Here is a 288,358-nt window from a genome sequence, read left to right as displayed (position 1 = left end):
CTTGCAGCATAAAGTTCTTTGGACTCAAACTCACATTGTTACACCTTTTTTAAAAAAAAGTAACAAATTTACTGTTTATATAAGGTTGCCTGATCTTGGAAGCTAAGCCGGGTCAGCTCTAGTTAGTAATTGGATGGAGATAACCAATGAACACCAGGTGCTGTAGGTTATATTTCAGAGGAAGGAACTGGTAAAACCATCTCTGAGCACTGCTTGCCTTAGAAAAAATCCTATGAAATTTTTGGGGCTGCCATAAGTCGACAGGTGACTTGAAAGCATATACACACACATAATCCCCCCTTTTATGAGAACCCTCAAAACAGCAGGGACATCATAGGGATGTGTGGACTGCACTAGGTGACAATTCAGGGGATAAAACCTGATCGGGTCCTCTGCCTGCTGCAGGGTGTGTGGGTGTATGTGCTGTCACCGCCCGGCACCCATTCCAAGTCTGGGGGGCTCTTGGCTGGCCAGGAAAGAGATGCTGGCAGATGTGGTAGTAGTGGTACCATAGACTCCTCCTCTTCCTGCTGCCCTTGCCTCCTTTTCCCTAGCTGGGTAGCTGCTGGATGGCAGCAGCCGATCATTGCTGCTGCTGTTGCTTGCCTGATCTTCTCCACTATCATGACACTCTCAACTGAGGAAGCCAAGGAGCAGAGAAAAAGGGGCAGACACACACTCATTCCAACTTCTTTGCTGCCGTAGCTCTCAACCAAGGCCAAGGCAGTGGAGAAGAAAGGCAGGCACACACTCATTCCAGCTTCTCCACTGCCATAACTCTCTTGGCCAAGGGAGCCAAAGCAGTGAAGGAGGAGTGAGAGAACCAAGGCAGTGGAGAAGAAGGGATAGATACAGACCAATTTTGGCTTCTCCGCTGTTGTGGCTTTCTTGTTCAAGAGAGCCAAGGTATTGTAGAAACCTGAAGAAGAAGCCCCACCCTCCCTTCCATCCCCTCCATGACCTTGCTTGCCTTTGGCATCCCTTTCTGGATCTAGGCAGCTGGCATCAGTGGGAGGGACAGTAGGACATTGTTGCTGCCTCGCAGCCCTTTCAGGTCTAGGTGGGCAACGGGCAGCCAGCTGTGGGGCAGCAACAGGGAAGGCAGAAAGGGAAGAAGGCTAGGGCAGTCCACTGCTGCCACCACTGCCTTGGTTCCCTAATGATGCCACAGCAAAGCAGTTTAAAATTTACAGTACTGGGGAACTGCAAATTACTTTTTTGGCCAGCCAAAATGCACAAAACACATAATGCAAAATTTTGAAGCTCCACTGGCTTCTTCATCAGGCAAATGATGTTAAAAACCACAGAGATGGAGGAAAAGGTGACAGTGGCGTGTTACAGACCGCCCAAAAGGGCGGTCTGCCACCGCCATTGTTTGCTGCGCGAAGGAGCCGTAGCTGATAAACCGCGCGGCTCATCCACGCAGCAAAAAGCCCGCAAAATGCGGGTTCTTCTTGTGGCGCAGTTATGATGCTAGGTGTCCGTCATGTCAAAATGGTTTCACCCATCTGTATAGGGCGCTGCCATTTTGATGCCAGCACCACGTGCGAGGGGCGTCTAAAAGTGCCGCCCCTCACATGTGACAACGATGCCTCTATGGGCCCGTCTGTAACGTGCCAGTGTTAGTCATAGGCTTACATTTTGTGTAAATGTTGTCTCTGCTGTAGTCCAGTTGGTTTGGATGAATCTTCATGTAGGCAGCAGCCATGCCTCTCTTGCCCACGTAGGGACTTTAGACAAAGGACAGTTAACACTTAAACCTCATTAGCAACAGTAAAGTAGCCCCTCTTGGGATCCAGGATGTCTTTGTCTCTTGTGAAGCTACTGACCTCTAACTTGGGCAGAGAACACTGGATTTCTCAAAAAGTCTCTGTACTGCTATATCTGGCAATTATATATATTTTTAAACTTTGTTGGAGATAGAAACCTCAAAGAGTTAAGTCCCAGTCCTTATTTGCAAATGTACTATAAATTTAAAGTTACTATGACTATTATATAGATCTTGTTTACCATCATGAAAACACTTCTTAAGCTGATAAATGAAGGAAGATATTGTCTAGTTTTCTTACATCAGCATCATTTAAATTTGGTTTCCTTAATGTTTTGCTGCAAATAGTCACAGTTTGTGCTCTTAACTGATTAATAGACTGGATTTGTTTTCCCTTAGCAATGTCAAGTAATTTGGTGCTTACACATGTGAAGAAAAAGCAAAAATTCAAGGAAAAATATCTTCCTTCATTGTTTTGCTTCAGATTTGTTTTGGCATTCAGTTTGAAAACTCACTTCTGGTGAAGCTCTCTTCAAAGGCTGGGCATTACATAGCATACAGTGTAATTAAGACAGCCAGAGATAACATACCTCACACTAGGTGAACAACTGCTGGAACTAATGTCATTGCTTGTTTAGTCTATTAGTCGCTTTGAATTTTAACCTGTCCTCCTTTAACCAATCTGGAGGCAACTATTTCTACACAGAATTGTCTGTTGAGGAATCTCAACACCTTGGCTTTGGGAATCTTCAGTGGTGCCGATGTATACTGAGTTTGTGTAGCTGCTTGATAGATAGTTGCTTTTGTTGCTGTGTGCCTTGAAGGCATTTCTGATTTGTGATGACCATAAGATGAACCTATAATTGGATTTTCTTGAGTAATCAAGGAGTCAGACCCTACTCTCCCAGAGTCCTAGTCTAATGGTGCTCTTGGCTTACTGTGACATTCATCCACTGCATTTATTTGCTACCTTTCTCTCAGAACCAAGACATAGCCCCCAACATTTTAGAGATAAAAACTGGGACGCATGTGGCCAAGCAACATCAGATTGTGGTAAAAAAAGTAGAAGTTATTAATAAGGAAGAACATATTAGCTTGCAGAGGCTGCAGCAATTTGCTTTTGCCTGAACCTCCTGGGAAGGGCAAGATTCCACCCGCACTCTTTCCTATTAAATTAACCAGTTTTGCAGCTACTGAACTCAGTTTGCAGCAACTGAAGTATGCTTGGGACAACGGGGGAAAGTGGGAGGAGGGGAGAGAGACTGAGAAATGTTAAAAGCATCCAAAAAAGTAGAATGAGAAAGGGTTAATTGGGATTTACTCTGCCGACACTCAAACTGCCTTCCAATTTAAAACAATCAGGAAAATGTCATGAGGTATCACTAAATGTCATTAAACATAATCAAAATGTAAATTAAATATAAACAATATTAAAAATTATTTAAAACATGGATAAAAAACTGAAAAGGCAAAAAGTACTGCATCTTGGTAAAAGTCTCTTTTTAAAAAAGTTACTTCCTGAAAGCCTGTCAGAATAGAAAAATCTTTGTTTTCATTATGTGCCTTCAGGTTGGTTTTAAGTCATGGCAACCCTAAGGCAAACATATCACAGGGTTTTCTTTTTGGCAAGATTTGTTTAGAGGAGGCTTCCTTTTGTCTTCCTCTGAGGCTGAGAGAATAGCTCACCCAGTGGGTTTCCATGGCTGAGCAGGGATTCAAGATCTAGTCTCCAAATTGTAGTCCACTGCTGAAACCACTACACCATGCTGGCTCTCAGTCTTTATCTGCTGACACAAGGATGAGGCCATTCTGGTAACCCTAGGAAGAATTTCTACACTCTAGCAGCAACCACTGTGAAGGTCCTTTCTCACATTCCCACCAAACGTGCCTTTAAGTGTGGCAAGAACACAAAAGTGCTATTGAGATAGCAAGTCATGGAGCTGTGCTGATTTAACTGAGTAATTTGCGTCACACTGTGCTTGCTGGAGTGAAACTTCTGACACAGATTTAGCTTGGCTGATGTGATGTCACGGAATTCCAGTAGCTCAGGGAAAAATTAAAAAGTAAAGATTGGTGAGAGAAGCTCAAGTTGCTGGCTTAGACATTTTTAATTGTTATAATTTTTGGGGGGGTTTTAGCTGTGTTTTGTTTTACCATATAGTCTCATTACCATATAGTCTCATATGGAAGGTGTTCAGGCCAAAATTATGGATTTTGATATGACCCATGGATAGGGTCATGTAACAAAGGATGTAAAGGACAAAGTAAAGCAAAAAGATGCCAAAGAGCTTACACAATTCCAGCAGGCATAACTGTGCTCACACTAAAGACTGGGTGGATGAGAGAATATAATGGGGTTGGTGTTTCTAGGACAGATTACACTCTTGGCAGGAGATGGTTTCTTTTTTAAAATAAAGAACAGTATTTACATTGACACATGGATAAGTTGGCTCGGGTTATTTGGGTCAATTTTTGATTAAATTTTAGAGTTATACATGAGTATATACAGTATATATTGCAGAGCTCAATATTCCTCACCAATGGCTATGTTGGCTAAGGCTGATAGGATTTACAATCAAACAACATCTGGAGGGCCTCATGACTCCCACTCATGCTTCAGCTGGAGAAAATGCATAAATACGTTACTGTGAATGATGTAGTTTAATTTTCTTGATAACGAGAGCTTTTAAACAAATTGCTAGCAGGATGGTTTTTGCATCCTTTCTTCTTTTCTCCTTTGTGTTCTGCACATTCTCTGCAAGAATTTGTTTAATTTTGCTTTGTTTTAAAGCATTGACAGTGAAGTTTCCAACAGAGATGGAATAAATAGCCATGTCAGGAACTTAAAACAACTCTTCTAAATCCTCTCCCCACCCCATATTTTTCTTTGGCAATTAATGGATGAGCAGAGATTCTAAGATATTTTCCCCCTGTTGCTGGAAACCTTTTAGCGTAGAATGTCCATTAAGAGCAGCCACATGACTTGAATGTGTAAAAAAAATCTAAAATTAATAGTCTGGGACATATTATGGTAGGAATGTGAAATTACCTACTCTTCCACCATTCATCATCATTATTTTTTTTTTAAATGGATCTGTTTATCATACTGCCATGGGAGAGTCAGACTCTGTAGAGTAGAAGCATTAATGTTAAATAGATAGGAGGTCCCAGCCCTTTAATGACTTAAAAGCAGCCTGTCTTTGGCAAGCAAGCATGCTAGAGTGTTTTAGCATGATGTGAGAGGGCTAAGGAGGTTTACTGTGAATCATCTTGCATAGTAGAGGGCCAGTGTGGTATAGTGGTTTAAGTGTGACTAGAACTCTGGGAGCCAGGGTTCAAATCCCTGCTTAAACATGGAAACCCATTGTATGACCATGAGGAAGTCAGAATCTCTCAGCCTAGAGAAATGGTTCCCAAACTTCAGTTATCCAGCTGTTTTGAAACTCATCTCCCAGAATTCCTGACTGCTAGCCAAGCTGGCTAGGGCTTCTGGGAATTGAAGTCCTAGGAACCAAAGTTTGGAAATCACTGGTATAGAGAAAGACAATGACTCCCTCTGAATAAATCTTACAAGAAAAGCCCATGATAGGGTTCACCTTAGGGTTGCTGTAAGTGGGAAGCAATTTGAAGGTACACAACAGATCCTATATAATGCTTAGGAATTAACTGAGACCTGGAAAGCCTCTTGTATAAAAATGTCATGTCACCCATGAATAAAATGAAAATATCATTTGCTCTTGGCCCAAGTCCCTCCTGGAAAATAGAGGCAACAATAGTAGCCTAGCTTACCTTGTCTATGTAATGTATTTAACATTTTTTTCAGTACAAAAATATTCTGAATTCACCTAACACAATATTCAAGAGAAAAGTAACAGGTGCTAAAAACAGAACAAATACATTTAATTCTTCCAAAATTCAACAGGCACATGACCAGGACCACCCCACCACCCAGTTTTAAAATAAATTTCTGAAATTCCTGGGAAGGAAAAGAGTTTGAAAGGACAACAGAATTGGCTCAAGGAAGACCTCTTGGTGGAGGGTGTTTCAGAGATGAGTTGCCACCACAATGAAGCCTCTAGTTATGGTTGCCCCCTGTGGACTGAGATAATATGATTTATAGCAGTGATGGTGAACTTTTTATAGACCGAGTGCCCAAACTCAAAGGTGTTCCCGCACCCGGTGTTACTTGGTGCTGGGGGGCAGGACTTCCGGGGGGGGGTGGGACTTCAGGGAGGGCAGGACTCTTGTCTTCTGGGGGCGGGACCTCTGTTTTCCTAAGGTGGGACTTCCCCAGACAGATGAAGACCAGGGAGGCTGGAGGGAAGAAGAGGAACAGGCAAGGGGCTGTACCTTCTCTTCCTCCGCCCTCCCGTCTCTCCTTGTGCCCTCAGAAACTACTTTGCATGCTAGAGATGGCCATAGATTTGCCACCACAGATCTATAGTGTAGTTTTTATAGTCCTAAGATGCTTAAAGCTCTATAGGGCTTAGTTTGAATTGTACTTAGAAATGGACCAAGAATCAGTGGAGCTGTAGTCTGTTCCATTTTCTCAGTCAAGTCAGTAGTGTAGATCCTGCATTTTTGAAGCAAATGGTTAAAAACAGCATTTCAAAAATTTAAATGTACAATGCATTATAGAATCTTCTCCAAGTATGTGCCCTCCAGATAGGGATGGCACATTGATATGTAAACATTGGGGTCAAGTAAGATGGGGGCAAAAGGAGTTGCCAAAGGCTGCTTCTGCCTTAATCACTGTGCGACTGTGACAACCACACATGCCTGGCCCCACCATGGTCCTCAACCGGTTTTTCCCACTCCTTTTTGGCCCAGCTCTTCCAGGTTGGGATGATTGATGCAGCTTCTGGCTGCATTCAGGACATGTGTCGAGTAAATGCCATGCCCCCAACACAAGCCGACAGCTTTTTTTGGCCTGTCTGTTTGAGGCCTTACCTAAATTGCACTTTTGGACCAATGTGGATTGATATTCAGTTATCCCTTAAAATTCACATTTCTTCAAATTTTAACTCAAAATTGTATTCCAAATTCATACATATGGGAAAGTGCACATAAAATGTGTACATGTGTGTAAATAATATTAAAATACATTGTATTAGGAAAACTGCTTGTAGTATAGTGTATGATGGGTGAAACTGTGTACAGAAACACATGTATTGGGAGAAATGCACTTTCATTTCATGCATGCTTTTAAGAATGTTCAGGTTGATTGAGGATTATGGGCAGTGGTCATGTTGCCTACGGGTTATGGGACGTCTGATCTAACAAATTTGACGGCATCAGATTGAGAAAAGGCTGTGTTATATTATAAGCATTGCCAGACTTCTGGCATCTGTCTTTGTCCAGTTGATATTGCAGCTGGTACAAAATCTATGTGTAATAATCAAAGACATAACAGAATATGACTGTACTTCAAAGTTGTTTAACGGCAGACAGGAAACCTGATTATTTAGGGAAATTGCAATCCTGTCTACTTAAGGTTGCACACCACCATCTCCTGGAGCAGACAAACTAGAACTCTTGAAGTGCACTATGTTTCCATCTCAATAATAAAAACACTCTTTATAATTTCCAAAACAGACCTGTGTAAAGCTAACCATTGTCTCAAAACCATAGCTCAATTTCTTAGTGGTTTCCCTGGATGAGGGTGTTATGCCAAATTTTGGATTCAGGGAAAGAGTTTGGCTTACCCTTTGCACTGTTCTCCTGAGTGCAAGAAAATGGCTACAAGGTTGTGAGTTCAGTCCCATCCAGGGGCTCAGGATCGACTCAGCCTGACATCCTTCCAAGGTCACTAAAATGAGTACCCAAATTGTTGGGGGCAGTTAATTTACACATTGTAAACTGCTTAGAGACTGAGTGCCCAAACTGCAACCCAAAACTTACTTATTTATCACAAAGTGCCATGTCCCTCTGACTTTCTAGTAACAAACTCTGGCAAACCCTGTGCTGAGGTGATGGTGTGTGTGCCCACAGAGAGGGCTCTGAGTGCCACTTCTGGCACTCGTACCATAGGCTCGCCACCACTGGCTTAAGGAGTGCTTAAGTGCACTGATAAATGGTATAGAAATGTACTTGCTATTGCTGTTGCTATACAATTGCTTGAGGAACTGAAGCAAGTGCAGATCTGTTTAAGACATCCTCATACCATGAAAACACCCACCCACCCCAATAAATATCATCAGCACTGTGTTATTGTAGTTGTGTGGCTTTAAGATGTTTGCAACTTATGCCAACCCTAAGGACATATCATGGAATTTTCTTGGCAAACTTTATTTTCAGAGTGGGTTTGCCATTGCCTTTCTGTGAAGCTGAGAGGGTGTAATATGCCCAAGGTGACACATTAGGTTTCCATGTCCAAGCGAGGATTCAAACCCTGATCTCCTAGAATGCTAGTCCAATATTCAAACTACCACGCCACGCTAGTTTTCACCAGCACTGTACATATGTTATATCTGGAAAACGGAGATGGCACCAGAAGTGTCCATCTTGTGGAAGTGTTAGAGAGCTTTCATTGATGTACCACCAGTGTGCTCTGCATAGAGAAATTTCCAGGTTCAATCTTTGATGTTTCTACTTAAAATGTCTGTGATCAGGTGAAGGGCAAGTCCAGCTTCTGGAAAACTGCTGGCTGTTACAGGAGAGAATGTCAGGTGAAGTAGAATAATAGAATCTTAGAGATGAAAGAAGCTGTAAGGGCCATTGGTTTTATCTATTTTATGATGTGTTTGTAACTCGTTTTAAATTTTGTGTACACGCTTTGATCTTTTGGAAAAGCGGTATAAAAATAAAATTATTATTATTATTATTATTATTATTATTATTATTTATTAACACCCCTGCTATGCAGGAATGCAGCATTAAAGGGCTTCTGAAAGATACACTACTAACCTTGGTTTATAGGCACCCCATGAAGCAATCTGTTCTATTGTCACAACAGCGAATAATAATAATAATAGTAATAATAATAATATTTATTTGTATCCTGCCTCTCCCTGCATTGGAGCGAGGCGGGAAAAAAGCCCTTTCTAATTTTCAGTTGGAATCTCGTCTTGCAATTTGAATCCAAAGCAGCCAAAAACAATTTACTTCATCTCCTACATGGTAGCCCTTTAAATGTTTAAAGACAGTTTGTCATGTCACCTCTCAGTCTTCTACTCTGCAAGCTAAATGTACCTAAGTCATCCTCAAACGACTTGCTTTTCTAGACTTTTGATCATCTTGATTGCCCTTTTCTGGACACATTCCAGAACATTGCAGTTTGTCAATATCTTCCTTCAACTGTGGAGTCCATTAGCAGACACAGTATTCTAGGTGAGCTTTCTAGGCTGTTTCAATGGGAGCATATAATGCCCAGATCAAGGAAATGCTGTGTGTGTGTGTGTGGGGGGGGGGTTAATATTCTGCCTTCTTCCCAGCACAGAATTCAAGGCAGCTTACAGCACAGTACAATAAGCAATCAAGTCAAAGCTAGTGGCTCTGCTACTTTTTGCATTGTGATTTTAAATGATTGTAAGCTGCATTGAATCCCATACTAGGAGGAAGGCAGGACAATCAATCAATCAATTCCTTTGCTCTGGCCACTGTGTTCCTATTGAAGCAGTCTAGAATTACAAAGGCTTTTTTTTTGGCTGCTAAATCACACTTTTGACTCATATCCAACTTATAGGCTACTAAGACCCAAAGGTCCTTTTCACACGTATTGCTTTCCTGCCAGGTGTCACCCATCATATATTTGTGCTTTTCATTTTTCTTGCCAAGATGTAGTACCTTACAAATTTAATATTGGCTTGTTATAGACAAGTTCCAATGTTGACTCTTAATAACTAGAACCAAACCTTTTCCTCGAAGTCCCCATAGTTTCAAATTCAGATAGCATTTTCTTTAACAAATTAGCATAAGGGAACAGAAATTATATGAATTTTATTCCCATCCCAAACTACTTGGGTTGCACAATAATGAGGGAAAGTTGAGGGAAGTGATGTTTCTCTGTACTTGCTGAAGGAGAATAATTTTCCAATATAACAAAGCTCTATTACATGCCAGGTAAATTATTGAAATGATGCTGCAGGAAACCCTAAACCCCAAGGTCATACTGGAGATGGTTGAAGCAATTCAGTGTAAAGGATAGGCTGCAGCCAGTAAAAGGGAACCATTCTGAAAGCATCAAAGAGTGGATATAGTTGAAAGCATTCACATGATACCCTGCCCACCCTCTTTCTCATCACTTGCTAAATAAGAAGCTATTATATTTCATGCGCCTAATAGCCATCTGTCATAACAAGAACATTTTCCCCAAGGCTAACAAGAAGAGTGCAGCCTTTTACTGCCCCTAGCACCAAAGTATCTCTCAGCTGAGGCCTCATTAACATTCTTACCACAAAATTTAGATTGGCTAATCTGTTCCAAGCAGTTTCACAGTTCCTTTCATACAAACCCAGGTTTGGGCATGGAAGAGTGTCCTACTTTGTCCAAATTTTAATTCCTCAGCTAGCATCACCTGTTTTACAGTCTTATCCATTTAAAAATAACAATGTTCTTAAAATATTGGTTATGAAAAGGCATGAAACAATATGTGGCCCTGTAGACAATAATCTGGAAATGGAGTTTTAAAACTCTCTATGAAAAAAGCAGAGATAAAATGATTTATTGGGTGTTTTTTTACTACAGCTCCCACAATCCCTGTTCAAGCATGGCTGCTGCTGGTGCTGGCTGGAGGATTCTGGGATGTGTAGTCCTGTCCCCCCCCAAGATGAGACCAACATTTCCAGCCTCTGAAAGGGAAAAGCAGGGTTCTGAGATCCTAGTCAATTTCCTGAATCAGAGAATGTAGACTCTGTTAAGAGTCAGAAGTTCAGGCTGTTTATGTAAGCGTGTGAGTGAGCGGCCCAGGGTGCTAAAACATCAGATGAGAAATGAATGTGGATGAGGTTGTTTCCAGTAGAACACTGTGACAGCACTGCTGAAACCTGCTTTAATGTATTAGGCCAAATACTGGTCAAATCACAAGAGTGCGCTCCAGGCACATTTTCATTTTCTGTAAAAAAAAAAAAATGATAAGAAAAGGAAAACTCTGTTTCCTTTTGTATGTCCCATTTGAGCATGTTATCAAAACAGAATGAGAGAATCCCAGAGGCTGGCTAAAATTAGATGGCAAATGTCATGACCTTTTAAAATAAGTTATGTGCATTATTTTTTTTAAAAAAAATGCAAATTCTATTCATTCTTTATGCTCCTATAAACTGGTTGGTGAAGATGAGCTGTGTTCTTAGCTTCAGTATTTCTTTCTGATCAGCATTCTCTGTTGGCTGCCTCCTCCCAATCTCCCTCCTCCCCAACATTTAAATGACAAACTAGACATGACGTTATTCATTTCTGTAGCCCTGATGAGCATGATTTTTTTTAAAAACTAAATAAAAAGAGCTGACACAGGCAGAAAGGGGTGGAAGAAAGGAGCCATATTGGGGCCATGGTGGATGGGCATGGGATTTATGAGAAGAAAGCTACTTATAATGGGAAGATTATATTTGCCCATATAATCTGATATCTGCTGGGATATTAACTGTGCTAAGTATGGGCTCTCTAACAAATTTCTGATATGTGTTGCTGATAATTTTTTATTTCAAAAGGTAGAGAAAGGAACAAGGGGATTATTAATCCTGGATTTGATCCCAACTAATAGGGAGGAGTTGGCCAATGGAATCAAAGTAGAGTCCGGAGGATCTGTTCTGGACCGCCCCCCCCCCCCCACGTAAGGCAAAAAGTGTGTATGCTCGAGCCCCATTCCCCCATCGGCTTCCATGTAAGTTGGAAGCTGCCTATAACAAGCCTGCATATGGCACGGGCACACTGCAATTGATACTTTAGGAGGTGACTGTGTAATGGTTAAATTCGTAATAGTGAGACACGGCAGGGAAAAATATAATCAAACATGGACTTTGGATTTCAGGAAAGCTGATTTTAACAAGTTCAGAGAAATACTGGGTAGAATCCCATGGGTGGACATGCTAAAGGAAAAAGACACCTAGCAAGGCTGGAGTTCCAGAAGGAGGAGGTGTAAAACGTGTAATCACAAGCAATCCCATGGAAGAAGAAAAATGGGAAACATCTGAAAAAGCCAGTGTCTCTGCACAGCAAGCTGAAGGAGGAAGTGAAAATAAAAAGAAGTATGTATACAATTCAAGAAGGATGTTGATAAGCTGGAGCGAGTCCAGGGTAAGATGACCAAAATGATGAAAGGACTGGAAACCATGCCCTATGTAGAGCAACTTAGGGAGCTGAGTATGTTTAGCCTGGGGAAGAGAAGGTTAAGGGTGGCATGATAGCCCTGTTTAAATATTTAAATATGTCATATTGAGGAAGAAGCAAGCCTTTTTTCTGCTGCTCCAGAGACTAAGACGTGAAGCAATGGATTCAAGCTACAGGAAAAGAGATTCCACCTAAATGTTAGAAATATGTTTCTGATTATAAGAGATGTTTGACAGTCAAATACACTGTCTTAGAGTATGGCGGAGTCTCCTCCTTCTTTAGAGCTTTTTAAACAGAGGCTGGATGGCCAAATGTTAGGAATGCTTTGATTGTGTTTTCCTGCATGGCAGGGAGTTGACTAGATGGCTCTTGTTGTCTCTTCCACCTCTATGATTCTACAATTCTATATACAGTGGGACCTTGGTATCCATGGAGGATCTGTTTTGCAGATACCAAAATCTGTGGACGCTCAAGTCCCATTGTCCCCAGTGGCGGTGCATGCACATGGCCACACCACCATTAGGAACAGCCCCCGCTGCCCCCAGTGATAAGTGTGTAAACATGCCCATGCCTCCATTAGGGAAAATGGGAATTCAGGTAAGCCTCTGTTGTCCCCAGTGGTGATGTCTGCAGGCAGCTGCGCCATCATTAGGGACCAAGAGACTTCAGGAGAAATTCCATTGTCCCTAATGGCAGCATGGCTGCATGCACATATCATCATTGGGGATGATGCAGGCTTGCTATCTGTGGATGCTTGAGTCTGCGAATGGCAAGTCCACTGATACCAAGGTCCCACTGTAGTACGGCTGAGCATTTGGCTTTTGTGGCATAAATGTAGAATTTTACATTTATTTCTATTGAATTTCATTTTATTAATTACTACCCAATTTTCTAATTTATCTAGGCCCTTTTGACTGCTTCCAGCCCTATGATTCTATGATTCTTTGACAAAGGCAACAAATCGGTCAACTCCAGTACTATCAATAAAGAACTCAGTTTTCATCATCTAGCTCAGTGTCTTAACTCACTCCATAATTATTCATCCATGGTACTGGCACCTTTGTTTATTATTTGCCTTCCTTTATAAACCTTTTTCTTGTTTTTTAAAATCCTTTGGAGCCTACCAGCTGACTTTCAGCTCCTTCACAGGGCACAGTGTGCCATCATGAGCAACATTTCACAGTAAAATACATATATTAGGATTTAACTCACATAATTTGTTTTATTTGCTCTACTTGAATAAGTCTTATTTCAGGTTGAAAATTGCTGGCAGGGATGTTGGGAGGGGGCTGTACAGACCCACTGAAATCATGAAAAGTTTCAAGAGACTTCTTGGCCAACACAAGATTTGGACTAGCTGTCATGACTTCCTCCTAGACCTGGAGCCTTGCTGCTACTTAGCAAGATTTGGAAGTAGCATTGCTGGTCTCCCAACAGCTCAGTCTGTGATGCTTTAGGTGGGAAGGAGTTGCAATGCCCAGGCATTATGTGTGACACCAGGTGAAGGTGATGCTGTCACAGACTATAATTAGCCATAAAAGTCAGTATTTAGGAAAGATGGGCATCTCAAAGAAAAGGTTTTGATGAGTAAATTTACTGCTACTTTTAAATCTTACTGTGTTCATTGGGTCTTACTCTCAGACAAGTGTACCTAGTGTTGCACTCTGGAACACATGTTATAGCCCTGCAGGTTTGGGATTGTGCCACTTTTTATTCATCTACTGCCTTCTCAAATTTGAAACATAATACAAAGAATGGATAATTAGTAGCAAAATTTACAGTGGAATTGAACAGACTGAATATTAGTCACAGGTGATGGTTGTTGTTTTCTTTGACTGCAACACAGTTGTTAACAATCTGGGCCAGAAAAGTTCCCTGTAGATAACTGGGTTACTAGGATATAGGGAGACAATTGTACTTTAATTATAGGCCATTATGTTAATCAAAAGAGAGGTTTCCTACTCGGTTACATTTATGTTTGGTTACATTTACGTTTAGCTTAGTCCTTATCATCCTCTCTGCCCAATGTTCACTTTCTCACAAGAATAAATGGCTGTCGTTCATTGATTTTAAATTGTTGGGCTTTGGGAATAGGAATAATGTTGTACAGTACATATTTCCTTAACCTTTCAATGTCCGCTTTTGGCTTGTGGTTTAAGTCTTAGTAAAAGCAGACAAGTGACTTTTTGTATCTTGGACACTTCCTCTAATATATTAAGGAAAATAGATTAATCAAATCTTGGGATCTTTTTGGAATTAACATGTGTAACCACATTTGAGATTATAGTTATGGATTCTGTCATACAAAGCCTGTGGCATTATATTCGTTCGTTATTAACTTCCATCAAGTTAGCTTTGACTTATAATGATTCTATATATGAGAGATTTCCAAGATGCCCTATCATCAAGAGCCCTGCTGAGGTCTTGCATGCTCAGGGTCGTAGCTTCCTTGACCTAGTCTATGTACCTCCAGTGCAGTCTTTCTTTTTTCCTACTGCCTTCCACTTTACCAAACATTATCGTATTTTGTAATGAATAATGTCTTCTCCTGTGTCTAAAGTGTGATAGTGTCAGCCTACTCATTTTGGCTTCTAGTAAGAGATTTTGCTCTACTTCTAGTAAGAGTCCAGGCTTGATTTGCTCTACGACCCATATCTTTTTGGCAGCCTATGGTATCAATACCAAAACAACATAAATGTTACAAACAACAGCTTTGAAATATTGCATATTTCATCAGTTGTCATGCCATAAACATACAGTTGTCATGCTTGTATGCATACTTGCTTTTTGTTTTCCTATTTCAATGTGTTGCTTTTTCACAAATTTCCTGCGTACGAAGGCAAACTTTACATTAGTATAAAGTGTTCTTTCACGCATTTCATTCAGCTTGATAGTTGGTAGTATTCATGTGTGAACTGTAGTAAAGTTGTTATGAAGATCTAAAATGCCAAAAAAAAAGGAAAGGAAGAAAGAAAGAAAGAAAGAAAGAAAAGAAAGTAGTGAAAAACATTTTATTTTCTGGGCTTGGTTTGTGAATCTACAGCTATAAGCTATAAGGAACATATTTTTAATTAAAAAACAAGGCTAGGATTCGGCTATTTTCATGGATGAGATAACTTGGTCAGTTCATTCCCAGCAAGCATCTGAACTGCAGAAGGATTAAATAGATATAGTTTTAAATATTACAGTTTTTCCCAGTTTTGATTGTGCCCTTAATTCAGTTGTTTTCTCAAATATACTACCTTTAGGCAGTCCTTTCCACACTGACATTTCTAAACATGGGTTTTTAACTTCAAGATCTGCCCCAGGAATTTTGCATCCTGCAATAGGTTTCAGATAGTGTTCTAGTATATATATGGAATACATGCATGCACTCATGCTCAAACACACAAATTATTCAAAAAAAAATTTTTTGTAGTCACTCCCAACTCTATGATTCTTCTACCATTTTAGCTTTATACACGTGCAATTTTGCAGACTTAGCTTAAGACACATTGAATCAATAAACTATCATATAGGAATATATGCTAGTACTCATTTTATTTAACACCATGATTAACTTACTCTCTCCTCTTTCCATTTTAGATGACATATATTTGGAGCAGCAGAACATTTCATCTCTTTTTCCAAGTCAAAGCATCATGAACAACATGACGCATGAAGCCTTAACAAAAAGCACAATAGAGTCCAAGGCAAATGATGTGTTTCCTGAGGGGTTTTTATCATCTGTTGCTTCATCTTCTGAGGTGACCTTTACAAACCAAGAAGGAACAAGTACCATCTCAGCTGAACAAAACATACAAGCATTGGATATTTCAGTAACAAGCAATGAGGCAGTCTTAAGTGATGATAGATTTATTAGCGCATTTCCAAATGCGCAACAGACTCCTTCATTAAAATCTTTTACAGAGGACTATCATTCAGGTTCCTATCCAGTGAAACCAACAAAAGTACCGTTACAAACGCTATTGTTAGCGTCTTCATTATCTGTTCAATCCTCACTGCTTGACTACATGGAAACACTGCAAACAACTTTGCAAAGGGCTGCTTCTGCCCCCCATGATTCTTTGCCATATTTGAAGCCTTTTGACTTGACTAGTGTGACTCTGACTCCAAGCAGATACTTGCTCACATCCCTGACTTACTTACATTCTATGGCAGTGGTGGATAAAACAGTTGGAAAAGAGAGGGAGAGTTCCCCCTTTTATGCACTGTCCTCAACATCTTTGCTTTCTGATACTACTGAGGAAAGTTCACCCCTATTTATGGCACAGCTAAATGAGGATACCCAGATTATACCAGATGTTTTAACAAAAAACCTTGATGCATACACTGAGATCCATTATAATATCAATAGTAGTGTGACAGGAACTCTCAGTTTAAGGAATTTGTCTGTTCTGAGCATTTTAAAGGATACTCCTATTTCATTAGTTAACACAGAGGCTGTTATGTTTTCAACACATGTTCCTTTTGTTTTTCTCTCTGCTCCCTCAGATAGAGTACTGACTGTTTCTAATAATATTTTCAGTGAGGAATTGTTTTCTCATAAAGCCTCCAGAAGTGCAGCATCAGTTTTACATGGCAGTTCAGAAGTAAGAACTCAAGTTGAGCTCCTCAGTGGCTCTACAAGCCCAGTGCCTTTCACTAGACCATATGCTTCATGTTCATACTGTGACTTCACTTCAGTTCCTTCAGAGCCATTTTTTTCAGTGCAGCCATCAGAAACTGATGTTGGCTCAGGTGATTATGTTGAGACTCTGTCATTCATGACCTCTGAAATAAAAGGTGTTACTCCAGTTACATCAGTAGTTAGTGACCCATATGATGTACAGGAGTCTCCTCTAGAAGTCTTTGATACTACCTTTCCTTCAAGACCAGTTGTTTCATTCTCCTCAAGGTTTACAGAAGTCTCCAAGTCAGATGCTATGGGAAATAGCCTTAAAAACGTAATATTTACGTCCATTTCCCCTCCTTATGCCCAGTTTTCTGGTGTAATATCACTGGAGAGCACTTATGTCAGTTTCCCCAAGTCTGTGACTAAGACAGTTACATTAATGTCTAATATTGTAGAAGTACCATTCGCTGTTGCCACAGTTTCTCCTGAATCTGCCTTCATTGAAAGTGTGAGCACACCATCCATGACAATCATGACTTCAAGTCTGTTGGAAACACCTGAATTTATGCCATCAGAGGCTACACATTTCCCCGGCAAAACAGTTGAGGGTTTCCCCACAGAAGAATCTGCTGTATATAGATCAGCCATTCCATCCAGCCTTTCATTAACACTTTCTCCCTCTGAGCCAGATGTCTTGTCACATTTGTCATCTGTAACAGCCACATCTTTCATGATAATGCCAAGTGATTTATCAACATTTTTACCTCGCGTTTCACCTACATTCCTTCCATCATCTGTGTTTCTTGACAGTTCTCCTACTTGGGGTTCTGCTGAGCTCCCAGCTGTTGATGTTACAGACATAGAGACATCCCAGCCTTTTTCATGGCAATCTTTGTTGTTTAATGCAAGCTCATTTTCCATTCCAGTCATACACAGTTCTGCAACAGTGCCATCAAGTTTCTATATGAACTCCTCTATGTTCCTGGAACCATCATCAATCTTAGTGATGGAATCTGAATTTCACTTTACCTCAGCTTTCTCAGAAGCTACCTCTCAGTTTGAATCATCGTCCTTTGCCATTGATGCAAGTGCCCCCATGCAGGTGCTGCCCACCTCTGTTTTGGAGCCTGTTTTCACCAGCAATATCTTGGGTGATGAACCACATGTGACCTCATGGTTCTCCTTACTGCAGACAACCACTGTCTTGGCATCCCCTTTCTATACAGCTACTGCTGCTGTCGAGGAAACTGGTGCTACTACTAATCTCAGTTTGGTTTCCTCTTTCACTGAGTCAGCTGCTGACACACATTTTTTTACAGCCACCCCTTATATCCCCCCATTGGCTACTGATGTGAGCAGTCTGAGTGTCTCCTCAACTGAATCAATGGGTATACTGTCGTCATCTGTACCTATAGTGATGTCTTCATCTGTGATGCCTTCATCAGTTGAATCTGCCATTCCAGCACAAACTAGTACAACTGAATTTACCAGCATGACAACCTCTACTGTTAGCACTTCTGCTAGCAAAACCGGCCATTCTGAAATTACCAGCATTATACCAGGTTTTTCTGCATCCTCTTCAACCTCTGCTTTGGGTACTATTCCACAAGTTACAATGGCAACCATTCCAGCTACCACAACTAGACAGTCCTACATTTGTGATATCACAGTTCCTGATAAATACTTGGTGACAGCTGGTAAGACTCTTCTTCGTAAATAAGGGTGTTTTGTTTTTGTTAAAAGCTATTTATTAAAATCATACTTTGATAAAATAAAGGAAAATGTGGTTGTGGCCTCAGTTCTGAATGGCAGTACAGGTTTTTCCCCAAACTACAATGATTTTTAAAGTATATTTGAAATATGTTTATATCCTGACCTTCAGCTGAGAAACCCTGATGTCCTTGGTTTCAAATTGGAAGTGACACAGATGAATTAGTGTGAGAGAAGGGAATAGATAAGTAGCATTGGCCATTGCATTTTATGCTAGGGTCAAATTGCTTGACTGGTCAATCCCCCATGTATCAGTGCTATTGGTTGATTCTGAAGTTTTTGACTCACGTATGGGGCCTTGACCAATGTCTTTTAGCCCTATTTTATTTTTAAGATTTTAAATATTGATTTGTGATTCATATATTTGTTAGATGTCTAGTGATGAGTGATAAGGAACCGATTCCTGTTTCAGTTGAGTTAAAAGATCAAATTTCTTTTTTGGTAGTAAGGGGGGGGGGAGATATGATATAGAGACCAAAATGAGATAATAAAATCTGCTAAATTGTGTTTGATCATTATTGTGATTAATTTTTTATTGTTTAATATTTTTTCATGTTGTTAGCTCCTTGTTGAATACTATTTTTTAGTAGGAAGATAGGATAAAAATGGAATAAGTACTGTAATAAATGAAGCTAAAGGCATTTCTGGAGGTAGGGCCATACAACTATTGTAGTGAATGCAATTAAGAATCATTGTTTGCAAAAGTCTGGGTAGAGATTCCTTTAGAAGGATGGTGACACCTATTTCTTGTTTTATCTCACATTGCTAAAAAATGCTTGTGTGGAGGTCAAGTGAACTGACTAATGCTGAGTCCTAACAAAATTAATGGATTACTACAGAGTATTATATTAGTGGATTGCTACAAGGTATTATAAGTACTAGGTGTAAGAAATTTCATCACTGATCAAGATCAGTATTTCCCAGCTTCTCAGTTCACACCTTAAGAGTGATAATGGGAATTAGTGTCATACATGTAATTTGTGGTGACTGCAGTGATTTTTCTTGCTTTCTTTCTTAAAAAAACCCAAGACAAAACACTTCATGGTAAATGAGGTTTTGCAAGTGTCCACAGTCTAAAAGTTTCCTGCCTGAAAAGCTGTAAGCAAGGGGATTCATCTTAAAATCCAGTATAGACAAAGTCAGAACCCCCACAGGCTTGTTTTCTAACCAATAGTAGCCAGATTCACTTCCAGTTTTGTAAAAATCCTTTGGGAGGTACTGGGGCAAAACAAGGTAGGTGGAGCAATGTATCTATCTAAAGGATAATCTCGTGCTGATGGTAGGGGTGACAACTTGACTTTTTCAGCCTTTTGGAAAGGGCGGGGAGTGCAGGAGGGACCTTGGGGCTCAGGAAGGGGCATATGTTTTCCACCTCTGCTTTAAAGCCTGCCCAGAAGCTCCAGCTAGTGTAGAATGTAGTCTTCCATCTGAGCATGTTAATACTAAGCAACATGTTAGGCAGACTTCTAAAAGACAAATGAAGTACTGTATGTTAAATTTTGCCCAAAGATGCTTGATGAAACTTCCTCCTCTGCCTATCCCTAGGAATGCATGAAATCTGCCATTATCTCAGAGGAGAACCGTATCACACTTGCAAAGTGCTGTGTGAAATCAGTCTGAGTGCCTCAACAGGCCCATCTCTCTCTAGCAGTCGGAGACACCCATGGGTCTGCTTTAGTCTAGACCATATTCATCTCCTTTGCACACAGACATAATTTCTGTTTATAGTTCTGTAATTATGGTCGGATACAGACTGCCAAAAAGAGGCACCTCCTCAGCGCCTCTCTTTCCTGCTCAGGAGCGCCGCAGCATACAAATTGCGCGGCACTGCTGCGCAGGAAAAAAGGAGCTAAAAAGTGGCTCCTTTTTGCGGCACTGCAAAGCACCAAAGACAGCACAGTTACGTCGCAGCTGCACAGCCCCGTTTGGAGGTTGTGCAGCTGTGACATAACCATTATGCGCGCCATCTGTAAGGCGCTGCATAACGGCGGCACGTGCATGACGTGCTAGGGTTGCGGGGCATGTGCACGCGCCGCCCCAAGGCAACCCTAGCACATTGTGGATGCGCCGCAAAGGACCCATCTGGACAGGGCCTATATTCCGTAAAAAAATTTAAGTTCTGTCATCAATCCAGTGAGAAGTACCCACCAATTCTTCCAGCACTCAAACCACTATACCATGCTGGCTGAGGCTAAGGAAGAATTATCATTAGATGTCCAAACACAACACTAGCTGTTGGTTTATTATGGTCTAATTGAAGTGGGAGAACCTAAGCCTATTCCACACTTAAATTTTTATGCTTAGGAACAAAATGCACATATTTCTTGTCAGATCTAAAATATGTATTTGCATGTGTTATATACTGTCATAGCTATGAAATACTAAAAAAAACCCTAAAACATAGAAAAGACCTTTATTCTGACTATATTAAAATGATACTCCACTTTTTAAAAATCTACATTTCCTTTAGACTTGAAAGAGGCATATATATTTTGCACTCATGTATCTGTGCCAGCTGTATAGGAAGAATTGGGTCTTAGTTGTATACATTTCCCTGTCAGTCTGAAAGCAATGTTTTCCTGTTGCCAGATATTTCTTCTAAGGTGTCTCTCAATTTTTGCTTATTTAAATCATTATATGCATGATTTAGACTAAATTTATCAATTGATTTGCATTTCTAGCACTGGCCCAGAAATCTGTATTAGAAAATGTCAGCAAATCCATCAAAGAAATCTTGAAAACTGAGTTTAGGAGAAAAGTAGAATTGGAGGTAAGTGCTTATTAATACACAATGTGATATATATGGACCAGGTACATCATTATACATCATTGCACAGACCAGAGAGATATTGACAGGGGTACTGGACAGTGAGATTTTATTTATTTTATTTTATTTTTATCCCGCCTGTCTCCCAAAATGGGACTCAAGGCGGCAAATATATATAAACATAACATAAAATTGTACAATTAAAATCATAAAAATATAAAAATTACGAATAGAAACTTTTTAAAACACACAGAGTTAAAATTTAAAAAGTTTTGCATTGAGATAGGGATACCATAGATATATTATCTATTTAACTGAACTGAATCCTAATTGTTTGTGCTGCTGGCATATCTTGCTATTGTTCAAGTGTTAACATGGTGGTTTATGAGGTATTGGCGTAATGGTTGGCTTACCCTGTCCTTTTTTGCTGGTTCAGGAAGTCCCAGAACAGGGCTTTAAATCTATTTGCTTCTCTTATAGCAACAACATTATTACCATTGAGGAGGAAAGATAATTTGTACAGTTCTCCTCTACGTGTTTATGATAAATTTAGTGTAAATCATGTAAATCAGCAGTGACCCAGCGTTCCTTTTCAGCAGCTGCTCCTAGACTCTGGAACAATCTGCTGGACAAGATCCGTCAGATTACCACCTTGGAAACCTTTAAGAAGGCTATTAAGACGGATCTCTTCTGGCAGGCCTTTCCAAACTAGTTCCACCTCTATCTACCTGCCCCCCCCTCCCACACACACACACTTTTTCTCCTTTTTTCTCTATCCCCATTTCCATCTTATTTGGACCCCGCTGTATAAAAATTCCTACAAAATGTCTTTCTGGTTTAATATCCTTTTAAGTACTACTATGTTTTTATATTGGGTGGGGAGGGATAGGGATTTCTAGAATTTTTAACTGTATCTCTTTTTTATTGTTGTAATCCACTTGGATTCCAAGTGATTAAGCAAAATATAATAATAATAAATGCTCCAACTCAGAACAGCCATTTCAGAGGAATGTTGCTTTCATGTCAAAAATTCTACTGCTGTGAATCACACTGATTTACGTTGGCAGAGATATCTAGCATTTTCTGTCGCATAAAAATGAGGAAACAATTGATTCCAACTACAGCATAATTCAAATGCAGTACTGTTTATACTGTTGCTTTACTGCCATGAGCAAACAGCTGTGGCCCTCTTTTTATTTTGGGAGCTATGGCACCTGTAATCTCTTACCATTTACTCTACTAAATGGGGCTCATGGTAGTTGTAAGCAAAAAATATGTCTGGAGGGTTATGGTTGCTTACCCTTGTTTTATGCATTCATCATCATATTCATCATCATCATCATCATCATCATCATCATCATCGTATACCTCTCCTTACTCCCAGTATAGGGGCTCAAGGTGGCAAACAGCAAATTTAAACAATACAATTTAAAAATGATACAAAAATATTAAAATGTATAAATATACAATTTAAAATACAATTTTAAAAGCCAAAACAGATGTGCATTAAAATGTAAAATGTGTTTTAAAACTCCATACAAACCTTAAAATCTGAATGACACACTATTTAAAGCCCAACCCTTATCAATTTGAAAAAGCCTAATGGCACAAGAATGTTTTTATCTGCCACCGAAAGGTGAGCAGGAACGGGGCCATATATAACTATATAAATTTTTCCCTCCTCCTTTACATTGGAAATCTCTTTGCTGATTAAATGTGAGCTATGGGCAATTATAGGTCTCCTTTTCTTATCCACCATGTATGAAAATTTCGAAGCTTTGGTTCATTTTCTGTCAGTTTAATGGCAAAAAAGACATATTCCAATTCAAGTTCGTCTTGTGACTGAATGGTGTTACTGCATGCTTTCTATCTTGAAAGTAGAGTGACTTTCATTTATAACTACAACATTTTTTTATCTGGAGAGTTCTCACCATTGTCAAGAAAGGGATCCATGCCTCACAATGGCATACAGCCAAGGTTGCTATGTTTTGAAATTAACTGCTGTGCAGTTTAATAACTCTACACTAATGAGTTGTTGTCACATATCTTGGAGATGCATTCCCTGGTGTGAAATATCCTTCTGAAAACAAACTTGGCTTACTGTTGAACCCTATGCATTAGCTAGTTTATGTACTGCACAACTTGAATGCGCATAACATGAGCTGTATGTTGTATTGTGTATTGGGCAACCCTCAGCCATTTAACCTTTATTTATTTATTTATTTAAAAACAAACAAACAAACAATTTTTCTAAAACTAGAGGTGAAATTCTTACCACTTTGTGATGACTCTAACTAACTCAATAACTAGGCTCCACAGATGAACCAAAAAGGATTTATTGAGAAGCTCACTACAGTAGACAAGGGTTTGCCAGAATTGGCAGCAAAGACCTAATCACAGACAACCTAGCCCCACTTTCCTGCCCATTCCTCCTCCTTCTCATTCCTTTCCCAGGAGAGCAACCTTGAGGCTCTGATAATATCCCTGCCTCCTCCTTCCCTGCCTCCCACTCCCAGCAATTAACCTAAAACCTTTTCAACAACAATAACAATAAATTCCCTAGTTATAACCTCACAATACCATACATTCTATAACCCAGACTCTCATAAAAAATAACCCATGACAGGGGACCTCAAGGGGACCCTGGCACACATCTTGTTTTGTTTTTGGCACCTGTAAACAGGTGTTCAGCCCTGGGGGCAGAAAATTGATCACTAGACCTGCCACAGTTAATCACCTTGTCCTAAGGCAATACCTTCCTTACAGTTGTCATTTGAGCCAGAGATGCATGCAACATATCAAAAAATTGCTATATTAAGTATTCACTGGGTAAAATTCATAAAGTGTGTTTTTATTATGGAAGTTGAATATAGTTCTGGTGACTGAGTCATGCTCTGCAAGGGGGGGCGGTATGTAAAATAAAATGGATGTTTGAAGAGACAGTTAGCTTTTTAATATCTACCCTTCCTCTTTTCATCCCCATTTCTTGAAACATGCACAATTTAGGAATAGGCAGGTCAGTATGTGAGATTGCGCCATATTTAGGCCAGCATTCCCATTATGGAGATTCATGAGCAAGGAAGTCAAAACAAAGCCTAACTTGAAGTGATTTGGAAGTATATTATAAAGTAACAGCTAGTTCATTTATGTTTTGTTCTTGACTATATCTTCCTATGCATTACTAGTCCTGCTAAACATCATAATAGGAAATTGTGATTTTCATGTAGATAGACAGTGGTTGGTTGCAATTATATGATGTAGATTAGATATTAAATTTTGTTCATATGGACTAGCAAAGTGGGAATATTGCAAAAGTTGTATAAACTGGGAGTCAGTGTGGCGTGCTTTGAGTATTATGTGAATGTATACAACACACACATTATAAACTAGAATAAAAGGAATACATAAACTGCTGTTCAAAAGAATATTATAGGAGATTGAATTAAAAATTGATAGGAACCAATCTTAACTGTTAGTTAAAATAGGCCCTGTACAGAAGGGCCAAAAAAGAGGCATGCTGGTTAAATGATGCATGTGTCGTAAGAGTCCGGAAGCCATGCCAAAGTCGCGCTCCAGTCCTAAGGACGCATACATCATTCAAACAGCATACCTCCAAAGTGACCTGAAGCAGCTTCATTTTGGCCTCTCTGTACGGGCCCATAGATGTCTCTCTCTCCCCATTTCCACTTCAAAAGTTTATAAAAATTTAATACTTTGTGTGGACTCGATGGCAGTGCTACTCAAAGGGATGGTCCATGAGCTATTAGCTGCTGATCTGCAAGTTTTCAGGAAAGAAAGAAACAGATGTACTCAGTGTGTGAGCACAAATATGGTCCCACTGGGGGAAAAAAAAAGCTCTGCCAATCCTCTGCTTATGAAGTCCTACCGTATGTTGCTGGTACTTGTTGCTTTTGTTGTTGTGGGCCTTCAAGTTGTTGTCGACCTATAGTGACTCTAAGGCAAACCTATCACGGCATTTTCTTAGGAAGATTTGTTTGGAAAAGGTTTGCCATTGCCTTCCTCTGAGACTGAGAGAGTATAACTTGCATGTGGTCACCTAGTGGAGTTCATGGCTGAGTGAGAAATTAAAACCTGGTCTCCAGAGTCATACTCTAACACTCAAACCACTATGCCATGCTGGCTCTTATGTTATTGGTACAATATTGTTCTGTGATCTTAACTATTACATGTGTGAAACTTAAGGATTGTTTGCAGAATAGCTGTTCAACTAAAACACTGTATTTCTATAAATACATAGTGTAATACAGTAGATACTGTTTACTCTGTGGTCTTTAAACTCCTCTTTTCTGTTTCTTTTTAACAGGTTTATGGTCTTTCTCCCAAATTCTCTTTTCTGGTGACCTCAGGCCCTTTTGTTTACACAGCAATTGCTGTCATCAATGTTCTTGTGAATAGCAGCCTACTTCATGGTGAAATACCTCTCATTTCATCATTGCAACTTTCTTTACCTGTTCCAGATCACAAGTTCCAGGTGCAGACTGGTAAGCTAAACTGTATCATCCTTGCATTTTCCCCATGAAATGAAACAGAGTAACTTGATATTGCTAATTGAGGTTGTGCTGTGGGATATGTCTAAATCCATTTGGTACCCACAATTACAACAGATCCATCAAGTCAACTGCTGGTGAGTCAATGCATCTGTAAATCCCACTTATTCAATAGGTTTACCATATATACTCGTGTACAAGTCGACCTCATGTATAAGTGGAGGTCAACTTTTGGGACCAGAAATGGTGATTTTTATATGACTTGTGGATAAGTCGAGGGTCAGACTTAAGGGGCAGCCCAGCTGGGGAGAGGCTCTGGGACAATCAGTGTCTCTCTAGCCGGGCTTCCTCCTCATGAGGCCTCCTCATGAGGAGGGAAATCAGCTGGAGAGAAGCCTGTGAGGGGCGAACGTGCACCCTTCCCAGGCTTCTCTCTAGCTGGGCTTCCTTCTCATGATGCCTCCTCATGAGGAGGGAGGCCAGCCGAAGAGAAGCCTGCGAGGGGCTAACACACACCTTTCCCAGGCTTCTCTCTAGCCAGGCTTCCTCCTCATGAGGCCTCCTCATGAGGAGGGAGGCCGGCTGGAGAGAAGGCTGCAGGGTGAACGCGTGCCCTTCCTAGCGTCGCCCCAGCTGCGCTTTCTCTAGAGGACCCCACTGCCCCATGTATACGTCTGCCCCAGGATTTTGGGGACCATTTGGGGGCAAAAATTTCTCGACTTATAGTCAAGTATATATGGTAGTTGGGAGTACCAGTAGAAGTCAGGGCTGTATCTTTATCACGTTAAAAAATTATACTGATATGGTGTGTGGATGTATGTGCGGTAAATTGATGTAACTAAAGATATGATTTTGACGCACGGATAATATTGCTGTGAATGCTGGTAGCCAATAGAAATGAATAATGTAAGGTTAAACAATAACTCAAATAATGTTGTTATTAATGGCAAATGAGTGACAATTTTTGTCTGGTAATTTGTTATTGTTCTTAATGTATAGAAGTCAGAATAATATTTGTCATCTGTCATCAAATATTTAATGTTCAGGGAACACCCTATAGTACTAAGACTAAGGAGTTAATCGTACTGGCCCTGAAACGGGCCCAGTGCATTCTAAACATGTGCGCGCGGGGGCATGCACAGAACGGGATGGGGCCAAGAACCCCGTTTTACTGCACAGTGGAACGCCGCCTTTGATTTTTGATTATCGAAATCACAAATACATTGTTTACTTTGTTACAAGTCCTTTGACTCAGATGCTAGAGTCTTCAACACCAATAGACATATCACCACAACTCTTGAAAAACAAACATACATACTACTCTGCAGAGCAACAGATAAGATTTCAAACAGTTTCTGGCTTAAAGGAATTGCATTGCTACCCTACACAATTCGTGATCTGCTAAATGAAGGATGGTCAAACTGTGGCACTCCAAATGTTGTTGAACAACAGTTCCCGTCATTCCTCATTATAGACTGAATTGTGGTCCGATGATAGCTGGACATAGGTGCACCACTTTTTAAGCCAAATGAAACCCATAAGATATATATTGGAGCACTCCTCAGTGATGATGTGATGGTGTAGCCCTAGCTAGAGGGTTGTGAGGCACTTTGTTGTCCACTTAACTTGGCTACTGAGCACAGGCATTATAATGTGTCATCTCATGAAGCAGAAGCAAGATTACCAACAGTAGACTCGCACAACTGAATCTTAACTGTATCCAAGTTGTATCCAAGAGCAGTCCTTAAATCAGGGGTGTAGAAACCATGCCCTACAGGCCACATGTAGCCCGTGCTGCACCAATTTGCACCTCTATGCCCCCAATTTTTAAAAAATCATATGATTTTTTGCGGGGGCCCAGTTCCTCACCCCAGTGATGCAGTGGTTTGGCTTACATAACCCCCACAAGATGACACCCCCCATATACCTGTGAAAGCCAAAGACTTTCCCCTATGAGTTGAAAACAAAACCAGAAGTGACATGATATCACTACCAGTCATATCAGGGGACCAATGGAGCCCCTGAGAGGTTTCACATTTCCTTGTAAAAATGGCCTCCACCCCATCTGTTACCCGTCCTTGGATTAGACTGAATTGCAGATAGAAGGGCAGAGTGATAATCAAAGACATGCAGGTTCACTAGGATGCAAACATGTTGCGGTGTCAAAGAGAAATGAAATTGTGTATTGTTTCACTTGCCAGGAATGTTTGAATACATAATGGTGGGATATAAATTTGATAAATGCCAGCAAGATAACATTTGTTTGTTTTTTGTGGGTTTTTCAGGCTATGTGGTCATGTTCTGGAAGGGTTTATTCCTGATTATTGTTGTTTGTTTTTTTAAAAAAATACTTTCTATTTTTTACTGGAATTCATTTTATGAAGTCCCTGCACTGGCTGCCTATTAGTTTCCGGGCAAAGTACAAGGTGTTGGTGATCACCTTTAAAGCCCTACATGGCTTGGGCCCAGAGTACTTGAGGGAACGCCTTCTTCCCTATTGTCTGCCCCACTAAGGTCCTCTGGAAGAAATCTACTACAGCCAAAAAAATCTAGGTTAACATCAGTTTCCCAGAGGGCCTTCTCTACTACTGCTCCTAAACTATGGAACGACCTGCCGGAGGAGATCCATCACATTTCCACTTTGACAACTTTTAAGAAAGCACTCAAGACGGATCTCTTCCGGCAGGCGTTTCCAACTTAGTTACCCTCCCCAGATATAGATATATTGTTCCCTCATTGGTCTATTCTTCCCCGCCTATGTTTCTGCCTTTTTAAATGCTTTTAATGTTTTTAATATTTTTTATACTATTATTGTTTAATTCTGTTTTAGTACTGGGTATGGGGGGGCGGTAGGTCTAGGGTTTGATTTTTAACTTCATTGTAATTGATGTATTTTATTGTTGTAACCCGCCCGGATTCTTCGTGATTGGGTGGGCTATAAATAAATCTTTATTATATTATATATTATTATGATAGTTTAATTGCTTTTTAACTTTCTATGCTGTGAATGTTTAATTACAATGGACCCTTGTTATACACTGGGGTTTGGTTCCAAGATCCCCCGTGAATAACAAAATCCGTGGATGCTCAAGTCCCATTAAATATAATGACATAGCAAAATGGTGTCCCTTATTAAAAAAATGGAAAATCAAGGTTTGATATTTGAAATTTATACTTTTTTTGAACATTTTCAAACCATGGATGCTTGAATCCATGTATAAAGAATCCGTGTATAATAGTTTTAATTGTTGTAACATGCCTTGAATCCCAAAATTGGGGAAAGTGTGGGATATAAGTTCATCTGCCTTGGTCCAGGCCTCGGAGGTGGAGAACTGCTGGACCTGATCCTATTCCCCACAACCACTCCCTTCTCCTTTTGTGTCGTGTCTTCTTAGATTGTAAGCCTGAGGGCAGGGAACCGTCTAACTAAAAGATTGTATGTACAGCGCTGTGTAAATTTACAGCGCTTTATAAATAAAGGTTAATAATAATATAAATAAATATAACAACAATAAATAGTTAGAAGCAAAGGAGGATGAAAACCCCACAGTGTCCCATCATCAAAGTATGGCACTGTAGTTGTTATGAAAATATTTATTACTGACCGTGGTCAGCATGGTCCACTGAGCTTGTATTTGTGAGTAGGGGGGCTGAAGTACCCTGTAATTTTAGAGCTAAAATGGCAAGTAGATATTCTTGTGCTTGGGAGACACCAGGCTCTTGCACTGTACTTTGTTCAAACCTTTACCAAACTCTTAAATCTAATAACACAGACATTTGCCTTTATGCTTCTAGTGCTTCAGTTTGTGCCTCAAAGTGTTGATGTCCGGTTCTGTAACTTCAGCCTGCGCATTGAAAAAGGACTGACAGTTGCATTTATGGAAGTGAGGAAACATCACTTGGACAATTCCAACTTCACTATACAGGTGAGATGAATGTCTTCTGAAATCTTTCCAGCAGTGACCCTAGGTACATTACCAACTGCAAAGGGAGGAACATCCTTTGGATGGGTTGCTCCTCCCCACTTGCTGCAATAGGGGGAGCAATCCCAAAAAAGCCAGTCTTATTCCTAGCCACTGATCCAGTAGGATGCATTTACTTTACTCATCCCTCCAGAACCTTTAATGTTCCTTCCTTTTCTATTCTTTCTCCACATTTCTCCTCTGTTCTCAGAAAGGTCTTTCACTTTATACTTGCCTTTCTGCCACTTCTCCCACCCCCCATGTCCCCCCTGGGGCTAAACAGGGAGCATACGCAATCTTCATTGGACTGAAGATGTTCTTCCTTCTTTGAATTATCTTTGCCCCAGCAGTTGAGGGCAGAAATTAAATGGGGGCAGTGCAACTACAGAGGAAACATGGAACTGGTGAGGGAAAATCCTTCCATTTTGCTGCCTCTTTGCATTGCCAACTCCCATCCTGAAATGGAACAGGGGAAAGGCAACAGAACAAGCACAGGACAGAGTGAGTACAGGGGCCCCAAATCAGCTGCCCATCATAGCTGGGAAGGAGCTTTTCCTTGAGTATACAGCATGGCTCCAAGCACTTTTCTGAGGAAGCTATCACTATTGCCTCCATGGTTTTGTCGCCTGTGCAGCAACAGATTTTTTCCCCCAGGGTGACTGGGACCTGTACCATATTCATGCCTCACTGACTACAATTATTTCTTTCTTTCCTGGAAATTTTCCAGGGACTGGCAGCTGAAGGCTCATGGACTGTCATCAATCTGTGGACCACTATTTTGTGTAGAACTGATCTACATCATTATTATTGTCACCATCCTGAACATCATCAGCATTTATAAAAAATTCTAGTTGTTCTGAAGTATTAGAGAATGTGTCCATGAAATTTTCAGATGATACCGAACTGAAAAGGGTTGCTAATACATCAAAAGACAATGTCAGGATTCAGGATGATCTTAACAGATTGAAGAACTGGGCCAGAGCTCACAAAATGAATGTCAACAGGGATATATTTCAGATACTACATTTAGACAAAATCATCATCATCATCATCATCATCATCATCTATTTAAATATAGAATGGGTGACACCAAGCTTGACAGCAGTATTTGTAAAAAAAATTAGGGATTTCAGTAGACCACAAGCTAAACATAAGTCTACAATGTGATGTGGTGATGGTAGGGAAACCAATGCAATTCTGGGCTTCATCAACAGAACCATAGTGTTGAGCATGGGAAGTAATAGTACCACTCTGTTCTCCTTTGGTGAGACCTAACATTAAGAACTGATTCTGGTTCTGTGGAATTAACAATAGTTTATAAATGAAGACTATCAGCAAGCTGGGACATGTCCAAAAGAGGGTGACCATACTGAGAACAGAAGATTAAAACCAAGGACATGAGGCTGGTCTAAGGCTTTCTGTTTCTATGTATTACTGTTTAGCCACTGTGTTATATCACTTCCTGTTCACTGGCTTTTATCTGGAAAAGTGAAAGGAATTGGGACAGAGAAGGGGAAGAAAACAAACTCAGGCATTAATTTTACAGCTGCATTAAAGCTCAGTGGAAACAGTTATAGGGGTTCTGCCATAAACAGCTATTGTAACTGTTGAGCTATGTATCCTTTGTAAATTTTATATTTTGAGAATAATCAGTGAAAAAATGGTAAACACTTTTTCTTTATTCTGTTGGGGTCTTTTCAGATACTGAACATAACTCTGGGCGGATTTAGAGCTGTCTTTCGTCAAGGTCCTGTGCATATTATTTTTGCCATTCGAGACAAACATGGATTTTTAAATGGGTCTGAAGTCAGTGAACTACTGAGAAACCTGTCTGTGGTAGAGTTCAGTTTCTACTTGGGGTTTCCTGTGCAACAGATTGCAGAACGTGAGTATTCACAAAACACAGTGATTTCTGCTTCCTCAAATGCCTGTGTTTGAATTATATTTAAATCTGAAATATTTTTGTTATCCTAACATTAAAAATTCTTTCAGTGTATATGGCCACTTTAGTTTACAGTGAGCCTGCACCATACGTGGCTCGCTATAGGCAGCTTTCAGCTTACTCGGAAGCCACTGGGAGAATGGGCAAATGATGCGTGCATCCGTGGTGCACGCCCCATTATATTTAATGGGGCTCGAGAATTGCTGCTTTTTGCCTTACGCGGGGGGTCCGGAACGGATCCCCTATGTAAGGCAAGGGCAGACTGTAATTCAATATGAAATAGAATTCAACCTTATGTTTGTTGTTGAACCCAGGAGGACTGAACCCTGTGGCTATTGTTAAGCTTTTTAAATAGTGCAGGACATCTAAACACAAATTTCTCAGAATGTGGTTTAGTTGGCCCCTTAAAAAACCAAGAGACATATTCCTGTGTTCTGAGCTTGGAAAAGTCACTTTTTGCACTATAAAATCCCCATGCTTGCTGAGGGTTCTGGGAGATAAACTGCTTAGTACATTGGTAAGCAGTATAGAAAGGTACTTGCTTGCTATTTGCATGCTGGTGTGAACCATTTAACACATGTGGAAAAAGAAATTGCATGTTGTAAGAAGAGAGAGAAATAATGATGAAATTATTTGACTGTAGAAGGGAAAGTGGAGGAAGGAGGGGTCTGGAAGCATGCTTGAGACTTAACAGATGTCTTTCATGGACTCCTGTCCATTTCATCAGATGCAATTACCATGTAAAGGAGACTTAGGAGCTATTGTTCGGCTTAAATAACCCGGTTTACCTCATCTGAATTCAAACCTAAATTAGGAGGCAGCCAGGTCCTACTACAAGGATTTTGCTGCCTAAGCCACTGAGAGAGTACAGCCCCACTACAGCCCAGGTCCCAGGTGAGCAACGGGAGTCTGATTTCGAAGCCAGGAGCTGTCTGACTTGGAAAAATGGCCACTGGAGCTTGCCTGGGACCCTGGCTACAGCTGGGCTGTACTCGTCCGGTGGCTTCAGCGGCAAAATCCTTGGAGTAGAACCTGGCTGCCTCCCGATTTAGGCTTGAATTCGGATGAGGTAAACCGAGTTATTTAAGCGGAGCGATACACTCCTTAGAATGAAATAAATCAGCTAGTCTTACAGGTGCTGCTAGATGCCTCCTTTCCCCTTGCTTTTCCTTCTTATGCTGAAACAGACTATCTCTTTGTGGGCTGTGGAAATTTTAAAATTTGAGCCAGAAGTTGTTTTCGTTTTCTCTAAGGGATAGAAACAGTTTTTGTTTTTTATATTAATATGGATAGCCTTAAGATCCCAGTAGGTAGGAGATTTGACCATTCTGCATATAAAATATCCAGCTTTCTAATTTTGTAATTTAGCTTTCTCTCCACTTTCCTCTCTCTCATAATATGCAATCATATAATAGCTCTGTGGAAATTTAATTAATATAGTTTAATGGTCAGAATGTAGCACTGGCAGTGATTATTATCTTGGTCAATTGACTTTCCCCGGGCCTTTGGCCAATTGGTTTTACTGTTTCAGTCTGAGTTATAAAATAGTCACTTGATTATGGGCTGTTACATTCTAGGTAGTTTAATACATATTTCCTAACCCATCCTGCTGTTTTACCCCCAGCTGTTTATTACCCCCAGCTGAACACATCTCATCTGATGAAATCTTCCTGGGTGAGAACAGGTACGTACAGAATAGCTTTCATGAAAACCTATTAGATGGATAATATAAAAAACCCATCATTAAAATATATTTGATTTTTCAAAATGGAGTCTGCAATTCTAAATGATGATGGGCAAACTATCTCACTTTGGTTTCTTGTGGGTTCGCCTTCGACTTCACATATCTTACTCTGGATTGATTCAGAAAAGAACCCAATTCTCCCCCTAACCCTCAAACTGGAAAGAATTTGGATCATTTTTTGAGCCAATCCAAGTCTCCAAAAATGAGAATCTATCAGCCCTCACACCAGCTGGACCAGTAGCATGAACAGTGTGAGTAACACTCCAAGAGAAAAACTGCCTAAACTACAAATCCCATTATTCCAAGAGGATGCACCCATGATATTTAAAAATGGAATAATAGCACTATAATTGTATAGTGTGAATAGGTGATATCATAGGATAGGATAAAAGATCTTGATATCATTAAACATATGTTTTGAGCTTCAGTTAATTTTTCAGAGTATGAAATTCAGATTTTTTAAAAAATACAGTCTAACAAATAAGGGAAGTGAGGAGGTTTCTGGAGCTTCTACAGCAGCTTTTTCAATGCAGATTGCAGCAGTAGACTTTATAGAAAAAAAGTTGTAATTTTTTTTCAGGGAATGCTTTTATTACAAGATTTGTCCTTTTATTGTATGGCCCAGAGACAAAGGGTGGGTCCTAAGATTTGGGAACACTATGTATGGAAGAAACTAAATAAAAAGGCACAATAATGCTTGGTTAATGAAGTAGATGTGTTCCTGGTCATTTCTCCTTTAACAGAAAATCTTGTACAAGAGGCAGAAATAACATGAAAAGAATAGGGATAGGTCCCTACACCACAAAAAAGAAGAGCAGTTCAATATGTTTCAGTAAACGTTGCATTCAAAACTATCAGTATTCACATGTGAAGTGAAACAACCAGATCAGGTAAGCCTTGAACAAGTAAACAAAAACATTTCAAAACTGCAAGAGACCAGTATGTGAAATCTTTTTCCAAAATGTATCCAGCAATGATTTCCCCCCCCCCTTTCATTAGCCCCCATTTCTACTTAGGATTTACATTTTGGTTGCCAAACTTATAGATTTATGCTTCATTACCATGTTTGGGGGGTAACTGGTAAGGCCAGCTTAATTGCTTCCCCCTTTTCTCTAGTTTTGGCATTTGGTATGCTCCATGAGGGATTCTGGAGACAGCTGTTGTTTGCCTTGATGGTTGTAGGCTGGCACACACAGCTACAGTAGGTTCAGCTAGACCAGAATCTCATTACTACCCAGCTCAAGCCTTTATTGCATTTAATGTAGACACACTGCTGCAACCTCATTCTAAAAGTCTCTCCAGCTCTCCTTCACTATCTTCTCAATGCAATGCTACTAAAAACATCCAGCTAGACAAAGGACAAGGAAGAAAAAAGGGGACTGGGAGGATTTCATATATACTGTTGGCTCTACTGCTGCAATCTGCATTGGAAAAGCTGATGTAGACTCTCCAGAAGGCTCTATAAAAATAACTTCTTCATCAGAGGCTATGTACACTCTATAATAGCCTGTATTTTTTTTAGTGGCAACACTATGTAGCGCCATCCTATGTAAATATGTATGTGTTATCATTTTTGTAACCCCCTTTTCTCTTTTTTAGTTAAAAGCATCTTTTCTGCAAAATGCTAGTGAAAGAGAACTACACAACAGTGAAAAAAATTGACCTTAGATATTTTATTTTTATATGCATTTAAATTATACATAAACTGGAATAATCACCCCTCTCCCAAAGATAGATTTTCTGTTAGAGTTCCTGACTGAGAGTGATTGAGCTCCCAAGGTGATGTTCTTAGATGCAGAATGTCTGGATGTGGTACATCCTGATCCTGTGCATGCTTTCTTGAAAAGAAGCCCCACTGTGTTCAGCCGTTATGTCTCAGTTTTGCAGCAATCATTTTGATGCATTTCCAACATAGAAACAATCACATGGGAGATGAGATATTGTAACAGGAAGCATGCTAGCATGAAGATTGCAAATATTCTTAGATAGGTATTTAAATGTAAAAAATTTACAAAATAAAATGTTTTAGAAAGCTATGGCATATGTTGTTTTATAACTGACTTGTATAATTCTCTGAATTATGAGGAGTAAGGTTAGGTATCACAAATGACTGAGTGAGAAGATCTTGCAGTTCAGGGGGGGGAAACTGGCATTTGGGAGAAAGTAGCCTAGGAATTGAAATTATGTTTTATTTATTCATTAAAATAGTTCTAGTGCACCCCTTATAAAATTATTTAAAAATCTCAGGGAGGCTTAGAAGTATAATATTTTGTTCCAGTTTTCTACCTTAGTAGTCTGCCTATTCCATTTTGCTGTTTCTGTTTCTCACTTTTTATAATATATGTAATTGCCTTTGCTGATGCACTAAAAGTCCTATAGTTACATTAAAGTCCTATACTATTAAAGTATATCTTTGTGTGTGTATATGTGTATGTCTGTCTGTCCATATATATCATCAAGAGAGGCTAGGCTATTTCTAAAAGAAATTCTCAAGACACAGCCTAGATGCTAAGGACTAGCTCTTTATTGTAGATTAAGACTCTGTGCAGATGGGCCAGGAAAGCACCAGCACATGCTCCTTACTTCCCCCCTGTTTCCCTGCTAGTGAGTGCACACCTGTTGTTGCCCTTGACTTGAAAACAGGGCACCTGAGAAACTGGGAAGCACTGTGGCAAACTCTGCGATTAAACTGACCCACATTTGAGGCTGTTTATCCTGGGATCGGGCCAGATCCGCATTCATTCTGCCAGTATCCAGCCCATTTCTTGCTCCAGAGTTTTTGCCTTCATCATCCAAACAAGAAACATGAGACTGGTTGGAACATGGGCCTTTTTGGCCTGTACAGACAGTCCTTAAGAAAAAGAGAAAAATCAAATGCAAATAAGGAAGAAATAATGTAAGCAACCTGATTATAGACTTCAACACATGTAATATATCACAATCATTAGTTATTGGTGGTGTATCTGCCCTCTGTTCTCAGTCTTCACATTTCTGCTCTGAGTGGTACTCCATTCACTGGATTGTGCAGATTGTCCATGATTTAAAGCTGCCTGTTCAAGTATTGTGTGTGTGTGTGCGCGCGCGCGCGCTTGCTTATATTCCTATGTGTTTATTTCAATGTAGTTATCTTGGGTGTCATCAACTGGAAAATTCAAGAGGAGGTTTTCCAGGCTGAAATGGAGAGGAAGCTGGCCCAATTGTTAAATGAGGCCCTGAGCAGAGGGCGGATATGGAAAAGGGCAACATTTGCTGGGAACAACGTTGTTCAGGTATATTCAAGTTGAAATCTAACTTGGGAGAGACTGAACATAAATCATATAAAATGTGCTGATCTGTGAACACCTCCCTCTGCTGTGCTGACCCAAATATTTTGAATTACATTTTATTGGTATTGCCGTCTTTAGAAACAGAGGCTTGTTTATAAAATTAACTGGCTTGCATAAGCAGAATTTGAATTACTAGGACTGAGTAGGGGTTTTAATTACTGTTCTTTTGTTATTACCTCAAGCAGAAGAATCCTCCCCTTTTTTTAATGTCTGCTTTCTTCTCTTGTTTTCTCAACTCCTCATTCTTCAAAGATAGTAAGAAAATGCTGGATATCTCCCCACCCAAACATATGATAAGCTGAAGTCAAATGTATTAGAAAATAGCAACTGATGAATGTTTCCATGGACTCAAACACAGAGTATGTAATTTAACAGAATATTTCAGCACATTTATTCTCCTGACACACAAAAATACACACATTTTGTTATGCTCTTCATTGTCATTCAACTGCAAGTTATTTCCTGTTACTCATAAGAGGAAACATTGGCCTTGAAGAAATAGCAATTGGTGACCTTTTCTACAAAGATGTAGCGGAGGCATAGAAATATTATATTTGGGACTAGAAAACTATTTCCTATGTCTCAAAATCCATGTTAATATGAGGTCTGTAAGGGGAGGGGGGATGAATATGTTATTTTTCTTTCCTCCAGACTTGGTCAGGGTACCTTAGTACCTTTGTCCCTGATCCCCACTTGGCTGAAGGGGAATGGCCTCTGCTTGTATTGATATCCCTCTAGACCAACTTAACAGACAACAGAAACATCTAAGACAAAATGTAGGCCTGTGACTCTTACTTTACTTCTCCTGTATGTTTTTTACATATTGAAAGTTTGCATGGTTTATTTTCTGCATTTTAGTTAGCCGATAAAGGTTGCACTCTTTTATGGATTTTGTATTTTGTTGTATTTTCCTGCATGGCCAACACAGCTACCTACAAATAGATTTACCAAATATTCTCACTGGAGTCCTTCTCAAAATGGCAATAGAAGGTGACACTTCTGATTGGCATTTTGGGAATGACTTGGATGACAGTAGAGGTATTTGAGAGCACTGTTAGCAATGTATGGCCTATGGGGGGTGTTGAAGCGGGGGGGAAATTGGCCTCCTTTTAGTTTCTCACCTATGGGCAACTGATTCCATCATTCCCAGGCAGAGTAGTCAGTGGTGTTGAAAGCTGGAAGTTGCTTTCCAGCACCATTTTGAGGGCCATACTTTGCCCAACCAAGACATAGTCAGCTGAGGCTGGTTTAAATCTTTCCTTGACTCTGGAGGACATGGGAGCATGGTTTCAGTAACTCTAAACCCTGCTTTTAGCATTTCATGTATGTTAGACTATTATGTGGTAAGTTACATTTGTTTTGCTTTACTAGATACTATTTTATTAGCTCTCAGAGTGGCTTATTTTGCCCATTTGGTGAGATATAAATGCAAAGAGTGAATAAATAAACTGGATATTTATGGCACACACACATAAGTGAGGCAGTGAAGTATTCCCTGTGCTGGATGAGATGCATACTGCTTATAATGCAGCATAGGAGTCCTTCATATTTAAGTCCTGCTTCAGTTACATTTTAGCAGTGGAGATACAGTAAATCCATCTGAATCACTCAAAGAGATTTTTAGTAGTGGTATTCATGGGTTTTAAATGTGCAGTGATGATAATCAAAAATGATGGAGCTGTCACAAACTATGTATAATAAAATCCTAGTTATCCTCACTTTATGTCCACATACCATTTTCTTTATCCTCAATCACATTTTAGTGTTTGAGCTTCAGTTGGTATAAAGAGAGTTTGGCATGGGAAGGATATCAGATTATAAATCAGAGCCAAAAATACATTTTCCAAAAAACATAATTTCTTGTTGATAATAAGAACATAGAATTGAGTTGTCTTTTCTTGTTAGAACATCTAAGTCAAGGTTTGCATAGTTAACACTGATAGCACAGGCTCCAATAACTTTTAAAGCCAAAGATTTGTCAGTGATCCCATTATAAATTTGACATTTTGAGACGTGATGTAATGAAGCTAATGGATAATAAATTAATTAAATGTATCCTTAACCTTATATAACATTTATTCTCCTTGAGATTTTTCATTTTGATAATATAACAGATGGTAAAGAGAATTTAACTTTATCAAAACATCTCAAACATAAGAAGATTATTTTCATATGAAATGAATGCAATACTGCTTCAGTCCTACATGATTCTGCAGTATTTTTTGGGGGGGGGGCGGGGGGTGCAGTATCCTATATTTCCCCCTACTCTCTGCATCGGCTTAGGATATCATTTGCCTGCATTTGATGAGTCTGGCTCTTGGCTATGAACATTTATGACAAAATGAATTTATTTTACTCTTTACAGTGCCTTGGGAATCTTCAGTGTTTTTACAGAAATGTATTTTACCAATCAATATTTTTAGATCACATTTTCTGACTAGAACATTCCGCTGCCTGGTTTTAACCAAATGTCACAAGGGAAATAGCCAATCTTTCATTAGACTGAATTTTGCAAAAGTAGAGGAATGAAAAGTATCATCTAAAATTTTAAGTGGCCATTCATCAGGAAAATATCTTGAAGGTAACTTAGCACACATTCTGTGAACCAAACGATTGCATTAAAAACTGAATCATAAGAGCCTTTGATAATAAATGTTGTCTTGGAGTGCCTTCCGAATTTGTGACAATGGCCAAGGGCCCACTGAGATGACACTGAAGTCATGCTAAATCCAAAGCCCTCTCAACCTAGCAGCTGCAAATTACTTAAGAATACCTTCACCTTAGTCTAACTGCTGGCATCATGACTCTGTCCCTGGGGTTGAGGAGATTTGAGTGTGGCTTAACTCAGCTCCACTTTCATCCCATTCTCTTGCTCCATTTTGGCTCTTTTGCAGGGCAGAATTTGGGCAGCAGAACAGTTCTGTTGGTAGATCTCTGAGATCAGCCAGGAGAAGAGCACTTCTGCTATCAGAAGAAGCTTGTGCCTCATCTTAGCGAGTGTATCTGTGATTTAGGACAGCACTGCACTATTAACCAGGCATGGATTAAAATAATTTAAAAAAATAAATTATTTTTATCCCACCTCACTATCAGGATTGAGGTGTCTTACAACCATAGAAAAGCATACATTACAAACATAATCCCATTATCCCCTCCATCCTTTAAACACATAATAATCCCTACACAACAATAATAAATAGCATATAACATTAATTGAAACAATAAAATAATCATTAAAGTAAGACAGGAAGATGGGCTTCTAGGGGTATTCAATATGATGGCCCATTTCAGCGGGTGACCAAGTTAGTTACTCAGGGAAGGCCTGTCGGAAGAGATCCGTCGTGACAGCCTTATTAAAGCTATCAAGACTGGTGATATGCTGGATCCCCTCTGAAAGGCCATTCCATAATCTGGGAATGGCCGATGAAAAGGTCTTCTCGTCTTCGTAGGCTGCAGTAAATTTTCCCAGAGGACCTAAGTGCGGAAGAAGGCGATCCTGCAGATAGGTTGGACCCAAGCCATGAAGGGCTTTCATTAAAATGAAATATAAAATAGTTGTTTTCAAGACTGATTGTGCTGAAAGTTAAATGACAGTGGGCAGATTTCAGAAATAGACAGACAGGGATCCAGGTGGCTAGAACTAGATGATTTGGTCTGAAAGGATGGCTCAGAACACTCATATTGTTTACAGTTCAAAATGGGGGAGAGTGAACTCTGCAAGTTCAGATGGCTTCAAGAATTGTGTATCCTTTCCCCAGCCTTCTGCTAGTTGGGAAAGTAGAGGGAGAAAGCAATGACAATAGAGATTATCACACCAGGGCCAATACCACAACAAACATGTTATTTGAAGATAATGGAAGCATAGCACTATAGCAATGTATATTTTCACACAGTTGCACAATTGTGCGACAATGACAAGATAAAAATGATTGAGGAGCACAGTTGCATTCTGCACACATCCATTCTTGTATTATTATTGCAGCATTATTGAACATTCCATTTTAAATGGAACATGCATAAGAAATGGAAAATCAGGGAAATCACCAAAGAGGAATTCAGACAAATAGTGGGCACGTGTAGGGATAAAGTCACAAAAGCTAAATGAACTCAGGCTTCCTAGAGAAATTAAGAACAACAAAAAGGGCTTTTTTGGGTATGTCCACAGGAAAAGGAAGAAGAAGGAAACGGTAGGGTCACTGCATGGAGAAGACAGCAAAATGCTAACAGAAGACAGAGAAAAAGCAGAATTACTACACTCCTTCTTTGCCTCAGTGTTCTCAGAAAAGACAAAGGGTGCTCAACCTCAGCAAAATGGAGCAAAGGACAGAACAGGGGAAATTCAGCACAGAATAAGTAAAGAGATAGTACAGGAATACCTGTTTAATGTAAACAAATATAAGGCTTCAAGACCAGATGAACTACATCCAAGGGTATTAAAAGAACTGGCAAATGTAATATTGGAGCCATTGGCAATAATCTTTGAGAACTTCTGGAGGACAGGAGAAGTCCCAGCAGACTGGAGAATGGCAAACAATTATCGTCCAGTTAGTCTGACATCTATACCAGGAAAGATTCTAGAGAAGATCATTAAACAGAGAGTCTGTGAACATCTAGAAAGCAATGCCCTAATCCCAAAAAGTCAACACGGGTTTCAGAGAAACAAGTCATGCCAGACAAATCTAATCTCTCTCTCTCTCTCTCTCTCTCTCTCTCTCTCTCTCTCTCTTTTGTTAAAATTACCAACTTGGTAAATGAAGGGAATGCTGTGGATATAGTATACAGTGCGCCCGTGTTATACACGGCTTTGAGTATATGGTGAAGCCACGCAGGAGCGCATGAGGCACAAGGGGTGGCACGTGCCATTTGGATGAATGGGGCGTGTGCTGCCATGCCACTGCATGCACAAGCCCCATTCACTTGAATGGGGCTTGAGCATGCGTGGTATTTGGCTTACGCAGGGGGGGTCCGGAACGGATCCCCCGCGTAAGCCAAGGGCACACTCTATCTTGATTTCAGTAAGGGTTTTGACAGGGTTCCCCATGACATTCTTGCAAACAAGCTAGTGAAATGTGGGCTAGACAAGGCAACTATTACATGGATTTGTAATTGGTTGACCGGCTGAACCCAAATGGTGCTCAACAATGTTTCATTTTCATCCTGGAGAGAAGTGACCAATGGGGTCCCACAGGGCTCTGTCCTGGGCCTAGTGCTATTCAACATCTTTATCAATGACTTAGGTGACAGAACTGGGTGTATACTTATCAAATTTGCAGATGACACCAAATTAGAAGGAGTAGTTAATACCCCAGAGGACAGGATCAAAATTCAAAATGACCTGAACAGACTAGAAAGCTGGGCCAAAGCTAACAAAATGAATTTGAACACGGAGAAATGTAAGGTACTGCACTTAGGACAGAAAAATAAAATGCACAGATAGGATGAGTGACACCTGGCCGAAAGAAACTACATGTGAAAGGGATCTGGGAATCCATGTAGACCACAAATGGAACATGAGTCAGCAGTGCGATGCAGCAGCTAACAAGACCAATGTGACTTTAGGCTGCATCAATAGAAGTATAGTGTCTAGATCAAGGGAAGTAATAATGCCACTCTATTTTGCTCTGGTCAGGCCCCACCTGGAATATTGTGTTCAGTTCTGGGCACCACAATTTAAAAAGGATGTGGAGAAGCTGGAGCATATCCAGAGGAGGGCAACTAAAATGTTGAAGGGTCTGGAAACCATGCCCTATGAGGAATGACTTAGAGAGCTGGGTATTTTTAGCCTGGAGAAGAAAGGGTTAACAGATGAAATGATAGCCCTGTTTAATATTTGAAGGGATGTCATATTGAGGAGGGAGCTAACTTGTTTTCTGCTGCAGAGACTAGGATCCCAAGCAATGGATGCAAGCTACAGGAAAAGAGATTCCACCTGAACATTAGGAGGAACTTCCTGACAGTAAGGGCTGCTCAACAGTGGAACAAACTCCTCAGAGTGTAGTGGAGTCTCATTCCTTAGAGGTTTTTAAACAGAGGCTGGATGACCATCTGTCGGGGATGCTTTGATTGAGATTTCCTGCATGGCAGGGGGTTGGACTGAATGGCCCTTGCGGTCTCTTCCAGCTCTATGATTCTATGATTTCACGCATGCACCAGCGTGACTGTGCATGTTGGAAAAGCATGAACAATTTAAAATTGATATATTTCAGAACATTATTTTTATACAATTCAAAGAAAATCATGCCCTGCACTTCAAAATAACATAGAAATCCACTCCAAAACTGATCCTAGCAATGAAAATGAATTGTGTGTATCTAAATGCACTCTGGGAAAAGGTCCCAGATTGCTCAGCGATAGCGCAAATGAAGCACTATCGGCAAGCTATTCACAGGGATTCCCCATGAATAAGAAGTTACAGGAGCATTCCAGGTTGTTAACAGGAGAAGTACAGGATGAGTGTGATGTCGTGTGGAAATATCACACAATCACACAGTCATGACGGGAGCATTCTGTTTTTCTCCCATTTCTTATCCCCATGTGATAATCTCCAATGAGATAGAGAAAGGGATAGACACCATTGCTGTCAAGATTACTCCCACCCCTGGTTTAAAACAGTGGTTTGAAGTTGATTTGTTTCAGATCAACTGGACATATAACATTAATTATAGTTTATTAGTTTGGATGAAAAGCAAAAGTAGAAATGAGAGTTCCCAAAAAACATAGTGGGAGCAGGAGACTGGAAAGGGAGTGTGAGAGCCCAGGTCACGCTTTAGCTCATTCACATTGTTCTAAATTATGGTTCAGCATGATGTGCAAATACAACCAAAGCTTGCTTTCTGAAAAACAACAAAACAAAAGGAAGTGGCAGAGGAAGGTAATTGATTCTGTTACTTGCTTTCATACTGGTATAATTATAATAATATGGTAATACTGGTTTGAGAAAGGTGGGATTCTACAATGTATACAAGGTTTTTAATTGAAAACTTCTAAATGTTGATTTGTCTTTTCAGATTGTGAATATGTCACGTTTAGAGGAACCTGACAACCCGGTTATGCTGGTTTATTTTGTGGAGGATCAAGATGGTGAAAGACTTGGTGCTGTGAAGACAGCTGATCTGATTAACAGAGTGGATATCCAAAGGGCTGCCATCATTCTAGGATATCGTATTCAAGGTCCAGTGGCTCAGCGTGAGTTCTCCTAAGAAATATACACATAACTAATGGGGATAAATTAGCTAGATAAAAGCAACTTTTTTCTAAGTGACCCCTTAACCACATTCAACTGTTGCAGGAGCAATTTGTCTGTTTGTTCACTCTGAGGTTATGGAGGATCTGAACAAGCTTCTCCTTCCTTAGAGCATGTGGAATTGTGGCAGTACCTACCATAATGAAAAGTTTATAGGCTTCCCTATAAAAGAGAGTCCTTTAAGAGATTCTGTTGTTAATAGTCCTGCTCAGGCCTTGCAGACTCAAGGCTTTGGCTACATTGATTGAGTCAATCCATGTTTAATGTGATCTTCCTCTTTGCCTACCACCTTTCTGAGCATTGTCATCTTTTCCACTGAGTCATGTTGTGTTGTGTCCAAAGTACACTAGCTTCAGTTTAGTCACTTTGGCTTCTAGTAAGAGTTAAGAATAATAGAGTCTTAGAGATGGAAGAGACCCCAAGAGCCATTCGGTCCAACCCCCTGCCATGCACAATCAAAGCATTCCCAACAGATGGCCATCCAGCCTCTGTTTAAAGACTTCCAAAGAGGGAGACTCCACCACACTCCAAGGGAGTGTGTTCCACTGTCAAACAGCTCTTACTGTCAGGAAGTGTTGAGGTGGAATCTCTTTTCCTGTAGTTTGAAGCCATTGGTCTGGGTCCTATTCATTGGATTTGTTTTATGTGTCTGGCATGGTATAGAGGTTTGCGTGTTGGACTAGACTGGAGACCAGGGTTCAAATCCTTGCTCAGCCATGGAAATCCACTGGTGACTTTGGGCAAGTTACACACTCTCAGCCTCAGGGGATGGTGATGGCAATACATTTGAAGAAATTTGCCAAGAAAACCCCATGATAGTGTCACCTTATGGTCTTGGTAAGTTGGAAATGACTTGAAGACACACAACAATATTGTCCTTTTGACAAACCATTGTATCTGTAGAACTCTCCTCCAACACCATATTTTAAATGAGTTGATTTTTTCCCCTGTCAGCTTTCTTCACTGTCCAACTTGCACATTCATACATAGAAACTGAAGGGGAAAAAAACCTCAGCCCTCTTGCGCCACAAATGCTTTATTCCCAGATGCGATCATCCATGGCTTAAAATTTTTTTAAAAATACAAATTCCAAAAAGCAAACCATGATTTTACCATTTTATATAAGGGACACCATTTTACTACATCATTATATTTCATGAGACTTGTGCATCCACGGATTTTGGTATCCATGGGAGGGGCGTGTGTCTGGGAACCAAACCCCAGCAATACCAAGTGCCCACTGTACTATGGCATGGGATGATCCTGACTCTGGTATTCTTTGAAGATCTTATCTAACCTTTCAGAGCTGCCCATCGAAGTCTCAATATTTTTTTTATTTCCTGGTGACAGTCTTCATTTTGAGTGATGACTGAGCGAAAGGTATAGAAAATCTTTAACAGTTTTGATATCATCGTCATCAACTCTGAAGTTCTAAAAGAGATAGCAGTGTGTATGAAAAGGAAAATGGGGGGGGGGAGATGGGGGGAGAATATAGCATTTAGAATTCAACTTTGAGACTAAATGGTTTATTTAGCATGATCTAAAAGGTAAAATAAATCAATTAATCTCAAAGGTGCTGCACGATTCCCCCCCTCCTTTTTTATTTTTATGTTTAAACTTACATAAATCTTCTGTGAATTCTGCTTTTTGTTTTCTTAATATTCATTTGCCCTTTCTTTCTTAACTTTCCTCAAGGAGATTGTTCCAAGTGCTTGCTAGTTACTTCAGTAATTTGATTCTCGGTCGGGGTTGATATTTCTTCCTTCTGTGATCACCCCCTCCCCCAAGTTTAATCCTGCCTTCCTTATTATGTTTTCTGTATATAAATTAAACAAATAAAATGATAAAATGCACCTTTGACATCCTTGCCAGTTGAAAACCATTCTGTACCTCCATATTCTGTCCTGACACTGGACACTGAACAGGACCGTCAAATATTGTGGCACTACCATTTTATTTAGAGCAATTTATAGTTTTATGTGCAGTCAAAGGCTTTGCTGTGGTCTATAAAGCACAGGCTGATTTAGTTCTGAAAATCTTTTTTGAACTCCTCATCAGTGTTATCCTTTCTGATGACCTAATCATATAATAGGCTCTATATTGATCATTTAGCATCTCTATTCTTACTTTAAATCTATCTGTTAAATTTACCTTTCATTTCCTGAATTTTGTGAAAGAAGTCTATAGTCCTACAATTTTGTTATGTTAATTTATTTCTTTGCACTGATTATCTTAATAGTTTCTTTGTCCATGCATATAGATAAATGAACAGTTACATTCAGGATTCTGACCTTGTTTCTGTTACTGTTTGCTTTTGCTTCTCATCTGTCTTTAATTGTTTGAAGAATTACATCAATCATCTGATGTGGGTTTTTCTTCCTTTTTGCCTACAGAAACTTGCTGCATTCTTGCCTGATAATTTCCTGTTTCTTTGTCTACAGATCCTCTGGTTTATGGTCAGGTTTAGTAGTGCAAATTTGTTCTTTACATGGTTTTTTCAATTCTACAAGGATATTCCTGTGTTCTGACATTATGATTGACTTAATGCTCTTCAGTTTTAATTTTTTATATTAGCAGTTCATGATCTTTGCCAAAGTCTAGCTCACTGTTTATACAGAGATAATGAAGCTTCTCCATCTTTTTCTTCCAGTTATGTAGTCAGTTTGATTTCTGTATTAGCCATCTGATGATGTCTGTGTATAAAGTCTTCTGATTTCTTGCCTGAAGAATGTTTTTTCAGCAAACTTTTGACTTCATAAAATTCAATAATTTGTTCTGCTTTGTTTATGTGTGTGTGTGTTGCTTTCAAATTGCTTGTTGACTTATGGCGACCCCAATAATTTCATAGTGTTTTCTTAGTCAAGGAATGCTCTAAAGTTGTTTTGCCAATTCCTTTCTCTGATATATAGCTTACAACACCTGGTATTCATTGGTGGTCTCCCAACCAGGCTGTAATCAGGGCTGACCCTGCTTAGCTTCCAAAATCAGACAGGATTTGTTTCTTTACCCTAGCCCAAATTTTTCAATATTTGGTTCTTTCCTTCTTTTGAATTCCAATCACTTATGATGATCAACATGTCCTGGTGTTTCTGATCAATTTATTTGTGGATGCCCACACAGAATCTTTCAATTTCATCTTTAGCATTCTCAAAAGCAGCATAAACTAGGTTATATTGATGGGCTTTCCCTGCATTTTTATCAATACCATTCAGTTAGACTTTGAAGTATATACTCAACTGGTTTTGCTACATCACCCCTTACTATTAATACCATCCTGTTTCTTTTTAGATTGTCATTTCCAAAGTAAAACACTATATAATTATGTGACTGAAAAGGTCCTGTTGTAGTTCACTTACACCAAACATTGTAATGTTTCTTGTGTTCTAATTTTTGACTAATTCTTGATTGATGCTTCTCACACTCCATTTTCCTATTATATGTGTTGTGCAGCTTCAGATTTTCCTTTCACATTTGAACATATCAGCAGCTGAAAATCCTTTTGGTTTGGGTCCAGTTAGACACAGCACTATTAATACCTAGTCTTTGCTTTTTCCCAGTAGTTGTTCAGTTGCCCTCTAACCTGCCGTTCTTGTCTTTCAACTCCACTGTAGATGATTTCATAATAGGATTTGTAAGGTATAAGACATTCAGAAGAGATTTATTTTTAACTTCTTCTGTGCAGTACCTACCTGAGCTAGCTACCAAATCCTCTGACAACATCACATCCTACCCTTAATATTGACCTGTAACTTCTCTTCTGGTGGTTCTGTACGCCTTCACCATTAGAACTATCTGTTCTCTTTTGTTGGGAGGGGATGGATTAATCATAATTTCTGTTTCCAGTTTGGGCATTCCACCTTAGGGAACTCATCTTTGAGTCTAAAATTTTGATACAATCTGGTCTGAGATTACTGTCATCTTCACTGACACACTCAAACCCTGTCATCATGTTAAGATATGCACCTGAGACGGGGTGAGGTAACTTACTATTTCTTAAATGGGTGTCTTTATTCACCTGTTACGCACTGCATTTGAGCCTGTTGTGGGGTGGATGACATTAACCTAATTTATAGAATAGACTATGTTATTTAATGCAGTCAAATCTAGGGAGTAAAAGACTTGAGGGGGGTCAATGGAAATCATATTTAAATATCACTTTAAATTAAGAAATTATTAAAGACACTGTAACTTCCCACAAAAGTATTTGGAGTAACAAGACATTAGAAACATGCTTCTTACTTTCTATCCCTTGATTTAAATGACATTTTCTTTGGCAGTTCATTATGAATAGGATTGTACTTTCTGTCCTTTTTGTACACTTATATAATGTATCAGCTATCTGTCAGAATTAATTAGTGATTTCAGTAAATATCACAACATGGAAGGAGGAGAAACATGAGGAAAACATATACAACAATATGGAGTGGAGCTGCCCTTAAATTAAAAATAACTTCAAACAGCAGGGATTTGCAGACTATATTAGAAGATTCACATTTACTAAGCCCTGCAGTGTTTAGTATCATGTGGGGTTTGGTTATACAATCACTTAACAGAAAATAAATTCTCGCTTTTAAAATTTTACTTTTGTGTCCTGCTTTTTTTTTATCAAGAAGCCTTTTTTTAAAAAAAGAAGCAGTATGCTTTCTTTGTAGTCAGTGGCTTCAGGGCAAAAGTTATTTTTATTTCATTAATGAGTACAATTTCATCCTATCTTCCCACCCAAGGATTTCATAGTAAAATACACAATTTTCCCTCCTTTCACACTTTATCTTCCCAACAACTCTGTAAGATAGGTTAGGCTGGAAAAAAATGGTCCATGGTCATGATTGAGTTTTGTGGCCTTGGAACCAAACCTCCCAGGTCCCAATTCATACCCACTTACCACTAAGCCACAAATGCTTTAACCTTAAAAGCAAATAAAAGGACAACATAACTGATTGTGGGCTTCCCAGTGTCTTGTCTGATTTGCCTGAGGCAGTGCAACAAATGACGTTCCCTCAGTACCCCCTGTTCAGTCACATAGAACCTAGGGCCATGTTATTTTGGAGGGAGAAAGTCCCACAAGCACCGTTACGCTTAGGTGTGAAACAAACCGGTATAAAAATCTGGCTTCCCAGTGTCTTGGGGACATGGTGTATAGACGATGCATTTCCCCAAGATGCCTGGATGCCAACATCAAGCCACCAAACTGTCCCGACATGGGCCGGCTTCCAGGTGCTCTGGCAGTGCAGTGTTTAGATGCCATACACCACTGGAAGCAGGCTTCCAACTGCAGCGGGGAGGAAAAGCTGGCATTTTGCCAGTGCAAAAAGGAGCAGGTGTTGCTCTTTTTTTTCAGCTAGCAAAATGGCGAATTGGGGTTGCGGCGTGCAGTTGCTGCAGCCCCAATCCACCTTCAGAATGGTTGTCTTAAAGCTGTCCCTTTGGGGTGATCTGTTTCACCCCTTAGTTTCAGTAAATATAGTGAGATATATATTTCACTAATTTTAATAATGTTAAGTGCAATCTACACACATTTCCTGGTATACCAGTGGCTTGCCTCAGCAAACCTCAACAAAACATATATTCAGTTAAAGCCTGGTTCCTGGCCTCTGCAGTCTCCTTTAATGCAGCTACAACTGATTAAAGTAGTCTGTGGCTGCATCTGCACTGCAGAAGTAATCCATGTTGACACCACTTTAACTACCATGGCAAAATGTATTGAATTCTGGAAACAGTAGTTTTGTGAGACATTTAGTTTTCTCTGTCAGAGAGCTCCGGTGCCCCAAACAAACTATGATTCCCAGAATTCCATAGCATTGAGCCATGGCAGTTAAAACTGTGTCAACCTGGATTAATTCTGCAGTGCAGATGCAGCCATAATGCCTTTCAGAGAACCACAAGACCAAGATGCCCATTTTCTAGTGACAGTAGTTGCAACTACTGTGTGCGTGTATGTGTATGCCTTCAAGTCACCTGGCAATTTATGACAACACCATGAATTTCATAGTGCTCCTTAGGACTACTCAGGGGTGGTTTTGCCAGTCCCTTCTTCTTAGCACCTACGATTCATTCATGGGTCTCACATCAGGAATGGCTCTGCTTAGCTTCCAAGATCAGACAGGATCTGGTGTCCTTAGAGCTGTGTATGGCACCTGTGCCCTCTCTGGCACACAAAGCCAGCTGTGAGGCAAATAGGGGTTGGGGGCCTCATGTGCATGCTTAGTCTGGCTCCTTGTTGCGGATTGGTTTACCTAGGGAGAACTGGACCACAGCAAGGAGGAGTGGGGAGGCACATGCAACCAGCCTGACTCCTTGCCACAGCCCAGTTCTCCCATAAGAAACCGAGCCGCAACAAGGAGGGGCCATGCACAGGTTTTCCAGCCAGAAGTTCCACCCCTGCTGGCTGGAAGTACAGCCTTTTACTATGGAATTCTGGAAACTGTAGTGTTGTAAGGTGCAATGAGACCATCCATGGGGTTTTCTTGGCAAGATTTTTCAGCGGACGTTTGCCTTTGCCATCCTCTGAGGCTGAAATAGTGTGATTTGCTCAAGGTCACCTGAGTGAGTCTACATAGCTGGGCTGGGACTCGAAATCAGAGTAAAGAGTCCAGTCCTAAAACCACTACACCACTTGGGCTGTGGGCCATTGGAAATGGGGTTAATGCACCTGCCTTTTCAGTTCAAATGTAGTCAAGGCTTGGAGTGAGGGTGAGTGAGTATGCTGTGTCTTACGTAAACACAGAAAAACCACCAGTGGTTTCCAATTTTTTAGTTGTTGTGTGCCTTCAAGTCATTTCCAACTTATGGCGACCTTAAGGCAAACCTATTGTGGGATTTTCCTGGCAGGTTTCTTCAGAGGAGGGTATGACTTGCCCAAGGTCTCCCAGCAGGTTTCATGGGCAATTGGGTTTCTTCAGAGGAGGTTTGCCATTACCTTCCTCTGAGCCTGAAAGAGTGTGACTTGACTAAGGTCTCCCATGGCCAAGCTGGGATTCGAACTCTCCAGAGTTGCATACTCAAACTGCTGACTCTCTTTGTTCTTGTTATTGTGTTATGCCTTCTGTGCTTTATTATGGTTGTTGTTACTGTTGTTGTGTACCTCCAAGTCATTTCCAACTTATGGGCCCAGAGCACCCTCCCTCCCTTCTGAGCGCCGGTTCCTGGCAACTCTAAGGTGAAACGATCATGGGGCAAGCTTCGTCAGAGGGTGATTTCCACTGCCACCCTCTGAGGCCGAGAAAGCATGACTTGTGTATGTGTGGTGCCTTCAAGTCATTACTGACTTATGGTGACCCTAAGGTGAAACTATCATGGAGTTTTCTTGGCAAATTGCATCAGAGGGGAGTTTGCTATTGCTAGCCTGAGGCTGGGAGAGTGTGCCTTGGTTTTTTTCCCTGGAAGTCCCACCCCAGAAGGCAAAAGTCCCACCCCCAGACATCCAGCCCCAGGAAGGTGGAAGTCCTACCCAAGAAAGTCCTATCCCCAGTACCATCACTGCCTTAGGGTATTTAGGTCCAGTAGCTACTATGACGAGCAGTTAAAGCCTGTAGTGTTGGTATGTTGTGGCTCCCAAGCTGGTTATAGCTTGGCTGGAGAAAATGTGCATGGTCAGAACACTGTGGTTCAGGACTGGAGAACCTTTAGCTCTCCCAAAAATTTTTTATCATGGGACCTACTGAATGGATAGAAACTGAAAGCCCTAATCTCTGGAGAGCCACAATGTACCCCACTGCAATGTAGCAGGATTGTGAATCTTTTCTATCCATGTGCAAAAGAAATGGGGAAACTTGTGAATGTAGATCTTCATCACTCCTTTTGGTTTGTTGAATCACACTCCCTTTCTGAAAGGAAATTCTTATTCTGCATCTTGTGTGTAACTCTTTAAGAAACCACTACAGCAGCACAAAGTCTCTCAAATGTGGAACTAGTGAAAGAATGTAATCCTGGCAGATAATGCCAACGCATATTATAAGGATTGGGGGAATTTACGTAACTGGCTTTATTTTTCTTTATAGACAGCAAAAGATTTTGGTATTAATGGAGCAAGATTATGGTTAATAAATACATGTTTATTTTATAAAACTGTTAAGGATTTGTTTTGCATGGGTTTTAGCTCCCCCAAATCCTACATTTGTAAGACTCGCTATGTTAAAGAAGCCAAGTAAGCCTTTAAGCTTGTTAGGTATGTCTGTTTATTAATATATTATGATATTTATTGTATTCAGATTTCTTGAAGTTACCAGTGTTATGATGTGTTAAAATGTATATGCCAAAATTGATTTAAACAAAATAAATTTGCAGTTTGTATTATTTGATACTGAAATATTAAAGAAATTCTTCAATGAGGTGAGATAATTACATAAGCAGGCACATTTTGGTGCAGTTTGCAACATAGGGAGGATACAAATGGGCAGAAAGGGATGGCGAGATGCTGCCCCTTTATGCCCCAGATGGAGGCTACAGCAGACAAATGCTGTAGCCTTCGTGAGGCCTAAAAAGAACCTGTTCACAGGGGGTTCTTTTTGTGCTGCGCACTGCATGTCATTGGCACAGCTCACACACAACTATGACAACAGCATGGTGCTGTTTGGACGCTGCAGCACACAGATGTCATCGTTGTGCTCCCCTTATGGACAGGGGTAAGCAATTTTGGTGCCCGGGTAGCATGGGAAGGATTGTGAGATTGGAGATGTTCAGCCCTCAACCCGCCCACAGACCAGTGCTTTTCACCTGTCTGTACTGGGTCATAGTTACTCTAGATTAGTCCCACTAAACTCTTTTAGCAGTAGCTGCTTGCTGAGTAAGAAAACTGCTATGCTTCTTAACATCTCTACAACTGTTCATGCCACAACCCCTCCTGCCAGTTGGCTATTCTGTCACATTTATTGAACATGATGCTCTTTCGTGTAAAGGTTTCTAACTTCTTCTTTGCATTTTTCATGAAGCATTTTTCAGCATGCCTCATTCATTAACCATTTTCTTTGATTAAATGGTGCAGTTGTCATATCATTTTACAGAAGTTCATGTAAAGAAGGGGAAAGAGCTACTTTCCTGGTTCAAAGGCACGATGGGCCACTCTATAAACCGATAACCATAATCTTATTCCCATATGCTTTTTGTCATTCTTTGAATGTGCAGCGTGGCTGAGCATAACTCTATAAAGTTTGGCCACCAAAAATGGAAATGATAACAAAACTGGAGGCTGGTGAAAGAAAAACGAATTCCTATACTCCAGAAGGTCTCTAGAATACTTTTCTTTATTTATGCAAAGCTTACCTGACCTGGTGGTTCCATTTCACATGTGCTTATTGTTAGTTTTGAATTAAAAGTTTGCTGAAATATGTTGAACTTCTTTCTTTAAAAATGTAGGAAACTACTCTTATTCTTTCCATATTATTTCTGCCTCTGGCACCACAATTTCTGTTAAGGTAATGCCTAGAAACATATCTGCTTTGTTAAATGAGGTATATGCATACAATTGCAGCCATTGCAGGTAAAATGTTAATTCTTTCCCAATTCCTTTTGTAGCTGTAGATAGAGTCAAAGAATCTCCCCCAGAGTCACAAAACAATCTTTGGATTATTGTTGGTGTTGCTGTCCCTGTAGCTGTAGTGCTGCTTATCATCATCATTTTGTACTGGAAGCTCTGCCGTACTGACAAACTGGAATTTCAACCAGACACAATGAACAACATTCAACAACGACAGAAGGTAATGGGAATGGGAACATTTTATACTGCCTAATGCAAGCCCACCAAAATATATTGTGAAATGCCTTGTGTAACAAAGGTCTTTTCAAGAGATATCATCTGTTATTACATAAGTGGTTCATGAGAAGTTTAGCTCACAGGTGGTCGAAGTGCAACCCTGAGGTTGCATGTGGGCCCCAAGGCTGTTTTTTGTGGCTCTTGACTCCTCCCTTTTAAATTCTCCCTTTCTGGTCAAAATATAAGGGTGAGTGGGCTCTCCTTAAAACATTTTTATAGGTTGCTTCACACTCCCTCACTGTTTACCATCAAAATATACCAGTTTCTGAAAACCAGAACTGGGCCTCCAGCTATTTTGGGGGCATTTTGGGCAGTCTTTGCAGCTCTCAGAAGTTCCAAGGGGAAGAAATTATCTCCAGACCCACTGAAGTTATCCTGCTGTAGCTGACTTCTGTATACAGTACTTCTTTACTATAAACTATAGTAAATACTGCATTGATGACAATTTCTATGCAAGAAATCCTGTGTTCTAGGGCTTCCAGGGATTGTTTGGTGTGATTATTTGCATCGGTATAATTCCATTTAAATAGAGATGGATGACTGTTTTATAGGATCTGTTAGGGAAAATTTCTGATCAATAATTTGCAGTTAGGTAGATGAAAACTAGTTTCCACAACAAGTTTGTCCATAGGGGAATTCTGAATACAAGATTTAGTTTACATGAATTATACACCTTTTGCACTATTTGTCTTATATGTTTTTCTGCTAATAGTTTCTGTCGATTATCATTAGGTTTTATCAGTTCTAAATTGGGCAGTGCATATATAGCTCTGACAACGATGTCAAGGTTTATACAAAGATTCTGGTTATGCAGCTTGACAAAAACAAACAAAAACTGAAAGATTATTTGCAGATAACTTTTTAAATTTTATTTCAAAGGCATTGATTTCCAGTTAGCTATGCTTATCAGTGTGTGGGTACAAATATGATGATTGACTACATAAAGCTATGCAGAGAATTAGTTTCTGGGCAGTGGAATGAAACAACATAACATGAAATTATTATTGTTTTGGCTGTGGCCCCAGAAGGCTTTATATGACAGCTGCATTACATATAATATTGTCAGGGCCTTGTAGTGCAATGGCAAAACTTCAACACATATTGTCAACACACACATCACCTGCACCTTATGAACATAATTTTGACATGCAGCACAAATGTTGGGAGAAATTAGACCCATTCAGTTAACATTCTGGGCAACCCTCCCATATATATGTGGTTTGTCTGTCAAGGAGAGAAAGAGAGATTCAAGGTCTGACCACATCTTTTTTTAGTTATCAGGAGCTGCTTTCTGTGGTAGTCATAATATCACAGGGCTGTTGTCTGAAGAGACTGGAGCACTGTACTAGTATTCTACTCTATTGTCATACTTTAACTGGCCTTAATTAATCATGGGAAAGATGAGAGAGGGAGAAAGTGTTTAGGGTTGTGAAGCTGCCAGAACGACTTAATGGCAGATCCTGCTTCTCTTTGTTGAGACTGAATAGTGGAATCAAGGTCAGCAACAGCTATAACCTTAGCTGAACTTATGAACTATTGACTCTTCTGTTCTCTTCTTTACTTGTACTATCTCAGAAGTTAAAGGCAGAATTCCTCCTGGGAAAGATGGGAGTAAATTTTCAAGATTTTAAAAATGTTTTCTCCCCTTCCTTCCTTCCTTCCTTCCTTCCTTCCTTCCTTCCTTCCGTTTTAACATATGGTTAGCAAACACCATCTAAAACTGTTTGGATTAGGATATTTACTTTGAAAGAAACAATTCTTTTAAATATGTACTATATATGACAGAGTAAGAGAGAGCTGTTAAAGGCTTTTTATGCTTCAGAAATGGACCAGAAAGCATTTAATTGGCATTGTCCATTTTTTCAGTTTACTATAGAACACTTTTTATTCTTTTTCGCTGTAGAATGTTGTATATTCTTGTCCCCTTTCCTTCAGTGTGCCTATAAAAGTTCACCTTTTGAATGATAGGGTAAACGTATTTAGCCTTTTTTTAAAAGCATGGACTTGGTGATCTGTAGAATATACTGTCTTACAAATTAAGCGAAGTATCTTTGAAAGAATCATAGTAGGTTTTCAAATTTTCTTTTTAAAAAGGTTGTTAATAACATATTTCATATCCCTTTGTTTTTGTTGTATGTCTTCAAGTCATTTCTAACTTATGGGGACCCTATCACGGGGTTTTTTAGGGCTGAGAGCGTATGACTTTGCCAAGGTCACCCATAGTATTCCATGCCCAAGTGGGGATCTCCAGAATAATAGTCCAGTTCTCACACCACTACGCTATGCTTGCTCTCTCCTATGCCTTATATTAAGAAGAAGTCTGGCTTTTACTTTGCGAACGAAGATTCAGGAAGGACTCATCCCGCACTTTCTACAAGCGTGTAGATGACTAAAAAGACCAATCCGAGATAAACAAGTCCAGTTGCAGAAGACACAGCAGAAAGTCTCCTTGGGTGATGTTTCCGGGTTGTGATTCTTTCTACATTGTCGTTTCTCTTCGAGACTCGTTCGGCGTGAGCTTCCAAAAAAGGCTGCAGCATCGTAGATAGTGCGTCTCCATGCCTCCCGATGCGAGGCCAGGGCAGACCATTGTTGGTGATCAATTTGGTCAAGCCTGAGATGTTGTTTCAGGGAGTCCTTGCATCTCTTCTTTGGAGCGCCCCTCTTGCGCTGATCCGTGGCAAGTTCACCGTAGAATACTATTTTTGAGAGGCGATGGTCCTTCATCCTAGTGCAGCTGCATCCTCAATAGCATGGCCTCAATGCTGGTGATCCCTGCTTGCTCAAGGACAGCAACATTTGTCACATAGTCAGTCCAGTGTATGTTTAGAATTGTGCGTAAACAGCGCTGATGAAAGCGTTCGAGGAGTCATAGGTGTTGGTGATAGGTGACTCATGTTTCAGATCCATAAAGGAGAATAGACAGTAAAATGGCTCTATACACTGATTTTTGTGCATCACCTCAAGTGTTTGTTACTCCAGACTCTTTTGTGAAGCCTTCTGAATGCACTTTGCCTTTACTAGTCTGTGATCGATCTCTATCAATCTTGGCATCTGAGGAGATGATGCTTCCCAGGTAGGTGAACTGCTGGACAGACTTAAGAACAGATGTGCCTACAGTGATGTGGGGATGATAGTGTTCTTCCTGAGGTGCCGGCTGGTAGAGAACTTCCATTTTCTTCAGGCTGACTTCCAGCCCAAAGAGTTCTGCAGCTGTAGCAAAACAAGATGTTAGACGCTGCAGAGCTGCTTCCATCTTCTTCTTCGAGATCTGCCGTAGCCCTTTGGAGCATCATGCTGAAGAAGATTGTAAATAGAGTTGGAGCGAGAACACAACCTTGTTTCACACCATTAGTTATTAGAAAGGGCTCCGAGAGAGCATCGCCATATCTGACTTGACCTTGCTGGCTTTCATGTAGCAGGATGATCATTTTGAGGAATTTGGGGGGGCATCCTAGTCATTCCAGGATCTGCCACAGACCTTTTCTACTCACAGTGTCGAAGGCTTTGGTGAGGTCGACAAATGTTACATAGAGTCCTTTGTTCTGCTCTCTACATTTCTCTTGCAGTTGTCTAAGGGCTAGCTTCCCTTGCTTTTGACCTGAGATGCTGGAGAGCATTGTCCAGAAGCATTGTCACTTGACCTCTAGTTACAAGGCAAGAGGATGAAGTGATAGATTTGGTTCCCCTAAATGCAAAATACTTTCTTTGTCTTTTACTTAGTAGTCATTTAGTAAGAATTAAAAGGAAGATGTTGCAGCCCACAAGGTATTGCCCTTATTTCCAGATTTGCTAGTTTTGTTCACCAGGCAGGTAAAAATTACTGTGTGCTACTGGCCTCCAGGCATCTGTTGAGGATGTTTTGATTTAGATTTCCTGCATGATAGGGGGTAGGATTGGGTGGCCCTTGCGGTCTCTTCCAACTCTATGATTCTATGAACTGCATGAAGTTACTACTGCAACCAGAATGGCCTATTGGGAAAATTGGATGAGTCCAGTAGGTGGCAATGTCTTTTGCAACAGTCAATGCAGTTTCTGAAGATAGGCCTTGTGGGAAACAATTAACAGGATGTTTCATTGCTTTTGTGGTATGTGGGAAGAAGCAGATTATATTTTGTTCTGGAAAGCGGTATCAGATATGATAGCATCTTCTGTCCTCATATAGGTGTGCATATTTGTCCATCTGTTGGTCTTTTTTCACCATAATTCCAATTAATGTAATTTATACACCAGAAACTTGGCATGCATACTGTGGGGTCCCTAGAATTGTGCACATTTAAGATTTGGCTTTTTGAAATGGATTAATTAATACTATTAATTAAAATCTGTCTGTAGCCTGCCATACCATCTTTAGTCATGATGTGGCAGGTTTCTCAGCTGCATCATAGAATCATAGAGTTGAAGTGCTGTCCAGTCCAACCCCCTTTCATGCGGGAATATACAATCAAAGCACTCCTGACAGATGGCCATCCAGCCTCTGTTTAAAACTTCCAAGAAGGAGACCACTCTCTGAGACAGCATGTTCCACTGTTGAACAGCTCTTACCATTAAGAAGTTCTTCCTAAAGTTTAGAAGGAATCTTTTTTCCTGTAGGTTGAATCCATTGTTCTGGGTCCTAGTATCTGGAGCAGCAAAAAACAGGCTTGCTCCATTCTCAATATGACTTCACTTTAAATATTTAAACATGGTAGTCATATCACCCCTTAACCTTCTCTTCCCCAGCTACATATACCCATCATCTTAAGCTGCTCCTCACAAAACATTGTGTCCAGACCTTTCACCATTTTCACCATTTAGTCACCCTCCTCTGAACATGCTCCAGCTTATGCTCCAGCTTGTCAACATCTTTCTTGTATGTGGTGACCAGAACTGGACGCTGTATTCTAAGTGAAGAATAACTAAAGCAGAATAGAATGGCACTGTTATTTCCCTCAATCTAAATGAATGGAGGGAAAGGTAGAGCCAAGCCTGGCATATTCATTTCTCTACACATCTTCTAGGCAACTTTATGTGGATACAGTGGGTAAACAACATTTTGGACAAAACAGAAGAGAGACATAAGAGGAAGTAATGCTTGCCTGTTAGTGGGATGGGGAGTATAGTGAAAAGAGTGGAAAGAGAGGGAAAACAACAGGAAAAAGAAAGAAAGACTGAGAGAGTGAAGAGAAAGAACATAGTGGTAAGGAATGAGAAAGAATACCTGAACGTGTAAGGTGAAAAAGAGAGCAATAGAGAGAGGGGGGGCTACCTCCATGAGAAAGAGCATTCTGGTGGTTGATGGGACAGAGTACCACCTGAGTTGTTGGTGTTGGTGGTTGTGTGTCCAAATAATTTCCATCTTATGGCATCCCCAAGGCAAATCTATTTTGAGGTTTTCTTGGCAAGATTTAGAGAGGATTTGCTATTCTCTCAGTCTTCCTCTAAGGCTGAGAGAGTGTGACTTGCCCTAGGTCACCCAGTAGGTTTATATGGCTAAGCAAGGATTCAAACCCTGATCTCCAGAGTTTTAGTCCAGTGCTCAGACCACTGCACCACACTGGCGCTCACCTAAATTACTAGGTGTAGGGAAAGAAAGAGCTCCTAGATTGAGTTTAGAGAAGACCAAGTTTTGGGAAGGAAGGCATTGGAAAATTGGGTAATTTTGCTAGTAAAAACTACCTGTGAGTTTCTAACTTAGCATTACACCACGAATTAGTCTTGGCTCTTAACTTTTCCAATGATTTCATCATAGATCAGTCTCTCTGGATGAGAGCAGCCTTTTTAGCAGAAGAGTTATATAAAAGGCACATAAAATATGAATTGTCTACTCTCTTATGTCACTGTCTTTTAAGAGCTTCTTCTTGATATGAACTGTGTTGTCACTTTGGATAAGGGTTTCATTTCCTTGGAAATAAGAAGAATCCAATACATTTTAGTCTTTCCAATTTCTACCTGCATGTGTGTCTTTTCCTTAGCCAAGAAGTTTATTGTTCCGCATTTTAAACTGGCTCCAGAGGCAGGGATTATTGCACACTAAATTGCCATCGAACCACCAGCCACCATCAGCCTGGTCCCAGCCACGCTCTACCAGCATTTTTTTAGAAGTCAGAAAGCTTCTAACTTCTAAAAAGTGCTGGTGGAGCTTGACTTGGACCTGGCTGGGCCCCGGGCTGATGGCAGCCAGCGGTTCTGCGGCAATTCAGTGTGTGATAATCCCTGCCTCCATCCTGTGTCCCACCTCCAGCCCAAGAGGCTGGAGCCAGTTTCAAATGCTGAGTGATAAGCTCCTAAATGTGTCTTCCTAAATGGCAGTTAAGTATGCAGGCACATTTGCACAAAATTCCAGTTGCTTAACTTTTCATGGAGATTCTGTTATTTGCATAATTGGGGAAGCATCATGCCAAAGCAGTCATATCTGATAATTGTCAAATGTTTTACTGAAAAGCAGTTTTGTTTTTTAATCAGGACTGAGCAAACCGTGGCTCCAATAGCCTGCAAGATATTTGTGAGAAACTTTCTATTAATTATTAAGTAGTTTTCCAATACTCATGACTGCAGGAACAGATTTGAAACTGTGATTTTTAAAAAATATATATTTTCAAACACTTGACTTTCTAACACTGATAAAAACTCAAAATAAACATACTATGTAGTTAGGAATCTTGTAACCTGCCATTAGTTATATTAAGTGACATGTGAAATGTGAATGTGATTCCAGTATAAATTATATACAAAATTACATAATCTAAGATAGTTACTCTATGCATCCTTACCTGGGAAAAGACTAGACACATAGTGGGTTTTACATCTGAATAAAGCTCTAAAGGTTTAATATTTGGATGAAAGATCCATGTTATATTTTACCAAAGATATTATTTTGCAGATGCATCAAGCACTGAAAAGGCACAACTTTTCTGCTTTTTATTCATCCATTATATTATCCTGCCTCTTTGCCTAGAATACAATTAACAGGCATGTATTACACACTTTGAAGATCAAACTGAGATGTAAAGTCAGTTACTAAATTTCTGCTGACCTGCTAATTTCCATACAAATGCTTTGCTTATCATTGGCAGCAAGTTTCAAAGCACCTCCCCTAGATTCCTTTTAAGCTCTTTTTGGTGTTTTCCTATTTTCAACATGACTGCCACCAGTTTTCCAGAACTGTGTACACTAGCATTTTTGCCAGGTCATAATTCATGAAGACATTTTTACAGAGTCTCTAGAGGTGCTCAGAGATTAGCTGCCAGAGCTGAAATATTATTATGCCTGGGATCAAATATAGGCCCATACTCATTAAGCATAGTGCTTTGGCAGTTTCCACATACGTTTTATATGTCTTTAAATAAAACAAAGCAACATTTGGTACATAGATATGGAAATATAAATTTTGGATAGATATATACACACTCATACCCATATATGGCTGCAAAAATAAGTAAATTATCTTACAATAATTGACCTCATGTATGTAATGTTAACCCATTGTTTAGCACAGATGTGGAAAACTACTTCAGGGCTGGATGCTACACCACTGTACTGATGAAGTACGTTGGAAAGTTGCTCCTCCCATATCCCTGCATATACTTTTTTAAAAAACTGAAAAAGGAGGCATTTCATGCCACTGGGCTGTGTGTTTTCACTGGCAGAGATGGGGTGCGGAGTCAACATAATTTAGGCCAGGAGTCACATTTGGTTTTGGGGGAAAAAACTTGCAGGTTTTAAATAGATCAAGGGTAGAGTGCACAAGTATCTATTCAATTTGAAATTAAACAATGGGGTGAGTCAAAGATCTAGAGATGCTGGGTTATACTTTGCTCATCCCTTGGGGCTCTTTCACAATACACAGTTATAACCCTGTATTTCTGCTTTAACAACCATGGCAATATCCTATGGAATCCATAGGATTTGCCGTTTAGGATAGGGTACTTAAAATTCTCAGCCCAAGAGGTCTAGTGTCTCATTAGACTGCAAACCATAGGATTGCATAGGTTGCAGTCATGGCATTTAAGGTGGAAACTTAGTACTATAATTGTACAGTGTGAAAGGTCCCTTGCTTTTGCAGAATGTGCACAAGCTGCCTCAGGCTCATGTTCTCCCCTCCTTTTGTGGCTAAGAAGAGAAGTTTGAAAACTGTTACTTCTGTTTTTAGTTAACCACAGTTTGCTAGGTCATCTGGCTCTGGAGTTGTGACTAACACGCCATGTTTACTTTCACTGAGCCAGTTTCATTTGAAGTTGCCTTGTTTGATATTAACCACGCTTAAAAAATGGCAAACATCCTCTGAACAAATTCTGCCAGAAAACCCCATGATAGGGTTGCCTTAAGGTTGTCATAAGTCAGAAACAACTTGAATGCACATAACAACAACAACAAAAGGTAATCATAAGCTGTCATGCCTCGTGAGACACCAAACAGGGAGAGTTTAAGCTTCCAAATTGCTTCTCCCAGACATGTGGAAGGAGGAGGTGGAATATGGAAACCAAAGACTGTGCCTTGCTTCTGCTCACATACATTACGCTAAACAATGGTGTGTGAATGCAGAGAGTATATTAGTATCTGCATTTGCTTTCCACTCTGACATCTGCATTGGGGATCCAACACAATACTTTAATATGTATATTGTGCAATCTCTTATGTTGGGGAAAGTATTTTTCTGTCCAAGTTTCCCAACTATTTAATTGATCAGAAAGACTAGTTCAATGTTTACTCTTTTTATTAAAGTATGTATGTTCAAATATGGCATACACATTTTGTATGTGTTTTTGTGTTCATGGAGGAACATTCAAACTTGTAGTACCCCACTTCCACCCTGAAATGCTCCAGTCCAGGAAAGGACTTGCCCCTTTGCTTCTTCACACTTAACTATTGCAAAAAGAGCATCATGTGAATATTGGGGCATGCTGCTGCTCTCTTCAGAATTGGCTCAAGCCATTTTATTACCTGAACCATTTTGCTATCAGAGGAAAAAGATGAGATGCTTCCATTCCCCTGATACAGTTTCATGTAGCAGCAGCTGGGCCTACAATATCATCTTCCTTCAACAGTGGAGAAAGGACAGAAATTTCCACTATATTTGTGGGCAGCAGGGTAGTTTACCCTATGTAGACCAGGTTTTGTGGTAGAATAAACCCTGTCCTCTCGATACTAGGAGGCTAAGAATGAATGAATATCTGGGGGTCTCACACTCTGCTCCTCATACACCAGCATCCACTGGTTGAGGCAGCCACTTGTTCAACCCAGTGTTGGGGCCAGCTATGTCCTTGGCATTGAGCAGTATTCATGGCCCCCACTCTAGATGTGACTGTATTGACAAGGCACTGAAGTAGTATAAGCCTGAGCAACTGGTGTGGATTCTTGCAACTGTGTGTCAACTGACCTTTTGCTGAACGCAAGGTCATCAAATACAGCCCTGACTGTGAAAGCTGATGTTGACATAGTTGGTGGATCCCTAGGTAACAATGGTTTCTGGAGACATCTAAGCTTTTATTTATTTTATAAAAAATCCCCTGAGTATTTGCCTTCTTCATAGATAAAATGACACCACTCCATTCGAAATTCAAAGAAAGTGGTACAGAATAAATTGTCTGTGAAGAGTAAAACTAACAGATAAAGAAGCTCATATCTGGATCAGAGTGTGATGGGAATTGAGAAGCATTAAGAATATCTGAATAGCCTTGCAAACAACAATGTGGTTGAAAACTCTGATGGAATTGAAAGGTTGTCAGCATGCTGTGGCCATAATATTACTATAATTTTCTCATTTTTAACTTTGCCCTTCCTCTAAAGAGCATCAATGGTTCCACCCTCTTTATCTTCAGAGCAATCTTGTGACATATATTAGGCTGTGGGATGGTGGTTCATTCAAGGTCAGGCTGTTTGAGGACTTGAATTCATGCCTCCTTGATCATAGTCCAACACACTAACAATTCTGATTATCCAGACTCCTCAAAGAAAATAGGTTTTCCAAAATCAGGTTTTAAAAAATGTGGATGAAAATGATGCAAAAGCACATTTTGAAGGTGGTGTAAATGGGTGGGGAAATAGAAGTTGGAGTTAACTGTTCTCTCTAAGAATGACAGTAGGAATGGTGCCAAAACAGGAAAGAGCTGTCAGAATGCTTGGATGAATCTCAACATGTACAGAAGTACGAAGGGGGGGGGGGGGCAGGGGGGGAAGCAAGAGAAACAGTGTCCTTACATTACAGCCCAATTGCTCTCAGTGTCAATTTGAAAGGGGAAAAAGGAAATTGCAGTAGAGGAAGAAGAGAGCATTGGTTTGCTGTTTCCTCTAAGGCAAGGTGGAAACAATGGTTCTACAAATGTTTTTAGACTGAATCTGTTATAATTCCTCAACATTGATAGCAGGACTGCGGAGTCAGGATTTGAAGGAATTCTGCATGGAATCATTGCAGGTAGAAATGTACCAACTCAGACTCCAGCTTCAAATAAAAACTTACAACAATTTACGGTAAAGATATCATTTTATAGTGATATTTTATACTTAAATAGATTTTCTGTGATTTGTATGGAGGTGCTAAAATGCCTTGTGCTACCATTTTACTACAGTAAATTTGGTATTGCTGATTAATATACATTTGCCATTTATGAAGAAGTTGGGGGCTTCCAGGAGCAGGAATTCATCTGTCTTTTGGAAGGCGCAGAAATAAGGTGGTCAGGGTGTCTGAAAGGGTAGAGTAACCCCCAAACAGCCTGCAGACCATAGTTTGCCCACCCTGTCCTAAATGAAGACATGTCAGGTTAGCTGGAAACTTGAGCATAAACTCTCCTGTTGAAGGCCTCAGATACAAAACAACATTTTGTTGCCTGTCGTGTTAATGACTGAGCTATTAATCTGAAAGTGATTGTGTTAACTGCCCGTGATGTAATGCTCAGGCAAGTAGACAGAAAGTACCTTTTCCTTTAAAGCTTTTTCTCTCCACCTGCTGGTTCAGACTTGACAGTGCAAGCTGATCTAACCTCTTGTGCAGTAGCATTTAAAATTGCCAGTAGCTCTGTGCTCAATAGCAGCATGTAACTGAATTTATTAAATGTTGTTTGAATGAGAAGTAAAGAGTGTATGCTACATTGTATCAGCATGAGTGGTAGAATATTTTATCTATACTTGTGTTCAAGAGCATATTTCTGGGAATCTCAACTCTGCAACTTCTGCTTCAAAAACAAAAGTTGACCTATCTGAAGATATTAGAAGCAACTTTAAAGGGGAGGTATTCCGAAGTCAGTTGTACTCACTGGGTATCTCTGGGTGTATCCACACTGCAGAATTAAAGCAGCTTGACACCACTTTAACGGTCATAACTCTCTTCTACAGAATCGCAGGATTTGTAGATTGGTGAGGTATTCAGTCTGGTCTATCGGATCATTCTGATGTCTTACCAAGCTGCAGATCCTAGGATTCTGTACAATAGAGTTATGGTAGTTAAAGTAATGTCAAAGTGACATGTGGATATACCGTCTGTCATTTAGGATCCTTTTACACTACCAATATGCCACTTAGATTCCATTTCAACTGCCATAGTTCTATGGAATCCTGGGATTTGTAGTTCGTTTCTGTTTTCCAAACACACCCCTGGATCCCATAGGATCCCATTTAACTGCAGCCCTGGCAATTAAAGCACAGTCATAATGATATAATTGTACATTATGAAAGGGCCCCTAGTCCTTTCCAGCTTTTCCTTGTAGCACAAGTAGGAACAACTGAAAATTTTGAAATCAAGCTCTCATCATGACAGTCCCATATACAGACATCCTCAAGGAGAATCTAAACTTGGAGGCCACTGTGTTGAAATGTCTATCTATTTTCATGGTCTTTTATAAATTGATCTAATTGGTCTTGCCAATTCATGATTAGGATGACAAGAGAGATCGCCCATACCAATGCATTGCCACTGGGAAATGCCATTATCTCTATAGGGATGGTGGCTAATCTCAGAGGGAATAGAAGAGCACAAGAGAGGTGACAGCTGATGTTATAGGCTGAGATCCTATAAACTTCTGGGAATTGTAGTTTGTTGTGGCAACCAAGTTCTCTGACAGAGAAGGCTAAATGTCTCACTAAACTACAATTCCCAGAATTCCATAGCATTGAAACATGGCAGTAAAAGTGCTTTCAAACTGGATAATTTCTGCATTGTGGATGCATCCTTAGTATGTTTTTAATGATTTTATATTTTTAACTTGTTATTTTAATGTGATATTTAAATTGTGTACCTTTTTAAAGCATTTTTTGTGAGCTGCCTTGGGTCCAATTTAGGAGAAATAAATAAATAAATACAAAGGCAACAGATGGTTAGTTCTGTGTGAACTGTGTGACAAAAATCCAGATTTAATTTAATCACTGGCCTGTCAGAAATTCTTCAATTGTCATGGAAATAATGATCATGCTTTCACTTTTTGCAGTCATTGATACATCTCTGACTACTTTCATGTTACAGTGTCATCCTGCAGTGCTTCAGATTCCTCATCCAGATTTTAGCTTGTGTATATGTCATGTCAGCTCATGATTGCTTTCTCCTTTTTTCCCTCCCTTTCCATAAAAAATACGCAACACTAGTTGCAAGCCCCCAGTGTGAAGGGCTTTGATTTTGCAAAACAGCATTTAGGCCAGCACAACAAAGATGACATCCTGATCATACATGAGCCAACTCCTTTACCGGGACCAATTAAGGACACCACCCCTTCTGAAAATGGTGACCTGCCGAGTCCCAAGACCAAGATCTCTTCAAAGCCATCCAAGAATGTCCGACACAGAGGGAGGTCAGTTCAGCTGATGAGAAATTTCTTGGCACAGATGAAAGTTAATTAGTTTCGGTTGGGGGGATTATTTTTCTCTGTAAGTCTTTTTCTCGGTTTCAGTAGTCTTTCTAAGGAACTTGCCTTTTGTACTAATCTGAAAGGATTGGTGTCTAGTTCTTTCTTACATTCTTCTGTTGTGTTTCTTAATTGTGGGTTTTCCCTACCAGTTTTAGAAGTTTAGAAGTGTGAGAGAATACTTTGGGATGAGAGGCACTAATATGGTTTAATTGTGTAACTACATTTTCCGATGTTAAGAGCATACACAGAGAAGGAGGTAGGAAACGTGACCTCTAGATGTTGTTAACTGCAAGTTCCAGCAGGTCTATCCAGAGGTGAGGAATGCTGGGATTTGCAGTCCATCATCATTAGGAGAGGTACATGATTCCCACTCATGAAAAACAACATAATGCATAAACTTATAGAAGATGATATGTAGCTAACTGTTAACATATTCTTTCATGTCATATTCATCCTTCCTCAAAGTATTTATCTCTTACAAGTCCAGATGGTGTTTCCAGAATATCTGCAACCTTGATGGAGTTAAAGGGAATACAGTGCCATGCTTCCTAGCCCCATCCTTGACATAATTAAGATAATTAGAAATGCAAAGCAGAGGTATAAAAATTCAGAGAGCTAGAACAGTACTGAGTCACCACATCTTATTAAAAAACCCTGGGAGAGTAAGAAAGATCTTTAATGGCTTTCTGTTCTGCCACCACCATTTCCTACTGGGTGGGGCAAATTGTCCAGGTCTTGCTTTCCTTCACCACAGTTGCTCAGACAGAGAGATAGCTTAGTCGTCCCTTCTAGCCAATGACAATTAGCCTTTTGAATTGTTTCATCAGTATCCTACTCTGGTGAGTTAATATAAAGCATTATTTCTTTCTGTCTGTCCTATAATGAATCATGATGCTGAATGCAGTTGAAAGCAGAGGAAAATACCTGCTCAAAGGGAAAAGCTGTCTATATATTAATCTGCTGTTATTTATTCTGGCTGGCCCTCTTACACATCTCCGGAAATTTCCTGGAGCATGGTCTGGAGCCATATGCTGTAGTAACCAAATTGGAACTAAGCAAGTGTAGGTTTGATCAGCACCTGCATGAGATGCTGACCTCAGAACCCCATGGACAACCCTTGAAGCTATGTCAAAGAAAATAGGTGAAATGTGAATATACATGATGATGATGATGATGATGTACTTTAAAAATGGTTTGTGTTTTTTTGACCTGCAGGGTTTCCCCTTCTGATGCTGACTCCACTGCAAGTGAACAGTCCAGTGGTCGTGAGACAGGAGAGGAAGCTTCAAGACCACAGACAGCTGTCAATGAAGTCAAACCCCATCGAGTCAATAAGTCAGGTATATTTTACTCTTTTACTTGATAGTTTTAATAATTCCAGAATAATTTATAACAGTGTCTCCTAATAAATGACAGATGTGTAGGTGGTAAGGATATAAAAACCACATCCACTTTCCTATAAGTGCTTCTTGAAATACAATTACATACAGTTGGCCCTCCACATTTTCTGATTTGACTTTTGTGGATTTGATTATCTGTGGTTTTGATATGTTCTCTCTAGGAATCTCAATATCCTCCAGCGCAACTCTGCCAGAAGTTGACCATAGAGTTATACTTATACTTAAAAGCAGCCCCACATTGAAAGGCTATATGTATGGAGGATACCAGGATAAAGGGAACTAGTATGGCTGTATCCAGTCTCCCACATTCATCCTGCATTGGGGGTACACTTTCAAAAGACCTATGCCATTTGCTTTTTGGAACATTTGAATCACCTTATGTACAACATAACAGAGCTCTGTTCCATACCATGTGGCTTTCTTTCTGTCATAGTTTAATTTATATCTTCATTGCCTTTATCTTTTCTTTCGATGCTGCCAGGAATAAATAGAGTGGGTAAGTTTCCAAAAGAGTGTGCAATTTTCTTGCAGTAATTCTGAGCACAGAATCTTAATTATAAATATGTATACAGTGGGGCAGGAGTTTGGTGTTTAAAATTAAAGTTGGGATTTTGGATGCTCTCCCAAATTATACCCAGTAAGAAACTTGGAGTGACAGATGTGCACCTGCTGCTAAAGGACAAAGTTTCCTGTAAAGCCCTTTGGAACTCCCTTCCACAGAAGGCTAGATTGGCCCCCTCTCTGATCTCCTTTCACTGGCAGGCATGGAGGCTTTTCATGGAGGCTTTAATACATAATAGTGCCCGGAGAGGCTTCTTATTGGGGTATTTGCTTGGTATGTTTTTAATGGTCTTATATTTTTAATGTTGTATTTTTTAGTTGTTATAGTAATATGGTGTTTTAATAGTGTACTGTTTTATTGTTGTTGATTTTAAGCTTTTGTGAGCCTCTTTTGATCTAGGTTGGGGAAAAGACTGCATACAAATAAGACAAAATAAGCTGTATTTTACTAAATCAGACTTTGGTTGAGTGCAATACTGTTTTGGACCAGTGTTTACTGACAATGACTCACTAGAGTTTGTTGCATTGGTATTTTGTATAGTATGCTACCTTCCCATTTAACTCACAAAGTGGGCAACTTCTGTAGGTCCAGGAAAGAAAAATTTTCCATTCTGCGTTCTGCTGTGACTACCCACACCACTGCCTCTGAAATGCAGCTTTGAGAACTCCACAAAAACAGTCTGGAAGATCCCGTGCAGATTGTGCATTGCCTAGATTTAATTGGAGGTGCCAGAAGCTGAACCTGGGATCTTTTCCATGCAAAGCATGTGGGTGTATCTCTTAGTTGTAGCCTTCCTTCTGCATGTCACACATTAAAGCATGTAACAGTGATCCACTGTTAACTACAAAGAAGTTTAGAGAGAACTACAAAGGAGTTAGAGTGGAGTAGTAACAGGAGATGGTGGGTTCTTGAAGCCCTTTCAACACTTGCTGTTTTCTGATTCCAGATCAGTCCTCACAACCTGTTTCTCTCACCTTTCTAAAGGATTTCACATTTGTTGTTGCCTAGAAAAAGAGACAGAAAATGTGAGAGAGCCTTTGCTGTTTCTTATAAGAGAGGCTGTGGGTTGCTATTCAATGTCTACCTAAATGGGTAACATGTGGTTAGCCCTCAAGCAGCTAGATGATCCATGCAGCTTCATCTCTGCAACTGCATTTCCTCCAGCAAACTCCTCTTTTGATCTGCAAGTGGGCTGGCAGAATGAGACATAGGCAGTTGTGTTTGTAAGGCCCCAAGATTAACCCATGGCATTTCTGGGGATTCCTCATAGATTCTAGGTAGCAAGGGCTTGGAACAGCTTCAATAATGCTTCAGAGATGTGGACAATTATAAACTTAGATCTCAGGGAATACTACTTATTATGCAGGAACTTAGAACTAGAGTTTTATCCACTCTTTCTATTTTGATGAGGGACAATTCTTTAAATTTGTGTTTGCAGCAGATTATTATTGTTGCTGCTAAAAATGTATCTGTGGATGGTGGGAATAATAAGGATCTTCTGATCCTTGTTCAGTACTTGTACAACAGCTATTTGAGAGTTAATATTTAGGTTTTGCTTGGCCGTAATTCACAACTTCTTGTTGTGTTAACAGGCTTTGGCTCAAGACTTCTTTCCTTCTCCAACATAAAGGAAATTTATGAGGTTTTACTTCATTGTCAATTAAACTGCAGTTACCTCCAAACTGTGATTAATTGTGAATATGCCTTCACAAACAAACGACTTTCATAAACTAAGGTTTGAAACTGGGTTATTTTAGTAAACGGTAGTTATGACTAAACATAATAATAATAATAATAATAATAATAATAATAATAATAATAACTTTATTTATATACCGCCTTTCCACAGTGATCAAAGCAGTTCACAAGGCCATCAATACAATTACACTGTACATCGAATACAAAATAATTAAAACCGCGAGTACATATATAATTAAACAAGCATCCTTAAAATCACAAATTAAAACATTAAATAACATCTGTCAGTCATAAGAGCATCTTTCAACAAAGAATAATATCTACAGAGAGTCAGGAGGATATGCTGACCGGAAAAGAGGGGTCGTTAAGGCTTTCTTAAAGGCATCTAGAGAGGAACTAAGCTTTATCTCCTCCGGGAGCTTGTTCCAGTATATGGGAGCTGCTGATGAAAATGCTTTTTGGCGAGTTGATGCCAATCTCATCTTGGGATCTTCAAGTAAGCATTTCCCTGTAGTTCTGAGAGTGCGGGGCGGATTGTATGGGGAGAGGCGTTCCCTCAAGTAACACGGGCCCAAGCCATGTAGGGCTTTATAGGTGATAACCAACATTTTGTATTGAGCCCGGAAGCTAATAGGCAGCCAGTGGAGAGATCTTAATACCGGTGTTATATGATTGGATCTAGAAGTTCTGGCGACCAATCTAGCTGCAGCATTTTGAACTAACTGAAGTTTCCGAACCTGGTACAAAGGTAGCCCCATGTAGAGCGCATTGCAGAAATCTAATCGAGAGGTTACCATGGATACCATGACAAACATGGGCCTATCCCAATTGGTCAACGGGCCTACACATTGTGCGGGTCATACACTCGATGCGGTGTTTTGTACCGAACAGGCATATCCGTGGGCGGAGGTGGTAAGCACCTCCGCATTGTCATGGACGGATCATTTCCTGGTCAAGACAGAACTCAGAGCCATTTTCTGCTCCTCCGGGGGTGGTGGACCCATTCGAATGGTCCGCCCTCGAAGGCTGATGGAGCCCATTGGATTCCAGAAAGCCTTAGAGGGTTTAATGGTTGGGAATGCCAGGGATCCTGTCGATGCTCTGATCAATACCTGGAACACCGATCTTACCAGGGCTATCGACACGATCGCTCCCAAGCGCCCTTGCCATCGCGGTTCTAATCGGAGGCCTTGGTATACACCAGAGCTGAGGAGGATGAAGCGGTTTGGACAACGGCTAGAGCGCAGGTGGCGGAAGACTCGCCTCTTATCTGACAGAACTCGCCATAGGAACTTCCTTTGTTCCTATCGGGAGGCAATACGTGCAGCGAAGAGAGCTTTCTCCTCTGCACGTATTGCGTCTGCAGAGTCTCGTCCAGCAGAGCTGTTTAAGGTGGTGAGGGAGATGACACAGGTGTTCCCTGCGCCAAATCCCTTACTTAACCCGACGACGGCCTGCTGTGACGCATTTAACAACTTCTTTGCAGACAAAATCTCTCAGATAAGAGCCAACTGAGATGCCACCATTGAAACAGAGTCGATAGGCGAGGCGTCCAGTGACTCCGCCGATGTAGTTATACTGGATCAGTGGCAATCTGTGAGTACCGAGGACGTGGACAAGCTGCTTGGTAAGGTGAGGAAGACGACCTGCCCTCTCGACCCTTGCCCATCATGGCTGGCCGTTCAGGGGGGGATGCATTGATGAGATTCCTCACGGATATCATCAATGCGTCCTTCAGGGAAGGACATGTTCCATCTTGTGTAAATGAAGCGGCTGTTAGGCCGCTTCTGAAAAAACCTTCCCTGGACCCCCTGGATATGAGAAACTATAGGCCTGTGTCACTGCTGCCATTTTTGAGCAAGGTGGTTGAGAGGGCGGTTGCTCTTCAACTCCAAGCTGTCTTGGATGAAGCCGATTATCTAGACCCATTTCAAACCGGCTTTAGGACAGGCTTTGGGGTTGAGACTGCCATGGTTGCCTTGACCGACGATCTGCGTCTGAGCATCGACAGGGGTAGTGTGACCCTGTTGGTGCTCCTAGACCTCTCAGCGGCTTTCGATACTATAGATCACGGCATCCTCTTGGACCGCCTGAGGGGGTTAGGTATCGGGGGCACTGCTTTGCAGTGGTTCCGGTCCTTCCTCTCGGGTCAGTCCCAGAGGGTGCTGCTTGGGGACTGTAGCTCCAGTAAGAGGAACCTCATTTGTGGGGTTCCTCAGGGGGCTATTCTGTCCCCGATGTTATTCAACATCTATATGAAGCCGCTGGGTGAGATAATACGGAGTTATGGTGCTGGGTGTTATCAGTACGCTGATGACACCCAAATCTATTTCTCCATGTCTCGTTTGTCGGCCTCAAATTCCAATGGCATCTCTTCTCTCAATGAATGTCTTCAGGCGGTAATGGGCTGGATGAGGAAAAACAGATTGAAACTGAATCCAGACAAGACAGAGGTGCTCATGGTAGCGGCCCCGAAACCAAGAATTGGGTTGCAACCTCCAGTCCTGGATGGGGTCACACTCTCCTCCAGTGACTGTGTTCGCAGTCTGGGGGTGCTCCTTGACTCGTCGCTCCTGATGACAAATCAGGTTAATGCGACGGTCAGGAGCGCCTGCTATCAGCTTCGGCTGATACGCCAGCTGCGCCCTTTTCTGGAAGTAAGGGACCTTGAAACTGTAGTGCACGCACTGGTAACCTCACGCCTGGACTTCTGTAATGCACTCTACTTGGGGCTACCCTTGTGCTTGGTTCGGAAGCTTCAGCTGGTACAAAATATGGCAGCCAGGCTTATTTCTGGTACATCTAGGAGGGACCACATTACTCCGGTTTTGAGGTCCCTCCACTGGCTGCCTATCAGCTTCCGGGCCCAGTACAAGGTGTTGGTTATCACCTTTAAAGCCCTAAATGGCTTGGGTCCAAGCTATCTCAGGGACCGCCTCCTCCCATACAATCCTCCCCGCGCTCTCCGCTCCTCTGGGAGGAACTTACTACAGCCTTTAAAATCTAGGCTTGCGGCGACCTCCCAGAGGGCGTTCTCTGCTGTCGCCCCCAAACTCTGGAACGACCTGCCGGATGAGATCCGTCAGTTGACATCATTAGACAGCTTTAAAAAAGCGGTCAAGACGGATCTCTTCCGGCAGGCCTTTCCAGATTAACCATCCCGGCCCGGACTCCCTGATCCCCTCTTTCCTCTCGTGGCCCCATCTTTAGTGATGGTTGAGGATCTCCAGAGGGACACCAGGGTTTTTAGTTTGTTTTAATTATGCTTTATGTTTTGATATTGTGTTTTTAATCTGTCATATTTTTTAATACTTTCATAAGGAGGGGAGGGATTATAATGTTTTTAATTTTATATTTTACTCTGTGATATTTACTGTTGTCAGCCGCCCGGATTGGTTCGCCACAGGGCGGTATACAAATAAATATATTATTATTATTATTAATATTATTATTATTATTATTATTATTATTATTATTATTACCAGTGCATGTACTACTGTTTCAAGGTCCTTTCGGTCCAGACAGGGACGCAGCTGGCGTATCAGCCGAAGCTGATACCAAGCACTCTTGGCTATCGCATCTACTTGAGATGATAACTGTAGCGATGAATCCAAGAGTACTCCCAAACTGCGAACTTTGTCCTTTGGGGAAGCATGACCCCATCCAGGACTGGATGACAAATTTCCCTGTCTGGACTTGGGGTACCTATCATGAATACCTCTGTTTTCTCTGGATTCAGCTTGAGTTTGTTTTCCCTCATCCAGCCCATTACTGACCCCAGGCAGGCATCCAGAGGAGAGGTGCCATCCTTAGTCACTGTGTCAGTCGGAGACATGGAGAGATAGATCTGGGTGTCATCTAGTATGTCTAGATTTGGAAAGAATTCTGAAATGTTGTTGGTTTTAAAAATGGAAGGAAGAGCTTTCACTTCTTGCCCTTTCCAGAGTGAGAAGGGGCAGGGGGTTACATGCCCAAGGTTTGTTCTTTTCAAATTAAACCATAGTTTAGTGTTATGTCTGAATGAGACTATAGCTTCACATTTGATCTAGGAGTCGCATCCTGTTCTTGTCCATGTCATGCTTTTAATAATGTTCCTGAATCTCATTGTCTTCATATTCATCCTGAGCAAGCACATAAGTTTTACATTCCTTGTAATCTTAGGAAAACCTGATATAACTATTTTAGGTTAAGAAGCCATTTGGGCTGTAGTGAATAAACATTCTAGGAATTAATTAACTTGCACTGTGTGCAACCTATGAATTGCCCTTTATTTGTCTTTGCCACTGTGTTTAATGAAAGCTCTCTTCAATCCAAAAGAGAAAGGAGCTTTTTTGCTCCCTGCCCTCCTTCCTGTTCTCAGGATCACTCTTCTGCATCTCCAGTTTTGAGTCAGAGGAACATGTGCACTCTGGTGTCAAAGACACTGCAAAGTCAAACCCTTTCTTACTTGGGGCCTCTTCTTGTCCCTGTTGTGTGTGTGGGGGGGGGGATCTTTTTTCAGGTGCAACAGTTTATTGATACTGTTAGCTGCCCAGGTGTGCTGTAGCTCAAGTCCCCTCCTCCAAGCCAATAGCTGAATTGGATGGCTTTTACAGGTCAGGCCCTACAATGGATCTGAATGGAAATTCATCCCCCCTTCTCTGCTCCTGGGTGATAAAAATCTTCACCTGCAGTTTAGGGGTATTTTCACCACTGACTTCTCTGCCCATCTGCCTCTACCTTTTCTTCTCATTACCTTGTTAGGGTCCAAGATTGTCTGCCAATTGTCAGGCCTGGAAATGAACTTGATTTGTCTTTGTGATTGGCATCTTCAGTGTGGGTTTTCTTCACAGTAGTATAAAAGCAAACATTTCAGTACTGATGCTGGAACCATTGTAAATCTACAGCGCTATATAAATAAAGCATACTACTACTACTAATAATAATAATAATAAGGCCAGATCCCTACCATATCTGCTGTAGGAACCCTTAGGGATCTTTGAGTATTGTCTCAGGCCCCCAGCCCATTTCTTAAGTTACTTACTCCCACCAAGGTTGCAGGAACAGCATATGGTATCAGTTTGCACTGAGAGGGACTGAGATTTCCTCCATTATCATCAACTTCATCCCAGCACATGGGATCGGATGGTGTCAGAGTGGGTGTCAAGCAACTAAATGTTTGGATAACTGCCTAAACCTGAATGAGAAAGCTTCAGGGGTACAGGAACCAATTTTCAAGACCCACTATCAGCCACACCAGTCTCCTCCCACAGCAAAAAACAAAAACAAAACAAAAACCTGAACAGGCTATAAATCTTATTTCAGTTTTGTAAAACCCATTTTTGAAATCTTTCTCTCTGTGTGTAGAGTGGCTATTATCGGTCTTTTGTCTGCCTATATTGTAAGCTGTAGTTATGCTGTAGCAGTTCTGAGTAACCATCTAAAAGTTGATTTTTTAAGCAGTAAAAAAAAATAACCACTGCAAATATAAATGTAATTATAGCTGTATTTATGAGAGCCAGCATAGCACAGTTCAACACATTTGAGTGTTGGACTACAACTCTGAAAGCCAGGGTTTGATTACCAGCTTGGCCATTAAACCTACTGAGTGATCTTGGGCAAGTCACATGCTCTCAGCCTCAGGGAAAGGCAGTGGTTTGCCTTAGGGTCTCCGTAAGTCAGAAAATGACTTGAAGGCACACAACAACAACAGATAGCTATGTTTATACAGACACATGCACAAACCCCTTGGAGGAAGCCAATTGGTGCTACTAAAAACCTTGTGAGCTTATGGTAGTACACAGAAGGGCTTTTATATAGATTTTCACACTTGCCATTTGTTAGTCTCAGCCAATTTGAACATGGATAGGGAATGTATTAGAAATATTTAGAGGGAAATAATGCTCTCCAGAAATATTATAAATTATGAATTGTAATTTAACCCTGAAGTACTTCCCCTCTAATTTATATTTTCTTATTACAGTGGACCCTTGTTATACTCTGGGGTTTGGTTCCAAGATCCCCCGTGGATAACAAAATCTGTGGATGCTCAAGTCCCATTAAATATAATGACATAGCAAAATGGTGTCCCTTATAAAAAATGGAAAATCTAGGTTTGATATTTGAAATTTATACTTTTTTTGAACATTTTGAATCCGTGTATAAAAAATCTGTGTATAAGAAGGGCTGATTGTATCTACAGTAAATCTAAAGGCCTTACCTGCAGATTTAAAATATAAGCATGTTTGTTTTTATCAGTATGATAGTTATTTGATTTTATTAGTTTTTATGATATTATGGAGAATCAGTGTAGTGTAGCAGTTTGAGTGCTGGATAGGGACTCCAGAAGATCAGAGTCGAATCCCCAATCAGCCAGAAAACTCCCAGGTGACCTTAGGCAAATCATACTCTCTCAGGTTCAGAGGAAGAAAAAAAGCAAACCCCCTTTGAAAAAATCTTCCCAAGAAAATGAAAATTGGTTTGCTTTAGGGTCACCATAACTTGGAAACGTCTTGAAGGAACACAACACAATATCATGTATCATTCAAACGGTTGGTCCTGAACATACTGCAAAAAAAATTACTTTCCTTGGGCCCTTACTGAGAATATTCAACACTTTTCTACCTTCTGTTTCTTCATGTTATGCAGGTCCTCCACAGATCAGTAATGGAACAGAGCAACACTCCTCAGCCTCCATCTTTGAGCATGTGGACAGAATGTCACGGTCCTCTGAAGTCAGCAGAAGGGTGCCTAGTAAGATTCAGTTGATTGCTATGCAGCCAATTGCAGCACCTCCAATTCAGAATCAACCGCTTTCTGATCGAGTAGCAGAAACCAATAAAATTAACAAAGAGGTAATCTATTAATTAAACTGTTTCACAACCTGTAATAAATCTTACACCAAGAGCTACTGCATTTTGGATAGAGATTTCTCACTTCCTTTTCTCTTAGAACGACAGTTCCTAATGTTCTCTAGTCATAGCACATTTTTAGTATTTTTACTGAACTCAATCCCCAGGATTTGGAGTGAAGGGCATAATGTGTCTTTAGAAAGCTCTCTAGAACAGATATGGGCAGACACTGCTCCTGTAAATGTTGTTGGATACAATTCCCAGCATTTCTTTAACCATTAGCTATCCTGACTAGCGCTGATGAGAGTTGTAGTCTAACACGTTTCCTCATTCTTGTTCTAGATCACCTTAAATTGTGTAAAGATTTTTTCTGTATAAATCCCAGTGATATGAGAACAATTCTGTAGGATATGGGTAATTGTGAGAAGGGAAGAATTGGGAAAATGATCATAGAATCATACTTATTTTTTCTGTATGACCACACACATTCATGGGAAAGGTAATTGCATTCATTCCTTAGGTACAGGTATCACATTCATTTCCATAAGCCATTGTGGTATAGTGACTTATTCATACACCTAGAGGCCTGTGTTTTATATGTCTTCCCTGAAATGGAAATGTACGCACACTCTACCTGTCTTGTATATGCATACAAATTGAATGTAGTACTTGCTTATGGAACAGTATGTGCATATTTGGCAGTTTGTACCTGTGTGAAGTTGAAGACTTTCATGGCTGGCATCCATAGTTTTTTGTGGGGTTTTGGGGCTATGTGGCCATGTTATAGAAGAGTTTGTTTTTGATGTTTCACCAGCCAACCACAGATGCTGGCAAAACATCAGAAACAAACTCTTCTATAACATGGCCACATAGCCCAAAAAAACCACAAAAAACTATAATTTGTACTTGTGTTTACTTGAAACACCAGGGGAAGAAAGGGAGTTCTTAAGGGAGTTTTGTTTTTTGTTTTTTTTAAAAAAAAAAAAAGGAGAGCCCTCCTCTGTTATAGCAGAGGGTGGTGTGAAGAAAGGCTAGCCCTTTGAAAATCTTTGTTGAGACACTGATGAAATGATGAGCCAGAAGTGAGAAAGAGGAAAAACCAGTGGACATTTGTCTCTCTGTATGGCTTGTTGTTTTGGTTTTGCCTCCTTCTACTCAGCTTCTAATTAGACAGAGAATTCTGCTGTTTTTCTGCATCAAAGATGATTGACCCAGAGGAAAAGCCTAGAATTGCTTCCAATGATAGACTGCATGGGCATAGAAGAGTGGTTTATGCAGACCAGAAATATTAGAAGTGAACTCCTCTGAGAAGAATGGTGCTTCTGGTTAATGCACTCAAAAACAAGGAACACATTTGAAGTGTGTCCCCATATGAGCTTATACACAGAAAAATACAGTCAGGTTACATTTTTGGAGGAAATATCTACAATGTCCAGAATGCCTCAGCTAGTCTGACCTCCAGAACATAGCCATAGGCTATGCTGGCTAGGGAATTCTGGGAGATATGCTCCAGCAATGTGACTTTTCCAAGCTTTGATTTTACAATATAATCTGACACTGTCATCTAAATTCCTTACTGTTTTTATGATAGTCTGCAGGAAGTATAATTTGATGTTTGTCATGCAATTTTATTAGCACTCTACTCTCACGCTCTCTTAATTGCCCTTGCAGTATTAATCATCATGTTGAGTATCATAATTCTTCTACCTGGAAAGTATGTGGATGAATTATAAGCAGGAGAAGGTGGTATTGAAATACAGTGTTCAGTATTTATCTTCTGATGCTTATGCTCTTTTGCACAATCCCTTTCTGTCTCAACTGAGGGAGGCTGTATGTTCCAAAACATATTTAATGCTTCTTGCCTTTTCTTTTCTTTAAAGATCCAGACAGCCTTGAGGCATAAATCTGAAATTGAGCATCATCGCAATAAGATTCGGCTTCGAGCTAAGCGGAAAGGACATTATGAGTTTCCGATTGTGGATGATATGGTTATTATTGATACCAAAGAGCAGCAGAGAATGTATCGAAAGGCACAGATGCAGATAGACAAGATCTTGGACCCTGGTGGCAACATGCCTACTGTTTTCATAGAACCCAGGAAGAGGTAAGAATGGGAGTGAAGGAGAGAGGGAGGGAGGGAGAGAGGGAGGGAGTTCAGAAAGGAATTCAGTCTCTGTTAATGTGAAATGTGGAAACTCTTGTCATTTTTGTGCTTCGTTAAATTCATACAAGATGTTCATTGCAGCAAGCTTACAGAAGGAGAAAAGAAATATATACTTTAAATCACATACATATCATGACTGGTGAAAGTATTCTGCAGTGTTGATGTTTAGATTATTTATTGACCACTGGTTGCCCAAATTTCTCAGAACATCGTGCAAAAATTATATATATATATATATATATATATATATATATATATATATATGAGAATGATCTAATATAACATATCTGCAGATATATTTTTAGAAAACAAAATAAAAAAAATGATAATCCTAAAAGACCTGGCCACTCTGAAACATTTTTATATGTTTCAAATTCTAAAAACTTACGAAAACTTGGGAAAACCAAGACCACAACTATCAGATGGTGTTAATAACTTTTGATGTTTAAGCTTTTTTACTTCTATTTATTTCTTCATAGTTCAAGGGCCAAAAGGTCTCCAAAGCAGCGTCGAAGGCATCAGATTAATGGGAGTCCAATGGATGCTGACAGAGACCGACTAATCACCACTGACAGTGATGGGACGTACAAGAGGCCTCCTGGAGTCAACAACTCTGCATATATTGTAAGTTCATGTATTTATTTGATTTATACCTTTAGGAAGGCACTGTTCACTACCCTCATGACAAAGGGGTGAAAGGTATTTGGATTCTGAGAAACACTTGGCTTGAATTACTGGCTTGAATTGAAATACTGCAAAAATACCCAGGGAAGATTAGCAAAGTGGCATAGGGAACCTAGTGCCTCACAGATATTTCAGCCAACAATTCCCATCATCCTCAGCCAACATGGCTGATGGCTGGAAACAAAGAGAGTTGCTGTCCAAACCATATGGAGGTCACTAGGCTGCCAACTTTTGGTTTAAAAAACAATCATGGTCTTTTGCTTTCAATATGTCTTTTTAGACATCTTGCTTATCACTCTATCAAGTCTATTCTTTCTCTGGTAGGGTAGAGCATATAACCAGACACTTAAGATATCTTCTTTCACCGAACACCAGCTCACTGTGCAACATAAAACAGATCTGGCCTGGGCATGCAGAATCTTATAACCAAAGGGAAGGCCAGCACCTTTTTGCCTTCACTTATAAGATGCAAATGAGAGTCAGGGATAATAGATGGCTGGTTGCTCAGTGTTGCTGTGAGCTGTTTCTCAGCTTGGTTATAAAATAGATGTTCTTGGTATGGCTTCAGCATATTCCTCAAGTCCTTGGTGGATTCCATTTTCTTTGTGCACCTTCTATTTTTAGCCTCAGCTTCCTTGCAGTAAAAGCACAAGTAAAGGATAGTAATTCTGACATTCAGGATAACGAATGACTGGATAATGGGTACAGTGTAAATATGCTAACAGTGACATAATTGAATGAGTGATTATGGGTAGCTTGCATTCTGTTGTTTGTCTCCCTGTCATAATGCTTTCTGAAATATGCAGAAAGCCATTACATGTTGTTCCAGAAGAAGAGGATGCTATTAATGATTTGTGTGCATATCCCCATAGTGGCCAGAATACTGTTAGCAAATTAGTGTGTTTTATGTACATCTATGTCCAAAATGCTATTCTGTAGTCCTTTGTGCAACATCAAAATACTCCTTTCTCTGGCAGCTGTCACTCCCTGTGAGGGCACACTGTGCTGCTGTTTACCAGTGGGGAGGGGGAGAAGTGGAGCAGAAGAAGTGGAATAGAAAATGTTCAGAGAATGTAGCTGAGAATGGAGGGGGTAAGAGAGTATACTCTGTCTTTAAGCATTTTCTTTGCCCTCTGAGCTGAGTTAAGCTGGTTCTTCATCATCATCTGACATGCTTCGGCACTCTCTCCTCTTCACCAATAAGCAGCAGCAATAGCCCCTTTCGGAATTTGATAGCCAATGTGGGGATATTTTGGTGTGCAGGGCTAAAGAACAGCCCTTTTACCCTGTCCAAAAAGATATATGTGGAGACTGGACACATAGCATTATGCCTTACCTGTTAGGGTTTTGACCAATGTGTACGATAAATATTCAAAATGTTCAAAACACATGAAACTACTATAATCATGGGAGCATTCACATCCCAGCTACTTAGGCAATAGACTCTTCTTTAGAACATCTTCTTTCTGTACCCTTTACAGTCTGATCCTGACCTTCCTGCTGAACCCCAGACAACTTCTTCAACTGAACTGGGGAAGTTCTCAGGCCTTCCTCCTCACACCTCTCAGTACATCCCTCCTCAGCCGTCCATTGAAGAGGCCCGGCAGACAATGCATTCTCTCCTGGATGATGCCTTCGCCCTGGTGGCCCCCAGTAGCCAAACATCCAGCTCTGCTGCCATCACACATCCTGGAGGGTCTGGGGGACAGCCAACAAGCACTCCTGTTCGAACAGCAAGGGACACCCCGAGCAGCCAGTGGGGGTCACCATATGGCCAGGCTCACACGGTGAGCAAGCCTAAGTTTGAGTCATTTCAAGTATCAAGTCTGCTGAATTAAAGCTTGCAAGAACTTTATGTTCACAAAATTTTAAAATTTATATGTATAGATTTTAGGAAACTGAAAGATTAAGTACAGGTTAATCATCTTTAAACCATAAATATAGCCCTTCTGAATCAGGCCAAAGCCCAGCATTCTGTTCCCACAGGATCCAACCAAATGCCAATAGAAAACAAATATGCAAAACATGAGTTCAATTGAACCCTCTTGCTTGTATTCCTAAATAACTGACATTCAGAGACAAACTGGAGGTAATTTATAACCATCTTTACTTGTAGCCATTGAGAGACTTACCTTCCATTAATTTGCCTCATCACCTTTTAAAATTGTCCAAGGTCATCACTATATCTTATAATAGCCAATTCCACACATTAATGATACATTGCGTGAAGTATTTTCTTTCTTTTTTGTTAATTTTTTTTTCAAGAATAAAACAAGCTTGGGGAATGAGCATAAAGGATTATAATTTCTGATTTTAATTTAAATTAAGTTAAAATATCTTCTAATGCATTATCTTCTCTCTCTTTTTAAGAGATACATGGAATTTGGGATGACTCCTCCATCAATGCCAGGCCTGTTGCAAAGGTAGTTGTCTGACTGTGTCTTTCTGCTAACAGTACTTCTTAATGACTTTCTAAACATGGCAACATGCTTAGAGGAGATAGGGAGACAGTTATCATAGATATTAATTACATCTTCCTTCCCAATTTTGGATTAGATCTTGAGATCCTAGCCAGACATTACAAGGCACACAGAGCTACAAGCCCATCTGTTCTCTTTTTGCTAATGTTCAGTTTTTACACAGCATGCATTGTGCTTGGGCTATTCCTATCCCAGCCCTTATCATTGGAAACTACCTATCAAAGAGAAATGCACAGTATGATGACATGGCTTGCAGACTGAGAAGAAAGGAAAAAGAACCACAGACTGGAAGTGTATTTATGCTTCTGTAATGATAAATTAGAGTCAGCATGATGTCGCGGCATGAGCACTGGACTACGACTGTGGAGATGAGAGTTTGAATCCCCACTTGATCATGGAAACCTCCTGGATGAACTTGGTCAAGTCACTCTCTTCTAGCCTCAGAGGAAGGCAAAGGAAAAACCCCTCGGAACAATTCTGGCCAAGAAAACCCTTGATAGATCAACCTTCAAGGCACACAACAACAACAACAACAACACTCCTCTTCTTTCTAGATACAGTGGACCCTTGTTATACGCTGGGGTTTGGTTCCAAGACCTCCTGTGTAAAACAAAATCCGTGTATGCTCAAGTCCCATTGAATATAATGACATAGCAAAATGGTGTCCCTTATAAAAACTGGAAAATCAAGGTTTGCTAATTGAAATTTATACTTTTTTTGAACATTTTCAAACCGTGTATGCTTGAATCCATGTATAAAAAAATCCGTGTATAAGAAGGGTTGACTGTATTTTTAAATTCCTACAACCTGGAAATCATCCTCCTGCACCATAGTTTGAGCACTGGATTAGGATCCTGGAATACCTGGGTTAAAATCACCTCTGAGCCATGGAAACCCACTGGCTTTCCACATGCAACAAGCCTCAGAAGAAGGCAGTGGTGAACCTCCTCGGAAGAAATCTTCCCAAGAAAACCCTGTGATAGGTTTGTTTTAGAGTTGCCTTAAGTTAGAAATGACTTAAAGGCATGCAACAGCAACACCAACCGAAAAAACACAACAATGCCATAATTGCAATTAAACCCTTATAGTCATCACAGTGTTGCTTCCTAATAGCTAGTATACTTGGTCTAGGCAGTATTGCCTTTGTAGTTGTTTACGAATTTATTCCATATCACTGACAAAAAAGTAAGCAAGCCTGTAAAATCATTCATCAAGAAATGCCTGTTTGATGTTCTTATTCCCATTCATTTCTGTGTGGCTTGTGCAGAAGATCCATTGAAATTCAGGATCAAAGATTTCTTTTTAAAAGTTGCTGAGGTAGCAAACTACTGTCACAGCCAAGTAGTTGAAAAGCTGGGTTTTGAAACAGTAGTTGGGGGAAAAAATAGATTATTCCTTTTCTCTTTAGTAATGTAATCAAGATTTTCAGTGAAGTGAAACCAAAGGATGCTACACAAGTTGCTTATGAGACTCCTCAGGATATCTAGAGACTCTACAACAGAGGAGGGCAACTGCCATTTCCCCCCACCTCTCTCTACCAGCATGCCACATCATCACATTTTGGCACAGCAGAAATGATGTTGCTTCAGCTCAGTTGCCTTTTTGACCAATTATTTATTTTTATTTTAGGTTTGGGGGTATAGGGGCACATGTGTGCCCAGGTAGTTATCTTTAAGCAGAGGCTGGATGACCATCTGTCAGGGCTGCTTTGATTGTGATTTCCTGCATGACAGAGGGTTGGACTGGTTGGCCCTTATGGTCTCTCCCAGCTCTATGATTCTAACATTTGATTTTAAGGACACTAAATATTATAAGTTTCATCAAATTGTTACACCTTCTCGTGTTTATTTAATAACTTTCAAAACTTACAGCAATAACTGGAAATGTAACAGTGATTGAACTGGGAGGAAATATTTTGCAAACAAGTTTGAAGTAAGATCACCTGAGAACTCAAAATGTGCTTGATCTAACAGTGAGTGGGAAGCATTGGCGGGTTACAGACCACCATTTCGGACATCCTCAGGACGTCCCAGCTTGAAAAAGGGGTGTCTCTTCTAGATGCCCCTACACCTATTACAGACATTTTGACGTAGCGGACGCTGTGCATCCGCACGTTGCACTGCGGAAGTGACGCCGTGAGTGCGTGACTAGCGCCTCGTGGCGTCTCTTCCAGGCCGCCAGAAGGAGTGCGATTTTCACGCTCCTTCTTGGCAGCATCCAGGAACCGCACCGTTTGGCTGCTGCGGTTCCCGGACGCTGCAACCGGCGGCGGCAGCAGACCGCCGCTTCTCGGCGGTCTGTAACGCACCACTGTCTCATACTTTATAGACACTGGAATGGGAGGAAGTACTGGCTGCAGATTTTATTCACCAACAGTCAAATTTTAAATTTTCTAAATGTATACTGTTAAGAATTTGTGAATGATTATTAGGGCTACACCTTGCCTTTGAGGATACTCACTCTTTAACCATAGCATTCTAGAACAATAGAATCATAGGTTTAGAAGAGACCACAAAGTCCACCTAGTCGAATCCCTGCCAGACAGGCATATAGGCAAAGTACTCCCAATTCTCTTTTCTCTAGCTTTAAGGGGCTACTGCTGGGGTAAGCAATGTGGCACCATCCAGATGCTTTGAACTGTTTTAAGACTAGAAAACGCACAGCCACAAAGTTTCGTAAGTAGGGCCATACCTGCCTCTCAAACTCTTCTAAGCAAAAATGATTTTAGGTAAATCTTTAAGGCTAAAAGAATGTGCCTGTTATAAATGAAGTAGCAAATGGGCTAACATAGGCCCATGCTATGAAACATGTGTGCTCATTGTTTCACAGTCCAGTAGTTGCAGGGAGGGGGGGCTGTACATAGTGAAGTGGACAAGGGTGAAATGATATGTTTTGGAATATGCAATGCTATTGTCTCAGAAGACATGTCAGTTGTGTTGCACTCTTGCTCTGCCAACAGGCAAAACCTGGGGCCAGGTTTTCTTCCTCCTGTTGAATTAATACATCCAGACCAGCAGCCATCTGATGTTCAGTATGCCACTAGAGGGATTTATCCAGAGGAAATGCCATCTGTGGCTCGGCCGCGACCAGTTGGAAGCACTGCAGGTACTTAAGGATTCATAACTGTTGTGTGCTACAGTGAGTCCCATCTCACTTCTACAATTCAGCACTTAGATAGTCCCTAAATGTAGCATGCAAATGAGGAGTGTGATGAGCACCCTCTGCTTATAAATTACTAGCATAACTACATGGGAGTTTCACATGACCTCCCATTAAGGGTGATGGCAGGGTGATGGTGGGGTGAAGGAAGGGACCACCCTGAGTTTTATTGGCACTCCTAGCCATATGAGTCAGGATAATGACTTTGAAGATAGATATCTAAATAGTGATAATAGAGAGAAATGAAAATATATGTGTATTTTCAATTAAGCTGTTTAATTACTCTGCGTGTAGACATACACATACACAAACACACATAGTTCACTCATACTGTGAGGATGATCTTGGGACAAAATAAAAGATACAAGATCTTGCAACATTTATTCTTCACATTCAACCATAAGGGAAGTAGATGGTTTATATTATAGACATATTCATGAAGGGTTTCCTAACACATCTCAGCAGCTTTAGTTATGGATTTGGGTTGCAGACATGTTGACTTCTTAGTACATCACATACATGACTGCAGCAGGTACAACTTGGAATGCATGTTCACTTCCTGAAGACATACAGTAGTTCAAGATTTTTCTGCCCATAAGAAATCTTTGCTTCTTTCCTAAGCAGATTCCTATACTGTATCTGGGGATAACATTATTTTGTTTCTGACATACAGTTGCAAATGAAATTTTTGGTTTATTACATGAGGAGAAGAAGAGGCTGTCCTGGGGCCAAGAATGCTTTTGTTGCTATCAATAATGTAGAATTCACTGTCATCTACCAGAAACCATTCCAGTTAAAAGTATTAGAGTTAGCTTTCCAGCAAAGGGCAACTCCTCATGCTAAATTTTATAAACAGGATATGATATTCCCCTATAAAATACATGCATATCATCATGTTTAGGAAAAGTTGACAAATCCTTGCTTTCTCTTTTAAAGTATGTAAAAGCAGGGTCTAATTTCTTCCAAATCATAGCTTCTGTGTAGGGAATGCAAGGATTTACATATAAGACAGCATGGTGTAATGTTTTGAGCATTGGACTATGACTATGGAGACCAGGGTTCAAATTCCTGCTCAGACAGGGAAACCCATTGGATGACCTTGGGCAAGTCATACTCTCTCCGCCTTAGAAGAAGACAAAGACAAACTCTCCAAATGAATCTAGCATATCTAGTAACCCCCATGATGGGGTTGCCTTACAGATGTCACAAGTTGGAACCATCTTGAATGCATACAACAACAACAAAATTGTAGTCCAATAACAATAGTAGAGTGTATGCATTTTGTATAAATCTATTGCTGGTAGCAGTCCTGAGGATATCTGCAAGGTAATATTTGATCGGCTAAGGTGAGTTCTTCTTAAGTTCAAAAGAGAGTTGGTGAAAGCAAGCAACAATGGTATAGCGATGTACTATACCCACATTGTTGTCCCCTCATTGAGCTCCTGCTGCTACTGTACAGCTGAGTGTCCTATAGCAAGCAAATATTTCCCTCTACCACTAAGGGCAAATCACTAGCATGCAAATCTAAAGAATATTCGTTAACATTGCACATTTTTTTTTAAAAAAATGGCTAAGATGTTGATTAGGCTCAGTGTGCCAGAAATGTTACCTAGTCCAGCGTGTGCCCACTCTTTTCTTCACTTCTGCAACCGACCATGCTCGTGCACAGCATAAACCTATTTATTTATTTATAACTATCATAGTTTTGAACCACACAGGCAACATCCTCCATTTGCAAAAGGACTTTACTGAGTATTTGCATGCAGATAGTCCTTCTATTTGCCCCCAGTTCAGTAGATGTTAAAAAAAATCTCTTAGATAATTTTTTAAAAATTCAGAGTTCATTTTCCCCACACACCTCAATCCTCTTGTATTTTTGTGTTCTTATCCTCCTCATCACCACCACCAAACCACCACTCCACCCTCAGTTTCATACCTCCCTTCCCCCCCCACACTTCTGTTGATGCATGGAAAAAGGAAAGAAAAAAACAAACAATATTTGCTTTTAAGGTTCTCAGATACAGCACCTCACTCAGGTGGGAATTGCTAGCAGGATCGGAGGTCAACAAGTGGAGATCCCCTCAGGCAGAGCAGGGCATGGCCAGCCGGGGGAACCAGGGTGGCCCCCGTATCGTGGAGAGGATGAATATGCTAGGAGAGATGCAGTGAGTACTGTGCTTCATGTTTGAATAGTTTCTGCAGCAGTCTTGTGTTCCTTTAATTCTTTTTTTTTTCATCCTGTACTGTTTTGGGAGTTCCTTCCCAAGACGGATTCTTTTAAAAAAAACTTGCTCCTTTGACCTTTAGCTGCTGCTTTTGTCTGTTTCACAGTCCAGTCCTTGAAACTGCTTTCCCTGTCCTTTTCTTTCTTACTTCTGGCTCTTATCTTTTATGCGGGAGGTGAGGAAATCATGGCCTACCAGAGGATGTTGGACTCTAGCTCCCTCCCATCAGCCTGAGCCAGTGTGGCCAGTGGTGAGAGGTGATAGGAGCTGTCATCAAACCATGTCTGGAGAGGTGCAGGTTCCCCACCCTGGCTTTACAATCTCGGTGGACTCTCCTTCCCTGGAATTGTCTTTCTGACATGAGTGTAGACCCCCTCCCCAAAAGGTCCGGGCCATCTGGTTGACTGTCAGTTCTAACAACTGGAAAGCCTTGGCTATCGAACATGGGATTAAAGATGCGTTGAGCATATTTTTAAAGGCTTTTTTGTGGGGATGGGACTGCTTTTGATTGTTTTATCATAGAAAGAGGGATAAAAATAAAAGTTTTATTATTTTATTTATGAGTTTTACTTTTACAAGCCAGTTTTATCTGGGCAAAATGCATGGTAGGTCTAAAGAAGTGTTAGATGCTGACATTTATAGTTCTCTTTTGGACATGTGTGAAATCATGTGTTCGAGCACTGGTGCTAACAGTCAGGCACTGATGTCAAAGGCTAAACCAAGATGTGTGTTGGAGGGCAGGGGAAGCTAACAGGGAGGGAGGTAGTAGGCAGGATAAAAATGTGCCCTGGTGTTAGTGTAAGTCAAGATAGGGTTCTTTGTGTCAGACCTCCCAAGGTGAGAGAAGTCCTCAAGACTGAAAGAGTAAGATTAGCTGATGAATCCTGCTTGGCTTCCTTGTTTCACCAAACTTTCTGGCTGGGGAACTGTGTTTTTTGTGTGTGACTGCCCTACCTGGACAGTCCATAGTGTCCTTATCTGAACTATGGGGCAAAGAACTAGTACCTCAATAATAGAAGGCCAAGTTTGAGCTCCACAGCCTCCGACACTTTCAGGTCCAATTTACCCATATAGTTCTACTGTGTTATGAAGCACATCACTTAATGTCTCTCTTACCATCTGCTGGTTTTTGCTGGAATAATCCTTAGTACTTGTTTTTCTCTCTCACAGTAATAAGCTAAGTCTCTGCCTCTTCTGTATACCTTTGCTGTTGTTAATATTGTTGCTTTAGTGTTGCTTCACAGCCTTCTCTGTCAGTCTTTTCTACCGTCAGCCTAAATGTTACTACACAAAAAAACCAACCCTCCACTCTATTGGTTGTTGGGTGTGGGAGGTGGCTGTGGGATTTCTTTTCAAAAATTCATATAGGACATTCTTTTGTGGGTATTGATCCTGAAGCAAAGCCAGTTGGCATGTTAACATCAATAATTTTCCTGGACCAGTATGCATCACACATTCAATTATATTTCTGTAGTGTTATTTGTTACTATGTATTCTATGTTCTTTTTTGATCTTTCTGTATTTCCCCTCTGTCCTCAAACCTCTTCTCTTTTTTTGTATTAGTCACCCTGTTTAGATTAGCTAAATGCCTGTTTTTAAACTTAGTGTTCCTGTAGTTAAATCAGCTGCAAAATGCATACAGTCTAAACAAGCATGTAAGCTTGACCCAGTTGTCTTTGGTGTTGTTTCAAATTAGTGTGATGGTAACACATATGTACTGAGTTCCTGATGCAAGTAGATGTGCTTTTACAAGTATTGCCATAAAACTGTCAAAAAATAAATGAACAATATACTGTGAGTATGTTAAACACTAGTAAAAATTTTGGCATACATTTTCATGGGCTAGAATCCACTTCATCAGATGCATGAAATTGGCAACGGTATACCTGTGCATAGATGTGAGTATTGCACAGAATCTAGAAAAGAATATAAAAAGCAAAAATGGCAAACTTTAACAAATATATTGAAACTTAAAAATGTATACAATAAATATATTGGCTTTTGCCTACATTTCTTCCCCTTTACAGTCACTTTTGGTTTACTTCCGGTTTTAAAAAACGGCCCCTTCCTCAAAACTAAAATAGTTTGAGAAGGGGAAATGGGGCCAGAAATGTGTTCCCAAAGGGCATCTTTGGGCATAAAAAAAGAAGGAAAAAATTGACCCACCCCTAGGGCAGTGGGGACTACAAATTGGCTCTGGTGTCACCTGAAGGCCATTCTCATCCCTAAGCTGATGTTCATATTATATCTGCCAAATAAGAATAATGTTTTGTGCAACTATTGAAGCTGATTCCAGTCCATGAAAACAATTACTGTGATAAATGAGTTCACAAGACTATATTGTGTGTTCTGCAGCACACTAATGCAGCTAGCCCTTTGAAAACAGTATTTTAAAAACCAATGTGCAGAGCAGTCCTGGGGTTCGAGAAGCAACTCAGTAATAAACAGGTGTTTCTCAAAAAAAAGAAGAAGAAGAAGAACTGCAGGTATTCAACCTTCCAGTTCTGCATTTCAGATCCAAGAAAACACTTGGTTCTTCCATATCTGCCTTTTTCTGCTGTTTGTTCTTTTCCCCCCCATTTCTTGTCTTTTTAAAATTAGTAGTATTATTTCTATTTCTCAAGCAGAGAGTGCAGTAATGTTCTGTGCCTTTTCCCAGACACATATGCCTGGACCTCAAGAATATTCCTCCTCACCAGTATTCCCGATGCCGAGGACTTCAGCTCGACAGCCCTCAGCGCCACCTGTTCAGCTTCCACACAGCAACCACCAGGGCCCGGGACATTGCTACAACACCAGCTCCACTGAGGACCTCCAGCAGCCAGGCCACTCATCGGCCTCTCTCATCAAAGCAATCCGAGAGGAGCTCCTCCGGCTCTCTCAGAAACAGACCATTGTGCAGAACTTCCACAGCTGATTTGTCATGTTCCTTGCAAATCTGCCAAGTATCCGCTTCCTGTGGAAGCTGAGACTCACAGGAAATCAGCAAGAGCCTGTTGTTGTTCTTCTCTCAGAGGAGTGGGCATGTACAATACCAGAGATCATGGGACAAGTGAAAAAGGACTCCCTAGCAGCACCACAAGAAGAAAGTATGTGTGAATGAGAAGGGAAGCTGGGAAGGCACAGCAAGCATTAACACCTAACAATCTTCCAATTTCCTGCTTTTAAGCCTCTTAGGCATTATAACTGTGCTGTGGTTGGGACTGTTTGATTCAGTGATGGTTCTGGCCTGGAACCCAAACGCTCCAATGGAGGCAATGTCATCCTCTGAGATGAGAATGAATTTGAGTAGCAGACTCCATGTTGGTGGAAGAAAAGCAAAGTATGCAAGATAAAGCCAGATGTTGTTTGATGAGAAGAATCCCATGGTTTCAGACATCTGCCAGTGATGCTGCCTAGTGTATGTTGCTGATGTGTTTTTCTTCAAATAACCAAGAAACAGTGTGGATCCTGTGCAAGCAATTAATGTAACGAAACCATTGTAAGACTCCACAAGTAAAGGACCTTGGAGTAACCTGTTAAGAAACAGAACAGTAATTGTTGTTGTTAAATATTGCTCTGTGCTTCCAAATGGAGCCATTCTCTGCACTCTTCCTTGTTGTTCTTCTGGTGCTGAAGCTTCAAAGTGTCCCTTCATCCTGATGTTTGCAATGTTGAAATGATGGCCTTTAAAAAAAAGCAAACAAAAAAATCAAGGATATAATCATTTCTATTCATTCAGGCTGGAAAAACAAACATTCTCCTTTAAAAAAAGAACACAAAGACTTATTTTTTTGTGAATGAGTATGGGATGGAATGAAGAATGTTGGGATTATTCAGGGCAGTTTCACAAGTAGTACAGAGCATACTATCTATACAGAGCTTGGAAATAACAAGTTACAAGTACCTTGGTTACCTATAACAAGTAACCCCTTTTTTACAGTGAAAACATAACAAAGTCACATTTCAAAAGTAATATAATGGTTATGAAATGTTGGGATGGAGGGGCAAAAGCTAGTTACTGTTAAAAATTACTTTCCAAGGGCATTCATAGTGGCATTTTAAGCAGGATTTGTAAAGTGTTCTAACACTGTTATTAATCCTCAGGGATTAATTAATTTCTAAGTAACAAAGAAGTTACTAGTAACAGAACAAGCAACACAATGAGTAACATAATTTTTAAATTTTTCTATTGTTAACAGCAATGAATTACTTTTGAGAGGCTTTATAATTAATTACATAATGATTTATTTTCAAAACATGACTTTCTGAGCTCTGTATATATACATATGGAAATTACATTGTATCACCTGAATTATTTCCCCAATAAACTACCCATTCCAATGGGAAAAGGTGAGGTAGAAATGGTTAAACAAACATAGCTGGCTACAGTTTTGGTAGGCCTCTGACAAGGAGTACATCATTGAGGCACCCTTTCAGAGTCTTCTGCTCTCCAAAGTGGACATCTTTCATTTGGAAGGTATGTGCCAATGTTGGGAAAGCATTTAACTTGTGCAGTGCATAGCCTCCAGAATTAAGCATATCTCTACCTTGACATTTTGAATGAGGCTACTTTGTCTCAATGGGTTAAGCCCCGTCACTCACAATGGGTTAGTCCTTCAGTTCTACTCAGATTCTACAGTTCTGTAATTCTGAGAAAAGCCTTATCCTTATAAGAATTTCATAGTGAAGCATTTCTCACTTACAAATTCCATGAATACATTTTATATAAAAAAAATTCTTATGCAAAACACACTGTCTTTTAGGTTAAAAGAGGCCACATGTCTCATGGGATAAGCCTGGGAAGATGCTTAATTTCCAGAAGGGAGCAAATGTATCTCTTCAAGATGACATTTCTTTGTGTGTGACCAAAATCTGAACATGAAATTTTGAACATGATGGTGAAATAGCCATCAAACACTTTTCAATTGGATCATCAGTCAAGCTTCAGAACGGATGCCTTGTATGTTGTACCCCAATTAGACATGAACAGCACTGCTTAAGTGCTGGTAAAGAAGAGAAAGAGGCCTTTTAATACATTACATGACAACAAACTCGAAAGTGCCACAGAGGAGCTGCCAGCCAGTCCTGGTTCTCTTTTTAGTGTCCCTGTAGAGTTTGCCTTTCTGTACATGCCTCAGTTCATGCATTTCTTTCATTTTTTTAAAAATAGTCAACACACTATGTTTTAAGTGCACCCTTTACAAAATGTAGGTATGCACTGAAAAATATAAAGTATAAATTGACCCTGAACATCTCTTGTGAAAACCCTCTTGATGCTTGAGATTGGGAGTACTGTGTGATGAATTAAGCTTTTTGTTCATTTGCCAAAGGCTGTGAATGCAGATGTGTTACCTGCTTTTCTTATTTTTTTACAAGAATAAAATAGTCAAGTCTGTCATTTGAAATGAGATGAACAAAGAAGTCCAGCCTGAGTGATGCCATGTCACCAGCACTAGTTTATCATAAACCACATTTGATTCTTGAGAAAACCTTCACAAAAAAGTGGTAAAACGTGTGATAAAAGACCATTTTAGGATAACAAAAGGTTAGATTTCACTGTTAGAAGCAATCTCTGCATTTGTATGTGTTCCTACTGATATGACGGTACATGCCATCCAGGCACTAATTTTTACAGAATTTTAATTTCACTGGTAGTTGTGAGGTGTAATTTACTGTCATATGGCCATTGCTTAATTGTAACCTGCGTAACATGAGTGAAAAATCTAACTAAATTATTTCATTTGTTGGAGTGTATTTTTTGGGTTTTGTTTTTAACTTAGACTAAATTAAAGCTAAAGCAGTGGCACAAAGACACTTGAAAGATGTTCTTTGTGTGGAGGTGTGTTGTCAATGCTTTTACTGGTTGAAGTATTAATTCTTATGGTCTATCACTAGGATAGTGAGTTCTCTAGTGTATGAAACTTTGCTCAGTTTGAATCAGCAGTATTTCATGTAACTTTGGGACCTACACAGAATAATAGGTACATTATTACATTAATGAATGTAGATTGGCTTCTTCTTGTTGAAACTGCTGGGTTCTGCATGAGGTGAGATCCATGTGAAAAAAATGTATGCATATAGATCCCTAGAGCAATTGAGATAATTCTTTTCTTTCTTCCAGACAATGAGAATCCTGTTGCCTTAAGAGAGGATAATGCCCATCCTTAAGAAAGGATAATACACAGTCAGCTGAAGACACACATTTAGAATGAAGAAAGGACAAGAGAGAAATCCTGTTTGTAAACATTCTAATAACTGGTATTGTCAAAATTGCCTTCTGAAAAGGTAACATCCTAATCAGATTTAGGACACTTGTCCATGGTTTCATAAACCACTGTTTATAAATACCTGGATGAGCACTGACCATGTGTTGCTCCTCATTTTTGTTTTTACAATATGCCAAGTTTGGTGCAGAGTTCCCAGCTTTCATTAATCCTAAATTTCAGGCTTATGCTGTTTCGTAGATACTAAACCTCTTGTTCTGATGTAGGAGGACTTCAGCTTAATGCTTACGATCTCCACAGTAAAGCCAACATGCAACAGGAGGAGGAGAGGAAGGAACGCACAAGCAAAACATTCACCCACAATCAAGCACAGCTAGGATCAAGCTGTAATGATATCCTAAGTTGCCTCCCAACAATTAAAATATGATTCTGATTAGCATAATGATTACTCATTGAGCTTTCTGTCCTGTTGATGAAGAAAATGGGGCATGCTGTATACACTACAAAATTGCTAATTCTATAAACTGATGTATTACTTGTATAACCCATTATGCAATACCAGCACAAGTATGCTCTGCATACACAGAAATATCTGGGATCTGAATAATTAAAGCAATATGGCAGTACAACAGGAATCCAGGAAACCAGACAGATTTTAACCAGAGACAACCCTTAAAGAATTTCCCCTTAAATGCTTCTCCTTTAAACTTTCTATGTCATAATTAAAATACAGCTGTCCCTCCATTTTTATGGGGGATCTATTCTGGACCCCCTCCTGCGAAAACAGAAAATCGCCAATATTCAAGCCCCATTGGTTTGGATAGCGGTGCATGCCCCATTTTGTCCCCCTCCGTTTGCCATCCGCAAATGGGAGAGGGACGTCGATTCCAAGCTTGTGAAAATAGAGGGGCAACCGTAATTGTCTCATTTGTTACACTGAGTGTATGGACTGTACTAGACATTACAAAGGGAATAGATGTAACATTCTCCAAAGTTTTTAACTTGAAGCAACTAGTCTCTTAAGTTTGAATAATGCGCAGAGCACTACTTAGCACTTTCCTCTTAACTGTTTGAAATCCTCTTCCCCAGCAGCTTTTCCATTTATGGGGAAAGATGCAGGAAAATATATATCCTTTCTACTTGGGTGGAAAAACAAATTATGATGGGATATTAGTAGAAATTAGTCCAGAGGAATCATTAAATTTCCTGTCCAAACCCACAGCTCCTCTGCTGAACCCATGGCCTCTCATGTCTTGTACGTTAAAAGGAATACTGGGAATGTGTTCCATGAATCTGCCTGTGATATCTAGTTTGGCCATAACTAATCACAGTGTTTTAATGCAATTGCAATACTTCTGTGGCTTCTCCCAGGCCAAGCTTTCCTTTGTGAGGAAGTTAACCTTATGGTTTCACTTTGCATTTCATCTACACACAGAGAAGCTCTTTTGCTTGCCAGATTTCATCTCTCTAGTGAGCATCTAAAAAGGGTAATATTCTAAATTGCTAGCTCCAACCATTCACTGAAAACCCCATGGGACCATCTTTAGATCAAACTGATGAGAAAGTAATGTGAGCAGTTCACTCCACTGTGGTGAATTTGGAAAGCAAAAAGAATCATTTATAGCATGTAGCTTTGGATCACTTTAAAAGCAGTAAATTATGATGGGATAATTGTTTAGGGTTTTTTTTAGGGGGTATCATAAATTGAAGAACTAAGGGAAATACAGTATGTAGTCGGTTCTTGGGACGAACTTTAATTTTAACCCTCAGCATTTATTTCTTAATTTAACATCACATAAGCATGGTCTGGAGACTAAGGTTGGAATCCTCACTTGGCCATGGAAGCCCACTGGGTGACCTTGGGCAAGTCACACACTCTCAGCCTGAGAGGAAGGCAAAGGCAAAACCCCTCTGATCAAATCTTGCCAAGAAAACCCCACCTTATGGTCGCCAGAAGTTGGAAATGACTTGAAGACACAACAACAACAACAACAATAAGCTTTTTCTGTTTTCTATTTCAATAAGAAGGCAACAACTTTCTGGGATATCTGCTGTTTCTTTTTTTTTTCTCTTTGCACATAATACATAATCTTCAATAGTGGCCTATCAATAATTCTCCCAGGTTTGCTTTGCCTTCTGTCTGTCTTTCTCTCTTTCTCTCTTTGCATCTCTCTCGTACATATACACAAAGTTCCTTCCATTTCCTTTCTTGCTTCATCTGGAAAGAATTTGGAAAAGTTATTCTTTTGTACTACAAAAAAGTTTGGATTTGAGTTGTCTAAAATAGTCTAAAAATAATTTTCCTAAGCTCTGCATCCAGATGGTAACTGCATTTGAGGCAAACATCACAGGGATGATATTAACAAAATTAAAAGAATTAAAGAGGAAAAGCCAAGCAATAGGAAAGGGGTATGTTATGGCCAGTTTAATGGTCTTCTATTCCAGCATAAGGTATTTTGGGAGTGGTGCAAAGCAGCAGCCAGTGGAAGGTGGAGAAAGCCATGTCATAGAATCGGGCCATCAGGTCATACTCTTGCTAGATCATCCTCAGCAGGTAATTGTCCAGCCTCTTTTTGAAGCTATCCAGAGAAGGAAACTTCATAGGTATAGGACAGGGGATACATGGCTCAGCAGTACCACATGTGAAAAGGAGGTTGGGATTATTGTTGATGGTATGTGGAACATGAGCCAAAGTGTGATGCTGCAGCAAATGCAAATGCGCTCTTACTGCTTTATCACACTAGGGAGCAAACGGGATTTAAACGAGAGTTAAACTAGAGAAAACCAGGAAATGTTGTGTGATAAACATCAGGCATTTCCTGGTTTTCTCTAGTTTAACTCTTGTTTAAATCCCGTTTGCCTGCTAGTGTGATAAAGCAGATATCCCACATTAATTGAACCATCTCTTGAGGCAATTGGTTCTATTGCTGAACTGCTCTCACTGTCAAGAGGTTCCTTCTAATGTTCAATTGAAATCTGCCCTCCTGTAATTTAAGAAATAATAATAATAATAATAATAATTATTATTATTTATTTCTTACTTGACTCCCCCCATTGGATTGGGGTGGTGGTCAACAACAATTAACAAACAAACAACAGTTAAAACACATTGGTTAAAACACGCATCAGTTTAAAGGACAAATAAAATGTGCATGTATTAAAACAATCCACATCTAAAATTCATCATTTAACATTCACAATTTAAAAATCATCTGGATAAGCCTGCCAGAAGAGACTAGTCTTCAATGTGCTTTTAAATTTAGACAGCGTATGCAGTTGATGAATCTCTTCTGATTATATGGGAAGAGGCAATCCTGAAAGTAATCTGGATAAAAGCCATGTTTGTAGGGCTTTCAAGGTAATAACCAACACTTTGTACCTTGCTCAAAAACTAACTGACAGAGAGTGCAGTGATTTTAATATTGGTGTAATGTGATCAGTCCTGGATTTCTCAGTAATAAATCTAGCTGCCATGTTTTGAACTACCTGAAGTTTCCAAATTTGACCTCATTCTATTCTCTGAGGCAGCAGTGAGCACACCTGTACCATCTTTGTGGCAGTCCTTTAGGTATTTAAAAAGTGCAATCATGTCATCCCTCAGTCTTCTCTTCACCAAGCTGGACATGCCCAGCTCCTTCAATCTCTCATACATCATGTTTTCCATACCTCTTATGATTCTCATTGCCCTTTTCTGAACATACTCCAACTTGTCTGTTTCCTTCTTAAAACTAGGAGCCCAAAACTGAACACAGTACTCCAGATGAGGCCTGGACAGCACAGAATATAGTGGAACTGCTACTTCCCTTCATATGAAACCAGAGGTTTAGGTAGTTTGTTCCCACAGGAGTACCTTAAGCCTAGTGGTGCAGTTGTGGCGCTATTGAAGCATGAAAATCTAGCAGTGGCGGCATGAAACCACTTTATGGGCTTCTCCAAAGTAAAGAGAGCACTTGGAATGGCTGTCTTTTTCGTGGCTCTTACCCCTGTACTTGACACATTGTTTGAAGAATGTGGGTGCCATGCAGAGTCTGAAGATTGAGCCAAAAACATCAAAATCTGAGGTGAAAACCAATGAGAAGAATCCATGGAAGAAGCCAAGTCAAAACCAAAAGTGAAAGAAGAAAACACTGAAAGCTCTTAATGCTGTTGCTGCAGTGGACGAAAAAACGAGTGAGGATACCGGAGGGGGCTTATATAGGGAGGCATGGAGGAACAGGGCTACTGCCAAAAACACCAGTTAACTACTTTGAAAGTAAGGCACAGAGACCACAAAGAAAAAACAGGGCTTAGATTTTTATTTTTATTTTTAATTGACTAAGAAGCTGGTGCCATCTGACACCAGCATACCATTGACTGCTATATTTCATAATATGCCTGGACTAATCACTATTTCACTAACGTTATTTTCTGTATGAAGATATTGATGTCTGATAACTAATCCTGTTATTACACTGCATGCACAATAAAAGCAGAAGAATGGAATATGAAAAAAAAAACCCATAAAGACAAACTGACCAAGGAAATGTGTTAGTATCTTTCATAGTTGTTTCATAATGAAAATAATTAAAGTAATTATTCCTTGCAAATTTAAAAAAAACCCTTGCTAACTAATAGGGTTAATTCCAAGGGGTAGCAGAGCAATTACACTTTATGTGCAAACAGTGCAACTCTAGGCTTGATGGATGACTTATGAAGCCAACTTCATTGGCAAATCCACCCCTGCACACCATCTGTCAGTGCTGAAAATTCCTTCTCCCCGGTGAAAGAATTTTGTCACTCTGGGAGCAGGTGAGAGCCATGTGGGATAGTGGTTTGAGTGCTTGACTGCGACTGAAGGAAACCAAGGTTTGAATCTGCACTCGACCATGGAAGTGTTTCACTGGTGACCTTTGGCAAAACACACACTGTCAGCTTCAGAGGAAGGCAATGGCAAACCACCTATGAATAAAACATGTGAACAAAACCACATGACAGGTTTGCCTTAGGGTCAAGTCAGAAAACAACTTGAAGGAACAAAAGAAGAATAAGATCTGAATGTGTAGGCTCTCTCTTCACCAATAAGAAGACTACAAAGGTGAAAATTTCACCCCTTGTGGCAGAACCTGGCTTCTGACAACACAGGACCTTTGTATGAAGATGCCCTACCATCATACTACTATCCCATCAATGTAACAACCATCAATTTATTCTGGCACTCTTTTCTTCTGTTTTCACATTTTTGTAATCCACAAGGGAGCTTGCCTTTTATCACGTGTATATCAAGCTTGTTCAAAAGATTTTTGTGTGAGACTCTATCCAAAGCTTTTTGAAAATCATAAACTGTACCTCAGATCACTCCTTCCAACATGGAGGTAGAATTTAGAGACATACCCATATTAGTTTGGAATATCAATATGCAAAGGGAACCTGTTGCACATTTGAGATTAACTGTGAGGAAGACATTGTAGGATAAGCATTTGTAGACTTGGTCTACTTCCTCAGATTGCAATGTACTTGTTGACCCAATGAAAGAATTCTAAATTCCAGAAGCTGTGTTGATTCTTTTTTTCAGTGGCAGGTCCTTCTATCTCAGCCTTCAACAACTGGGTGCCCTCCAGATGTTTTACACTGTGACTTCCATGAGCCTCAGGCAGTTTGGGCAATGGTCAGGGACACTAGAAGCTGCGGTCCAAAATATGTTGATAGCATCCAGATAGGAAAGGCTGTTTGTTCTATGTGCAGTATCAATAATGCTTTCCAGTAATTCACCCAGAACAGATGTGAAGCTAACCAACCTTTGATTTCCAGGATTCCTCAAAATTATTTTTTAAAAATTGCCATTACAATGTCTGCTTTCCAGTCCTCTGGCACAGAGACCAATTTTTAGGGTATGTTACTTTCAGGGGAGGACAGATTAACTGTTTGGCTTTTGAGTTTTTCAAGAAGCCACAGGTGAATACCATCTGGACATGGTGGTTTGTTTTCTGTATGTCGGTAAGGTTTTATTTCTTTTCACCACTGTTTTCTTCAGTTTCTCAGATGTCCTTTCTGGAAAAAAATCAGTTAATGGACAGGATCCCACTCTGCATCTTCTGCAGTGAAAAGAGAGCATTCATTCCATGCATGTAGGAGATGGTACACAACAGTGTACCATTTGGACTTCAGCTCCCATAACCCCAGACTATTGGCCAACACGGCTGAGGCTTCTGGGATCTGATGTCCAAAGTCTCTAAGAGAGTACAGTTTGGGGACCACTGCGTTAGAGAATTATGCCACATATTTTGTCAACAAATGACTTGTCTAGAAGTAGTAATATCATTTGTTATTATATTCAGCAACCCTTACAAATGCTTCCTACAGCCTTCTCAGCTCTTTGAAATCTCCTAGCAAAAGCCACAGCTTTTATAAGATAGTGATAAGACCAGCAGTTTTTGGACAGCAAATATTTTAAAGTCCTTGAGAAGTGAGCTGGAGAAAATGTAAACAATTGTTTGTTGTGTGTAAGCATCTGGCTATGCAACCCCGACAGAAGCAAAAGCACTGCAGCTTTTCAGTGGAAACCTCTACAGTTTTATTAGTTTATATTGTGCCTGGCTTGAATTCAGAGAAAAGAGTGAGAGAGAAAGGAGACAAAGTTACAAGGTTCAGTTCAAGCTACTGATCCTGAAAAAATGTCATAGTGAATATCAACTAGCTGCCTGTTCACTCTCTGAGTTTCAGAAGGCAAGAACTTTTTTAACTACAGCTTTTCAATTCACAACTAGGACGAAGAGAATCCAGAAGGCGTGATTTGAAGGTACTCAGAGTGTAGTGAGATAATTCCCATGGGGGCCATGGATAGAAACAAAAAATGGGGGCCAGAAAAGTTTGGGTATCGATCAGTTACTATAGAAGAGTTTTTTTGGTGAATGGGAAGCCTTTATCGGTAATGACAAAAATAACTTTCAATTAATACATTTTAATTAGTATGCTGTGAAGCTTCCAAGAAAGCAAATCAATATTTTCCATAGGCAAAAAAGTTCTGTAAACTGACAGTGACTAGTAAATGCATATTGTACAAATCATCCTACTATAAATGATGTGAACTGTGACTAAAGTCAAATGGGCTGTGTATCATCTGCAAGCTTGTGGAGAAACTGTCTCCCTGAAATTCCTTCAAATATGTCTGGGGCATCAGTAGGGGGGTGCAGGCCACACAGGGGGACACCTCAGAGAGCTGATGGGAAGGGCATGTCTTCAGGGTCTAATGGCTCTGCTGGTGGGTCAGGAACAAGATTCTCCTCCTTTTCCTGCCCAGCCAACAGTTCTGCCAGACCCAGAATGGCTGCAGGGCAGCAGAAGCAGCCCACTCCCACTGGTAGTACTGGCTGCCTTTCTGGTCTGGCAGCTCTGCTGACCAGGTGTAAAGAGACTCGCTTCCCTCTTCCAACCACCCAGCAGCTTTCCCAGACCCAGAAAAGGCTGTTGAAGAGACGAAGGGGGTATTAAAAATAGTCTGCACTGGGTGTCAAATATACAAGATAAATCACTGAATATGTAACTTTCAAAAGCCAGAAATTTTTCTGATGAAACCCTGAATGCTTGTATGGTGGCAGCACATGTGTCCAAGTTGGTGAATTTTCACACACCCAAAGGTGAGCCCTGTGGCTTACAAAGTGTACAATCATGTGCCTGTACTTTTTAATAGTGTGTTAGTGTTGGGCTTTTGTAGGATTTTACCATTTGTTTTCTTGGGATGCCTAAACTATTTCTGAATGCTCAATAGTAATGCTAGAAATATGGGTACTGAAGAAAAAAAATTAAATTGGGGGGGAGGCAGAATTCTTACGTGAGAGGCAATAACCTCATTTGCCCTTCCCCAGTCACTACATTCCTGAAGGGACTGCAAATAAATATAAGCAAGGATAAAGAGCTAGGATTTTCTTCCAGATGCTTAGGAAGATAGAGATGTACAAAAAACAATAAAACATAACTTGTCAGTGCCCAGTTGCTCTTGGTCCTTTTTGTAAAAATACTGTGCCATACTGTATATAAATGTCCTTCCCCCACCCCCAACACCCACACACACTTCAGCAGAGCGGGAGAAATTAATTTCTTCACACACTCCCCACAGATACATCAGTAGTCAAAAGCAGGTGTCAGCTTTGACTGGTGTCACGCTTCCAAATACTTGGGTTCGTCAGGCGTGAGTTTCATGAGCTTATCAATGCAGAGAAGGATAAGGGTGAGAAACCAGAGACTCCAGCCAACTGCTGCAGCAATCCAACCATAGTCATCCACTCCAAACTGACAGCATTTGGTTGCTTCTTTGCAAAATTCAGGAGCTAATGGGAAACAAAAAGAAGAGTCCTGCAGAGTAATATTAAATTACTTTGCCTTAGCCTGTGTTACACATATAGCATACCCTCCAGCTATCCCAGTTTGGCAAGGTCAGTCTCAATCACTGGCATTATTACGGTTGTTATCAGCCCAATGTAGTAATAAATAATAAAAAACTTTTATTTATATCTAGCTTTTTGTGAAAACAAAGCGGCGTACGACATTTAAAATTGTACAAATATATACAAACATATCCCCCCCCTCAAAAAAGAGTTAAACAATCAGAATTAAAATTACATAAAAACATTAAATCTAATAACGGTGGGCAGAATCATAACATATATGAGAGAGATCATTGTATGGCCAAGTACTTTAATCTGGAAAGGCCTGCCGGAAGAGATCCTTCTTGACAGCTTTCTTGAAGCTGTCTAGGTTGGTAATTTGAAGGATCTCGTCCAGCAGGCCATTCCACAGGTTGGGAGCGGTTGTGGAAAAAGTCCTCTGGGAGGTTGCAACTAATCTGGTCTTTAGGGGCTGCAATAGGTTCCTCCCAGAGGACCTGAGTGTACAAGGCGGATTGTATGGAAGTAGGCGATTCCTTAAATAAGTTGGACCCAGGCCATGTAGGTCTTTAAAGGCGATAAGTAACACCTTGTACTGCGCCCGGAAACCAATAGGCAGCAAGTGGAGTGACTTCAACATTGGTGTTATATGGTCACTCCTAGTTGTTCTGGTGACCAACCTGGCTGACATATTCTGCACCAATTGTAGTTTCCGGACTAAGCACGAGGGTAGCCCCATGTAGAGCACATTGCAGAAATTGAGTCATGAGGTTACCAATAACTCACACTGTCACCCAGACTGCCAAACACTCCCAGCCACCCCATCTGCCAGCTAGGCCACCTCTGCCATGGTTGGGGGTGGGCTACTGCTATCACCAGGCAGCCTTTCCAGGTTTGGTGGGGCTGTTGAGTGAGCAAGAAAGGGCAGTTACTGACTTTCCTGCCCAGCCAGCAGACCTGCCAAACCCAGCCCCTTCACACCAGTAGCTGCTGTTGACCCTCCTCTCTGGGGTGTCTGTGGAGTCAAGCCACATTATTTCAGCAGTGTAGATGCACCCTAAGACTGCTTTATTCCCTGCTAGACCCTAAGTGTAAGGATATGATGTGGGACTAGTTGTTGGCCACCTTCTGCTTGTGAATACTAATATGATGCTCCCAAATCTGTGCAATATAAACTAAGATCTTTCTGGTGCACTGCGCTATCAGTTGTACTTTTTTTCAGGATTGTGTGGGGGAAATCTGCTGGCTCCAAGCAGCCTATTTTTCCAGTGACTAACTTCCTTCACACCTTTCTGGATTGCCAATGGTCAGCCAAGATTGTACTGTTTCATAAAGCCTTTGGTCTTTAAAACCACAGTATCTTTTCTGATAATTTTAATTCTATGAGGGGGTTTTTTTAAACTGTTTTATGGTGCATCCAGAATGGTGTTTTTTTAAAAGAAAGAAAGACCAGAAAGTTCTAGATTTTGTTTCTGTTCTCTCTGATTTTATTTTGGAGATACACACATGTTTTGTTTACATCAGAATATTTTCTGTCTCTTCCATATATAACCAGAGAGCCCCCCCCCAGCTCCCTAGGTCAATTTATTTTAACCAACTATAAAATCAGAAACAATAGGAACAAAATCTAAGACTTTTCAATCAGCCTGGGTTTAAATAGTATTATTATCTGTTTTTATTTGCTGTACATCAGCTCAGAAGTCCCTGGTGGACTGAGAAACAACACAAACAAATAATACAGTAATCATTTTAAAAGGATATGTGGTCTTTGCTGAAGAGGAGAAGGTGCATATACTTACGAGGACATGAGTCGTTGCTAAAATGTACATCAGTCTCTAAAACACAAGAGAACATAGGGAGTTACGTTTTAGAATGAGAAACTGCAGAGCAGATACAAACTAATTCATCCTGAGCTAGAGTGGCACAGTGGTTTGAGTGTTGGACTATGACTCTGGACACCAAGGTTCAACTCCTCACTTGGCCATGAAACCCACTGAGTGACCTTGGGCAAGTCACACTCTCTCAGCCTCAGGAAAAGGCAATGGCAAAACCTCCTCTGAAGAAATCTTGCCAAGAAAACCCCATGGTAGGTTGGCTTTACGGCTGCCATCATTTGGAAAGGCACTCAAAAACAACAACAACAACGTTAATTGAGTGGTTGATGGTATTAACTTATTAAAGCATTTTTAGACTGTTCTTCATTATTTCAGGCATCACAGCAGTAGAGGAATAATTAAAACACCCAAAATTACAAAAACAAAAAAGGCAAAAAGTACAATACAGTATAAACAGCTTGTTAAAATATAAAATAAACAAAAATGGTTTTAACTGGCATTGAAACAGTTACAGCTTTAGTGACAGTGACATCTCCAGGGAGAGGGTTTTTCTTATCTGAGGAGTTGCAAAGACATTCTATTGATGTCCTTCATATGTGAAAATTCCCTTACATATGTGATTGTAATTTTTTTTGGAAGCGCCAATATGGAACGTCCCTATCCAGTTAAAGGTTATGAAAGTGGAGTTATGTATGTGGCTTCATTGCACTTCATTGTGCATTGCATGATTTCACATTATGCACTGATTGCATGTTTCCACGATTGCACATCAATGTGTGATGCACATTTGTTTGTTTAGCATCACAATTCTGTAACAAAAAGGCATAGCACAACTGAATCGTAACTCCATGAGTGTAACATTTTGCTACACCTCTTTAATATAGGATCTTGGCCATACATGTTGAAGTTCTCTTATCCGAAAGGCTTGGGACCAGAGGTGTTTTGGATTTTGGAATTTTTTTTATTATCATTTAGAATGCCTGTATTTGCGTATACATACACAATGAAACATTTGGCAGTGGGAGCTAAGTCTAAACACAAAATTAATTTATGTTTCATATACACCTTATATCCATCACCTGTATGTAATTTTATACAATATGTTTAATAATTTTGTGCATGAAACAAACTTTGCATACATTGAATCATCAGGGAGCAAAGGTGTCACTATCTGAGGCACCCATGAAAAAAGTTTTGGATTATGGAATATTTCGGATTGCAGAATTCTGGATAAGGGAGACTCAGCCAGTATAATACATGTGTGATATTTAAGGAGTATAATGTAGGGAAAGTTATTTAAGCCTGTTTAAGCAAGCATAGGCAAAATACAGACCTCCAGATACTGTTGGACTGAACTATCAGCATTCCTCATCACTGGTTATACTGGCTGAGGCTGCTGGTGTTTCCAGTTCAGCAACAGCTGGTAGGCCTCATGATTCCCACCCCTACACCCCCCCCAACTGTCCCAATATGGCAGGGAGAGTCCTGACTAATCCTCTGTCATCCCTGGAGCCCTGGTGGCGCAGTGGTTAAATGCCTGTACTGCAGCCATTCACTCGAAACCACAAGGTTGCGAGTTCAAGACCAGCAAAAGGGCCCAAGCTCGACTCAGGCTTGCATCCTTCCGAGGTCGCTAAAATGAGTACCCAGACTGTTGGGGGCAAATTAGCTTACTTGCTAATTAGCTTACTTGCTGTTCACCGCTATGATCTTTGGAATAGCGGTATATAAATAAAACAAATTATTATTATTATTATTATTATTATTATCCCAGTTTTTCAGCTGCTTTTAAAAAGTCCCAATTTCTCTCTCCTCTTCCTACTTTGTCCCTTTGTCCTCAGCTTACTTCACTTGCTGCAAACAGATTCCATAGGGCAAAAGCATTTGCATTCAATTAACTCATCAAGAGGAGAGGAGAGGGAAGGAGGGGGCAAATCTTATTTTTACAAGTAGCCTCAGCCAAAAGCAAACTCTTGCAGACTCGTTAATAACTTTTCCAGTCTTGACCACACTCGGATGTTGTTTGGTCACATGTGTCCTGATTTTCATTTATGAAATGGTGGAGGGCATGCACTCCTGCTTTAATGGTATATAACAGATATTGCCAAGAAGACCTCATGATTCATTCGCCATAAGTCAGAAATGACTTGAAGACACAAAAAAAAAAAAAAAAAAAACCAGTACCTTGAATTGGTCTCAAAAGAAATAAACAACCCATTCATTCATTCACTCATTCATGCCTCCTTTCTCCCAGAGTGGAACCCAAGGCAGCTTCCAGAAACAGTAGATTAAAAACATTTACAATAAAATTTAAATATAATGAAAATCACCTCATAAAACACACTAAAAGCATTTTTTAAAACAACTGAAAGTTTAAAAGATAAAACATGCCCAATAAAAAGCCCCCTGTACTTATACAAAAAACAGCTTGATCAAAAACATTCTTGCCTACTTGCAAAAGGAAAGCAGGGAGGGGAGCAGCTTAGCCTCCTATGGAAGGGAGTTCCAGAGGGTAGGAGCAGCCACTGAGAAGGACACTCTGATGTCCTCACCAAGTGAGCTTGTGATGGTGGTGGGATTGAGAAAAAGCCTCCCTCTGAAAATCTTCGAGCTCTGACAGGTTCGTATGTGGAGATACATTCTTTAAGGTAGTCTAGCATAGACCTAAGCAGTGTAGGGTCTTATAAGTCATGACCAGCACTTTCAATTGTGTCCAAAAACGAACCAGTAGCCAGTGAAAACAGGTAACATTCTTAAAGGATGCCCTTCTCCTGCATTCATTTTGTTGCTCTTAAGAAGATACCAAGCACACATGACCCACTCTCTCCTCTGAGTCAAAGGTAGATTTCCCCTTCAAGCAATTACCTCCCATAGTCATTTGTAACAATCTTTAAGCAAGATAACCCAAATTTTTAGTATAAGTAGCCTATGCATTATCCTTTTTTCAATGGAAATATAATACATAGTGGGGGAAGAGCCTGTCTCTTGCAAAATAGTATTTGCTGCATTGAACAGTACCAGAAATACTACAATTTTAAAATAAATGTCCTGATGACTGTAAGAAAACATATGCATTTTATAATTCAAGCACAGGTATCACCCCAAATCTTCCTCCGCCCCTCCAGTAGCAACTTTCCAATCACCTCTCCAGGCCCATTCAGAGCTTGGAAGAAAATATAATCTGGGGGACTGAACCTCCCAGAATCAGGCTGGTGGATTCTGGAAAGTGCAGTCCCCTGAATTAATTTTTTCAGGCTCTGTGTACAACCACAGTGTTGCTATCCTAGCTACAACTCTAGTTCTGAGAAATGGGAGTGGGGGGTGAATCACCTTGTGAAAAAGAGTTCCGCAATACAGAGGACAGCAAGAAGACGAGGACAGCGATACGAACCAGAAGATCCATTGGTAAATGTTGAACCCCAGCCCCAAAGAGCTGCGGTGTTAAGGACCAAAGTCACCAGCAGTTACCAGAAAGGTGAGTGCAGCAGTACAAGGCAAAGTCAAATGTATCCACGCCAGTGGGAGGAGAAAATTCACTTCCTTCTGTGCTGGGACACCTTGAATTCACCTATTGCCAGCTGAGTCTAACCCAAATGGAAAAAAACAACAGCCAGTCCTCCTCCCAAGCTGTGTGATGCTCGGGGCTTCCAGAGAAGTTAACAGCAAACAGAATGAAGCACACATATTTCCTTACATGCTGTGATTCTGTCTTGACACTTCTCTTTCCAGCATTTGAACACATGATGTTCCTAGAATAATTTGGATAATATCTCCTGAAATTGTAAAAAACGGTATATAGAAATCTGAAAACCCTGATGAAAACCAAGAGTTCAAAAACACATCAGGTTTTACAATTCCAGGGAAGTAATAAATACACACCTCTGGAACTCTGGCATGTTCTTTACTGCAGAGTGACAGCAACTGGACTGCCATGGCTCCATCCTATGGAATCCTGGGATTTGTAGTCTAGTGAAGTACTGCTGAGACCCCAAATCCCAGGCCTTTCAAACTGGTGGTCCATAAATGGGTGCCAATGTCCAACCCATCTGCTTTTAGTAACTGGAAAGCTTTCATGAAAGAAATAACTCTAGCCAATGGGCACAAATATGGCACCATTTCTGGGCACATGGAGGAAAAAACCTTCATGCTTCCCAAACCAGATTGATACCTTAAGCACCAAGCTAATCTACTCCCCTGGACTAGAGCTGGCAGCAGAGAACTCAGTCTCCCAACAAACCACAAATCTCTGGATCCCATAACCCTGTCCTATCATCCTGGCACCTATCCACCATGGCAGTTAAAGACTATCAGACAGCCATCATTGTGTACAGTACACCCAGCAGACTGCAAGTGGTTTTTATTTACTTGGTTTTTATTCTTTCAATTTCCCACCCCCATCTTCAGATTTTTAGCCCAAGAGAATCTGCTGCCTGGGGCAGAGCAGCAAATAGTGCCAGCTACCCATCCACCCACTCCTAATTCAAGATGCATGCTGCCCAAGGCTAACCACATTATTTTGGCACTTGAGGAAGAAAACTGACAGATGGATTTTAATATGGAGAGGAAAAACACAGTTTGGTTCCATAGACTAACCAAAGGGCTAATGCAAAAGTTAACGTTTTCTTAACAAAAATGACCTGAACTCAGTTTTATCGAGCCCTATCTCCCATGAACCAATATTTGTCTGTAAAGTTCTGTATGGAAGAACAGTTTTGTTTTACATTTCAACTTCTAAGGGCATTGCCGCATCCTCCAGCCAGTCTTCCAAAGGGCTATAATTGTTGGATCTGCTGTCTTTCTGTCTGCTGCTGTTCAAACCAGATTGGGATGGTTTTGCCTCTCCTTTGTGTAAAGGGCACAGTAGTCATGTTTACACAGCTCAGGGAGCGTGGGACGTAGTGAAAGGAATTACCATTCAACTCACTATAATCCTGATGCAAAATGAACCTCTTAGGCTTATAGCCTCTTTACCCAGTGCATTAAAAAAAGACCCTCAGGCGGGATACAGACCAGTAAAGTGTAGTGTGGTGGCAGCGACAGTAGGATTAGGGAGCGCGCACCATTCAGACACTTCCTAATCCTAGTACGTAATAATAATAATAATAATAATAATAATAATAATAATAATAAATATTTATTTTTATACCACTTTTCCTGGGAGATCAAAGCAGTTCACAGGCAAATACAGATGTACAACACATTGTATTACAGCATAAAATACAGTAAAAAACATTCCACTAAAAACCTCATATAAAAACATCCTATAAAAACAAATTCACATCTTACAATCTCATAATTACAAATTATCATCACAAATACTCATAACATTGGAGGATGATGGGATAGAAGGATAATTATCTCTATGAAGGATCAGGGGGATATGCCAAGCGGAATAAGTAAGTCTTCAACGCTTTCTTAAAGCGTTGGCACTGCTTCTGGCCTCTTAGGGTTAGCCTAGTACGTACTGGTGGCAGTAAAATGGCAGTGCCCTGTCTACGTGGGCACCGCCATTTTGATATGACAGACACTTAGCGTCCGCACATCCCGGCGTCATAAGGACATCACGAGTGCGCCACTGGCGCACTGCAACATCTTTATGGCGCCGCAAGAAGGACCTGCTTTTTGCAGGTCCTTTTTGCTGTGCGAGGGAGCCACGCGGTTTTCCGCTGCGGCTCCCTCGCGCAGCAATGCATGAAGCCAGCAGACTGCCCTTTTTGGGTGGTCTGTATAGCATGTCAGCTCTCTTTAACTTAGAGCCCATACAGACAGGCCAAAATAAAGCTGGTTCGGGTCACTTTGGAAATATGCTGTTTAAATGATGCATGTGTCCTAAGAGGCCAGAAGCTGTGCCAAAGCCACGCTCCCGTTCTGAGGACTGGAGTGCAGCTTTGGCGCAGCTTCTGGCCTCTTACGATGTGTGCATCATTTAAACAGCATACCTCCAAAGTGACCCGAAGCAGCTTTATTTTGGCCTGTCTATACAGGCCCAAGGATTTTTAAAAACTGGGCTGCTTAAAGGAGGGCCCCTTTCACACTACACAATTCCAATGGCTATCAAAAAGGGGATCTGGAGGTGTGTGGTTTTTTTAACATATTGGGTGGAATGGGTGAGACAGGCTTAACTGCTCTGCCCTTAGAAAGCACACACAGCTACTATAGGTTCAACTAGAGTATATTTTCATTCTTTCCCAGCTCATTTTTCATTGCATTGTTCACTGCAGTCATGTTGCTCCAGCCTGACACCAAAAATCTGTGTTTCTCCAGCCATCCTTCACCATCTTTCCAATAACAATGCTACTAAAAAAATTCCAGCCAGACAGAGAATGAGGAGGGGAGTTGGGTAGGCATAAAAATACTTTGTAAAAAGGACCTTCTTTGTTAGAAGCTTTGTTAACTAAGGTATGCCTGAATTCCACTATAACTGCCGTGGCAGCATTCTGTAGAATCTTGGGGTTCGTACTGTAGTTTATAATGATTATACTGTATTTATTTAGGCCATATTTATAACTGTTAGCCAGTGGCGTCATTAGGGTTTATGGGAAATACAGAGTCCACCAGGTGACAATCTAAGAGGGGTGACACCACAGGTCCTAAGAGATCTGTGTCTCTTTTATTTTATTTTTTAAAAACCCACATTTTATCAAATTTTCACTTTAACCACATGAAACTACAGTATGTACATGTAAACGCATTTAGTCTGTGTGTATGATATCATAATTTCAAGGTACAAATTTAATTTTATTAGTCATGCCTTCTCATGAAGTGGCCAATGTATGTATGACAGCCTCAGTTTGATCATCTAGGCTTCAAGGGATATGTCGGGTTTAATCTGTTCAAGGACCCATTTGTTTGACTTTTTGGCCATTCACGGTAGCCTTAGCAGCCAAAAACTCAAACAAATGAGCTCTTGAACAGATCAAGCCTGACATAGGCATGCCTTATTAGAAAAGATGATAATGTTGGAAAAAGCAGAGGGTAGCAGAAAGAAAGGAAGACCGCATGCCCAATGGATAGACTCAATGAGAGAGGTTATGGGCAGGAATTTGCAGGACCTAAGAAGAGCAGTAGAGGATAGAGGGGCTTGGAGATATCTCATCCACAGAGGCACCATGAGTCTAGGGCAACTCGAAGGCACTTAACAACAAATGATATAGTAATTTAAGGGTATAATTTAAATTTTAATAGCTGTTTATGTCACAACTATTGCCATTGCATTCAGTGATATATGGGAATTACGATTTACAAGTAACATGAATACAAAAAAAATTTCTAAAATCTCTAAAGATTCTGTGTGGTGTGGTATGGAAGGAGGTCACTGTGAGTTACTGTGCCGGGTGATGCCAACCCTAGTGACACCACTGAATTGACCCATGGCCTGTTAAGGTAGAAGATGGCAGCTTCCCTGTAATAAGCATGGGTCTTTTGATGCTTGATTATTGTTTTCCAATCTTACAACAGACCACTGTGACCCAGGCAGATTGGCTGCCCTTTACACTTAGCCCATTTTAAGAGATGTTGACTAAACAGATTAGGTACAGGCTTTGCTTTGTATAGCACAGCATTCCTGGTTGGGGCAACAACAGCAGTAAAACAAGAAACACATAACAATTACAGTATACTGTATTTTCCTGCTCAGACTCTTTTGTCAGACCAACTAGATGTGTATGTGTTTATTCAACACATATACCATTTAGCTGCAAGGGAGGGAACTTTATAAACTGAAATGAGTGGAGAGTGGAGAGAGGAAAAAGCCACCCCTTTCTCTCTACTCTTGCTCTCCTTAAGTTTTCTCTATGACAGCTCTGCTACAGGAAATAATCCATCAGGGAGAAAATGTGTTAAAAATACAGAAGAGTAGGCAAGCTAAGATGGGGATGGGATAGAACTGTTCCATTCCCCTGTACATATATACCATTTTTAATATAGCAAGTTCGCCCTTCTTTATAATCTAATGGATACACATATGCTTAACAGAGATGTGAAGACCTGGAGAAGAACACAAAAAATCCAGAAACATCCCCCCCTATTTTTTTCAAATCCTTATTTTTCTGACAAAATTTGAAAATATTAATTATGGAATATTTGCTTTTAGACTGAGAAATAAAATGTTTATGCCAAGATATTCATGCATTTACTCCCTCCAAAATTATTTCGTAAGACAATGTACAGGATCAGACAACAGTAGGGGCTGAGTCTCCTTTATCTAGAATTCCGAAATCTGAAATGCTCCAAAAACCAAAGCTTTGTTTCATGGGTGGTTGAGATAGTGACACCTTTGTTTTCTGATGGTTCAGTGTACACTAACTTTGTATCATGCACAAAATTACATAAAATATTTTATAAAATTACCTTCAAAGCTATATGTATAAAGTGTATATGAAACATAAATGAATGTTGTGTTTAAACTTGGGTTCCATCTCCAAGATATCTCATTATGTATGTATATGCAAATACAGGTACGCCAAAATCCAAAAATATCTGAAATCCAAGACACCTTTGGCCCCAAGCACTGATACTCAACCTGTGCTGCGATTCCTGGTCTTGCTTTCTTTTTCTCAGTTCCTTTTAATGGAATGAGAGCTTTATGTTGGCTTAACATTATGGAGAACTAGTGGAGACCAAAAAAAATTAATTCATTTTGCTAATGCCAATGCAGTATTTCTCTCTTTTACTAACCACCCATTCCACCCCTGTTTTCTCATAAACTGAAAAACCAAAGAGTTCAGGCCTTTGTGGCTCCATTTCTAACAAAAACCTAAATTTTTAAAAGTAAATTCCATTGGTAATTATTGTCTGAATAAACTACTAACATATTATTATTATTATTATTATTATTTGGCATAAAACTATAATGTTTGATTAGAATTTTATGCCAAACCAAATTAGATGTAATACATTTTATATTCCTAAAGTAGCAAAGTGACTTTCAAGCTATAAATAGTACTAAAGCAGCATTTTCCCATTACAGTATCCCCCCAAAGATTTCCATCGTTTTCCAGAAACTCACCCTGGAAATAATGTTTTCCCCCCAGGGCTTCACAATTTCCAGAAATTTGACATCACTAATGCTCAATAAGCACCTGATAAAATTTACATATTTGGAGTATAATTCCCAGAATCCTCCAGCCATCATGGCCAGGGGGTTCTGGGTACTGCCATTAAAAAACCCTTAACAACTTTCCCAGAACACTGAACACCTGCGCGCACACAAACATTTTGTTTAGGTTTTTTTTTCTTCCAAATTATGCTGGAGAACTGTGGTTGGATCACCCAGACATTCAAAACAATGCTAACAAAATTAACAGAAATGCATTTTCAGGCAATGTTCAGTTTCTTCAGAGCTGCAGAATAGTTAACCCCTCCCTCACATTCTATTTGGTTACTGAAAATTGCAGGGGTTTTTTTATCTTCATTTTTTAAAGCCTTCATTAGATCTTAATCTTGATTTATTTTAGTTTGTGGTGTTTTATTCTCACGATTGTTTTTAACCCACCTTGTAATTTTTCTGGTTCCTCAATGCCACACTGAGAGACTGTTTAAGAAGGCAAAGGAATAGCCTACACATATATGTATTATGTGCATTGCAGCACATTGTCACACATTTGCATAAATGGTTAATTGTGTTCACTTTCCTGCGTACATTTGCATCTGTTTGCATCTATTCACCCTCCCTCTGCCAAAAATGTGCAGCCATCTGAATCCATACTCGGATAAAAGCTGCAAAGCCTTTTTTGACAGAGTTTAAGGAGTTTTTTAGGGGGTTCCCACAGAAAGCCTGAACTCTTCCAATTCACATGTAGCCAGATCATATTCTATAGGACTGGAATGAGGAGTATTTAATAATGCAGACTAGCCCAAAACTATCTGAGCAGGATCAAAGAAAATTGTGCAACCAAGTACAGTCAGCCCTCCATATTCTTTATCCATGGATTCAAGCATCAACCATATATAGATGTTGCGCCCCCCCACACACACACTCGATGTAGTATACCACTTAAAATATTTTGTTTGTTTTGTTTTCAATGTATATTTTCATTCACACATCCATGTATAGTCATATTTTAATATTTTATAAGGAAATAATATCGTTCAATTTCAAACTTCAAAATTCAATACTTAACAAGTGTGCAAATTGTACACATACTGTCTCACACATAGCCACATTCACACACACACACCATTGCTCACAGATATGTACACATTAAAGAGTCCGACTCTTTCATTCTTTCTTTCACTCACATACTCATTTAATCTCTCTCACACAGTCACATTTAAACACTCATTATCTTGTTTTGTGTATATGCACATACTGTATAGGAAAGTGCATTTGCTAGTGTGTAGCGTGTGTGTGAGAGAGAGACAGACGAAGAGATAGAATTTGTGTATGAGATTGTGAATAAACATATTGGATGGAAAGAGAGTAAGAAAAAGAGCATTACTGAGTGTGTGTGAGAGAGAATTGTGTGTGAGAGAAAGAAGGAAGGGGATCAAAGTCTCCAAATGCAAAGGATCAGCAACTTTCAGACCCCTCCTGGGGGTCCTGCCCCACAGTTTTAGAACCACAGTACTACTGTTGTTGATGCTGTGTGCCTTTAAGTCATTTATGATTTATGGTGACTCTAAGGCAAACCTATCATGGGGTTTTCTTGTCAATATTTGTTCAAAGGAGGATTGCCAGCGCCTTCTCCTAAGGCTGAGAGCCTGTGACTTGCCCAAGGTCACCTAGTGAGTTTCACGGTCAAGCTGGGAATTAAACCCTGATCTCCAGAGCCATAACAGCCAGCATGGTGTAGTGCTTTGAGTGTTGCACTAGGACTCTGGAGCAGTGGCATCACTAGTGGTGGTGTCATCCGGTGTTATAACCCATGGTGTCTACCTCCCCCAATTGGTCTCCTCTCATTTCACACCATACAAAATCCTTAGTAATGTATTTTTTCAATGTAAAATCATAATTCTCATATACTACTAAAAATAATGCTAATAGTTGTGACATAAACTAGCAAAATTAAGACTATACCTTCAAATCAAAATATTATATGCACAACCTAAATGTATTTACATACACACAGTGAAGAGTTGGTTAAAATGTGATGTTTTTAAAGAAAAATTAAAAAGAATTTTGAAAATTTTAAAAATTCATTTTTTAAAAAATTAAAATTTAAAATTTTGAAATTTGAATGTTTAATTTTTAAAAATTCTGAGGCCCCTCCTTTCTCCTCCCACTGAGCTTCACTCCACTCCCACCATCTCTTAAAGCATTTTAAAGGGAAGTAGATGAATGCCACAGTCCGTTTCTGCCCAAAGTTAGGTGTTTGAGGAGCAATGATGTCACCCCCTCTTTAAGGTGTCACCTGGTGTGGTCCACATCCCACACACACCCCTAGTGACACCACTACTCTGGAGACCAGGGTTCAATTTCTAGCTTAGCCATGAAACCCATGGGAAGGCAATTGTAAACTCCTCTAAACAAATCTTCTCAAGAAAACCCAGCCTTAGGGTCACCATATGTTGGAAACAACTTGAAAGCACACAACAACACCAGAGTCATAGTCCAATGCTGAAACCACTATGCCACTCTGGCTCTCCACTACACTACACCATTGTATTTAATGGAGCTTGAGCATCCATGGATTTTGGTATCTATGGAGGTCCAGGAACCAAACCGCAGCAGATACCAAGGGCCCACTGTATAGATGATAGCCAGAGGTATTTGAGTTCCATTCTACTGAATCTGCTTAGAGGCCAGTGGCGGCTGGTGCTTTCCATGTCCATGAGACAGTGAATCAGTTCTTGACTTAAGTTTGAACTTTAAAGGACTTTATCCAAGGTGCCCAACCATTCTCCCGAAACAGGTTCAGCACCTTGGATAAGTTCTTAAAAGTTCTAACTAAAACCTGGCACAGATTCATTGCCCCACTGACATGGAAGCCTCTAGCTACCACTGCTAATGAGAAAAGCATTGCCTCCCTTTTCACAGAACAAGGTGTCGAATCACCCACACACACACAGTGTGGCTGTGGCAAGCGGGAAGGCCTGAAGTTGTTGTTACTGACAACATCCCACTGCTGACACAACACCATTAGTTCTTATCGGACAGATTGGATGGGAAAGGTTAGGCCAAGCAAGGTGGATTCTGGTCCTTTCCACCCAGTGGCTAGGGAACAAGTAGGCTCTCTTTGGTTGGGACCAGTTGGGGCCAGTTTGTCTAATTTTCTATCTAAGAAAGAAACTGTAGGCTCTCCCAATGGTTCATTTGCTGTTCTGCTAAACCAGAAACAGCTGCAGAATTTCTTACACAGAGGAAGAAAAACCAAAGAGAGCAGATAACTGAGGTGAGATCTGGATCTGGATAACTCCAACCTTTCTCTATAGGAGATAGAGACCTTTCTCCACTCTTTGTGGTCCTTACTGATTTTCCCCGAAGGGGGGGAATTACTTTCATATATAGATGGCAAACATTTCCCCCTAACCTGCCTCCTCTCCTTGGGGAGAAGATAATGTAAGCCTTGATTAAATAGCTAAATATGTCTGCTGAAACCGGCAATTAACATTTAACAGGTTCTGTGATTGCTGGTGTGCTTGATGTAATTATAACTTTAGTATAGAAAAGCCAACCAGAGTCTAGGAAAAACTGAATGTGAATGATTATTCATTTTCCTAAACATATATGGATGAGAAACACAAATGATACGTTACGATGGTGGTGATGATGATGGACAGGAGATTAATATGAGTAGCAATATTACAGTGAATAGAGACAAGATATGCAGAAATAGTCTATTAAGTTTTAGGTTGAAGAACATTTGTGTTGTAAGTCGTCCTGTGGGTTTTGTGGTGATGGGAGGAGATAATGTACGCATACCATCCAACTGTCCTGATTTGGTAAGGACAGTCCCGATTAAACTTCTGTCGCCCCACTTTTTCATCTGCTTTTCAAATGTTTTCATTTCTCTTTCCCACTTGTACTCAGCTTACTTCAATTCCTGCAAAGTGGGTTCGAGGTGCAAAAGTAGTTTGCACTCAATTAATTCAGCAGAAAGGAGAGGAAAGAAGTGCACAGAATCTTTCCCTTCCCAGGAGGCTCAGGCAATATCAAACTGTTGCAGCCTCTCCTAGCTTGTGTGTTCTTCCTCATTAATAACTTTCGCTGTCTTGACCACACTCTGATGCTACTTGTTCACAGATGTCCCAGTTTTTATCTGTTATTTTTTTTTGGGGGGGGGGGAGTATGTGTACCTTAATTATGCCAATTTCATGAGTTAGGAGAGGGAACCCAAGCTCAGTGTTTGAACAGTGACAGGGTACTTTGAAAGTCTATGGTTGAATCTCTAGTATCTTCATTGAAAGAGATCATCTAGCAGGTGATGGGAATTTTTTTTTGCCTGGAAAACCACTTTACTATCAGTTTCTGGGCTTCCAACCCTGTTGCTAGATGGTCTAACTAAGTACAGTTGGCCCTTCTTATACACTGATTTTTTTATACATGGATTCAAGCATTCATAGTTTGAAAATGTTCAAAAAAAGTATACATTTCAAATATCAAACCTTGATTTTCCATTTTTTTATAAGGGACACCATTTTGTTGTGTCATTATATTTAATGAGACTTTAGCATACACGGATTTTGTTATACACAAGGGTCCACTGTACTGTATAATGCAGCTTTCTATATTCTGGAAGACGTTCTTGGGTAATCAAGCTATAGGTTATGACCTTAGTGGCTTAGAGGACTCCAGTTCTTGTGTTTAAAATCTCTAGTCCTTGTGAGCACTGAGATTCAATTTTTCTGATCCAGTTTTGCAAGGACTAAGGGTGCATCAGCACTGCAGAAATACAGTGTGCTGGGGTTTGGTTCCAGGACCCTCAGTGGAGACCAAAATCCATGGATGGTCAAATCCCATTAAATACAGTGGCATAGTAAAATGGTGTCCCTTATATAAAATGGCAAAATCAGGGTTTGATTTTTTTTGAATTTATATATTTTTGAATAATTTCAATCTGTAGATGGTTGAAGCGGTGGGTAAAGAATCTGTGGATATGGAGGGCCAACTACAATCCAGTTTGAAACCACTTCCACTGTCATGGCTCAATTCTGTGGAATTCTGGGAATTGTAGTTTGTTGGGGCACCAAAGTTTTGCTTTGCTTTCATAGATTGAAGGAAACATGAATAATTAGTTTTCCCCCCTGGTTTGGCAGGGACCGTTTCTATTAATTCTCTGTCATCCCACTTTTTCAACTATTTTAAAAATGTCTCAGTTTCTTTCTCCTTTTGTCACTTTCTGCCTTTGTTCTCCACTTGTTTCCATTGGTGCGAAATGAGTTCAAATTGGAAAAGTAGCTTGCACACAATTAACTCATGGGGCGGGGGGGGGGGGTAGGGGTGGAGAGGACAAGGAAGTTTACCAGGGATAAAACATTCCCCGATGCGTTACAATGGGCACGAGTGGGGCCGTGCACGGCAGCACGGAGCGTGATGGGAACCCGATGGGGCCCAGAACGCTAGTTTACCGCACAGGGAACACCGCTGCTGCGCATTCCCATCACGTTCCCATCGGGTTCCAGGGGATGCCATTTCTGGGAACGCTATTGAAACAGTTCCCAGAAATGGCATCCCCTGGAACCCGATGGGAACACGATGGGGATGCACGGTGGCAGCAGCGGCGTTCCCTGTGCAGTAAACTAGCATTCTGGGCCCCATTGGGTTCCCATCATGCTCTGTGCGTGGCCCCGCTCGTGCCCATTGTAACGCATTGGGGAACGTTTTATCCTCGGTGCAGTAAACTTCAGAATCTCACTGTTCTCAGTAGGAATCGGGAAAAAGCAAATAGCTCTACTAACTTGTGTTATATTTTCCACCTTGACCACACTCTAATGTTGCTTGCCACATGTGCTCCAGTTTTCACCTGTGTAATGTTGGTGATATATATGATTATAGGCCAGGACATAAATATTGTTGTACAAACAAACAAACAAACAAATGCAGGCTCAGGGCTATCTGTGGGCCTAGGGCCACAAACTATCTGCTTCTTTTCAACATGTTGAATCAAGTCACTTGGATATGTTACACAAACATCCTTTGACTTAGGGCTGCAATATCTCAGGGTTTGGCTTGTTTTCTGCATTCCTCAGGGCAAGCAAGAAGAATATCAAGGTGAAAGCACTGTCATGAATATATACACCTATAGAGATAGAGAGAGGGCCCTTGGTATCTGCTGGGGTTTGGTTCCAGGACCCCGTGGATACCAAAATCCATGGATGATCAAGTCCCATTAAATACAACAGCATAGTAAAACACTGTCCCTTATTAATGGCAAAATCAAGGTTTTCTTTTTGGAATTTAAAAAAAAAATATTTTCAAACCATGAATGGCTTTGGAATCTGTGGATAATGAATCCATTGGATGTGGATGGCTGACTATACATACATTTATATGTACACATACACAGTCAGTCCTCTGTATTCATGGATTCTACATTCATGGAGTCAATTATGCACGACTTGAAAATATATATATATATATATATATATATATATATATTTAAAAACCCAACAAGTTCCAAAAAAAGCAAACTTTGATTTTCCCATTTTATAAGGGGCATATACTGGGACCTGAGCATCCACAGATTTTGCTATCCATGGGAGGTCATGGAACAAACCCCCAAGGGCCCATTGTATAATTTATCATTTTTTAAGGCCTGCTGTTTTTTATCTGAATGCTGCACTCTGTCGTGCAATTGTGGTTAATACTTAATGTATCAAGCTTAATGAACCAGCAAGGGTTGCCCCTTGTGACCCCATCAGGGTCTGAACCTTGTGATATCACATGAAGTCATCCCTATGCGTCAGGTTGTGGCCCTGAAACCCCAGCATTTGACATTGCCATGTTTTGGCAGCTCTATGCACACAGCAACATTTTATTGCACATCTCACATGTCAACTTCTATGTTTGTAAAACAGCCCAAGTGAGTTAATTGATAGTCAGGAGGCCAACTACAGGCAGCAGGAATGGAAGAAGAAGAAGTGTGTGTGTGTGTGTGTGATGTGCCTTCAAGTCATTTCCAATTTATGGCAACCCTAAAGCAAACTTATCATGGGGCCTTCTTGATGAGTAGGTAGCTATTCTCCTCCTGCTCAGGGTGACCAGACATTGGAGATTATCAGATGGGGGATGAAATGTCTTTGTCCCGTTCTTTTCCCGCTTTCATAGTGCAATCGGGATAAGATTTTCATATGACGTCGTGCTTATTCGGACATTATCCTGTCCAGAAAGCGCGATTTACTGCGATTGTGTGAAAGACTTTCAAACAACATCGTGCAGACCCCATAATTGTACCGGCATTGAAGCGGCATTGCCCAACATTTTGCATTAATAGGAGTTCAGGTTAATGCAATGCTGCATCAATGACGGGACAATAGCCCTGGGAGCTGAAAGCCTTTCATGGGATCACAGTCAAAGACAGGATAAGGATGGGGGAGCAATCTCATCCTTATCTCGTACCCATGAGATAATCTCCATTCTCTTTTTCCAAGACATGTCCTACATGATTGTTATAGCTTTATGATATTAATGTTAATATGTATTAATATGTGTTTAATGTTAATATGTATTAATATGTATTATGTTAAATTTATTTTGAAGAATGTATGCCTTAGGCAGGTTTATTTTATTTTATTTTATTTTTCACTGATTGTATGTACAGCGCTGTGTAAATTTACAGTGCTCTATAAATAAAGCTTAATAATAATAATAATAATAATAATAAATTTCAACCTTTTGTCCAGGAGGAATTCCAAAATGTCCTCTATTTTGAGCTTGGCCATGAAGTGTGAATTTCTATTTACTATTTTTTTCCTACATTTTTCTTGAAAGTCCTATATTTTGCAGTACCTTGTCCTCCTTTGCCGTTAAGACATTCTGGTCACCATTCTCTTGTTTCCCTTGCTTTGGTGCTTTGGATATACGTACCTCCCTTCCTAAAGAGGGAGCAGTGCTGGTTTTATAGGCCTATTTCTTTCCTAGCCTACCTTGGTCCTTTTTTTGCAGCAGGAATGGGGCAACAGCAGGAGGAAAAGTTTTCAGAACTGTGTAGGAAAGTGATACGGAGGAAGCATACCTTCCATTTTTGCTTTCTTTCAGGGTCTGTAATATTCTTTGGGCTTGCACCTCAGCTGGCCACAGTCTTCCTCAGTTTAATGAGATGCATGTTGATTTTATTTAAACTGTAGTAATTGTGTCTCAAGAGAGCCAGTGTGATGTAGTGGTCTGAGCATTGCACTGCAACTCTGTAGACCGGGTTCAGATCCTCCATGGAAAGCCACTGGGTGACCTTGGGCAAGACACACTGTCTCAGCCTCAGAGGAAGGCAAACCCTTCTGAACAAATCTTGCCAAGAAAACCCCATGATAGGTTTGCCTTAGGGTCCCCATAATTTGAAAAAGACTTAAAGCCACACATCAAATTATGCCCCAATTTGCAGTTACGTACTGACATTAACATGTGTAAAGTGCATTCAAATCTGTGTCTGCATCCCTTCTATTGGATGGTTCATTTCCTCCTTCCTGCTTAGATTTGTGGCTGCCACAATGCATAGATAAGCCCTCTCTGTCCATGGGCTAAATAAAATGGCAAAGCCCCTTTGAATAAATCTTATCAAGATTGATAGACCAACTCATGATAGGTTCACCTTGTTCCTGATTGAAACCCATGTGGTCCACTGCACAAAAGCCTATTTATTACTACACATTTTATTTTCCTACTGCACAAAATGCACATGTTGCACATTAGAATAACACCTGACCCTCCTGAGTGATGAAGCCGTAATTGCTGGTATTTCTTTCAATGTCTCCACAGAGGAACATGCAAGATGGGGTCCGTGTTTCGGAGCGAAGAGATGTGTTTGTCGCAACTTTTCCTTCAGGTGGAGTCGGCCTATTGCTGTGTGGCAGAACTTGGCGAGCTGGGCCTGGTTCAGTTCAGAGATGTGAGTAGCCATTGGAAACCATTGGGTGGATAAGGATTTTAGGAGTGCCCTTTGAATTTTGCAAAGGTTAATAAATATTTATTTTAAAAAATACTGAAATGAAGTTCTCATCCATGCTTAGTCACCGCTTTGCAGTAGTAAGCAACAAATGTAGTTAGAATTTTTAACTTTACACTGAAAGAAAAATAAAAAGATAAGAAGATATAAGGAATGTGTTATTACTCCAAGAGAATTTTGAAGATAATAGGAATGAGTTAGTTCGAATATACTAATTGTACCCGATTTTGCTGACACTGCAATGTTTGATGTTATAATTTGATGTTTGTTGTTAAATGTTATAAGTGTGGATGACATCTATATACCGGTAAATGTTTTTTTACTGCTGCAATTATTTTGAATAAAGATATATATTTTTTAAAAAGGTAGATTCACCTGTATTACTTTGTGTAATCTATTATTTAGTTGAATGTGAATGTGAACAGCTTCCAAAGAAAGTTTGTGAATGAAGTGAGAAGATGTGAATCCTTGGAAAGGATCCTTCGTAAGTAGATTTTGTTTTATTTCATTTTATTTCCGCAGGACTGTATTTAGTGAAGCAATCAAACAACAGAGTGGATTTCTCTCTCACAAAACCAAAGAAATTCAAACTTCAGTCACTTTCTTGTAAAGGTTGTTGACTCCTGCTCTTTCCAGATTTTTTTTTCTTTTATTTTAACATTCAATAGGTGTCCAGAAATTCTGTGTAAATTGGAATGGAAGATAGTGAATGGTTTTCTGGGAGCCTTTTAACATGCCATTTCCTTGCTTTAATCATTGAATTTTGTGAGGCTTCAGATGATTATGGCCTCCATTTGTCATTCTCCCTTGTCTTTTTGCTTTTTCTATCTTTTTTCTTATCAGAGAAAATATTTAAGGAGAAAAAAGAAAGAACACCTGCAGAGTATTTTCTAACTGATAGTGTGAGGAGCCCTCTGTCGTTATTAGGGAAGGGGCCATGTCTCAAAGGTACAGAGGGCATACTTTTAATGCATGCAATCCCAGGTTCTATTCTAGCTAAAAAGAGATTGGGTGAAAGATGATATAGAAGACCTCCACCTGACACAATGGAGAGCTACTGACTATCACAAAAGACAGTACAGGGACTTGTATGGACCAAAAGTTTGCTCTGGTGTAATGCAGTTTCTGATGGTTACAGGGTAAGAGCTGTTTGAGTCTATGACCTCTTCCACATGACACAGTTATAGCACTTTGATATCACTTTAACTGCCATGGCTGCATCCCATGGAATCATGGGATTTGTAATTTGGTGCTGTATGAGAGCTCTCTGGCTAAGAAGTTTAAATACCTCATGAAACTGCAAATCACTTAGCACATTCTTTGGGAGAAGGGAAGCCCATTCAGACTTTTGCTTAAAAATAAATTGGCTGAGCCAAACCAGTCCAGCAGGTTTCAGCTAACCCTTTCCTTCTCAGAATCAGAGAGTTGGAAGTAATCTTGAGAGATCATCCAGATCATCTGCCTGATGGTAGAGACCCAACTGACTATACCAATCTTGCCTATCTGGCTTGGCAAAGTCCCAGGTTTTCTTTTCCCCTGACATAGGTTTCTGCAGATAGGTGTGGCTTCACATAATTCCACAATTCCCCCCATTTTGTTTTATTAAATATGAGTGCGGTGGAATATTAGTCCCAGTTAATGGAATACAGAATTGTTTGCTAGTGGACAGAGTAGCACCAAAAAAGAAAGGGCTTCTTCACCTCCAGTACTTTACCATTCTTGTTTTTGTTAACCGTCCATGAGTCATCCCTGACTCATGATGACCTTGTAGATGAGACATCTCCCAGAACCCCTGTCCTCTGCTGCTCAGCTCAGATCCTGCAAATTCAGGCTCATGATTTCCATGATTAAGTCTGTCCTCTGTCCATAAGACTGTCCACTCACCTTGAATACCGATGTGCGAGAAAGGTGGGACATAAATCCTTGAAATAAATAAATAAATAAATATTGACCTTCAGTCTTCCTCTCCTTCGACTACCTTCTACCTTTCTTAGCATTATTGTCTTTTCTAATGAGTCATGCCTTCTCATGATATGGCCAAAGTACAACAGCCTCAATTTAATCATCCTGGCTTCCAGGGAGAGTTCAGGTTTGATCTGTTCTAGGACCCATTTGTTTGTCTTTTTGGCTGTCCTCAGTATCCTGAGCACTCTTCTCCAGCACCACATCACAAATGAGTTGATTTTCTTTTTATCTGCTTTCTTCGCTGTCCAGCTCTCACATCTGTACATGGTGATGGGGAATACACTGTCTTGGACGATTCTAACTTTAGTGCTCTGATGTGTATTTAAGGATCTTGTCTAGGGTTTGTTTGTTTTTTCATTACTGCCCTTCCCATTCCTAGCCATCTTATTTCTTGACTACAGTCTTCTTCCTGATCAATGTTTGATCCAAGGTATGGGAAATCTAACTATTTCGATTTCCTCATTGTCTAGGTTGAAATTATGTAGATCTTCCACTGTCATTTTTTTTCTTTCTGTATTATTGCAAAAAAAAAAAAAAATAGTTGGCTTGATTCTTCTCTTTGGTGTACTCACAGGCTTCCTAGAAATTGAGATGGGAGATGAGATACTGTTTCATAAGCCTGGGAAATATCCCGAGACTCCACTACCAAGAGAAATGATTGATCTAGAGGTAAGGCATTTGTGATAGCTACATGCATGTGTCAATCATGGTCTGAGAAGAAATAGGAGAAACTGTTCTTTCTTGTCAAACTTATGGTTATCTGGAGGCCTTCTGATGACAGAGGGTTAATTGGGACTGTCTCTGCCAAATGGAGACAGTTGGAGGGGCATGGAAGCCTTGCTTGAATGAGGTGGAAGAGAGGTCCTCAGAAGGTCTCCAGACAATTCTAGTTTTGCCAGTTGACTTGGGGTGGAGTTTGGGAGAGGAGGATTCCACATAACATGGCCAAAGTGGCTCCCTCTTGAAAAGTAGTGAAGGTCACTTCTTTAAGGAAAGAAAAGATAAATTGCTATATGCTCTCTCTTAAGTGAACATGTCTTGACTAAATTCTGATATGAGAGTTGGGGGAGGGGATCGACCAGTTTTCTCTACTGCCTGCTTAAATTTATGGAACATGAATTCCAGCAGAGGCGCGTCGTCCTTTCTGTTTGGCAAGAAGGAGGGTAGTCTAGAAAGTCTAGAAGGACCAAGGGCCACAAAAACAGCTTTGGGTCTGTATGCATCCTCCCCTGCGCTAGTACTGTAAATGTATTCATTATTACAGCCTCCGGGAGTTGAGAAATACAGGAGAGCTTTGTATCCTAAAAAAGCAATTGCTACAAAAGTTGTTAGCAACTCAACGCTGTCATTCATCATTTCCCTTACTGCTAACTGAAGATTTGTTGTGTTTCTGTTACTTATTTTAGTGTCTGTACATAATTTGAATCGTTCATGAATCATTCATGCTCAGAAACAGATTGCTGCAAGATTGCCTAACCTGCCGAGAGACATATTTTGAAAGGTTTACCACATAATAATCCATCTTTGTAGTAATCTGTTTTGTCAGCATCAAGGTGCGTGAAGGAATAATTGGATCTGCCTTTGTTTTTGTTTTTTCTCTGCCTATTAACAGGCAGTTTTGGAGAAACTGGAAGGGGAGCTACAAGAGGCCAACCAGAACCTGCAAGCATTGAGGCAGAACTTTCTAGAACTCACTGAACTAAAGCATCTTCTGAAGAAAACCCAGGACTTTTTTGAGGTAATGTCAAGTTTAAATATGTCATAGGACTTGGTGAATATGATTTAGTTAAGACTTGCGGCAACCCATACAGCCCTTGTTCAAACTGTGGCCAAGATTCTTAATGAAGCTGGTAGAACATAAAGTTCTGCCAACACATTTACATGGAAGTCTGACTGCCAAAGAGGAATGGCAAAGGTTCCCAACCAGGTAGTGGCATGAAGAAACGAGCTTTCCCTGTGTATCCCTGGAGCCAGTCAGTAGCCATTTTAAGTCAGGTGTAGAGCTGCACCGTGGTGCCATCCCCCATCAGTTAAACAGCCTGGAAGAACTGTTGCATAGGATATCTCTTTATACACTTGTGGAAAAGTTTGAGGGCCAGCATGGTGTAGTAGTTTGAGCATTGGACTATAATTCTGGAGACCAGGGTTCAAGTCTATGCCCAAGCATAAAAACCCACTGGGTAACCTTGGGCAAGTCACACTCTCTCAACTTCAGAGGATGGCAATGGCAAATCCCTTCTTAAGAAACTTGCCAAGAAAACACTATGATAGGTTCACCTTAGGGTTGCCATAAGTAAAAAATGACTTGGAGGCATACAACAATAACAAGAACAAGTGTAAAGCTCCAAGAGGATATTAATCTGTATGGGAACAGTGGCCCGCACAATTCCCTCTGCAGGATACAAAATGTAATAAAGGGGCCTAACTCTGTTGTGTGACTTCAAGTCATTTCTGACATGGTGACTCTAAGGTGAACCTATCATTGGGATCCCTGGGGCTGAGAGTATGTGACTTACCCAAGGTCACCCAGTAGATTTTCATGGCCAAGCAGGGATTCAAACCCTAGTCTCCTGAGTTGTAGTCCAATGCTCAAAAACCATTACACCACACATATTCAGGGGCCTGTAAAACCTGTTAGCTGTACATATCCCTTTTTTTCTGGGATCTTGGTGCCTTTTATTTGTATTGTGCTTATCCCTCCCTCCTTTTGCCAGTTAGCTATCACACTCATTTGGCTCTTCAAGCTGGTACTCAAAATCTGCTAGCAGGAACTAAGGGTCAAACTCTGTTATTTGAATTGTGATACTAGCAACTACATTGGGCCTTTTGAAAATCTGAGTACTAGACATGTATGTTTGTATTTTCTTCCAGGATTGCAATGTATGGATTTTTTTGTTGTGTGCCTTCAAGATATTTCTAACTTATGGTGACCCTAAAGCAACCGAATCATGGGGTTTTCTTGGCAATATTTTTCAGAAGAGGTTTGCCATTGCTTTCACCTGAGGCTGTGAGCATGTAACTTGCACAAGGTGACTTAGTGGGTTTCATGGCTGAGCTGGGACTTGAACCCTAGTCTCCAGAGTTATAGCCCAACATTCAAATCACTATGCCAGACTGACTCCTTTTAACATCTCTTTTCAAGTCCCAGTCCTGATAAAAATTGCTCCTCCTATGTGTCAATTAGGTCTTAAGGAAACCTCTGATTGGGTAGTAGTGAGACCTTTTTCCTTCTCCTGTGGCTACTTAGAGAGCCAGTGTGGCATAGTGGTTTGAGCATTGGACCAGATTCAAATCTGGCTTGAACATGGAAACCCACAGGGCGACCTTGCGTAAGTCACACACTCTCAGCCTCAGAGGATAGCTATAGCAACCCCCCTCTGAAAAAACTTGTCAAGAAGTTTAGCATCACGTTAGAGTTGCCGTAAGTCAGAAACGACTTGAAGGCACACAACAACAACAGTGGCCACTTACCACGAAACAAAAAGCATGATTTGGACTGAAAACATGGTTGAGGAAGGAAGGGTGGACCTGCCCTGTCTGTGCTCTACAGTATATCGTATCCTTCAGTTTGGGTGAAGGCCTATAATATGTGAAGTCAGTGAAGTATTTGGCACCTGAGATAGAAAACCTCCATTAATATCTGTCAGACATCCTGGATGTAAAAATATAGTGGTTTTTAATTAAATAACTAACTCTTTGCCCTTTCATGATGCTGCCCAACTGTAATGGTTGAGTCAGCCATGTCAAAATCCCTAATCCAGGAGTGGGGAAACATTGGCTCTCCAGATGTTTCAAAAGACAATAATTATTTTTTAAGCTATAACATGTAGAGGACCATGCATTCTCTATTCCTGCCCTTTCTCCACTCAGTACCTCACACAACAATGCCTAAGGTATCAATATCATCTTAACCAATTAAAGATTTTGGTATAGCTATGGCCTGAAACAACATAAATAAGAGTGATAATAGCAGTAATGAGAAATGACAAACATTTTCTTCTGCTAATTTTCAAGATAGCGAGCTTAATATCATTCCTGCTTTCAGACTGAAACTAATTTGCCTGATGATTTCTTCAATGAAGACACCTCTGGGCTTTTGGAGTTAAGAAGCACACCGGCAGCAGTTGCTGCAAAACTGGGGTCAGTATTGTTTCTGTTTATTTCCACAAAGACTTTTCCTCTCAATGGAGTTTATCATACAGAGGAAAATTGGAAGTTTAAACGGGGTTTTTCCCTTGAAAATCATGTGATTACTATTAAATCGCAATTAAGATTTTCACACAGAAGGGTCATTATCCCAGGAATAACCAGGCAATTGAATAACCAGGCAATAAACAGCAACAAATCATTCCTGGGGAAATCCCGTGAATGATTTGTTGTTGTTTGTTGCCTGGTTATTCACTGGTTAATGGCACTTTAATTGCTTTTCAGTGCGACATTGTGTGAAAACCTTCATCGCAATTGCATGATTTTGGCAGGATATTCCCAGAATAATGGCCATTTAATCTTGATGTTGTGTGAAAAACCTAATTGAGAATGCACATTGTTCACAAGATAATCCCCATTTATACTTCCAGTTGTCCCCGTGTGATAAAGTCCTTAGGTTTACCATATTGTGGAATGCAAAAAAAGAGGGCATATTTACCAACTGTCTGCTTCAAAACACTGATCGCTGTTATGACTCTGGCAGCATCTGTGGGCAGGAGGTGAAGCAGCAGTGGACATTTTAAAAATCCACCCAGGCAGAAATTTTAACTCTGAAAAAGAGGATATGTTTTAGAAAAAGAGTGTATATGGTAACCCTACTTTAGAGACACAACACATAATTCTACATCTACATCATGCCATTTTAGGAAGCAGAGGTGGACTGCTTATGGCCCTCTAGGGGTTGTTGGACTACAGCTCATATCATTCCTTATCATTGGTTATGTTGGCTAGGATTGATGGGAATTGCAGCACAACAATGTCTAGAGGTCCTGCTCCTCTCTGAGCTGGGACATCCTGGGAATTAGAGTTTTGTGTGCAAGCCATAGAGTTAAAAGTTGGTCTATTCTTTACTTATATGTTTTAATTAATATCTTCAAGCATTACTTTATAAAAGAAAATTCTTGACAGCATACCACATAGAATTAGCAACTGTACAGGTAGAACTGGCTATGGCTAGAGTTACCTGTAGTGCAGCTAGAGTTAGCTATGGCTAGAGTTAGCTGTGGTGCCATTCCAACCATGGTAATGTGAGCCCTTTCTTTATGCGAGGGATCTATTCTGGACTCCTCAGCGTAAAGCGAATTCCACCTATGCTCGAGCCCCATTTAAATGAATGGGGCTTGTGCACGTGGTGGTGCAGCGGCGCGCACATGCCATGGGCGCACACCCCATTGTTTCCTATGGGACACGCTGCCCCTTCTTCCCCATGTGGGAAGTTTATGTTGAAAGCCACGTAAAGTGCGCCCACGTATGATGCGGGCACACTGTACTGTCTTTTGGATTGGTTGCTGCTGTGAGATGAGAGGCTGTGTTGACAGTAGCACTGCTGGTGGTAGGGTCTCCCATGTCAGATAGGCTTTTGCAGTAGTGGTGGTGACATTGGTGGTGGATCTCCTAGAGACAATGGCAGTGGCACCATAGCTAACACTTGTTTGTACTGAGCAGCAGGAGGCACTGGCAAACCACTTCTGAAATGTCTTTTATCATGAAAACCCTAAGATGAGAGAATTCAAAATGACACAATAGATAGTGCTGGAAGATGAGACCTGCAGGTCAGAAGGCACTCAGCAAGCTACTGGAGAAGAGCTGAGGACAAGTACATCTGGCACTGTGTATCTAATGATACGCTTGGATTCAAGCCGAAAGAACAATATAATAGGAGAGAATGATTTTCAGTGCCTCACTCTCTGAAATGCTAGACATTTGGGGAATGAATAACATTTTCATGGAGGGATAGAATTCTTATTTGGAGGACAATGGCCTCATTCTCCCCCTGCCCCTGGTAACTGTGTTTCTAGATATACATAAATATTGACTTAAGATCAATTGATTCCATGGATCTAGTATAGTTGGGGGCAGAGAAAGATCCCTTAGGTGCAACAAGTCAGTTGTAAGTGTGACCCAGCCAGGAGAAAGAAAACACTGCAGATGAAGCTTTCATCGTGGGTGGATGCTAGCTCAGAAACAGGACAGCAGATTCATGTGCTGTGCAAGTGAGTGAGGCAGCATTAAGTCATGTGCATCCATATGTGAATCAGCTAAATACATAAAGATGACCAATCTGTTTTTACACATATGTGGAATGTTTCTTAGTCTCTCTAGTGCTTAGCCCGTGCAGAAGGAATCCATTTTGGCCATGTATCCATTTTGTTTTGTGTTCCACAGATTCATAGCTGGTGTGATCAAGAGGGAAAGGATGGTGCCTTTTGAGCGTTTGCTTTGGAGAGCTTGCCGAGGGAACATCTATTTGAGGTTCAGTGAAATGGATACTCCTCTGGAAGATCCTATCACTGTAGGTGTAGATGTCTTTTTCATATTGCCATTTCTAGTACTGTGTTTGATGTACAGTACAGTTAAATTGCTTGTGCAGCATTTGGTTGGCTGTATAATTATTTAAAAAATTCTGCCTACATTGTGTTTATTTTCTCCAGAAAGAAGAGATGAAAAAGAATGTCTTCATTATTTTCTACCAAGGGGAGCAGCTCAGACAGAAAATCAAGAAGATTTGTGATGGGTAAAAGAAACAACTGTTGCTATATATTTAGGTTTTTTTTATTTTTATTTTTTACTTAAGCTGATGAGATGTATTGATCAACATAGTTTAGGGACAAATAAGACTCCAACATAGGTTCAAGAATCATGGCACCTGGTCCCACATTCTGTGACACACCTGCTTCTTTCTTTTCTGTTATTTGTGAGTTGGACTTTGGACCTTGTTTTTGTGATCTGTTGATTGTGATCTGTGGATAGGTGTACGCAAGGGTTGAGCAAAGTGTGACTCTCCAGATATTACTGAACAGCATAGTAAGGCATGCTGGAAGTTCTAATTTAGCAACATTGTGAGGGCTATATGTCACCCACTGCATGCCTATGTAGGGTCTACACATAAGTAGCCCTCTGTGTAAACATGGGATTGGATTCAATCTATGTTGGCTCCCATTGAAATCAACTAGCTTTTACTATTACTGTAAACCCAGCCCAGCAAGTCCAGGGATGAAACTTATGTTCTTTATAATCCAGGTTATCAATTCTGAAAGGTTTAAACCTTTGCACTAGCTTATATCTCTTCTTTCCTGTTGGGAGCTTTGCAGTTGTTTCCATTTCTGCAGTTCATCTAATCCTTCCATCTATTAGTGATGTTCATGGTTCTATCCTTATTTATTTTGTAGTCATTGGATTTTGAGGGGATTCCAGCTCCCAGAATTCTGAGAGATGTAGTCCTCAAAGTTATTTTGTTAAGTATTATTCAATTATACATTCAGTTGATGGATTTAACATTGATTTAGATTATCACATATGTAAAATGATTATCTTAAAGCATTTTGACTCATGTCAAAACAACCCCATCCATGAACAAGTTGAGCGAATTGACAAGCTTGGGTGAAATCTGGCAGTTTGCAAAAGTACTTTTAATCTCAAATCATTTCTATCTTCCAAATGAAGAAATTTATGAAGTTTGGTACGTTCTTTTTAAAAAATGAACCAAAACGAAATTCCCATCTCTTGTCACCTACCTCCCTTTTCTCAACTTGATAGCAAATCTGATCTGGAAAATATCAAATATTAGGTCAATTTATTCAAAGCATGAAGAAACGCATCTACTATGCAACCCTTACCTTCTAGTTGTATGCCAACAATCATCGGTTCAAAGCAAGGGTTAGCAAAATGTGGGTCATGGGCAGCAGGCAGCTCCCCAGGGCCATTTTTGTGGTCCAAGGGTCACCCAGGACTAAAAAAAAAAAAAGGGGGGGGGTTTGCTTCAGAATGCCCAAAAATGATGGCTAGGGGGTGTAGAGGTCATTTCCACATTTTTGGACTCCCCTGAACCCCTTGGTTTTACTCAAAATGCTCTCTGGGGCCCAGGAGGTACCAAAAATATGCCTCCACAACCCATAGAATGTGTTTCAGGGCAAAAAAATATTTGTGTGTGTGTTTGTGTGTGTGTGAGAGAGAGAGAGAGTAGGTACAGCCTTTCGAGGTGTCTTGGAGGACTAATGTGGACTAGTCTTCACTTGCCCATCCCTGGTAACCACAATTCTTACCTTGCTATTTCAAGTTGATGTATCCCTCCCCAGCTTGGACCACTGCTGGCAATCCTGGTCATGGTGTGCTTTTGTCATTCCTTACAGACATTTGCCACGTAATTTGTGCTACTGAAAACTGCTAATATTTCCCAGCAGCTAGACTGAAGAGACACAGTTTGTACTTCACTGCAGAGATACCCCCTATTACAGTGGTCTACCCCTTGTAGTTTTTGCTACAAGTTGTTTTGTTTTTTTTAGTAGGTAGTGACATTGATTTACCAATCTCACAAATTAAAATTCTCACAGACACATAGCTTGGAAAATTTAGTTTTTGGATCACATTTCTGCTAGTCCCTCAGTTTGCTATGCTAAATGGGAAGATTCTGGGAGGTATGGTCTAAAAAGGTAATTTCCATGCTTTTCATATACAGGTTTATTTTATTTTATTTTATTTTAAAAAGGAGGAGGCAGATCAACACCAACAAAAAATGACAGCACTGTCCGGATCTACCTCTCTTTCACTTGTGGATGCTGGGAAGCTGCTGTGAACACAGCAGCAGATTTATCAAACTGAAAGCTCCCTGGCGATTTCTCCTTGAGCTTTCCTAGATGAATGTGTCATTATGGTAAAAATGACACCGTTAGGAGATCAAAGCCATATTGCCATGATAATGTGGGGAGGGGTGTGAAATGCTTGTTGGTTGCAGTAAAGAGGAATAACCTGTCGGAAATGATTATAAAGTCCAATTTAAAAATGTATGTTAAGAACTCTGTGGCATATGAAGTTGTGCAAAGGGACTAGGAGGCTTGCCTTGGCGTTTTAAGAAATAGTATTTTGTCAAAGATCCTATTTCAGAGTTGGAGATTATTATGGATTTGAAGCACTTTTTGCCTGAAATTGAAAGGGCACAGTACTAGGTGGACTCCTGTTCTCTTGTTCATGGATAAGCAAAGACTGTCAAGGGGTAGTAACTGCCTGTATAATGGAGACAAAGCATGGTGTTTTGAGGTAGACTTATTGCAGCTACAGTATACTCATGACTGAAATATCGAGCTATTTTCATTACTAACTACTAGCTGAGGCAGTATACAAAGAGATCTTGTTGTGCCTTTCTGACTCTGAACAAAAGAAGTTATAGCATTAGCCTTTGTAGGCTTGATCTACTTCCTTGGATACCTGTCCTTCCAGGGCATCAGTTCACTCCGTGCATCTAAGGCAGTAGTAGACCAAGGGATGAAATAGACTGTCCCAAAGGGGCGGCTTCAAGCCGCCCCTAACAAAGCCAGATTGGGTCTGTGGCAACCGCATGCTGCAGCCCCAATCCACCTTTTTGCTGGCTGAAAAAGAAGCTGCAAACAGTATAAATGCTGCATCACTGGAGTGCCTGGAACCCCCCCCCCCCCGTGGAAATGGCCAGGCAGCTTCAAGTTGGCTTCCAGGTGTCTTGGGGGCATGCATCATCTGCATGCCATGCTCCCAAGCTGGCTGGAAGCTGACTTTTTATGCTGGTCTGTTCCAGCTCCAGGTCTATGAGGCTTATGCTACAACTTCTTTTTCTTAATTGGTCTCAAAAGTGCTACAAGATCCCCTTGCATACTGATATTCCAGACTAAGAAACTACAGGAAAAGAGATTCCACCTAAACATTAGGAGGAACTTTCTGACAGTGAGAACTGTTTGACCATGGAACATGTTCCCTCAGAGGGTGGTGGAGTCTCCTTCTTTGAAGGTCTTTAAACAGAGGCTAGATGGCCATCTGTTGGGATGCTTTGATTGTGAGTTCCTGCATGGCAGGGGCTTGGACTGGATGGCCCTTGTGGTCTCTTCCAGTGCTATGATTCTATGAACATGCCTATTCCTGTGAATTCTAACTGACACAGGTTTGTGATTACATGTTGCTAACAGACTAATGAATTACTTGTAATTAATTCCTCTGTGTGATAAATAACACATTACTGAATTACATTATGATTGTAATGTAGCAAGGTATATTGATTATTGCTTTTTTACAGTCAAAGATATTACAAAGATGTTTCAAAGATATTACAAAAAGTTGTTCTGATGACACATTGGCTGGATCTGTTGGTTAAAACCTATTTTGGTCCTGATCTGGGCTCTGGAATAATCTTGTTTTAATGTCTAAGAAATACTTTGGTCCAACAATCACTGTTTGTTCAGTCCTTTTGTTCTTGTTTCCCTGCTAGGTTCCGCGCTACAGTGTACCCTTGCCCAGAGTCTGCTGGAGAGCGCCGAGAAATGGCCGCTGGGGTGAACACAAGAATTGAGGATCTAAACACAGTAGGTGGCCTTTGGCTGTGCTCTTATGATTTGGTGCTAAGCTACAATTGGTGTCACAAGCTGAACCCCAATGGTCCTGACCAGAGCTTGGAAAATTTTTTTGTTGGCAGCATGGCTTACCATGGAATACAAAAAAAAAAAACAACAAATAAATCCACAGAAGAAGCAAGAGATATGTTTTCAGATACTTAAAAGGTGATCTGTTTATTAGTAGAAAAGCCCGGTGCTTTTCATCTTGAAAGTACACTCAAGGCCTTCTTTTGGTGACTATATAAAAATCATAAAAGCACACCACATAAATACATAATATGTTTCGCCAGCATCTATGGCTGGCATCTTCAGAGAAGCCAGCTACAGATGCGGGTGAAACGTCAGGAATAAACTCTTCTAGAACATGGCCACATAGCCTGTAAAACCCACAAAAATATATGGATGCCAACTATGAAAGCTTTCGACTTCACATAATATTGTTTGTTGTTGTGTGCCTTCAAGTCCTTTCCCACGTATGGTAACCCTAAGGCAAACCTATCATGAGATTTTCATTGCAAGTTTCTTCAGAGGGGGTTTGCCATTGCCATCTTCTGAGAGTGAGAGAGTGTGACTTGCCCAACGTCACCCAGTGGGCTTCCATGGTTCAGCTGGTATTCGAACCCTGGTCTCCAGAGTCATAGTCCAACATTCAAACCATGTTCCAAACACAGTCTGGACAACAGGTCAGAAGCTGATTGCTACATAGCTAATGAGCAAGTCAAGTCAAAGAGCAACTTACAGTTTAGCACTTACTTTACTTTAGTACTTTAGTACAAACAGTAAGTCCCAAATAGAGTTCAGCAATGTCCAAGTCAGGTAAAGGCATCCAGAGTCACCAAAGACAGTTCAGGTCAGGTACCTGGCATCCATAGTCAATAAATGTAGTCCAGGTCAAGCAACAGCAACAGCAATAGCAAGTACATTTCTGTACCGCTTACCAGAGCACTTATGCACTCCCTATGCGGTTTACAATGTGTAAGCTAATTGCTCCTAACAAGTTGGGTACTCACTCTAGCAAACTACCGAAGGATGCAAGGCTGAGTGGACCCGAGAGCCCTGCTGAGGATTGAACCCACAACCTCGTAGCTATGAATGGGTGCAGTAAGGGCATTTCACCAGTACACCATACAGAGTTCAGGAACATGATGAGGAGCCAGGTAGTTCAGATAATTTCCAACAACTCCTGGAGGGCAGGTCTGGGAATTTATAGATCAGCAGATCAACACAATTAATTGCTGCTTCCTATAAATTGTTTGAGACCCCCTCAAATTCTCCTTTTGTCTTGGCTCAGCAAATGTAGGTAGGGGTACGTTGTTTTCATCATCTGAATGGGCAGAACTTTTTGCCAGAGCAGGTACTGCACTCTGGTCTGTCTCTGAGACCAGAACCTCCTGGCTCTGGACCCTCCTCCTGCTCTGGTTCAGTAGCAGGTCCCAGCAGGTTCACTGCTTCAGTCTCTGAGTCAGAGTCCATGTCCATGATCTGGAAGCAGGGCATGATAAGCCACTGCACCATGCTGGCTCTATACATAATATATTTGGTTTGCAAATAAAACAAACCAAAAAAATAGTAAATAGTTTTGCCCAGGAAGGAGTTTAGGAATTCCTGGTTCAGAAGTTTCTGAAATTTGATTCTAAATGGGTATGTACATATGAGCCATCATGGTGTAGTGGTGTGCATGTTGGACTAGGACTCTAGAAGACCAGCCTTTTGAATCCCTGCTCAGTCATAGATGCCTACTGATATCAGGGACATCATGGGAGCCAATGTGGTAAAGTTTAGAGTGTTGGGCTGAGGCTTGGGAGATTGTAGTTCCAATCTTTGCAGGGCCTGAAATTCAATGGATGAACATAGGCCAATCAGTCTCTGCCCTGACCACCTGACAGGGTTGTGAAAATGAAGTGGGAAGGAAAGGAAGTGTGTATGCCACCTTGAGCACATTGCAGAAAAAGCAGATTATAATAACAAATAAAATACATATACATATGCATGCATATATTTAAAACAGCAGCTGCTCTTGGATTACTTTTGCTGCTGCAGTTAGGCAAGACCAACTGGGCTTACCAACAGAGCTTGCTTCTGTGCAATTGCTTGACAGTTTTTAAATACCCCTTGCGCTTATCTCCAATTGTGGAGTGGAGATAATTGCAGAAGAAGATTGTAGGCCAGACAAGAGCCCCCCATGGGCCATATGTGGCTCACAGACAGGAGATTTCGAATCTGAACTAGGTCATTGTAGGATTTTTTGTAGATCATCTTCCATCGTGGCATGGCTATTTTTTATATCAAGGCTTTTCAGCCTTTGATCTTTAAATGTTTTGCACTTTAACTACCAAATCCCTGATCATCGACTATGCTAACTGGAGCTTCAAGGAGTTGAATTCCAAAATATCTGGAGGGCCCAAATTTTGATACCCATTGTTATGAAACAGTTTTTATAATAAGGCGATGGTGGGGGAATGAAAACAGCTACAGGACTTGGGTGGCTTTGTAGTAGGTCAAAGGGTGGGTGAGTAATGTTCCTAGAGAACAAAACAAGGGCCTCATTCCCACTTACCTCTTGATTCACTTCCTGCACCGATTCCTAAAACAGGTTCAGCAAACAGCGTGGTTCCCACTATGTTTGCACTGGTTTCAAGAATTGGTGCAGAATGTGACAGCCACAGCTTCCCTGCCATGTTTCCCTCCGTCAAAGAATAGAATAGAATCATACCTGGGTAGATGAGAGGCCGGGGCAGAAGGAGAGAGGCAGGCCAGGAGGACTGAGGACAGAGCATGGAGGTATGGCCAGGAAAGCCACTGCCAGTGGGAACCAAGGCAGATTCGAATCCGATTCGATTCCACTTACTTCCCACTTGGGCTGAATCGATTTATTTCCAAATAAATCGATTCAGCCCAAAAAACACCCCATTTTACCAGCATCTTTTCGATGCGGGTTAAATGGGTAAAAATGAGTAAAAACCATGGTCCCCCTTCCAGATCACCTCAGGGATTCAAATTAAGTGGGAATCATCTTGGTTTACACCGGATTGAGATCCGGTTTAAAATGTAGTGGGAACAACCCCAAAATAGTTAAAGTTTCTTTACTGATGCTTTGTTTACAGGTGATCACCCAAACAGAGTCTCATCGCCAGGGACTGTTGAAGGAAGCATCTGCCAACCTGTGGAGCTGGGGGATCAAGGTGAAAAAAATGAAGGCCATCTACCACATCCTGAATTCTTGCAACATTGATGTCACGCAGCAATGTGTGATTGCAGAGATCTGGTTCCCTGTGGCAGACACATGCAGAATAAAAAGGGCTCTGAATCAAGGAATGGTGAGATGCTGTACATCGATTTATTCACCTGATTTCTGTGAGATTAATGGGCTTTGGATGATTGACTCAGTAGGTTTGCAAGCCACATGTGGCCCCACTCTCATTTTAGAACCTCCCAGGAGAGACTGTCAAAGACACTAAGCCCCCCTTTTCCCCTCAGTTTTGGGGGGGAGGGAAATCATCCTAAATAAATGTGCTTCCCACACTCCTCTGATCCCCAGCACTAATGACAAACCCATTTGGAAGCCAATTTTGGGGGGGAGATCCATCTGAGTGGCCTGCTAACTTGCACATGGGCAAAACCAGGCTCCCAATATAACACCGTTGCCCACCCCTGATTTATATTATAGCTAACCCAGCATATATGGCACTGTTTTTAAGATACAAATAGTACAGTAAATGCATACCTGAGGCCCTTTCATACATTGCTTACATGAAGACACAGTATGTATAGAAAGGCTTGAGGAAGGTGCACTCCAGATGATACAGACATGGGGGGGAGAAGTGCCCTCAGAAAATGTTCTTGTTCTTAAGTGCCCTTGAATTGATCCTGTTTCATGGCAACCCTGTGGATGAGACATCTCCAAGATCCTCTGTCCTCCACTGCTCTGTTTACGTCTTGCAAATTCAGCCCCATGACCTCCCTGACTGAGTCTATCCATCTGGCATGCAGTCTTTCTCTCTTATTACCTTCTAAGTTTATCACGTGGGAGGCAAAACACCCAAATCCCATGGATAAATGGGATTTAAATCCTGGAATATCTTGCAAGAGCGGGATTGTTTTCAGACATGTCGGGTGATTTTGACATTACCCCAACATTAACCCGTGCAGAAAGCCACAAAATTGCACTGCTTTTTAACTTCAGGATTTCCCCGAAGTTAAGAAGCGGTGCAATTTTAAAACTTTCTGCACAGGTTAATGTGTTAATGCCCAAGTCACATGACAGCATCTGAAAACAATTCCGCTCTTGTGGGATATTCGTGGGTTTAAACCTCGTTTATCCACTGGATTTGGGTGCTTCCCTCCCGTGTGATAAATTCCCTAGCGTTACTGTCTTTTCAAGTGAGCCATGCATTCTCAAGAAGCAAAATGCCTAAGTAGCAATCCAAGTATTGTTGTTATGTGCCTTGAAGTCATTTCTGATTTATGGTGACTTTAAGGTGAAGCTCTCATGGCATTTTCTTGACAACATTTGTTCAGAGGAGGTTTGCTATTCCCTGAGGTTGAGAGCATGTGACTTGCCTAAAGTCACCCAGTGGGTTTCATTGCCCACCCAGGAATCAAACCCTGATCTACAGAGTTGCAGTTGAACACTCAAACCACTATGCCACACTGGCTCAAAGAAAAAAATAAAACGTCAGGAACTATTATACTCTACAATTGTATGATTACCCCCTCCTGCTGATTGTTTCATACATTACAATACTGTAACTGATGCCTTTTACTTTCAGTATTTCATTCAGTTTATTGATGAGGGCCAAAAGTATTGGTAGGTGCTATGATAGTTAAACTAGTTTTTAAAGTTGTGATGTATTTATGATCAGAGCTTGGTACTTCACTATCAGAGCATCGAAAATTTATATTTTTGGATCATACCTGCCTAGTCAACATGCCCATTGACCACTCTCCCAAACCCTGGACATCACCATAATCATCATCATTATTTTCACTGCAGGAACGAAGTGGATCTACAATCAACCCTATCCTGACTGCTATACAGACCAAGATGGCTCCTCCCACATTTAACAGAACCAATAAATTCACAGCTGGTTTTCAAAACATAGTTAATGCTTATGGAGTGGGGAATTACAGGGAAATGAATCCAGGTAGATCAACTCAGCTTTATTTCTACCTTTTTAAAAAAAACCCTGAGTGTTTGAAATAAAAATGCAAACGTCATTTATTTATTGATTCTCATTATGCCAGTTTATGCAAGAGCTGCTTGCTTGGCATACATGATATTTTGGTCTTTAGACATCGAATATTTCATAAAATGAAAACAAATTAGCAATGCAGATTCAGGATATAATATTTTAATTATATGTTGTTTTTCTAAGAAAAAGGAAGTGAACAGACAAATATTTCTCCCCTTGGCCTCAATCCAATTGCTAGTCCCAGTTAGAATACACTCACTGACTCAGTGGAATTTACATAAGTGTTGATTTACCATTCAGTAGCTGGTTAGTGAGTTTACCATACTCTCCAACTATCCTGATTTGTTGAGGACACTCCTAGTCAGTCCTCTGCAATCTCCTTTTCTCAGCTGGTTTTAAAATGTCTCAATTTCTCTCCCCCCCCCCCCCCACCTTTTGTCATCAGCTTTTCTGGATAACTGCAAACTGATTCCAAGGGGCAAAAGTAGTTTCTACTCAATTAATTCAGCAGAGGGGACAGGAGAGAGCAGTCTTGCCCTTCCCAGGCAAAAGCAAACTGTTTTTGATTTACCCTTACTGGAGCTAGCAGTTACATTTAAGCCCAAACATATTGTTGGCTCCCGAAGTGCCTAACTTTCAGAAGACAATTATGATAGTTTTCAATTATGCCTAATTTCTGGTAAAGAAAATGCCCTCTTTTTTGCTTGTTTTAGATTGTTGTTGTTGTTATTAGTATTTCATTTTCATCCTGCCTTTACCCCATACTTAAAGTGCAGAAAACTTAGAACAAATTCAATATAAATTTCTTACAAAGACACAAGTCAAAAACATAACTGCAATTAAACAATCCACAGTATTAGAACGGATCAATTCCAAGGCAAAAGATATTCCTATTTCTTGCCCAGCAACCCAGTGATCCTGCAGCCCAAAAAGGGGGGGGGGGGGATATTCAGACAGTGAAAATAATCATGATAGAATCTGGGTTGAATCTTTTTTGTTCACATGAATTTCAAATGCATTTGATTAAGTTGGGGGCAGGGGGCTGCCCAAAAACCCACTTAACCTGAGATAATTGATCTCAGGACGTTTCAGAATTTTCCTAAAAGATTCTCTTTGTCAGCCATGTGAATAACTGATGTGAATAGACTCAGGATAAACTGGGATAAAACTAAGCCTTGAATGTGCTTTAAATACATTCACATCATCATCTCCATCTTTATTCGAGTGCTCACACGTGTGAGCAACAGAACTCACAGGGATGTGCATAGATGTGGTTCCATAGTGTGAACAACAAACCTAGAATGCATGAGTGAGATTATTCGCATAGTCATGCTAAAAACAACATCTGAATGACCCCAAGGAGCAGCATTCCTTCACCGTATGTCCACAGAGAATGCTGGCAACTCTGTGTAACAGCACCATCTGGTGATTGCAGTTGTGACAACACACATTTTAAAATTATATTGTAGTGTCTTTCCATACTTCTGTCCATTCAGCCATGTTCCACTTATATGAGGTGGAGAGATAGATTAAATTCATGACTCTCATTCAACTTTAGCTAAATTGTAGGCCCACTAAAAGTGAAGAGGAATCTCAGAACAGGTCACCTCCTCTTACCACCCCACAGTGTTGAATAATTTAAGTGTTGAATACAGACTTCTTTTTTTATCATTACCATGTGGCCAGATCTTTCATCACCTCGACATAAGCCTGGGAAATGGATTTTCCAGTGGCAGGAAATAGGGCTTTGAACACTGAAATATAGAGTTCCCAGTGGTCCTCATCTTAAGGCTTGACTGCATTAGGTCTATACAGCAAATTTCCCCCAGGATGGATGCGTGGTGTTTACATCATACAGCCCCAAAACCTCGAATCAGGTCTTGACTGTTTACACATCTCCTGAACCTGATTTGGAATTTCCACCCTTTTACCTGTATTAAAAAGACTTACCCTTTGCTCGAAGTTTTCTGGAAATGTGTCAGCGGTAGGCAGCTACCAGGTTGCTACAGATGTGTCACTTTTAGGTCAGAGCAAGGCTGGGTACCTTATTTTGACCTCAGAGTGACCCATGCCCACAGTGGTGATGCTGGCCAGCTTGCAGGGACCATAGCCACTTCAGCAGGTAAATGGTGGGAAGAATTCATGGGAAATACAAGGGCTAAAATAGTCTGGTGCAGCATGAAGTATTCTGGCAAGTATAGACAAGCCCTTAGTAGGCTGAGCTGGGAGTGATGGGAAATACCATTACTCTTGCAATTGTATCTACTTCAGTTCTCAGCTTATTCAGAATGGAGCCTGCCTTCTGGCCATTCCGTTTATTAGGGAGACCAAGAGTTCTGTTCTCCAGGTTTCTTGGTACTGATGGATGACTCAAAAGTTGATGCGTCTCTTGCAATTTTCCATACAAGACGATTTCTGCCTGCCTGTCCTGCCTGGTACTGCCCCTTCTTTGAAAGGCAGGGCAGTTACCACACAGGATGTTGGTAGTCTAGGGTGAGATGTTAGAAGCTGAGCCAGATTCTAAGTGGAGCTTCAGCTTGCTTCATTGATTCCCAGCCTGGAGAACCAGGCATACTGCAGAATGTTGCAAACTGAACCAAAGGACAAGATGGCTCCTCCTCTCCTTACATCTCATGTTAGAAACTCCCTGGATGAGCAGTTTCAATACTGGCAATGGGGCAATGCTCTCCTTCTTCCCTGGGGGCAGTGGGCTAGCTTAGAGGGTATAGATTACGTAGCCAGAATGGTGTAGTGGTTTGAGCGTTGGACTATGACTCTGGAGACCAGGATTGGAATCCCAGCTTGGCCATGTAAACCGACTGGGTGACCTTGGGCAAGTCATACTCTCTCAGCTTCAGAGGATGGCTATAGCAAGTCCCCTTTGAAGAAACTTGCCAAGAAAAGCCCATGGTAGGTTTGTCTTAGGGTCCCCGTAAGTTGGAAATGACTTGAAGGTGCACACAACAACAGCAACAGATTAGGTAGGGTAACACATGTAACTCCACTTTGTAACAATGGTTGGGGACTTCCCTTGCTGTCCCCTCCTGACTTCTGCCATTTGAGGTGGTGGCCTCACTTTGTATGGGACCCATTTAAAGCCTTGCACACTCTGAGTAGGTTGCATCACTCCATTTTTCCAAAACTGGAAGTCAAGTAGTTCCTCTTGTAGTTTGATTTTGATTTCTGATCTATTTTGGAGGGTTTTAGGGGGTTGTGGAAAGTGAGGGAAACAAAACTGTTATGCTTGAAAGTCATTATGTACAATGTGGAAGCATTTGGGGTGAAAAGTTGGTCAATTTTAATTTAAAAGGAGGGCTTTCTGAGTTTCCTGGATGGCTTGAGAGCCCTGCAAAAATGGAATTGGAGACATATATAGTCCTCAGGGTGCACATTACCTACCTCTGGACTTTTTGAGGGTGTTCATTCTGAATCTTCCAATTCTGTATTTCAAGAGCATCACCAGGCATGTTGAGGAAAGCCCAGTGTCAGCAAGGCAGGTACAACTAACTTTTTTTTAGATAAAAGAGAATTATGTTGCAACAATCCATTTTCTTTTAAGGCATCACTCTAACAAATCTTTCTCTTTCTTGTAGCCCCCTACACCATCATTACCTTCCCCTTTCTGTTTGCGGTCATGTTTGGCGATTGTGGCCATGGTACGGTCATGTTGGCCTTTGCTCTCTGGATGGTCACTAATGAGAAGTCCCTTTTAGCCCAGAAGAGTGACAATGAGGTTTGTTTGTTTGTTTGTTTTAATTTATATACTGCTATTCCAAAGATCATAGCGGTGAACAGCAAGTAAGCTAATTAGCAAGTAAGCTAATTTGCCCCCAACAGTCTGGGTACTCATTTTAGCGACCTTGGAAGGATGCAAGCCTGAGTCGAGCTTGGGCCCTTTTGCTGGTCTTGAACTCGCAACCTTGTGGTTTCGAGTGAATGGCTGCAGTACAGGCATTTAACCAGTGTGCCACCAGGGCTCCTGGTGAGTGACCTCAGATAGAATTTTATCTTTACAGAAGTCTTTGAGATTTTTTTTCTGAGGAAATGATTCATTTCTTTCTTAAATAATAATAAACGAAGAGAATATGTGGGTGAGGAGAGCTGTACCATTAGACCTTAAAACAATTTAGGTCAAACTAGAACTTAAGAGGAGTATATGTTCCCTCCCACAACAGGATTTTCTCAGGGATACATACCTCAGTAATCACACCAGCAGGTAAAGCTCATGTTTACCTTGTAATGAGCAATCACAAAACAAAAATGCTAAATGGAAGATACAAAACCGTGTGATATGAGAACAAGATATCTTTCACCACTGGGAGGCATCTCTGGAAAAAAAAGTGTGCTGAACGCATTGTCTTATTCCTGTTGATCTCTTGAGTAACACCAGTAATTTTTCTGTGCAGATCTGGAACACCTTTTTCAGTGGCCGCTACCTGATCCTACTCATGAGTATCTTCTCCATCTACACTGGCTTCATCTACAATGATTGCTTCTCCAGATCATTCAACATATTTGGATCTTCTTGGCATGTCCGTCCCATGTTCGAGAAAGGTGGATGGACGTAAGTGATACAGTCTGAATTAAGTCAGATGTTGCCACGAATCCTTGTCCAACCTACCACTCTGTGGTTGTCTTGATCTACAACACCCATCATCCCCAGACAGCTTTGTGGTTTGTGATTATGGTGGCTGTAGTCTAACACATCTGGGATATAAATACTAAATAAAACAGTAATCACATTTTCAGCCACCTCTCTTTTGTGGAATTTACCTCTGATCATGACAGCAGAACAACCTACCATATTTCCTTGTTCCTCACAAGCATTCAAAAATGAATGGGCCTGAATCCCATTAGTTAATTCCAACTAGAGCAGACCCATTGAATCAGCTGTTGAATCAAAAGGTAAATCCAATTAATTTGCTGAGTTTAGTGTAACTGAGACTAACAAATAAGGCTGAAGCCACTGATGAAGAACAAGAGTTGGAAAATGAGTGATTAGCAAATTCTCCTTGGTTTGATTCAGAATGGATTTGGCTAATACAATGTGGGTTTTTGTTGTTTTGTAACCATTGGTGACTGGACTCTTGGAGCTATTTCCTTCATAAAATAATCATAAATCAAAGCTTACTTGACAGTATTTTTATTTTCAGCCCATTCCCAACAACTGCCTCCATTAGGACCAGCACTGAAAGAGCAGTGGTGTTGCCTTTATGCCACCTTGGATGTTGGGAAATATAGTAATCCAGTGTACTTGAGTACCTTTAGTATGAACATCAAGCATCTGGAAACTCTTTGTTCCCTATAGCTGTGACATTGTTCAAAGGATATCTTGTTTGTGTCTTTGGTGCAAGGAACTCTAGAACAATTAACAGTTTCCAGAAGGATAGCAATATTTGTCCGTGCAGCAAGAACAACAAGGAGTCCTGTAGCACCTTAAAGACTGATAAATGTAAGAAGGCATAAGCTGTTATGGATTATGGTCTCTTTTATCAAATGTAATTTTCTGGGTCTCTGATGTATATATTCAGTGATGCCAGAACTAGACTGTACAGACCACCCCTTAGAAAAGTTTCTGTTATTTTAGGAACTAAAGCTCCCAAATCCTCCTGACTGATTCTGAGTGTTGTATCCCCAAAAGGTAACTACTAAAACTATGACATAGATAGTATAGAAGATGAAGGTAAACATCATCTTAACCTTGGTAAGTGGGTAGGTTATGATTAGTAGTCAAAGGAAATGTGGTCTCTTCCAACTCTATGATTCGATGTTTCTATGACATTTCCAGACTTCTCCTACCAGTAAACAAGACTGCAATGAGGAATTATAAGAGAGTTCCTGCTTCTGATTGTTGCAGTTTTGCTTGCTGATAGGAAGGGTCTAAGAAAATCATAGAGCTGGAAGGGCCCCATGGGCCATTGAGTCCTGTCCCCCCACTCAGTCCAGGAAATCCAGCTAGAGCATTCCCAGCCTCTTTTTGGAGATGTCCAGAGAAAGAGACCCGCCACCACTCTATATAATTGGTTCTATTGTCAGTTCCGTTATCAAACAGCTCTTACTGTCAAAAAGTTGTTTCTTATGGTCAAACAATATCTACCCTCCTGTAACTTAAAGCCATTAGACATGGCCTTATCCCTATCTATGAGGTGCACAATACTCCAGATGAGTCCTGACTAGTGCAGAATATAGTGGGACTATTGCTTCTCTTGTCTTGAAAACTACAGTTCTGTTAATGCAGGCTAAAATACTATTTGCCTTATTTGAGGCAGCATCACACTGCTGGGTCATGTTCATCTCCTCTCACTTTTAAGAGGGAGGCATTTATGACTGTGGCAGTATGTAGCATTACTGAATGCAGAGCAGTTGCATATCCATGACTTTCTGTTATACATTTGTAACTGAAATACAGAATGCCAGTCATAATGCCTGGGAACACATCTACTGCATTAACTGAGGTATATTTGTATTCATTCAAAGACACCAGGACATATAATAATGCAGATGTTCTGAGCTTTCTTCAGCGAGGTTGTGCAGCTAGTGGATGCAATGGTTTGGGGGGTGAGTGTTGTCCTACTTGTTTTTTAATCATCAAGCAGGGATGAATGCCCGTGTCACTTTGAGCATCTGACTTTTCTGTCTTCCTTCATAGGGAGAGTTATATCCATCAAGGTGTTTCATTTGAGCTGAATCCAACAATAGCGGGAGTGTACTCTGGAAATCCCTATCCTTTTGGAATAGATCCGGTAATCAAAAAGCTCAATCTTTTCCTCTAATAGTTAAGGAAATTTGAACTGGCTATAAGATGATGGTGGGGAAAATCAAGAAATGCATGTAATGCACTTGACATGTTGTATTCAATCAAATTCTAAGCTTTACTGAGTAATTATTTTTATTGGAATACTTGTAATCGTTTAAGACGTGACAACGTAACATCACACTCCTCTGTTACATTTAGATTTTAAGAAAAACAATTACACGTCTGGAAATTGAAAAATGCTAATTTAACCATGCCTCAAGAGCTCTGCATTTGTAGTTATTAAATATGTAAACATATTTCCTGAAAAGAAGATGAACCTTAATGCAACTTTAAAACTGTAGAAATAGGCTGGGGCTGTATTCCTCTGGTTACGTTTCCAATTAATTTTCTGAAGCAATGGCATTTTAACAGTGGGAAAACATTTCAAGATCATTTTACACCCCACATCCTTATTGCCTTCCACCAAAAATCATTATCAGAAGTGCAAAAGAATTTTCAGCTTACTGGTAAGTGATATGCCTCCATACCATATGAACTAAGAACAAAAACAGCAAAATGCAGGCCTAATAAAGATATCACTGTTTGGTGGACATTGGATGTTATTGGTTTTTCTATATGGCCAACATGGCTAGCCCTGGAAGTTTTCTTGTAATCAATGAGCTATTGAAGCTGGTCACTAGATGGCAGCATTGATTACAAACCTTCCTCTAAGCTAATGGCCTTGCAAGAGAAGGAGAGGGAAGTTACTAAGAACTGGTACTCTTTCTATGGCATCATTATTTCCTTTTGTGTGTTGTTTCTCCCTCACCCCCCAGAAAACCAGAGAGATGTTCAGCGTATCAGTAAAATCAACTGTTCTGTAATCCATTTCTTAGGGACATCAAAATGCCAGGAGTGTGCAAGTTTCAGGTGCTCCAGAACTCTTTATTAGGTTAAGTAGTAAAACAAAAGATAATTTGGTGTGGGGAGAAGTGGGAAAAGGATCTTGCCCTTTCCTGTAGACGCAGGAAAAACCAAACTGCTACAGCCTCTTTTCATTTCTGTGTTCTTCCTTATTAATGACTTTTGCTATCTTGACCACACTTTGATACTGGTTGTGCCCACATCTTCCATTTTTCACTGCTGCAGGACATACAGTGTATTTTAAGTTTCAAGTTATCTTACACTCCCTTTGATTTTTGTTTGAATTTAAAGGAGTTACTCAAGGAACACAATGACATAATAAAGAACAAAACAAAACCATTCACATTAAAACCTATACTAAACAAATAAATCATTAAGCGCATTTTAAAAAGACTTCCAATTTATACCTACTAAAATATATAGCTCTATATATAATTATTATTCCTTCTAACTTAAACATATTTTTCATTAAAATTATTTCTAAACTCTAAAATCACTATAAATTCCATCTACAGTAAATATTAGTCAAATTATATCTGTTAACAAAACAAAATATAACAACTATACATCTACTTGAGCCTTGCAATCAACTATCTGAATTCTCACTTCTTAAACTCTATACAGATTAAATCCCCTTCTTTTCAAGGTTTGAAAAGGAGGGAAGGGTTCAGCACATTGTTTAATGTTTGGACTAAAACCCAGAACAGATTCACTTTATTAAATTCCTGTCCATTTCCCCAGGAAAAATAGTGTCCAAAGCAGCTAACAATAATACAAAGATAAAATGACAACATTATAATTGAACTGTTACAGAACTGTTAGCACATAGGGTGCATCTACACTGTAGAAATAATGCAGTTTGACACCAGTTTAAGTGCTTTAACTTCATCCTCTGGAATCCCTGGATTTGTAGTTTGATGAGGCCAGCATGACATAATGATTTGAACATGATAGAGCTCAAGATAAAATAAATTAGTAATAAAACCTGCCATACGCTTTTGTGTTCACTCACCTTTTCATCTGTTTCTCCAAGATCTGGAACATTGCAGACAACAAGCTGACCTTCTTGAATTCCTACAAAATGAAAATGTCTGTCATCGTGGGAATCACACACATGGTCTTTGGGGTGGTGCTCAGTGTCTTCAACCATGTGTAAGTATTAGAGTCTAACTCATGTGCATTCAGAAGCAGCATTCCCTTGCTTGCTTTCAGCTCCACACCCTGCCTTCCAAATGCTTTATATTGTGACTGGTCTGTCGAAGAAGAGAAATCTCATTTTTGGAAGGCTGGGGGCACGCTAATCTCCGGGAATATGAAATCCCTTTAACATCTAGTTCAACCCTGTGCCCCTTTATAGTTGCAAATATTGCCTACTGTGATGTAATTGAATTATTTGTTCACCCACCCTATTTAATGTCCTTGTCTTGAGATCTCATGGTCCCCCAACCCTAATTGCTTCAGTTCCTTATTTGTAATCTCTGTCATTTTATTTCTAACCACATCTTCAGTGTCTAGATTCCCCAACTACAATCGGGAGACAGAGTCAACAGGTGCCTTACGACCTGTACAGCTACATCTGCTCTGCAGAAATAATCCAGTTTGACATCATTTTAATTACCATGGCTCAGTGTTATGGAATTCTGGGAATTGTAGTTCTGTGAGATATTTAACCTGCTTTGTCAAGACCTCTGGTGCCACAACAAACTACAGTTCTCAGATTTCCATAGCATTGAGCCATAGCAGTTAAAGTCATGTCAGACTTGATTATTTCTGCAGTGACATCTTTTGGGAAATGAAAAATATCCTTTTAAAGGCAATTTGTATTGATATTGAAACAATTGACTGTTTCATTTTCCTGTCTCTATACAAGTTCCTGTTCACAATAGATTTTCTCTATATACAGTAAAGTACCTGTCTGAAATGGCTCCTTGCCTTGCTGTTTTCTCTTCCTGCTCCAGCTTCTGATAGTGTGGGTAAACTCCCCTGTTTTCTTTTGGAAGGAAGGAACCTCTATTTTGTGAACATGAGCTTTGTTAATTTTATTTATTTACTTATTTAAGGGATTTATAGCCCACTTTTTTTTCCAAAATGGGATTCAATTTAGCATCCTTTTTTTCTGAGATCCAGAACACACTGCAAAAATAATCCAGTTTGAGACCACTTTTACTGTCCTCATTCAGTGCTACGGGATCCTGAGAACTGTAGTTTATTGTGGCACCAGAGCTCTCTGACGCTAAATGTCTCATAAAACTACAGTTCCTGAAATTCTCTAGCACTGAGCCAGGGCAGCTAAAGAGGTCTCAAACTGGATTATTTCTGCAATATGTTTTGGACCCGAGATGTCTTTGCAATCATGGGAATATTTAAGGTATTCCAGACAGTTGCTCATCCCTGGACCATACCATTGTCTTGACTGTTATGCTGAGGTGAGTTTTTTACAAGTCATTCAGCATGGATTATCCTGTGATCACCACACCAAAAAAAAACCAGCAAGGGGTTTTTCTTCTTTCCACACCAGCTTCTAACAGGACAAGGTTATCTAGGCATCATCTCTGACCATTGGTTGTACCAGCTTGGGGTTGGAGGGAGTTGATGCCTAGCTACATGTGTAAAGTCACAGAATTCATGGGCCTCTTTGATTCTTAAAGACCACTCTTGGACACCGCTGATATAATATTATTTATTTATTTATGACCCACTTTTCCCCATGGATCAAGGTGGGGAACAACAACAAGTAAGAGACACTTCACATCATTTAAAACACATCAGTTAAATACACTTCAATTTAAAATGACATACATACAATTTAAATGGACAAAATGTACACATATTAAAACAACCCACATTTAAAATGCACAGTTTAAAAATCATCTGGATAAGCCTGCTGAAAGAGATTGGTCTTTAATGCTCTTTTAAATTCAGACAGTGTATTCAACTGTCACATAATAAAATAAATTTTATTTATATACCACTTTTCCAAAAGATCAAAGCGGTTTACATAGAATTAAAACCAATTACAAACATATCATAAAATAGATAAAAACCAATAACACAATGTACAATATTCAGATATAAAAACAATAATTAAATCTCTTCTGACATATTCCACAATCTAGGGGCGGCTGAAGAAAAGGTCCTCCAGCAGACAGTTGCCAACCTAGTCCTGGCTGACTGGAGTAAATGTCCGCCAGAGGTCCTTATTGTACAGGGCAGATTATATGGTAGGAGGCAGTCTTGGACCTAAACCATATAGGGCTTTAAAGGTAATAACTAACACTTTCTACCTTACCCAGAAACTAATTGGCAGCCAGTGGAGTGTTTTTAATACTGGTGTAATGTGATTACTTTTGGATGTCCTAGTAATCAGTCTGGCTGCCATGATTTGAACTAGCTGAAGTTTCTGAACTTGGTACAGAGATAGCCTGATGTACAACGCATTGCAGACGTCCATCCTTGAGGTTATCAGCGTGTGCACTACCATCTTTAGATCCTCCACCTATTCCTATTCCTCCTCTTGGTTTATTCTTCTCTTGACTTATGTCTTTCCAGATATTTCAGGAACACTATCAACATTATCTTGCAGTTCATTCCAGAGATGATCTTCATCCTTTGCTTGTTTGGTTACCTCGTTGTCATGATTATTTTCAAGTGGTGCCAGTATGATGCCTATGGTGCCCAAGATGCCCCAAGCATCCTTATCCATTTTATCAACATGTTTCTGTTTAGTTACAGTGATAAGACAAATCTTCCCCTCTATGAGCACCAGGTATGGACTCTTTGTCTTCTCCTAAGAATCTTCTTATTTATTTGGCAAAGTACATAGGAAGTAAAGTAAAGGATATAAAAAAGGAAGTCCTTGTTCACACAGCACTTAAACTGATTGCAGAAGGGAGACCATGTTAGTCTGTTGTAGCCAAAACAGAGAAAAGTCTTGTAACACCTTAAGGATTATCAGGTTATATTTGGCATATGTTTTAGTGGACTACAGCCCACTTCTTATGATGCATGGAGCATAACCTCAGTTGGCAGATATTTATACACCTGCTGAACTGGTAGGGGATGTGGAATTTAATTGAATTGGGAAAAGTAGTAGCAATCCAAAAGGTTCCAAAATGGTGATGGTCGTAACGTTCAGTAAAGTTAATTTAATATTCATTGGCCAAAATCCTGTACAGGTCAGTATAGACCCATCAGTTTTTCATGTGGACCTATGCTAGGCTGAAACATATATGTCTCCCTGGCCTTACCATACCCCCTCTGAACACCCTGCACATTTTGTGCCTCCAGGGGAGTAGGCAGGATCAGAAGAGAGTCTGACTATGTCTTCAGATGCAAAGTGATTACACCAAAGCTGAGATCTGCCAGGGTCATCCAGAGGTGTCAGTGCTACTGCAGTTGTTTCACATCTTGACTATTCTCCAGCGGGTGAGGTTCAGGGGTTGTAGAGTAAGTTGCAGAGTAAGTTGAGGGGGCCTTTGGCCACTGTGGAGGAAGGAAGTGAATACTAGCCTGTGCAATATCTGAAGAATGGTACACACAGGACGAAGAGAAACGTACACATGCATATCCCACTAACAGGATGCTGGCTATTGGGAGATAATGCCAGCTCTTACTGGCTGCCATTAAAAACCATTCTAAAGCTTTTGGTAGGTAACAAGTCCATCCAAGCAGAGAGAAATAGATTTACACATCTGTGGGAGGGAAAAGTCTTTGTCCAAGACAAATCTAAGAGAAGAGTTTAGCTTATGAATATACACAGGTGGTGGGAGACTAAAATCAAATGGAAGGATGGAACAGGAATAAGAAAAATGCAAATAGGGAAAATTGCCCAAACAATTTTCATTAAAAGATTCAAGATTCAGACAGTAACAGAGACAAGCCTGCATTGATGAACTGATTAGCATATATTTTCAAATTCTGGAAATTTTGAAGCTGTTTTTTCTTCTTTTCCTGACATCCCACCTCACTCCAAGATATGCAATGCAGCTTGGAAGTCACTTTGTTAATTCAGCAACATAAAATGTGTTATATATAACTTGATTTGGCACAAAACTATTGTGTTTGAAAAGTACAATTTATTTGGGATGTAAGTAGAAGTTGAAATATCTTTAATATTTATTTATTTATTGTTACAAATGGTGTTATAAAATTCTGAACTCTGGAGAATACCTGAATTATAAGGAATGTCTTTGCTTTTGCCAGTCTGAAGAACAGGCTAAATAAATACAGCAGAAACCATCAACATTACTGAAATGGAGAATATTATATAATCGCCACTAGTTTTCCATAATATCATGCAGACATAAAGCACTCAAGCACACAAAAAGAACGGAAAAAAGAAAACCAAGATGAGGAATTGCAATATTCTGATAAAGTTTGAAGTCTTACATAAAAATCTTCCTCTTAGATAGATTTTTAAAAATGATTTGGGGCAAAAAGCTTTTGAACACCTTATTTTAAATATTTTATTCATCACTTTAAAAGAATATATTTCATAGTGAGATTATTTTTTTAAATAAACCCTGTCCTAGTTCACACCAGTAGATCTATTGATATATTCTTATTCAGCTGTTTCCCTTTGGAATCTGGAATCTGATCTTTAAGACTAACAAGTTTATGTAAGCATACACTTTTTTGGACTATAGCCCACTTCTTCAAATGTCTTCTTAACCTGTCCTTCAAGCTAATGATGTTCAAACATTCTCAAGTTGTATAACAGTTTACCATGAGCTTTTTGTTTATGACAACACTTTATATAGATTTCTCTACTGAATTATCCTTGTTCCAGTTCTCTCTGGCTGTTCTTGCTCTGAAGCTCCTAAGTTAGCACCTTATCACACCAGCCTCTGACCTGCCACAATCATGCTAGTTTAAGAATAGAAGCATACCAGTTTGGCATCATTTCTTATCACACTTTTCCCACGATAGCACTTTGACAGTCCATGGTCATGTGAGCTGTTTTCCACACTAGCAGTGTGGCAAGTGAGACATCGATCATCATTCATACCTAAAAGGCTCCCGTTTCCTATCTTCAGATTCCCTTGGCTACTTTCCCTTTCCCTTTCCTTTGGATGCTTAAACTATACAGTATTTCAAAATACTACACATTTGGCTACAAATGTGGGACAGGAGGAAAATTTCATTGGGGAAGAGAATTTTTGTTTGGGAGAAAAATGCCCTTATTTTGCCCTTCCCTACTAGCTGTACTCAGATTCCCAGCCTTATCCCCTGATATGTGTATAAATATTTATGTATTAAGGGTACCTTTCTACATCTTAAAGAGTGTTCTCCAGTCTGCAAAAGCTTATGCAAAACTAGTTTGTTTTCTAGATTTCTTCATTGTTTTAGTTAAACTATGGGATTTGGAACTACCCAAAGCAGTCATGACTGCTAACATGGATGGCTTTAAATTGTGAGGAAACAGATTCATGGAGATTAACAGTATCAATAGTTACTGGTCATGATGGCTCTATATTATTTGTGCTCCAGGAGCAGCATGCCTGGAAACACCAGTGGTGGTGAACTTGAGCGAGAGGGTGCTATTGAATTCATGTTCTCTTTGACTGTTTGGGGAACAGAATCCAGGACTGGATAGACCTTAGGTTTAATCAAGTATGGCTCTTTTTCATATTAGTTTTACTTCAGTCAATCATAAGAGTGAATTTATAGCGTATGTTTCACAAAGTGGCATTTTCCTTTAATTTTTTTTTTAAATGATGACTTGTCTTTATTCATGTTTTCTACTATGATAAGACTGACATACCACTCCAGAAATATGACATTACATAATATAGACTCCCCACCACCACCATTGTTTTAGCTATTGAGTTTTATGCAGTTGTATCTCAGTTTCACTGTGTAGGATCACGTGGATAGGTCCATGTTGAAAACAATTATTTGGACAAATTAAAGGGAAAGGTCAGTGTGTGGCCACTGTGTGGCTATAATAATAAAGGTTACTGTGTGGTACAATTCATTATTCTTAATGTTACAAAAGGAAAGGCAGTAACACTCAAATTAACTTTATAAGGAAAGGTCAACACAAGTTATCTTTTTTGTAAAGGAAATGGATTGGACCACCTTAGATTAAGTTAACCCTGGGCTGGCTAAAACATTTTGCTATTATTTACATTACATTTTCCTTTTTAAATATTTTTCATATGTATAATTGTATATTCCTTCAAGCAAGAAGTACAGACCTTCCTGGTCATTTTTGCCTTGATATCTATTCCTTGGATGCTCCTGATTAAGCCCTTCATTCTTCGAGCCAAACATCAAAGAGAGCAGAGAATGGTAAGAACAACGGTCTCCTATGACAGTGCACTTCTGTATGATTTAAGATTGTTGTGGGTCAAATAATAGCACTGATGAATTGATGATTGGGAGCAGAATTTTGCAGTTGATCTCTCTTTTCTACTGAAAATGTACTAGTCCCTTCAGGGGACAAAATCTATCAGTTTATAATGAGATTATTTAACAAGGATGTGCAATTATAGGCGGGATACAAACCGCTGCTTTGCGGCGCTTCCCCGCCGCCGTTTGCTCCGCACGGGAGCTGCAGCAGTCAAACCGCGCGGCTCCCGCGCGGAGCAAAAAAGAAGCTCCATTTCGGAGCTTCTTCTTGCGGCGCCTCTATGACATCGTGAGGCGCCTGGCGCGGACTCGCGACGTCATAGGCGCCGCGACACGTCTGGACGCTATGCGTCCAGTACGTAAAGATGGCGGCGCCCATGTAGAAGGGGCGCCGCCATCTTGTACGTATAGGATACGTACTAGGGTTAGGGGGGTGCGGAAGCACCGCCCCTTCCTAACCCTAGTACATATCCTATACGTACTATATGGCGGTTTGTATCCCACCATAGTTTGTCTTAATATCAGAATTAACATTATTTCCCAAACTTTGGCTTCAGATAACTGCAAAACCAGATTCTAAAAGCAGAAGCAAAGATAATGGTTTGGAGTCTAAACCCCTGTTAAAAGAAACCACAGTTTGGTGTGTGTGTGTGTGTGTGTATTTTGTAAAACCCCAAGGAGTCTGGAAGTTAGGCCTGGTACAGACCTGCAGGAAGTGCTGTCCTGGCGCTTATTCTAAAATTCAGGAGTGCACAGCGTCCTCATGCCCCCGAACCCTAGTCCATAAGGACAGCGCCATCATGGCAGCCTCCCGTCCACAAGGGGGCCACCATGATGACACAAGCGTGGGGCAGCATCCAGATGTCGCTGCGCCATGCTTACATCATGGACATGTGACAAGGCCTCTGGAGTGTGCCACTTTTAGCAGGTTCTTTTCATGGAGAAGGGACATCACACAGTTTGGCTGCTGTGGCGTCCCTTAGAAGCAAAAATGGGCAGTTCCAACCTGCCCTTTTGGGGCGGTCTGTCGAGCCCCTTAGCTTCTGGAACCTTTTTGGTAATATTGCACTTATCAACACAGTGGAATTGATTGTGGTCACAGCTCCTGGAAATAGGTACTGTATATAAACGTGGGTTCAGAATCACATGGACCTCCAGATGCTGCTGGACTGCAATTCTCAGCTTTCCTCACCATATTCTGAATATTCTGGCTTCCCCAACGTTGATAGAGCCTAAGCATATACAAAAATAAATCCCTTAATTTGTATTTATTTATCTATTACATGTGTTGCCTTCTCTTTTCTCAGAGAACAAGGGCTGATGCCAGGGGTTGTTCAGTTTTATTCTCACAATAACTGCTTCAGTAATCTGCAACCTAGAGAGACTATGATGTGCCCTAGGCAATTTACTAAATTTCTTTACTGAGCAGATGATTGGAACTATGTCTCCCTGGTTCATTGCTAACATTCTTTCCACTATACCACATTGACTATAGAGCATATATTTTTAAAAAGAGACTCTTGAATTGCAAATGGTTGTAATGCAATTATTTCCCCTAAAATAGCCCACACTTTCAACGCTGAAAGTAACTGGCATATCCCACCTCTTTTCTAAGGTTGTCTGCATGCAGAATTAATTTCTTAGATGAATGGTGATTTCAAACAAAGGATGTTTTTCATTGCTTGTAATTCACAGTTTTACTGCGAGACACATTTATACATTCCCCACAGTAATGGAGTAATAATGAGTCCATTTACCTTACTTAATAAGAATAAGGACCTTTCCCTAGCTTGTTAAATTCTGAAATTGAAAGCAAATACTTTCTTTAACAGAGCTGATGGGGAAATGGATAATTTGAATACATTTAGTGATTACTGATATATCTAATAGAAATATAAAATCTCTTTTAAGCATGGATAGGCAATTGTTGGTGTGGCAAGGGCCAATTTTAGCTCTAACAGTGGACCACACCAGGCAGTTTTCAACCAGAAGGTGCAACCAAAAATGACTTGCAAATTCCAGGGTTTGGATGGCATTTTTGGCTGGGGTATCCAGCTACCTAGCTTCTTTTGGGAGCATCTAGGAGTGAGGATGGGCTTATCTAAGTGGGGAGGGGGGTTACTTAGAAAAAATGGGAAGGGGATTGGGGGCCACATGTAGCCCATGCTTCCCTCACACTCCCGCCCCATATTAGAATTAATTCAGTTTTCTCTATTTCTTTAGTCAGTGCTATGTAAGTGGTAGGAACAAAGATTAACACTTTACATACATAAAAATGCTGTTTCACCAGTATTTCACCAGTATTACCTCTATTGAAGGTTGTTCTGCAGGGTTTCAGACCACATTCTTTCCCAACCATGTCTGGAGATACAAGGGACTGAATCTGTCATCTTCTATGGGCAAATCATATATCCTAGAATGTGCTTGCTTGCTGATTTATCCTTAAAATATTTACATCCTGCCCTCTATCTAAAGATCTGGGTGGCATATAATAAAATCTACCTGATCAGTTTAAAACAATATAGGCTGGAATCCTGTTGGAATGTTACGTCTTCACAAGTGGACTTACATCTGCAGGAATTAGAATTGTGCAGTTTCACAATGTCTGTATCCAGTAACTGCTATTAGCAGAGCCGGCAAAGGGGCCGATGTGTATTGGTGCATAGTGGAGAATGAGACAAATGCATAGTGGGACTGATGCATATAGCTCCTGATGCACATCACATTGGTTTTGGTGTGGATCAGGCACCAATTCACATTGGGTATTCTTGCCAGTGGCCCAGTTTGCATCTTTGCAAATCAGTAACCAGGTTTCTTAGCACCTCTGCTTCTTAGCTAAGTATATTCAAAGTTACATTATGTAAAAGATCATATATAATTCCAGCGATAAACAGTAACAAGATTTTTAAAGGTCAAAAACATATTGAACAATTTAACAAGTTAAAAAACAAGACAGCTGAAAACCAGTTAAAACACTTTAAAACATTTTAAACAATGCAAATTTGTGGCTCTGTATAAAACTAGTTAGAATCCAAAGACTTCTGTGAACAATTATATTTTCACTTGGCACAGGAATGACAGCAATGTAAATGCAATCAGTTCTTCAGTGCAAGGGTACTTTGAAGCTGAAGTGTGGGGTGCCACAGCAAAGAAAATCGTCTCTCATAACCTTAATAGTATATTGTCCTGACTGACGGGACAGAGATATTTTTGGGATATTTTTTTAAAAACTCATGATGTGTTCCCTTTTTCAAAGTGCCTCATTGATGTCATATATTTTCGTAATTTGTTGTATTATTCATTACCTAAGGAAGAATGCTTTGGTAGTAACATGTAACATTTGTTATGCCATTAAATATTAATTTCAGAAACTAGGGCCTGAATCCTATTGGTTAGTCCCAACTATCAATAGTTGAGTGGTGTGTCAACACATAGGTAAATAGTATTGATATAACAGGGCTACAAAGATTCAAACCCATATCAGTAAATTCATTACACAAAAATCAACATGTTCCTTCTGAGCTTTGATTCTGTCACTGAGCTATAGCCCTTCCTTTTGGAGAAATTATTAGCCTGAAAGCATTCTTCATATTCTAATAGTAGTTATTCTCTTTCTTGTTGCTGTTAAGCTGGTTTCATCTGGACCATCAGAGAGTCCCACTGGTGATATTGAGGTGGAAATCATGGAGTCTAATGACTCCAAGAAGGCAAACCAGCATGACCATGAGGCTGGTGGCCATGGAGGACATGATGATCACGAGGAAGAGGTAAGATTGTGGGATGAGGTCACAATGAAGAAAGCTACAGTGCAAAAGCTTCTTGCTTCTCCATGCTCATTTAGCAGGTGTGGTAATAATAAATATAGTCCGAATGCCACAAACCTGCATGGTAACATTCTTGAAATCCCCACCTCTTAACTTAGTGATGGTTGCAAGATGTCAAAAAGGAGTTTACATACTTCTCTATTATCTGGCATGGATGGTGTGTTCCTGTGTACCTTGGTAAATCAAAAATAGCCATGCATCCCAAAAGTCTTTGGCCTGCTTTGCTATTTGATAGAGCACTGGCAGGTATAATCACATGAGTTTCTTTTTAAAAAGTTTTGAAATGTTGTTGTTGTTGTGCCACCCTCAAAGTGGTACTTGCAGGCCCAGGATGAAAAACCCACGAGGATTTTGCTGCCTTGCACCATTTTCCTTTACCTTAGTTCATATGAATGGGGCACATTCTCCATTCTTCATAAGGAGGGAGGGACAGACCTTTCATGCATTATTATGAGGATAACGGTGGAGTCTCCAGCACAACTGTATCTCAGCAGTAAATGAATGGAGTGGTTTCTCAGCAGACAATGAGCACTAATCATGCAGACATTAATCCTCTTTTGCATACCCTCCCACCCTGAGGCCTGCCATTAGCAACAGAACAATACATATGCAAATCACTCCTGCCTTCCCAGATCACATAGTATATACATACCCAACTCCTTTCCAGGCAAGGATTTTTTGAAGATGCTAGCCACAGATGCTGGCGAAACATCAGGAAGAAACTCTTCTAGAACATGGCCACATAGCCCAAAAAAACCCCCAAAAACTATGGATGCCGGTCAAGAAAGCCTTCGACTCCACAATGGAGTGGTTTCTTTATGTGTGCGTGCTCTTTTTTCTCAGACACACACATTGTTTCTCAGTCTCTCTCTTTCTGAAAAATACATGAAAAAGAAGAGAGAGACAGTGAGGTGCTCCCCTAATTTTGTGACTGGCCACACTTCCATAGCACAGTAACCATTTTGTTACTCAGCCTTCAAAACTTTTTTTAAAAAAAACCATACATGCTCACAGGCCTCTATAAATTTTAGGATATAGATAATCAATTTTCAAATTGTCTTTAAAAGTGTGTATAAATGGCATTTATAAACTTATTATGAGATAGATTTCATGTTGCAATGTTTGGATGAAGATATCCTTGGCTGATTCTCAAGCTTCTTTTTATGGTGATGAACTATAAAACTAGTGAGTTTTTACAGAACTTAGTGTTCACAATATAGGAAGAAAAGGAAGTTAGAAGTGTTTGAAACTGGAATGGAAAAGTTGCCTTGTGATTTTTCCACTTCAAAAACTATTTTGAGAATTACTTTGTAATCATCTTTAGGCTCAGTTGTATAGACTCAATTGGTCTTAAATGAAAGAGATGGAAGCAAATACAAGAGATAAAATGGCTCATTTTGTTGAAATTCATAGCACTTGGTCTATATGAGAGTGAGTGCAGTTGTAAGGAGGAAGGGAGATCTTGTTGTTTGAGAAAAATAAGCCCAAATCTGTTTCAGGCTTATGGATGAAACTGTATATTTTTTGCCTCCTAACCATCATATGTCTTGTGCGTTCCTTTAAAATCTTCTTTCAGTTTAACTTCGGAGATATCTTTGTGCACCAGGCTATCCATACCATTGAATACTGCTTGGGTTGCATTTCCAACACAGCTTCTTACCTACGGCTCTGGGCTCTCAGCTTGGCTCATGCACGTGAGTTTTCATTTTTGCTGTGCCTATACCTATGAGTGATAACTATGTTGTAGCTTGACTATTCTACATATGAAGCATCAGTATAGAAAAGTTGAATGAGCTTCAGGCAGTTGAGAATTAAATCACTATTGCAGAAATATGGACTTAGGCACATTTAAGCTAAAGCCAAAGCAGGTGAACAATTTTTACAAATATTTTGGATCAAAAATAAACTAATAAATAGGACTATCCTGTTTTGCCATTTGGGAAAACTGTAGCAGAAGGAGATAAAAACATTTGCTTATGCAGTGGTCCAGTTAATTGACCTCACCCATGTGACTGATGCAGAAAGCATTGCTTTCATGTTCAACATCTGTCCTATGTGACATTATTGTATAGCCCAATGTGATTGGTTGCATTGTTTTGATGTCATCACTCTCACTGTTACTTGTGATCAGTATTAAGAATGGGAACAAAAACCCAGCTCGAGTCCTACTCCTATAAAAGAGCCAACGTTGTGTGGTGGTTTGAGCATTGGAGTGGAACTCTGGAGATCAGAGTTCAATTTTTCACTCAGCCATGGATTCAGACTCTCTTGGCCTTAGAAAACCCCATGAAAGTTTCACCTTAGAGTCACCATAAATTGGAAATGACTTGAAGGCACACAACAACAACAACAACATATAATTAAAATTTCAAAATGCAATAAGAAGTATAAAAGTTACAAGAAAGTAACAGAGAAAGAAAAAAAGAAAGAAAGAAACATAGAAAAAATAGGAAAATAAAAAAATTGCACTGGTCTCCATGAATAAAAACTTGAAGAATTATTTTCCGTCTATCAACCAAAATCATTGTAACCAACTTAGAGGTGCACCTACACTGTAGAAATAATGTAGTTTTACACCACTTTAACTGCCATGGCTCCATCCTACAGAATCCTGAGAACCGAACACCTGTGGATGGGTAGAGTCCACTGTATAATCCTGTTGTTCCTCAATATTTTACCTGGAACTCTCCTCACTGACACTAACTTAGCAGTATCCATATAGCTCTCACAGGTCTCCTTGTGACTATAATAAGTATGGAAAGAATATTTATTATTATTTGGAAATACTCCAAAAATGATCAAAAATTGGTTTCTTGAGTGTCAGGAGTATCAGTGTGGTGGCACAGTGGTTAAATGCCTGTACTGCAGCCACTCACTCAAAACCATAAGGTTGCGAGTTCAATACCAGTGAAAGGGCTCAAGCTTGACTCAGGCTTGCATCCTTCTGAAGTCACTAAAACCCAGATTGTTGGGGGCAATTAACTTACAGTTGTAAACTGTTTAAACACTGTTAGTTCAGTATGAAGCAGTATATAAATGAAGCTGTTTGTTTTGTTTTATGAGAAAAATCCCAGACAGGTGAGAATATTTGCAGTAGTTGCAATAGTTGTTTCTCACTCTTTGTGCTCTCTTGTTCTTGTTCTCTCTCTTTGTTTTCCAGAGCTCTCGGAAGTCCTCTGGACCATGGTATTGCATATTGGGTTGAGCTCGAGTAGTTGGTCAGGACTCATTGTGGTCTTTATCATTTTTGCTGTCTTTGCTGTTCTGACAGTAGCCATTCTGCTTATCATGGAGGGCCTCTCTGCCTTCTTACATGCACTAAGGCTTCACTGGTAAGAAGAAAAGCCGTGTAGGAGACATTTTTGTCTGATTTGCCTTCTAATACAAACCTGCCTAATTTGCACTTCCCAGATCACTGCATGAATTGAAACACAGGACTCTTTTTGTAATCCCACTTCTCTGAATTTTCTCTTTTTTGATCAAAGAATACAAATACAAATGTTGAGGGGAAGGATGTGGACAGAAAATGTATATATTCATGAAAATAGCATAAGATGCTGTACTACGTTAGGTGAAATAGCTTATAAAATGTGTGTGTTTCACATTTTGATTCTTGCTACAGTTCTTTCCTCCTTTTTCTTTCATAGCTTTCTTTTATCATTTTATAGAAAAGTAGGCTAGAGATAGTAAATTAAATGAATCCTTATGGAACACACAAAAAAATCTTAGTTTAATGTTTCTCTCTCTCTCTCCCCTCTCGCTTAGGGTGGAGTTTCAGAACAAATTCTATGCCGGAGCCGGTTATGCATTCACACCATTCTCCTTTAGGACCATCATAGAAGGAACAGAAGACTGAAACCCATTCAGAGCACAGAAATCTGAAACTCTGTGGCTTGCTTCCATTCTTTTCTTCTTCTTTTCTGAGAATTTCCCTGAGAATTAAGAACTTTGAGGAATGAAGAAGCTGCTTCTGCATTGCCTTCATATATTGTACAGTTAATTGTAAGGAAAAATCCCCCTTCCCTAGCTGAATAGCGTAAAGATCTTTGCCACCCAGTCCAGTAGGCTTAACAGATAGTTAAGCATAACACTTCTCTCTGTCATCCACTGTAAAACAAAACCATGAATCATCAATCTGGTTCTAAACAAAGATCTAAACCACAAATGTTAGTTTGCCTATATTATTTGATGTCACTATGCCCCCTGAAAAAAGCCAGACCTGAATATATGGTGGATCCTTCCTATCAGTGGGCTGGAGATTCATAGATTTGTCCACCTGTGAATCACCACAGCTCATATTTCTTAGTGGTGGCACATGCACACATTGGGATGCAGCTGCCATTGAATAATATGAGGTGCGACTGTCCATGTTTTTTACCATCTTCAGGAGCTCCTGGAACTGGACCCTCACAGATGGGAAGGGTCCACTGTACAATTAGATGGTTCTACTGGGTAGGCAGCGATATACTACTTGTGATCCCTTTGGATGTTGTTGGACTACAACTCTAATCCCTCATCAAGCCTGATGGAATCTGCATTCCAATAACATCTGGAAGACCACTTTGGAAGTACCTTAATGATCATGATTCTATCATTGTGTGCTAGAAAAACAGAAGCTGAAATGGCAGTTTCTCTTGCCACTGGCCACTGTTGTGGTAAAAACAAAGCCAAACCTGACAGTGTTGTTCCTTCAGTATCACTACTGAAAGCACTGGTCTTATATTTGCATCCCTGACATAAGTGGTTCACCTTGGAATTAAATGGGATTTTATTTCCTGGTATATTTCCTGTATAGAGAATGCTAGAAAGGCATCCAAAAGATGACGTCTTAGGCTGAATCTGCACAGTAGAATTAATATAGTTTGACACCACTTTAACTGCCATGGTTCAATGCTGTGGAATTCACGGATTTGTAGTTTTGTGGGATACTTAGCCTCCTGTCTCATAAAGTTCTGGTGCCACAACAAACTACAAATCCCAGGATTCCATGGTATGGAACCATTGCAGTTAAAGCAGTGTCAAACTGCATTAATTCTGCAGTGTGGCAGCCACCCCTATTTCTGACTCCTACAACTGCTAATTTAAGCCCCTTTATATAACTGACTAGTTAGGAATGCAAGAGCATTTTCCTTCTGAGCCCCCTCCACATGGTATTACAAGTAGTAACTAGTAAATAACAGAAATAGAGAGATGTGTTGAGACCAGGACTTGGAAGAGTTACTTTTTTGGACTCCAAGCCCCTAAATCCCTCAGGCTGAATGATCCTGTAATTATAGTCTTTAAAAGCCAATTTCCCCAGCTCTGGTTAAACCCCGTGGGTTTAAATATTGAGAAAACCCAAAGGATTACAAGCCATGGCTTCTCTACTCACAAACATACATTGTCTAAATACAGCTTTAATTCCTGCTGTGTAAAACGTACATCCTTCTGTGAGACTGCTCTTCTAATTCTCCAAATGAATTGTTTGTTAATTGGTTTAATAAAGGAAATGAATTGCTCAAAACCAACATTTGTGTGTGTGTGTGCATCTCTCTCTCTCTCTCTCTCTTACTTACCGTCTCACCCTTTGAAATTTTTCCAGAGAAAACATTGAGATATTAATTTAGCTTATGGTTGATCGGATGTCAAAATGGTCATCAAATTAATTCCCTTGGAAGATTACATTTCATTATCTTGGCACCTGTAAAGAACATAAACAGGATTCAGCAATGGTTGGGAAGCATTCAATATATAAATATACTTCAGTATAAGAACCTCTTATTTTCTTAGTTGTTTCACAACTCAATATTAACTGGCTGGAGATTTTCTCACACAACTTCCTCTGAAACAGGATGATCTGGAACCTGAATTTTTAAATGTAGATGTTAACAAGATAGACCTGCCAACCGCAGATTGGAAACATTGCTTTGCTTTTTGCCCCTGCTTCAGAAAAATCTTTTATTTGGTGGCTGACATTAAAGGGCATTTCTACATCCCTGCCTGGCAACCAATGTTTAATAAGGGCCATAGGAATAAAGGCTGACAGTCCATCAGTACTATGCCAGTCCTGTGGGTTCAAGCAAAGGGCATTTTCTCAGGAGACTCAGAAACAAACACATTGGCAAAGGCCTCTTTTTTGCACTTCAGGAGTCCATAACTGGGCAGGGTGAGGCAGCCATTTCAGGCTGCAGATTTGGGGTGCTGTGGAAGGGAAGAAATGTGCTGTTACTGTATTTTTAAGTACCAGCAATGAAGAGGCACATGAGGGCTTTTTCTGACACAGGCCCCCTCCAGACTGGTCAAAATCCTCAGTATTTTGCAGGAGTTGTACCTGTCCTTACAAGGATTTTTTAAAAATATCCATGGATGTACCCTGCTTTGTTTCTTGAGAATTTCTAGGAGTAGTTGCAACTTTTCAAACACAGGGTGGGGATTATTTTCCCCCCTGTCTTGGGAACTTATAATGTGGGCAGAGGTAAATTTCCACCTCTTTATCCATTGCCTTGGTTCTTCCTCTACTCCTGGCTAGTCCCAGTGTGAATGTGTTCAATGGAGTTGTGAATTTTCTAGGTGATTTCCCTCTGATATTCCTTCCCTCATTGCATCTAGTTACTAGATTGAACATTTCTTGTCCCCACACCTTTTCTTTCCACGAGAGATGGGTTGCCAGGTAAAATAAGAGACAGGGCTCATGTCCCTTTAATGGTTGTGTAGAAAACATAATTTCAGAGGAGTTGCTTGTGATACTGAAATTCTGCTTTACAAAACATTAAAGGGACATGAGCCCTGTTCTTTATGTCACCTGGCACTCTTTGTTATAGCACTAAAGTGATGCAAGTTGAGTCTCCCTTATCCAGAATTCCAAAATCTGAAATATTTCAAAATCCAAAATTGTCCACATGGGTGACTGAGATAGTGACACCTTTGCTTTTGAATGGTTCAATGTACAAAAACTTTGTTTCATGCACAAAATGATTAAAAATATCATGCATAACATTACCTTCTGGGCATATGTATAAGGAGTATATGAAACGTAAATGAATTTCATGTTTAGACTTGAGTCCCCTCTCCAAGAAATCTGTGTGTGTTGCGTACCTTCAAGTCATTTCTGACATACAAGAACCTTAAGGCAAACCTATCATGGGGCTTTCTTGGCAAGAGTTGTTCAGAGGAGGTTTGCCATTGCCTTCCCCTGAGGCTGAGAGAGTGTGATTTGCTCAAGGTCACCCAGTGGATTTCATGGCTGAGCTGGGGAATTGAACCCTGGTCTCCAGTGTCATAGTGGGGCACTCCATTCTGAACTCAACAGAAGCAACAGCGATGGCCAAGCCCTTGCAAGAAGGTGCTTGGCCAGTGAGGCCATAGCAACAGTGGTGTTGGCACCATCCATTTGTGGGTGTGTAGACACAGGAACAACTGCTTTGCTCTGGATCTAGCCTGATCCAGCTGTCCTCACATCTAACATACCTGGGTATAACAGCATTTTCTGTTAAACCAGATTAAGGGCTTGAAGAAATTGATTCATTGTGTGCATTGTGAGTTCTCATTGCACTGGATACGGGTTAAGTTTATGACCAATATAGACAAGCCCTTCCTTTTTCTCCTGTTATTATAACTATGCCCAGATAATCCACTATTGTTCAACCACACTCTTGAGCCCTGCAACCAATAGATTTCCTCTCATGTTTCTTACTTTTTTTACCACCACCCATCTTCCTATGTCTCCCAAGAGCTTAGCCATAGGAAATAGTCTCTCCCCATGCCTGTTTGCCCAATAGCAAGGCTGTCTTGAGTTTCCCTACCAGCTTTTTTTAAAAAAGTAGGCTTGATGAATTCAGAGTAGCTAAGATTAAGACATCTGAATAACTAATCAGTTTGTATGTTTGTTATTCTGCTATATTTCCTTCTCTGGTTACTTTCAGTCACCAGTTGAAATGAAAAGGGCTGTCCTTTAGAGAACAGACAGGTGTGCTGGTCATGTTGGAAGGTAAATGTGTAGTCTAAGATTAAGCCCTGGTTATGATACAGGTGTGGCTACTTGTTCTCCAAAGCTAAGAAAATAATTGCTCTGAAAGGCTTAGATGTGAAACTTAAATGAGAAGCAAAAATCTGAAAGCTAGAAGTATACACATCAGGCCATGAAGAAAGCTAACACAAAGAGGGGAAATCCAAATACAGCAAGTATAATCAACTACAAGGAGCTCCACATTTGACAAGAAGAAAGACGGGAACAAGATTTGACCAAGGATTTTATAATTAAAAGGTAAGATTTCTTCTACTAAGAATAATTTAATATCCTAAATGGTTCTCTTATAGAGCACGGTTTTATTACCAAGTGAGCAAATGTGGCAAAACAAGTAAAAGGAAAATACGGGATTCAACTGGAATCAGCTATGGAAATCACTGAGTGAGCATGGACTAGTTGCATGCACATCTATTATCCTAATCTATCTCTCAGTGTTAGGATTAAAGGAGATAGAAGAACTATACAGATTGCTCTCACCTTCTTGGGGAAAGGTGGACCAAAAGTATAACAATTAAGACTACAATCTTATCAGGATTGTGCTATTATTTTTAATTGTGTGATTGCTTGACTGTGTGAAACCACCCAGCACTATAGAGCTAGTGTTGCTTTTTATTTTTATTGCTGCAATTATTGCTGAATTGGCCATCGTGTGATAGTCTCCTATCTCTCATGTTCCCAAAGAGTCAGGACTTCAAAGAGTTAGCTCTCATTATTAACAGTTAACAACCTCCAAATACTTTAGAGTGATAACCCAAACATACTCTTTCTCAAGCTGGCACTATCCCCTTACCATAATAGCTCGATCTGCAGCTGGGTTTTGTCAAACAGAAAAACAGATTTAAACACTTTGAATTTTAACACCACACTTATTTAACCAAATCAGAACACAATATTAAACTCATACATTTCATCTAATCACAAAACTCATTTATCACTTCTAAAACATCTCAATATAATTCTTCTATCCCTTCAATTGATTATATTCTTAATCTAATTTATAACAACTAATCAAACATAGTACTGATTTCTTTAATTCTTTGCATTGACATTTATGATCTTATTCACTTTGATATATTGCAACATTTGTTCTCATATCAATCACTCAAACAAAAGCTTATAACATTTCTAAATACGACATTTCTCATATGCAACTTAACCTAACAATAAAACAAACTTTAAAAGAAGCTTATTACAATATAACCAAATTTAATATTATATAGTCTAAACTCCAAACTTGCATATACAGAGTTGGGAGAGGAGATGAGGTTTCACCAGAGCTATCCCACAATCTATATGAAGCCCAGCATCCACTGCTCCCCCTCAATTTCTAACACTCTCTCATAACTGCAAATTCCATAACATAAACCTGGTTCTCAACTCTAAATTACATAACCATTGGCCTATTACATAACCATTTATAAAACATTGAACTTAAACATAACCCTCAGAAACAAATAATGACAGGATTAATTTGATTTAATTTAATCCTGGCAGTAGTTTTGTTCAGAGTTGGGAGAGGAGATGAGGTGTAATTCCATCTAAGTGAAAGATTAGGCCCCATCGCCTGATGCAGAATCACGGCCTATTTGCGTAATTATGAGTAACATCTAATTATTGTTAATGACTAAAGCAAGAGAAACATCTATTAGGCACATTAGAGTTCTCAATACATCAGCCTTGTTTACAAAACACCACTGAACATGAGTACAACAAAACACAGGAGAACCAACTTCTTCCAATAAGTTTCAGCAACTGTAATTCTTGAGAGAAGGCTCTTTTGCACCAGATACAGGGAAAAATCAGGTTTGTGGATCAAGTGTGTATATGTTTTAATATCAGGACCCCATTGTCCATCAACTAGAGCTTGGTGCAAAATAATGAGAAGGGGACAAAGGAAACCAGATGCAAGATGATGGCATTTTGGCTGGGGGAAATTCTGGGCATTGTAAACCAACCAAACAAAAAACTCTTTTATAAACTCTGGAGCAGCATTGTTTATTCAGCGGTGCCCTCCATGAACCAAGCTTTGGGATGAAGTGATGGGGAAAATGAAATCTTCACCTCCGGAGCAGGGATTTTAAACAGCCTAGTTCAGAGAAGAAAGCTTTTTTTTTTTTGTCAAACAATTGGATGTCATGTTCTTGCCACTCTACTGCAGATCATCCAGTTATTATTATCATTACCTTTCTCTATTATTATTACCTTTTATTATCATTGTTGTTATTGTTGTTGTGTACCTTCATGTCAAAGCTAGTATGGTGTACTGGTCTGAGCGTTGGACTATAACTCTGGAGACCAGAATTTGAATCCTGGGTCAGCCATGACAACCTATTGGGAGGCCTTGAACAACTCACACTCAGCCTCAAAGGATGGCAATGGCCAAAGAAACTTTCCAAGAAAAGCCCATGATAGGGTCGCCTTAGGGTCACCATAAGTCAGAATTGATTTAAAGACACACAACAACAGCAACCTTCAAGTCATTTCCAACTTGTGGAGACCCTAAGCTGAACCTATCATGGTTTTTTTCAAGACTGATTGTGTGATTTGCCCAAGGTCGTTTTGATCTGCTTTCCGCTTGTTGCATGTCTTGCTTGAGAAGATTTGAATTTGGAGCGAAAAGGGAGTCAGAGAATAGAAAGGTCAGGACAAAAACTTTAGAAAATAAATATGAGAACTGACAGATTTTAAACAAAGCAATTTTAAGAGCATGCCATACTATTTTAACTGTACTGTCTTTTAAACGTCTTGTTGTGTGCTTTCAGGTTATTTCCAGCTTATGGTGACCCTATAATGGGGTTTTGTTGTCAAGATTTATTCAGAGAAGGTTTGCTATTGCCTTCTCCTGAGTCTGAGGGAGTGTGGATTTGTCAAAAGTCACCGTGTAGGCTTCCATGGCTGAACTGGATTTTGAACTCTAGTCTCTTGGCCTCTTGTTCCTAATCGTTTTAACATTCTTAATGGTGTGATTTAAACTGTTTTAGTATTATTAATAGTTTAATTCCTTTTCAGTGTTGATATTTTTTATGTTTTAAGTATAGTGTACTTGCTTTAATTTGTAAGCTGCCTTGAATCTCAGTTTTGGGGAAAAGATGGGGTATAAATAGAATCATAGAATCAGAAGGGGTCCCATAAGCTACCCAGTCTAGCCTTGCACCCAGTGCAGGAACTGCACCTGGAACATCCCCAGCAGTTAGCTGTCTACCCTCTTTCTCTGGACATCTTCAGAGATATCCAGAGAAAGAGACCCCTCCACCTTTCTAGTAATTAGTTTCATTGCCAAACCACTCTTGCCATCAAGAAGTTCCTTTTAATGTTCAGTCAAACTCTAACTCCCTGTATCTTAAAACCATTAGACTATGACCCTACCCTCTGGGGCAGCAGAAGACTAAACAGAATTTTCCTCTCTGCGACAGCCCTTTGGCTATTTAAAGGAGGCAGTCATATCACCTCTCAGTCTTCTCTTCACCAGGTTGAACATACCCAACCCCTTCAACTTTTCCTCATAAGTTTTATTCTCCATACCTTTTATCATCCTTGCTGTCCTTCTCTGAACCTGCTCCAACTTGTCTATCCTCTTCTTAAAATGAGGCCCCAAGAACTAAGCACAGTACTCCAGATGAGTCCTGACTAGCACAGAATACAGGGGGACTATTGCTTCCCTTGGCTTGGAAACAATAGTCCTATAAATACAGTTAATAACGTTAATTATATAGAAATAAAAACAAAATAGGAGTAAGCAACTTTGTGGCCCTCTATACGCCAAGTGTTTCTGCAACACTTACAGATTTATTTATTTTTAAAAAATTATATCCTGCTTTCTATTTAAAGATCTCAGGATGGCATACAATAAAACTGGACTAATTCAAAACAGCATGTAGATAAAAATGAGTTTTAAAGGCTAGAAACATTAAACTATTTAATAAATTTAAAAAGACAAATTAAAACTGGTTAAAATAGTTTAAAATTTTTATAACAATTTTCATGTGACAGTTTTCATAAAACTAATCTCTTTTATTATAAATCTCTTTGGAACTGTATGCACTGCAGAAATAATCCAGTTTGACACCACTTCAACTGCCCTGGTTCAATGCTATGGAATTCTTGGAACTGTAGTTTTGTGACACATGTAGCTTTCTCTGTCAGAGAGCTCTGCTGCCACAAGAAACTATAATTCCCAGAATTCCATAGCATTAAGCCATGACAGTTAAAGTGATGTTGAACTGGATTATTTCTGCAGTGCGGGTGCAGCTCTTGTGAGCCAATCTCTTCTTGGCTGGAAAGCAGACAGAACTATAATTAAAGATGAATAATTGCACCAATAATATATATTCAGTGTATCAATAATGTATCATACTTGTCCATCTTATGCTTTACCATCTTCTTCCCTGTAGATCCAAAAGTAAACTCCAGACCTTCTGCAGTCACAAACGCAAAGTAGTAATGTAACTAGAAAATGGCTGAGAAAAAGAAAGAAGGAACCACTGCTATTCCACTTGAGGAAATGGGAACTCAGAGAGAGGAGCCAGGAAACGGTAATCTAGTTCTGGGAGTGATCTTTTTTCCATCTCGATAGTGCTTGCCTCACCTTCATTTCTGATGGGCTACAGCTTTCAGTCAGTAGGTGCACTCTTGATTCCTCTGGCAGCTAGTAGTTGCACTGGGCCAAAAGGGAGGCTGGATGACATTGTATAGGTTATAAAATTGGACTCAGTTTTAATGCATATGCAGGAGTCATTAATAAATTATAAACATGGTCATGAATCAATCAAAATGAGGTCATCCATCAGTCATAATGGAATCATAAATCAATCACAATGGTTACCCTAATCAATCATATTGTGATCATCAGTCAATCACTATCAAAATAATACATTCACTTATGTAAGGATCAGTGTGCCTTCAGATGGAGTGGACATGGGGCATGATGGTTCCATGCATATGCCAAATATACAGTGAAGGAACTCCCCACCTTCAGCACAGTAAAACCCCTGTATAAAACCCCTGGCTACTCCTCCCCACAATAGTCTCCACTATCCTCATGCTCCCCAAATCCTCAGTTTCATCTCGTGCCAGATGACTCCATTCCCTTCTGATAGCATTCAGTTGTGACAGTGCAGCAAGTGCCATAGAGAGTTAGCATGTAGCGATGCAATTGCTATACAAGTGCCTATGCTGATACAGGAAGCAGCTACAAAGTACCGTGCAGAACACCTAAGAGCAAGTCAGTGACCAAACATATAAACAGCCGGTGAATAAACAAGCAAAACCCAATACCCCTAGGGAAGGCAACCCCCCCCCCCCCCCACAAAGAAAAACTCATGCTCCAATAACATGGGGAAATTTTCTCCTGGGCCCTGAAGACAACCATCCGAAACCTGAGGATATGGCAAAAAGCACCAGTGTAAACAGAGGGTGAGTGAGTGGGTCCCTTGGAAGCCAGGCCCAGAATGGCCAACCTCAACATGGATGGGCCTTACATACAGTAGGCCTGGCAAATCTTGCTCTAAAGCTTGAGATGTCACTAGATCTTGCATCAAAATCTCAGAATTGCTCATGCCAGCATGAGACAAGCCAAGTGGTCACTCCAAGCAGCCACTCAGAGTAGCTACTCAGAGTCAACTCCGAGGCTGGCCTCTGTGCAGGCCCAGTGCAACTAGAACCCCTCTGGGAGGTGTTTTTCATTACCCACCCATCTCTTCTGCTGGATTTCTTAGCTTTTATGGCCCGAGTTGCTCATTCTTCATTCCGAATCTCAAGCAACATTTCACACAAACAAAACTTAGCAAAAATTGAGAATACCTACCTTGACCAGTTAGCTTCCAGGAACAATTCTACATTTTGGTCTGAACCTTTGAAGCCATTAATGTCCCAGGCCTAGAACACTCTTCTCCCCCAAAAACTGTTAGTAGATAGCAAAATGTATTTAATACATGGACTATCAGTTAGAAATAGAAATGTGTGTGAATTGCCATTTCTGTGTGGATATGCACATTTTGTACCTCTCAAGCCTGCTAACTGAACCAAATACACTTTGTCTCAAAAATCTGTACACTTGTGAATAATGCAGTGTGTTTTGGAGGGTAATAATGCATACAAACCATGTGATTTAATTATCTATATCTATATGCATTTAAAATGCATGATAGTTTTGCATTTTAAAAATGCATAAAACCCATGAGAATATTTTGAGGAACTGTTCCATAGAAAGGAGACAGACAAGCATTCTCTGGACTATATTGCACAAAATCTGCATATATTTTCTTTTTGGTGGGAAAAATAAGTCTCACAATTCAATACGGAAGTAGGACAGATTGGGAATGCCCCTGAAATGAGAGTTGGACTGATGGACTTTCACAACCCTAATATTAACATAAACAAAAAGTCCTTTAGTACAACAATTAGTGATAAGCTCATACATAAATAGTTAGCCTACTTGAGTTACTACTTCCTTGTTTTAATTTTGGTGAACTTGTTCATTAAATTGTCAAAAGAGATTTGCTCACAAGGTTTTCTTTGTATTGAAAACACAATACATTGGTTAAGCTTTTCTTGCCCAGTGGTAGACCTGAGTTGATCCATTATCAGAATTTGTTTGCTTAACATATACTCACCTTGAAGGAACTTTGCAACAAGAGCTGGTTTTCTTTTCCAGAGATGTTGGTTGTGTGGATAGTGTCATTGCACAATTTAGTTACAAAGTGGCACCAGAGTCAGTTACATCATGCTCGAGTAGGAATGGGCAACTGTAGGCATGGAGGTGGGTTTGGGCTTTTCCACTCTTGAAACCCTCCAGAGGTCACACTGGCAGCTCTAATGTGACTAAAAATGACTTCACAATTCACATCACTTACAGTTTTGTTTTTGTTTAATCTGCAGCTGATAGGCTGCATTTTCCAGGGAGTTGAGGGGTTTGAGCGATAGTGACAAATGCATTTTGATGTTTCTGAAGTTTTTGGAGTAACAAACTGATTGTGAGGTGGAAAAAGGGAGATCTGGGCACTTTATGGGGCTATGTTGGTTGAAAAATGGGACTCCATGGGTTGCCTGTGACTGAGGGCCCACACTTTCTCCACTCCTGGACTAGAGTCAAATCAGAATTTTATTTTGTGCCCACCCTGTTCTTGACAAAGACCATCACAGTCAAAAAGTTCTTAACTGTGTTCCTGACTGGTATGCTCCTTAAAGTTTCTGGGACTAGCAGCTTTATAGCTAAACCTATTTGTTTTAATTCATTTTTTAGAGCAGAAACCATGCACTGTAGAAGATGACATAGAGCAGAAGACATTTACAGTAGCAGATGCTGTGGAAACAATTGGCTTCGGGAGGTTTCACATTGCACTTTTTATGATCATGGGTAGCACTGGAGTAAGTTTTTCATGCTAGACAGACGTGACTCTAAAATTATCATCTGTTTTAAGATAACTTTCCAAATGCATAGACCTGATCAAGGAAGCCACTGCCCTGACTTTGCAAGACCTGATCAGGGCCGTACATGGTAGGGTGACTTGGAGGTCTCTCATTCATAGCAGGTCACCATACATAAAATCAACCTGAAAGCAATTAACAACAATTTCAGTTACTACTGTATTTCTAATACTGGGGAGGAAGAGAGGACCTATGTGGGATTGTTTTTCCTACAAGTACCAAAATAACCAACCAGAGACAGAGGTGCAGTGAGGTGAGATTGGTTTTCTGCTTGAAGCAGCAAAATGTCTTGAGGTAGCTTGGATTACAGCCAGTGTGGTATAATATTTGAGTGTTGGACTAGGACACTGAGAGACCATGGTTCAAATCCCTGCTTGCCCATGGAAACCCAATGGTGGCCTTGGGCAAGTCTCACACTCTGAGCCTCACTGTAAGGAAAATCCACTCTGAACAAAATTTGCCCAGATAGGGTCACCTTGGGTTGCCATGAATCAAAAATAACTTGAAGGCACACCACAATATCATTTTACCCAGAATCATGTTGGTACAATGTGCTAGATACCGCATGGCATATTTCTGGAAGGAAGACAAAGTCTGCTGGCTCTTAACAGCCTACTTCTCCATTGTGCTGCTTTCTTCAGCGCCTCCCCCCCCCCCCCCCCCCCCGTTTCAGGCAACTTCTTAGACAGTTTAATTAGACTGGCCCAGTGTACTAACCAGATTCCAGGGTTTGAATGGTCACACATTTACATTAAAAAATGATGTTATATTTGTTATATATGTTAAAATATAATGTTATATAAAATAATGTTTTATATGAGATCCTGCATTTGGGAGATGTAGGTATGGAGATATAGGGATAGGATAGGTCGCTGTAGCTATGGTGTTTGTCACACTGAGGTTTTTGCAGCTTTTTGCAGCTCAGTTCCGACGTGACTGCAGTCCAATGATGCGAATTCACGCTAAAACATGATGTATTATCTCACGTGTTTGTTTTCAAGGGGGGATTCTTACAAGGCGCTTCCGCATTCAATCTGCACTAACTCCTCATTTTGGTGAATTCGGAAACAAGCGAATTCACCAAAATCTGCTTCTACGCTCACTTCGATTTCACTTCGAATTGGTCTGGTGTGGAAGATCACTCCGATGTTGCCCTCCTTGGCCCCCTGCGTCCTGCTCCTTCATCCCCCTCCTCCTCCTTCATGCCATCTCGTCCTCTCTGCCACCCTGCCGCCTATCCCATCATCCCCTGCCTGCTTCTACACCTCCATCCTGTCCCCAGTGACCCCTTGAGACCTATCCCATCATCCCTGACTGCTCCTTCACCCCAATGAAGAATGACAGCTAAGGATGGGGCAGGGAAGGAGGACAGCGTCCAGAGCCCCATTGAGCATGCACAAGGGTGTCGATTCGAATTGTTGAACCCTCTGGTGTGGTAATACAATGTGCACTCACCACGCTTTGCTTGAATTTGCATCACGTGACTTGTCTGGAATTGAACTGACTCTGCTTCCCCCTCAATTCAGAAGGGCAATGGAAAGGCAACCAGGTGTGATAAAACATCACATTTTAATGTGAATTCGCATTGCTAGACAGGAGTGACTCCGGATCTGGTGTGAAAAACATCACGTTTCGCGTTGCTAGAACAGGAGTGACTGCGGATCTGAGCTGCAAACCTCCCACGTGTGATAAGGCCCCAAGTCTCACACACAATTACCAACTCCCCCCCCCCCCCAAAAAAACCCTACCTTAAAATTAGTGTAGCCTTCCTCTAACCGACATGACCATTTCCATGTTGCTGGAGAGCAGGGGAATGAGTGGAAATGCATCCAGCTCTTTTCCTGTAGCTGGATGTGCCATAACACTCTACAGATGCCTGCTTCAGAGTGTCTAGCTTCTGGAAAAGAGCTGAATGCATCCACACTGATCTAACTAGTCTCTGGCATTACAGAAATGGTCATGTTGTGGAGGGGGCAGACTTTTGGTTGGAAGAGATTTCCAGCCTGTACTATTACTGTAAACGTGAATTGCAATGGCATGGGCCAGATGTAATGCCCTTGTAATGAATGAAGAGGATGTCACACAGTGTAAACAACCTGTCAAATCATATACTGCAGCTTCTGAGGTGAATTTTCAAAACTCTGAAACAGGTGAGATGAGGTAAAACATTCCTCATTCCCACTAGCTTTTAAATAGGATCGTGAATCAGTTTGAACTGGTTCAAACAACCCTGGTTCCCACTTAATCCAAATTGCTGAAGCGATTCCAAGAGGGAGGCCATGCACTAGAACCATTTAATCTACGTCTTTTTGATGCTAATTTTTTCAGCTGCTTTTTCAATAAATCAAATCTGCACATGTGAGAACCACATGATGATCGGGATCGATTTAAATTTCCCATTCGGCCGGCTGGAACCAAATAATTTTGAATCGATTCATTCATGAATGGGATCCACGGGTGGATTATTTTAGAGGGGAAAATGCGATCGGGGCAAATGCAGTGGGAACCATGCTCCACTGTCAAATTGATCCATCGATGCAGATTGCACGATTTATTTGTAAGTGGGAATGGGGCCGTGGTGTAGAATAATCTCATTCATTCATTCATCCATCCATTCAGAGCATTTATACCCTGTCATTCAGTTAAAAGGTCTCCCAGAGCAATTTACAAATTGTTAATTTGACGGTTTCCTGTTCTCAGGCTTACAATTTAAAACAACATGGAAACCCAAGGAAAAGGGCATTGTACCTGGGTGCTCTTCTCTCCCTCAGAGGCTACAGCAGTGGCAGTTGGTGTAGAGAAAGGGTCTCTCACCTCTCAGATGATCTTTTGTAGAATAACTGTGAGTCCTCCACCACCACAAGTATATGTCTAAATATCAAATGCATGCCATTGTAGCTTTAGAAATATCAAAAGAAAGGCAATTGCACAATGAAAGAATTCTGTTTCCTAAAGCAGAGGGAAACCTTTATTGCTGTACAACAGTGAAGGACAGAGTTTGGATAATAATACTTCACACAGCTTGGAAATGTTACATGTTTTGCACTACAGCTCCGAGCAATTTGGAATGTTAATTTTGGGACTACAGAATACAGACTTCCCCAGCCAGGCTGGGTGGGGAGATTTTGGCAGCTGTTGTTCAGAAAGGTAACTTTTCCAGGCTCTGATTCTTAGAAAGATAATTTAAGAATTATAGGCAAGTCCTTCATTTGTCCTTAAAATGTTAGAGACTGCGGTTACATGTATTTATTATCCCTGAAGGTGGTAGAAGCCATGGAAATTATGCTGATTGCTGTAGTGGGTCCTGTCATCCGCTGTGAATGGCAACTTGGAAACTGGCAAGTGGCTTTAGTGACAACTGTGAGTAGCATTTATATCACCCATATTTTAATTCCCGCTTGATACAAATGAGGGGAAAGGAATCTGTTTTATATTTTTATTTATTAATTAAAATATTTATTTGCTGTTGTTGTGTGCCTTCAACTCATTCCCAACCTATGGCGACCCTAAGGTTTTTGTCAGCAAATTTCTTCAGAGGGGGGTTGCCCTTGCCATCCTTTGAGGCTGAGAGAGTGTGACTTGCCGAGGATCACCCAGTGATGGCCAAGCTGGGATTTGAACCCTGATCATCATGCAATGCTCAAACATACAAAGAAATATTGCAGAGGACTTTTCCTGCGACAATATGCTTATAATACTATTTTATAATTTACTTATGTTAATTTGTTTGTGAGGTTGTTCAAGGAAGTTGAAGGGTTCAGGTAGAGATGTGAATCTGGAGCTCTCTTGAACAACCTGTCTCTCTTGAACAAGCAGTCTGTCTCTCTTAAACAACCATATCACACTGTGAACAAATGACTGTTATTGAAGTTAAAGATCTGTATGTGTTCAGTTGGGATCGCTGTTACATCAGATAACTGGAAAGTCTCCAGATGGCCTGGAGTTACCCCAGAGATAGTGTATGATGAACCCAGCAGTACTTTCCCCAATATACAGGCATAGCTCCACCCAGACTAGATGGAGAGGTTTTATCTTGCACCAACAGTGTTGTCTGGCTTTGACCAGAGCATCAAATGAAGAACTTTAGTGAAGATTTGACCATTCAACTATTGGACTTGAAAGTTATGTAATGAAATGGGACAGTTGTCAAAATGACTTTTCAGGAATCTTTTATTTCATTCATTCATGCACACAGAGAGACTTGCTAAAATTATACCTTCCACCAGCAAAAGATATGTACACTCAGTCTAGAGTCTCTGATTAGATAGACCGATGCATATATACATACAGTACATACATACACAAAAAGCTGAGTACTTGGATGTCAAAATTGTTTCGCCTAGCTCTTAAATATTTGCAATAGCCAGCAAATACTACTGAAGTAGTTTCCTCACCCTGTGGTAGGTGGTTGTTAACAAAAAGTCTCTAAAATTAAAAGAGGAGCAGATTTTGGAGATAAACTGGAAGAAACAGAGAGCTGCAAGAATCCAATGGCCTTGGTGGATCCTAATGCTCTCTGCAAGAATCCAATGGCCTTGGTGGATCCTAATGCTCTCTGCAAGAATCTAATGGCATTGGGGGATCCTAAAATTGGTGGTTGGGAAACTGACGGGTAAGGCAATGTCTCCTGGCTTGATTAATACTGTAGGTCTCTACTTCACAAGTTCAACCTGTATATAAGTGTAGAGTAGAGGTAGGAATCATGCTGGATGCTGTTGGACTGCAGTACCCAGCAGCCCTTGCAAGCATAATCAATGTTGAGGAATGTCTCAAAACCTAGAGGGATGTACAATTTTCAACCCTGGTGTGGATAAACCACGTATCACCAAAGCCAGTCTCCAGTAATCTTGTTCCAAGATTGTAGCATTATCAAAACTATGATGATCAGAGTCCAAAGACAAAACAACAGAAATTGGAAAGTCTATTTTTTGGACTACAACTTCAAGACTCCCTCATCCAGCTTGATCTCTGGGTTTGTACATGAATCTAAACAGATGACTGGTCACAGCCTTTCACACTATAGAGGGATGTATCCAAATTATAGTCATTCTTGCTAGATCTGCATACATATACGTGTAAATTAGTATTTGTACTTCTATATTTCTATCTCTTTTGCCCACCTCTTGGTGGTGCACTTCCTCTTGCGAGCAGGTGTGTGTGTGTGTAAGTGACTAGCCTTCTATCTGGACAATGAGATAATCAGGCCCAGAGGGAGAAGGCAAAGGAATGGGTAGTGGTTATTCTGCCAAGAAGATAAGCCCATTCAAGGACAAGGACCAACTGAAGGCATGTTCTTAAGAAACCCTTCAAAACCTAGAATTGACACTTCTAGTTCTCAAACTTCTTTGTTTTGCAGTTAATGTGTAGCAATATGCATCATAAAAATATAAACACAAACCAGTTTGCCAATACATACCATTCTCCAATTCTTTCAGATGGTGTTCTTTGGATACATGGTATCCAGTGTAGTATTTGGAGTTCTAGCTGATAGATATGGCCGTTGGAAGGTAAGTTAGAGGATGTTTTGGTGGGTGCTTCTTTGACTGCTATATAAAATTATTGTTTCACTTTCTGGAGGTTTTTCTCACCACTATTACCCCAGGATCATTGAGTGGAGATACTGGGAGTTGGAAGGGATTTTAAGGTCATCTACCTACTTCTCTTTTTAATCAAGGACCAGCAGTTTGTAGGATGCTGCCATGCCATCTTGAACAGATGGCTGACAAAACCCTATTTTAATACCTTCAGTGAAGGCAGGTCTGTCACCTCTTGAGGGGCTTCTGTTTAGCTGAAATTTGCATTCTGCATTTTCCACTCATTGGTTCCAGTCCTGCTCTCTGTAGCTGCAGAGAACAAGGATTCTTGAAAGGATTCAGTACACCTTTTACACCCCATTCTGGTTGGGAGTTGGGCAAGTAGGTGGCACCTCACTTGCCCAAATCTAACAACCACTCTGCACAATGGCAGCTTTTCATAGCTCTGTTCTATTCTCAGCACAGCTCATTCAGTGAAAACTCTTTGTATTTCATTCCTCTCATGAGTTCACAGTGCATTTTTAAACACCCTCCCTCCTTGGCTGAAAAGGCTAACTGTGTTTCACTTTCTCCACCAGCCAAAGAAAATCTTTTCATTTCATTTCCTAATGGATTTTTTAAAATATGTAAGGGTGTCATCTATTATATACAAATCTTTTTTTCTTCAACATGTTTGGATACAATATTTGAACAAGAAAAATGCAGCATCAAAATAAAAATTTAAAAATTTGAAGGATTTGCAAGCTTTCTAGTGAAATGGTAGACTTAGGTGTCCATTCTATTGTGATTTCAGTCAGGAAGAAAGTCCAGAACAGCAACAATGTAAACACAGAATAGCACTTTTACTTAGTGATCATGCTATGAAATCTTCCGACCCATTTAAAAATGTCACCTCAATTTGCTTCGTGGTTGACCTTTGGACTGATGTAGGCAATCATAGCTCCCATTCTTTTAAATTTTCTTACCTCTAGAATAAACACACTAAGTTTTTGATTCAACAGGTGACACTAAATGAAGACAGTCTTAAGATAATCACCATTCAATAGTGTTTCAGCAGCGAGTACATTTTACTTTCAAAGCACTTTACCTCTTTTGTGTATCTTCTCTTCCAGATTTTAGTCATCTCTTTCATCTGGGGAGCCTATTTCTCCTTGCTGACATCGTTTTCCCCATCGTACATCTGGTTTGTCTTTCTCCGGACCATGGTGGGATGTGGTGTATCAGGTCATGCTCAAGGGTAATGTCTTACTGTGAACAACATGTCAGTAGATGGGCAGAGCTTGGAAAGTTACATAAAAGTAGTTCATCACATAATGCCTTGTAATTGCTTATGCAAATCAAGTTGTTACCATTAATATTGCTGCTTCTAAAAAAATGAATAGCCTGTTATATTATTCATTACTTCTCAATTACCGATTTAAAAAAACCCTTAGGGCTGTCAGGAGAATGGATAAAACCTGAAAAATTCCACTCAGAATGTCTTTAAAAATGTTCATAATGGAAAGCTAGAAAAGCCACAAGAAAAGATTGCCCCTTTCACCAAAAAAGCTGCTTCCACTAGAGGCTGCATAGAGTTGTCAGATCTCAGGGCCTTGTCTTAAGATTCTAGTTTCCACATGTCATCTCCAAGCAGCAGGTGGGGGTGAAAATTCTCCAGCTTTGGTGGGCTCAGCAAGTTTCCTCTACCGACATCTTGCAGAGGAGTCTGTTGTGCTGGGCTTTTGTGGGGGTCAGTGTTGGCACCTGCTCTTCAGTCTCATGGTGGCTCTGACCATTGCAAGATTTGTAGAAGATCTCATCCCTAATCTTGTCCCAGTCTTGCAAGACAAGAAATCTTGCAAGATTTGGAACAAGAGTTCGTGGGCATATGCAGGGTGGCCATTCAGGTCCTTGCTGCCGAGAAACCCATTCTATCCACCCTGTATTTACATTTCTTTTGCTTACCATATCCCCAGGCGGCAGCCAGTTCCCTTCAGGGGTTGGGAGGAATTTCCCCATGTTATTGGAGCATGTTTTTTTTTTCTCCTTTCCTAAGCGCATTGGGTATAGTTAGTTGATAAATTGTAATAGTTTACTTTTAGTATGAGGCATGGTCCTACTATAGGAATTGGGCATGCTATTTTGTATTTTTATTGTTATATTATTAATTTAGTAGTTGTGTTAATGGTCAGCTTCATTGGCATTCACCACATTGAAACAACTGTCCTTTATCGGAGGGGATAGGAGTCTTTGAGCACAAGACCTGCAGTACTTTTTGGACACAGTGTTCGCTTTACACAAATGCTGATGTGGCCTCTTCATAACTGACTGTAATATCTGGACAGCAATGATAGTTTTTCAAATACATGATGACATCTTGATTGATTTATTATGGCACATGATTGATTTATGACCTTATTAAAATTAGATATGATAAACATTATACATGATTTATGGCACATTATGCTTGAAATATGATGGATTTATTGTCTGTATTATGATTAATTTACGACTGGAAGTCGTGTAATTTATAACCATTTTATATTCACAACATGGCAATCAGCCACCCTTTTTTCCCAGTGCAACAATTTTGTGAAGATCACCAGCTTAGCTATAAAAACAGCAGTTTGCTACAGTTTGTAAGACTTAATTGATTTGTTGCTGCACCTTGTAAAGGCTTTCCAGAGAGTCTATCTATTTACTTATTTAGCTTTTTCTTTCGCTCCCAGTCAGTGTTCTAGAACCCTTTGCTCTGCATCTAAATGGTCTTTAACATGCCTCCCTAAGTAAGTGAGAAGAAATATTCTCCTCATTTCACCTTGCTCTCCAAACAGCCTCTGTAGCTGTCAAGGTTTCAGGCTGTCCCATGTTTTCAAGTTTCGGTTTGGAAACCTAGGGACAACCCCTGGTGATGTCATTAAGTGTTATGCATTAAGTACCAACTACCATTGCTTACAGCTTGTCATTCAAACACACATACAGAGAACTTATTTTTCTTTTTGAAAATTAAGACAAATCTTAGGTTAAAGAGGTGGTTTGCAGAGCAAGGTGAAATAAGGAGAATGCACTACTGTATATACTCATGTATAAGTCTAGAATTTTTAGTCAAATAATTGACCACAAAAACCTGAGTCGACATATCCACAGATCAATGTAACTCATATATATGTATATATATGAACCAACCTCTGGTGAAAGACAAGAGTGTAATCTATCCTGGAAGCATTGACCCCCTTCTATTCTCTCATCCATCCAGCCTTTAGAGTGAGCACAAATAGTTATGCCTACTGGAATTGTGTAGGTTCCTTGGCATTGTTTTTCTTTCTTTCATCCTTTAGATCTTTTGTTACATGCCCCTAGGTTTTACCCTCAACCTATCCATGGGTCATATCAAAATCCATAATTCTGGCCCCAAAACCTGTCCTACTTATATATGAGATCGACTTATAGTTGGGTATATACGGTAACATCCCTGCTGTTGAAATATGACTCTATTGTATAAAAAGTAATGAGTTATGCGTAATTATAGATTCTTATAGCTTCACTGGGTTATTTCCAGGCTATATCAGTATGAACATCAGCATATAGAAAACATGAATAGGCAAGATAAATCCAAACATACTTCAAAACATCACTCAGTTTTGCAGCTTTTGGCCAGTGTCTTATCATTGCTCCCAATCAGAATGAAATCACTGAATCTGTGAGATTTACATTCATGTTGAATCAATGCAGACTAGCAGGAAATATTAGGAAGACAGCTTGGTATGAGGACAGCTTGCAGAACCTTCCATTAACTTCACCTGGTGAGAAATCAGTTGCCAGGGTGCAAAGACTATCAATAGAAACCCATGGATGCTGCCACTATCGTACCACATGGTAGGCAGTAGTGAGTAGCTACTGTATTTCAAATTTTCTACAAGTCCTAAGCTTCACATTTAAAATGATACCTCATAATTGCAATCTCTGAGGGATATTCCACTAATATATAGTAGAGTGCTGATAGATAACATTTTCCTGAGAATCCTTGGAAACTCAGAACCATTATCAAAGGAGGAGACAAGATAGGACAAATGTTTCCACTTTGTGTAATTTAATTTTATGTCTGTTCTTTGATAATCTTTGGCTGCCTTTGAGGCAGGGAATGGGGACCATAGGTAAAAATAAATAAGCAGCTGGTCAAGTAAGCCCTTTTTGTTCAGTGAATCCTGCAGATGTTTTGAGTTGCTGATCATATGTGGATCTGGAGAGAAGAGAAAACATAAAACAGGACTGGGGAACATGCGGCTCTCCATAAGGTATCAGGAAGAGCTTAAAAGCTCTTTCCTGGAAAAAAAACCCTTCAGTTGTAAAAGCCTGTCAGAATACAAAAGCCTTTGTCTACTCACAGAAAGACAGCAAAGAGGAAGCCATTCTAGTTTTCCTAGGAAAAGAGTTCCAGAGCATAGGGATAGCCACTGGGAAGGTCCTATCTTATGTCCCCACCAACCATACCTGTGAAGGTAGTGAGAGACTTTTCAAAAGATCTCCAGGTCCAGCCAGGCTCATACAGGGAGATAGAGTTGGTCACTTAGCCTGGACCTAAGCCATATTACCTGATGACTTACAATATTAACTATTTTAAACTTTTCTTGTTTCTTTTAGGCTAATAATAAAAACAGAATTTTTGCCTACAAAATACCGGGGCTATATGCTGCCATTATCACAGGTATGTTTGAAAACCATAAAAAAATTGAATGACATTCTCTGAGCTCTTATGGTTGATGTTTAATGTATCATTAAACATGTATCATTAAGCATCAACCTATCATGCCCTGTATGGCACCACCTGGAGCAGTCTCTTGGCCTCAGGGTTTGGCCTTGTAATCTCAGGGCCTGGGCTAACATTAATTTGAAAACCCTATTTGGATGGCATTTCAGGACAGGATAAAACAGGATAATTTTGCAGTGTACGGCACTTGTAAGTTGAAGTTGCTACCATTTTGATTGGAATTATTCTGTTTGATTGTTCTGTTTTATGGGGATCCTTTCTCTGTTTTTTTCCTTTGTCTGCCCCCATTCTTAAAATTAAACTATGAGGGTTAAGTATTATGTCATTAAGAAGCCCAGAAAGTTTTCCATAATAGAAAGTCTGGGCTATAATTATTTCTATCAATAAAAGCTGGGATTCCAAGAATGGCACCATTTCCCCATACCCTGTAGGGGGTTCAGTTTTGCATTTCTCAGATAAGCCCTCTGCCCCAGACTTTTATTCTACATGCCAAACTACTTTTTAAACAGTGGGATGTCAGGAGTAGTTGGTAATATGGCACAGGTATCTGCTGTTTAAAGAAAAAATCAACTCATCTACTTGGCATCATTCAGTGGCAATTATAACCAATAGGATTTTTTTTATTAGAGCAGCAAGTGATTGGAAAAATAGAAAACTAAAAATTACAAAGTACTGGATCAGGAATCCACAACTATGTCTGGAACACCATAGTTATGGATTCCTGATCCAATACTTTGTAATTTTTAGTTTTGTATTTTTCCAATCACTTGCTGCTCTAATAAAAAAAAATCCTATTGATTATAATTCAGTCTGAGGAAATGTAGACTTGCCATACCCTAGTGTTTGCTGCTTGATGCAAAGAACAAGATAGCACTTCCATCTTGTTCCAAGTAGGAGAGCTGACCAGACTAGTTGAATCCTACCTGAGGACAGCAGGATAGTTCAGGGTTGTGATTCTCAGGGCCAAAACACACTGCAGAAATAGTTCAGTTTGATACCACTTTAAATAATCCAGTGTGAAACTGGATTATTTCTGCAGTGTGTTTTGGCCCTCAGTTTTTGGCCCTCCAGAATTTTGGGATTTCAGCTTTCAGAAGTCTGACATTCTAACAAGTGAACTCCAAAAACATCTGGAGGACATAGGGTTGAAAACCACCATAGAATCACATGGGACACATATCACTATCCACTCCATGACCTTGTTGCCTTAGCAGCTATCTAACTCTGCTTCATGGATGAGACAGAATGTAAATGTATAAATAAAATACTGATGCTAGTAGCTTATTTGCATTCTGCCTTTGCTCCCCAAAACAGAAGGCAGTGTAATGACTCTCCTTCCACCATTTTATCCCCACATCAATCATTTATGGTAGGTTAGGCTGAGCAACAGTGACTGGCTCAAGGTCACCTAGCAGACTTAAAGTCTGAATGAGGATATAAACCCGAGTCTCCAGAACTGTAGAAGTCCATAGTTCCATCTGTGAAATATCATCATCTCTCTTTTTATTCTATGCAATAATAAATATGTGTACCCATAAGCACTGAATAAATTTATTCTCCAATAATTGACTGCGCCACACATTCCATTCTGAGAAAGCCTGACAGCTGACATTCAACCTTCCAGAGCTGAGTTGATGAACACAGTGCTTGCTTTATCAAAATCTGTATTGACAGCCTGTGAGCTGGAAGCTGGAAAGCATAACTAAATCTCTTTTTATAATAATGTTTTATGCAGCAATAACAGTCGGAAAGAAGTCATGAATGCTGATGTGACTGTGGAGAGTAGATGCTGCTAAAGCAAATAATAGCTAGAGAGAGTCCCACCATTGCTTCAGATTTTAACCTCTGTTTCTCCTTTTGACAGGTATTTTGGTTGGCAGGCTCCTTATTAATTATTGGCTTGGCATCAGTGATTAATTCAACCATTGGATGGCGGTGGCTGGTTCGGGCTGCCTCTCTTCCAGGCATCATTCTCATCCTAGTATTTAAGGTGTGGAAGATTTATGACTCCATTAATAGGACACCCATACAGTTACATTAATGCAGAAGTAGGAAAACTGGTGAGGTAGTGCAGTGTAGTGGTTTGAGTGTTGGATGAGGACTCTAGAATAACCAGAGTTTGAGACTCAACCATGAAAACCCACTGGAAAAACACTGATCAAATCACAGTATCTTAGTCGCGTTACAGAGCGCTGAGAAGCGGCAGTCTGCCGGCGCTGCCAGTTGCTCCGTGAGGGAGCCACAGCAGCCAAACTGTGCGAGTCGCAGCTTTAGCAGCAGAGTCCCCCGCGCTGCAAAAAAGAAGCGGCAAAATGGTGCTTCTCTTTGCGGTGTGCTAATGACGCTGCAAGGTGCCAATGGCGCACTCACGGCATCATATGTGCCGCACGACCTGCAGATGCAACGCGTCTGCTATGGCAAGATGGCAGCGCCCCTGTGGAATGGGCGCCGCCATTTTGTACGGACTCAGTCCGTATTAGGGTTAGGGGTGTTCGGAAGTGACACCCCTTTCTAATCCTAGAATGAGCGGAGCGCGTACTATATGCCCTTGCAGAACAGGCCTATGTTTCAGAGAAAGACAATGCTGAATAAATCTTGCCAAGGAAATTCTATGATAGGATCTTCAAAAGTGAGATTTGACAAACCAGAAGTACTTTTCAGACTTGGTTACATATTCATTTAAATAAACATACATAGTCTGCCAAATATGGATATGATCAGTGGCAATTACCATGAAAATGGCAGCACACTTTCAGTCGGTTTAGTTCAGAGACCTGAAACTGTAGTTGAGGTTGCATTGTCTACACAATACTTTTGCCCACAAGCATACTTTTCTCAAAACAGGACATGTGAATCATTCCATAGGGGTTAGAGCCAGATGCATACAAGTAGTTGGTGAAAGCAGACTTTCTTGTCCCTCCCTTTTAAGGAAGGTCAAATATTTGATTTGTTTTTTTAAAAAACACACCAAGAATTTATAAAAATGCAAAATTACTTAGCTCTTCCAAGACTGGGTCTGAATCTCCTCTGTGGTAATGAATTATGGTTATAAAATAAATAAACTTAAGCGTTGCCCTGTGTTTTTTTTTAATTAAATTAAATAATTTTAAGATGTTCTTTTTTAAAAAACTGTAGTCAGAAAAGGTGAAACTAACCATTTCAGCTTACTTCAGTTGCTGCAAGCAGAGTTCAAAATGCAAAGAATGGCCCCATACAGACAGGCCAAAATAAAACTGCTTCGGGTCACTTTGGAGGTATGCTGTTTCAATGATGCATGTGTCCTAAGAGTCCGGAAGCTGCGCCAAAGCCACGTCCCAGTCCTAAGAACTGGATCACAGCTTTGGCGCAGCTTCCAGACTCTTAAGACACATGCATCATTGAAACAGCATACCTTCAAAGTGACCCGAAGCAGCTTTATTTGGCCTGTCTGTATGGGGCCGTAGTTTGCATTCAATTAGCTCAGTTGGGGGAGAGGAGGAGGAGGGGCAGAGTCTTGCCCTTCCCAGTAGGAGTAGGCAAAAGCAAACTACTTATGCATTCTTTCTCATTAATTACTTCTGCCCTCTTGACAACACTACAATGTTGCTTGGTCACATGTGTCCTGGTTTTCATATGTAAAAAGTTGAGGATGGTTGTGTTTCCCTTCCCTTGTTAAAAGCAGGAAATAGTGGCCCTCCAGATTCCCTGCTTTCCATCATCATCTTTGATGTTTTGGACTTCCAGAAGCCCTGGTCATTGGACGTGTTTGTTTTGAAATTAAAGCCCCAAATATTTGGAGGACCAAAGTTTGTGCACCAATAATTTAGAAGATTGCAGCGGTCCGTCCCTGCTGTAAAGAATTGTTTGTGAGATAACATTCTTTGCTTTGTTCTTAATCAGGTGATGGAATTTGTAAAACATGATCTCTGTTATAATTTCTATCCTTGGCATTTATGAGTTCTGGTTTGCTGACTATTTTATCAAATATATCAGCGAAATTACTCATACATTTGTCAGATAGAAATCCATTGTTAACGTTAGCTGTGCTGAAATATTTCAGAGTGACAAGAATGCAATTATCTGATGCTGAAAGATAGTCTTCAAGTGAGGGAGCCTTTTCTAGACTTTTGTTTCAGAATTAACAATATATATATATAAAGTTTTGTATTTGTTAATAAGGTTTGACTATATAGTCTGTGGAGTGTGACAAACTTTATTACTGTTAATTAATAAATACAGTCTAGTCTTTATTACCTGGATACTTGTATTGCTGAAGATGCTTTTTCCTACTCAATTACATCTTGCAGTTTATCCCTGAGTCTGCTCGGTATAATGTCTCATGTGGAAATGAGAAGGCCGCCCTTGCTACACTGCAGTGGATTGCTAAAATGAATCGTTCTGTTATGCCTGAAGGAAAATTGGTGGAACCTGTTGATGTAAGATTGAGAATGTTCTTGTTTTGCTGATGATTGACTTGGGGATGAAATGATAAGATCCCAATATAGACCCATGGCTAATTGGTATGATAATTACCAAATTAAGAGCCAAATCAGACATTGCAGAAGTTATCATATATGCTTGTGTATAAATCGACCTCATGTATATATTGAGGGCAGGGCCAAAATTATGGATTTTGATATGACCCCTGAATAAGTTGAGGGTAAAACTGAGGGGTATTTAATAAAGGAAGAAAATAGACAAAGCAAAGAAAAGCTACAGAACTTACAAAATTCCAGCAGACATAAATAACTGTTTGTGCTCACCCTAAAGGCTGGATAGATGAGGAGGGAACTATAGTAAATCATGACTGTGTGATGTGTGGGAGAGGCGACCAGGTGCAGGCAAGGCTAAGACAGCATGCACATGTCAAAAACAGTGTAACAGCAAAGAAAAGAAAATGATGACTACATTAGCAATGATTAAAGCCTTTAACTTTAATGTGTTAATTTTGCATGATTTTTACTCAGAAAAGCTGACCACCATTTATAAATGTCTTACTTAAATCCCTCAAAGTGTAATTTTGCATCGCTGGAATAACATCACCAGAATCCCCTGAGTAGAGTGACAAAAGGGAAGAGCTTAATCCGTCATGTAAACCTAAAAGAAGCACTAAACCCCTCTACTCTCTTGGCTCTTCTTTGAGGGGAAGTGCCAAAGAACTCCTGCTGCTGCCATTTTCCTGCCTAGGAATCCAAGAAGGCCAGAAGCACTACCATGGTGCAGAGAATGGAAAGGGTTGTTGCTTCTTTTACGTTCTCCTGAGATGGACTAAACTCTTGATTTTCACCAAACTACTCAAAGAAGGGGATGGTTCTGTTTTATAAAGAGTTAAGGTAGAATACATACATTGACCCATGGATGAATCAATCCAAGTTTTTTGGTCAATTTTAGACTAACATTTCTAGATTTAGTAGGCCTTTGACTGCCAGTCACAGAATTCCTCAGCCAGCATGGCTAAATAATCAAATGTGTTGCTGAGATGGAGGAATAATGGAACTCTTTGTCATTATTATCCATCATGACTAAAACAAGCATAGGACACAGTCATGATACTTAATTTATCAGTGGAAGTTAAGACCTTATAAAATACAAGCTGTTTATTTTTGGTATATGTCTTGTTTCCCCTGCTTAATTAAAATGGATAGCTGAACATGCATGGGGATTCTAGGCATGTGTTGTACCATAGTTTTTTGTGGGTTTTTCAGGCTGTGTGACCATGTTCTAGAAGAGTTTATTCCTGACGTTTCGCCAGCATCTGTGGTTAGCATCTTCAGAGGATGTTGGCATAGAAGAAAGCTGGATACACACACACACACACACACACACACACACACACACACACACACTGTAGGGAGGAATTTCCATGTTAATCTGTGTATTGTTGATGGCAGGGCCTCAGGGTGGGAGGATATGCAAAGGAGGATGAGTGTCTGCTAATCGGTTATACCACTAGTTTTTCAGACACACTTTTCTTCATTTATTTCTGACTGATCATTTTAAATTACTTTCAGGAAAAAAGGGGTAGATTCAAAGACCTCATGGATCCCAAATACTTAAGGACAACTTTGCAAATATGGATTATATGGTAAATGTGTTTGATTTGCTTCTTTCAGATAGCAGTGCATAAGCAAATGGAAATCAGTGGAACAAATCAGGGGAGTAGGTTCAGATGCATCTTAAGGAGCAGAGCTATTATTCAGAAACTAGTCAGTTAGAAAGGAAGAAAATTGGTTATGCTAATAGAACATGCTGCAAGTCCTTCTTCTTTACCCTGTGGAAGGCCCTCTGCAAGCCCCAGCTGCCTCTCTCTGTGAGAAGAAGTAGAATTACAGCTAATGAAATTCTTTTGAAAACCTATTGCTCCCTCTCCAATTTTGGGAAAGTACATGGGAACAAAAGATTAATACAGAATAGAGAATATCTCTGCACAAGTATCCCTTGCATACATCCAGATCCTTTAAAACAGCCCCATTGTATAGCACTGCCATACAACCTCTGTGTGTGAGCGATTCAGCCGACAATCATATTCTGTTGGACCTCTGTCATTTAGAGCCATTTGGAGACTCAGACAGGCACACAGTCTCTCAAATTCTGCATTCTGTACACTGCACTGCTGTAGCTGTGAGTTACACACCAAATCTGTTCATGCATCAGGGCATAATGGGCTGTTTTTCTCTTGCAGTGTCACACACTGCTGTCCTCTGACTTGCTTCATTGCTCATGCAATGGAGGGATTTCAAGGGAAATAGCAATACATGCACACAGTTGCATACATATTGTCAAGACAGCCTTGCCAATCTGGGTACATGTTCAAATCTGTGTGCTAAAAACACCTTGAATCCAATGATTGGAAAATACCAATATTTTAGCTGTGGTATGTTATATAACCATCTTGTAAAGATATAGGGCCTCTTTTCACTACAGATTAAAGCCCTCTGTTTTAACAGTCACAGCTGCATACTGTGGAATACTGGGGTTTGTAGTTTGGAGAGGCAGAATAACTGTCTGGCAGAGAATTCTAAATATTTCATGAAACTAAATCCTGGAAGCATGGCAGTTATCTAAGCACTACAACTGTATATATAATAATAATATTTATTTTCTTATACCCCGCTCTTCAGCCAAAATGTTGTGGGTGCATATAGAGACATACACATGCATATATATATATGTTTGTATATTTTGTTTCACTACACTTCCTGCCCCATATGGGTCACTAGAGCATCTGAAGTGTTATGTGAGCAATGCACAAGGGAGGCAGTGGGTCTCTGGATGTTCCATTTCTTTCTCTTCCTAGAATATCTACCATCAATTTACATGAAATCTTGGATGTTGTTCTTATGTGCCCTCAAGTTATTTCAAAGTTATTGTAGCCCTATCTTGGGTTTTTCTTGGGAAGATTTGATTAAATGAGGTTTGCCATTGCCTTCATCTGAGGCTGAGAGAATGTGACTTGCCCAAGGTCATTCCTGGGTTTCCATTACCATGTGGGAATTTGAATCCTGCTCTCCTGGACTCCAACACTACACCATGATGTCTGAGGTCTTGAATACATTGAAGTTAATGGTTTGCCAATTCAATAGGATGTATTTGAAATTATTTAGAAATGTTCCAAAGGCTTAGTTTAATAGCAAGCCTCTTCTCCATATTTCAGCATTCCCTGTTTAATGAAGTACAAATATTTATGGGTCCCACAGTAGTAAAATTCCACATGCTGTTAGCTGGATGGAATACTACTACACTTACCTTTGTTACTTTATTTTGGGGATGGGAAACAGCAGGATAGTAAAGACCACCACAGAGAGTTGTCACCACTACACAACACCCTGATTTATTTTTGGAGAAATCTGGCCTTTCAAACATTGGGGTTTTCATCCCCACAATTTAGGGGCATGGGAGCAATTTAATCTACTTTGTTTTGAAAACGTTGTCATCCTCAAGTCCCATTATTGGGAGAAATGTGGAATATAAATGAATGATGATGACAATGATGACGATATATTTTTGGGCTTCTCTGGGCTGTTTTGGGCACAGGATAGAGCTCTTTTGTCACAGGAGGTAATTTGGAAGTCAACATCTAGGCCATTTCTTGTTGGAAAAAATGTTACTCCTGGGCCTAAAATAGCCAGACCCACCTTGTAAATGGGAAAATTGTCCCTTTAATTGATTAATTAATTATAAATAAATAATTGTGATGATGATTATTTAATAATTTTGAAATTATTTTTCTTTTCTTTTAATTTTTTTTAACTGGGGAATTCTAGGTGGTCCTGGGGGGCACAAAATAGTACTGGGGATCTCATGTGGCCCACACATTGTAGGTTGGGACTCTTCTTCTCATATACCAAAATTATTCAGAAAGTTTCATTTCTAAAACTGGGTTCCCAACAACTCCCCCCACCTCGTGTCTTTCACAGGCTTACAATATCTTTTGCTTATTACGGTGTCATCCTGGCAAGTGCAGAGTTATTGGAGAAGAACCTGGTTTGTTCAACAAAAGGAGAAGCAGTAAAGGAGGAGACGGGTGAAATTTCTGAGGCGATCCAGAGTCCTTGCTTCTGCCATCTGTTTGCCCCCTCGGATTACCAGATCATGTTTATCAGCACAGTTGGAGAGATTGCACGTAATGTTTCCTTCAGTATCTATGAAAGATAGCTTTCTGAAGGACAGAGAAAGACAGCCATGCAACACACACACACAGTCTTGCTGTGATGTAGGCTGATACACTTGTGGTATATTCTGTTCCCACATTGTGCAGCCGATGCCTAGGTAGGCTACCAGGAGGACATGAATGCAGTAGTACACTCCTACACATGTTCCCCATCAATTGGTACAGAAATGGCTAATATATTCCCATTAACAGCTAGGGGCCATTGTGTCTGTGTTGTGTGCTTTCAAGTCATTTCCTATTTATGGCAACCCTAAGGCAAACCGATCATGGGGTTTTCTTGGCAAGATTTGTTCAGAGGAAGTTTGTCATTGCCTTCCCCTGAGGCTGAGAGCATGTCTTGCCCAAGGTCACCCAGGGGGTTTCATGGCTGAGCTGGGAACTGAACCCTGGTCTCCAGAGTTTTAGTCCAACACTCAAACCACTACTCCACTCTGTCTTTATCTTCCTTTTTTTCTTCTTAATCTCCTTTTAGGATTGTCCAAATTAACACCACTACCACAATTTGCGGAACTGAATTTTAGTTTAACTGTGTACTGGGTGAAGAAGTATTTTTGTTTGTCTTTTATGAATCTCCCACCTTCAGTTTCATTGGGTTGTGGAATCATAGATGGAGGAGGGGGGCTTTTCCTGGTCATATTTATATTTCAGATGCCTAAATGTGAACACCTTCATAGTGCCCCTTTTCAGGATACAGCAGAGTAAACTGGCGAATCCTGGAAGCGTGTTCTCAGCCCTTAGCAGCAAAGGTAACAGCGGATGGTTGTCTTCCAGAAATGATGGAATGCAGGTCACCAGGCTTCTGATGATTAACGACAGACAAGCCGAGCTCCCAAAAGTGCTTATCTTTATTTACAAGTGCAAACCAATTATCCAACACGACTTTTACTCTCCAATACAAAACTAACAACCAACTCCAACTCACAAACCCAACACTAACTCCCGGAAGCCTCTGAGTTTATATAGACCAAATGCCATGCGGTCCTAAAACCCAGCCTCTTCCGTTCATGGCTGTTACATGTTTCCTGTGCCACCCAGAAAACTGTCCCTTTGTCTAAGCAGACACATGTTTATCTTACAGGCTTCCTGCTCACTGGCAGTAGAATGACCTTGTACACTCTGTGTTGCCATGCCGCACAGCTGCAAACTGGCTGCTAATTGCTCATGGCCACCACACATCTAAACATTTCTTGTCAGCTATTAACTATTAATAGCTATTAGCTATTTGAAGGGATATCATGTTGAGGAGGGAGCAAACTTGTTTTCTGCTGCTCCAGAGACTAGAACATGGAACAATGGATGCAAGCTCCAGGAAAAGAGATTCCACCTCAACATTAGGAGGAACTTCTTGATAGTGAGGGCTGTTCGACAGTGGAACACACTCCCTCGAAGTGTAGTGGAGTCTCCTTCCTTAGAGGTCTTCAAACAGAGGCTGGATGGCCATCTGTCGGGGATGCTTTGATTGTGATTTCCTGCATGGCAGGGGGTTGGACTGGATGGCCCTTGTGGTCTCTTCCAACTCTACGATTCTATGATTCTAACCCTTGACACCCCTATCCCCATTTTCCAAGATAAAAGGGGCCAAATACTGCAGCCTTTTCCTTTGAAAGAGTTTGTGTAGTTTCTTGGTAATTCTGCTTGCCTTTTCTTGTACCTTTTTCAGTTGTCATGACCAGAGCTTTGTATAATATTTCCAGTACATGGCACCATAGATGTGTTAAGGTACAATCACAAATTCTCCAACATTTCACAGATGAAAGCCAGGACATATGTGGCTAAGTAACATGAAGATGTGGTCAAGAAGGCAAACAAATATTACTGTGGAAGAACACATAGTCTAGGAGAGACTGCAGCAGTTTGCTTTTGCCTGACCCTACTGGGAAGGACAAGACTCCACTCTCTCCTCTCCTGTGCCCCTTGCTGAATCAGTTGAGAGCAAACTACTCCTATATTTTGAATTTAGTCTGCAGCAACTGAAGTAAGTTGAGGACCAAAGGGAAAAGTGGGAGAAGGAGAATGGAGCTGGGACAGTTTAAGCAGGTGAAAAAAGTGGGACAACAGTAGTTTAACCAGGACTGTCTCTGCCAAATTGACACAGTTTGTGGGCATGCGATTATATTGGCAAATTTTATATTCCCTTTTCTTACCCTCATCCACATTGAAGAATTATAATGCATTGACACCACCTTAACTGTCATGGTTTGATGTTATGGAATTCTGGGATTTGTAGTTTTGTGACAAATTTATCCTTCTCTGTCAGAGAGCTCTGGTGTCTCAACAAGCTACAATTCCCAGGATCCCATAGCATTGACCCATGGCAGGAAAAGTGGTGTCAAACTGGATTATTTCTGCAGTGTGGATAGAACCCTGGTAATCTTTTCCCTAGAAGCCAAACACACTGGGTCCACATTTTCATTAAACTATCCATTGCAACTCCAGCATCCTTTTTCCAGTCAGTCACTGCAAGATCACACTTCATCAATACATGTGGTGATGACGATTTTGGTCCCAGTGTACTTCATATTACACTTGCTTATGTTGCACCCTGTTCACCATTGTCTTTGTCAGGCCCATTCTCCCAGTCTAGAGAGGTCTATTTTGTGCTCTTCATAGTTTGTCTAATCAGTACACACATAATAAAAGTTTTTTTAAAAGTGTAATGCAGGGGTCATGATACTGCACCTTATCAGATGCGACTTCTTCATGTCTCACCATTAGTCAAACTGGCTGAGAGTGATGCGAGTTGGAATCCAATACCTAGAGGACCAGAGGTTCCTTAGCTGTGGTATAACATCTTAGTTGGTTTACATCTGCTTTTGCAACTTGATGTAATTTGTTTTGTTTTGTTTTCTCTGTGCCCAGTAAACCCTTTAAACATTCTGGGCATCAATTTCCTGGGAAGGCGTTTGAGTCTGACAATAACCATGGGATGCACTGCAGTGTTTTTCCTTCTCTTGAATATATGCACTTCAAGGTAAGTGTTTCTGGAGGGAGCCAGAATTAAGATGAAAATGCTTCTTTTTCCAATGTATACAGTGCATCACATTAGCTGTAACTGACCATCTCAAGAACAGTGGAATGGGACAAAATAGTGTCAAATAGAAAATGAATTCTTGGCTAGAATTCTGTTGTTGACATAATCCTAGTTATGTGAATGTATATGCTTCTTGTGGCATTGCAGAAGGAATCATCTGTGACCTCCTTTCACATCACCCTTGCCTTAGGTGTGCCAATCACTGTTCCATCTTATGGTTGCCATTTTGATGACTGTAGAGGAAAACAGAGGGTTCTACTACACTGAGCTGTGGGCTGAGCCAATAGTAGAACTCTTTATGTAGGAGAAAAATCATGTAGATGGGAAACATGAATGTCAAACCAGTTCTACTTCTGTATGTAGCCCATACCAATGAAGGGAGCTTGTGCCAGAAGAGGATGTTTGAACAAAGTGTGCCTGCTAAAGTAATCCTTAATCCTATCTGATTACTTGATCAGTTACATAAATTTGCAAGGAACAAACTTAGCATTATGAATGAAAGAATGGTGGGGAGGGAATAAGGATCTGTCTGGATAGAACTAATAGATAAGTTTCCTTGTGGAGGTATGCCAATTTTTGCCATTTTGTGTCATTTAAAAAATGCAATAAACTTTAATAACATAAAACATTCAACACAAATAATTTGTTAGCTATTTTAAACAGGACATAGTGTAGATTTTGTCTAATTCTGATGTGCCATGCATGATACTTTTTAAAAAGCAGTTTATAGTCAAATGTTGGCTGAACTCTGCACCACATATAAACAGAATATGAAATCAATGAGTCACAGAAAATGCAGTTATTTCGGTATTCTTTTTTAAAGGATGGGCCAAATGAAGTTAAAATTCAGCAAGGATGACACAGGTCATGCAATATGGCATATGGAGCTTAGTGCTCTACTGGCTCAACTCTACACCTCTTCCTCCCCTGGAAACTGTCAATGCTAGGGTTGCTATCATGGCTGTTTAGGTGTGGGCAGAGGAGGCGGCAGTCGTGTCACTAAGGTTGGTGTCACCCAATGTGAGGTGCAGGGAAGAACTGCCTTGCCCTCCACCTAGCCGCCTATCCACCTTCCCAGACTGCTGCCACACGGGGTGCTCTGATCACACTCTCCACCAGAAAGTCCTCCAGGGTCTGGCACTGCAGTTGCACCAGACTCTGAAGGCACCACATGTCCTCAACAGCCACCACTAACTTTTGGAAGAAATGGGCTGTGGAGTTCACCTGTGTCCCTTTAAAACACTGAAGAGATGGAGTGAGTGAGGCAAGGCTCAGTGGGAAGAAAAATGAGAGGTCCCTTCTTAATAAAACAAACAAATAAATAAAATTTACATTTTAATAAAATTTTATGTGCGAGGGATGAACGGACGAAGAATGAATGGGGTGTGCGCCAAATGAAGACATGGCTTTTAACAAAAACTTCTGGAGCTTAATTGAATTGGATTGTACATGTCCATACATGTCTTTTAATTGTTGTAGCTTTCTAAGCTGTTTTAACTTGTTGTAGCTAATATTTATCCTGTTTCAGCTATTTTATTGTTTTAATCTTGAATTGTTTTAAATTGTTTGTTTTTTATCTGTATGCCACCTTGAAATCTCACAATAAAGGGTGAGATACAAGACTTCAATAAATACAAGCACACAAATAAATATGCTAGTTTAGAAAAGGGCTTTTGGTGTGCTAGATGCATTTTTTCTTGGCATTCTGGCATACAATCTTGTTTGATGGGATTCTTTGGTGTGATGTGCTATCAAATTCCACATGCCTGATACTGAATGAATTTCCATATTTTTGCTCTCTTCCTTTTTCTGTTTAGCATGGGTCTCATTGGTTTTCTCTTCATGCTGCGTGCTTTTGTGTCTGCAAATTTCAATACTATCTACATTTACACAGCAGAGGTAAGATGTTTCTGAACCCATGAACTCATACAGAGGGGAGACGTAATAGACAGCATGCTCTGTTCATACTTTCTCTCATAAATGGGAAATGTGGCTTAGCAGGTGAATCTTGTACTTATTTACTCAAATGTAAACCTCAGCAAGACTTCCCATATAATTGAATATTATATTTCAGCCTTAACTTGAATGAAGAGGAAGGTGGTGGTAGCATATTTGAATCCCATGCCCAGGAATTAAGTAAGGTAGTTGGCAAATTTGGGTCATCCAATAACATCTTGGAGGGCTACAAATTTCCAATCTGTTTTATACAAGTGCCAATAGAATCTTCTGAGCCTGGGATTTGACCCTCCCGCTTCTCTTTCTCTGTGGAATACATGAAGAACACACCCTCCAACATGTCCAGTTTTACAAGGACAATTCCAATTAATCTTGTCATCCCATTTTTTGGCTGCTTTTAAAATATCCTGGTCTCAATCTCCTCCTCCCACTTCCCCCTTCATCCTCAGCTTACTTCAGTTGCTACAAACTGAGTTCATAATGCAAAAGTCATTTGCACCCATCTTAGCCGGGGGGGGGGGGGAGGAGAAAAGAGAAGGGGGTAGAATATAGTCCTTCCATGTCAGCTGAGGCAAAAGCAAACAATTCTGTTCTCCCTTGCTTTTCTTCCTCATTAATAACTTATGCCATCTTGACCACACTCTGATGTTACCCAGCCACATGCACTCATGTTTTCATCTGTAAAATGTTGGAGGGTATGGGACAAATGTGAAAGTCAGCATGGTGTATTGTTTGGACTTGAGCATTAGACAGTCAACCTGGAGACCACGGTTTGAATCTCCGTTGGGCCATGAAAACCCATTGGGTGACTTGGAGCAAGTCTCATTCTCTTAGCTTCAGGAAGGCAAAGGGAAATCCCCTCTGAACAAGCCATACCAAGAAGAACCTGTATAGAGTTGGCTTAGGGTTGACATAAGTTGGAAATGTCTTGAAGGCACGCAACAATACATGGAATAAATATGTGTGTCTGTCTTCAAATAAGAACTTGGTGCTAGTTATCCTTTGACTGTATTCTTCTTTATAACAGGGAGCCGACTGAAGTTGTAATATCTATATTATTGTCTTATAGGTTTATCCAACTACAATGAGAGCCCTAGGCCTGGGGACCAGTGGTTCCCTCTGTCGTATTGGTGCTATGGTAGCACCTTTTATAGCACAGGTGAGATATTTTTCTCTTAATACATTCACTGTGCCAGCAAGAACAGACTTCAGGCAGAAATTTCTAAATAAATTGCATAGATTATAATATATATATTTCAGGTCTAAATTCAGATGAATTCAGGTGCATTTTTTTAAAGGGGTATAGCTGAAAATAAGAGAAACATAATGGCTAAAATATACATGTATGCATTTATTTTGCATTCCCTATGGGATTCACATCAAAACGAAAACAATGTAGAGTAAAACATATTTGATACAATTATATAAAACCCATTAAACAGTTCTATTAAACAAATTAAATTACAGTTTAAAACACACACATGCCAGTATTTCAGTGCAGAAAATAATACCATGCCTGTAAATGACAACTACAACAATGCCTGCAAAGGGTTTCTGCACCTCATAGATGCCAATGTGCTCAACTCTGAGGAAGATACAGTAAATGTTTCTGTGGGTCTTTTAAAGTGTTCTTCCCGTAATAATAAACTTTTTGTTTGCAGGTGCTTATGAATGCTTCTTTCTTAGGAGCCCTTTGCCTTTTTGCTTCAGTTTGTGTCGTGGGTGCCATCTCTGCTTTCACTCTCCCCATTGAGACCAAAGGGAGAGCACTTCAGGTTGGTAACTTGTCTTCAGTACTGTAAGCTCAGAAGCAAGATCCTATATTGGGAGCAGATATGGGGACAAATTTCCCTACGTTTCATGCTATTATTAAAGGCAAAAGAACCTTCAAGCAGCCAGCTTGGTATCAGGAGCCGATTAGCTTAACTTTAGTTCCTTTATGGCTGGAATACTGTAAAGAGCCAAACCAGCGTAACTATACAGGTACAGACAGGGTCAGTAAGATGTCGAAGACAGTAAGCATGGCTGCCATGAAAAAAGTAATGCATTGCAGAAATTGGCTTCTTAGAGCTGGTGGATTGTGTCTGCCTTTCCCCAGCTACATGAGCCTGGGGAAAAAATGAAGATGCTAGCATCTCGTGCATGTATTTATTTATTAATTAAAATATTTATATCCCACCATTTATCCAAAGATCTCAGGATGGCTTACAATGAAAGCAATAAATAATTACAATTACAATTAAACAATAGATAATCACAAAAGTTGAAAACATTAAATATATATTTAAAAGTTTTTCAGTTATAAACAGTCAATTTAAAACCGATTAAAACAATCTTGAATAATATAACTATAAAATATGTGCAGCCAGAATAAAATTAGTTTACTTCAAAGGCTTAATAAAGACCCAGCTTTTAACCTGGTGCCACAACCAGAATCGCAGAATCAGAAAGAATTTTTTAAAAGTGTTTGTTTTCCATTCCTTGACTACAAAACCTCACAATCCATTGCTTCCTGGAATACTGAAGACACAGGAGCTCCAGCAGATCAATTTACTTCTTTCCCATCCATTATTCTTCCTTTTATACTTCCCCTTCAACTGACATCCTTAACACTGTCTATATTGTGGGGCTTGGGTCTATGTGAGGAAAAAGAGTAGGTAAGTGCTTGGCATTTTCATTACAAATCAGCATTTCTCAGATGTTCTGCAAGTATAGAAAAAGCCCTACTTTGTCTGTTGTTGTTCCCATTACACAATCCAGTTGTTAATTATTGGACCAGTCAAGTCTGGTATTGGAAGGAAACATATTTAAAATTAACCTCTCCCTCCATCTAGAATATGTTATGCAGCCAATCAAAAGCACATTTTCTATTGAAGTAATTCAGGCAATCTTTCTTCCAGGCTTCTGTTCTTTATACTGTCTGGGAAACCACTTGAGGTGAATTGTCTTTTCACAAAGCTTTGATGAAGCTTTAATTAATCTGTGGTTGGTCTGATATGCCACAGCAATAGAGATGAAAGATTAAACTTATATAAATGGCTTACTTAAGAGTATTTATAGACAAGCAATTACAGCAGAACTTCTCTACCCAGCTGGGCAAGTCACATTAGAAAGCAGATTTGCACCTAAGCTAATAAATATTGAGGGAGAATCGCTGCAGGAAAGAGTTGTCTAATTGGATTAACCTATGATTAGCTACTTCCAGTTTATCCACTTTAAGCAATCACTTATTTATTTGCAGGCTGAGAAGAACAAATATGATAAATGGCCACACTTTCTTTACAAAATTGAACTACTGTATCTGAATCTGAAGCAAATCCTAAAGACATGCTTCATCCAACTCACTCATTACTTGTGTGAGTTGTCTTAAGCAAGCTATTATTTTGCAGGCATTCATTGGCCATCAAGGTTTGCCTGGGCACCAAGGCAAAAGGGCATCTTCTGCCCTTTCCTGAAGAGAGGGTAATGACTGCTTCATCTGTCCCCCTGAATATGCAAGGATGCAAAATGGTTCCTGGGCACAGCCTGTTGGCCAGTAAATGGACACAGGGTAGGAGCTGCAACAGGAAACTCTGGTTGGAATCCTACATCAGAGCATATCTGTGGCCGTGTCTTTGTACATCCTCCCGTGCAACTTTCAAGCCTCAGTGGGTGCTACTGCAGTCATTTACGATTGAGAAGAGGAGTGATTCAGACCATGAAATAGCAGGTAGACTCCACTCAGTGGTGGTGAAGAGGTGAGGGCACATTTATGAGTATATGTACCTTCCTTTTCTTCCCCCAGGGGCCCTGATATCCATACCTTTGTGTCTGATTTGCATCCACACTCCATTTGTAAAATGTATCAGGAGCATGTCCTGATGCCTCCTCCTGGGGCATGTCCAAAACTGGACTATTTGTGCAACTGGCCATGGTTTTCATTGCATTGGCTGTAGTTTTCATGTCTGAGCAATAGTGGCAAGCAGTGGTGGAAACAGATAGCAGCTCTGCTGATTTCTGCCAATGGCATCATTTTCAAAAATGCCATGTATGAGACAATAACCCACATAGAATGGCTCCAAAGGTATTCAAGAGAAAGGAAACATAGCTATCCTGGTGAGGTGGGGGGAGATAGGGTGATCCAGTGAGAAAAACGCTTGAGTTGAAATGGGGTGCCTTTTGCACTTTGATTTTTTACTTCCAAAAGCATTGTTATGTTGACAAAAGAAAGTGTCTGCTATAGAAGCATCCAGAAAGTGCAGAGAGGGTTTACATACTGAAGCAATTAGGGGGGGGGCATTGTTACAGTGCCTTGGCTCAAATGGAACTTGGATACAATGTTAGAGAACAAATGGAGTTCTGGTCAGAACATGACTTTGCTGTGGTAGAGCATCCCCTCTGCTAGCACAACATTTGTTAATCCAATGGTTTGAGATAATTGTTATCAGAAATGTTACCATGTGAGAGCAACTATGAGTCAGTAGTGGTACTGCTGATATCATCACTGATAAACTTCAGACTGGTGTTACCAGTAGATCAGATAGTATACTTGCTCCGCAATCCTAGAAGAAAACTTCTCACCAATGGGTAAGAGAACATGCAAAATGATTAACTTGAGAATGGAAAATAAAAATCTCACAATGGTCATTTTGGAAGGTTGAAAGAGGTGTGGTTCCTCCACCCCTATATCTTGCAGACGTTTGAAGGTTCTTTACCTTACACATGTCAGTCTGAATCTGTTTGGATTTACTGGGAGTTACCATGTTGTTCACTAAGCTCCCAAGGTTACAAAACCCAGTTCTATCCAATAGACAGATGAACTCAGTATTCCCCTCAAGTATTCTTAAGCATCATGAAATTAACAGAACAATTTGCTGCTTCAATACTAACATTTATTCTACTAACAATAATAGCACAGATAAGAAAAGGTTGCTTACACAACTAGTTCTTCAAATGGCCATCTGCAAACTCAAATGAATTATCCTGTCTGTAAAGTGTGTGTTTCAGAACTTTCTAGATCAGTTAACATAAGCGTTTTGGTGATAACCCCACCCATTCGCCGTGCAGCTATCCAGTGTGTTTTCTGCCTAAACCCTTAGCTCCCTGGACACCAAAGCAGCAGCCAAGGAGTGAATGAAAGGCAGGATATGACAAGGGGAGGATGGGCAGTGTTGCATGAGTCCACAGTTAACCATTTGAAGAACCAAGTTACAAGTAAGCTACACAGGAGAAAAGTACAGCTCTTTCAAATGCAGCCTCCGATTGGGACCTGGTGTTCAATCCATAGTGTGATATGAAGGTTTGCTTGATATGCTATGAAGAGGAACACTACCCCCTGAAAAGCTATCAATGTTGCCAGTGCTTTGGTTGAATGTCACATTATGTGGACATTTCTGCGAGTCAGGTCATACACCAAGCAAACAGTTGCTGCCACCGTTTTGGAGATACATTGAGTTGAAGCAGGCAGTCCTTTCTTGCTCAGTGAGTAGCAAAAGAAAACTATCTGAGATTTCCTGAAACAAGATGTTCTGTCCACATAAATGCCGGCCCTAGCGCCTTATGCATGCAAAAACAGTGAATGAAGCATTCCAAGTCAGAAGTAGGATTCTGCATAAACACAGGGAGTATATCTTGCTTGATGAGGAGGAGAAATGGAGGAAAGGCATGCACGATAGATCCTTTCCAGTTGAACAGGAACGTGTTGCCAAGTGACTTTTTCCTTAGAAGGCTCTGGAACAGAAGGTCTTGCACTGCTTGTTAGAGGTGTTGAGAACAAGTCTATTGTTGCTATCTGTAGTTCTTGAAGATTGTGAGTAAAGTGCCCCAAAGTAATCTATTCATGACAGGACACAGATGTCCAACTTAGGGTAACTGCCAGGATATTCTGTTCCCTGGAAGGTGGATTTCAAAGCCCAAATCTTCCACAGAATACACCAATTCCAAAATAGTACCATGAGCTGCAGCAAGATGTGTGTTCAGGTAGTAGATCACCAAGGTATTGTCCAATTCTACCTGAACTGCCTTGCAGTACAGAATCTTCTCAAATGCCCTGAATGCCTTGTCAACAGCCAGCAGCTCAAGGGCATTTATATGGAGTGCACTCTCTTGTGTGTACCAATGTCCCTTGACAGTTAGTGCTTCCGAATGTGCTCCCCAGCCTTCCAGGGACGCATCAATTGTGACTATAAGGGATGGTTGTTCAGGTAAAATGGTATCCCTGCCTGAATATTGTGAGGATCCATCCACCAAGCTAGGGAGTGATGTACACCTTGAGGGGTCGTTAACATCTTGAATGAGAGTCTAAAAGAGTGCTGAGTTTCAACAGGAATCATGTCTGATGAGGTTTCATCCATAACTATGTGTATGGAACTATGCCCTACTGAAGAGCATGGGTTCTGTCTTCTAAAAGAAACACAGTTTGCACTCTCGAATCTAGCATGACTTCTATGAAACACATTTGCTATGTATGTTCCACTTGAGATTTTTTGAAGTTCACAATGACACCAAGTGTCTCTAAGAAGCAGAGAGTGCAACATATATTTGAAAGCAGTTGGCCCTCCATATTGGGGCTTTGACTTTTGCGGATTTGATTTGCAATTTTGATTAATATATTCTCTCTAGAAATCTCTAGGTCCTCGAGCGCAACTCTGCCAGTTGACCATAGAATTGTGCTGGAGAACCTAGACATTCCTAGAGAAAACACTTCTATAGGCATTTGTAGGTCCTCCAGCATGAGTCTATGATGAACCTCTGGTAGATGTTGAATATAGAGTTGCATTGGAGATTCCTAGAGAGGGCTTCTCGCACATAAAAATAGTGGGTTTTTTTATTTGCAGTTTTTCCACATTCACGGGGCTCCTTCACCCCTAACCCCAGCAAATGTGGAGGGACCACTGTAGTTGATATAGGAAATAGGGCAATGTCCTGTTGTCAAAGACAAGCTGCCACCACTGCCATGCACTTTGTGAAAACACTCAGATCACTGCATAGATCAAAGGCAAGACATTTAAGCAGCAAGCCTTTCTCCCCATAGCGAAACACAGGAATCAGTGATGACAAAGCTTGATGGTGATGTGAAAATATGCAGTGTGGAAATATGCATCCTTCAAATACATCATGGCAAGCCAATCACTCTTTTGTGTTGGCTAAGTCAAGAGTTGGAAGAATAACCTAATAATGAAGATTCTTGGATAGTCCACAACAATGTACTCTTTTGAAGAGTCACAGTACAGGATAGTGATGAATCTAGTAGTGAAACAGTTTGAGAGCTTAGTTTTCAAAGATGTCTCAGCACAAGGAAAGTTTGCTGTACAGATCTGGAGATTGTACACAAGCTGGAGACCTCACATAGGTGGCACAATAGACGCCTGGTGGAGAAGAGTTCTAGATCACAGTGGTGGAGGGACAAAAAAAGTGATAGCTCCTAGACGTTACTGCTGCTACAGCAGAAATTGGTGCATCAAAGTAAAATCGTTAAGCAAAAGAGTAGTCAACCACATCAAAACGTAATCAAAAGCAGTTTAGTTCAAAACCCAGAAATGATTCTGAGAGCAAGTTCCTTTGATGTTGCTAACACAGCAGTTAAAAAGGAACTGAGGCAAATGAGTGAGAATGTTGGGGTGGGGAATAAGAGATGGGGGGGGAGCTACTGCCCAAAATCTAATTAGTGATTCCAAAAGGTTCTGAATATCTCTGCTCAGGAAAATCCATTTGTGTAATTTACAGAGACCATGAAGAAGAACTGAGGGATTAGGTGCAAAGTGTGCTGGATAGCTGCAAGAGGAGTGGGTGGGGCTACCACCAAAACACTTACGTAACTTTTCTGGATGGTTCCAAAACATGCACTTTCTAGGCGCAGATAACCTATTTGTGTGAGTCACAGAGACCATGACAAAGAAATGCACTGTCTGTAGTAGTACAGCTTACATAGACTTTGAACCTGTCCAAGCAACCTTACACCTGTAGCAGAATTATGCAGCCATCCCTTTGTATCCAGTGATTCTGTGTCACAGATTCAACCATTTATGTTTTGGAAAACCCCCACAAATAACAACAATCCAAAAAGCAAACCTTGATCTTGCCATTCTATATTAGGAACACCATTTTACTATACCACTGTATACAATGGGATTTGAGCATCCATGGATTTTGGTATCCATGGGGGGTCCTGGATAACAAGGGACCGCTGTATAGCAAAGCATAACACCACTTCTCCTACTCTGTTTAAACGAATCTATACATTGTATATTCTTTATCAAGGAGTATCTTATCACACATACTGTATGAGTTATTAGCAGTTACTTGGTAGGAGCTACAGAGGTGGACCAGCTTTGCTGAAAGTAAAATCTGCGACCCAGCAGACAGGGTCGTAACATCTTATAGCTCGGGTAGGTCCTCCCACTTGCTCCTAATTTTATACCCTCTTCATCCTTTGTTTCTGCTCTCATCTAATCCAAAGAGTGAGCTGAGGTAAGGTAGACATCATCACTATTCTACCTGTTTCAGCCAGTGTAGGTATTTATTTTGTCTCCCAACGTACTAGCATCTCCTTTTCTTGTGTACTGGTGTGAAGATGCTTTGCAGGCATTTAGCCAATGGCCAATACTGTCAGGATTGCTATTATTGTAAGTCAAGTATTACTTTAATCTTTATCCTTGTTTATACTTAGGCTGGCTCCCTTCCTGGAGCAAACATGCATATCCTTAGAGGTCTTTAAACAGTCTGGATGGCCATTTGTTGGCCATGCTTTGATTGTGATTTCCTGCATGGCAGGTGGTTGGACTGGATGGCCCTTGTGGTCTCTTCCAACTCTATGATTCTATATTTTCATAACACACTACTCAGCAATACAGCCCACAGCATTAAACACTTAAACAAACCAAACAGAAATCTAACCAACAGCCCAGCCTGTTACAGGGTTCTTTGCTATGACTGATACTGAGTTCACCAAAAGTAATCCAATGAGTATGGTAGGCTGTATTGAGCACCTTGAGGATGCCTTTAATGGGTTGACACCATTGAATTTAGTGCAGGAGAATGTCCAAAACAAATCGTAGAAGAGCATTTAAGTGCTTCCAAAGAACTAGAGCGGTCTTCTAAGCCATGAATGATGAGGCCACCAGATGTTGTTAAGTATTCAGTCTACCTTGCTGCAGATTTGCTACTTTCCTTCTTCTTGGGTCTATTACTTTTAGATATGGTATATCCTTCCATTGTTATAGTCTAGACACGAGTCTCATTAAGTCTCAGTGATACCAAACTTGGTGCTTTTGCTCCCATCCCAGGAGTAAGTTTAAAAGCCTCTTAACAGCTTAGTGAGACTCCTACAAAAAATTATTCCCATCTCCTGCACAGTGCTCCCAATTATTCACAAGGAATCCTTCATATTGGTATTGTGGCCTGCGTTTCATGCAACCAACACCAAGACTGGCATACCATTAGTCACATACATGCAGAGAAAATTATTTATAACAACACAACAGATGTATTCTATTTACAGCAGCAGTTGCACATACAGCAACACTGAACATTCCAGATTATCTCCATGTGGATATTTACACAATGCTGAAGACATATCTGCAGCCAGTATACTTTCTTTCTCAATGGTGATCTTGAGGGACTTTCTCTATACAACTGCAACCCATAATGATGGGTGGGGGGGGGGGAATCTAACCTACATATCAAACTCTACCAGGTGAATAGGTTGTGCATTGGGGCAACTATCTGAAGGAAATAATTTAAAATACACACCTACACAACCACTGGTATGTCTGCACTAACAGCAGACTAAAACCACAAATTAATTAATAGTATTTAACTTAGTGGTTAAGGCTTAGTGGTTAAGATGCCAATTTTGATGATCAGAAGATCAGAAAGTTGGCAGTTTGAGGCCTAAGTGCTGCATGATGAGTTTAGCTCTCGTCACTAGTACCAGCTTCTGCCAACCTAGCAGTTTGAAAGCATGCAAATGCAAGTAAAATAAATAGATACCACTTCTCAGTGGGAAAGTAATAGCATTCAGTGCATTCATGCTGGCCACATGACAACCAGAGTAGTCCTCAGACAACACTGGCTCTTCGGCTTAGAAACGGAGATGAGCACTGCTGCCTACAGTTGGTTACTAGACATTCATGTCAAGGGACTACCTTTACCTTTTTACATATCTATCAAAATGACAAGTACTTAGTCTTTTAAAAAAAAGTGTAATTGTGGAGACTTGTCCTTATTTCTCAAATTTTTTTACAAATTCTTTCAGCAAATGAAATGATGACATGCTCACCTGGAAGAGGAGAAATACAAGAGATCGTCACACCTTACCAGTTTGACCCTGTTTATTGAAAGGATAACTATTTTTTTTCTGCATATGCCTTTTAAACAAATGTATTGGAAACCTGACGTATTGCCATTACCTCAGTTGGAAACCTCTGCATATCTTAAGTAAACAGAAGTTAAAAAATAAATAAAAAATAAACAGAAGTGAATTCCAGATTGTAGATTTGTGCTTTCCAAGGTCTGGTCTTCCAATTATTCAGGATTCCATTCAGAACAATATGCTACTGATGTCAGATAAAAAGCAAACAGGACATTTTATTCCTCAGAAATTAGTTGGAGGCAAAAGAAATAAATAGTTGGCGATATAAGTAACTAATGTGGATTAAGAGCATAGGCCCATTTCACCAATACAAGACATGAAATTTTTGCTTGCTCCTTTGTTGTTACCTTTCCTCCTCTCCTTGATAGTACAGTTTTGTTGCTGCTAGTTGTCTAGAGAAGTTAAGAATTTCTTGACAGCGACAGCAGTTTGACAGTGGAGCAGAATGCCTCAGGTGTGCTCTCTCTCTCTTTGGGAGATTTAAAACACTGGTTGGATGGTTATCTCTCAGGAGTACTTTCACTGGATATTCCTGCAAGGCAAGGGGGTTGGGACTGGATAGCCCTTTCAGCTCTATGATAACATACAGAATAATATATATTGAATTTCTCTCTTCATGCTCTTTGTCAACATATGTTAGAATGCCCAGTGAGTACAGACAAAAACAGGTCAATCCCATTGTCCCAGCCATCAAAAACAATTAAAAGAGAGGCATGTCAGGGAATACAAAAATAATCCCAAAAAGATAGAAAAGAATTTTTTACCGCCTTTGTTGATTTTACTTCCGCTTTTGACCTAATCAACTGAGATCGACTCTGGTCAAAGTTAGCGGCGACAAACATTGATAGAAGACTGCTTCTTCTAATTCAAATGTTACATCATAATGTCATGATAAAGCCAAATGTATCTTTATCAGAGCTGAGGCCATTTTTGTTTAAGACAAGAGGCACTGAAGTGAATTCCAACTGAAGAAATGAGGACACAACACATTAGCCTCCTGCCCAACCTTGGTGGGCCTATAGTTTAATGCAGAAGCCAGATTTCTCTCACCCAACTATATATTGAAATCCACTTGCTTTCTCCCACAGAACTAACTGAGGCAGAATTCAAAGCTATAGCCATGTTAGTCTGCAGAATCAGTATGTAGAGAGATCTTGTAGCATCTTTGAGATTAACTGAAATAAAGAAGTTGGCAGCACGAGCTTTTGTAGACTTCAGTCTACTTCCTCTGATGTATGACTCATTTAGTTCCACTGAATTCATATCTTTATACTAAGCCTGATATGTATGCCAATCAATGTTTTCCATAAAATCAAACACTAGAAAACACAGCTCAACAGCCTTCATTTTACTTTCTATTTCCAACAAAAGGAATTTTAAAACTATAGTTGTTTAAAAATCACACTTATTTGCAGGGAATTTCCCATTATACAAAAATCCTTTTTAAATTAGTTTCCAGTACAGCTGTTGTTAGAGCAGGTGAAAGATTCCTTACCATTTATAAGATGCAGACTTCTTAACAATGCACATAAGAGCTGTTACAGCACTAAAATTTAGCAATACCTTTCTCTGAATCGTACCATGGTGATGTATGTGGTGTATAGAACAGCAGAGACTGAAAATCCACATGAAGGCAGATACACTGTGGTACTGTAGCAACGATAATGCTATAGACTCAGTACAGAAAGCATTGTACTTCATAGAGCAAATCAAACTTTTTTTAAAGAATCCAAACCTAATTTAAAAAGGAGATTATCCATTGTTTAAAAAAAATGGTATGGATGATTATTTCTAACTTTCTGAGTCAGACGGCATAGGAAGAGACTGTATGATGGAAATCAGTCTCAGTCAGAATAGTTCCATGGGCACATTAAGACTGCCTAAATGCTTGCAATGTTACCTAGAGAACTACAGCCAATGGAACATGATTTCATATGTCCCCAATAATACACTTAAACATACTTTTTTCAAAATATTTTAATTCCTCTCTTCACTTCTTACATTTTAGAACACAAGTAGTTCTATGGGGTCAGCTACAATCCCATTGTACCAGTCAGTATCCTAGAGCAGTATCAAGCCACTTGTTTTTTCTCCCTTCATTGGATAATGGTTATATACAGTACAAAGAACTGAACGTATGGCCAGCCACCTGCCTTTGGGAAATTAATTTCTAATGAGATGACATTTTTAAAAACAGCAAGAGCCACACATTAAATTTATCTCCAACTTTAATTTCTTTCTTTTTTCTTTACAAATAAATCCTTTCCAAATAAAAGAGGTGTCACCCTGGAATGAACATATAATGAGCTTCCAAAACAAGGGTAAAATTGATAGAAATTTTCTAAAGCCTCCTACATGCCTCACTGCTTGATACGTTTGTACTGGGGAAGGAAGGTACAACCTGCACAATATGTCCACATCTGTAGAAGTCACTTTGTTTTTTAAAAAAAGTCCAGAAAATGAATGCTGATAAATATCTAAGTAAAAAATTCTTAGCAGGACATATAACCAGTTCATTTTAAAAAATGTCGTTCTTCCCATTTGAGGCGTTTTTTTCGGGGTTGCACAAAGTCATCATCTGAATCATCTGATATGTTTGGACTAGCACAGTAGTAAGGCTGAGCAGGGAATTTCCTCTCAGGGAAAATGTTCTTCAGAAGTTCTTCAAAGTAGACTTCGAGTTTCATACCAGCATCAGCCACTTCGGAATCCGGCTGTTGGGGAAATTAAAGATACCACTGTGTCAAGACCAAAAATAATGTTTAAACAACTGTCAAAAATCCCTGAAATGCAGTAATATTAACACACAAGGTAAATGAACTTCACTGCTCTAGCCTTCCAAAATACTACTAGACATTTTAGTTACTGGTAAATAAAAATGTTCCACTCTCCCTTTCTAGTGACACAAATTAGAAAGTTTAAAAATTCAGTCGATAGGTCTGTTAGTAATTTAAAATATGTTGTGACAATGGTACAATTTACAGTAGCATTTATAATATTACAATCAGTATGCAAGATTATGTTATTTCCTATCGTTCTTTGAATAAAAGCAAGCTTTTACAAGGCCACAGTATGTGTATTCTTATGATCAACAGCTAATGGTTGATCCCTGCTCAGCAGGGAAACCTACTGAGTCATCTGGGGCAAGTCACACACTCTCAGCCTCAGCAAAGGTAAGCACCCTTTAAACAAATCTCACCAAGAAAACACTGTGAGAAATTCACCTCAGGATCACCGTACGTCAGATATGACTTGAAGGCACACAACAAACACTAAAAAAAACCTTATAAACAGATGTTTAGAAAAGTGCGTACACGTAGGTAGCAAATTTGAATTAGGGGTTAATTTCAGAAAGATATCAGAATTAAGTCTGAAAGATGTATGTCTTAACAGTGGTTAAATGCCTGTACTGCAGCCATTCACTCAAAACCACAAGGTTGCGAGTTCAAGACCAGCAAAAGGGCCCAAGTTCGACTCAGGCTTGCATCCTTCCGAGGTCGCTAAAATGAGTACCCAGACTGTTGGGGGCAAATTAGCTTACTTGCTAATTTGCTTACTTGCTGTTCACCGCTATGATCTTTGGAATAGCGATATATAAATAAAACAAATTATTATTATTATTATTAAACCTCTTCCAATCCCACAGAAATTTATTTAGGAATTAAGACTGCAAATATTAGCACTGTTAGAAATTGTATAAATATTACCTGATGCTGGAAATTAATTAGCTTCTCTGGGGTTGAAGCTCTTGCCTCTGCTAAGATGGTTACAGTTCAAAAGATACTGAGGTATAAACAAAGACTCAGCAATGCTCTCCTCTGTGATACCAAGACATCCTTGTGAAATGTTACCTTCGTTACTTTTAAATACTTGCATTTTATTAGGAAATAATTTGCATGAATTCAAAGATTCCCTTACTATAATTACAGTTGGTACAAACCATCAACTACAATTCCCAGAGCACTGAACGTTAAGGAAATGGCTCAAAATAACAACACCATCACACCACAGTATTTTCTAACCTCATTAAATTCTGCACAATTCTGAAAGATCAGTCTGAAATCAGCCACAACATCTTCTAGTTTTGTGTATAATGGGTGATGCATCTGCAGTCTGTTTTTGATCGTTGATAGGTCCATTGGCTTTTTAATTATTTTGTAGTAGTCAGGCACCTAAAAAGAAACTGATCAGTATTCTCAGAAATTAACATCAGTGTCTTCTTTGTTGTTGCTATGAGAAAGAAATTATCTCTATGCAGATCTTAAGTAATGTAGACTCCTGATATGCATTCTGTTTTATTACTGACAGTAAATGGAAAGAATATATATTTATCACCAATAAAGTTGAAATAACTTGAAATGCTTATTTAGTTATGGTGAACTGTATTTTTCTCCCTTTATTTAAACCACAGGGGGTAGTGTCATTATCAACTTCACATCATTATCCTACAGGGTACTTGTCCCAGGAAAATAGGTATAGATGGTTTATGTGACCTTGTGCTTTCCTGGTTGTTTGCTAAGATACAGTAAAAGAAAATGTGTCTCAGCAGTGTGCTCTCACCTTATCATTCATGATGTTACTGTCTTATGCTCTACTAAAGCAAATACAGAAAGCACAGGAAGATTCCACAGTACAAACATGCCAATGAGAAGTTTCCCAGAGTTGTTTTGTTTTGTCACATTCTGCAGTTAACCTCAGTAACAATCTCTATGAGAGGGATTGCCCACTAATCTGTCCAAAGGGAAAATACAGGAATTTGGATCATGAACTTGCTGCATCCATATTTTAGTAATAACACATGGCTTCCTTCTACTAGGCATGTACAATGCTACATATTAGCGTTAACGTGTTTGTGATGGCTATGACTATATTTTGTATTCTGGACCATTTGCTGTTGAAATTGAGCTAATATCTAAAGGATGACAACTACATAACTGTGCTTACATGGACAACCTGCTCTAGTCCATGTAACACAGGAACTTTAGGAATGTAAAACCTCTTTGTAATACTTGGCTGAACTATACAGAAAGGCCCTCTATGAAAATAAGTGAGTTCATATTAAATTTATATATTGAATACACAGGTCTAATACAATATGAATCTTCTATTACAAAGAGTTCAGCCATGTTACGGTCTTTTCCTTGTGAAACAAAATACAGAATCTCTTATTTTATGTTCCTTCACATGTCCTCATAAAGATCAACATACAATCAAAAGAGAGGTGTGATGGGTAAGAACTAGCTCTTACTATTCAAGGAGTATACTAGATCTGTAGTGGTAGCTTCATTTATTGGGAATGGGAAATTGGCCTTCATCCTGATCTGTTTAAAAATGGCTGTAGCAGCTGAACTTGGGTTTTGACCAACCTAAACTAGCAAATTATTCCCATGAATGTTTCTCTTTTTAATTTACACCTCTTGAAGTAAAGCGATGGCCTGTTACAGACAGCCAAAATAAAGCTGCTTCGAGTCACAGTGGAGGTATGGTGTTTCAATGATGCATGTGTCCTAAGAGTCCAGAAGCCACACCAAAGCCACACTTCAGTAGGGCTGGAGCGTGGCTTTGGTGCGACTTCTGGACTCTTAGGACGCATGCATCATTGAAACACCATACCTCCACTGTGACTCGAAGCAGCTTTATTTTGGCTGTCTGTAACAGGCCTGTATCTCTAAGACAGCTAGCAAACTGCAACACAGCATACTCAACATGAAAGTCTTCCAGGAGGCATCCAGGAAAGCAGGTATCAAATGATTTCTGACTTTGAAGAAAGTCAGGGTCCTCTGGCTCTTCTTCCCAGTTTGTATACATGGCCTACACATAATGCTGCAGAAGAAAGCTTCAAGGACAGAATAGTGGAGCAAGCAAAGGAAAAGAATATGTAACTCTCAGAAGGAATGCGAAATCTTTGGCAATGTGCAGAACTGACCAATCAAGTGAAGAAAACAAGCTACCTGTGCAGAGCAGTTTATACACTACTTCTCTAAGTTGACTGTAGAGGGAAATTCAATTTCTGAGCTTGTTGCTAATAATAATGATTATTATTATTATTATTATTATTATTATTATTATTATTTATATCCCACTGCAATTGAGGCGGCTAAATGCAATCGAGGCAGCTTGAGTTCCATCGCCACAACAGAGAATGCTTCATTTCACTTCCAGAAGGATTTACATATGGCAAAAGCCCTACATGTCAAGACAGTGTGATAACAGCAGCCACCATAGGAGGCAGGACAGAAACTAAGCAATGAGAGCATCTGTATGTACAAAATCATAAACTCCTCAATTTTGTTTGTAAAAATCTTTGGATTTGTGCCTGTAGATCTGGATCTGCTCTAGGGACACTGAGCTTCAAAGCTTTTCTGTTTTTATCTCTGCCCTGAGATAGACAATCCTTTGGATGGGTAAGCTTTTATTGTAGTTTACAGGGAGGCCATGGCACTGCAAGCAAGCCAAGTATATCAGAGGTCTTTCATGGCTTTGAGAAGGAAAGTGCTCAGAGCACAACTTATACATGCACCCCTTCAAGATGGGAAAGGTGACTGCTGATATGATTAAATTTATAAAGATCTGGGGGCTAATGCCAGGGAAAGTTGATAGGGACCTGTAATGACACTATGTTTCTAATGTGATTCAGAATGACTTTAGAAACTCCTGCACTGGGACAATAGATGTATCATGAAATGGGTTTTCTTGAACGGTTCGAAGAAATTTCATCCTGAATGTGCAGGTGCTACAAAAAAGTTGATGTATTTAAAATCCAGGATGGCTCTCCAGTCTCCTCCTTTCTTTGGGACTATGATGAAGGTTAACAGTAAATCCTGTGCACAACTCTGTTCATGACCTCACTATGCAGATGTTCTTCACTTGCAGTGAGATAACCTTGTGAACGCTGGACAGAAATTCTGAAGTGGAACAGTATAAATCTGTCATTGGAAAGCTGAATGAATTCCATCCCATTGCCTTCTCTGATTGTTTGGGTACCCCTTGGTATTTCGTCCATCTAACTGCCTTCTCTGATTGTTTAGATACCCCTTTGTATTTGGTGGATTTCCCCCAGTCTAACTGGAAACAGGGTCTTGCCACCCTCCCTGGGAAATGTCACCTCAGAACTGCTGATGTCATTCTTTAGGGGGATGAGCAGGTATTGGCTTTGACGATATGGAGGGATGGGTCTTGGAGATGAAATGAGAGAAGGACCAAAGCTTGCTTAAAAAAATCTGTAGCCTGAATCTAGAAAATCCCTTACTGGGACAAATAAGTGAGCCTTATGCAAGAATAGAACAGATACTTACTGAATAAAAGGGATCTAGGATGAGAGAAAAATTAGTCTAGATTTCCTGATGATATTCCAGGTTTAGGCCTGAAGCAGAAAGGTTGGGTAAAGCAAGAGTTTTTCTCTTTCTTTGGTAAGAATGGGAATATGGCAGAAGCAGCAAAGAATGAAGGAAGTTGTAAAACACAAAGAAGCAGAATGGGGAATAAAAGATAGGAAGTACCTGTCTTGGATGAGCCAGGGAACAAACTGGAAGGAAGCGACAGAGGACCCCCAAATATTTGAACCATGTGAACTCTGCCTTCCTTGGCACTGATTGGAGGTAACCCACATAAGAAGGATGCCTTCTCAAACCAAAAAGAGAATGAATCATGGATGGTACCTGGTAGCATTTATTCAGAAAATTAATGGTTGCATCATTTTTTTTTCTGACTCAAATATAAGATTTGAATGATATTCTACTTCAGGGGTAGGCAACCTGCGGCCCGGCAAGGCCTTGGGACTGGCCCCAGCCCGGTGCTGCCACCGGAGCCTTTGGCCTCTCGCGTGAGGGCGTGGGGCCTTTGGCCTATCAGGAGGAGGCTGGCAAGGGGGTGCAAGCGGCAGGCAAGGGGGGGCAAGCGGCGGGCAAGGGGGACAATTGTCTATAGAAGCCTCCGAAACATGCATTTATATTAACGTTTTTTAAAAAAAAAAATCAGCAAATTTTTAGTGTGTCCTCCATTTAAAAAAAGTGTCCTCCATTCGAATTTTGTCCTACATTTGTCTGAGGGACAGCAACCCGGCCCCCGCCTCAAAAAGGTTGTCTACCCCTGTTCTACTTGATACCAATGCTCTCTTGCTGTCAAGGATGAAATGATATGCTGCACTGAAAAGCATTACTGGCTTATTTGACCAGTAATGGTTATTCACACCTTTTTGAAACATTAATATAATATTAAAGTGACAACCATACCATGGGAGGGACTGGATCTTGAAAAGGAAGGCTCATTTCATGGCAGTAAAGATACAGCAGTAGTCTTTCACACTTCTGCACAATAGAAGATAAACACATTTGCTTGAAACGCTAACTTGAAGACTTACAACAGCATTTTAGTCTTCAGAAAAGGTCAACTCTGACATATATTCTGCTAAAATTCTGACACTGTTTCATTTGTCTCCCTCCCACAATAAACACACCGTTCCATGTTTTTGCTGTCAGTGTATAATGTTCTAGAAGTTCTAATAAAATGTACTTGAAACATTCAGTGGGTGCACTTCTGAGAATGCACTTGCCATTGATTAATAAGCATATTCCCAAAACCTGTAAAGAAAATATGGACAGGGGAACTTGACAATCTGGTATGCCTTTATGGGCTTTTTGGAAACAATATTCAATATAAATGAACCTTGGGAAAGATTTCAACATGATAAAAAGCTAGCATCATTGATCTCATTTATCTATTTCTTAATGTTTACAAGAATGACTCAAGTAAATCATAAAATGAATATGGTACAAAGTGCAAATTGTCTTTCATGTATTATTATTAAGAAGATACCACATAAAACTATGTGCTTTTATTATCAGCACACAATTTCCCAAAAAAAAACTTGCAAAGTGAGAACATTGCGATGAAATTAGTACTCTCACCCTCCGATCAGTAGGTGACAATGCCATATTGCCTTCCAGTTTTCTTTTTTCCTCAGATATATTACTTGAGCCATCGCAATCGTATTCCATTTCTGGATTAGATAAATCACGGCAAAATGTACAAATCCATTCTCCACTGAACAAAGAAGATGACAGACATATATCAATACATAATCTTGAATTCTAAATGCCTGTAGGCAAATCCTTCCATCTATGTTCTACCTTGTGTTTCAGAAGATACTACGGCTGAGAAGAAGCCATATGATAGAGATGTGTCCTCTGCCTTCAATTTTGGAATTTCTTTATTCAGTTAATATTTGTCATCTCAATCAGAAAGAGAGTTTCAGACAACAGAGGAGCAGATAGGTGATTAAGTCACTGTTAGAACTGTTCTTTGCTGTTGAGTGAAACATTTACAATGGAAGCTACTGATAAACTGACTTAACTGATTACTGCAAATGTTCAGGGTAGCTCTGGAGGTCGGGGGGGGGGGGCAGAGAGAGAGAGAACACCACTATGTCACAGTGCATCAATCTCTATCTTCTCAAATAGGCTCACTCTTTTTTCTCTTCTAGAAAAGACCACTGTGTACTTAGCGGCAAAGGTTCTTTTGAGTTGATGTCAGGAGACCTCCAAAATGGTTTTCATTTCCTATCCACCCAAAACAAGGCAGAAATCATCTGACCCAGTGCCCCACCCTTCCTGTTCCATTCAGGCTCAACCAACCGACCAGTTTTTAAAAACAGAGTACATTAAGGAACTGAAAGGTGAGGGGAAAAAAATTTCATCTGCCTGAAAAAAAGAGATTGAAAATTTTAAATAATAAATCAAATTCCAAATAGAGCATGGTCTGGGGGCCTCCTTACACCTTCCTTGAAAGAACTCCTGCAGCAATTTTAAAGTAAAGAAAATAAATATATTTTTAAAAGTACCGTAAGCTTCTGTGACAGCATAATAATAATAATCTACTGGATTTTATAATCTTTTTTTACTTTTGCAAATAATCCTTTAAAATTTTTATATAATCTTTTTACATTATCTTTTTATAATCTTTTATAAATACATAAATTTGTGTAAAAAGCAACAAAAATGTTTTACTGTTAAAACTACATTTTAAATATATTGTAAATTTATATTATATAGCACTAAAATATAGATAGCTTTCATAAACCTAAATACTGTAAATGACAACAAAAAACTGCTCAGAGATATAAAGAAAACTCCTTATATCCTCAGAGATATAAGGGAAAGTCCTGGTAGAATATGAAAATCCTTCCTAGATAGCACACTCAACATTATCACCAAACAGGCTTTGTTTCACACATGCACAAACTGATTTTCACATGGAGGTCTCCTGTTTAGCTTTTAAGAACAAAAAATGACTATTTCAAATAAAATTAGTACTGTAGGGTAGGATGAATTTTACCTTGGAAAATTCCTGAGTGTGGGAACATGGCAAGAAAGGTGAAACACTTTAGGACATTTATCACAGCACAAAAGTTCTCCTCCATTTTGACATACTGCACACCAGTCTTCATTGGGGTCATCATCTTTCCTACTGTCTCCAACATGGGTAGTCCCTATCCATCCTGTCTTGCCACTGGATGGTTGGTCACCTGTACTGTCTGGTGCTTCAGTTCTCAAAACTGTTGCTTCCGAGGAGCGGTTGCTATTCAACAACAATGACGTAAGCATGGTTCCTGGAAATCTGGACTGCAGAAAAAAGGGGAGGAAAGTAAAGTTTGGTAAAAATAACATCTTTACCAACACTTTTGAACACATATACACTATTTGGGAGTACTCCTGGACTCGTCTCTACAGTTGACATCTCAGGTGGAGGTGATAGCCAGGAGTGCATGGTGTCAACTTCGGCTGATACGCCAACTGCGTCCCTACCTGGTTCAAGGGGACCTTGAAACAGTAGTACATGCACTGGTAACCTCTTGTTTAGATTTCTTTAATGCGCTCTGCATGAGGCTACCTTTGTCCCAAGTTCGGAAGCCCCAACTGATTCAGAATGCTGCAGCCAGACTGATCACCAGGACACCGAGATCAGAGCATATTACACCGGTGTTGAAATCGCTACATTGGCTGCCGATTAGCTTCCGGGCGCAATACAAAGTGTTGGTTATTACCTATAAAGCCCTACATGGCCTGGGCCCGAGTTACTTAAGGGAACACCTCTCCCTACATAATCTGCCCCGCACTCTCAGGACATCTGGCATGAAAATATTAGAACACCCCAAAACCAGGTTGTAAACCACCTCTTGTAAAAAGTTTTCTGTGATGGCCCCTAGACTTTGGAACAACCTACCGGAAGAGATCCGTCTTATACGTTCTTTGGAAGCCTACAAGAGGGCATTTAAGATGGATCTCTTCCGGCAGGCCTATCCAACGGATTTCCTCTAATCTGATTTTGAATATCTGAATAGGATGACTCGATTCTTACAACTGTGAGCAATACTGTAACAACTCTTCCCCTTTTTATTCTTGATTGATGTATTTTGTATGTATTTTATGATGTTTTTACTGCTGTAATCCCGCTTCGATCTGAAGGGAGAAGCGGGAGATATAAATAAGATTTATTATTATTATTATTATTATTATTATTATTATTATTATTATTATATAGTTAATTGAATCAACCACTACAATTTAATGGAGTTTTAGAAACTCTACCATACAAAACTTCCACCTTCTGGCTTTCGAAAGGCAGACAGCACAAATCCTATGCAGCCTTCCCAAGAGCAATATGAAGACATTAAATATTGTCAGGGTTAAGCTACCTGGTATCCGCCAGCTATTTTAGAACTATGAATCCCTTTAGTCACAGCCAGCATGGTTAATGGTCTTGGAAAATCAGAGTTGTCACCCCAAAATCTAGATGGCACCAGGTTGTTTACTTCTGAACCATTTTGTTATTTAACATAAAATAAACCTTTAGCAAAATCATAGGACTCCAGCTAACCTCCCAAGAAAGCAATAATTATCCCACTCCCTCATATCCAGACTATTTTTTTTAAATCACTGATTTGATTACATTTCGATTCCGGGACTCTTCTGTTTCTTGCTTCACTATTACAACTGGGAAATCATAGTTCTCACTTGGTATGCCAGACTCTTGTTTTATTCTGATTGGCTCTAACATGACCACGGGGACTTTCTGGGTTGAATCAGCACCTGATGGTCTGCTAGAGGAGCCAGAGCTGCAAATAAAAATAGTAGGGAAAGGGAAGAAAAATCAAGCAAGATAAAAATGAGACTGCTATGCTATGTTCTGGATGATTTTAATCAATAATGCTTTCAGACACTATTGTTTTGATGAGATTTGTGAGAATCAGGTGTGTTATACTTCTTCCCATTTCTCACTGTTCAAAGTTTATGTTTCATCATGATGAAATAAAACTTCCAAGTAGGAAGATGCTTCTCTCCCTCCCTCCCTCCATATATTTCCACATTTCAAGTAGAAAATGAAAGGTAGTTGGACTAGCATTTATTTTTATCCTGAGCAGGCATCAGCGAAAGTTGAGAATCTGATTAAGAAAAAGACCCCAGAGCTCAGTCAGTGCTACCTGCAGTGAGCTCACAATTTTTAAAGCAATGGACCAGAAATGCGAGGCCATATACACACTTAAGGTGAATGTGGGAATTGTGTAGCTTTTCATATTTTGTTGAAATGCAGCTCCCAGCAGTCTTAGCCAGCACTGCCAATGGGGAAGAATGCTGGAAGCTGCAGATCAACATCAGAAGGGCCACACAACTTCAACTGACTTAAGACAACTCCAATCAAATTCAGGAGGTGAGAGTGGCTATCATTTAACCAAGTTATGTACACATCAAATCTGAAATTGCTTCCAACCTAACAGAAAGATAACAGGGCTATTCATCTTTGTCAATATCTTTTTTAAACTTTGCTTAGGTGAATTATATTCTGCTTTTTTCTTCAGTATGAAATAATAATTTGTATGTCCAAATATGCAGGTTTTAAATAGATCTGAAAATTTCAAACACACTCTAATTAATATGCCAGTATGCCTCCTCTTCCTCCTCTGTCTGTCTGTCTGTCTCCCTTAACTGATTATATATTTTAAAAACTGCTAAATCATTTTTCTCAAAGCTGATCCTCAGTTCTAAAGTCACGTAAGATTTAGGAAACCCATGATTTCCAATTTTAATATACTCTGCTATATTGTTGCCTCGTGTTCTGTATATTTTTTTTTCATATTTAGAACACCTCCTGACTTTCTTAAATGAAACCCTGCTACTTGAGAAAGATCTGCGGTGGTCAACCTTTTCTTCTATTTAGAAATGCATTTCCTTGTGGGCAGTCTACTGGTAGTAGAAGATAAGTTGGGAAGGCGAGAGCCAAAACTAGGAAAGTATAGTATTTTTCTCTCACTGTCACCCCTTTCTCTCCTTCCCCACCCAACAGACTGCTGGGGAAGAGACAGTTTGTTTTTGCTGTGGTTGGAATCAATCAGTTGCAGAGAACATTTTAACTCAGGCCAAAAGTCATGTGCAATCAGGCTGGGAGCCAAAGGTTGCTCCTCCCTTTATTAAAGTGATGCAAAATTTCTTGTTTACAGAATACGATTATTTATTTTCCTGACCACTTAGAAGGTCTCTTCCATTACTGTAAGCATTTTATTTATTATAATGCTCCTTTTTATAGTGTCACCCCAACCTATGCACATTACCCCACCCCCACCTGAGACTGAACCAAAGTTATTGAGATAATTTTTAGATAGATCTGTGTAGATCCAGTGCTTGTTAAGGAACATAAAACAAACATGATTTTGAGAAGGAAGCACAAACTATCAGATGCATGTAAATATTACTTCCATCATTGTAACTACTGTTGTAACAAACAAAACCCAGTATTTACAATTTTAGCTTCCCAGTATTATTACAGTCAGACACATGAAATACATCCCCTCATAGCAAACTTCTTAACTGGCTAATGCACATAAACCATTATTTCCAGGATCTGTTTTTTTACTAGTCTTACCTGCCTCTGCTTCCAACACTAGAGGCACTGGGTGAACGAACTGGAGGATGCATACCAGAGACCGTAACCAGTCCTAAATCATCAATAAAAAAGGAGGGGGGAGAGTTCTTACCATAATGTCTATTTTTTTGTTAAATCTAAAGTTAAGTCTAATATTTTTTACTCCTTTCACCCCCATCAGCATATAGTTTTGCAAAATGACAAATCATGAAGATCACAGTAGTATTATTTGTACTGGGCCCTGTGCTGTACAGATAAAAGGGTAAACAGGAACCTCTCACCCCTATTTACATTACAAATTCAACAAGCAAACAGTTACAGAGGAAATCTGCTTTGTGAACCTTGTAAGGAAAAGCTTGAAAAAGGGTCTGTTGAGTTGGTTTAATCTGTGTGATCTATTTTAGATGTAAAATTTTAAATTTGTCTGGAGACAGCACTATGACCAAGATTCAAATGAGTATGTATGCTAGATTCCACTGCTTCTGCTAGAATCAGCAATCCCTTTCCCTCCTACAGTCCCCTTCATTCCTGCTCCAAAGGGTATAAATCCTAAACTTGATCCCAGCTTACATCTCTGGTTAAGGCTTTATTTTAAATGTAGATTGTTGATAAATATTGATTTCTCTGGCATCCCAACTGTTCTCCCTCAGTTTTTGATTTCTTTTATTAATTCTGCTGCCAGCTTTTTTCTTTTGATTCTCATTATCACCATTCTCCTATTTACTGTTTGCAAAATAGTTTAATCTGCAATCATTATAAACTATTTTTGCTTTTACTTCTTTCATGCTCTTGATTCTTTCCATGTCCCATTATTTATATAATGAAATAATTTTTCATTATTCCTCAACTCATTCTATGCCCTCTTGAACTTAGTTAAGTGATTTGAAAATTTCTACTTTACTACATCATTTAAATCTCCTCCTCCTTATGGTTAGAACTCTTTATACTTTCACCTATATCTGACCATTATATTTTTCACTTTCACAGAACTTCTTAAACCTCTTCCCTATCCCTCCTCATATTTATCTAGGAAGCAGCAAGAACATCTGCCTTTTTCATTCTATTGTGTATTTTAATTAATGTTTCCATTTCCATTCCTTTCTATCTCTTATTTTAATACATTAAGATACTGGCATAGACCTCTGTCTGCAGTTATTAACAACTTTGTCAATAATATGTAGTAGCAGTCATACCTGAAAGGCCTGGTGATGGCACTGATGAATTTGGAGACTGTACAGTTTTCCGTGAAGGAGGTTTGGGCTGGCTCTGCTCCATAATACTCTCTCTCCTCCCCATGTTTTCCAATGAAATATTTGCTGAACAGTCAATCTTAAAGTGGGAGGAGGTATGGCAGTTAGAGAGAAGAGAATCATGCCATCATTTTTCATTAATCTCAGATTCTCTGATTTCAATAAGTAAAACACAAAAAGTACATAACTGATGGCAATGCAGTGTGTGAGTATATTTTAATCCTTTCCAATAGTAAAACAGATGGACCCATGTAAGAACGTCTATGGAAGAGAAGCATGCATAGCATGCAGAAAAATATTAATTTAAAATGTTTAAAAGGAATAACTCTTCAAAAATGAAAAGAAAAGGGGCTGCATAGATGCAAGCTATCTATCTGTTAGACGACCACTAAAAGGGAGGTGGGATGGGGAGAAACGACCATCTACTGCTCTTGGGACTCATGTGTTTTATAGGAAAGCTGTCATTTTCCAGATCAGTCAAGACAACACATGTTTCGTACATAATAACAAATCTATCAAATAGATATATCTTACATCAGGAAGAGAAGGAAGTGTATAGGAGCCACCCATTGCTGATGTCAGATCAATCATGGGTGGAGCAAAAGTCTTCCCATCAAATCCAGAAGCACTATTAATGGTGGGACTGGAAGGAGTTGATGTTGTACTGCTGGCATTTGAGGGAACAGCAGCAACATGTCCACTATTGATCTGCCACTGCAAGAGAATAACAATAGAGAAAAACTGTTTATGATACATATTAGTAATCAAATATAGTAATACTGCATTAACACAGGATGGGTCTGGATTTATAACATTTTGCTATACTATCTGTAATACAGTCATCCCTCCATATTTGCGGCTTTGATATTTGCGGATTTGATTATTCACGGATTTCATTAATATGTTCTCTCTAGGACTGTCTAGGTCCTCCAGTGCAACTCTATGGTCATCTTTAACTAAAAGTTACACTGAAAGATCATTTGTAGCTACTCCAGTGCCATTCTATGGTCAGTGTATGTTGGACACTGACCACAGAGTTGCACTGGAGGACCTAGAGATTCCTAGAGAGGTGTCCTTCAGGTAAAAACATGGTGTTTTTGTTATTTGAGGTTTTTCCATATTCACGGGGGTCTTGTTCCCCTGACCATAGCGAATATGGAGGGACAACTGTACTCATTAGTCATTAGTTCAGTGTTATTTTGGGGGTAAAAATCCTTCAAACTACTATATATATTCATATATAAGTCTAGAAATGTAGGTCAAAAAAACTGACCCCCAAAAAACGCGAGTCGACTTATCCATGGGTCAATGTAAGTACTTTATCTTAATACTTATTTATAAGAAGGAACCATCCCTTGGTGAAAAGCTAGAGTATAACCAACCCCTTCTATCCTCTCGTCCATCCAGACCTAAGAGTAAGCACAAAGAGTTACTGTATGTTTGCTGGAATTTTGTAAGTTCTATTACATTGTTTTGCTTTGCTTCATCCTTTAGATCCTTTGCTATATGCCCCAAATTTTACCCTCGACTTATCTGCAGGTCATAGCAAAATCCATAATTTTGGCCCCAAAACCTGCCCTCAACTTATACATGAGGTCGACTTATAGTCGAGTATATACGATAATATCAAGAATCAAATTGTCAGTTGCCGAGTCACAATGGACACCCATGTACCCATGAGATGATCAGGAGAGACCAAAATTTGCTGAGAGGTCAAAACTGTAGAGATATTCTGAGAACAGTTACAGTGGTCAAGTCTAACCATTTCACATTAGTAAAATATGCAATTGAGCTCAACTGAAATTATGGAGCAACACTTATTTTAAAATTGCTGACACAAGTGTTTCTCACTGATATTTTATAGGCTTTTATTAAGGACAGAAAATAACTTTTTTAACTGCATGTTTTAAGTTTTTATGTCCCCATGTTTTGGGGGGGAGGGGGAGTTACAAATGATGTTAAAACATTTTTTACCTGTTTAATAGCTTGCTGTGCCAAAAATGCCATCTGCAATGGATTGGGCCTTACAGCTGAGTGTGGTATATTCTGGTTTTGAGGAAACCTCACTGGCTGAACCAGAGGGACTGAGCCATTGGATTTCATGTTATTCTGGAAGTTAACTAAACGTGGAGGTGGCTGCTGGAAAGACAAAGTAATCTTCTTAGCTATCTATTACTGAAATTATCACAAGATTTTCAAGGAAAATTAATGAGTGGTAACTGTTTAGAGGTAGCATTCATCTTCAACACAAAATAACATATTCTATTATCTAACCGTTTCACAGATTGTTTATACAGGAAAACCTACACAGTGGTATGAAAAGATATTTTCTTTAAGAAGTTTGTTATATTTATAGGTATGGTACAGAGGGCACTAAACTTTTGGACTGATAAAATGAACACGGGTGGTCAGACAATATGGTGTCACTGCAATTCTTTAAAAAGCACAGACTGTTCATTAATATAACATTGTCTTTAGTCGCTACCTTACTAGCTGCACCTTTCACTTTTGAACGAGCTACAAGCTGCTAAGTGTTTTCTACTCTAGACTTGCCCTAATTTACCTGAGGAGGAGGAGGAGGTGGAGGAGGAGTCTGGTGCATGGGCCCTGCAATTCTAGGATTTGGGAGCCCCACAGGACCTGCCCTCCGTTGAGCCTGCTGCCTCTGAGCAAGGACCTGCTGCTGCATGTGCTGAAGTCGCAGTTGAGCTAAACTTATCTGTGTTGGGAACTTGGATAGTTGATTTGAAGGTAAGCCACTTTGTGGCTGCATGTTTGGTTCCATCACAGGGCTTTTAGGCATGTGTGGTGGGATCTCATTATCTTCAATTACCAAAGAACCTGGATAAAAATAATTATATTTACAAGTTAAAGTTTTATTATGTATACCTCTGTCTTCCACTAGATAATGTCCTTTGATAACGTACTGTAATCAGTGCCACTGACAAATGTCAACATTAAATACTTCTGTTGCTTGGGACCTAAGTTGTTAGACATGTTTTTACTCAATTGTCTAGATTAAAACAGAGGTAGTTGGATAATGGCTAGAAACTGAACAATAATGTAATGCCTGTTAAATTTACAAACTGACAAGTATAAAATACCTATTAAAACATCCTATTAATCTGCCATTCCAATAAAGTAATGGCAAATTCATCATGAAAAATCTCCTACATAGTGTCACTTTTATGTATGAAATTCCACATATTCTCCCAATACAGTCTCATGTGTCAAACACACTTATGAAATGTCATTTTTCAATGCAATCAATTGTGCATCTTGTCACATAAACAGAAAGCTAAGGAAACACATATATACAAACATAAAGAATACACACTGCTGTACAGAGAAGCAATTATCGCTCTGTAGTAATTCATAATGAAAAGTAGCTTATGAACAAATATCATAGGCAGCAGTAAAAAGGATACTAAAACAAAACACCCCAGAAAACATGTATCATCATTCTAAGTAGAAAGGTTAGGAAGAGACACACCCATTACAAGACACCTAATATATCCAGTGACAATAGTTCATTCAAATGGTAAACATGTTTAGTAACTTTAACAATTGCTATCACTAAGAAGGAGTAAATGGGAAATGCATCATACCTAAATTGAAGATATTTTGTGCCCAGAAACCAGGATCACAGTGAAACTGGACAGTGGCATTAGATACTGGTAAGGCATCACACCTTGCTCTAAGGAGGTATCGTAAACGATATGTAATCTAGAACAAATTAAGAATGTCAAATTAGAATTTAAACATTTTTCTGCAGGCCAGTAAGAACTGTTATTTAGAATGAGCTCTAAATAAATAAGGGCTAATTTTGCCTATAAAACTATTTTCTAAAATTTACTAACAAAATAAAAAAAATATTTTCAAGTTAATGAACATTTTCTTAGCCAAGTTTTATTAGTACCAATATTTCATGAATTGTCAGTCTATTATATACCTTTTGTTCCACCTGTTATTTAAAATTCAAGATACAGCAATACTTTTAGTAATCTAGTAAAATTTGGCATAACAGATGATAAACACCTAACAACTAGAAACTGAACCCTTCCCCTGCCCAGAAAAGCTTAATACCAGAAGGTTTGTCTGGAAGATGTCACCTCGAGTTAAGAGATAGGCTATTTTGAACTCATTCTTATGTTACACAGCAGCAAATGCACGTTATCCATAAGGTATATGTTAAACAAAGAATGATCACCAATCTCAGCTCTCATGAGCCTAGTAGTAACACATATACTTGAAAACATTTCACATCTATGTAATATTTTAAACATGTATAGGCAATAAATAACTTTTAATGGAAAATATTTTAAAATGTTCAACTACTACTGTGTGTATGTGTCTTTAAGTCACCTGTCAATTTATGGCAACCCTATTAATTTTTCAATTTTCATATGCAAGGAATACACACAGATGGTTTTACCTGTTCCTTCCTCTGAAATATAGCCTATAGCACCTAGTATTTGTGTGTGAGAGAGGGTCGCCTATCCAAGTACTAACCAGCGGTGGCCCAGCTTAGCTTCCATCACTGGACAGGATATGGTGCCTTTAGTGTATTTAATACATCAGCAACTACTAGGGATATAAAAATCTCTGTTGGTGAGATTTTGTTAAGACAAGCTGTTTGGGATTCTCCAATTCTATGCCTACAAGCAAGGTAGAAACAGCTTTCCCCCCAAATACATTTTCCACAAATTGTGGCTGCTGCCCATCTTTCTGTAGAACTAGCTGTATGGACAAGCCCCAGAAGATATATTGTATTGAGGAGGTGTAGTGTCTGGCCACTGTCCGCCTCCATGCCACCAGAATAGGCCGCCTTCACTTTTCTGAGCAAAATCTTGCTTTGATTCTGCTAAATCATGTGTCTTGTATATTTGCCAACCTAAACATTTGTAAAAATATAACATGTGGCTGGGAAAACATAGAGAAAAATCTGAACACTTAGAAGAGATAATAGCTGACCTAGGCCAAGAGATAACATATGGCTGGGAAAGCACAGGGGAAAATGAGATAGCAGCTGACCTAGACCGAGACATGACATGCAGCTGGAAAAGTGTATGAAAGAATCTAAAGATAGCAGACTTTGAAATGGTGTTGGCCCCATGACTAACACCTGTGAAAACAAACACCTGATTGATGACCTGGGAGGGGTATGTTGTAGGAGTGACATGATCTTGGGAAAATCTATAAAATTCCTAAGAAATTGGCACAAGGTTGGCGCTTCAGCGTGGACCTTAAGGCCTGAGGTGCCATGCCTCTTGATTACAGAAGGGGTCCACTCTGCTGCTATTTCCCCAGCAGCTGAATAGAGGTGTTTGCTTGGTATCATCTCATTATCTTCAGTTGCATATTCCTTTGTATAGCTTAATCGGTGTATAATAAATCATAAGACTTTTGCAATCACAACAGGTGTTTTATTGCTTCTAAATCACAGAAAAGAATATCCTTGCCTTTGGTAAGTCACTAGAATCTTTTCCAATTGTGAAGACAAGCACTCACAACAAACCCAAAAAAGAAAGGATGATAAAAAAAGACACAAACACTTCAAACAATGCTAATATTTTCAATAGTAGATGCAACAAAATAGTTTTTATTGCCATTTTAAATTTTCTGTTTTTGTAGAAATGCACAAAGAACAATCTTGGAAATGCATACAATTTCTCTAATCTCAATCAACTATGTCATAGTGTGCCAAGAAAAACTGCACAAAAATCTGCAACCTGTATAAACATCATGAAAATTTGTATTATTTATTTTGCATAATTTGTTCTCTGCTAGTTTTAGGTTACAGCAAAGAGCTATGTACATCACCAAGGATTCATTTCAGCTACGGGAAATCTGCTCAACTGCCTTCCCTAGCTTTTCAGATTCTATTGGTTTCTTCCGCTGCAGGGTATGTGTATGTGTGTCCAATTTTTGAAAGAAGAAAAAATATGAAATCCCAGTGCACTTCCCTAGGGGATATTAGAAAAAGAAGAAGGAAAACTGGGCTCTTCAACACTTACTGTATATACTCATGTATAAGTCTAAAAATTTTAGTCAAAAATTGACCCCAAAAACCTGAGTCAACTTATTCACGGGTACTGCACTTTAACTCTTATTAAAAAATGAACTATCCCCTGGTGAAAGGCAAGTGTGATATCTGTCCTGGAAGCACTGACTTTCCTCTACTCTCTCATCCATTCAGGCTTTAGTGTGAGTACAAATAGTTATGCCTGCTGGAATCTTGTAAATTATTTGGCATTGTTTTCCTTGCTCCATTCTTTAGAGTCTTTGTTACATGCTCCTAAGTTTTACCCTTGACTTATCCATGAGTCATATCAAAATTCATAATTTTGGCCCCAAAACCTATCCTCGACTTATACATGGTCAACTTATAGTCAAGTATATAGGGTAGTTTGAGCAGGTATGTGAGTTCAAATAGTAAATACCTGTTAAATTATTTTGATATGCTTTTCTAGAAAACCATTTCCTTCAAACACTGACTTCTAATAGCTTAACCTAAATAGAAGCTGTTTTCTTTAAAATATTTTTAATATATAACTTTCTAACAAAGGTGAAAATCTGATCTCTTTACATCATTTATCTACTTGCCATCTAAGACTGCACCATCTGGTACTGATATCTTCCTAAAGTGCATATTGCAGAAAAATTTAACCTTAAAATGCATGGAATTGGTTGGCAATTTTGTGAATAGGGACTGTACTGAACTAAAAATTCTGGTAATCCCTGACCACAGATTATTGTTAATCACATTGTGTCTTTTAGCATTCTTCCATTGTAGAAATATCACAAAGAGCAGCAAGTACAGAAGAGTGTTCAACCAGCCCTGCTTTGTTTACTTATAGCAATGGCATTACAATCAATTTGCTGTGACTATGGCCTTTGTAGATAAAAATTTAATAGCTCTCTATTCATACCAGGCGTTTGCTGTAAAGTAATGCAGTGCTGCTACCACTGGAGACTGCCCATTTAGAAAAATTCATGACATGTTCTAGTTGCTTAGAAAGACCAGCCACTTCCTGCTGCTGCTGCAGAAGCTTTGCTCGGTGTTCTTTCGCTAGACACTGCAAGGAAGAAAAAACAGATTAAAAAGCATGAGGTTTTTTGATGATCTCTTGCAATAGATAAAGCAGTTTTACTGAATTTTTCACAGGCTCATTAGTAGGCACTAGCCTACTACTCTGTGCATGTACATTAAGACAATCTAAAGTAATCAGACACAAGAGAGTCTTATGCCTTTTATACCCCACTAGTATTCAAAACCCTCTGCTCCCTAATACCTTTCAGTACTTAGGCCACTTTTAAGTCAAAGACTGCTCTTTTTCTGCTTTGTAATAAAATTTGAACGACCAGCTTATGTGACCCCAATTACCCAAACTGCATGATGAAAATGATGCTGCCAACAATCAAATATAATAGAAATTTGAACTGCGACATTTTCCCTCTCTAATTAAGGTAATTTCAACATGTGATGCACATTTACCATGAATGAAATTGCCTTGTTTTATTGCATACTGCTATGTATCACAAATATATGATTACAGTCAAAAAGTTACTAATAAAAGAAATCACTGACAAAAATAAAAGAGCAAGGAGAGACATACCAGAAGTGGCTATCTGACTTTGAAAGAGTACATTACAAAGGCAGTTTTAAGGTAACATTAAATACATCTCATGATGGCATATTACATTACAATACCGGACCTGTTGAAATATTTCTTCATTATCTTGGTTTCTACCTTAAGTGGGACTGGAAATGGCAGGGATAATGAGTATTATTCTCCAACGAGAGCAAGTAGTAACTGTTTCATCTACTCTAGTTTCAGTTGCTGCCTTTAACAGCAGCACTGGGTCAAGAAAGAGAACAGGAAAGATGTAGATGGACATCTAGCTTGCAAAAGAATCTTGGTAGTAAGTAGTCTGGCAAAGTGCTTGTCTTCAGGGAGATTTTCAGGGCAGATTCTCAAAGATGAAATAGCTGCTATGAAAACCGATCACAGGTTAACAGCTGACACTAGACTTTCACAGAAAAATAAATCTTAGATTATGAGGGTCATATGCTGAAATAACAGACATATACCCATTATTTTTCTGGGACCAAAGGCATCATCCAGACACATCAGACAGGTGTTATTTGGGCTGCAAGAATTCCATCTCAAACACTTTTGCATACTGTAGCCACAAAACTTTGTGTGCACTGGGGAAGGAGTGATTTTTAAAAACAAACAAACAACGAACCAAGGAGAGCAGAATGGAATAAGGTAACCAGGAAATGTTCATGAATGACTAGAATGTTGAATAGAGGTTTTAAATGTTTTTTGAGTGCTTCCCAGAAAAATGTTTAAGATGATGGAAGTCAAAGTGAAGATATTAAATTAAGAAATTACTATATATACTTGTGTACATGTCTAGAAATTTTAGACCACCCCCTCCCCAAAATAAAAACCTGTGATAACCTATCCACGGGTCAATCTAAGTGCTGTATCTTAACCTTTATCAAAAAGCAAGCCATCCTCGTCTCTGAGTACAGTGACAAAAGGCGAGAGCTTAGTCCATCATGAGAACCTAAAAGAAACATCTACTTCCTCTACTCTCTACTAACATCTTCTTTGCTTTGCCTTGTCATACTTTCTGGCAAGTGTTTTCTTAGTCCTGCCTGCACCTGGTTGGATCCCCCACATATTGCACACCCGCCATTTACCACAGTTCCCTCGTCATCCATCCTGGCTTTAGGGTAAGCATAAGCAATTATACCTGCTGGAATTTTCTAACTTCTTTGGCATCTTTTCCCTTTCCTTCATCCTTTACATCCATTGTTATATACCCTTAAGTTTTATCTTCATCTTATCCATGGTTCATATCAAAATCCTAATTTTTGCCCTATACCCTGCCCTCGAGTTATACATGAGGCTGAATCATACACAGATATATATTGGCATATTAAAAGGTAAAGATAGTCCCTTGACATGAATGTCTAGTCATAACCAACTGTAGGGGGCGGTGCTCATCTCCATTTCTAAGCCAAAGAGCCGACGTTGTCTGAGGGCTGCTCTGGTGGTCATGTGGCCAGGATGACTGTACTGAACGCTGTTACCTTCCCACTTAAGTGGTACCTATTTATCTACTTGCATCTGCATGCTTTCAAACTGCTAGGCTGGCAGAAGCTGGGACTACTGACGAGAGCTCACACCATCATGCAGCACTCGGGCCTCGAACTGCCAATCTTCTGATTTTGGATGGCCCTCTTCCAACTCTATGATTCTATGATTCCGATCATCAGAACTGGCATCTTAACCACTAAGCCACTGTATCACCAATAGCATATTAGTTTCTAGTTATTTACATCCATGTTCTAAAACTTTCAAAGCTTAAACACAGAAATGTTTTAGCAGTACATGCACAAAAATATTAGTAGAAGTATCTACATATTATTCTTAACATTGCTCCACACTCCTGTTACGTTTACCTCAAGCTGATGCAGTAGAGCTTTCCCCTTTTTATTTATTTCTACCATCAAAGTGAAAATAGCAACTTTAATATCCTGTTCCACCAGCTTTTGATTCCGATTAACTTCATGGATCCTATAAAATGTGAAAAATGTAGAAATGCTATTAATTATATTCAGTGTAAGAAACAGGTAAAATAATCACCCAATCTCATGGAAGAGCTGGTTCTGCCTACTGACTTCAAAGACAAGCCATTCTCTGAGTTAGATTGTAGGAACTCACCTCAAAGCTACAAGAGTTTAACAAACACACATACACACACCTCTGTGTGTCTGTGTTTGTACATGTGTATAGCTAAATTAAAGAGGGAGGAATATGAAAACCCATATGGTAATTCATGACTGAAATGCTATTGATTAGTCCCAACTGCAGTGGACTCAGTGAATGAACTGTTTTATATGTAAATCAATACACACATAAATCCAACTAATTCAATGTCTCGTCTAGTCAGAACTAACACAACTGAAGCCCACATCATATCATTCATGAAGAATGCCCATGATATAGCATCTTGGAAGAACGATGCAAAAATTTAGGTGATTTTCTTCAGTGTTGTCAGAGTGCAATAGACCCCAAATATCAACAGAAGGAAGATATCAAGTCTACTCATTTATTCATGAATGTGACATCTCATAGCTTATTTCTAACAGCTGAAGAATAAAAACACTCTTGTTCCGTCTGCTTTATCCTTGGCATCTCATCTCTGAACATTTCTTCAGTCTTTTTCCTTTAACAAATATCTCAAAACCTAGCTTCTCTCCCCTCCTATAACATTTTAGTTTAAAACTAAAAGTGCATGTTGAATCTGAAAAAATGCTTTGTAATGCAAAGTATGCTTTTTATCATTCCAAATTTGAATACACCATTATTTGCATTTCCTGCTCCACTTCTCTCTCATTTTCTTGTTCATCTATTTTTAGATACTAAGCTTAAGGCTAGGAATGTCTAATTTCTATCCCTTTGTAAAGCCAAAAAACAAAAAACAAAAAAAAAACCAACAACACTATTATAGCTACCGTACAGATTACCTCCAGTTCTAAAGCCAGTGTGTCTCTCAGTACTAGCAAATGGGAACATGAAATGCAGTCAGCTTATGAGTAAGTAGTTCTTTGGGTGATCATCTGTAAACTCACACACAGAGTATCCTGTACCTGTGCAGAGCAATCTTGGAAGTTTTTAGAATGGAGAGGACTTGCTGGGAACTTTGCCCACTCCCAGTGTATATTATTTATTTATTTAAAGTATTTCTGGCTTCATATAGCTGTTGCTCCTTCTCTCAGTTCTAAGTCTGCCACAGCAGAAACTCAGAATGTGAGAACAAGCAAGATGCCTGTTAAAGAGAAGTGGGATAAATTTACAGATGACTGTTTGAACAACCAGTTACAGGTAAGCAAAATGTCCTCTTTCTTCATCTCAAATATATGGAAAATTAACAAACTTAATTAGTCATGGAGGATGGGGTGGCATACCACCTGTGATGACAAGATAGTCTACCCAATGCTACATTCCCTCTTACTATGACGTGGGAGCCACAAAAACAACCAGTGTCAAACCCAGCACCAATTCTACTACTATAGGAAAAGCCTGCCTCAATCAAAGATACCATGTGTTTGAGAATGACAACTGTACCATAGATAGTGACAGTTTAAAGAGGTTCTGACAGAGAACTAAAGATGCCATGAACATTGGCCTGTTTTAGGCCACTGTCCAATGCTCTAATCATGTTTTTTTTCAAAGTGCTTTTAATTGAGAAGTCCCATTCTTTTTTGCCAGGGTATCAAAAATCTAGCAATGCCAGTATGAGCAGACAATATGGGTTTTTGCAAAGCAAAGAAAGCATCACACATGACTGGATCTTTCTGTGCAGCTACTGCAATTTTTAAAAGGGCTGTACAGACCGACAGTAAGGGCCAACTTGGGGGCAGCATGGGGATGTGGAGGGTTGCCATAACTGTCAAGCTCCAAAGTGGGACAAATGTAAAAAATGTAGGACTAAAGTAGGACAAAATTTACCCCCCCCCAATGTAGGACATATTTTTGGAATGGAGGACATGCGAACAACTAAAAAAATTAAAAAAAAAAAACATTAGTATAAATGCATGTTTCTTAGGCATGCTCAAAATGGAGGACATTTTGGCATTATTCCTAGACAGATGGCAGAAATGTACTTCCCTTTCTGGCCAAACAAACCCCCCCCCATTCCAAAACACACACAACAGCACATCTGGCCATTGAACATGGCTTATATTTAACATGACGTCTTGCATATTTCAGAAGTTGGAAAGTCACACTCTCTCACCTTCAGAAACAGTGAGCGCATGCCTCAGAAGCTGACTGATATCAATATCATCATGACTATCGTTAAAAGTAGGCAGACTTGTTAGCATTAAAAGCACCAAAAATACACAAAAAATACATTTGGGAAAAATACATATTGGGAAAAATACACTTAAGAAAAATACATATAGGATAAAATACACTTTAAAAATAGACTTAAGAAAAATACATATTGGAAAAAACACACTTTAAAAATACAATTAAGAAAAATAAATATTGGAAAAAACACACTTTAAAAATAAACTTAAGAAAAATACATATTGGAAAAAAAACACTTTAAAATACACTTAAGAAAAATAAATATTGGAAAAAACACACTTTAAAAATACACTTAAAAAAATAAATAATGGAAAAAATACACTTTAAAAATACACTTAAGAAAAATACATATTGGAAAAAATACATTTTAAAAATACAATTAAGAAAAATACATATTGGATAAAATACACTTTAAAAATACATACAGTATTGGGAATGGCCACCCACCTCCACCACCACCACCTCCTCATCTTCATCCTCCTTGGCGCCAAAAAAGGCACCAGGAAATGGCCCTTACCTTTCCCGGCCGGCCGGCCGGCCCACAACCAAATAGAGGAGGAGCTCCTCCTCTTGAGGCTGGCTGGCCAATGGGGGCAGACTGGAGCTGGAAGAGCCCCGCCCCCTGCCAGCACTCACAGGCTCCGGCCTGTAGAAGGGGCAGGCTGTTCAGCCCCAGCCTCTGGAGGAGGAACTCCACCTGATTAGCCCTGCGCATGGCTCTGCAAAAGCGCGCGCAGGGCAGTGAAGTGCCGGCGGGTGGCCAGCAAAGACCGCCTCAGTGGCGGCCGCGTGAACGGCTCTGCGCGAGTGGCCGCGTGCGGTACAAGGGCTGCAGCAGGAGCGGCCGCCATAGCCGCCCACAGCGGCAGCTGACCTGGGACAAACCTGGGTCAGTTATCAAACCGTGACGGGACGACCCCGCCCGGTTGAAAAACGGGAATGTCTCTCCCTCAGGCGGGATATGGCAACCCTAGGGACGTGGCATTGGGACGATGCACACCCCAATGCCACGCCAAGCAGGTGTCATGCTGCCCATCTGGCCATACGATAGGCAGCATTTCGGTTGTCCTTTGGTGAGGTGTTCACATGCCGCACACCAAAAGGAGCACGGAACAGTGCTGCTGTGGCAAGAAAGCTGCCCTTTTCCCAGGCTAAAAAGGAATGGCATTTGCTGCTTCTTTTTGTCTGGGAAAAATGCCGGAACAGGGCTGCGGTGTGCAGTTGCCGCGGCATGCAGTTGCTGCGGCATGCAGTTGCTGCGGCCCCAATCCAGCGCTCAAAGGGGCGGTGGCAAGCCACTCTTTTGGGGTGGTCTGTTTCGCCCCTAAGTCACTGAGGCTGTGTGCCCAGGAAAAACACTTCTGACAGACTAAACTAAAAACTAAACTAAACTGAAAAGACAAAACAAAAAATCAAAAACAGTTTTAGAAAAAATAAATAATGGTAATAATAATAATAATAATAATAATAATAATAATAATATTTTCCCACCTCTCCCAGATGGATCGAGGCAGGATTCCAATCTAAAAATTACCTACAAACACATCAATAAAATACAGTAACAGTGATAATTCCATTAAAAACTAACACATCGTCACATGACAGTGGCGATAAAATTATACAATGATCAAGGAGTGGAGCAATGTGTCTTAGACAAGATCAGGTGGGTAAGCTCACCAGACAAGAGCCATCTGACGTGCCCTCTTAAATGCCTCCAAGGAGTAATAAGATGGATCTCCTCCGGAAGACTATTCCACAATTTCAGAGCAGCTACAGTAAAAGCTCTTTGGGAAGTCGATACAAGAAATATGACAGTAGGAGAAACTAACAAAAACCAAGGAAAAAGAGTAAGCTGAACTGTATATACTCTGACAGGCAAGTTCCAGTTGCTGATGTGAAAAATGAATTGTAATTGAGGAAATGAGAAGGCATGAACACTGGGGTGAGTACGGTTCCCACTCAGACGAGTAATTTGCCTCTAGGAAGTTCAAAGACTGCTCTGAGCAAAATGATTAATATGTGTGTGTTGCAGAGGCCGCAAAGAACAGAGATATGTTACTGCACTCATACCCAGCTCTTGGGCATTTGGCTGGCCACTATGGGAACAGAATGTTGTGCTAGATAGGTATAGCTTCTTGTGTTCTTAGGGTAGTTTTAGAAAAGATAAATACAGTTCCACCACTTTACATATGCATTGAACAGCCTCCAAAACATCTTACAGTGTTTCCTGCTAAGCTTACACGTAAACACATTCACGGCCATATATCAAACCTCTGTTTTATTCTGTATTTACTAAAGTAATTTTGTCATAAAACAAAATGAAACCAATTGTTCAAAATATTTTTGTAAAAAAAAGTTCCATCTACTGAAATCCACAGTATAGGAAACTAAGTTTAGATTTTACATAACACAACATGATTATTTTGCTATCATAAAATTAGATAAATACCTGTTTTGAATTTGTTCCCCTGTATATTTAATATATTTGTTTTTCTCCATCAGCTTTGTAACAAGTGTATCAATTATCACTTTTTGATTCTGAAAAGCTTCTTCTATAAACTGGTATCTACAATAAGAGAGAAAAATGTCATATAGATAGTAAAAATATTTCACATCTAGCTTTATGCAAATAAACAGGGTAACGCTTCTCACTGATAAAACATCATGGCAATAAGTAGCCCAGCATAACCCCATACATATGTATTAGAACTGAAACCAATCTTGGGTCATCCATCTTTGAGAAAAGGACCTGCTTTTCTAACTCGTACTCCTACTCCCCCCTTCTTGTCCCTTTGCTGTTGTTTAAATTGTGAGCTTGTAGCAGAATGGACAAAATTAGTTTTTTTTTTAATTAAAAATTCAATTTTTAAAAAAAATTCCCTGGTGGCACAGTGGTTAAATGCCTGTGCTGCAGCCACTCACTCACAAACCACAAGGTTGTGAGTTCAATACCAGCCAGAGGTTCAGGGTCGACTCAGCCTGGCATCCTTCTGTAGGTTGCTAAAATGAGTACCCAGCTTGTTGGGGACAATTAGCTTACACATGGCAGACCACTTAGGGAGTGCATAAGTGCATTGATAAGCGGTATAGAAATATATTTTTCAAAATTAAATGCTTTTTGAGGAAAAATCTATCCAATGATACTTTTCTATTTAAGATACATTATGGTCCAAAGGTTATAAATCATGAAATTGGGATTAGCTTTTAATTAAGTAGAATTAGAATGTATACTCATGTAATATTCATGCAATGTTTACATTTTTTTGGTAAATTAATTCCATTCATCCATTCACACCGTCACAATGTCATGCTCTTCCAGAGGTTTCTGTAAGACTATTGGGCAATTTTCTAGGTTTCTGTAAGACTATTGGGCAATTTTCTATCTGGAAGATATTACAACAGATGCTTGGTTTTACAGTTCTCAAAACCGTGAACTTTTGTGTGCAGAGATCACTATCCCACTGTTCTTTAGCAAATCTATGCACTCAGAATCAACCACTTACATCTTAAGTGCTTAGTTTCAAATCATTCAATGAGACTGGGAGTGGAACACATCTGCAGAAGAAGGTAAGTGAGAGGAGGGAAGGGAAGCAGTAAAAATGAAAATGAAACCTTTGGAGCAGAATACTCCACATGTCTTTGGATTGTTGTTTTAGTTAAACTAAACTATTAAAATTGTTATTATTAATGATTAGTGTTCTCCTTCCAATAAAATACAGCAGAAAAGTTGTCTAAATATGAATGATTAACCTATTAAAATGTCAATAGTTCACTTCACAGTAATTTCATAATTATCTAACTATGATGTGTTTCTAAAAGCATAGCCAAATCAGTATTTTTTTACATAACTGTAAAACTAATCTTAAAAAGTTATTATTCTAAAAAACCTTCATCTGGTTCTAAATATTAAGATTATACCAGCAAAAATGAATCTTCAGTGATTTTGAGTTGCATAAAATATGTATTAAGCTTTAAATCACACAATTAAATCTAGCCTATCTGAGTAGTGATTGATTGAAATCAAATCTACCCTGACTTGTAGGCAGGGTCTTATCTTCAATATTGGTAAAGCACTTAACTATGTTTAAGGTGCTGCACAGGTGTTGGATAAGTACCTATAGGGAATGTATTATAATTTATCCTGTTCAGCTTATTGCTATTATTGTGTGTTTTCATGTAATTTCTGACTTATGACAACCCTAAAGAGAACTTATCATGGGGTCTTCTTGGCAGAAAGAATGTGTCTTGCCCAAGGCGACCTAGTGGGTTTACATGGTTGGGTAATAATTTGAACCCTGGTCTCCTGGTGTCTTAGTTCAATACTCAAACCACTACACCACACTGGCTCTCATATCCACTTTAAAGCAGGCAAAAATGCTCATCATCTTATGCTGAAAGGACATGTTATGCATATGATTTGTTATATCTGACTTTTTAAGCTGTATGGCAATCATCACCAAGTCCAAAATAAGCTTTCAAAACCTCCAAGAATTTTTGTCTTTGGATTAATCATGCCCCAAATAACAGGTATTAATTTATTTTTTCATTGACAGGGGTGTAAAACAAAATTGTACAGATTTTACAGATTGTTGTAGGAAGCAAAATTATGTCAAATGATTTGATTTACAAAGAACAAAGAAAAAGGATCAAACTGGTCTGAGAAAGTCAGGGGTCAACATTATCCTTTATCAGGAAGGCCATTACTTAAAAAGCATATTAGGACATTAAGATATTTGTATTTTTGCAATACTTTACTGCTAGGTTCTCTTCCATTTTAGTTACATACAGTTTTAATACCTGTGTTCTTTGTGTTCTAGCAACTGGCAATCTCGGCATGTCAACTTATCACATGTTTCACAATAGAGCTTCAGCTGCTCCTTTTTGTGGTAAGGACAAAATACAGGCCTCTGACTAGTTACACCAACAGCCTCTATAAAGAAAGAAAATCCAACTTTTAGTGGCTATACTAGAATCAAGATAATTACTACTACATTTAGCCAAACTTTTGGTTTTAGAGAAGACTTACCCTGATGCTACCTGGAAGGGCTTGCACCAGAGCTCACTTTGGACTCCAATCAAACTGCTCTGATTCTATTAATGGTGGTTTTGTGCATTGCCACTGCATGTCTTTAGGCGAGATCTAACATAAATCTCATGCCAGATCTCAGCCAAAATCTTGCGGGATCTGAAATCCCATGAGATTTCAGACAAGACTTTGCAGGCCTATAGGCCTGCACATGTGAAAGCCATCCATTTTTGGCCAACCATCCACAGATTTTCTACAGTTTTAGAATATAAGTTGAGTCTCCCTTATCCTAAATGCTTGGGACCACAGGTGTTTTGGATTTTGGAATACTTGTATTTGCATTTGTTGTTGTTAACTGAGCTCGAGTCGACCAGAATTCATAGCAACCCTGTGAATAAGGCCTCTTCAAGATCCCCTATCCTCTACTGCTCTGCTTATGTCTTGGAGATTCAGGACCAACAGAATGATTGAGTCTATTGTTCCGGCTTATGGTCGTCCTCTCTTTCTGCTGCCTTCCACCTTCCCTAGCATATTGTCTTTCTTCATGCCTTCTCATAATGTGTCCAAAATTTGACAGCCTCAGTTTTATCATCTTGTCTTCCAAGGAGAGTTCAGGCTTGATCTTTTCAAGAACCCATTTGTTTATTTATTAGCTGTCCACGGTATCTTCAACACTCTTCTCCAGCACCACATCACAGATGAACTGAGTTTCTTCCTGTCTGCTTTCTTCACTGTTACACTCTCACATCCATACATGGATGATGGGGAATATAATGACATAGATGATTCTGACTTTAGTGCTCTGTTGTGTATCTTTACGTTTTAGGATTTTGCCTAATTCTTTCATGGATGCCCTTTCTGTTCCTAGTATTCTTGTTTCTTGACTGCATATCTTAGACTATTGACTGTCCCTCTTATCTTCACTCCTCCTTCTAAGTCTAAAGCTGCTCTTCGTATAGTATTTTCTGTATAAAAGTTGAACAGGTAGCATGATAGAATGCAGCCTTGCCTGACCCCTTTGCCAATCAAAAACCATTCTGTTTCTCCACATTTTGTTCTAACCATTGCCTCTTGTCCTAAGTACAGATTTCTCATCAAATGTAGTGGCACTCCCATATCTTTAAGAGTGTATCATATTTCTTTTTGATCTATGCAGTCAAAGGCTTTGTATATATGTACAAAAGGAAGTATCTTGGAGATGGGACCAAAGATTTAAAATGCATTTATGTTTCATATAAACCTTATACACATAGCCTGAAGGTAATTCTTTAAAATACTTGTCACTATCTCAGCCACCTATAAAAAATAGAATTCTAGATGAGAGATACTCAATCTTAGCTGAATATTACTGCCTAAAAATAATAATAATATAATAAATAAAAGCTTTATTTTTAGCCCGCCTTTCCTGGGATCAAGGCGGGTCACAACAGCCAAAAACACAATACAAACAATATACAACAAAATTAAAATACAGAAAATACAAAATCTTACAACAGTTAAAAAACAGCTAAAAAGTTTCCCAACTAGCACAAAATTGCAAAAACAATGTTCTTCTCACTCACACCATCATCATTACCACCACCAATGCAATCTGCCTAACCTATATAGGAACACTGGCACTGTACTTCATTGTCTATCCAAATTAGGAGAGAAAAAATGAATAAAAGTGACAAAGTTCAAGTCTCAGCATCCTAAGTTCAAGCCATGAAAATCTAAGAGGAAGGGGCATATGCAAACATTTAGAAAACAATTTAATATATAATCAGGTAATGCTTAAATGTGTCCCATGGTTCAATAACCTACAGTATGAGGTTATACAAGTTAACTTTAAAAAATTATTTTCAGAATCAGAGCTTTACCTGTTCACATTCAGAGCATGCAATACATCTCTCTGTGCTCTGAATTTGTAAAGGCAAATGAAGGTTTGATTTCACGCAATCATCTTTTTCTGGCTAAAATCAACGTTAGTCCCCACTGAAATGAATGGGATGTGAACTGCCACTGATTTCAATGGGTATGTCTCACTGTGATGTTTATCACACTATACTCTTAAAGTGCTACTATTCCACTTTGACTCCTCTAGCTGCCTCCTGTTGCATTCTGGTATTGGCAGTTTTAAGGAGGGGTATTTAGAATTCTCAGGCAGAATCCCAGAATGCAACAGGAGGCAGCTAGAGGAGTCAAAGTGGAATAGTAGCACTTTAAGAGTATAGTGTGATAAACATCTGTGACTAACATTTGACTTTGCACTGCATCTTTATACAGTACTGAAAAATAGCTATGTCTCAATTTTTTAATGGACATTAAATGGATATCAGACATGTGTCCTTCAGTCCACAGAGGGACAGTGAATTCTGTGCATACTACAACGTGCATTAGCAAAAATTTCCTCAAATAAAGAGTCCTGGTGGTGCGGTGGTTAAATGCCTGTACTGCAGCCACTCACTCACAAACCACAAGGTTATTGAGTTCAATACCAGCCAGGGGCTCTGGGTCAACTCAGCCAGGCATCCTTCGGTAGGTTGCTAAGATGAGTACCCAAAGCTTGTTGGGCTTACACTTTGTAAACCGCTTAGTACATCGGCAAGAGGTATAGAAATGTGCTTGCTATTGTTAAATACAGAAAGGATCCTACCTCTTAAACATAGAAAAGAACAGATTTACTAGATGGATTTTCTATTGTTCAAGGGTGAAAACAATCTTTGGTCTAATTGGGCAGCAGCCTCATGCAGTGTCAAAATATAGCCTAAAAGAATAAGAACTTGGCAGACCCTGACTCTGAGCAGATTTGACTCATCTAACAAGAGTAGACTTGCTGACTGAGTTAAAATCAGCCTCTGAAGCAATGTTGGAAAGCATCAGTTTTCAGTTGACTAGGCATATTTGTTTTCCTATTCTATTGACTTTAACAAGCAAAATTCTAAAAAGGGAATACATTTTTCAAAAACAATTACTCCATTCTTCCATGCTAGATCTTGTCTGTGATGTTTAAAATATAAGAATGGAACCAATACTGAAGTTGTGAACATTGGTAATATTATTTTAAGAATGTAAAATATGTGAGAAAGCCTTGTTACAGCAAATCCAAGGTTGGTCCTATAAAGTTGTTGTTTCTAACAGTTTCTGGGGATAAAATGTGACACAAACTCGCTCACTGCTCCTCTGTCCAATATTCACAGAATTAGCTAACTAGAGCTAAGGACTTGAGTGCAGCTTTGGCTCAGCTTCTGGCCTCTTAAGATGAATGTGTCATTTAAACAGCATACCTCCAAAGTGACCCGAAGCAGCTTTATTTTGGCCCGTCTCTTCGGGCCCTAAGTTACTTCATGAATAACTAAGAGTTATTCAATCCTATGGTTACTTACATTAAAGTGAACCACAGTTAATTCAAATTTCCTTTTAATTTAATATACAGAGGAATTGGGCCGCATATGGACTACAGAATGACCTAGAACATACTGGTCGTCCGAAGTCTAACTGAACTCAGCTGATTTCAGTAGTCAACTCTGATGTGAATTCAAAGGTGAAAGAAATCAAACAGGGTTATACATCTCAATGGAAAACCAAGTTTGGCCTGAATTTTAAAAACATCAAGCACATTTGATCAGTAAGTAGAAGCCCTTTTACCTGGAGACACCTCCTCTTTCTGTCTGACTGTATGGTCCTTTGTGAATTTCACCCGCTGATGAGCTCGGATGCAGGTTTTACATAGCCACTCAACACACTCCACACAAAAACCATTGGCTTCTGCATTGTCTTCACAGCTTGTACAAACCTAGCAAAATTAGGAAAACCTTGAAATAAATCAGCATTTTCACTTTCACTGGCATCATTGGAAGCAGCAAGGGAAGTCAGGCAAGGAACAGAACTGTGCATGCATCAGACATTCATCTTTTCCACCATAGACATTTACTCAGCAATTTTTTCTTTAACACTGATGCTACTACAGCAGTATGAAACAACATTTCAAGTGGGGACCAAATCAAAACACATAAAGCTGACCTCAAGTTACATAGCATTCTCACGCAAACATGGTTATTAAACATCACTTGAAGTCATTCCACCAAAATAGAATTAAAAATGTAAATGTAGAACTACTGTACTTTTCAACCTAACAAAGGGAATACACAATCAAAGCACACCTAACAGATGGCAAAACCGCCGAAGAAGAAGACTCTACTACACTTCAAGGCAGCATACTGTACTGTTGAACAGCTCTTACTATCAGGAAGTTCTTCTGAATATTGAAGTGTAATCTCTTTTCCTGTAGCTTGAATCCACTGTAACGCATCCCTGTTCTATAGAGCTGCATTAAACAAACTTGCTCCATCTTCAGTAAGACATCCTTTAAAATATTTAAATAGGGCTATCATATAACCTCTTAACATTTCTCTTCTCCAGGCTAAATATACACAGCTCCCTAAATCTCTCCTCACATTGCATGGTTTCCAAACCATATATTAGATTATAAACAGCAACAAAAAAATTATGGGACACAGCTAAATGGATGCTCTGCGAATCCACATTACAAGAGATTAGGATTACACTTCAAATTTCGCTAAAACTAAAATGCTTCAATTAAGAAAAGAAAAGCTGTACTTAGGTGACTTGCCTAAGGCTAGTTATAGGGAATTCACAACTCCCTTCTACAATAGTTCCAATGGATAACAGTTCATTTTGCTGCATGATTCCAAGTGCTGATTAAGTCCCATAAAATACTATATGGCTTGAGTCCAGGTTATCTGAAGGAATGTTATGACGCAGTCTGGATTTTGAAATCTTCAGAAAGCCTTCTTTCCTCCCCAATATCCTCACAGATATGTTTGGTGGAAACACAGGAAAAGATCTATCTTGGTGATGGCTCCCAAGCTCTGGAACTCCTTTCTAGGCTAGATGGCATCCACTACAGTGACCTCTTGTCTATATGCCTTTGGAAACTGACTGAGTTTTTAATGTGTTGCATTTTCATCTCATGTGATTTAGAACACAAAGTAAAATCAGACCGAGTTAGTACATGGGTAAGAGACTATCAGGTAATACCAGAAATTTTTAGGTAGGACTAGGAAAGAAACCTGCTAAAGTTCAAAGAACTGATCCCAGCCAGAACTGGCAATAATCGTAGACAGACTAATGGCTTTAATTCAGTAAGGCAACTTCCTATGTTTCTGAGAACATTTCTATTGTATTGTCACAGTAAATTAATAATCAGCAGTATACATCCAATACATACCTGATTTGACTTCTCCACCGTGCTACTGGGAACTTCAGCAGTATCTTTCACAAAGATGTTATCAATAATATGTCTTTCTGCACACTCCTGGCCACAAATTGGGCAACGAACAACACCAACTGGTAAGAAAGAAAGAACAAGATACATTACTGAAATTGCAAGTTGTTTATTCATTAATACATTTTGAAAAGCCCTCTACCATTTTTCTTCTATTTTCTAGCAGTAACAATATCTCACTCTCCTTACTCATCTCACTGCTACTCTAAACTGGGGACTATTCTTATTCTTTTCTTTTATGTATTACTGTATCGCACTGCAGTCTACAAGGACTTCCAAGGACAAATGAAAACCGATTAAAAAAATAAAAAGATCAACCTGGTTTAAACCAACCAACCCTGGCTAATCAAGTCAAAATTAACTGTCTTCAGTCCTCCCCAATTTTTGAAAGCCCGTCTTCAGGAAACATTAATAAAAACACTTCAAGATCTAGGTTTTTCCTCCTTTGCTGTACTCTTAGCATTTTCTTTAATAACCCACTTTTGTTTTATCCACAGATTCAAGCTTCCACAGCTTTTAATAATCCACCTTTGTTTTCAGCTGTCAGATCCCATTTTACCACACTTTCCACAATTTGTTATAACTTCTGTGAGAACTTCTCGACAGATTACACCTATCAAAATTCATCACACAGAGCTATTTTGCTCTTCTCCATATCACTAAAATATTTTAAGACGATAGTAGAAACGGCAGGAACACTGAAGTTACAACTGGAAGATGGAAAAAGCCTGGAACTCCTGAAAGCTTCAGCATTTTAGGCATGATTAAATTAGATATTACAAGTCTCCTGTGCAAGTTCCTTAAGGGTGTTTCTCTTCCAAAGATTCTGAATTTACTTTCTGACACTCAGGATATAACTTAAGGAAAATAATGTTCAGAACTGTATTCTTTACAGTCAACACGAAAAGCATAATAGTAATAATAATAACCATGCTTGCAGTGTTTTCTTGCCAGATGTACCCTTATGCAATTTACACACAAATCAGTAATTCTACACTTAATGACAAATAAACCATGTTAATTCACTTGCTTGGTATTATGATGAAGAATGCTGGATATTATTCAGAATTTATACATCAAGTACAGTGAGTATCTGAAACAAAATACTTTCCATCTATGATTTAACTTTAATGCCATGCCAGCCAAAACCAAGTACAAGGGATTCCCATTTCTTAAGTATCAGTGACAAACAAACATAATTGGATCATCTTCCCACTTTCATATGTGCTCATTCATTTACTATTCTTTATTCTATAAAATCTTCATACTTGTCCAGACTAGTAACTGTCTCCGGAAAGAGAGTGCTGCGCTTGTTCTCTGTACAATACAGTGGGCACTCAGTATCCACTGGGGTTTGGTTCCAGGACCTCCCGTGGACAACAAAATCCATGGACGCTCAAGTCTCATTAAATACAATGGCATAGTAAAATGGTGTCCCTTATATAAAATGGTAAAATCAAGGTTGGTTTTTTAGAATTTATATAATTTTAAAAAATATTTTCAAGCTATGGATGCTTGAATCTGTGGATAAAAAAATCATGGATACAGAGGGCCGCTTTAAATTAAAATGGCAAACCATTTTAACTCTTTGGATTACTGAAATACTATCCTTGGTTTGCCATGGGTATCAATCAATGACATTTAAAATTACTTTTTTAAAATAAACAGTTTTATTTTTTAAAACGCTGAGCACATCTTTGAAAGATTGATTTAAAATGAAACTTCATTTTAAAAACATCCATCTTTCAGCCTAAAAGAACAATACTTTTATGCAATTTAAAATGAACATAAACAGAGTGCTCAGAATAATGTACAACATAAAGAAGTATAGGTATGGCAAGATACATGCATTAATGTCACAATTGTTTCCCGTGTCTCTAATCAGAAACAGTTATGCCAAGTTAAGTCAATGAGGGCAACATGACCAATGATTTTGGGACATGATTACATATTATGATGGCTTTGTTCACCCCTGGTTTAGTGGCAAGCCAATATATTTTAAAATTGTACAACGGAAATATTACAGGTTGTCTTTCTGAAATATCTAAAATATTACCCAAAATATATGTGGTTGAAAAAGTGACAACTCTCCTTTCGAAATTCAATGTATACACAAAATATTTAATATACTATGCATAAAACTATTTTCAGGCTATGTGTATGAAGTATATGAAATATAAACCAATTCTCTGTGTTGATTTGGGTCTCATCTCCAAGTTATCTCATTGTGTACATATATGTAAATTCCAAAAGCTAAAACACTTCTGGTCTCAAGTGTTTTGGATAAGAAAGACTCAACCTCTAATTAGAAAATGAAGTGTTAGCAAATTAGTAGAAGTAATTGAGAAATTTAAGAAGATATCTGGCCTTATAATAAATATGCAAAAATCAGATATTTTGCTCCTAAATACCAAACGGGAGGAACAAAGGAAAATAAAAATTACTACTGGTTTAAAGTTAGGGATAAAGAAGATGAGGTATTTGGGAGTAACTTTAACCAAAACTTTGAATAAGATAGTACAAGGCAACTATAATCAGTTATGGAAAAAGATAAATAAAAAAATTAATAAATGGCCAACTAAAAAATGGAATATGCCTACAAAAGTAATGATGTTTAAAATGATATTACCCAAATTTCTATATTTATATCAAACAATTCCAGTAAGGATCCCCACAAAAATAATAAAAGAATGGGATAGAACAATTAAAAGATGTGTTTCGGGCAATAAAAAACCTAGATTTACAAACGCACTAATTTATGGTCATCAAGAAAGAGGCTGAGGTATCCCCTCTTTAGAGATATATTTTGAAGCAACCCAAATGAAAAGCATCTTAAAATTTGAATATGAAAGGGAAAAGAAATGGATAAGGCTAGAAAGGTCAATAAATAAAATGGAACACAGCTCAGATTGAGTGGACAGAAGCATAAAGGTAATCTGATTGGCCCCTTGAGTGTAACTAAACAAATCTGGGAAAGTTGACAAAACACAATGATAAATGGAAATTTTAAATGGTTTCTTATAGAAAATTTAAATACAAGCAATAATGATGACTTAGGGAGAATACTTTAAAAAAATGAAGGTATTAAAGTTGTAGATGGCCTGCATGACAAAGAGGGCAACCCATATGGGATTGACAGACTCACCAACTTAATTGGAAAGATGTATTGGGTCCATGCAGCTGGAATTAATAAACTGCTACAGAATATAGTTAAAAATATGAAGGAAAATAACTTAACACCATTGGAGAAGATCATCAAAAAGATGCTAAATGAACCCAAGGGTATTATTGGATTTATATAAAGAGTAATATTAGAGTATCAGTTTAAAATCATAGATATTTTGAAAGGAGTTTGGGAAAGAGATTTAAATTTAACAAGCGAAGATATACAATTGTGGATACAAGAGGTTAAGAGAAACAAGCACACTAGAATAAAAGAGTAACAGATGAAATTAATAGGGCGATGGTACAGGACCCCTTCTCAATTAGCACTTTTCAATAAAAATCTATCAGCTAAATGTTGGCAATGCAGTGGGTCCAAGGGTTTTTACATGCATATGTGGTGGGATTGTCTGTGTGTTCAGAAGTTTTGGGGTGAGGTGATAAGAGAGATTAATAAAATTATAAGCAAGTATGTTCATTTGAGCAAAAAGAATTGCATAACATTATATATTAAGAATAAGGGACTGAAGAATAATGAAGAGAAAGCAATAAAATATATATTAAAAGCAACACAGGCTGTGATAGCATCAGGATGGAAAGAAAGTAAAAGCTGGAACTTCACCAAGGTAGATAAGTATTTGTCAGATAACTTGTTGTTCGATATTATTAGAGATAGAAGATTAAAATATACCGGAGAAAGTAAAGTAGAAGCTTGGAATTTGGGTTGGGAAATCCTGCTGGAGAAAGTTAAAGGGAATACAGAGTACAATGGAGTCAATAATGTAATTAAATCCCACATATTGAATGTTAGGTACTAATTGTAAACAGTGTATTGATTCTAAACTCTATCAAGCCGTGTGGGAGGGGGAGGTGGAACAGGGAATGGAGCATATGCAACATTGTTTGTATATATGTTAAAATAATTTAATAAAGACTTTATTTAAAAATTTAAAAAAATAATTAGAAAATGAGAACTCAATTTAATTTAACAACGTAAAACAATATTTTTATATTTGGTTTAAGATCACAGCATCACCCAGGTTTACTTGACTGCAAGTCCAGCTGAATTCAGTTGGACTACCCTCTGAGTAGAGCCAGTGAGGCATAGTGGTTTGAGTGCTGGACTAGAACTCTGGAGACCAAGGTTCAACTCCTGCTCAGCCATGAAACCCACTGGGTTACTTTGGGTAAATCATATGCTCTCAGCCTTGAGGGAAGGCAATGGCAAACCTCCTCTGAACAAATCCTGCCAAGAAAACCCTGTGACAGGTTTGTCTTAGGATTACCTTAAGTTGGAAATGAATTGAAGTCTCAACACACACAACCTCTGAGTAAATGTGTAGAATTATGTTATAGATTACTCCATTTAAATCACTTCATGCAGTATAAACAAGCAATAATAACCTTACTGGTTAATGCATCTTACATAATATACACTATGAGAGTAGCCTGTGCACAAAATATTTAGCGCAAACATACTTAAAATAACTACGTTTGCATACAGTACTATCATCAGAAGGATTTTGTGAATACGCAATGTGGCTTTTCTATATAGTGAAAAAGTACTGCAGACTACTTCACAGACTGTCAAAAAAGCAAACAAGACAAGAAAATGTTGGACGTTTGCTTTATAAAAATGTTTCAAAAAATTAAACAACACAGAGGAGCCTTGTAACCTATCTAAAAGTGGAATTGCTGCTCCTGGAGACTTACAGGAGAGGCAATTCAGTATTCATAGTTTTTTGTGGGTTTTTCAGGCTATGTAGTCATGTTGTAGAAGAGTTTATTCCTGACGTTTCACCAGCATCTGTGGCTGGCATCTTCATCCTCTCAAGATGCCAGCCACAGATGCTGGTGAAACATTAGGAATAAACCCTTCTAGAACATTACTATATAGCCCCCAAAACCCACAAAAACTATGGATGCTGGCCAAGCCTGGGGAGCCTGGCTCATTAATTACCAGAGAAAATTGGCCCTTGGAACCACTGGAGTAGCCCAATTCTCATGCATAAATAATACTTGTGTAAGTACTGAGCCAGGTGGATCATCAAATGCTTACTGAACCCCAAAATGGAGTTCACATGTCAAATTGTTACTCCTCGAGTTCAAACAGCTAGAAAGAATAGAAACCACATCAGAGCAAGTTGCAACATATCAAGCAAACCAAAAGAAATAAATTTGAAAAAAATGATTATATTCCTGTTACAGTAATCAAGCAACCTTAGAATTCTGTTATTGAGATGGTTATGAAGAAGTTCAGATTAAGTATACATCACTTTGCCCTAAAACCATTTGTTCTTCTCCATATATGTTTAAACATATACAGTGTATCATTTACCAGCTGTATTCATAACAGTATGCTTCTTCAAAAATACCAAATCAGAAAAATTGAAAGAAAAGTAGTAGAATGTCTTTCTAAAGCACAGGTCTGAAGAACCCTTTCCAGCCCAGTGGACAAATTCCAGTTTAAGGAGGACTTGGGGTGGGGGGCTGCATTCCAGAAGAGTGTGAGGCTAAGGGAACAGAACAAGCCTAAAAGAAAAAGGTGGCATCTGGTTTGAAGTCTCTCCAATATGCCCCAGTGCAACAGCTTTCACACCTGTGAAACTTTGCCAGATTGCAAACAAAAGAGGAGGCTGACCAAAAGGGAGAAGGGTCCAGAAACCATGCCTTATGAGAGACTTAAGGAGTTGGGTATGTTTAGCCTGGGGAAGAGAAGGTTAAAAGGTGATATGAAAGCCCTGTTTAAGTATTTGAAGTGGTTTCTCATAGAGGATGGAGCAAGCTTGTTTTCTGCTGCTCCAGAGAATAGGACCCGGAACAATGGATGCAAGCTAGAGGAAAAGAGATTCAATCTAAACATTAGAAGGAACTTCCTGAGAGTAAGAGCTGTTTGACAGTGGAACACACTCCCTCAGGAAGTGGTGGAGTCTCCTTCCTTGAAGGTCTTAAAACAGAGGCTGGGTGGCCATTATTATTTAGTATTATCAGTCTGACAGTCAGTCTGGCTTGTGGCGGTCAAGCGTTCATAGCGACGTCACTTTTTGATCCTTCGATGTCGGCTTTTCCTATCATTGTGAAGCAGAATTCACCAAATGTTGGATTCTTCACCCACTAATAGGGAACGTGAGCTGGGATTAGACCGTCATGAGACAGGTTAGTTTTACTCTACTGATGAATCATTATTGCAATAGTAATCCTGCTCAGTGCGAGAGGAACCACAGGTTTAATCATTTGGTGTGTGTGTTTGCCTGAGGAGCCAATGGAGTGAAGCTACCATCTATGGGATTATGATTATCATTTATTTGTATAGGGCCATAAATTTTATATGGCCCTTTACAGAACAATCTGTTGGGACTGCTTTGCTTGTGAGTTCCTGTATGGCAGGGGGTTGGACTGGATGGCCCTTCTTGTCTCTTCCAACTCTATGATTCTATGATACTATGAAAAGATCCTGCACCATATGAAGCCTTTTCTTTTTTTCCCCTTTTTTTTAAATTATAATTTTTATATAGTCTATGAAGCCTTTTCAGCATGCAAACAAAAACATATTTCAGTAGACAGCCTTCCCATGGTTTAAACAGGTCCTTAGATCTGGCCACAGAACTTTAAACAGGTCTTGAGATCTGATCGCATATCAAGTTTTTTTCCATTTTTTTTATTATTATGTAAAATTTACAGTGAAAGAAAAATAGCCAAAGTGGGGAAAATTTTTTAAAGCTAAACTGAGATTGAAGACAGACCTCTATGGAGAATTTTCCAGAAAAAAATGAGTAAATATTCCAGTGAATGTCTATACCAAGCTGTTTAATGTCATAAATCAACATTGCCCAAGTAGGTTTTATTTGTTGTAAGCTTGGTGCTGGTAAATTACAAATTTGATTGTGTTAAATACAAGAGGACCTGACCCTGCTGCAATTATTTCACAAGACAGAGAAAAGGCATAGGACAAAATTAAATGGTGTGAGGGTTTTTTGTTGTTTTCCATCACAATTTCTGAAATGGATTCAAACTGTTTACATCTCTGCTAGCTTGAAAAATAATATGAATGTTTTCTTTTCTTTTTTTCATTTAAAATAGGGTACACAATGGGATGTCTTCTGTGCTCTAATATTTGACCTATGATTGGAACCCTAAGGGTATGCAATTAGTGAAAAATTAATAATTTGGGGATTTACACATGGAAAATATAAATATAAGACAGTTTTATTCTAATTAACTTTTGCTATTTATTTCTAGGTCACAATCTTCATTTTCAAAGTTGATAAAATTTATTGATAGCTTTGGGTACCTTTCTGGCTATTCTGTTAAATCGGTCTAAAACTGAGGCAATTGTTAATACTCCTTCTGGGTTGTTTTACAGGGAACAGTTTTGCTGGTGTCCAGATACTAGTAGGTAATTGGGAATACTATATTGGTTCCTCTTTCTATTACATAGTTGATTAAACTGGATTTGTCTGCATTGCTTGTTGAAACATTTCTGGATCTGGACAGGCAAGCCTCACTCAGACTAATCCAATACAGTTTTTTGTTGGTTTCTCGCGCTATGCGGCCATGTTCTAGAAGAGTATATTCCTGCCGTTTCACCAGTAGCTGCGGCTGGCATCTTCAGAGAGCATTTTCCTGAAGATGCCAGCCACAGCTACCGGCAAAACATCAGGAAAACCCTTCTACAATATGACCTCATAGCCCAAAAACCCCACAAAAATGATGGATGCCAGCCATGAAAGTCTTCAATTTCACATAATTCAATGTATTTAAGGTGAATGTCTTACAATGGGTATTTATGTGCTTTGAGACATCTCAGTGTATACTCAGAAAAAAGCAATATTATTTGTAGGAAATTTTTATGAGCTCTCTAGTCTGCTGCCTTTTAGAGAAAAAGATACAACTGTCATTTTCAGAAGGTGGACTTGATTTCCAGGCACAAGTTAGTGTTATAAAGCATTATCTTCTGATGTAGAAATAAAAATATTTGGCAAACATAGCCAAATTCAGCTATTCCTCCTTGGGCAATTTTAGAACCTCTTTTAGGACTGACTATTTTAGGTTCTCTTCATTTAAGGAAGAAAGGGGTGATATGCCCTTTGTAGTTTCCACAGCCTGGGTATCTTGGCACACAAATATTTTGTCAGCTCCAATTTGATCCATATAGTCATGCTAAACTAATTTTATAGGTCAATCCTAATCTGAAGATTGATCTTTTCATAGAACAAACACATTGATTCTGGAATTTATTGTTATGTGTCTTCATATCAACTCCAACTTGTGGCACCTTTATCATAGGCTTCTTTTGGCAAGATTTATTCAGACGTCTGGCACTGCCTCCCTCTAGGCTTTAAGAGTGTAACTTGTCCAAGGTCATGGGGGCATCCATGGCTGAGCATGATTCTGAACCTTGATTTCAGTGACCTAATCCAACACTGAAACCAGTACACCATGCTGACTCTCATAGTAGAATTTTTAATTTGGATCAATAATTGGGTCAGAAGAATTTTTGCCTTTTCAATACTGCAATCTATTTAAATGTTATCTACAATTACACTGTAGCAACATTTACAACTGCTGCACCTTCTTGTGTCTATACAAGGAAAATTAACTCCGCCTCAGCCCCTCCTGCTGTGCTGGAAACATTAATCATATCCTCAGAGAAATCGGAACTAAAAATATAGTCTTAAAGGGCTTGTTGTAAAGCACTAAATTTGATGTTAGTGACATTAGAGTTGAGTGGAACAGAAAGTTAGTATCATACAAGTTAAAAGTTAAGACTTATAAAATTAACTAACAAAATGTGACCTACCTTAAATATCTAAAATTGCTTTAGACCTAAAATTACATTTGAAGTTCCAGGTGTATTAAACACCATCACACCTTTTTAGAAAGCATCTGCTTCAACTAAATGTCACCAATTTAATGTTGATAATGCTTCTTTGTGTCCCAGGATGTGGGTATGTTCGGTGATTTCTTCTTTTCTGGTTTAATGTGTTACAATGTATTCCACTGTGTTAGAAAAACTGTTGGCATTCGCAGATGCATGGGCATGACTTCTTTTATAGAAAATTTGGTATCAGAGGCAAAAATAACATGGAAAGAATAGTGATACATTCCTACACTACAAAAAGGAGAGTAGTTCCATGTGTTGCAACAAACTTTTTATTTCAAGCTAACAGGCACATGTGAAACAACCTGGTCAGGTAAGGCTTGCAAGTTTAATGGGGGGGGGGGGGGGGATCCAGTTTTCTAGAGACCGTTTGAAAGCTTCTTCCAAAATGCATCCAGACAGTAGCATGACTTGGGGGGTGGAAACTGCACCAAGTGACACCCTAAATGAGATGACATCACTGCTATGAACAAATATAATAAACAGCCTAAAAGATTACCAAAGAGCCTAGCCATCCCATGTATATATCCTCAGATTCCAAGACTTATGAATGCTTAAGTGGAGTGTTGATGTCAACTCTGCCTGTCTGATTTTAACTATTATCATGAATTGTGTGCTCAGGTAGCCAGGTGATTATGAAACTCCAGATAGAATCCAGATTATCTGAGAAGTGACAAGGACCCTCAATCTCTCAGTCTAAAGAAACAAGGGTAGGGAGCTATCCCTGTTTCACCCTACCCATGTTTGTAATACAACAAACCTACCAGAATAGCATGGTCCCACCTATCATGCTCGCTTGGTCTGAGAGCTCCCTCCTTCCCCTGTCTAGATTTGGCCCACATTGTGAAAGATCAGTAATTTATTTGTCCTGAAACTTTTTTAAGGCGAGGAGACACTAAAGATTTTCATACCAGCACTTACCGTGGGGTAAGCACTGTTAAAATGCTGGTAAATCGTTAAGAAGAGTGTGTGTCCAAAAGCCTGACATGTTCCTAAGCTTCATAAAAATAATCCAATGAAGATAAATTGTGGGACAATTCTCAGGATACCACAGGCAATGCTGAATGGAAGATTCTGTAATCTATGGTCCCTAAGTATTAATTTTGTAAGCTCTGGATCACAGTTATTTCTGTTTCTACTTGAGAGTAAGTCTCACTAGGAGTAAATAGGCTTTTTTTTAAAAAAAAAAATAGCCTATTTACAGTGGGGCTGACAAATGTGAATTTGGGTAGAATAATCAGAAATACTGTGAACAAGTGAAGGGGACTGGTAATTTCAGAACCAACTCCTTCAACTCCCAGCCCCATACAACAGCCTCAACTCTTTGGTTGTGATGTAAAATAATGCCTCTGCTCCCTGTGCATATGTCAAGCACTTAGCATTTTTCATCTATACAATCTGATAACTCTTTTTCTCATTTCCTCAGCACTGTCTCTCTATCCATTCTTTATCCAAATGATCTTATTTCCTCAGCTACTTTTTCAATTCCTTTCTCTTAATCCTCTTATATTACTTCCTCATTGGCTTACTTAGCATGTGAACTCCCAGTCACTGGAATGCCTACAGAATTTCCCAACATGGGAACATCTACAACTACAAATGCTCAAATAATTTTGCTTCAGTATGGTACCAATCATTGGCATATTGGGAGAATAAAAATGTGCCAGTCCTGCACATCAAACAGTTTGAGAAGCACTGGTCTAGTGTGAATGGAAGATACTCATAGGCGGTTTAAAGACAACAACAGACAGAATTATGAGTTCTGATGCCAGGGCGGGAGGAGCTGGAGGAATCCTGTATCGTCTTACTGCCATTTCACAGCCTGAAGTGAAATGTGCAACATCTTCAGAGACCCTTTTTAATAGTGAGGGCCTTTCTGTATAGGGCTCTTCTTTTAGAATGGGTTCCTGTACAGGTGGAACCTCAGTGAGGCTGATGGCAATAAAGTAAAATGAGGATGCCACTAGAACTCATACTGAAATGGATGATTCAACTATTGCGGAAGTGGGTGTTTGGCAGCAATGGGAGGAGAAGGTGCCCTCTTATGGGCCATGTGGACGGAACATCTATTAAGCACAATTTTCCCAGAGTTGGGGATGAGAACAGCTTGTACCGAGCTGTAGCGTTAGAAGGAACAGTTGGTATGGATAAAGATATGTCATATTCCAGTATGGAAGATCTCAAAACCAGAAACATTAAAACCAGAGCAAAGAAGCCCTTGATTCCTATAGGGCACTTGATGCAAATGATGTAACTTGATACCAAGGAAGGCATTAAATGTGTCAGAATCGCTGAAATTATGAAGTTTTACAAATGGATAGTAGTCAAACAAAAAAGAATACCTGGAAACAAAAAAGAACCAACTAGGGAAGGGTTAAATTAGAGAAATTATCAACAGCTTGGGTATCCCTTATCTGGAATTCTGAAATCTGAAATACACCAAAATCCATTAATTGTCCACATAAGTGGCTAAGACTGTGACATCTTTGCTTTCTGACAGATTCAATGTATACAAACTTTGATGCACAAAATTATTTTTATAATATTATGTATAAAGTTACTTTCAGTTTATGTGTATAATGTGTACGTGATAATGTATATGTACAGTAAGCCCTCCACCCTTTCACAGGTCAGTAAAATGAGTACCCAGCTTGTTGTGGGCAATTGGCTTACACATTGTAAACTGCTTAGGGAATGCTAGTTCACTGATAAGTGGTATAGAAATGTACTTGCTATTGCTATATTGGTGTTGTTGTAGTTAACTGTCCTTGAACAGACGTCAACCCATGGTGACTATGAAACGAAACATCTCCGAGACCCCCTATTCTTCATTGCCTAGATTCTGCAAATTTAATCCCATGGCCTCCATGATTGAGTCTACCCATCTGGCGTTTGGTCTTCCTCTCTTTCTACTATCCTCTACCTTTCCAAGCATTATTGTCTTTTCTAATGAGTGTTGCTTTCTCACAATGTGGCCAAAGTACAACAGCTTCAGTTTGATCATCTTGACTTCCTTTTGTTCATCCCAGTATTCTCAACATTCTTCTCCAACACCTCATCTTGAATAAGTTGATTTTCTTCTTATCCGCTTAATATAAATTAATTCCATAATTAAACTTGGATCTCCCAAGATATCTTCATTATGTATATGCGAATATTCCAAAATCTAAAAACCTCCAAAATCCAAAGTACTTCTGGTCCCAAGCATTTTGGATACTAGAGACTTAACTTGCATTAATTTTTCTCCAGAGTCAAATATATCTGTCTATGCAGAACCAATGAATTAAAAAAAATCAATTTATTTGGTTTCCGCAAACATCTGACCCAAATATTCTTTGCATCAGGAGTTTTCAAAATTTATACCCCTATGGATTACCACAAATCACAGAGTGGTACCAAATGAACGTACAATTTGGCATAATAAGCTAGCAATTACTAATTTGTTGTTCTTAGAAACAGAGTTGGAAAAGACCTCAAGAGCCATCCAATCCAAGCCGTGCAGGAATACACAATCAAAGCACTCCAAACAGATGGCCATCCAGCCTCTGTTTAAAAATCTCCAAAGGAGACTCCACCAATACTCTGAGGGGGTGTGGTCCACTGCCAAGCAGCTCTTATGGACAGGAAGTTCTTCCTAATGTTTAGGTGTAATCTCTTTTCCTGTAGCTTGAATCCATTGCTCCGTGCTCTATTCTCTGAAGCTGCAGAAAACTAACTTGCTCCATCTTCAGTATAACATCCTTTCAAATATTTAAACCAGGGATAGGCAACCTTTTTGAGCCGGGGGCCGGGTTGCTGTCCCTCAGACAACTGGGGGGGCCGAAGCCGGGGGAGGAAGCTTCCACCATACGGGGGCGGGGCCGCATGCCGGGGGTGGAGCTGCCACCCTCTGGGGGCGGGGCTGCATGCTGGGGGCGGAGCTTCCACCCTTGGGGCGGGGCTTTCTCTGCTCCCTTTCCCGACCTCCAGCTGTCTGACAGACAGCTAGAAGTGGGAGGGGGGATTGGGAGAGGGGGTGACAGGCGCGCACCTGCTCCTCCTGCCCTTCCTTGGCCCCCAGCTGCCTCTCAGAGACAGCTGGGGACAAGTAAGGGCCTGTGAGGGGCAGGAGCAACAGGCGCGCGCAGCCCCTGCTCCTGTCCTCGGGGCTTTGTCAGGCCTGAGGTGTCCTCTGAAGGACACCTCAGGGCTGCCAAAGTCCTGTGGGGAGGAGGAGGCGTGTGCCTGCTCTCTCCTCCTCGGCCCCTTCATTTGGCCGAACGGGCTCCAAGGGGCCTTTTTGGCCAAAGGGGATGGCCGAAACCACTATCATTGTTAAAGCAGACCTTTTAGCATTAAAAGCACCGAAAATAAACAGAAATGCACTTTGGAAAGTCACACTGTCTCACCTTCAGAAAGAGTGCATGTCTCAGAAACTGACTGATATCATCATCATCATCATCGCCACCACCACTATCATTGTTAAAGCAGACCTTTTAGCATTAAAAGCACTGAAAATACACAGATATGCACTTTGGAAAGTCACACTGTCTCACCTTCAAAAAGAGTGCATGTCTCAGAAACTGACTGATCTCATCATCATCATCACCACCACCACTATCATTGTTAAATTAGACCTTTTAGCATTAAAAGCACCGAAAATACACAGAAATGCACTTTGGAAAGTCATACTGTCTCACGTCAGAAAGAGTGCATGTCTCAGAAACTGACTGATATCATCATCATCATCACCACCACTATAATTGTTAAAGTAGAATACTGGAAAAAATGGACTTTAAAAACACAATTAAAATAAATACTGGAAAAAATGGACTTTAAAAGCACATTTAATTAAAATAAATACTGCAAAAAATGGACTTTAAAAACACATTTAATTAAAATAAATACTGGAAAAAATGGACTTTAAAAACAGCACACTTAACCAAAATAAATACTGTAAATGGGCACCCATCTCCTCCTCCTCCTCCTCCTCCTCCTCCTCCTCCTGCTCTTCATCCTCCTCCTCCCTGGCGCCAAAAAAGGCAAAGGAAATGGCCCTTTCCTTTGCCCTCTGGCTGCAGCCCAGCCCAACAGAGGAGGAACTCCTCCTCCGGAGCCTGGCTGGCCAATGGGGGCAGACTGGGGCTGGAACAGCCCCATCCCCTGCCAGCCCTCACAGGCTCCAGCCTGGAGAAAGGGTGGGCTGTTCAGCCCCAGCCTCAGGAGGAGCAAGTCCTCCTCATTAGCCCTGCGCGCGGCCCTGCAAGGGCGCATGGAGGGCCAGCGGAAGTGCCCGCTGCCCAGTGCGGAGGAGGAGGTAGATGGGCCGCGGAGGAGGGGGAAGAGGGCGGATTGCGCAGCTGTGCAGCGCCCAAAAAAAGGAAGTGGGGGAGGAGGAGGTGGGTGGCCGCTGCGGGAGCGCGCGGAGGAGGAGGAGCGCCGCCAAAGCAAAATCCGGCCCCCAAGCAGGGAATTGGCGTGGCGGCAGTACCGTGCTGGGGCCGGTCCTGCCGCCTCGCCTCGCTGGATGTGGCCCGTGGGCCGGGGTTGCCGACCCGATTTAAACTGTTGATGTATGCAAGACCTGGGTGCATGTAAGTCCACACGCAGAAGAGTTGTGCCAGGAACAAGAAAAGCTCTGCTGTACAGTTAAAGGAATTTGGAGAAATCCTTCTCCCACACAGAACCTGCAGATACGACAACTGCTGAGTTCTCAAGAGGGTTTTAATCGTGGTTGCAATATTTACAGGTACTTACACCAACTGACATAATGCTCCGCCACCATCCACTATACACCAACCACAGAGAGCATTGGCACTCCTTCCCTATGTACACAATCACCAGCAGATTCTGGTCCAACCCCCCAACTGGTGTGTTAACACAGTTTCCTGTCCCCTATGTACCATGACTCTGCAATATTGATGATTGATGACTTCATGTCATGCCTTTGTGTCATCAGCTTCCTATGACTCAGCTCACGTCACTATGCACTGTCATCATGGCTTCCTGTTGAACTCTGGTTACTCTAACGTTTGTTCCATATTGCTGCATCTAGGACATTTTCACTCTGAATGCAATCCATCGTGACATAAACAGGGCTATCATATCACGTCTCAATCTTCTCCTACCCAGGCTAAGCATATCCAGCTCCCTAAGCCACTCCTCACAGGACATGGTTTCCAGAGCCTTCACCATGTTGGTCGCCCTCCTCTGGACACACTCCAGCTTGTCAGGGTCCCTACTGAATTGTGGTTGCAAAGTATTCCAGGTGAGGCCTGACTAAAGCAGAATACAGTGGTACTATTACTTCCCTTGATCTAGACACTATTGATGTGGCCTAGAATCAGGTTGGCATTTTTAGCTGCTGCATCACTCTGTTGACTCATGTTCAATTTGTGGTGTACTTAGGGATTCCTAGGACTCTTGTGTGCCTTCAAGTCATTCCTGACTAAAATATTAACCTTTTATCTCTTTTTCTAATTTTTTTGAAAGCATCCTCTGGTACATTTCCCCTAGAGAAGCAAGTCCCTCCCACCAGATGGCTCTATCCCAGCCATCTTAATTCAGCCTCTTTCTTGCTATGCCCCAGCAAGTAGATGTACATCAGCATGTTTTCTAGTTCCTGTTGCTAATGTCCAGTCCCAAATTGTTCTTCTGAGGTGAAAGAAGTGACCATTGTCAGAGCCAAAGACAGGGTAGTAGCCCCCTCTCTGTTTTTCCTTTGCTTCATCTATCCTTTTCGAATGTCTTCCTTGCTGTTCCTCCACTTCCTTCCCTCACACTTAGCTAGAATGTCTGCTATCACTTTCTTCCCTTCAACTCTACATGTTGCAGCCTTGCTTTCTAACCGGCTCCCACACATCTATGCAATGAAAATGTGCAGGGGATTGCTACTGGCCTCAATCCAACCCAAAAGCTTAACAGCAGGCAGGAGAGGTACTGAGGAGGCTGCAATACTGAGGCCCATTTTAAAAATACACCAAGACTCACTGGTCTCAAGCCATAAAACTGAGGAAGATGAAATGCCCTCTCTCCAACCCAACTGCCATTGCCATGGCCTCAGAGTGAGACAAGAGGCACGATCCGCTGGACTTAATGCCCTCCCTCACTGCTATCCTCTTTCCTTGTGTGCCCTGTCTTTAGATCCTATGCCTGAGGGCAAGGAACTGCTTTTTCTTGTTCTTTTTCTTGTAAAGCCCCATATACAGTGCTGGTGCATTATAAATGAATGATAATTATAAATCTGCTTTACATGGAAGGCAAGTGCACCATTTATCTGTTCACCACAGCAAGCCATCACCTGTATGAATTTCTACTGCACCTGCTCATTTCTTCCTTCATTATATAGGACGCCATATAGAATTAAAATCTGATTTCTCAAGAACTGAGAGAACGTGATTTACCAATTAGTAAAAGGTTTCAATATCATGTTTTCTATATAACAAATATCAGAATATTTATACAGGGGTCTGCTCTCCTGATGTTCAGCAGGCATGGTTTTCTGGTACAGCTTAGGTTAACCAACTGAAATAATTGTGAGCTATTGGTTGATTTACATAGACACATACCAATTACATTTGAAAATGTTTTTAAGCCTTTTTGATCATTTTTTTAAAATACTGTGTCACAGCCCCACCTGTGGTCTTTCTGTTTGAGCACATGCAAATAGATAATAATGCTCAGCAGCACTGTCAGCACCTATAATTGTCCAAGGTGCTAACAAATTATCTGAGAGTCTCCAAGTTTTACATACAGAACTTTACTACAGAATATTTACAACACTATATATAAACCAACAACTATCCAATCAACCATCTACTAACAGCAACCCACACAGAACATAGGTCACACCCATATTAATACACTTGTTCCATTACATGATCACCTCACACAGGTGTCTGCAACAGTCCTCTTACATCAGTCGCTCGCATCATGTCTGCTGTGCCATCGTGGGCATATTCTACAAGGTGTGATTGATGACACTCCATGTCAATCACCAAGCTGCAACCTTTCACTTGTGTTGCATCATCCAGCATCTATATTCTGTACAGTGAAATTCAGTTTCATTTTTACATACATTGACACACTGTGATTTTAATATTTAATATTTGTAATTAAGGTTTTAACTTCATCATTTTTAAAAAACCACTGTAAGCCACCTTGGATTCCAGACAGAGCAAGGGAGGGTATAAATTAACTAAATAAATGAGAAGAATACATAAACAGATTCTCCCGACTCTGCAGTGACCAATTGGAGAAATATTGCCCTGGAGAAGCAATTCTCAGAACCTGCCTCTGCCCCATGTTCCAGAGACCAGGCCCTTCTGTACATACTTTTGTTGGGAAAGGACACTTCTAATGAAGAGCAAAGCCTTTACTGTAATTGTCCCAACACCACCTGATGAGATCTGGGGGTTGTTCTTGTTAAGGAAAAAGCAACATGGGATATACAGTGAATGAAATAAAACATGTATGTGAGAGTCAGGATGACTCAGCAGAAGCAATTAAGAGCCACACAGGTGTAATAGGTAATGCAATTAGCAAGTCCTAAATGCCAAGGACAGAAATGCAAAGTGGATAATTGAACACACCTGAGAATTGTTAAATGGTCAAGGCTGAGATGATGAAATCATTAATTCTGGGTAGAAACAAGAGAACCAATGAGAGTGGATGTACACGCCCACTGGGTGGATACTGACAAGAGTGGGTGGTATGATCCAAGGACTATAATAATGGCTATGAATCCTAATGTATTTTGTGGGTAGTAGTAGTGAGGAGTTGTGTTGGATAGTTTGGAGCTGTATATAGTAGAATAAAGTAGATCTTTTATATAAGACTACTGAGTTGTCTGGTGTCTTGGGTGAAGATACAAGAGCCAGCTGGATCCTGAAGAAGTGGGAAGACTTCTGTGGAAGCAAGAGTGAGAAGGTTTGGAGAGTTTGTCAGGGTCTTCAGCCTATTCTCTGTAACTCTGCTGCTTTAGAGCAAAGCTTTAACCACTGACCAAAACTGGTCAGCGCCGGTGCGTAACAAGGCGGTGAGTCCGAGCCAGAGGTGAAGAGCTACAACTCCCATCATCCCTGACAGTTCTGTCCCACTCTCCATTATTTCCAAAGAGTGTAAAATGTAAGTGGTTTGGAAGGTGTCTGAGTTATGACTTTTGCATTACAATTTGACTCATCTGTTCATATTTGGACTTTCTTATTGAATTTATGATTTTAAATTATAAAAGTGGGGAAGTAGCATTTATAAATATGCATGAATGTGTTAAATAAAAACAGACACTATCTTCTGAATGTTACAATACTCATAAAGGTACTGATATAAACCCATTTGCTTTGAGATAATTTTTCCCCCTTTTCAGGGCAGTTCACCGGCAATGAAATGCTCTATTAGCTTATAACAACAAAACTAAGGATGTAAAATGAAGTGATGTAAACAGCCTGCAGGGGGAAAAGTTAGTGACATCCAGACAAAACTCTTCTTTATCAAAGTTTGAAGTAGTACAGATTTCAAGTTTCAAATGATTGTATATGCACTTTGTTTCACAGATCTTACCTGAATCAGTATAATAGAACCACAGCTAAATAGCTATCATATGAGTTATGATATAATGTATTTAAGAGTGCACATGCACATCGCAGCCAACAGAGATGTCTGATGTAAATAACAGAATACAGCCAAACAGAAAGTCTGTACATAACATCTAGTTTAAATTATAAAGAATATGATACAGGATATTATGTATGCTGCCTTACATAGTTTACAGTCACTCATAACACTGGTGAAGTTAGTATCAAACAAACACCTCTATGTAACCTTAAGCAGTTAGGAGACTGGGCCTCACTATTTTTATATCCATGGCTTGTTCTGTGCAATAATAAGTGCCTACAGTTTGCAATTTTTTTTACTGTATTAAGAACTCCTTCAGCTGAACAATACAGTGCATTTGCTCAATCTGGCCAAGTCCACACCTTCACACTGCATATTAGTCTATAAACTAATTGGGAGTCAGTTGTGATTTGCTCACCACCACCCCTGGTCATATACTAATAAGATACTATAAGGACTTATACAAGTAAGAAGTAGCTAAACCACCAAATATGTATTTACTAAGGATGTATAAAAATTTAAACATCACTGGGAGAATTTTACAGATTACTCCTATAAGTGTTATGCTTAAAACTATGTGATGTGTAGAAACAATTAATTCAGGTTAATGACAATGGCTTCAAGAGTCTCAAGAGATATATATCCTGGGGACTGTCTAATTAGCAATTTGTAACCCGCTCTGAGAGCTTTTCTAAAGATTGGGGTATACATAAAATAAATAATACTAAGAGTATATAATAAACAATTTTATCAGACACAAATTTGTCCCTTTTAATGCAAACAGGAAAAGATTACTCTTTGTGCTTGTGTTTTACAAGAGCATACACACACTTATTTCATTCTTTATCTCCACTAATAGCAAAATATCCTGAAGTTGAACCTATCTTTCACCCAACAATAAGGTAACACAAGCATACAAACATCAGCTTGTCAGCAAGCAATGTACTTAGATGTCCCTCATTGAAAGTCATCAAGTGCACAAAAAAAGGGGGGGAGGGTTCAAGTATCAGTTCCCAACACAGATGTTAAAGAGAACAATTAATTACCTTTTGGACCATTCTGTTTTGCCCAAATACCTGACTTCAACAGGGCTTACTAATAAGGAGGCCATTTCACGGGGGCTATGCTCTAGTAGGGATTTCCTGGCTCACACCTTTACTAAACACAGGATGCTGGGCATAAACACTAGGAAGTTGCAGTCAATTATGGTTTCCCTTCCTAAAGGCAGAGTTTTCAACTGCATCTCATCCTCCTCCCCATTTCCTGCTCTACTGAGAAGCAGAATGAATCCACATCACATCACTCCATGCTTACAACCACACACTATTGTTTGCTTTTCACTTCTAGGGATGCAGCCCCTGCACACTTTCAGGTCTCTTCTCAACCTACATCTCTCTGTGGTTTGCACATCCAAGGGTCTCAATATGTTCATGCAACTTTGACAAAATACTACCACAGAACCAGAAATCATAGCCAGGGGTAGCTATGTTGACCATGTACCCACAAGACAGCAATACCTTTATGAGACTAACCAAACTGCACAAGATACACGTTAAAAGCTTTGGAAACGTGCCTCCAAGGCGACCTGAATTGAGAACAGCCACAACATACTGACAAAAGGCGCAGACTTGGGACTAAGAGTCTTAACTTTTTTCTCCTGCATGGTTTCTTTAAAACACCTTTGCCTGATGAAGAAGCCAGCGGGGCTTCCAAAGCTTGCAACACGTATTTTGTGCATTTTGGTGGGCCCCGTAAAGGTATTGCTGTTTTGTGAATATGGGATGTTGTTGCACATTGCATTTAATGGGACTTGAGCATCCACACGGATTTTGGTATCCACAAAGGGGTGTGTCCTGGAACCAAACCCCAGGAGATAGCAAGGGCCCACTGTACGTTTTGCTGAGAGAACCGGGGCTTTCATTTGGGATGTTATTGTTCTGGACCATGGAAAAACCAGAGCTTAAACTTGAGCTGGGGCTTATCATAATAATAATAATAATAAATAAAATATTTATTTGTAGCCCGCCTTTCCACAGATCAAGGCGGGTTACAGCAAGTGCCAATGACAGGATAAAAACACAACAACACAGCAAATATACGTTAAAACAACAAATACAATCAAACAATGTAACAATATCCAGCTAGCTTAGGATGTACAACAACAATAACAATGACAGTGAGGGGGAGGAAGGAGGCTAGAAAGGGAAGATCCAGGCGAGGCCTTCCTTCTGGAATAAATACTGGGAGGGGAGTAGTTCCAATTTTAGTATTTACTTTGTTTTAGTACATTAGCGCATTAACTCAGTATTTTATACTCTTGCGTTTTATTCTCCGTTTTTGATGACCTATGTTTGATGTCCTGCCCTTCTGTGAAATGGGCGTTAGAAATAAACATTATTATTATTATTGTTATTAATTTCTATGCCATCTTTCTCCCAGAAAAGGACCCAAGGAAGCTGACTAATAAAACAAGTTAAAAACTTCACAATAAGAATTTAAAAGAGAACTTAAAATTAAGATCAACTAGCTATCCTTTCTTCATGTCGCCTGCCCTCCACACCTCTCACAGTCACCTCTGAGCAATGGCCCCCCAAAGGCATTTGGTTGACAAGGTGTGTTCAGAGGAGGTTTCCCATGGCCATCCTGAGGCTGAGAGAGTGTGACTTGTCCCGTGGATTTCCATGGCCAAGCTGGGAACTGAACCCAGGCCTCCAGAGTCACAGTCCAGGGCTCAAGCCACTACTCTCTCTCTGGCTCTGCACACTCCCCAGAAAGTGGGCTGCAGAGCTGGATCTCCCACACTCCTATAGATATACATTCATGCTTCTTAGTCCTGCTTTTGGACAGTCCTCCTGGGCAGATAGACGGCTGAAATGTAGGTCGTGTCCTGGGAAAGGTGGCCCTGAATGGAGGACTTTTTTGGCATGCCTCCTGGACAGGAAGGTTGGATTGAAGGATGCCTCTTGGGAAATGAGGGCGCCTGGTCACCCTGAATGGAAGATGCTTTGGGGATTCCTCCTCCTGGGGAATGCAGGACATGTCCTGGAAAAGGAGGGTGCTAGGTCTCACTCGGTGGAGGGCATTTTGAGCCTTCCCCTTGGACTGGAGGCTGAAATGGAGGACGCGTCCTGGAAAGAGAGGGCGCCTGGTCACCCTGAATGGGGGTCATTCTGAACATTCCTCCTGGACAAGGCTGAAATGGAGGACGCGTCCTGGGAAAGGAGGACGCCTGAATAGAAGGCATTGGGGACATTTCTCCTGGGCAAGGTAGACATGGAGGACGCGTCCTGGGAAAGGAGGACGCCTGAATAGAAGGCATTGGGGACATTTCTCCTGGGCAAGGTAGACATGGAGGACGCGTCCTGGGAAAGGAGGACGCCTGAATAGAAGGCATTGGGGACATTTCTCCTGGGCAAGGCTGACATGGAGGACGCGTCCTGGGAAAGGAGGCAGCTGACACGGAGGAAAAGGAGGACGCCTGGTGCCCCTGGCCCCTGCTCTCCTCAAAGGCCCCCGACTCCCCCAGATGAACAAAGCCAGGCCGGGGCTGCTCTTACCCGGGTTGCAGTGGAGCGGCGAGGGCGGCGCGGAGACTGGCGAGGAGGAGGAGGGGGCCGGCGAGGGCTGGAGCAGGAGCGGCGGCGGCGGAGGCAGCGGCGGAGGGTCCTTGGCTCCGCTGTTCCCGGGCGAAGGGCCCGAGGAGGAGGAGGAGGGGGGCGGCAGCATGAGGTAGCGGTGGGGCGGGGGCAGGCAGCGCAGGCACAGCGAGTGCAGGCAAGGCAGCAGCTTGGGCCGCCGGCTCTGGATGTGTTGCCCGCACACCCCGCAAGTGTCCAACAGGTTGAGGCGGGAGTCCGACGGGCCTTGGCGGCTCTCCGCCTCGTTCTCCCCGCCCGCCGCCGCCGCCGCCGCCGCTGCTACTAGCACTGCCGCCGGAGCGGCCAAAGAGGGCCCCGGTCCGGCCGGAGACGCCTCCATTGTTGAGCCAACAAACGCCGCTCCCTCCCTCCCTCCTTCCCTCCCTCGGCCGCCCCTCTCTCTCTCTCTCTCTCTCAGGGCTGCGCGCGCAACCGCCTCTCAACGCACACAGCCCAACGCCCGCCCAGGCCCCGCCCCCTCCTCCTCCCACGCCCCTTTCATCCGCCAGGAGAAGCTCCGCCCCCTCCGCTCCAGTCAGGGTTGTAGCGCCTTCCCTGAGGCGCGGTAGGTTCTCTGTGGCAATTAGCCCCGCCCCCGCGATGCAGACCTTCCCGATGCCGGCCCCTTCACTACTCCAGCGCGACCACGCCCCTTTTGGTTGGCACGTTGCTATTAGCCACGCCCCTCTGCATCCTAACGTTCCTATTGGCCCGAGGTTGGCTCCTCCCCTTGGCGTGGCCCCGCCCTTTTCCTTCTAATATAGTTTCCCATAATGTAATATAATTAATAGAATGTAATATAGCAATATTCTTTTTTCATATAATTTTACTACATAATATAATTCGCTGAACATAATATAACACTATTATTATTATTATTATTATTATTATTGTATAGCACTAATATACCAATATTATTTTTAATATAATTATACTTCTTAATATAATTAATAGAATGTAGCATATTATTTTTTCATACATACTACATAATATAATGTAATTAATAGAAAGTAATATAAAAATATTATTTTTCATATAAGTGTACTACATCATATAATATAATTAATAGCACGTAATATAGCAATATTATTTTTTTCATAAAGTTATACTACATAATATAATACAATTAATAGGATGTAATATATTATTATTATTATTATTTTAATATAATTATACTACATTAATTGTATAAAATTGTGCTATACTTAGGATATTATACTACACACAGACACACATATAGGCTATAACTATCCTATATTAGTAATGTAACAGTAATTATTATTATTAAAGTAATATAGGCCCTTTCCAGAAGGGCACCCTAGTACATACTCCATACGTACTAGGGTTGCCCTGGGGCATCTCCTTCAGTACGTATAAAATGGTGGCGCCCTGTCCACATGGGTGCCGCCATTACGACGTCACGGCCACGACGCCTCCAAACAGAGTAGCGTTGACATGATGTCCTGGCACCACGGAAAGGTTGAGAAGAGACCTGAAAGTGTGCAGGGGCTGCATCCCTTTACACGGCTGCACCAGCAACACAAAGGAGAAAGGGGCCAAGCGTTGCGGTGTCCTTGGGGCTTGAAGCTGTGGCAGCTGAGGCCCCGATCCGTTGGGGAAAGGGGCGGGTACAGGCCCCCCCAAAGGGGCAGTCTGTAAACCGCCATAATTACTTTTGTCCCTCTCTTTTCACAGGCTTGGAGTCTGCTCTTCACAGAAGGGACGAGCAGGGAGGGAGAAAATGGTGGTGGCATCCACACACACATCATTATTTTCAATGGGACTCAAATATTTGCAGGAACTGATCCCCGTGAATTGAGAGGGGCTACTGTATATCATTATTATGATATAATACATTATTACATCATAATAATGGAGAACCAGTTTTGCATAGTGGTTTGAGCATTGGACTATGACTCTGGAAATCAGGGTTTGAATCGCCACTCTGCCATGAAAACCCATTGGGTGACCTTGGGGAAGTCAAGCTCTCTCAGCCTCAGGGGAAGGCTATGGCAAACCTCCTCTGAACAAATACTGCCAAGAAAACCCCATGATACCTTCACCATAGGGTTGCTACAACTCAGGAAAGACTTGAAGGCACACCACCACAACAATATAATGATGGACAGTGAAGAAAGCAGATAAGAAGAAGATCTGAAATGTTTTCTGTGGACTGCCAAAAAGACAGATACAGTGGGCCATACACATTTCCTGGGGTTAGGGGCACAGGGCTTCCATGAAAGTGGGGAAACTGCCAATAAAAAAGCACTGTTTTTTTAAATTTGAGGGAACACTCACTAGGAATCTCTGGTCCTCCAGCACAACTCTATGGTCAAAACGCTGACCATAGAATTGCAATGGAGGACTCTCTAGGTCCTCCAGTGCAACTCCTGGCAGTTGCTGGAGATTCCTAGAGAGAACACATTAATAAAATCCGTGAATAATCAAATACACAAAAGTCAAAGCCACAAGTGTGGAGGGCTCTGTACAGTGAGCACTTGGTATCCATTTCATTTAATATCCACTTGATTTGGTTGCAGGACCCCCATGGATATCAAAATTCATTGATGCTCAAGTCCGATTATATCAAAATTGTGTCCCTTGTACTCAAAATGGCAAAAATCAAGATTTGTTTCTTGGATTATTAAAAAAAATATATCTATTTTCAAGCTATGGATGGCTTTGTCCACGGATGCAGAATCTCTGGGTACTGTAAATGAGTCCTAGATGAAATCAAATCTGAATTCTCCACAGAGAAGCCAAGATGACAAAACTGAGGCTGTCGTACTTTGGCCCTATCATGAGAAGACACAGTTCACCAGGAAAGACAATAATGTATGGCAAGAAGAGAGGAAGATTGCATTGCAGACAGATAAATCCAATCAAGGAAGCCCTGGCCCTGAGTCTGCAAAGACCTGAGCAGGGCTGTTGATAGTATCACTTGGAGGCCTCTCATTCAAAGAGCCACCATATTGTGAGTGGACTAGGCCCAAATCGGCGTGGTTGTAATTATGAGCAGAGAGTCCTGAATGTCTGAACCATATAAGTAAATAGAGCGGTGGCATATTATGATGTGTGCACAGTACAAGGTGTTGGTTATCACCTTCAAAGCCCTTTAAATCACTAATCTAGACTTCAAGAAAGCTGTTAAGACGGATCTCTTCCGGCAGGCCTTCCCATAATAAAATACTCGGCTATGTAGCGACCCCCACATATATCTGATGACTCTGCCTACCACTATTGTTTTAATTTGTGAAGACACACCCAACTAAAGGTGGTGGCAGGTTTGGGTGTGCAACGCCGGTACCCTGGTGAGATCAAACTCTTCTACCCAAAAAAGCTCTGAAGCTGAATGTAAAGTTCAAAAGGGGGGAAAATTTAATTTAAAGGACAAAATAGTTTTCTCCTCCCAGCTCTAAACAAAAGGTACTTTACAGTTTCAGCAATCTTCGGGATGTCATCTTTCTGGGTCTGATGTTAGTTTGCTCTCCTCACTCAATGGAGCTGGTGCAGGGTCTTTCAGATCCTGAATTCCTCTATTTTCTTGCTGATAGTAACTAAAATGGCTAACTTGGTAACTGATTTGGCTAACGTGTAAGAAATGCCCTTTCCAGCTGCCTGGGCCTGTTTGCCACCAAAAGACAGCTATCTGCCTGCTCACAGCAAAGACTGCTCCCCAACTAAAAACCTCTAGCTACAGCAGAGCATGTTGGGAAAGGGCAAACCAAACCTGGAAATAATGCAGGGGAATCCTACAGCTCCTCACACAACTAATACAAAGAACTTTTCTACACTAAACATACTATGGCCTGAACCAAAATGAAAGAAAATGCAGGGGAAAGTTTCAATCAGTCCTGGCAGGACATCACATAATTGTTTAACCTTAAACTGTTTAATTCTTTTTTAAGGGGCGGGGGGGATATTTTGTATATTTTGTATACTGTATATAGTGTATTCTTTTAATATTGTAAGCCGCTTTGATTGTTTTCACAAAAAAACGGGGTAGGAAATAAAAGATTTATTTGTTTATAAATGTGTTGTCAACTGCTGATTGGACAGGAAGGAACTGTGTTGAGACCAAATTGTATAGTAAGCCTGTACTCACTGTATATCTGGGTCCCTGTCAAAAGGCTCCCTTGAGCACTCAAGTTCTTCTTTTGGGGTTGTAATAAAAGTTCAATATCTTGGATCAGAACTGCATGGTCATTTCCTACTAGTCCAGCTGAGACTGCACCTTACGGAGGCATAGGTGACAATATCTCAGGCCTGTTACAGACTGCCAAAATAAAGCTGCTTCGAGTCTCTTTGGAGGTATGCTATTTAAATGATGCATGGGTGCTAAGAGTCCGGAAGCTGCACCAAAGCTGCACTCCGGTGCTCAGGAATGGAGTGTGGCTTTGGTGCGACCTCCGGACTCTTAGGACCCATGCATCATTTAAATAACATACCTCCAAAGAGACTCGAAGCAGCTTTATTTTGGCAGTCTGTAACAGGCCATAGAATCGTAGAATTTGAAGAGACCGCAAGGGCCATCCAGTTTAACCCCCTGCCATGCAGGAAATCTCAATCAAAGCATCCCTGACAGATGGCCATCCAACCTCTGTTTGAAGACTTCCAAGGAGGGAGACTCCACTACACTCCGAGGGAGTGTGTTCCACTGTCGAACAGCCCTTACTGTCAGGAAGTTCTTCCTAATGTTGAGGTGGAACCTCTTTTCCTGTAGCTTATATTTGATGTTTTTAATTGTTTTTCTTTTCTCCTACCATTTCCTTCTTCTTTTTGCCACAAACATACCCAAAAAAGCCCTTTTTTGTTGTTAACTTCTCTAGCAAGCTTGAGTTCATTCTGCACTTTAGCTTTTCTGACTTTACTCCTACACAGGCTAGCTATTTGTTTGAATTCCCCTTTGGTGATTTCCCCATTCTTCCATTTCTTATACATGTTCTGTTTAAAAGTTAGCTCAGTTGAAAGTTCCTTAAGTCATCCATCCTGGTTTCTTGAGACATCTCCCATTTTACTTCTTTATTGGAACTGTTTGAAATTATGCCTTCAGTATCTCCCTTTTGAGAAACTCCCATCCATCTTGAACTCCCTTCTCTTTTAGTATACCTGACCTTGAGAATCACCCCCAGCATTTCTCAAAGTTTACTAAAATCAGCTTTCTTAAAGTCTAGAATGCATGTCTGACTATGCCTGGTTTCTCCTTTCCACTGTATAACAAACTCCAGTAGTACATGATCACTCCCACCTAAGGATCCCACCACTTGCACTCCATTAACTAGGTCTTCCCTGTTAGTTAGGATCAGATCCAAAATAGCTGATCCACCTCCTTGTTGTCTCTTCCACCTTTTGGACAATGAAATTGTCTCCAAGGCAAGTGAGGAGTTTGCTAGACCTTGAGGATTTGGCTGAGTTTGACTTCCAGCAAATATCAGGATAGTTGAAGTCACCCATCACTACTACATCTCTCCTTTCTGAGTGTGTGGTCATCTGTTCTAGAAAGGCATCATCCAATTCCTCAGACTAACTTGTGGGTCTGTAGTAGACTCCCATAATCACATCCTTGTTGTTTCCCTCCCCTTTAATTTTTATCCAGATTATTATTATTATTATTATTATTATTATCCTTTATTTATAAAGCGCTGTAAATTTACACAGCGCTGTACATACAACCTTTTAGTTAGACGGTTCTAACTCTCAATCTGGCTTCCAGGACTGATGTCCTGGATCTCTTCACTGGTGTAAATGTCCCTGACATATAAGGCTATTCCTTCTCCCCTTCCTGTTTGGCCTGTTTCTCTTAAAAAGGTTATACCCCTCTATTTCTACATTTCAATCATGAGACTCATCCCACCAAGTTTCAGTGATGCCTATTATTTCATCTTTGCTTTGTTGTACTAGGAGTTCATCTTGCTTATTTCCCATTCTCTGTGCATTAGTGTAAAATGTAATATTAGTGTAATAATATGTTAGGGGCCAGACAGATAGGCCAAAATAAAGCTGCTTCAGGTCTCTTTGGAAGTATGCTGTTTAAATGATGCATGCATCCTAAGAGGATGGAAGTCACATCAAAGCCGTGCTCCAGTTCTAAGGCCTGGAGCGCAGCTTTGGCGCAGCTTCAAGCCTCTTAAGATGCCTGTGTCATTTAAACAGCATACCTCCAAAGTGACCCAAAGCAGCTTTATTTTGGCCTGTCTGTTCAGGCCCTTAGTTGACTTGACAACACGTAATAACAATAATCGAGCCAGCATGGTGTAGCGCAGTTGTGGCAAACCTATGGCACGAGTGCCAGAGGTGGCACTCAGAGCCCTTTCTGTGGGCACACATGCTGTCACCCCAGCACAGAGTTTGCCAGAGTTTGTTACTAGAAAGGCAGAGGGACATGGCACTTTGAGATAACTGGGGATTTTGGGTTGCAGTTTAGGCATTTGGTCTCTAAAACATTCACCATCACTGGTGTAGCAGTTTGAGTGTTAGACTACAACTCTGGAGACTAGGTCAAATTCAAGATATAGCCATGTTATGAAAACTTAAGTCTACGAAAGCTCATGCTGCCAACCTCTTTCTCTGGAAACCAGGATTCGATTCCCAGCTCGGCTATGAAACCCACTGGGTCACCTTGGGCACGTCACATGCTCTCAGCATCAGGGAAAGGAAATGGCAAACCTCCTCTAAACAGATCTTGCAAGGAAAATAAGGTTCACCTTAGGGTTGCCATAAGTTGGAAGAGAAATCACAACAGCAGCAGCTATGGGCTTGCAATTAAAAAACTTTTTTCAATATTGTAGCTGTTTTTAATGTATTTTTGAGGTGTTCAGTTAAAACACACACACACACACACACACACACGAAAAATGTCTTATCAAACACATTTCTTTCACATATTCAATATTTTTATCAATTCCTTTGATTAAGCACAGACACTGATGTTCCAATGCTAATTCTTTTAGTACTTTTGAACACATTTTTGTGTTTCATATCAGCAAAATAAAGTGTTCTGAAATTATTACAAGTCTCTAAACCCTTTCTTACTCTTTGCAGGATCATTTCATTACAACATAGAAACATCAAAAGCAAGTTGTGAAAAAACTACACAGTGGAGCAAATCTAAGGTCATTTTTGGATTTAGAATACCAAATGTCTATAAAATCAGCATATCTTTTTAAAAAGTTTTTATTACCCTCAATTCTGTAGGCCTGTATAATAATTTCCCTTATATTCTGCAAAATAACAGTCAATCCAAAAAATAATTGGGAAAAATGAGAATTTAGGAGCAGGTGTACAGAGTTTCTCATAATCTTTTAAACATGCTCTCCTCCTAAGGTTCAGGACTAATGCCCTTGAGCTTTAGTGGTAGTAAAGACGACTTTTCACTAAAATTGCTGGAAACATTGTAAGCTAAAAAATCTGCTAAAAGCTGGATGAAAGTGTGAATAGCTTCAAACAAATACAGTCATCCCTTCCCTTACTAGGGGTATCCGTTCCGTCCCCCCCCCCCCCGTGTAAGGGAAAAAACGTGGATGCTCAAGCCCCATTCAAATGAATGGGGCTTATGGCCGCGGTGGCACAGCAGTGGCGTGCGGGGTGCACACCACGGGAGCATGGCCATTGTTTTCTTCCGGTGCCCAGCTCCCTTAATGCGGGCACACCGTACTGCTTTCAAGCATGCCCTCCTAGATATCCCATTTTACTTCAAAAGTGTTCAGGATAGCATTTCCTCATTTTATTCTCATGACATCCATGGTGTTCTTGCAAACAAGCTAGTAAAATGTGGGCTAAACAATGCAACTGTTAGATGGATTTGTAATTAGTTGGTTGACCGAATCCAAAGGGTTCTTGGAGAGTAGGGACCACAGGGTTCAGTCCTGCGCCCAGTGCTATTCAACATATTTATCAGTGACTTGGATGAAAGAATAGAGGGCCTGCTTATCAAACTTGCAGGTGACATAAATTAGGAGGAGTAACTAATACCCCAGAGAACAGGATCAGAATTTCAACATGGAGAAATGTAAGATACTACACTTAAGCAGTAAGAATAAAATGCAGACGTAGGATAGGAGATAGCTGGCTTGACAACAGTACATATGAAAGGGATCTAGGAATCCTAGTAGACCACAAGCTGAACATGAGTTAACAGTGTGATGCAGCGGTTTAAAAAGCCAATATTATTCTAGGCTGCATCAATAGAAGGATAGTGTCTCTCTAGACCAAGGAACGTAATAGTGCCACTCTATTCTGTTTTGGTTAGGCCTCACCTGGAATACTTGTCCAGTCATGGTTACCACAATTCAAGAAGGATGTTCATAAGCTGTAGTGTGTCCAGAAGAGGGTGACCAAAATGGAGAAGGGTCTGCAAACCATGCCCCATGAGGAATGTCTTAGGGAGCTGGGGATGTTTAGCCTTGAGAAGAGAAGGTTAAGAAGTGACATGACAGACATGTTTAAATATTTGAAGGGATGCCATACTGAGGATAAGCAAGCTTGTTTTCTCTTGCTCCAGAGAATAGGAGCAATGGATGCAAAGTACAGGAAAAGAGATTCCACCTAAACATTGGGAAGAACATCCTGACAGTAGAGCTGCTTAGGAGTGTAATATGCTGTCTTGGAAAGTGATGGAGTCTGCTTTGGAGATTTTTAAGCCAAGGCTGGGTAACCATCTGTCAGGAGTGCTTTGACTGTGTATTCCTGAATGGCGGGGCGGGGCGAGTATTGAACCGGATGGCCCTTGTGATCTTTTCCAGCTCTATAATTCAATAATTCTGTGTGAGGTATCTGAGGGTAAAATAGTTGCCCCCATGATTAGCTAATGGGGACAAATTTGAATGTAGGGACCTATTTGCACTACATAATGATAGCACTATAATCCACTTCACCTGCCATAGCAACGTTCTATAGAATATTGGGATCTATGGTTTAAGGAAAGGCATTTGGAATTCTCAGCCAGAGAGCTCTAATGCCTCACCAAACTATGAAACCCAGTATTCCATAGTTATGAAATATAATTCTATAATTGGTTAGAATGAGCCTATGATTCTACACAATTTTTGAACTATATAGGTCTAATATGATGGCTGAGGTAGAGAGAGAGTGTTTCCAGAATCTGTAACATTGCTCTAGGAGCAATTAAAAAGAGCAATTGAGTCCCATTATTGAGTCCTTACATTGAGAGAAAGGCAGGATCTAAATAAATAACAATAGCAATAATGATGAAAAAGTAGAAAGGGCTGCTATATCTTTAATAGGTGTTTGTAAAAGGAAATTTCAACAGGTGAAACAGGTAAACTACACCAGCTAAAATCCTTCTTACAATTGTTAAAAGTACAGGAGCCCTTCTAACTGCATAGGGAAGCCATTGAAATCCACGAACACCTGGACAACTTCAGCAGGAAAGGAGAAACTGCTGAAGTGAACAAAATTTGGTTACCAGTTCTGAAAAACAGCAAAATCAGGACTCTGCAAATGGAAAACCACCTAGGGTCAGGGGTTTCCCCAGCAGACAGTGATCACTAATTAAGCAGATACTAATCCTCTTTGCATATTCTCCCACCCTGAGGCCTTGCCATCAACAACAGAACAATACACAGATTAACGTAGAAATCACTCCTACCTGCCCAGGATCACACAGTGTGTGTGTGTGTACACATAACATACACACACAGCCAATTCTCTTACATGCCAGCATTTTCTGATGATGCCAGACACAGATGCAGGTGAAACATCAGGCATAAACTCTTCTAAAACATGGCCACATAGCCTGAAAAACCCACAAAAAAAAAGTATCTTGTAGCACATTTGAGGCTGACTGAAAGAAAGAAATTGGCAGCACAAGCTTTCGTAGACTTCAGTCTACTTCCTCAGATGCATTTGGTATTTTTATTATAATAGATTTTCCCATCTCCATTAGCCTTTGGCCTAATAACACTGGCTCAGTTTGAAATAAAATAGCATTCCATTATCCACTTATCCAAGTGCTACTGCATGTAGTGGGTCTTACTTCTGAGGAGGCATGTATAGAATTGTATTGTTCATTGCAGGTATGTTTGTTGAAATCAATGTTAAAGGTTTGTGATGACTTGACATAAATCTCAATGAATTCAAATGGAGTTAAGTATGACTAATATATTCTGGATGTAGTCTGTTTTAAAGCCCTTGTTTTGCTCCTAATGCCTTGCTCCTAGTTCTTTTTTAAAAAAATCCTTGTAATTTGAAAGACAAAGAAAAAAAATTACCTAAGGGGAAAAGCTAATAGCTATTGTTAAGTCTTAATAAGCAATTAGTAACCCATTTAAGGCTGCATAAAAGCAAAAAAGGAAGCATTAGGGGGAATCTTGTCCCTTTTAAAGGAGCAATGCTACAGGTTCTGGAAACACTGTCTCTCTTCATATATATATATATATATATATATATATGAGAGAAATCAATTCTTCCCTATTTGGTTTAATTTGTAATTCTAATGATGAAACTTATATTGGTAGGGTGAGTTTATTTTTTTATTTATTTGATTTATATCTAGCTTTTCTCCCAAATATACATTAAGAAAGAACAGTTAGAACAATATGGAGTACAAAAGTTTTTAAAGTATTAAACCATACAGCCAATTAAAATACTGGTTATGAGACATTAACTTAAAAACATTTAAAACACTTGAAATACATACCTACAGAGTATTTCCTGGAGACACACATGGGTGGACAGTCACAGGGAGTACATGATGGGTGGCTGGACATGGGAGATGATCTGTACTAGCCAACATGCTGCGTTAGCAAGAGGAAAAGAAACTTGTACTGCCAACTGCTTACAAGGATGGAACAGACTAGTATATTTCATGCTTATGACTTTGTAATAGATATTGAGCATACGCAAGACTGATAATAAACAATGTGATAACCCAATGATTGGCATGTTTACCTATAAATATCTGGTATAAATAAAGGCCCCTAGAGAGTCGTCTTCAGAGCTCATTGCACCATGCTATGACTCTCACTTTGTGATTTTGTATCCTTCACATACCAAAATATAAAATGCAGGTTGTTGTAGTTAATTGTCCTTGACTCATGGCAGCCCTATGGATGAGGCATCTGCAAGATCCCTGTCCTCAAGTGATCTGCTTAGGTCCTGCAGGATCAGGCCCATATAGTCTTACTCTCCTTCTTCTTCCCTCTACGTTTCTTAGCATTATTGCTTTTTCTAATGAGTTGTGCCTTCTCATGATGTGGTCAAAGTATGACAGCCTCAGTTTCATCATCTTTGCTTCCAGGGAGAGTTCAGGTTTGATCTGCTTTTTACCGCTCATTTTTGCACCCTGGAAAGGCCAGATAGGGGCTGTGGCATGCGGTTGCTGTGGCCCCGATCCAACTGAAGAAGGGGCAGCTGTACAGCCCCTAACAACATTGAGTTTCTTCACTGGAAAGTGATGTTCTTGAAAAGGGTTGTCTTTTGGGTAGCGAATGGGTTACAACTGCCTATTCACACTCAAGCCCTCCTATTTGCATTGGTTCCCGACAATATATTGCTACTGAAAAACTCAGTCACCACTATCTTGCTCTGCTACTGCTATGAAGACTGAAGTTAAACTCAGTTGAAGAGGGAAGTCTGAGAAGGCATTGCAGATGATGCCATTACCATTGTAATCAAAAAGTTGTGATTTTTTTTGACCCTGGGTTCTCCTACAATAATGTATCTTGACTAAAATGTGTTTTTTGAATCCGTTGTAGAAAAAGTCTTTCACTGCATTTCATTTTACCTTCACTGCATTTCATTTCCACTGACTGTTGCTTGTGATAAAAAATGATTTCTTCATTTTTTTTTCTTTTTCCATTTTACATCCTCGGGATAGCTTTTATCTTTATAACAGAATAAGAAATTTTCCTGACATTCTCTATGTTGGTGATGAGGATTTAGCTTTGATAATTTATTATCATTTTATAGTATACAATATACAATGCTAACATGCATACTCAGAGGCATTTTTTTTCACAAAGGAAAGTGTGCCATGCATCATTTTTATAAAAAATACCTGGGGACCTGCAGTCTGCACTTTGCCTATCTCTGGTCTCAAAAATTATAAAGCTGCAAGTTTATTCTCCCATGTTAAATATTTTGGAATTCCAATATTTAAGATTACTTAAGGAGAATGTTCATGTTAGTTTGCCTACTTGGACAATACTCTTGTTCACAAATTTGAACCTCAGATGAGAAAGGCAGTGGATCTGAGTTAACTTCAGATTTCCAAACCTTTTGAAATTTTAATTTAATATTGCCTTATTATTGTGTATATTTTGAATGTATTTGTTTGTCAGATTGCTTTTATAGTTTTGTTTTGTTTTGTTTTTTGTTTTGTTATCCTCCAGTGATAGCACTCTGCATTCGCTAGGGTTAAAGACACAAGATTCCCATGAAAGTGGAAAAACTACGAATAAAAAATACTTCTTTTAACCTCAGAGAAGACCCCTCTAGGAATCTAGGTCCTCCAGACCAACCGTTTGTTCAGTGTCTGCCACAAGTTGACCATAGAATTGTGCTGGAAAACCTACAAATGCCTAGAGAAGTGTTCACTCTAGGAATCTGGCATGACCTCTGGTGGAAGTTGGTCATAGAGTCACGCTGGAGGACCTAAAGATTCCTAGAGAGAACATAGTAATCAAATTTGCAAATAATCAAATCTGCAAAAGTCAAAGCCACAGATATGGAGGGCTGACCGTATATGTATAATTTGTTTTACAATTTTATTGTACTGTACAGTTTTATATTTCCATTACTCCTTCCTTCCGCTATGACTCTCTGTGCGTGTGTGTGTGTGTGTGTATAAATATATATTGTATACTTTTGACTGACAGCCAGTGCGACATAGTGGCTTGAGTGTTGGACTCTGGAGACCAGGTTTCAATGCCCAGATCAGCCATGAAACCCATTGGGTAACCTTGGGCAAGTCACACTCTCTCATGCTCAGAGGACAGCAATGGCAAATCCCCTCTGTGAAGAAATCTGCCAAGAAAACCCTATGATAGGGTTCCTTAGGGTCGCCATCAGTTGGAAATGGCTTGAAAGCACACAACAACAGCTTTGGCAGGGCCAGCTCTTTTTTTAAAAGTTGTTTTGTTTTATTTGTAAAGTCAAAATCAAATGCCATCTTTTCATACCCAGTGCCAACAAAGCTGGGATTTTCTTCCCCCCTCTCTTCCTCTGCAACTGTCCATGATGGCATAAAGACAGTCTGGAGGGTTTCTTAACTCTAAAGTTATGGGCTGGAGAGGGGGTTACTGGAGGGAGGGGGATTGCCAGTTCTGGTGAAAGCCAGATCAGGCAGAAGTACAACACTGTATCCTGGCCATTATAAATAAATAATCTCTGCTGTTAGAATAACAGCTAAGGAAGGAAGGACTGACTTTAGGACCACATCTCCTTAGATATGTATTTTGTAAATCAGCACAGAAAAGTTGTACCCAACAAACAAAAAGCTGGCATATTTAAAGCCATATATGTAAAATAATATTGTCTTTCCTGCCTTACCACCCTCCATGGTGGTAGTGAGGAAGAGGTCTGCCTCTTGAAGCCCATTTAGTTTCAACATTGGACACAAAGAAAAGTCAGAGTGCAACTAGAAAGAAAGTCCAAAGTCCAGTTGAAATAAGCCTCCTTCATTATAAACATGCATAGGATTGCAGCTTAAATCAACTCTGAAACAAGAAGTAGAAGGTGGTATAAATTCCGTCCCTTATCTGTCAACTACATTGATAGGAAATACAGATTTGTTTCAACTTCTGCTGTAGCTCTCCTGCTGTCAACACTATAAGATTAGTGTCGTAGATAAATATATTCAATATGTAAGAAAGATAACATGTAAGAGAAATAATATTGTATAAAAATGGTGTGGGAATGAATAAGGCTGAAAAGTTAATTTTAATCTTAATTAGAAACCTGAAAATCAAAATACGCAATTGCAAGCATTACTGCGGGTCAAGAATTGTTGGTGAAAATTCTGTGAAGATATTTCTACAGTCTTTTGTCTAGACTTGACAAAGTATAATATATAAGATTATAGCCTAAAGCCAAAATAACATTGGCAGAGGGGGAAAGTATATTAGCAGAGTTCCCTTAGTTTCCCCAGTTGTACAAGGGGCAATGCACTTGTTTCTGTGGTCTGTAGGCACATGAACAATTGTGTAACTGTTTATATAATGGTTATGCAAAGAGCTGGCAGCAAGTTACACAACTTGTTGCATAACGATTAGGCAATCAGTCATACAGTCAGTTTTACAGTTGGTTGTGCAATGGCCTGAGCAACAGACACTGTGTTGGCACTTCACTTGCTCATAGTCCAGAATAAGAAGTCAAAATGTTGTTGGTGTTCTATATTATGCTGCCATGAATAATGTGTTGTATCAGGACCTAAAGAGCTGTGGACATAGTAGGAGTAGGGTAAGGCAAGAAAGATTGCTGGTGGTGTCAAGAGAGAAAGTGGGTGGCTCCTGAGAAGTTTATTTAGTCCGCCCCGCACTCTCAGAACATCAGGAAAGAATTTATTAGTACACCCTAAGGTGAGACTAGCAGCAACTCACCAGAGAGCATTTTCATCAGCTGCACCAATGCACTGGAATAAACTTCCAGAAGAGCTTCACACGATCCCCATGCTGGATGCCTTTAAAAAGGCTTTAAAGACTTACCTCTTCCGGTTAGCATTTCCTTCAGACTCCTCATAGAGTCTGTCTCCCCTGATACGAGTGGCTAATCACAATTGATAGATTCCTTGCCTGTTTATTGTTTGCTTGTTTTATTGATGTTGAATTTTATTGGGTTTTATTGATATATGCATTGTGACGATGTTTTTATGATGTGAATGTTTTAAATGATGCTGTAAACCGCTTTGATCGTCTCGGAAGAGCGGTATATAAATAAAGCATATTATTATTATTATTATTATTATTATTATTTCTGCAATACATGCTTCCAGGTTGATCCTCAGTGTCAAAGGTACTCTGGGTAGTTGGTTCAGAAAGGTGCAGAAATAAGCAGTCTAGGAGCTGGCAGTTTTCTCTCCAGGTGTTGATGATGACATTCTCTGCCTTTTCTCATCAATGTCACACTATCCTGCCAAAAATGCACTGTGGTTGTGTAACCTTCCTTTAGGCCAACTAGTTTCACCAACTGGATTCTGACCAGAATGTGTATGACAAGGATAAACTAATTTGAGTTTGTGAAATGTCATTGTCAGATATTAGCTTGTCTGCCCAGAAAAATGGCAGAATGCAGTGAAGAGACAGGAGTAAAGACTGTGCTTTACTAGTCAAAAGTCTGCAGCAGTTCTTAATAGCGGTAGTAAGATTCTGAGATCAAAATTCACCTTCTTAACACATTTATATGTTGTACTATGATCCCTGTATTCTGTATAATTCATTCTTGCATGTTAAAAGGAAAGTAAAAATTTGTTAAGAATGTTTGTGTCCTTAATCTCTAATCTAAGTTAAATGTCAATAAAGTATTTCAAATAATATTGAAATACAGTGGATCCTTGGTATCCTCTGGGATTTGGTTCCAGGCCCCCTGTTAATACCAAAATCCATGGATCCTCAAGTCCCATTATATACAATGGCAGAGTAAAGTGGTATCCCTTATATAAAACGGCAAAATTAAGGTTTGCTTGTTGGAATTTATATTTTTTCAGTATTTTGAAGCCATGGATGGTTGAGTCTCTGGATAAAGAATTCATTGATATCAAGGGCAGACTGTAGTTAAAAGTCTTCTATATCTATCAGAATGGAGAATGTAATCAAGAAATCAAAAGAAAACTAGATTTGGAGAAGGAACTGGACAAAATCCTTGCATGTAAAGATATATACACACACACACATACACACACTTGAATACCAAAGTATCCTTTAATTTCTTTTACATCCCTGATCTCATTTGCCAAAGGTTCTATTGCTAATAGAAACAATAAAGGGGAGAGAGGGTGTCCTTCTTTCATCCAAGTAAGTATTTTAATAATCCTACATTAAGTAATGTATGATATTTGACAACTGTTATGTAATCTAAGTGTGTATATAGCATTGCAGCCTAGAAATGTTTGGATTCACTACAACCATGTTCTGATTAATCAGACAATAAATTACAGAATATATATCTTAAATATGTAATAATTTCACAGAGAATGAGGAAATAGAAATTGTAAAATAATTTCCCCCTTGCTTAACTGATTGGCACCATTACATCTGAGTTAGATCAATATTTTTATGTTTTCTACATGATAAGGCCACCAACTGTTTATTATTTGTTTTGTTCTTAGATTGGTGTGTGTGTGTGTGTGTGTGTGTGTGTGTGTTGAAAATATTGTTAAACTTTGCTAAACTGAATAAAGTAATTGATTACAAATGATTTGACCCATTTAATCAGTCAGACAGTAGGCAAATACTCCTAAAGCTTGCTGGTGAGAAGAACCATCCTAAGAGACATTCTCCTTTCTCTCTTGCATGAAAAAAGAAAGCTTCTTCTAAAGTTATGCCATGACATGTAAGCAGGTTCTTTCAAAACAATGGCATTCCCCAACCCTCATAAGTCTCAGATTTATAGTAACCATAAGGCAAACCTCATCACAGCGTTTTCTTGGCAATATTTGTTCAGAGGGGGTTTGCCATTGCCTTTCTCTGAGGTCAAGAGATTTGTGTCTTGGCCAAGATCACCCAGTGGACTTCTATAACTGAGTGCAGATTCAAATCCTGGTCTTCCAGATTCCTAGCCCAATTCTCTAACCACTACACCAAACTGTCTTACTCAATTACAAATTTGACTAATTAGTATTTTAATGGATATTGTATGAGTTGCTGCTGTTGTGTGATGCACAGTATTGCAGTTGTACAGCATCTGGAAATGTGTGGAATTAGAGATTTTAGCAACCTTATTTCATTGTGAAAGCCTGAATAAGCCAGTTAATAACTTCACATACACATAACTACTACTTTGAGTCTGCAGTTTACTGTGTTGGCATGTGATAATTAATGTAGGAGCAACATAGTGTTGTTTATGACTTGAACTACTCAACTCTGATCTGACACTGATACATCCATACTTGATCAGGCATTGATAAGTTGAGACAAGCAAAACTACTAACACTGGAAAGAAGGAGGATAAAATAAATATTGAAAAACATAAATGGGAGTGAAGTAGAAATGGACAGCATTGTTTTGGAGAATGATATAAGCCTTTTGGTGCATGCTTTGGGTAGACTTCAACTTACACAGAGACACTGCTGCCAACATCTATGCCAGCATTGCTATTTCTGTTTAAACAATATAACATAGGTCCTCCCCTTCCTCTCAAAATCAGGGCACAAATGAAATCATAATTCAGTTTTAGTTCAGGGGGAGGGAGGGATAATCTTACTCAAAATGGAAAGAGAAGTATAAAATACAGGAAGTAAAGGAGGAAGTTAAGCAAGAGAAAAGGTAAGCACAGTTAGCTCCAGTTGTGCTACTTCAAAATGCTTGAGAAAGGAATCTCTGACCACTATGTAAAAAGTAGGGTTTGGAGCATGTGGATGCTCTGCCCTACTTCAACCCTACCGCGCACGCAGACTGGCATAAAGTGCCGGTCTGTATTGCTCCAAAGAAAACAAAAATAATGACCATCAAGGAGCTTCACAAGTTCAATCTAGACAATGAAGAAATAGAAATAGTAAAATAATTCCCATACCTGGGATCAAACATTGATAGAAATGGGGACTGTAGTCAGGATATCAGAAGAAAATTAAGAATGGGGAGGGTGGCTATGAAAGAACTAGAAAAGATTCTAAAATGCAAAGATATACAACTCAGCACAAAAGTTAGAATCATACAAGCCATTGTATTCCCTATTACCATGTATGGATGTGAGAGCTGGACAGTTAAGAAATATGATAGGAAGAAAATCCATTCATTTGAGATGTGATGTTGGAGAAGAGTGCTGAGGATCCCATGGACAGCCAAAAGGACAAACAAATGGGACCTAGAGAAGATCAAGCCAAAAACCTCCCTGGAAGCCAAGATGACCAAACTGAGGCTGTCGTACTTTGGACACATCATGTGAAGGAAGGACTCATTGGAAAAGACAAATAATGCTGGGAATGGTGGAGGGAAGTAGGAAGAGAGGAAGGCCACATGCTAGAAGGATGGACTCTATTAAGGAGGTCACAGGTTTTATGGGGTTGCAGGAATTAAGCAGAGCAGCTTGGAGATGTCACATCCATAGGGTCACCATGAGTCAAGATCAACTTGAAGGCAGTTAACACCAACAACAAAGTTATACAGAAGAATATGCATAAATCATACCAAGCAAACACCTCCATTAAGTTGCTGCTTACCCTGAAGAGATAGCAGCAGAGTGGGCCCCTTTTGTAACTATCAAGAGACATGGCACCTCAGGCCTTAAAGTCTGTGTTAAACCTCTGGCCCGATGTCAATATCTTAGGTGTTTTTATAGATTTCTTCAAGTTTATGTCATTCCTAGATCATACCACTCCTGGGCCATCAATCAGGTGTCTGTTTTCACAAGTGTTACCTATGGCCCCAACACCACTTTAGAGTCTACTATCTTTAGGTTTCTTCTGATGCTGTTTTAACTGCATGCTATGTCTTCATAGACTAGGTCAGCTGCTATCTCTTTTCTCCCTGTGCTTTCACAGCCACATGTCATGTCTCATGGTAGTTTATCACACAGGAGGCTAAGTGCCCAAATTCTGGACAGATATAGGATTTAAATCCCAGAAAAATCCCACAAAAGCGGGATCATTTTCAGACATATCAGGGGCATTGAGCATTAATCCAATATTAACCCACACAGAAAGTGGACAAAATCATCCACTTTTTACTTTGGAAAATCCCAAAAGTAAAAAGCGGCTGATTTTTCCCCTCTTTCTGTGCAGGTTAATGTCGGATTAACGCGCAATGCCCCTGACGTTGTCTGGATAAAATCCCACTTTTGTGGTATTTTCCCGATTTAAATCCTGATTTTGCATGGGATAAACTCCATGTGATAAACTCCTTAGTCTAGGTCAAATGCTATCTCTTCTAAGTGTTTTGATTACTCCCTGTACTTTCCATTACATATTATCTTTTACAGATGTTTAATCTGGCAAATATATAAGACACATAATTTAGCAGATTCAAGCAAGGTTTATTTAAGGTTTTGCTCAAAAAGTGAAGAAGGCCTATTCTGGTGGCATGGAGAAGAACAGTGACAGGCCACTTCACTTCCTCAATACAATATGTCTTCCAGGGGTCGCCTGTACACTTACTTCTAAATAGACAGGGCATAGGATTGCACTATTAAAAAATCTTTTTATTGGCCTTTAAGCTAAATTCTAGGTGAAGCATGCAAGGTATTTTTGACAGAATATGAACATGAAATAATAGCTATACAATTTTATTCAGCGGCTGAACAGCTTTATATGGATGCCTCCTGGTATTTTTATTATGCTTAGACATTTCCCCCTCCAACCCTTTCACTTGTTCCTCTTAGCTCAGTAAAAGGTTACCGATTCCAGCTCTTAAAGATCAATAAGCTTTTCTTTTCAGCTACCTGGGGAAGAACAGGGGTTGTACAAATTGCACAGAATGAAACTGGAGGGCACCTAGCTAGGCAACCAAGGGCCTGTCTGTTTCATGTGACATTAATGCTTGGGAAAATTAGTTTTTTTAAAAAAGTAATTCATTCACATTACTCATAGAAGTGTTTGGAAAGTAACACACATTGCCCTTACTCTTTACAATGTTGAAATGGTGCCTCATGAGATTTCTTGTTGCACAGTTTGGGCTCCTTTCAGCTCCAGATTGGGGCCACGGCAACTACATGCCGCAGTTCTGATCTGGCAGTTTGCCCGCACTAAAAGGAACAGCAAAATGCCATTCCTTTTAGCGCCGCCAAAAAGGTGGCTTTTTGGCACTCCTTAGACATAGCATATTTAAATATTGTGCCAACGGATCACCGTGATGCCCCTGCCGTGCAGTTGGCTGCACTGTGTGATGCCGGTGTGGGGGCAGCATGAGGGCGAGTGGCATGCTTACACCACGCCCTCATGTCGCCCCCACACTAGCGTATAATGCCAGTCTATTTAGCCTCTTTGTTGCTTTACCATTATTTTCTCACTATTTTTTGTGAAGGGAACCTTAAGAACAGAATGGTCTAAAACCAGAAAAATTTCTGTGCAAGTTCCCTTTGAAAGTAACTAGAAACCACTATCCATTACACAGAGAAAGTAACCTTGTTCTTACCAGGAGTGTGGCTACAAGAGTGGCAAAATGAGTGCACTGATCCCTTGAAATGAATCCCCCCCTCACTAAATTTTCTTCCAATCCCCAAATTTCAGACATTGTAGTAACTTC

General features: G+C 39.9%; 5 protein-coding genes across 14 annotated transcripts in view; 3 read left to right on the top strand and 2 right to left on the bottom strand.

Moving 5' to 3' along the window:
• KIAA1549 (KIAA1549 ortholog) overlaps positions 1–93,735 on the top strand; it is a 165,080-nt gene extending 71,345 nt beyond the window's left edge. The window contains exons 2-21 of one of the 2 annotated variants that reach the window (XM_089527932.1): positions 15,617–18,343; positions 21,098–21,186; positions 25,508–25,685; positions 29,487–29,617; positions 31,355–31,538; positions 33,220–33,279; positions 36,463–36,608; positions 43,673–43,850; positions 53,419–53,600; positions 66,209–66,411; positions 67,684–67,808; positions 68,350–68,364; positions 76,756–76,961; positions 78,839–79,062; positions 79,602–79,746; positions 81,288–81,593; positions 82,177–82,229; positions 85,246–85,391; positions 87,456–87,610; positions 90,330–93,735. In XM_089527932.1, the coding sequence (XP_089384058.1) occupies positions 15,617–18,343; positions 21,098–21,186; positions 25,508–25,685; positions 29,487–29,617; positions 31,355–31,538; positions 33,220–33,279; positions 36,463–36,608; positions 43,673–43,850; positions 53,419–53,600; positions 66,209–66,411; positions 67,684–67,808; positions 68,350–68,364; positions 76,756–76,961; positions 78,839–79,062; positions 79,602–79,746; positions 81,288–81,593; positions 82,177–82,229; positions 85,246–85,391; positions 87,456–87,610; positions 90,330–90,587 (5,711 nt within the window). In that variant the 3' untranslated portion in view covers positions 90,588–93,735. The remainder of the gene's footprint in view (positions 1–15,616; positions 18,344–21,097; positions 21,187–25,507; positions 25,686–29,486; positions 29,618–31,354; positions 31,539–33,219; positions 33,280–36,462; positions 36,609–43,672; positions 43,851–53,418; positions 53,601–66,208; positions 66,412–67,683; positions 67,809–68,349; positions 68,365–76,755; positions 76,962–78,838; positions 79,063–79,601; positions 79,747–81,287; positions 81,594–82,176; positions 82,230–85,245; positions 85,392–87,455; positions 87,611–90,329) is intronic. The other variant, XM_089527931.1, reaches the window with a different exon arrangement.
• A 7,477-nt stretch (positions 93,736–101,212) lies between these two features.
• Positions 101,213–121,034, bottom strand: TMEM213 (transmembrane protein 213). 4 transcript variants are annotated; one of them, XM_089527929.1, is made up of 4 exons: positions 120,960–121,002; positions 118,910–118,974; positions 104,036–104,071; positions 101,213–102,179 (listed from the first exon to the last, which is right to left on the bottom strand). In XM_089527929.1, the coding sequence occupies exons 2-4, from the start codon at positions 118,956–118,958 to the stop codon at positions 102,010–102,012; spliced, it is 255 nt and encodes an 84-aa protein (XP_089384055.1). In that variant the 5' UTR covers positions 118,959–118,974; positions 120,960–121,002; the 3' UTR covers positions 101,213–102,009. The 4 variants fall into 4 exon arrangements, 3 of the variants coding, with proteins under 3 accessions (XP_089384055.1, XP_089384054.1, XP_089384053.1); XM_089527928.1 differs by having other exon boundaries at positions 120,843–120,989; XM_089527927.1 differs by lacking the exons at positions 118,910–118,974; positions 120,960–121,002 and adding an exon at positions 107,402–107,474.
• Positions 106,641–164,097, top strand: LOC149311794 (V-type proton ATPase 116 kDa subunit a 4-like). Of its 5 annotated transcripts, XM_089527923.1 has the most exons (22): positions 116,315–116,403; positions 119,157–119,222; positions 121,923–122,052; positions 122,515–122,593; positions 124,649–124,743; positions 125,687–125,812; positions 128,120–128,214; positions 130,447–130,573; positions 130,713–130,795; positions 134,510–134,603; positions 137,738–137,950; positions 139,627–139,777; positions 143,419–143,558; positions 144,232–144,389; positions 146,475–146,568; positions 148,519–148,637; positions 151,035–151,251; positions 154,671–154,778; positions 158,468–158,605; positions 160,239–160,356; positions 161,823–161,994; positions 162,428–164,097. In XM_089527923.1, exons 3-22 carry the CDS (start codon positions 121,936–121,938, stop codon positions 162,516–162,518), a joined length of 2,535 nt encoding a protein of 844 aa, XP_089384049.1. In that variant the 5' UTR covers positions 116,315–116,403; positions 119,157–119,222; positions 121,923–121,935; the 3' UTR covers positions 162,519–164,097. The 5 variants fall into 5 exon arrangements, with proteins under 5 accessions (XP_089384051.1, XP_089384049.1, XP_089384050.1 ...); XM_089527925.1 differs by lacking the exons at positions 116,315–116,403; positions 119,157–119,222 and adding an exon at positions 106,641–106,691; XM_089527924.1 differs by lacking the exon at positions 119,157–119,222 and having other exon boundaries at positions 116,316–116,403.
• A 2,787-nt stretch (positions 164,098–166,884) lies between these two features.
• Positions 166,885–208,289, top strand: SVOPL (SVOP like). The gene is made up of 16 exons (XM_089526716.1): positions 166,885–166,904; positions 171,059–171,199; positions 173,908–174,032; positions 177,354–177,452; positions 179,528–179,599; positions 180,739–180,863; positions 184,247–184,310; positions 186,238–186,363; positions 188,660–188,788; positions 190,364–190,437; positions 192,770–192,975; positions 195,883–195,994; positions 197,872–197,953; positions 199,080–199,169; positions 199,672–199,785; positions 208,245–208,289. The coding sequence occupies exons 2-16, from the start codon at positions 171,121–171,123 to the stop codon at positions 208,254–208,256; spliced, it is 1,509 nt and encodes a 502-aa protein (XP_089382842.1). The 5' UTR covers positions 166,885–166,904; positions 171,059–171,120; the 3' UTR covers positions 208,257–208,289.
• A 2,059-nt stretch (positions 208,290–210,348) lies between these two features.
• On the bottom strand, positions 210,349–268,386 carry TRIM24 (tripartite motif containing 24). 2 transcript variants are annotated; one of them, XM_089527920.1, is made up of 19 exons: positions 267,927–268,386; positions 245,679–245,797; positions 244,076–244,223; positions 240,220–240,352; positions 237,872–237,988; positions 233,007–233,121; positions 230,458–230,604; positions 227,134–227,251; positions 226,089–226,366; positions 225,500–225,664; positions 224,060–224,239; positions 223,469–223,604; positions 222,276–222,348; positions 220,308–220,473; positions 218,694–218,980; positions 217,268–217,403; positions 216,593–216,667; positions 212,384–212,533; positions 210,349–211,075 (listed from the first exon to the last, which is right to left on the bottom strand). In XM_089527920.1, exons 1-19 carry the CDS (start codon positions 268,345–268,347, stop codon positions 210,875–210,877), a joined length of 3,165 nt encoding a protein of 1,054 aa, XP_089384046.1. In that variant the 5' UTR covers positions 268,348–268,386; the 3' UTR covers positions 210,349–210,874. The 2 variants fall into 2 exon arrangements, with proteins under 2 accessions (XP_089384046.1, XP_089384047.1); XM_089527921.1 differs by lacking the exon at positions 210,349–211,075 and having other exon boundaries at positions 212,414–212,544.
• Between the last annotated feature and the right edge of the window lie 19,972 nt (positions 268,387–288,358).

Source organism: Sceloporus occidentalis, unplaced genomic scaffold (assembly GCF_023333645.1).
Source record: "Sceloporus occidentalis isolate IW3139 unplaced genomic scaffold, rSceOcc1.0.p SCAF_5, whole genome shotgun sequence".
NCBI lineage: Eukaryota > Metazoa > Chordata > Lepidosauria > Squamata > Phrynosomatidae > Sceloporus > Sceloporus occidentalis.
Note: the sequence above shows the minus strand (reverse complement) of the source record. Positions and strands in the feature narration are given on the sequence as shown.

Coding starts and splice junctions, on each gene's coding strand:
- TMEM213 (XM_089527927.1), bottom strand. CDS start 107,474: ATGGATCTTCTGGTTCGTATCGCTGTCCTCGTCTTCTTGCTGTCCTCT. Junction 104,072..107,401: donor GCGGAACTCTTTTTCACAAG/GTGATTCACCCC, acceptor CTTGTGTTTTAG/AGACTGATGTACATTTTAGC. Junction 102,180..104,035: donor TAGCAACGACTCATGTCCTC/GTAAGTATATGC, acceptor GTTTCCCATTAG/CTCCTGAATTTTGCAAAGAA.
- LOC149311794 (XM_089527925.1), top strand. CDS start 121,936: ATGGGGTCCGTGTTTCGGAGCGAAGAGATGTGTTTGTCGCAACTTTTC. Junction 130,574..130,712: donor CTCTGGAAGATCCTATCACT/GTAGGTGTAGAT, acceptor TATTTTCTCCAG/AAAGAAGAGATGAAAAAGAA. Junction 130,796..134,509: donor ATCAAGAAGATTTGTGATGG/GTAAAAGAAACA, acceptor TTTCCCTGCTAG/GTTCCGCGCTACAGTGTACC.
- SVOPL (XM_089526716.1), top strand. CDS start 171,121: ATGGCTGAGAAAAAGAAAGAAGGAACCACTGCTATTCCACTTGAGGAA. Junction 188,789..190,363: donor AATTGGTGGAACCTGTTGAT/GTAAGATTGAGA, acceptor AATTACTTTCAG/GAAAAAAGGGGTAGATTCAA. Junction 199,170..199,671: donor TAGCACCTTTTATAGCACAG/GTGAGATATTTT, acceptor TTTTGTTTGCAG/GTGCTTATGAATGCTTCTTT.
- TRIM24 (XM_089527920.1), bottom strand. CDS start 268,347: ATGGAGGCGTCTCCGGCCGGACCGGGGCCCTCTTTGGCCGCTCCGGCG. Junction 237,989..240,219: donor CTAGAACACAAAGAACACAG/GTATTAAAACTG, acceptor CTCTTATTGTAG/ATACCAGTTTATAGAAGAAG. Junction 222,349..223,468: donor GCCATCACCAGGCCTTTCAG/GTATGACTGCTA, acceptor TTGATGATTTAG/GACTGGTTACGGTCTCTGGT.